Raw genomic sequence first — 288,358 nt, 5'->3', positions numbered from 1 at the left:
GTTATATTCATGTGATAAAATGTTTCAGACACATTCCCCGCTCCTCCACCCTACCCTGGAGATCCCGTGACCTCTTGTTGAGTTTACATAATGCATGCTGTGAATGAAATCATTAAAAAAAATGGTTTAACATTCTCTACGCATATTTGTGTACTGTAGGTAGTGCAGGTCAGTATCTGTAATTGAGCTGCTAATTTCACTCTTCATCGTGCTAATGTGGCGTGGCCTCCCTCCCATCCACACAGTCAAAGACACGCTGTAGGACTAGGAGACTCTTGACTACTGTTCTGCACTGTTGTTGCCACAATATTGCTTAGCAAAGCACTGCCTCCTCAATTGAATAACCAGAATTGAACACAAGCCCCAAATTCTAAAGCCATCAAGATATTAAGAAGACAATGTTCATTCCACTTAAATTCTGTTCAAACTAGCTTCATGCCAAACGGAGAACCCAATGTTCGCCAAAGCAATACCACATAACTGAAATGAATCAAGTCAATATGTAATATACTGGTGATAATCTTACTAAAATTATGTGAAAAGAGAGTTGTTGTGTGTGGCTGGTTGATCGGTCGCATCCTATGGTATGGTGTCCTGGACAGTCACGAAAGCCCATCACGGTAAGTTCAAATGCTTTCATAAACCATAGTCTCATGTTGCCATCCTCCCAAGTCTCATTCGTCACTCAGCTTTGAGGCTGTCCTAATATGGACACCATATTAGGGGTGGCAGGGTAGGCAGGGGTAGGCAGGGGTAGCCTAGTGGTTAGAGCGTTCAAGTTCAAACCCCCGAGCTGACAAGATACAAATCTGTCGTTCTGCCCCTGAACAGGCAGTTAACCCACTGTTCCTAGGCCGTCATTGAAAATAAGAATTTGTTCTTAACTGACTTGCCTGATTAAATAAAGGTAAAATTAAAATTAAAATTGGGGAGCTGAAGGTACATAAAATGGAGTTGCTCTTCCCAAACGTTTGTTGTGGAGCCCGTGGTATATGTTGAGCCTCCTCCAACCATGCATCTTCTTTCAGGTAGAGAGAACTGCTTTGATTCGACAGAGGGCCTTACTAAGACAGGTGCTGATAGGCCTTTGTGCTCGAAGGAGGGGTCAGGTCTACAGGTGAAGGCGTTACAGGTGAGTTTGGCAGTGGAGCGCAGGCTCGTCTGTCGAACATGTCGCTGTGATCAGCTCCAAAGGCTTTTCTTGGCATGGAACTTCCCTCACAAAGAACGACAATGTAGTAACTCTGGGAAGGACACGTCATTGGCTAACCTCCAGCAGGAAACAACAGATGCTTATATTTTGGGGTTATGATTAAACACATAGCCATGTCACTCGACCCATTATTAAAGCTAATCATATATAGCCATAGGCTGTATCCTAACTTGAGATTGGGGCCTGTATTCAGAAATCGTCTCACAGTAGGAGCGCTGATCTAGGATCAGTTTTGCCATTTTAGATCATAATGAATGAGATTATATAGACAGGTAGGAGATAATCCTAGATCAGCACTCCTACTCTGAAACACTTTATAAATACGGGCCGTACATAGTAACTCATGTACTACCTAATGGTGCATTGATGTCAATAAGAGATTTGTGGGAATAGGAAAGGTACACTGATAGATCTGAAGTTAGGATTCATTGAAATGTATAATTTGAGTATGAAGTGTAAAGATTTTGCTTCAACAGGCTCTTCATCAGAGCAATACGAAGCAGTAGAAAACCTATCCATCTCATATCTCCAAAACTCTCTCTTCTCTTAAATGTACACACACACACAAACAAACAAAACACACACACACACACACACACACACACACAAACTAACAACCCCCCCCCCCCCCCCCCCCATGGTTCTCCTGACATGGCCTCTCCTGTGACATTTCATCAGCAGGTGTGTGAGGTGTCCCGGGCTTGTCGGTGTGATTGGCTTTGTGCTTTGCTGTCGGTGACAGGGGAGGGGGGGAAGGGGACGAGGGGGGGGGGACGGGGGATGGGGGAGATTGATCATTCCCCTGCAGCTGAGCTCTGGGAGGACTTGGCTGGCTGCTGTGAAAGGTCAGCCACCAGAGGTGAGGGCTTTGATATTGACTCCACAAAGGTTCTGTCTGATGAGACTATTATGTCTGCGACGCTAGGACACAGACCCACACACAGTGACACACCCACACCTCAATGGCAACCTCATCCACAAATATTACACACACAGATAGGAATATGTACACGCACGCATGCATGCACAAACACACACACACACACACACACACACACACACACACACACACACAAGCAGGCACCCATGGGCCCTAAAAAGGGCCCCAAGCAGGCACCCATGGGCCCAAAAGTAGTGCACTATATAGGGAATAGGGTGTCATTTGGGGAAAAAACAACTTACTGTATGTTGGCTGGTTGCTCACAGACAGGACTCTCCATTTCCTCATCTAGTCTGACCCTTTTCACATCAGGACAAAATACAGACTCATAGGATACACTCTGTCATGCTCCCAAAATAAAGTTATCTTCCATATTGCCAGTCTGGATTCAACCAGTAGTCTGCACTGGTTTTCCAGCACTTTCCCCCTCTCTCTTTTTATTTTTTTTGATTTCCCTCCTTCCCTCTCTTTAAGTCTCTCTCCCTCTGTCAGCACCACTGCAGCTGCTGCTTTTTCTCTCTTTCTCTCTCTCAATTCCTTTACCTCTCTCCTTTTCTCCCTTTCCCTCTCTCTCAGCACAACGACTACTGCTGTTTTCTCCTGGACGTTTCCTATCATTGTGCTTAATTTCGCTGCGCCAGGCTGTATGTTTCCTGAGCCGTCTCCATCTGTGTCCCGTGCCCATTCGTCTTACGCCCACCTGTTAATGAATGCTGGAACTAAACGGTTCCTCTCTGCCCTGTTTCTGTGGCCCGGGCCTAAGTTAGCCCCTTGCTTCGGGAACCGAGCTACCTAATTAAAAGAAAACAAATGCTAGCGCTTTCCCCCGCTCCCCGCTAGCTGCAAAACAGATGTTATTAGCATGTAAATGTCAAACTTCATGATTCATTAAGAAGAGGAAGTGAGAGCTGGTTGGACTAATCTGGTAAAATGCAAGTAACATACGGGAGGATGGAAGGAGGGAGGACAAATAAGGAAAGAGGAAAAGAAGGAGTGTGTGTGAGTGTGTACAAGTGCATGTGCACGTGCGTGTGTGTGATGTGTGCAGGTGTTGTGAGGACAATGGTTATTGATTGTGTTTAAAGAGTGGAAATCTGTGCCGAGCAGTCTGAGGCTCATACCTATAATTACTAACATTCTTCTGAGTGTGTCTGTATTGACAGGAGAGGGTGAGAGAATGACAGGAATGATGGTGAGGATGATGAGTGAGAGAGGCGTGAGAGTTAGGTAAATAAATGTTTTTTTTTGGGGGGGGGGTTGACGAAGTGAGGAATGAGAAAGTAAAATGTGAGATGGGAGATTGTGAGAGGAATGGGGACTGTGTATTCTCAGCAACGACGATATCAATACCAGTGATAGGGCATGAAGAACAGCGAAATGAAACAGTAAAGTTCAGTATGTTCCCCACTCTAGTAAAATCTTGATCTGTTCTACAGCACAGTTGTTGTGTTTTGAGTGGAGCTGTGGGAATACTGGGCTTCAGCCATGTGTGTCTGTGAACAAGTACACATTAGTGAGCCCAGTAAACAAACACACACACATACTCACACGCCGCATGCACGCACACATGCACGCTCGCGCACACACAAACAAACACCCTCCTACTTCAAACCCAGAAACAAGCTAATAGTCAGGGTCTAGTGTTCGGCTGCCACATTGTAAAAAGTAATTGCCTAAATAATTAAAGCAATTGAATAGCGGCTACTCAAACATCTCCAATTGCCTGTCGAATTCAAATCATACACTACATGACCAAAAGTATGTGGACACCTGCTCATCAAATATCTCATTCCAAAATCATGGGGTTTAATATGGAGTTAGTCCCCCCTTTGCCGCTATAACAGCCTCCACTTTTCCAGGAAGGCTTTCCACTAAAAGTTGGAACATTGCTGTGGGGACTTGCTCCCATTCAGCCACAAGCGCATTAGAGAGGTCGGGCATTGATGTTGGGCGATTAGGCCTGGCTCGCAGTCGGCGTTCCAATTCATCCCAAAGGTGTTCGATGGGGCTGAGGTCAGGGCTACATGCAGGCTAGTCAAGTTCTTCCACACAGATCTCAATAAACCATTTCTGTATAAACCTTGTTTTTTGCACGGGGGAATTGTGATGCTGAAACAGGAAAGAGCCTTCCCCAAACTGTTGCCACAATCGTCTAGAATGTCATTGTATTCTGCAACGTTAAGATTTCACTTCACTGGAACTAAGGGGCCTCACCCGAACCATGAAAAACAGCTAGACCATTATTCCTCCACTACCACATTTTACAGTGGATCCGGTAGAGTTCCCCTTTCATCCGCCAAACCCAGATTCGCCCTTCGGACTGCCAGATGGTGAAGCGTGACTCATCACTCCAGAGAACAAGTTTCCACTCCTCCAGAGTCCAATGGTTGCGAGCTTTACACCATTCCAGCCAAGGCTTGACATTGCGCATGTTGATCTTAGGCTTGTGTACGGCTGCTCGGCCATGGAAACCCATTTCATTAAGCTCTCAATGAACAGTTTGTGCGCTGACGTTGCTTCCAGAGGCAGTTTGGAACTCAGTAGTGAGTGTTGCAACCAAGTACAGACAATTTTTATGCGATACCGTTTCAGCACTCGCCGGTCCCGTTCTGTGAGCTTGTGTAGTCTACCACTTCCCGACTGAGTCGTTGTTGTTGGAAAGGTTGCATCCTATGAAGGTGCCACATTGAAAGTTACTGAGCTCTTCAGTAAGACCATTCTACTGCCAATGTTTGTCTACAGAGATTGCATGGGGTATCCACATACTTTTGTATACTGTGCGTTCGGAAAGTAATTCAGACCCCTTGACTTTTTCCAAAAGTCTGATCTTTATTTATCTGTGTTCTACTAATCTAAAGTTATTGAGTTTTTACAAATTATGATTATTTAATATTTGAAAGTCAGATGTTCTTACTTGAATCTACTTAAAATAATAAAGTAGTTTTAGTTTAGTTTAGTTTATTTTATTTTTACAGGGACAGTGCACATTAATCAACGTTTCAGTAAAAGTGCCGGTTTTAGCCAGCCGGCTAATTTTCAACCGCAGTCCCTGGGCAGGTTATTAAAAACAATTACAATATAGACAATAGCACCATAGAACAAGCAAGACATAGCAACATAGGACAAGCAAGACATAGCATACAGACAGAGCAACATAGAACAAAAAGCAGCAAGACAAAATTCATAAAAGCAACAAAGTGTTTCCACACCTCACAAGCTACAGACAACAGACAACATGGAAAGCGGCAACACACAGCTAGGGACCATGTTCACAAATCTGATTGACCTTTAGCCAGGTCTTCAAGCATTTTGTGAAAGTGTGATATGTGGTGCAGTTATGTGTGTCTGATGGCAGTGTATTCCAGACATGGGAAGCTCTCACAGAGAATGCAGATTTACTAAAGGTGCTTTTCCTTAGGGGAACTATACAGTCACCTCTCATGGCAGACCTTGTGGATCTGCTGCCATATGTCTGGGTTTTCTGTTTAACAAAAATATTGAGTGGAGGGGGAGCCAGGCCATTAAGGATCTTGAATACAAGACATGCGTCGGTGTATTGCACAAGATTTTCCCAACTCAAGAGCTCATGCTTTCTAAGGATGTGACAATGATGATGGCTATTGGGCTTCCTATCAAGCACTTTGAGAGCCTGTTTGTAGACAGACTGAATAGGTTTTAATGTTGTACAGCAAGCTTGGGCCCAACTAGTCAAGCAGTATGTTAAGTGGGGAAGTATCATAGATTTGAAGTACAGTTTTGCTACCTCTGTAGTCAAACAATTTCGTATAAATCGGAAATTAGCTAGATTGAATTTAGTTATTTGAATTACCTTTTTCACATGCTTTTTAAAAGAGAGGTTGGAATCAAGTATGATGCCAAGGTACTTAAAATCGGATACCACCTGGAGCTTCTCCCCTGACACATAGACATCTGGCTCAGTAGCATCTGTTGCCCTCTTTGTGAAGAACATGCAAACAGTTTTTTTCACATTGAGATGCAAACACGAGTCACTGAGCCACTTTGTAACCTGGACCATTACAGTAGTGAGTTCTTGTGCAGCTTGTTGTTTGCTCTTTGCATGCACATATATCACTGTATCATCTGCATACATTTGAACAGACAGAAGGCAGATCATTAATGTACAGGCTGAACAGGAGGGGCCCCAGTATTGACCCTTGGGGCACGCCCACATCATAGCTACGAGTGGGCGACAGCTCATTGCTCACTCTGACACACTGAGTTCTGCCTTCAAGGTATGATTTCATCCATCTCAAGGCATCAGGGGAAAAGTTGAACTTGGACAATTTTGTGATGAGAATCTCATGGTTAACAGTATCAAAAGCCTTCCTTAGGTCCAGAAACACAGCCCCAACAGCACCCCCTTTGTCCATCTTGAAGGGGCTGTTGTTGAGGTGGGCAATCAGTTGTTCTGCTACACACTTTTCAACAACCTTTGACACCACAGGTAGTATACTAAAGGGCCTGTAGTTACTCACGTCAGCAGGGTCGCCTGATTTAAAGATGGCCGTTATTATGGCCGACTTCCATACCCTTGGAAACACACCGAGACCAATAGATGTGTTGGTGACCTTAGTAATGGGGCCAATGAGTGACTCTTTGTAGTTTTTAAGAAAGGTAGAGTCCATCCCAAACACATCTTTGGCTTTAGAGTTCTTTAGTGAGCTAATCACCTTGTTCACCTTTGACTAAGAAACCTCCCTTATGATGAAGACAGGTTGAGTGTCATTCACTAGCACTGAGCCCAAGAAATCAGTGGAGGGGTTCTGTGTCAGTAACCTGACAGAGTCAATAAAGTAGGAATTGAAGGCTGTTGCTATTTCAACTGCATCCTGTGTTAGATTGTTATTCACCATGATTTCTAGTCTTTTTGCAGTGTTACTATGGTCTTTCCTGTTAACTTTTTAGATTATCCCATATCAATTTAGAATTTCCCTTTGCTTCACCAATTATGTTAATAAAAAAGTTTGCCTTGGCCTGTCTGATTTCTTTTATCACCTTATTTCTCAACATGGTAAACCTACGTCTGTCATGCTCTAATTTAGATTTTAGGGCTATTTTTAGAGCATAATCTCGTTCTTTCATCAATTTCCAGATTTCTCCATTTAGCCAAGGAAGAGTGCTCTTTTGGCCAGGTTTGATTTGATTTTCTTTAGGAAGCCATTTATTGTAGTCTGGATTGTGGATAGAAAAACCTGACTATCAGCTTCCACGTCTGTATAGGACAAGAGATCATTCCAGTTTATTCCCTTAATTGCTTTTTCAAAATAGTTTAATTCACTCTTAGGTATTCTGAGTTGATCCGGCTTTCTAACAGTAGAGAGGTTAAACCTGCTCTTAGACATCTTTCTGGCTATAAGTGTCAGATTATGATCAGACAGCCCAGTAACCATATTGAATGATTTAGTCAATCTCTCTGGTTTATTACTGAACACCAAATCAATCTGTGTTTTAGAGCAACAAGTCACCCTGGTTGGCCCTTTAACTAGCTGTGTAAGGTCAAAGGTATTAGTGATCCGTTTGAGCGTTTTCCTACAACACTTGTCTTCATAATTAATGTTAAAAATCTCCCATTAAGATGACCTCTTTCCCAAAATCACATTCCCTAAGCATGGTATTAAACTGATCAAAAAACACACTTTTGGTGGAAGGTGGCCTATACATTCCAATGAGGGTAAAAGACATTTGGGGAGACAGTGTAACGTTCAGGCCGATACATTCTAGTTCATTATCACATGACCACTCAATTTGTTTACATCGGATATGTTCTTTAATGTAAATCATCACACCCCCTCCTCTTCCTTCAATCCTGTCTCTCCTGAAAACATTGTAGCCAGGCACAATCAAAGCAGCATATGGAGAGTGTTTATGGAGCCATGTCTCTGAGAGGCAGAGAAAGTCAAGGTTGGAGTCTGGGAGTAGATGTTGAATTTGATCACTTTTTGGAATGACACTACGAATGTTCAAGTGCCCCCCTAGTAGTCCCTTGGGCTTAGCTCGTGGGTCCCAGATGACTCGAGAGTGATTGACACATTGAAAAAAGTTAAATTTTCTGTGTTTTCTGACGGCTGGGTTTAGGCCGTTTTGTTTCGTTTTGATTAGGGGCAGTTCGGTAGCGCAATTAACAATCCCTCCCGCCTACACTGGATGCGGGGAACTAATTAAAATAGCTTGCGTACCAGAAGCAGAGTCAGGGATCGCATATAGCGACTCTGGTATGTTTGAAGAGTCAAAATCTATCCTGGAGCCGGGTGAGTCGAGAGAAACCATAGGACCATAGCACTCACCCACTTCCACAGCAGCGACGACCAGTGGACGAGGCCTTCCACCGCTCTCCACTCCGGTGCGTATCACTGGCTCGGTGATATTGGGCCCAGGGTTGAGTTGTACATCCCAGGAGAGCAGGAGGGTAGTGAACAGGTAGTTTAACAGTTTCCGATAAATGTTGGACTTGTGTTTGTTACGCCTAAGCGGTTCAGTAGAATAAGGAGCGAGGTAGACTTGGCCATTATTCAGAACATTATGGTATGCTGTGTACTGTCCGCTCCCGTGGAACGGTGAACCAATGTGTTTGGTGTTGATATTCTCCGGTATGTCATCCCAGCAAGGACGCACTGAGATTATCAGTAGAGCAGCTACATAACTGACAATCATGGCAGAGTACTGGAGATAAAACACATAATTGCGCTTTAACTCTTTGCGTGAGTTACTTAGCTGGGGTCGGCGTACACCTGATGGTTTAGATAAAATTACAGCATTCGAATGAGAAGCGGCACCTGCCGCACCATCCTGTCTTCCGTCCGCCATTTTCCGTGTGTAGTAGTCAGACACATTGATATCTGAATAAAAATCACTTGATTTATGAGTGTTGGCTGACGGTTTACAAGTTATGAATACTTAATAGTGCCATGTGCCACTGTTTTTAGAGGACTGTGGGAAACATTCCCTTTATGACACATTTACATCATGTTGTATGCATGTTTGAAGAAAGAAAAGTATATTTCTAGAATAGTATTCAGCAGATTCTTATGCTATGAGGTGTAATTGTTCATGATGAATGGATATCAAAAAATGTCAACAAATACAGAAAACAATGTTAAACATTAAGACACGACCACGGAAAATTACTAATCAGAACTACTTACACTTGACAAAATGTGCAATGAAGGTTAGTCATTTAGGTAGAAGGGACATTACATTTTTATGTTCACTATAACAAATATTCATGTTCAAGTAACTTAAATTGTTATAGTTCTATCACATTTTGGGGAAGACCTAGATGCAGACAGTGTCAAAGTAACAAAAGTTTATTACTAGAACAGGGGGCAGGCAAAATGACAGGTCAAGGGCAAGCAGAGGTCGGTAATCCAGATCAGAGTCCAAAAGGTAAAGAACGGCAGGCAGTCTCGGGGTCAGGGCAGGTAGAGGTCAATAATCCAGTGTGATGTGACAAGGTACAGAACGGCAGGCAGGCTCAGGGCAAGCAGAATGGTCAAAACCGGGAAAACAGGAACTAGAAACAGATAGGAGCAAAGGGAAAACCGCTGGTAGGCTTGACGAACAAAACGAACTGGCAACAGACAAACAGAGAACACAGGTATAAATGCACTGGGGATAATGGGGAAGATGGGCGACACCTGGAGGGGGGTGGAGACAAGCACAAAGTCAGGTGAAACAGATCAGGGTGTGACAAGTTCAGAATACACAATGCAATTTAGTGTCAAAAAGTTAATAAAACAAAAAACAGTTAAATATTTAGAACTTAAAAGATAACCATATGGGTGGTAATGTTATTACTTTAAATATTGAACACTGACAAACTTTGAGTTGGGTTACTCAAATAGTTCTAGGCAACGGGTTTCTACAAAAAAAGAGATTAATTACATTTTACAGTGCATAGTTGTCATGCCCTGACCTTAGAGAGCCATTTTATTTCTCTATTTGGTTAGGTCAGGGTGTGATTTGGGTGGGCATTCTATGTTTTCTATTTCTTTGTTTTTGGCAGAGTGTGGTTCCCAATCAGAGGCAGCTGTCTATCGTCATCTCTGATGGGGAATCATACTTAGGCAGCCTTTTTCCCACCTATGTTGTGGGTAATTATTTATTTTCTGTGTGTGTTTGTGTGCGCCACGGTTGCGTCACGTTTGTTTCTGTTTACCTGCTCTTTTTTGTGAAGGTTTCACAACGATTAAAAGAAATGTGGAATTACATGCACGATGCGCCTTGGCTCAGGGAGTTTGAAGACAGTGAACGTGACAATAGTCCACCCCTCACTATGCTCAATGTGTTTGTTTTCTACTATCTGACAACCCTAAATATGTTTTTATGAATGTCTAATGATGATTGTGTGTGTGCACATGCGTGCGCTTGTAAATTCAGCAGGACCCCGTCAGGACCCTGTCTTTCAAAGATAATTTGTAAAAATCAAATAACTTCACAGATCTTCATTGTAAAGGGTTTAAACACTGTTTCCCATGCTTGTTCAATGAACCATAAACAATTAATGAGCATGCACCTGTGGAACGGTCGTTAAGACACTAACAGCTTACAGACGGTAGGCAATTAAGGTCACAGTTATGAAAACTAAGGACACCTAAGAGGCCTTTCTACTGACTCTGAAAAACACCAAAAGAAAGATGCCCAGTGTCCCTGCTCATCTGCGTGAACGTGCCTTAGGCATGCTGCAAGGAGGCATGAAGATTGCAGATGTGGCCAAGGTGTCACGACTCCTACCCCTCCTTCTCTGTTTATTGGTTACACCTGTTGTTTATTTGGTGATTAGTTGGGCTTTATTGGCCTGCTCTTTGTGCGGGATTTTTTGTGTGACTAGTGTGCACGTTTGCGGTTAACGTGTTTCCTGTTCGTGGGTTTTTGCTGGACTGTTTTAGTCCCCGTGTTTGGGGCATTTGTTTTGTGTGCGCCCTGTGTTTTCGTGGGGTGGCTTATGTTCGCCGTTTGTGCATTTAATAGCACTACCCTGAACTCTGTGCTTCCTGCACCTGACTCGCACCCACTACGCCCAGATCGTTACACTGAACAATAAATTGCAATGTCCGTACTGTGAGACGCTTAAGACAGCACTACAGGGAGACAGGAAGGACAGCTGTTCGTCCTCGCAGTGGCAAACCATGTGTATCAACACCTGCACAGGATCGGTACACCCGAACATCACACCTGCGGGACAGGTACAGGATGGCAACAACAACTGCACGAGTTACACCAGGAACACACAATCCCTCCATCAGTGCTCAGACTGTCCGCAATAGGCTGAGAGAGGCTGGACTGAGGGCTTGTAGGCATGTTGTAAGGCAAGTCCTCACCAGACATCACCGGCAACAACGTCGCAAACCCACCGTCGCTGGACCAGACAGGACTGGCAAAAGTGCTCTTCACTGACGAGTCACGGTTTTGTCTCACCAGGGGTAATGGGCGAATTTGCGTTTATCGTCGAAGGAATGAGCGTTACACTGAGGCCTGTACTCTGGAATGGGATCAATTTGGAGGTGGACGGTCCGTCATGGTCTGGGGTGGTGTGTTACAGCATTATCGGACTGAGCTTGTTGTCATTGCAGGCAATCTCAACACTGTGCGTTACAGGGAAGACATCCTCCTCCCCCATGTGGTACCCTTCCTGCAGGCTCATCCTGACATGACAATGCCACCAGCCATACTGCTCATTCTGTGTGTGATTTCCTGCAAGACAGGAATGTCAGTGTTCTGCATTGCCAACGAAGACCCCGGATCTCAATCCCATTGAGCACGTCTGGGACCGGTTGGATTAGAGGGTGAGGACTAGGGCCATTCCCCCCAGAAATGTGGTGCAGTCCATGAGGAGGAGATGCACTGCAGTACTTATTGCAGCTGGTGGCCACACCAGATACTGACTGTTACTTTTGATTTTGACCTCCCCTTTTTTCAGGGACACATTGTTCAATTTCTGTTAGTCACATGTCTGTGGAACTTGTTCAGTTTATGTCTCAGTTGTTTAATCTTGTTATGTTCATACAAATACATGTTAAGTTTGCTGAAAATAAAACGCTATTGACAGTGAGAGGACGTTTCTTTTTTTGCTGAGTTTGTGACCTTGTGTACGTGGGACTGTGTGTTAGTGTATTAGTTTGCGCAGCCTGCCGTCAGAGATGGCCGCCTCGCTTCGCGTTCCTAGGAAACTATGCAGTATTCCGTTTTTTTACGTGTTATTTCTTACATTGGTACCCCAGGTAATCTTAGGTTTCATTACATACAGTCGGGAGGAACTACTGAATATAAGAGCAACGTCACCTCACCATCACTATGACCAGGAATATAATTTTCCCGAAGCGGATCCTGTGTTTTGCATTCCACCCAGGACAATGGATCGGATCCCAGCTGGCGAACCTAAACAACGTCGCCGTAAAAGGGGCAAACGAAGAGGTCTTCTGGTCAGGCTCCGGAGACGGGCACATTGCGCACCACTCCCTAGCATACTACTCGCCAATGTTCAGTCTCTTGTCAACAAGGTTGATGAAATCCGAGCAAGGGTAGCATTCCAGAGAGACATCAGAGACTGTAACCTTCTTTACTTCACGGAAACATGGCTCACTCGAGAGACGCTATCGGAGTCGGTGCAGCCAGCTGGTTTCTTCACGCATCGCGCAAACAGAAACAAGCATCTTTCTGGTAAGCAGTGGGGTGGGAGGGTGGTATGCCTTATGATTAACGAGATGTGGTGTGATCATAACAACATACAGGAACTCAAGTCCTTCTGTTCACCTGACTTAGAGTTCCTCACAATCAAATGTCGACCCCATTATCTACCAAGAGAATTCTCTTTGATTATAATCACAGCCGTATATATTCCCCCTCCAGCCGACACATCGATGGCCCTGAACAAACTTTATTTGACTATATGTAAACTGGAAACCACATATCCTGAGGCTGCATTCATTGAAGCTGAGGATTTTAACAAGGCTAATCTAAAAACAAAAAATTCTATCCGCATATTGATTGTGTAACCAGGGCTGGTAAAACCCTGGATCATTGTTATTCTAACTTCTGCGACGCATATAAGGCCCTCCCCCGCCCTCCTTTCGGAAAAGCTGACCACGACTCCATTTTGTTGCTTCCAGCCTACAGACAGAAACTAAAACAAGAAGCTCCCGCGCTCAGGTCTGTTCAACGCTGGTCCGACCAATCTGATTCCACGCTTCAAGACTGCTTCAATCACGTGGATTGGGATATGTTACGCATTGCGTCCAACAACAACATTGACGAATACGCTGATTCGGTGAGCGAGTTCATTAGAAAGTGCATCGGCGATGTCGTACCCACAGCAACTATTAAAACATTCCCAAACCAGAAACCGTGGATTGATGGCAGTATTCGCGTGAAACTGAAAGCGCGAACCACTGCTTTTAAGGACAAGGTGACCTGAAACATGACCGAATACAAACAGTGTAGCTATTCCCTCCGCAAGGCAATCAAACAAGCTAAACGTCAGTATAGAGACAAAGTAGAGTCGCAATTCAACGACTCAGACACAAGAGGGTCTACAGTCAATCACGGATTACAAAAAGAAAACCAGCCCCGTCGCAGACCAGGATGTCTTGCTCCCAGACAGACTAAACAACTTCTTTGCTCGCTTTGAGGACAATACAGTGCCACTGACACGGCCCGCTGCGGACTCTTCTTCACTGCAGCCAATGTGAGTAAAACATTGAAACGTGTTAATCCTCGCAAGGCTGCAGGCCCAGACGGCATCCCCAGCCGCGTCCTCAGAGCATGCGCAGACCAGCTGGCTGGTGTGCTTACGGACATATTCAATCAATCCTTATCCCAGTCTGCTGTTCCCACATGCTTCAAGAGGGTCACCATTGTTCCTGTTCCCAAAAAAGCTAAGGTAACTGAGCTAAACGACTACCGCCCCATAGCACTCACTTCCGTCATCATGAAGTGCTTTGAGAGACCAGTCAAGGATCATATCACCTCCACCCTACCTGACACCCTAGACCCACTCCAATTTGCCTACCGCCCCAATAGGTCGACAGACGACGCAAACGCAACCACACTGCCCTAACCCATCTGGACAAGAGGAATACCTATGCGAGAATGCTGTTCATCGACTACAGCTCAGCATTTAACACCATAGTACCCTCCAAACTCGTCATCAAGCCTGGGTCTCGACCCCGCCCTGTGCAACTGGGTACTGGATTTCCTGACGGGCCGCCTCCAGGTTGTGAGGGTAGGTAACAACATCTCCACCCGCTGATCCTCAACATTGGGCCCCACAGGGGTGCATTCTGAGCCCTCTCCTGTACTCCCTGTTCACCCATGACTGCATGGCCATGCACGCCTCCAACTCGATCATCAAGTTTGCGGACGACACTACAGTGGTAGGCTTGATTACCAACAACGACGAGACGGCCTACAGGGAGGAGATGAGGGCCCTCGGAGTGTGGTGTCAGGAAAATAACCTCACACTCAACGTCAACAAAACAAAGGAGATGATCGTGGACTTCAGGAAACAGCAGAGGGAGCACCCCCCTATCCACATCGACGGGACAGTAGTGGAGAGGGTAGTAAGTTTTAAGTTCCTCGGCGTACACATCACGGACAAACTGAAATGATCCACCCACACAGACAGCGTTGTGAAGAAGGTGCAGCAGCGCCTCTTCAACCTCAGGAGGCTGAAGAAATTAGGCTTGTCACCAAAAGCACTCACAAACTTCTACAGATGCACAATCGAGAGCATCCTGTCGGGCTGTATCACCTCCTGCTATGGCAACAGCTCCGCCCACAACCGTAAGGCTCTCCAGAGGGTAGTGAGGTCTGCACAATGCATCACCGGGGGCAAACTATCTGCCCTCCAGGACACCTACACCACCCTATGTCACAGGAAGGCCATAAAGGTCATCAAGGACAACAACCACCCGAGCCACTGCCTGTTCACCACGCTATCATCCAGAAGGCGAGGTCAGTACAGGTGCATCAAAGCAGGGACCAAGAGACTGAAAAACAGCTTCTATCTCAAGGCCATCAGACTGTTAAACAGCCACCACTAACATTGAGTGTCTGCTGCCAACATACTGACTCAACTCCAGCTCACTTTAATAATGGAAATTGATGTACAAAATGTATCACTAGCCACTTTAAACAATGCCACTTAATATAATGTTTACATACCCTACATTACTCATCTGATATGTATATACTGTACTCTATATCATCTACTGCATCTTGCCATCTTTATGTAATACATGTATCACCAGCCACTTTAAACTATGCAACTTTTATGTTTACATACCCTACATTACTCATCTCATATGTATATACTTGTACTCGATACCATCTACTGCATCTTGCCTATGCCATTCTGTACCATCACTCATTCATTTATCTTTATGTACATATTCTTTATCCCGTTACACTTGTGTGTATAAGGTAGTAGTTGTTGAATTGTTAGGTTAGATTACTCATTGGTTATTACTGCATTATCGGAACTAGAAGCACATGCATTTCACTACACTCGCATTAACATCTGTTAAACATGTGTATGTGACAAATAAAATTTGATCTGATTTGTGTGTGGACATACGTGCGTTCCACTTCCATCTCCAACCAGCTCTTCAGTGTGATGTTTTCCTTTAGCTCTAATGAGTTCTAAGTGGCCAATACTTTCTTCTGCAGGAAACTCGTGTCAAACTAATTAACTTTTAATGAGAGGAAACCAAGTGATTAGAGTGTTTTTCTTGGTAAATGAGCCAATTAATTCTCTGTTGGTCTGAGCTGGGGCGAGAAGCAGGGCTCTCTTTGGGCAAAGAACACTCATCCAGCAGGCCAGGGCCAGCTCTCTGTATGTCCTGTTTACATAGTCATTGAACACGGGTCACTTTAATCATGTTTACATACTGTTTTACCCACTTCATACGTGTATATACTGTGTTCTAGTCAAGTCTCATCCTATTTAACTACTGCTGTATACACATTTTGTCTTCATATTCTGTCCATACTGTCTTTACACACCATTACATATAGTATATTTCTGACTCTTACATAGCTTTCTTTTTATTTTGGGGGTGCATTGTGTGCAATGCATTTGTGTGCATTGTTTTGTAATGTTCGGTATTACTGCACTGCTGGAACTAGAAACATAAGTATCTCGCTGCATCTGCGATAAACTCTATATGTCTGTCTGTCTAGCTGCGTGCTAGCCTGTTTGTCCATCCATCAGTCTGGGCAGCTTGGTGGGTGTCTGGCATACTGAGGGCTACGACCCACTGCCTGTACCACTCACCACCTCCCTGCCTCTCTGGCCAAGAGTGCTCTCTAGTCATCACTGTATTTGTCTTCACTGTAACCAAGTCAAAAAGATTGGTCATTAGAAATGAATGGATGAGTGGTCAGGCAGGCGGATTCGGCGTCAGGATAGGCAAGGCTCAAAACCAGGAGGGCTAGGAAAAGACAGAGACTGGAGAAAAATAGGAGCTAGAATAAATGCTGGTTGACTTTTCAAAACAAGACAAGCTGGCACAGAGAGACAGGAAACACAGGGATAAATACACCGGGGACTAATGAGGAAAACAGGAGACACCTGAAGGTGGGTGGAGGCAATCACCAAGACAGGTGAAACAGATCAGGTCATGACACAGAGTCTCTGATGCAGATCTCAGCTCCATTCAGTCTGCTGGAACAACAATCAATTATGTTGGAGATGGTGTTGGAGAACACTGTAGGTATTAAGCAGGTCCAATCACCACCATGGGTTAGGTTCAATCTCAGTGTGATTGCAGGAGCAATGTGCCAAAACACTGTCACGGTTCCCAACAATGGCGTTTAGAGCATAATAAAAAGCCAATATTGATGACTGGGTGCCTTTACCCCTTAAAGCCATATTCGTTCCTGGAAAAGATGCAAAAAGAGTTGTAAGAAACAACTTAATTGTAGTTACACATTTAAATTACTTTGTATAAGAGCAGATTTATCTGAAATAGCCACTAATTAACCTGTAACATTATTTCAATAATACTCAAATGCTATTTAAAGTGATTGATCTCCAGTTGGAGAGGGGTATTCAGTCGCACCAACAGAGTCTGCCAGTCCGAGGAGAATCAACAATAGGAAATTCATGATAGATCTCATCATCCTGAAGGGATAACACAGAGCAAATTCAACAATGGTTTGAATAGGAAGTCAGAAACATTGACACAGAGACTGAAACAATCTTTTAGGCTGTAATTCAATCACAATGTATCATTATTATAAGTTATAATTTTAGCTCACTAATAAATAATGATACTATCTAAGCAATAAGGACACAGGTTTTACCAACAGGGTTGGAGCATGGAAATAACAAGCAAACAACAAGATTGCAAATATTGTTTTCTGCAGCAGCAATTAATAGCTTTAGCTTTAGCAGGGTAGCCTAGTGGTTAGAGTGGTGGACTAGTAACCGGAAGGTTGCAAGTTCAACCCCCCGAGCTGACAAGGTACAAATATGCAGTTAACCCACTGTTCCTAGGCGGTCATTGAAAATAAGAATTTGTTCTTAACTGACTAGCCTAGTTTAAATAAAGGTAAAATAAAAATATTCAATCACTCAGTAGTTTCACACATCAATAATCAAACAGTGGAGTGCTCCGCATGTATAAAATCTTCAGTTCTGTCGCTCGTGAAAGTACTATCATACTTACTTGATACTAATCAAAACATACAAAGTGCATAGCTGAGGAGGCGTGTCTATGGAGAAGAGTGGATCCTGGCTGAAGGGCACAGTCTTGGCAATGACATAGTGCCTTCAGAAAGTATTCACACCCCTTGACTTTTTCCACATTTCGTTGTGTTACAAAGTGGGATTAAAATGGATTTATTTGTCTTTTTTTTGTCAACGATCTACACAAAATACCCTGTAATGTCAAAGTGGGAAAAAAATCTAACATTTGTAAAAAAAAATATATGAAAACTAAAACACTAATACATCTTCATGTTAGAATCACCTTTGACAGTGATTACAGTCTTTCTGGGTAAATCTCTAAGAGCTTTCCACACCTGGATTGAGCAACATTTGCCCATTGTTGTTTTCAAAATTATTCAAGCTCTGTCAAATTGGTTGTTGATCATTGCTAAACAACCATTTTCAAGCAGATTTCAGTCAAAACTGAACATGTTCTCATTTACAACTGCGACCTGTCCAAAATAAAGCAAAGCAGTGCGACAAAAGCAACAACACAGAGTTACACATAAACACATGTACAGTCAAGAACACAATATAAAAATATATTGAGTGTGTGTAAATGTAGAAGAGTAAGTAAGGCAGAACATAGGCCATAGAGGCTAAATAATTACAATTTAGCATTAACACTGGAGTGATAGATGTGCAGATGATGATGTGCAAGTAGAGATACTGGGGTGCAAAAAAGAGCAAGAGGGTAAGAAATAATATGGGGATGATGTAGTTGGGTGTGCTATTTACAGATTGGCTGTGTACAGGTACAGTGATCGGTAAGCTGCTCTGACAACTGATGTTTAAAGTTAGAGAGGGGGGATATAAGACTCCAGCTTCAGTGATTTAAAAAAATTCATTCCTGTCATTGGCAGCAGAGAACTGTAAGGAAAGGCGGCCAAAGGAAATGTTGTCTTTGGGGATGACCAGTGAAATATACCTGCCGGAGCTCGTGCTACGGGTGGGTGTTGCTATGGTGACCAGTGAGCTGAGAGAAGGCGGAGCTTTATCTTGCAAAGACTTATAGATGACCTGGAGCCAGTGGGTTTGGCGTCGAATATGTAGTGAAGGCCAGCCAACGAGAGCATACAGGTCGCAGTGGTGGGTAGTATATGGGGCTTTGGTGACAAAACAGGTGGCACTGTGATAGACTACATCCATTTTGCTGAATAGAGTGTTGGAGGCTATTTTGTAAATGACATCGCCGAAGTCAAGGATCGGTAGGATGGTCAGTTCTACGAAGGTATGTTTGGCAGCATGAATGAAGGAGGGTTTGTTGCGAAATAGCAAGCCAATTCTAGATTTAATTTTTAATTGGAGATGCTTAATGTGAGTCTGGAAGAAGAGTTTACAGTCTAACCAGACACCTAGGTATTTGTAGTTGTCCACATATTCTAAGTCAAAACCGTTCAGAGTAGTGATGCTAGTCGGGTGGGAGGGTGCGGGCAGCAAATGGTTGAAGAGCATGCACTTAGTTTACTAGCATTTAAAGCAGTTGGAGGCCACGGAAGGAGTGTTGTATGGCATTGAAGCTTGTCTGGAGGTTTGTTAGCACAGTGTCCAAAGAAGGGTCAGATGAATACAAAATGGTGTCGTCTGCATAGATTTGGATCAGAGAATCACCAGCAGCAAGAACGACGTCATTGATATATAAAAAGAAAAGAGTCTGCCCGAGAATTGAACCATGTGGCACCCCCATAGAGACTGCCAGAGGTTCGAACAACAGGTCCTCCGATTTGACACACTGAAATGCATCTGAGAAGTAGTTGGTGAACCAGGCAAGGCAGTCATTTGAGAAGCCAAGGCTATTTGGCCTTGTGTTTCGATGCAATTTATTATGTGACTTGTTAAGCAAATGTTTACTCCTGATCTCATTTAGGCTTGCCATAACAAAGGGGTTGTATACTTATTTGACTCAAGACATTTCAGCTTTTCATAATAATTCCACTTTGACATTATGGGGCTACTGGTGTGTAGGCCAGTGACCAAAAAAATCTAAATTTTATCAATTGTAATTTCGGGCTGTAACACAACAAAATATGGAAAAAGTCAGTGAACTTTTTGAAGGCACTGTACACTACGATTAGGGTGCCACACTGGAATTTGGACTAAAGGCACATTCGCCGTTCTTGTCCTCATAAGGCATGCCAGCCTTCACAGGTAAAGGTAATTTCCTGGCACAGGGAAACACTGGTATTTAAAGAAAGGCAAACTCCACCCTCCAATAACAAGACGGATCTGAACGCGATCATAGAAAAAAGTGAGCTGGCGTGCCGACAGATATGGCAGCTCTGCTTCTAGCTCCTAAGCAACTTTTGCGGTATTTTTTGTGTGTGTGTGCTATCTCTTACGTTATTAGCCCAGATTGTTTTGTGTTATTACATACAGACAGAAATAACTTTTGTATAGCATAGCAATGGAAACTCACCAGCATTACGACCAGGCATACAACTTTCCCGAATAGTTCGTACCCCCCAGGGCAATTGAACTTATTCCAGAGGCTGCTCCAAAACACCACCGGCAGAGCAGAAGTATTCAGGGTTGACTTCTAGTCCAACTCAAGGGACGTGTATACCATCCACCGCTTCCGAGTATATTACTTGCTAATGTTCAGTCTCTGGACAATAAAGCAGATGAGCTCAGGGAGAGGATCTCATTCCAGAGAGATATCAGGGATTGTAACATACTCTGTTTCACAGAAACTCTCTCAGGATATACTGTCCCCGTCCATACAGCCAGCTGGGTTCACAGTACATCGCACAGACAGGAATAAAGAACTCTCCAGGAAGAAGAAAGACGGGATGCATGTTTCATGATTAACTACTCATGGTATGATTGTGTTAACATACAGAAACTCAAGTCCATTTACATTTTATATTTTAGTTTATTTAGTAAACATTTTCTTAACTCTTTTTCTTGAACTGCATTGTTGGTTAACCAGTTGCGTCTAGCAATCCCGTATCCGGGAGCGTAATTATAGCCTCAAGCTCATTACCATAACGCAACGTTAACTATTCGTGAAAATCGCAAATGAAATATATTGGCTCACAAGCTTAGCCTTTTGTTAACAACACTGTCATCTCAGATTTTCAAAATATGCTTTTCAACCATAGCTAAACAAGCATTTGTGTAACAGTATTGATAGCCTAGCATAGGATTATGCCTCTCTTTCACCATGCAACATTTTCCACAAAAACCAGAAGAGCATTCAAATCAAATCATTTACCTTTGAAGAACTTCGGATGTTTTCAATGAGGAGACTCTCAGATAGCAAATGTTCAGTTTTTCCTGAAAGATGATTTGTTTAGGACAAATCGCTCCGTTTTCTGCGTCACGTTTAGCTACGAAAAAAAAACTGTATCCAGGATTGTGTAAATCTATCCGCAAGCTCATTAGCATAACACAACGTTAACTATTCATGAAAATCGCAAATGAAATGAAATTAATCTATTTGCTCTCAAGCTTAGCCTTTTGTTAACAACACTGTCATCTCAGATTTTCAAAATATGCTTTTGAACCATAACTAAACAAGCATTTGTGTAACAGTATTGATAGCCTATGCTATCAATGCCTCTCTTTCACCATGCAACATTTTCCACAAAAACCAGAAAATAATTCAAATAAAATCATTTACCTTTGAAGAACTTCAGATGTTTTCAATGTAGTCTCTTATGGTCAATCTTCCAATGATATGCCTACAAACACGTCACAATGCTGCAGACACCTCGGGGAAACGACAGAAAGCTCAGGCTCATTCCTGGCGCATTCACAGCCATATAAGGAGACATTGGAACACAGCGCCTTCAGAATCTGGGGCATTTCCTGTATGAAACTTCATCTTGGTTTCGCCTGTAGCATTAGTTCTGGGGCACTCACAGATAATATCTTTGCAGTTTTGGAAACATCAGAGTGTTGTCTTTCCAAGGCTGTCAATTCCATGCATAGTCAAGCATCTTTTCGTGACAAAATATTGAGCTTAAAACGGGCACGTCTTTTTATCCAATAATGACATAGCGCCCCCCATAGGTTGAAGAGGTTAAGGCCTTGTAAGTAAACATTTCACTGTAAGGTCTACTACACCTGTTGTATTCGGTGCATGTGACAAATGACATTTTATTTGATTTCACCTGACCTAGAATAACTCACAATCAAATGCCGACCGTATTACCTCCCAAGATAATTATCTTCGCCGATACCACGATGGCCCTCAAAGAATTACACTGGACTTTATGCAAACTGGAAACCCCATATTCTGAGGCCGCATTTATTGTGGCTGGGAATTTTAACAAGGCAAATTTGAGGAAAACGCTAGTTCTACCAACACATTGACTGTAGTACTCGCTCTGGAAAAACATTGGACCACTGATACTCAACTTTTCGAACTGCCTACAAGGCCTCCCTTCGCCCTCCCTTCGGCAACTCTGATCACAACCCCATTTTACTCCTCCCTTCCTATAGGCAGAAACTCAAACAGGAAGGACCCGTGCTAAGGTCTATTCATTGCTGGTCTGACCAATCAGAATCCATGCTTTAAGATTGTTTTGATCTCGCTGACTGGGATAAGTTCCAGGTAGCCTCTGAAAATGACATTGACGAATACACAAATACAGTGATTGAGTTAATCAGGAAGTGTATAGGAGATGTTATACCCACTGTGACTTAAAGATAACCTACCCAAACCAGAAACTGCGGATAGATGGCAAAACTGAAAGTGCAAACCACCACATTTAACCATGACAATGTGACTGAGAATATGGCAGAATACAAACAGTGAAGTTATTCCCTCCAAAAGGCAGTCAAACAGGCAAAATGTCTGACAGAGAAAAAGTTGAGTCAATTCAACCGCTCACACAGGAGACGTATGTGGCAGGGTTTACAGACAATTGTGGACTACAAAGGGAAAACCAGCCACGTCGCGGACACCGACATCTTGCTTCCGGACAAGCTAAACACTCGCTTCGCCCTCTTTGAGGATAACATAGTGCCACAGAGGCGGTCTGCTACCAAAGACTGTGGGTTCTCCTTCTCCGTAGCTGACGTGAGACATTTAAGCGTGTTAACCCTTGCAAGGCTGCCGGCCCAGACGGCATCCCTAGCCGTGTCCTCAGAGCATGCGCAGAACAGCTGGCTGCAGTGTTTATGGACATATTCAGTCTCTCCCTATCCCAGTCTGCTATCCTAACTTGTTTCAAGATGTCCACCATTGGTCCTGTACCCAAGAAAGGAAAGGTAACTGAACTAAATGACTTTCGCCCCATTGCATTCACTTCTGTCATCATTAAGTCCTATGAGAGGATATTTTTTCATTTTTTATTTAACTAGGCAAGTCAGTTTAGAACAAATTCTTTTTTTCAATGACAGTCTAGGAACAGTGGGTTAACTGACTTGTTTAGGGGCAGAACAACATTTTTTTTTACCTTGTCAGCTCATGGATTCAATCTTGCAACCTTTTAGTTTCTAGTCCAACGCTCTAACCACTAGGCTACCTGTTGCCCCGAGTTAAGGATCATATCACCTACAACTTATCTGACACCCTAGACCCACACAATTTGCTTACCGCCCCAATAGATCCACAGACAATGCAATCGCCATCTCACTGCAAACTGCCCTATCCCATCAGGACAAGAGGAATACCTATGTAAGAATGCTGTTCATTGACTATAGCTCAGCATTCAACACCATAATACCCTCCAAGCTCATCATTAAGCTTGGGGTCTGAACTGCACCTTGTGCAACTGGGTACTGGACATCCTGACGGGCCACCCCCAGGTGGTGAAGGTAGGAAACAACACCTCTACTTGGCTGATCCTCAACACAGGGTCCCAGAAGGGTGCGTGCTCAGCCCTCTCCTGTACTCCCTGTTCACCCATGACTGCGTGGCCACGCACGCCTCCAACTCAATCATCAAGTTTGCGGACGACACAACAGTAGTTGGCCTCAATACCAACAATGACGTGACAGACTACAGGGAGGAGGTAAGGGCCCTGGGAGAGTGGTGTCAGGAAAATAACCTCTCACTCAACATCCACAAAACAAAGGAGCTGATCGTGGACTTCAGGAAACCGCAGAGGAAGCACGCCCTTATCCACATTGACGGGACCGCAGTGGAGAAAGTCACTGACAATATGAAATGGTCCACCCACACTGACAGTGTGGTGAAGAAGGCGCAACACCTCAGTAGGCTGAATAAATTTGTCTTGGTCCGTATAACCCTCACAACGTTTACAGATGCACAATTTAGAGCATCCTGTCGGGCTTGTATAACCGCCTGGTACAGCAAATGCACCGCCCGCAACCGCAGGGCTCTCCAGAGGGTGGTGTGGTCTGCCCAACGCTTCACCGGTGGCAAACTACCTGCCTCTCCAGGACACCTACAGCAACCGATGTCACAGGAAGGCCAAAAAGATAATCAAGGACAACAACCACCCAAGCCACGGCCTGTTCACCAGAAGGCGAGGTCAGTACAAGTGCATCAACACTGGGACCGAGAGACTGAAAAACAGCTTCTATCTCAAGGCCATCAGACTGTTAAAACCTCTTACCTCTACCTGGGACGCTTGCGTCCCAACTAGAGCTCTGGAAATGCAAATGCGCTACGCTAAATGCTAATAGTATTAGTTAAAACTCAAAAGTTCATTAAAATACACATGCAGGGTATCAAATTAAAGCTACACTCGTTGTGAATCCAGGCAACAAGTCAGATTTTTAAAATGCTTTTCGGCGACAGCATGAGAAGCTATTATCTGATAGCATGCACCAATACACTACAACAGAAAAGCACAGCAGGGGACGTAAACAAAATAATTAGCATTTCGGCGTTACACAAACCGCACAATAAAATAGAAAACAGTCATTACCTTTCACCATCTTCTTTGTTGGCACTCCTAGATGTCCCATAAACACTATTGGGTCTTTATTTCGATTAAATCGGGCCATATAAAGCCAAGATATCGTTATATGTAGACTGTGTGAGAAACGAAAAAAACAGCGATTTCACAACGTAACGTCATTTTTTAAAATTCAAAAAGTAGACGATAAACTTTCACAAAACACTTCGAAATACGTTTGTAATGCTACTTTAGGTATTAGTAAACGTTAATAAGCGATAAAAATCATCCGTAGGCGATGTACATATCATTAGCTGTCGTCTTGGAAAAAATTTCAGGAGAGAGCTCTTCCGGAATGATCTGGGCGGAGACCGGAGGTACGTCGTGCCCCTCTTTCGGTTCAACCAAGAATCAAAGAGGATTAAATTCACAAGATACTCGACTACATGGGGATGCTGTGGGAGTTGAATGCTCGGTCTTATCTAATTCGGCTCACTGTTAACAATTGCTGGAAGTGGCGCAAGGATATTTATTTCCATTTTCTGTGATCAGGTTTTCCTGCGCTTTCCGATGTAACGCACGTTATGTAATAGCCACAGTCGTGATTTAACCAGTTTTAAAAACGTCCGAGGGTTTCCTATACACACATTCTAACCATATGAACGTACTATATTCCTGGCATGAGTAGCAGGGCGCTGAAATGTTGCGCGATTTTTAACAAAATGTTCAAAAAAGTAGAGGGTAGGAGCAACTAGTTTAAATACCACTAGCCGGGATCCACCTGGTTACGCAACCTTGCACATTAGAGGCGCTATATGCTGCCCTATATACACAGACTTGGAATCACTGGCAACTTTAAAAATGTAACACTAGTCACTTTAATAATGTTTACATACTGCTTTACTCATCTCATATGTATATACTCTATTCTATTCTACTGTATTTTAGCCAATGCCACTCCGACATAGCTCGATCTAATATTTATATATTTCTTATTTCTTTTAGATTTGTGTGTATTGTTGAAAATGGTTAGATATCACTGCATTGTTGGAGCTAGGAACACAAGCATTTTGCTACACACGCGATAACACTTGCTAACATCTACATGGCTGATCCTCAACACAGGGCCCCAGAAGGGTGCTTGATTTGATATGATTTAGGTGACGCATGTCACACAAAAAAAGGAAAGGAAAGAAAGGGAGACAGAAAATGGGCCTAAACTTAGCCCAAACTTTATAATGAGCATTTATAATCTGCAAAACCTGACAATTTAACATTTTTACTTTAGTTCAAATAAAATGTTATAATACACAAAAATAATTTAAATACATATCTCATTTAGGCTTAATTTAACTATGGCCATTCTCTGTAGGCCTACACAAATTGATAAAACAAAAGTAATAGGATCAATGGTTCAAAGGAAGAGTAATCTCAAGTTATTTAAATCTAGGTACTGTATTTACAAGTATTTGGGAGCTGTAGATTAATGAGGTGATTTGCAGGTTGTAGTGGCTGTCACACTCTCATCTGTTTCACCTGTCCTTGTGATTGTCTCCACCCCCCTCCAGGTGTCGCCCTTCTTCTCCATTATCCCGTGTATTTATACCTGTGTTCTCTGTTTGTCAGTTGCCAGTTCGTCTTGTTTGTCGGGTCAACCAGCGTTTTTGTTCTCAGTTCGAGCTTTTCCCAATCTCTCTTTTACTCACCCTCCTGGTTTTGACCCTTGCCTGTCCTGACTCTAAGCCTGCCTGATCCAATCTGCCTGCCCCTGACCCTGCCTGCCAACCAGTACCTCTTCCCCATCTCTGGATTATTGACCGCTGCTTACCCGGACCCTGAGCTTGCCTGCCTGCCGTCCGATACCGTTGCCCCACCTCTGGTTTACTGAGGAATTGCTTCGTGGCATGAGGAATTGCGACGGGAGGCCGCCTACCATGATAGTAACCCCACAGCTCCTCAGCGACTCAGCTGCTAGCAGCACTGTCTGTTCGGTAATTCCACCTTCTCCGGAGCCCCGCTTACCTCCTCCGGAACGCTTCAATGGGGAGCCAAGCACCTGTCGGGCGTTCCTAGCTCAGTGTGCCCTTGTCTTCGAGCTTTCAGCCCTCCTCCTTCCCCTCGGATGTCTCCAAGATAGCCTACCTCATCACGCTGATGGCCGGGAGGGCTCTCACCTGGGCTACTGCCACGTGGGACCAACAGCCGGCTATATGCGCTAGTCTGGATGAGTTTGTGGGAGAAGTGAGGAAGGTTTTTGATGCCCCATTCTCCGGGAGAGAGGCCGCCCGGAAGCTAATTCAGCTTTTCTCCATTTGAGTGTTCCCTGGGGTATCAGCCCCCGCTCGGTGTACCTTCTGCCCAGATGTTTGTCCGCCACTGTCGTCGTACCTGGAGGAGAGCCCGGTCTGCCCTCCTCAAGACCACCTCCAGGTATCGACGACAAGCAGATCGGCATCAGACCCCGGTTCCCCAGTATAGTCTCGGGCAGAAGGTATGGCTATCTACCCGGGATCTGTCCCTCCGGGTGGAATCCCGCAAACTCTCCCCCCGGGTTATCGGCCCATTTCCCATCTCCAAGATTATTAGCCCTTCTGCTGTTCGTCTTCTGTTGCCCTGTACCCTTCGTATACATCCCACCTTTCATCTGTCCAGAGTCAAACCTATGTCTCACAGCCCTTTGTCTTATGTTTCCAGGCCCACCCCTCATCCCCGTCTCATCGATGGCCAGCTGGCTTATACGGTGAGGAGTCTCCTGAAGGTTCGACCTCAGGGCAGGGGATTCCAGTACCTGCTTGACTGGGAGGGTTATGGCCCGGAGGAGAGGACCAGGGACATCCTGGACCCAGGCCTCATCTCTGAGTTTCAACGCCGACACCCCGGTCAACCAGGTATGCACCCAGGTTAGGGTAGCGGGTATTTGTCACACCTGGTGATCTGTTTCACCTGTCCTTGTGATTGTCTCCACCCCCCTCCAGGTGTCGCCCATCTTCCCCTGTGTATTTATACCTGTGTTCTCTGTTAGTCCATTGCCAGTGCATCTTGTTTGTCGCGTTAACCAGCATTTTTTGTTCTCAGCTCCTGTTTTTCCCCATCTCTCTTTTTCTCGCCCTCCTAGTTTTGACCCTTGCCTGTCCTGACTCTGAGCCCGCCTGCCTGACCACTCTGCCTGTCCCTGACCCTGAGCCTGCTTGCCGTCCTGTACCTTTGCCCCACGTATCTGGATTACTGACCTCTGCCTACCATGACCTGTCTATTAACTGCCCCTGTTGGATTATTAAACCATTGTTAATTCGACGTGTCTGCATCTGGGCCTTACCTTGATCCCTGAAAGTGGCAGGTTGCAGTTGAAGGTTACAGTTGTGAGGTGATGGAGCAGACCTGCCCTTATATCTCTGCTCATGTAAAGGGGTGGAGTAAGGCTGAGGCATGGGTGGCATGAAGAATTGACAATGTATCTGAATAAGGAGCCACAATGCCTCAACATACTCCAGAAGCAACATCAATACCACTGCTGTAGGTGTTGGAAATTTGTGTGAGCTATGCACACTATAGTGAAATGTATCAGATAAATGTTTAATGTGTCAATGTGCTTGTACCTGTCAAATTACCACATGCAATTAAAAAAAAAGCAATTGATAAGGAGGCCTAACTACGCAATGCTTAAGCTAGAAAGAAGCTGTGAATTTCAAGAAAAAATATGTGATTCTGATGCACATGTGGATATCTGGATTGTCTTTATGTCATTCGGAGGATGGGCTACAACCTTCTTAAAGTGGCAATCAGCAGTAGAAATAATAACAAAGTGCCCCTCCCCACCTCTGGTTCTGTAAAAAACTGAGGGATGGGACTGGAGAAATGTTATCACTCTCAAATTCATAGACAAAGCCGTGGATGCAAGGATTGACTATCCGTGATATAACCAGGTTTTGAGGCTATATCGTGTGTCATTACATTTGATTTGTTTACAAACATTGGAGTAAAACAAGTTTGTATTTTAGGTTCTGATGTGGTAGGACAGTTGAACTAAGCTCATGAGTCATTTATAAGTTATATTCTTCAATAATCAATGTGTATGTATTGTATATAGCAACTGTAAATAAAGGAGTACAAAAATAAACATATCTGCTTGGGAAGTAATCTAATGTGTGACTCTGTCTTTATCAATTGAACTAATTACTTTTTGAAAAATATTGATACTTGATGGGATAACACTTTATTTTAAGGTGCACATACAATATCAGCCACTAATTTGTAGTTTATAAGTGTCTATACAAGTAGCTAATAAGGACTTTATGTATTTTTTTTGCCATATATTAGGCCTTAATTAACTGTGTTCTTATTCAAACATTATAAGTCATGTCTTACTGGCCAATCCTTAATAACAATACAAAACAATGCGCGCACATAGTACAAAAAGTTCAAACAAAAAAATTAATCAATATCAGAACATTATATTCTGGATATATACAGTACCAGTCAAAAGTAGAAGCATTTCACTTCACCTGCAATAATATCTGCAAATCTGTGTACGCGGCCAATAAACTTTGATTTGATTTAAATGTCTTATTTCATGAAACTACACATATCCTCCACTTCAGGCAAACATGATATGCTTTAGCTCATGGGTGTGGGTGTGCCCCTTTCTGTCCAATGAGGTTATTTCTGGACAATATTTCTGCAAGTAAAAATATGGTTACACTTTAGAATAGGGAACGCGTTTTAAGGTACTATGTCCTTATTAGTCCCACATTGAGACAGCTTACTTAGAATCTGTTTCTTGTGTAACTTGCTATTTATTAAATACTAATATGTATTTATTATGGCTAACAAATAGGTTATTAAGGATTGGCCAGTAAACGCAGTACTTATGTTTTAATAAGAAAACACTTAACAGTAATTAAGGCCTAATATATACGGCTAATAAGACATAACAAAGACCTTATATACTACTTATATAAACACTTATATTCAACAAATGAATGGCTAATATGTGTCAAATGTGTCACCGTGTGTTTTATTATTTGTTTGTTTTGATGATCGTAATGATAAGCCTTTATTGTAAGAAGTGCGCTCCCCCCCCAAAATAAACACAAAGATAAAAACAATTGTTTATATTGTATCAATGAACTAGATATGACAGTTGATATGATTATTTAACGTGGCATATGACTTGATTAATGTCTATTGTGACCATTTATTTTGACTGTGTTACAGTACTTGCATGTGTTTGACATTGTAGTTGTCTGTAGAGGTGAGTGATTCAAATGGCCACCAGGGGGCCACAGACTGTTCATCTGAGGAGAGGCATAGACTGAGAGACAGTAGGTCTAGATGTTCCATGTGAATACAGTAGCAGCGTGAAATCACCCCTGTAGAATCAGTGGCCTGTACTCGTAAAGCATCTGACGAGGAGTGCTGATCTAGGATCAGGGCCCTCCTGTCCATGTCATCTTATTCCTTAGGGTGTTAAAGGTAAAAACTAATCCTAGATAAGCACGCCTACTCTGAGGTGCTTTATGATTACAGGGCAGCATGCCCTTGACTAATACTGTATCCTGTATCCCATGTAAGTAATATTTACATAGGCTATTGTGCAACTGTGCTCAAATCCTCTAGGAGCCGCACAACGCCCTGTGTCACTCCCCGTCAGGGCCCATTGATGTTCCCGCTCCGACCGGGACTCAGAACCTGCAAAATGTGTCTGATTCAACTCTCAATTACAAAATTAGTTTGAAGTGCTGACGTTCAGGTCTTTATCTGTCACAATACGGCTTAAGTATGTTGAAGTGTTTAAAAAGAAAAGACATGCATCACCGGCAGCTGGTGCTGTTTCAAAGCAGACCCATCCCCTTAAAGATGAAATACATTTGGTTTCAAGCCCTGTACCTCTGCTGGATGATGAGGGCTCTAGGGGAGAGTTTTTACGGGGAGTGAAGAGGGGCGTGAGAAAAGAAATCTGTTTGATTTGTCAGAACTTCTTTAGATTAATCTACAGCTGTCACTATACTGAGCAGCCAGACCTTATCATCAACTTTCATCTGGCTGATTTCACCCCAGGCACCAGACACACACACACACACACACACACACACACACACACACACACACACACACACACACAAAACTCTGCAGCACAGGACAACCGCCTCTCCCTGATTAGAGCAGAGAGCAAAAGGGTGTTACTCAGGTGAGTATGATAGTGACACAGAGGACAGAAACCAGCCAAATATTCTGCTTTTCCCTGTTAGAGTCATTTGGCACTAATCTATTTCCATATGTTTGTGTGTGCATACATGTACATGTGTACGTGTGTTAGTATGGGCATGTCTGTGGAGTGTGTCTCTGTCTCTGAATGTCAATCTATTGCCACACTCAACCAAAGACTACACTAGTTGTCTATCTGTCTAGTCCACACATTAACAGGGCCACATGAGCACGTCGTCAGAATGGCAGTCTAATTGAGTGTGATCGGCATTTGAAGGCCCATTTGCACTCCCAGGCTCCGGCTCTAATGCAAACAAAGACAGCAAGAGTCTCTCTGTGATTTGAGTCTTTTAAATAACACATTTTGTTCAATCACCAGCCAAGCAGAGCGTTTGGGAGAGAGAAAAAGAGAGTGGGAGAGAGAGAAAAGAGGTCACATTCTAATACGAGTGTGATGATTTGATTACACGTGGATCCTTCAGTATATTAATCAAGTATTCTAGACTCAGATATTACAGTAGTGCTGTACAAACACGCACACGTACGCATGCGCGCGCACACACACACACACACACACACACACACACACACACACACACACACACACACACACACACACACACACACACACACACACACACACACACACACACACACACACACACACACACTAAGCATGTTTAAGAAACATAGCTTATCTCTGTACCAGTACACTCAGGGCCAGTTGGAGACTCGGTAGGTGACAAGGACACTTATGAATGAATCCCTTTGGCTCTGAGGAACACTAATCAGGCAAGCCCGTACCCTGAGAAACAAACAGGGCTGGGACGGGAGTGGGATCATTATTAATTAACACGTTTAAAAGTGAAGGCACACTCTGAGACATCACTAATTACCGCTGCTGGTGCTGCAGTTAAAACACACCTGAGACTCAGTGCACACTGGAGAGGATGTGTGTGTGTGTGTGTGTGTGTGTGTGTGTGTGTGTGTGTGTGTGTGTGTGTGTGTGTTTGCTTAACCTTACTGTCATAACCCACACTTTGGTTCCTCTCCTGTGTGTTCTATGCTGCTATCCCTGCTCCTGAGTGGCGCAGTGGTCTAAGACACTGAGAGGAATCCAGGCTGCATCACATCCGGCCGTGATTGGGAGTCTCATAGGGCGTCACACAATTGGCCCAGCGTCGTCTGGGTTTGGCTGGGGAAGGCCATCATTGTTAATAAGAATTTGTTCTTAACTGACTTGCCTAGTTAAATAAAGGTTAAATATAAAATATATCCCCGTGCACATTTCTCCACATCTGGCTTGGCTCACAGACACACACACACACACACACACACACACACAGACTTCAGTGATTTTCCGCTTAGCCTTGAAATACCTCTTCACCTGTGTGTGTTCGGATTAATTGAGTCCCTCAATGAGTTCCACAGAGACAGAGGAGTACTGAAGTATCTGTCAGTTGACGGCCTCAGTTTAATGCATAGAGCAGGACTAGGGTGTGGGCTGTGTTATTATTACATTACAGCAAGACAATGATTTACAAGTAACTCCATTCCATTCTAACACACACAGATGGTCATGGACTCAAACTGGGCGAGCAAGAAAACAATAGACCTATAGCATATTCATAGTTATTAGAACAATTGGTTTGTTATTGATAATAAAATGCACCATGAACTGTTAAAAGTGCTCATATTGCTGGTTGCAATTCCTCATATTGCAGCCAGGAGGCACTCTTTAAAAAATAGTGGATTATTCATTATCAATTAAAAGAGAGGTAAACCCATTGAATTATACTAGCTCCATGGGTAAACCTTCCATCCTGAAGTTTGCTCATCAAAATCCTGTCATTTAGGTCAATACAGCAAAGTATCCCAATGACCTTCAGACAAACATTTTTTTGTCTTCTTTTAACTGAACGCAAACTTTAGTATTTAAATACTTATGTCTCTTCTATATTTATTCAGAGTACGGAATGACATACACACACCTCTCCTGTGTTGACACACTTTCATTCATCCCCATCCCATTCCTAAGTGGAAAGGCAGGTCTATAGGTTGTTCACAGCCTGTCTGTGCTGTTTCAGGGACATTAGAAGATTCTGAAATGTGCAACTCAGCATTGAGAGAAACGTGGAAGTCTTAAACCCTGGCATTTTATCTAGCCTCCCCTCTTCCACATGGGTTGTTGATGAAAATGCAGGTGATAGCACCTGTCCAGGAGAAGTAGGTTCTGTCTTAAATTGCACCCTATTTATTCCCTATATAGTGCACTACAATTGACCAAAGCCCTTTGTTCCCTGGTCAAAAGTAGTGCACTATATAGGGTATAGGGTGGCAGGGTAGCCTAGTGGTTAGAGCGTTGGACTCGTAACCGGAAGGTTGCAAGTTCAAACCCCCGAGCTGACAAGGTACTACAGAATCTGTTGTTCGGCCCCTGAACAGGCCGTCATTGAAAATAAGAATTTGTTCTTAACTGACTTGCCTAGTAAAATAAAAAAATTAGGGGATGCAGAAGTAGAGCGATCCAACAGGCTCCCTAGAAAAAGAGAAATTAAGGGACCTGACTTTCTCAATTTTGCAAAAATAATAATAATTCAAAACACTCAATTTAAATCTAAAATTTAAATCCACTCTCTATCTTTTACCTTTAAATAACATAAATTTAATTTTGCATGACTATGTACAAATGTTTAGTACAACTGGTGCTATGTCTACTGATAGGATGTGCAGGTGAGAGACCCTACAGCCAGTCTGTGTAGGAGTGTTGCTCAACTCTGACACACTCCTACCACCATGTTGGCCTCAGGTGTGAAACAATAGACTACATGATCTGTCTCTCTTCCTTTCTCACTTACTCCCTCTCAATCTCTCTGTAGCCCCTTTGTCTCTCCCTCTATTTCCATATTCCTCTCTGCCTCGCTCTCCCTTCTCACCTTTGTCTCGCTCCCCCTCTCCCTCGCTCTGGGGTCGTATATCCACCATCAGCTTGTCTTTCTCTGGCAGTGCTGCACACCATCTCTCCCCTCTCTCCTTCTCTCCCTCTCATTCTCACTCACACTCTCCGGACTGGGTGGGAGGACAACATTGCTCTCAGTCAGACACACAATGCTATTTTGTTACCTTGTAAATTATTTTCCTGGGAGGATGTTGGGCTTGGAGGAGGAAATGAGATGGAAGGCTCCTCCACCATGTGAGAAATTAGCCCAGAGATATGTGATCCTGCCTGGGCTCCCTCGGGCCCCAGCCTCCCCTTCTCCTCTCCCTCCCCCTCCTCCCCTGGAGGCTAGCTGCTGGCCTGGCTCTGTCCTCAACGCTGGGGTGAGACGAGACGACCTGTCAGACTGCACATGTTCATGTGATACCTCCCAATAAAACATCTGGTGTATTAGAGAGAGAGAGATAGAAAGAGAGAGAGAGAGAGAGAGAGAGAGAGAGAGAGCATGTGTTTGTGCATATGTGTGTGATTGTGTGTGTGTGTGTGTGTGTGTGTATGTGTGTGTGAGAGAGAGAGAGAGAGAGAGAGAGAGAGAGGAGTATGTGTGTGTGTGTGTGTGTGTGTGTGTGTGTGTGTGTGTGTGTGTGTGTGTGTGTGTGTGTGTGTGTGTGTGTGTGTGTGTGTGTGTGTGTGTGTGTGTGTGTGTGTGTGTGTGCTCAGACATGCATGAAAAACAGCCGATAGGAGCAAGGTTAATTTTAGGACAGTATATCTCTTCGTCTTCTTTATTTGACTAAAACTCTTTCTCTAATTCAAATCATGGAATGAAACACTCTAGTGTAGCTGTATAGTTAGACTGTCCGTTATGGTGCTAAATGCATTCCAGTAAAGGACCCACAAGCCTATTCATTCATTGTGTGCAAACAGGTTGCTATACTTCACATACTGAAATGAGTTACAGCAACCTGTAGTAGTAACCTTCCTGTATGTTTGAGAATCTATTTCCATTTTGATATGTCCATTTCCTTTACTCTGTCTCCATCTTGTGGTCAACACTGTGCTGTAACATTGACGTCAAAAAGGTCAACTATAGATGGAAACAGAGAAGGAATGCTTATTAGGGTATCTAAAAGTTTTTTTCATGGTAGTTAAATTGTTATAGACTAATTATTAAAGGTTGAATTTTAGCTGAGGAGAACCTGAAACAGTTATATGTAGTAAAATAAGAGGTCTATTTCCTGTCGTAAGCCTAGATTCCATTACCAAAGTGCGTACGTGTAACAGTATAGCTTCCGTCCCTCTCCTCGCCCCTACCTGGGCTCAAACCAGGGACCCTCTGCACACTTCGACAACAGCCACCCTCGAAGCATCGTTACCCATCGCTCCACAAAAGCCACGGCTCTTGCAGAGCAAGGGGAACAACTACTTCAAGGTCTCAGAGCGAGTGACGTCACCGATTTAAACGCTATTAGCGCGCACCACCGCTAACTAGCTAGCCATTTCACATCAGTTACATACGCATAATGGCGGACTTGATAGTGACAATGACAGAAGACATGGAGCTCGAGACTCTAAAATTAGCCTACACACAAAGGGGAACTTAGGGCCTATAGACTTATTTATGAAAATAAAAACAAATCTTCTTTCTTGTGACTGTTGCAAGGTGTTCGTGCACTTGAACATCGCATCAACTTATTTTGGAGGATTGAAAATGGGTAAATGAATTAATTGAAATGTTTAACCTATGGGACTCCTAATCACGGCCGGATGTGATGCAGCCTGGATTCCTCTTGCACTGAGATGCAGTGTCTTAGACCACTGCCTATATACCACTGCCTATCAGGAAATAGGCCTACAGAATAAAGTAGCCTAAGATCTTTTGGTTTTTGGCACCCGCCCCCTTTTGGCACCCGCCCCCTGATTTAATTTAGTTAGTCTAGCTAGTTTTAATTTGTAATTCATAAAATCTTTAGCAGTATGAACGCACAACATCGATTAAAATGTATAGGCTTAACAAGCTGTTAGGGACCAGACACCAGAGCATCTGATTTTAAATGTGTTATTATCTTCAGTTTTTATGTTAAACCCAATGGATGCCTTTAATTCAAACACTTATTATAGGCCTACTGTGTGATGAAGCGGACTCAGCACATTGTTTAATTAAGCAATAAGGCCCAAGGGGGTGTGGTATATGGCCAATATACCACGGGCTAAGGGCTGTTCTTAAGCATGACGCAACGCGGAGTGCCTGGACACAGCCCTTAGCCGCGGTATATTGGCCATATATCACAAACCCCCGAGGTGCCTTATTGCTATTAAAAAGTGGCTAATTAGAGCAGTTAAAATAAATGTTTTTGTCATACCTGTGGTATACGGTCTAATATACCACAGCCGTCAGCCAATCAACATTCAGGGCAAGAACCACCTAGTTTATAATTTCACTTATATTGTTTGGACGCATTCTTATCTATCTATTTAGTATTTTGTTTCCCCAAAGTAGGCTACAGTGCCGATTTTTAACATGTAAACCTTGGTGGGGCAAAAACATTTAAAGTGGGATGCATGCCAGCAAAGCCACTACACAACACTAAACAATACATTAAATTCACTATAACGGTGCCCACAAACTGTTAGGGCCTACATAAATCTGTCCCAACAGCAGTCCCAACACCTTACCACTGCTACATCTGGCTATCAGCGGAGCATTTTCTGTCAGCGAAACATTTCATTCAGCCTCATTTACTGTCTTTAAAAAAAACAGCTGATACGGCTGACTTCCTTAAACAAATGTGGTTTCTAATGAGAATTGAGATGTACAGACTATGGAATAAGGGGAGGATGAGCGGATAAGAGGCAATCCGTAATTTCTGTAAGACATTAATGAGCGAGCTAGGACGGACGTAGTCGATATAACTATTTGTTTAGCACTTTTGAAATGTACAGAGACAGAATTCAGAACACGGGCCGTTCTTACAGTGTTCACCCTGTACACCAAGTCAGAACCATTGGATAAGTAAAGGGGGCATTTAAGCAGCCAATAAAAGCTCTTTCAATATTCAATTATTATATTTCTCAAAAACAGGTTATAGGCTACATGTGCACCACCAAGTCAGAACAGTAGGCGAATTTAAGAGTGGTAAATAGACCAAATTATTAGGGTGAGGCACATGGGCTACTAACATCTTACTACACAACATATGCTTACGTTCTTAGCTACAGTGTACATATCTCCCTGGCATATTACATCATTTATGCAGATAAATGTGCTGTGCTCACTTGAACAGGAAGGTGGCGAGGCGGTCCGTCGTGGGCAAATTTTGTCATCAAAGTCTGGCATTCTCTGGATTCATGGTGCTTTCAAAACAACCTGGAACTCTGAAGAAAAACAAGGTTGAATCATGATGACGTCATTGATCTCCAGGCCGTAGCTCTAGAAAGAGGATGGATTTACAATTCCGAGTTAGATGACTGTTCAAAACTTGACTCACTGAAGCAAGTTTTCGCAGGTCTGAGTTAACAGTTTTTTTGAGCATAGCATAAATCATGCTTCATTGACAGCATGCCAATGTTGAATGTTTACCATTTTAAACATGGAAAAGAGCCTCTTCATCCCAGATTTGGGACCACACAGCCAGTCACTGATTTCTCCCAAACCACTCATTGCTGAATTTGACATTTCCAACTTGTTGCGTAATGTTTATGTCCAATGGCCGAGGAGCACCGATATGTTTTGTCTATAATTTCTTGTCATTATTAAAAAGGATTTACCAGTAGATTGTTGACTTGATTCATGATGATGACTGCTAGCTAAGAGTTTGAAAGTATGATGTTGACAACAGAGAGAAGCACCAGATTGAACTTCAATCAAAGCTATTGTACATATAATGTGATTTGATGTCATTTTATCTGTGGCCAATGACCATGAGCCTTCTTGGATTGGCACTTCTGATGTAACTATATGGCAGCACCCAGGGGGCTAGAATTTTCGAGGTCTACCCTTAGACTTGGCGGTGACTTAGTGTCCCCAAGAGGTATAGAACACTGAGCCAATCACGGCACAACGCTGTATTTTCTGCTGACTTGCCCCACCACCACAGAAAGCACTGAGCTAGGCTGAAACACCTGCATTTTGGAGCTGCCTTACTCAAGAAAACAAAAAAGAGACCATGCTTGTATGCGGCTATATTAACTAAATTATATATTTTTTGGTACATTGTTTGCAAACTGATACGTGACACGTATTAATGCAAAAATAACTTTTTTTGCTAAAAATGTGGGGCTCAAAACAGGTGGGTGTGTGCCACTGATACTTACAAGCTCTTAACCAACAATACAGTTCATAAAATAGAGCTAAGAAAATATTTACTAAATAAACTAAAGTAAAAAATAAAAAGTAACGCTATAAAATTCCATAACAATAACCTGGCTATATACAGGGGGTACCGAGTCGCGGGGGTACAGGTTAGTCGAGATAGTTTGTACATGTAGGTTGAGGTAAAGTGACTATGCATAGATAAACAGCGAGGTGGCCATTTGATTAATTCTTCAACAGTCTATGACTTGGGTGGCTGGAATCTTTGACAATTTTTTGGGCCTTCCTCTGACACCGCCTACTATATAGGTCCTGTATGGCAGGAAGCTTGACCCCAGTGATGTATTGGGCCGAAAATCAGGTTAAATTGAAAGTCACCGAGTAAAATACCACTTGAGTAAAAGTCTAAAGGTATTTGGTTTTAAATATACTTAAGTATAAAATGTAAATGTAATTGCTAAAATATACGTAAGTATCAATACCAATGCTCCCTCTAAACGTGGTTACCAGTTACCAGAGACTGCCGCGCAGCTCCTCAAGACTGCCCCGCAGAGCGCAGAAATATTAGCCAACAGAGAGAAGCACCAGATTGAATTTCACTCAACTTTCTAGAGTTTTTCCTGTTAATTAACACTGTCAACGTTTCCTTTTACTCGTGTACGTTTCCCTTTACTCATTAGCCACTTTCAATGCAACATACCGAAACAAAACTAACTATTTGTTGTAGGCAGAACGCATCGGATTAGGATTCTATTGCACATTACTCAGCCCGTACTCTAGACCAGTGCGGCATAACCAATCAGAGCTGCAGTAGAGCTATATGCAAATAGTTCATTGCCATACAGTGCATTCGGAAAGTATTCAGACCCCTTCCTTTTTTCCACATTTTGTTAACGTTACAGCCTTATTCTAAAATGGATTCAATAAATAAAAAATCCTCATCAATCTACCCACAATACTCCATAATGACAAAGCGAAAACAGGTTTATAGAAATGTTTGCAAATGTATATATATATATACAAAATAAATACCTTCCAAAAGGACAACCATCTCTGCAGCTCTCCACCAATCAGACCTTTATGGTAGAGTGGCCAGACGGAAGCCACTCCTCAGTAAAAGGCACCTAAAGGACTCTCAGACCATGAGAAACAAGATTATCTGGTCTGATGAAACCAAGGTTGAACTCTTTGGCCTGAATGCCAAGCGTCACATCTAGAGGAATCCTGGCACCATCCCTATGGTGAAGCATGGTAATGGCAGCATCAGGCTGTGGGGATGTTTTTTAGTGGCAGGGACTGGGAGACTAGTCAGGATTGAGGGAAAGATGAATGGAGCAAAATACAGAGAGATACTTGATGAAAACCTGCTCCAGAGCACTCGGGACCTCAGACTGGGGTGAAGGTTCACCTTCCAACAGGACAATGACCCTAAGCACACAGCCAAGACAACGCAGTAGTGGCTTCGGGACAAGTCCTTGAGTGGCACCGCCACAGCCCGGACTTGATCCCGATCTAACATCTCTGGAGTGACCTGAAAATAGATGTGCAGGCACTCCCCATCCAACCTGACAGAGCTTGAGAGGATCTGCAGAGAAGAATGGGAGAAACTCCCCAAATACAGGTGTGCCAAGCTTGTAGCATCATACCCAAGAAGACGCAAAGCTGTAATCGCTTCCAAAGGTGCTTCAACAAAGTACTGAGTAAAGGGTCTGAATACTTACAGTACCCAGTCAAAAGTTTGGACACATCTACTCATTCAAGGGTTTTTCTTTATTTGTACTATTTTCTACATTGTAGAATAATAGTGAAGACATCAAAACTACGAAATAACACATATGGAATCATGTAGTAACAAAAAAAGTGTTAAACAAATCAAATTAGATTTGAGATTCCTCAAAGTAGCCAGTCTTTGCCTTGATGACAGCTTTGCATACTCTTGGCATTCTCTTAACCAGCTTTGTGAGGTAGTCACCTGGAATGCATTTCAATTAACAGGTGTGCCTTGTTAAAAGTTAATTTATGGAATTTCTTTCCTTTTTAAAGTATTAAATCAAGTGTTATTTTTTGTACCAGTTCATAAACCATGTGCCATGGAATTGGTACATCGAAAATCTCTTCCCATTTATTTTGCAACCTCTATGGCGCAGCTGTCCACATTTTTGTCCTCAAATGAAACTGGTATATTTGTCTATTTATGCCATTTTTTTCAAATGAAACTGGTTCCCTACCTTCTCCCTTTTATTTGTCTATGATTATGCAATCAATTGGTTGTAATTTTTTTCAGACATTCGGATATATTTTCGATAACACCGTTTCTATTCCTAATATCGTTAATAAATATATTACTTTTTCTTTATTCCATAAAGAATGTTTTTTTAAATTCATCACTATATTTGAGTTTAACCATAACATTTGTTGTAATATTTGTTCTATCTTTATGGAGGATAAAACTGCAATTTTAACCAGCTTTTTACGGGCTTGTTTAAGAAAGGCGATACTTAAAAACAACAACACTGGAGAACCATTTGGGGTTTAAGCATAACTTTTGTATGAGTGAAGCTTTTGGTGAGAGGTTTAAAGATTTAATTTGGAATAATTTTAGCCCCCCAAACTCATATTCATGATATAATTAGGTACGCTTAATTTTGTCTGGTTTAGCATTCCAAATCAAATGAAATCTGTTTTGCTCATGATTTAAAAAACGAGTCGTCTGGAGTAGGTAGCGCCATTAGTAAGTAAGTAAACTGGGTTAGGACCAAAGAGTTAATCAATGTGATTTTTCATGACTAGACACGTAGACTATTACAAACACACAACATATAAAGTAAATAGCCATAATCACTTTATTCTGTATTGATATGTTTCTTTACTTTATGATGTCTGTTTACTTTGCAACAGACACAATTTGGCAGCTTGAAGAGAATAAATCCTCTCTACATCAAAAACTCCATATCACTGAGAGGATGTATAGACAGACTGAACAAGCTGTAAGTGGATGTGATATTAGTTTGATCATGTTCGGATTTGTTCTCATTCACATGACATTGGTGTTTGTCCTTTCACAGGACCAAAGCCCTGATTCAAGGGAAACACGAGGAAAAGCAACATGTAAGTAAGCCTAAGTATAAGACAGCCTGCCAACTACTGATCCATAATCGATCAATAGTAAACTAAGCTTCCAAATACTTAATCTAAACCATAAGCCCCAGTATCAACACTCCTATTGGGTCATATTTATGTGATCGGATGTCTTTGCACACATTTCTAATGCATTTCTAATGGGTTCTAGTCACGACTCGGTGTCTGTCCGTGTCCTTCCTCTCGGTCTTCATCCACATACCGGTCTCTCTCTAGCTTCTACTTCCTACTACAGAAGGAGATCCCGGTCTCCTTTAAAAAAAGAAGAACATAAGAAAAGTTTATTGATGAGTGTACATCTGAATGGATCCTATAGAAAGGGATTTCATCCCATTTTTAACCCTAAAACGTACTTTGCACATTCATCTTCTGCCGATCTACCATTCCAGTGTTTAATTGCTATATTGTAATTACTTCGCCACCATGGCCTATTTATTTTCTTAACTTACCTCCTTTGCACTCACTATATATAGACTTTTTGTTTTCTTTTGTTCTACTGTATTATTGACTGTATGTTTTTGTTTATTCCATGTGTAACTCTGTGTTGTTGTATGTGTCGAATTGCTACGCTTTATCTTGGCCAGGTCGCAGTTGCAAATGATAACTTGTTCTCAACTAGCCTACCTGGTTAAATAAAGGTGAAAATAAAAATTAAATAAACTTTACATTCTATGAGACTTAAACCTACAGCAACAACCCTTTTTTGGGGTGTTGAGTGTTTATGCCGAGCTCACGTGCTCGTCGGAACTTCCTACTTTCTAGTTGTGAGGTCGAAAATACGACTTTGTTTCATTCCTGTGCTTTTTGGTCAGAATAATTATTCAACCAATACGATTTTAGTTAGCTTGACAAACTAGGTGACGTTGGTAATAATAAAGTTAGCTAGCTTGCTTAACATTGACAGTATGGCCAAACTAGCTACATTATCAAATGTCAAATGTAGCCTAATTATCCATATTGATAAGGTTGTAGTTATATTTTGGTTGAAAATGTAAAAGGACAGTGGTGAAACGTCACAACTCTGAAAACAAACCTCTCTCAGTTTCCCAAATGTAATTTCGATTTGGAGTCGTTCAAGTCAAGTGAAAATTCCTAGTTGGAACTAGGAAGATGCATAACTCCGATAGCACGTGAACTTGGCATTAGTCAATATCTACTATTATAGGTACATTGTGGGCAGTTGTCTATAAGTGCTGTGATTTTCTTTCTAGGATTTTTCAACTAACAGAGAAGCAGAAAATAAGCGAACCTGGTTTCCTGACCAAGACCACCCCCAAGCCCCTGAAAACAAACAAAAAGACCAACAAGCCGTCATTGAAAAACTGCAAAGTCCTGAAAGCCTTCAAAGCACTAAACATCTTCAAGAAAATTAAGAAATGAAGGCAATGCATTCAATTGCAAATTTGGTGTAATTATTATTTCTCATACAGCTGCAGTACTGAAGAGTGGAGAAACGGGGGAGCCAGAGTACAATAAATGAGTACGGATTCCTTATTCCATCAAACAACGGATAAATCTTCTTTAGAATCAACTAAGCTAAATTGGACACGTGTTTTATGGAAACTTATGCGGTAGGTCTCCTTAGACATCATCCAACTATTTAAAAATGCCTTCGTCTGCGGATGTCTGCACTGTTGCCTTAAGGTAAGATACAAGTCCATAGAGCTTAACTGCCAAGATCTCCATGGAAGCCACATTTCCCATTAATTACCAAAGCCAAATGGTAGGCCTATGTAGTACTCTATTATCTAGGTCTCCATGGCTATTTTGGCGACGGGAAACACCCACGTGAAGGTCGATGTGTACTCACTTTGCAACACAGACTCAAGAAACCAAAACATCTGGACATTTTGACATCCGTGGATGGTATGGTTCACTTGAATGCTTTGTGCAGAAGCACGAGAAGGACAAGAGTGGACGAATGTATGTCTATTGGATTGCCATCATCATATAGGAATCGTGTTTTCAGAAGGACATAGGCTATGGTTTGGACATTTTACGTTGATTCCTTACTGATAGCCAGCTAACATTGTCATTAATGCAAAATAGGACTTGTTAATGGTTCAATGCGAACATACCAGATAGGCATATTGATCATATCCGACGATGGCTTGTATATTCAACATGGATATACAGTATAGTGTCCAACAATGTTGCAACCATGCCACAGCGTTGTGTAGCCTATTATGATAATGCTACCTATAGAAGAAAAAAAAAACATTAATGAACGACTTGCACTAGCCTATTCCACCACAATAGTCGCTGTGTGACCATTTTTCCTCCCTCTCTAACGATGGTCCTGAGTGGACTGCTGATGAGTTGATGACATTCTGGATGTTATTCTCCTCTCTCCTTGGCCTGGTCTAGGCCTGTGGCAGAGGCCAAATGATGGGCATATAATGGTCACTGTTATTGCAAGCCTTTTAGAATTTAGTTGTATGACCAATTTGAACGTTTCGTAGACTTATAGCAACAGATAATCCTCATCAAATAGCAGGGGTTTGGGCGTACTGTGTTTGGGAAAACCCAGTCTATGTTAAATTATTAAAACGTTAATAGTTTAAAGGCTTCTTGCCCAGGGGTTGGAGAGAGATGGGCCATTAGTTCCGCTTCCTTTGACTCTGTAGCGCACGGGCATTGGTAGAATCTCGCTGAATAGGCATCTGTAGCCTACGCAAGCAGGGCTGCTGTGTAGTACTAGTAGCCTAGTAGAAGCAGCAGCGAGACGAGGAGGGGAGCAGAGCCGTTGCTGGCGTATACATTGGATTTGCAATAGACAAACGCGTTGGAAATCTGATCGAACGTCGGCGCTTTGAACCAGAGGAATAGTGTGGACCGTTCTGAAATGGCAGCGGAATCGACCCGGAGATTCACGAAGAACCTGCTCAAGCCCGGGAGTGCGGCGGAGATAAGGCAGACGGCATCCAATGCTGTCAGGCATTCGACAGTGACGGTGGGTCAATGGGAAAAACAAAGGTTATGACTGTACCTTATTCAGTAATGCTGAGTAGGCCTATATTGTTAGAGCTCAACGTGTAGTGTTGTTTTTTTTCACTCATCGTCCCCCCTGTACCTACAATGACGCTATAGCCACCCATTGATTTTGAATTGATTGTTGGAGATGCGAGCCGCACCATTGCGCCCAGATCCTGACATTCATAATTGTGTTAATGCGATTTGGGTTGAATGAACACAGCTGCTAAATTTGAATGGTGATATCAACTGTGATATGCCTGCAAGTTTTCGGTGAAGGGGAGTTTGTCTTGATGCTGCGAGAGACAATGTTGCATTCATGTAAAGGATTTTCTTGAATGGGCTACAATGTTGCATTTGAAGAGGATATGGATCGAGGTTGTGAATGCGTATTCTTAGCATTGCCCACCTCAACGTTTTAAATGTAAGGTGATTTGCTGCTCAAATCGAAGCAGCCGTGTATTCTCCAGTGATTTTCGGAGGATATGGGTCGAGGTTGTGAATGCGTATTCTTAACGTTGCCCATCTCAACGTTTTAAATGTAAGGAGATTGGCTGCTAAAATCGAAGCAGCCGTGTATTCTCTAGTGGTTTTCGGTATTTTCCATGCTGCCTCCGGGAAATAAATAAATAATGGACCTGGTTGTAGCCTAGTCCTTATCTTTCCGCGGGAAATGCCCTCCTGCTTCAAGCTGAAGATACCAAATGACGTACGCGGCAGTAACATCATCCCAGTTGTGTGTAAATAAAATAAAATAAATAATAATAATGCAAATACAAAAATATCCATAATAAAAAATAAAAATAAATAAATCACACATTTCGGTTGGATTGACATTTAATTAACATGAATTGGCTCTGGCAGATGTTTGTGTAGTGCTACCAGCGGAGGCTGCTCAGAGGAGGACGTGAAGGACCATCCTCAGTCAATTTGATTAAAAAAATTGTGAAATATTAAAAAAGTTATTCTATTGTGATAGGAATATATTTAGTATAGTTTTATGTCACCTAACCATTGATTAAAACACACTGTTTTTCAATGAAGGTCCACAGTTGCTTTTACAGCACTCTCTGGGGTAGAATCATGGTGTAGCCGGAGGACAGCTAGTTTTAGTCTTTCTCTGGGTACATTGACTTCAATACAAAACCTAAGAAGCTCATGGTTCTCACCCCTTCCATAGACTTACACAGTAATTATGACAACTTCCGGAGGGCGTCCTCCAACCTATCAGAGCTCTTTTTGCAGCATGAACTGACATGTTGTCCACCAATCAAAGGACCAGAGAATGAATCTAGTACTGAAAGCATAAGCTACATCTAGCTAGCATTGCAGTGCATAAAATGTGGTGAGTAGTTGACTCAAAGAAAAAGACAATAGTTGAACAGTTTTGAACAAATTCTTCCCTTTAAAAAATGACTTAGAAGCAGAGAGCTATATATTGGCCAGAAAATGCAGCTAGCTAGTTTAGCCTAGTCAAACACCTGGCTCAAACAGCAACGGATGCTATGTTAGCTAGCTGACCATGGCTATCCAACAGTGGAAGTCTTCCAAGTCAAGGTAGGCTTTTGGTTTTAGAAATGTATTGCCACCAGGGCCCACCGGTGTAACTGCTAAACTGCTTTCTGTACACCTCGTGATTGTTTTCTAACGTTTTAATTCTAGTAGCCATGTTGACTATGACGTTAGCTAATATGGTGACAATGTAGGCTGTGAGCACTGTAGAGCGTGTAGATGCAAGAAGGAATATACAATGAGCAAAGTGATCATGCTGTTTGTATGTGGCTGCTATGAACGTGAACTGTGTTTACGGGTGATCAGGGGTGTGTTCATTCCACCAATTCTGTTTAAAACATGTTCCTTAAACGGAAGCAAAGGCAACAAAATGGGGATAAACATACCTGAATTTGTCCAATAGAAGCTCTTGTTTGGTATTGAATGTGTCACTGTCTAGCACCTTGATTACTAAAATATTTCCGTATGTGTTCTTTTATTTGTAAGCTAGGTTGTAGCAACCTCGTGATGGGTAGAGGAAACATTTGAGTATCATTATAGTTAGCCTAAACCTAGCAATGTGACATTGAACTGGATGAATGGAATATGAATGACAGTCATCCAATATGCTGTAATAGAAATAAGGCCATGCTCATGAAAAAACAAACATCGTCCTCCCTCACCTTAAACGGCACCGACCGCCACTAGTGCCTATCTATAGAGCTGGCCTGTGTGTGTGTGTGTGCACGTGTGTTGTGCTTGAGGTGCATGCTAATATCTCAGCTTTGATTCTCAATTCTCCCTTATTTTTCTCATCTCTCCTTTTATTTTCAATCATTATTTTTGAGACAGATCTTCACTATGGGTTTCTATGCTATTCTCTCTGCTTTTATCAGTACATCAGTGTTGGATGTGTGAGGTGTTAGAAATGATTCTGAGGTATCTGTCACCCTGGCTGTCACATCAAGTCTTAACGTTACTGCCACCATAGCTCTGAAATGACATTTGTGGTTTAAGGTGAAGTTCCCCCCAGATCTTGGATCAGTATTGCATTTTCCCCAGTAATGGTTAAGGTTAGGATTGGGGGAGGGGAAGCTGATACTAGATCTGTACCTACGGGCAGCGACAATTATAGAGGAGTGGGAAAACCCAGTGACTCACTTTCATTATGACAGGTCCTTGCCCACCATTTGTGCCAAGCCTGTATAGTACCACACACACACACACACACACACACACACACACACACACACACACACACACACACACACACACACAGTGCTAGGATGTGACAGTGTTTGACACCTGATATCCCCCTGATGACTCACCTGACAGGTAAAGGACAGGACAAATCCTCTTTCCCTCTCTGTGTGAGCATACATTGTGTGAGTGACTGTGTGGGGTTGCATGTCCGTGTGTGTGATGCCTAGTCTCCCTGATGACTCACATGACAGGTAAAGGGCAGGACAAATCCTTTTTCGCTGTGTGTGTGTGTGTGTGTGTGTGTGTGTGTGTGTGGGTAATGTATTATCCAGGAGCGAGCCATGATGTGAAGGGGGGAGGTTGCTTGTCCGTGTGTGTGATGCCTAGTCTCCCTGATGACTCACCTGACAGGTAAAGGACAGGACAAATCCAACTTTCATTATTACAGGTCTTTAGATGTGGGGATGACATATGTACAATGTAAAGGAACAGGTGATGTAGTGGGATGTAGAGGAATGTAGTGATGTCTGTGTGTATGAGCATACATTGTGTGTGTGACTGTGTGGGGTTGTGTGTGTGTGTGTGTGTGTGTGTGCGCGTGCAGTCGTACATTGTGTGTGTCAAAATCTAATCAAATCAAAGTTTATTAGTTGCGTACACAGATTGGCAGATGTTATTGCAGGTGCAGTGAAATGCTTATGTTTCTAGCTCCAACAGTGCAGTAACATCTAGCAATTCAATAAACAAAAAATGTGTATACATTTAAGAAATATCAGAACAAGTAACATGAGAACGAGCAATGTCAGAGTCCGGAATACACTACCGTTCAAAAGTTTGCGGTCACCTAGAGATGTCCTTGTTTTTTAAAGAAAAAAATAACATCAAATTGGTCAGAAATACAGTGGAGACATTGTTATTGTTGTAAATGTATGTGGACACCTGTAAAAGTTTGTGGACACCTGGTCATTGATATGGAGTTGGTTTTGCTGCTATATGTCCACTCTTCTGGGAAGGCTTTCCACTAGATGTTGGAACATTGCTGTAGGGACTTGCACAAGATCATTAGTGAGGCCGGGCTCTGATTTTGCGCGATTAGGCCTGACTCGCAGTCTGCGTTCCAATTCATCCCAAAGGGGTTTGATGGGGTTGAGGTCAGGGCTTTGTGCAGGCCAGTCAAATCCTTCCACACTGATCTCGACAAACCATATCTGTATGGACCTCGCTTTGTGCCAGGGGGCATTGTCATGCTGAAACAGGAAAGGGCCTTCCCCAAACTGTTGCCACAAAGTTTGAAGCACAGAATCGTCTAGAATATGCTGTAGCGTTAAGATGTACCTTCGCTGGAACTAAGGAGCCTAGCCCGAACCACGAAAAACAGCCCCAGACCATTATTCCTCCTCCACTAAACTTTACAGTTGGCACAATGCATTGGGGTAGGTAGAGTTCTCCTTGCATCCGCCAAACCCAGATTCATCCGTCGGACTGCCAGATGGTGAAGCGTGATTGATCACTCCAGAGATTGCATATCCACTGCTCCAGAGTCCAATGGCAGCAAGCTTTACACCACTCCAGCCGAGGCTTGGCATTGCGCATGGTGATCTTAAGCTTGTGTGTGGCTGCTTGGCAATGGAAACCCATTTCATGAAGCTCCCAACGAACAGTTATTGTGCTGACGTTGCTTTCAGAGGCAGTTTGGAATTCGGTAGTGAGTGTTGCAACCGAGGACAGACAATTTTTTACGTGCTTCAGCATTCAGTGATCCCGTTCCTAGATTTTTCCACTTCACAATAACAGCACTTACACTTGATCCTGGCAGCTCTAGCAGGGTAGACATTTGATGAACTAGGTGATGATCCCTGCTGTAGGCTGTCTCGTCATTCTTGGTAATCAGGCCTACCACTGTTGTGTCGTCAGCAAACTAGATGATTGAGTTGGAGATGTGCATAGCCACGCTGTCATTGGTGAACAGGGAGTACAGGAGGGGGCTGAGCACGCACCCCTGTGGAGGCGGATATGTTGTTGCCTACCTTCACCGCCTGGGGTCGGGCTGTTAGGAAGTCTATGAACCAGTTTCACAGCTTGGAGGGCACTATGGTGTTGAAGACTGAGCTGTAGGCAATGAACAGCATTCTCACATAAGTATTCCTCTTTTCCAGGTGGGATAGGGCAATGTGCAGTGCAGTGGTGATTGCATCATCTGTGGATCTGTTGGGATGGTATGACAATTGTAGTGGGTCTAGGTCTAAGGTGTCGGGGAAGGTGATATGATTCTTAACTAGCCTCTCAAAGCACTTCATGATGGCAGAAGTGAGGGCTACTGGCCGATAGTGATTCAGTTCAGTTAAAGTGCCTTACACAAGTATTCATCCCCCATGGCGTTTTCCCTATTTTGTTGCATTACAACCTGTAATTTAAATATATTTTTATTTGGATTTAATGTAACGGACATACACAAAATAGTTTTTAATTTGGTGAAGTGAAATGGAAAAAATTACTTATTTAAAAAATTCAAAAAAGAAAAGACGGAAAAGTGTTGCGTGCATATGTATTCACCTCTTTTGCTACGAAGCCCCTAAATAAGATCTGGTGCAACCAATTACCTTCAGAAGTCACAAAATTAGTTAGATTGCACACAGGTAGACTTTATTTAAGTGTCACATGATCTCAGTATATATACACCTGTTCTGAAAGGCCCCAGAGTCTGCAACACCACTAAGCAAGGGGCACCACCAAGCAAGCGTTACCATGAAGACCAAGGAGCTCTCCGAACAGGTCAGGGACAAAGTTGTGGAGAAGTACAGATCAGGGTTGGGTTCTAAAAAAATAACAGAAACTTTGAACATCCCACAGAGCACCATTTAAATCCATTATTAAAAAATGGAAAGAACAAATCTGCCAAGAGAGGGCCGTCCACCAGGCAAGGAGGCAAGGAGGGCATTAATCAGAGAGGGAACAAAGAGACCAAAGATAACTCTGAAGGAGCTGCAAAGCTCCACAGCGGAGATTGGAGTATCTGGCCATAGGACCACGTTAAGCCGTCCACTCCACAGAGCTGGGCTTTACAGAAGAGTGGCCAGAAAAAAGCCATTGCTTAAAGAAAAAATAAGCAAACAGGTTTGGTGTTTGCCAAAAGGCATGTGGGAGACTTCCCAAACATATGGAAGAAGGTACTCTGGTCAGATGAGACTAAAATGGAGCTTTTTGGACGTCAAGGAAATGCTATTTCTGGCACAAACCCAACTTCTCTCATCACCCTGAGAATACCATCCCCACCGTGAAGCATGGTGGTGGCAGCATCATGCTGTGGGGATGTTTTTCATCGACACGGACTGGGAAACTGGTCAGAATTGAAGGAATGATGGATGGCGCTAACTACAAGGAAGTTCTTGAGGGAAACCTGTTTGTCTTCCAGAGATTTGAGACTGGGACGGAGGTTCACCTTCCAGCAGGACAATGACACTAAGCATACTGCTAAATCAACACTTGAATGGTTTAAGGGGAAACATTTAAATGTCTTGCAATGGCCTAGTCAAAGCCCAGACCTCAATCCAATTGACAATCTGTGGTATGACTTAAAGATTGCTGTACACCTGCGGAACCCATCTAACTTGAAGGAGCTGGAGCAGTTTTTCCTTGAAGAATGGGCAAAAATCCCACTGGCTAGATGTGCCAAGCTTATAGAGACATACCGCAAGAGACTTGCATCTGTAATTTCTGCAAAAGGGGACTCTACAAAGTATTTACTTTGGGGGGGTGAATAGTTATGCACTCTCAAGTTATCTTATTTATTGTTTGTTTCACACAAAATATTTTGCTTCTTCAAAGTGGTAGGCATGTTGTGTAAATCAAATTATACAACCCCCCCCAAACATCTATTTAAATTCCAGGTTGTAAGGCAACAAAATAGGAAAAATGCCAAGGGGGTTAATACTTTTGCATGCTACTGTACCTTCAGTTTCTTGGGTATAGGAACAATGGTGAACATCATCAAGCAAGTGGGGACAACAGACTGGGATAGGGAGAGATTGAATATGTCCGTAATCACTCCAGCCAGCTGATCTGCACATGCTTTGAGGATGCGGCTTTGGCCGGCAGCCTTGCGAGGGTTAACACACTTAAATGTCTTTCTCATGCCGGCCAGAGAGATCGGGAGCACACAGTCCTCATGAGTTGCATTGTTTTTCTCGAAGTAGGCAAAGAAGGTGTTTACCTACCCGGGAGCGAGGCGTCGGTGCCCGCGACGTGGCTGGCTTTACATTTGAGTAATTTAGCTAACACTCTTATCCAGAGCGTCTTACATGCTGACCAGACCAGACACGTCGCGTGCGCAAGCGTCGCAAAATAAATGTTGAAAACCACGTTATTCAATTATTGTACCCACACTGCTCGAGAGCGCCAACGAGCGTCTGTGTTGCCAAGGGCTAAAATAGAAATCAGTTCTATTTCTGACGCAGATCGCGCTGAAAGTCCTGCCTCTCCCATCTCCTCGTTGGTTATACCCACGTGGTTGATTGAAAGACGAACTGTTGTTGTGGTAATATTATGAAAGTTTAGATGCCAATCACCATATAAATTCAAAGATGAAAAAGCCTGGAAGGAGGAGAGATGACTAGAAACGATTCGGTTGGCCGTTTTATGTGTGGATGAATTGGCGGAGTAGAAGAACTTGTGCATTTCAGGTAAAATAACAACTCAATGTTTATATCCCAGGACAAATTAGCTAGCAACAGCAAGCTAGCTAAATAGGACAAATTAGCTAGCAAGTGCAAGCTAACTAGCTAAATTGCCATACATGTTTAATGCTTTTCGACCTGGACCCAAATTAATGTAATTGGTTTGGGTTCCGTGTTACAGGAGCAATATATGGGTTAAGAGCCTTGCTCAAGGGGACATCAATACATTTTTCATCTAGTCGGCTTGGGGATTCAAACCAGCAACCTTTCGGTTACTGGCCCAACTCGCTTAACCGCTAGGCTACCTGCCGTGGTGAACAGGGTTTACAATAGATTATATTTTGATATTGCAGGTTCACCATCAGCGGTAGTTTTGTTAGTTTCGCTTTAAACAAGAATGGTGTATATGGTGTATATTTTTAGATATACGGGGTAAAGTTGATTTCATAAAGATGAATCACTTTTGCGAGGCGCACTGCAAGGCCGAAGTGGGAGGAAAAGAAGGGCCCACTAAACTTCCAAACAGTCAAAACCATTCAAATTTTGATATAGGGTTGAAATCCAAAGTTGTGCTATGTATTAATAGCAGTGGCGAACCTTGACTATTGGAGCTAGGACCTCAGTCGTCTAAAAAAATCTGGCGTCATAGATGGAGAACTCGGATGCCTGTGTATACAGAGCATGACTTGAGACCTTTCTTTTGCAAATATCGATAGCAGGAACCACGTTAGAAGAAAATACGGTTGTGCCGCTTCAAAGCAGCATTTGCCAAAACAAACTGTCACTCAAATAGTGTTGGAATGAATTCAACCACACAACTACTCACATTGTTTCAAGACCACGACAGTATATGCTATCGGAGAGAAAAGAGTTGCGCTGTATTCAATGTTCTCCTGCATGCAACATTTTGTTTTTTAAATGCACCACAACACTAAATGTCATGTACCCGGTACTTCCAATTGCAACATCATTACCTTTGTTTTTACCACACAACCAGTGATCTAAAGTTGAAATAATATTTTACACATTGTGTACAAAATGATATGAACGAGAGAGCAGAAAAAAGCTAACTGTAGATGAAATCAAAAAGTCCACTCACCATTATGATTATCATTTAAAAACCATAGTCCATTATCCTGTCCTTCTTTATGAAACGGGCAATGGCAGGTTCATATAGCTTGTCTTTTGATTTTAAATCCGAAAGAAGATATTTTTCGATTGAGATCAAGGCCAGGGCTGACAGTCGGGCCTGTCCAGTGGTGTTCCTGGAATATGTCTTGATCCTTTTTAGTGCAGAAAATGTTCTTTCTACTGATGCAGTGGACACTGGAATGGTCAAAACTAGACAGGTAAGGAGATACAATTTGGTGCGTACTATCAGTTAATCTCTTCTGCTGGAGGAAGTGGAGCAGATCATCCGGGCTCTTACCCTCGAAGTCAGACATTGAGTACATAACGGTGAGGTCTGTTTTAAGCCGCGGCAAATCAAATTTAGGGCCATAGCTTTCCTCGAGACAGGAGAATGCAGCGTTTCTCAGCCACTCTGGGTTGTCTTCACTTGAGAAAAATACTGCTAGGCCACCAAGATGAGAAAAAAAATTGCATTATTTTAGTTTACCAGCACCTTGTGACATCACCAGATTAGGAGTGTGCGCATAGCAATGAATGAATAGAGTTTGCGGGATAGTTTCTTTCTCCTTGGATTGTACTCCGTTTATACCAGAGGCCATGACGGCAGCCCCACCTTAACACTGTGCCTCAACTTTGGCCGTGCATTCACGCTCCTTTTAAAAAGATGATAATTCGTACAGAAAGCACTTCTGCCCATTTATCCTCAGTTACATCCTCAGATTTGAAAAGCCTTTCCTTCACACCACCATCGGTAGTGTAACGCAACACAAGACATTTGGGCTACATTGCTGATGTCTGTCGTCTCTTCAACCATGATGGTTACAAATGGGGTTTTCAATTCTTCCATCATGACATCTGTCATTACATTCATGACTGCGTGTATCAGGTAATTTTGGATTTTGCTGGAAGTACCTGTGAACACGGTAGCCGTAGCTAAATCAGCCAAGAAATCCAGTATTTCCAAGTAGTTTCCCTTATTAGCTGATTCTTTACCCTCATCATGTCCTCTGAATGCTAATTCTTGCATGCCTAAAAACACAACTGCATGAATAAGGCACTTTAGAATCTCCCTGCTCATTAAGGTCTACTCTTGTTTCCCCAAATGTTTTCAAACTCACTGTAGCTCGCAGGTGTGAAGTTGAGTTTTGGTGTCGAAGTGCTGACTTTGTCAAACAGGCTAAATCTTTGAAACCAGTTGTCCAGGTTGAGCTGTTATCGGTGCTGGAGAGTGGGCGATTCCAACAGTAAAGCTTTTTTTGTCAGCTCACAGGCTCACACGGATAGCGCTCATAATTATTAACTTGAAAATGCCTCTCAAAGGCATCACAAGACAATTTGTGATTGGTTGATTCTACTGTCATTCCAAAATGCTGCTCTAATTGAAGTCGGTGTCAATGGCGTTGGCTGGTGCCTTCTATTCAAAGCCTGAGGGCCTAGCCAATGAGCGTTGAGCCCAGCTAGATTATTTCTACAGTGAGACCGCCAAAGAAAAATTCTGATTGGATATTTTTTTCTCTTGGATGCTTACCCTTATTTCTTCCAACACAAACTGAAGGAATTCAAAAGGAATATCATTAAAAATAAGACAAAAAGATTAAATCAATGAAAACAAAATTACAAATGATAATATTTCAAAAATATATACAGATTTGTATCTTTCCTTAGGCCCTCTCTGAGGGCTTAAAGGGCCCTGACGGTTCCCCACTGATTAATTGGCTATGTCATAGCTAATTTGTAAACAATAAATATTGATACATTACTAGCTCAAACTCTTAATCTGCAAAAATTACAAGTTAATTAGTGGGTAAAAAAAACAGCCTACACAGATGCCTAGTCTCCCTTATGGCTCAGATCAGGTGTCTACATAGTATTCCCCATAGACATACATCATTTACACACAAAAACACACACACACACATACAAGTCATCTCAGACATATCCAGCTCAGCGAGGCCCAGCTCATTAGCTCTATCATCAGTAGATTTGAATGTAGAATGGAAAATGAATATCTTTATGCAACAAATGTGAACGTGTGAAAACGCATCGATTCGTTCTTTAATCAAACAGAATCGCACGGAATCGTTTCACGCTAAAACGTATCGTTCCTGTATCGTAGCCCAGGTATCTAGATACGTAATCAAAATGTTCTTGAAAGGGAAAGATGCACATCCCTAGTAACTAGTTTCCCTGCTGATGAACCGAGATAAAAGTCAGTGCCACCCTCCATCTTTCCCCATAGGGCCTGCTGGCTCCTGAGGTTGATCAGCTTCACTGTGTCATCAGCCCAGAGGACAGGGAGGAGTGGAAGGCATAGAAATATAATATAGAATCTGTTTCTATGGGGGAGGGGACCATAGAGGTTCTATATGTCATTCTATGGAGGAAACAGCCCAGTTAAACTACTCCTGTAAGCAGGATTATGGTCCATTGGAATTGAAAAGTTACTCAATTCAGGAGGTAAACTGAATTTTAAAATATTTTTCTCAATCAAGCCATGTTTGCTTTTGAAATTCGAATCACTTCCTAGATTGACTATCTTTCATTCAAATTGACCTAGGAGCTAGTAACACAAGCGTTTCGCTGCACCTGCTATAACATCTGCTAAACTGTGTACGCGACCGATAAACTTTGATTTGATTAGGACAACCAGCTTCTCATGTACTTCAAGTGCCCTGAGAACATAGTGGAAGATAAAATAAAGGAAATCAGGTCAGCAGAATCAGGCCCTATGGGGGATCGCTCAATGGGGCGTGAGACACTCTCCCTCTATCCCCCCCTTTATCCCCTCTCTCTCTCTCTCTCTCTCCCGGGTCTTCCACCTAAAAAAGCACAAGAAAGAAGATTTCGTTCCTCACCATCTCAGATTGTTCTGAAATTGTTTCTGTGGTTAGAAACAGATACGATTGGCATTCTTGCAACATTATTTTGTTTAAATATAATTGATCTCTGAGAAATTAAGCTAACTGATTGCACCCAAATTGGCCATTTTAATTTATAGGTTTGATATAGTTTTCAATAAATATTATATCTAATATTATATATTATAATATCTGATTTGTACCTAACTTAGACATGAGGAATCCACAGAAATGGTCAATAGCCATCCACGGACCCTCCACACCCCATGCCAATCCCACCCCAACAATGAGTACATACAGTAGAATCAGTTTTCTATGTCTGACAAGTAGCATTCCGTTCAGAGAAATTAGTCATTGAAGTTGCTTTATGTCCAAATCTACATCCTTATATTACCAACGTCTGACCACTAGAATCCCCCCTCAATGTTAGAGGGATAGTTCACCCATATGACAAAATTAAATATTGGTTTCCTTACCCTGTAAGCAGTCTATGGACAAGGTATGACAGCCATCCATGGTTTTGTTTCAAATAAACTCAGCAAAAAAAATAAACGTCCTCTCATTGTCAACTGCGTTTATTTTCAGCAAACTTAACATGTGTAAATATTTGTATGAACATAACAAGATTCAACTACTGAGACATAAACTGAAACTGAAGTTTCACAGACATGTGACTAACAGAAATGGAATAATGTGTCCCTGAACAAAGGCGGGGTCAAAATCAAAATTAACAGTCATTATCTGGTGTGGCCACCAGCTGCATTAAGTACTGCACTGCATCTCCTCCTCATGGACTGCACCAAATTTGCCAGTTATTGCTGTGAGATGTTACCCCACTCTTCCACAAAGGCACCTGCACCTTCCTGGACATTTCTGGGGGGAATGGCCCTAGCCCTCACCCTCCGATCTAATAGGTCCCAGATGTGCTCAATGGGATTGAGATCCGGGCTCTTCGCTGGCCATGGCAGAACACTGACATTCCTGTCTTGCAGGAAATCACTCACAGAACGAGCAGTATGGCTGGTGGCATTGTCATGTCAGGATGAGCCTGCAGGAAGGGTACCACATGAGGGAGGAGGATGTCTTCCCTGCAATGCACAGCGTTGAGATTGCCTGTAGTGACAACAAGCTAAGTCCAATGATGCTGTGACACACCTCCCCAGACCATGACGGACCCTCCATCTCCAAATCGATCCCGTTCCAGAGTACAGGCCTCGGTGTAATGCTCATTCCTTTGACGATAAATGTGAATCTGACCATCACCCCGGGTGAGACAAAACCGCCACTTCTCTGTGAAGATCGGAAATCGGTATTTTTGGACGCCGATTATAATTTTTTGTTCTTGTATTTTTTACACCTTTGTCTAAATATTGTTGTTACATTGTACAACCTTCAATGTTATGTCATAATTACGTAAAATTCTGGCAAATTAGTTCGCAATGAGCCAGGCTGCCCAAACTGTTGCACATACCCTGACTCTGCGTGCAATGAACGCAAGAGAAGTGACACAATTTCACCTGGTTAATTGCCTGCTAACCTGGATTTCTTTTAGCTAAATATGCAGGTTTAAAAATATATACTTCTGTGTATTGATTTTAAGAAAGGCATTGGTGTTTATGGTTAGGTACAGTCATGCAACGATTGTGCTTTTTTCACAAATGCGCTTTTGTTAAATCATCCCCCAGCGTTGCATCAATTATATGCAACGCAGGACACGCTAGATAAACTAGTAATATCATCAACCATGTGTAGTTAACTATTGATTATGATTGATTAATTGTTTTTTATAAGTTAAGTTTAATGCTAGCTAGCAACTTACCTTGACTTCTACTGCATTCCCGTAACAGGCAGGCTCCTCATGGAGTGCAATGAGAGGCAGGTGGTTAGAGCATTGGACTAGTTAACCGTAAGGTTGCAAGATTGACTCGGAGAGCTGACAAGGTAAAAATCCGTCGTTCCGCCCATGAACAAGGCAGTTAACCCACCGTTCCTAGGCCGTCATTGAAAATAAGAATGTGTTCTTAACTGACTTGCCTAGTTAGACTTAGGGATGCCACCCGTTAGATAAAATACCGAACGGTTCCGTATTTCACTGAAATGATAGTTTCCGGATTCGACCATATTAATGACCAAAGGCTCGTATTTTTGTGTGTTATTATGTTATATTAAGTCTATTATTTGATATTTGATAGAGCAGTCTGACTGAGCGATAGTAGGCAGCAGCAGGCTCGTAAGCATTCATTCAAACAGCACTTTCGTGTGTTTTGCCAGCAGCTCTTCGCAAGCACAGCGCTGTTTATGACTTCAAGCCTAATGGCTGGTGTAACCGATGTGAAATGGCTAGCTAGTTAGCAGGGTGCGCTCTAATAGCGTTTGAAACGTCACTCGCTCTGAGACTTGGAGTAGTTATTCCCCTGGTGGGTAACGCTGCTTTGAGTGTGGCTGTTGTCGATGTGTTTCTGGTTCGAGACCAGGGAGGGAAGCTATACTGTTACACTGGCAATACTAAAGTGCCTATAAGAACATCCAATAGTCAAAGGTATATGAAATACAAATGGTATATAGAGAAATAGTCCTATAAATACTATATTAACTACAACCTAAAACCTCTTACCTTGGAATATTGAAGTCTCATGTTAAAAGGAACCACCAACTTTCATATGTTCTCATGTTCTGAGCAAGGAACTTAAACGTTAGCTTTTTTACATGGCACATATTGCACTTTTACTTCTCCAACACTTTGTTTTTGCATTAACTCAAATTGAACATGTTTCATTATTTATTTGAGGCTAAATGGATTTTTATTGATGTAAACCCTTTACAATGAAGATCTATTTGGATTTTTACAAATGATCTTTGAAAGACAGGGTCCTGAAAAAGCGATGTTTATTTTTTTGCTGAGTGTAGGTACCATTCATTTGGATTTGTGCCACACATGCTAAAAGTTAGCATTTTAAACAGTGGCTAGGTAAAAAATAAAAAAAAGCACAGGTTGCTGTCATATCTTGTCCATAAACTGCTTATAGGATAAGGAAACCAATATGTCATTTGGGTGAACTATCCCTTTAACATTAAGGGGAGTGGGATTCTTATTTTTATTTTTTTAAATAACTTAATCGTAGGAACAGCTACATCTAGTGGTCAGAACATGGGTATCAGGATGTAGGATCGGACATAAACCAACCAACTTCAACGACTAATTTCTCTGAACAAGGGGGAAAAAACTTCACCAAATTCACTGAGAATACATTCCATAGGATGAAGAAACAGTACACCAAGCCAAGCCGCAGTTCCATACTACTTGTCAGACATCGAGAACTGATACTGTATACTCGTTGTTAGGGTGGGATTAGCGTGGGGTGTTAGGGGTCCATGGGTGGCTTTTGAGCATTTATTTGCTTTCCTCAATGTTCGAAAACAGTTTGGTCCAAATCGAATGTTAGGTACTATATTTATTGAATATTATATGAATTCTGTCAATTTAAAAAGGCCAATTGGGGTGCAGCCAATTAGCTTCATTTCTCAGAGACCAAATTATTTTTCAACAAAATAATGTTGTAGGAATGCTAATCTCACCTAACTGTAGAAATGATTTCAGATCAATCTGAGATGGTGGGTGTCATGGCTTGATGAAATGACATGGAACGACCCTCTCTCTCTCTCTCTCTCGCTATCTCTAGCCTTCTTTCGCTCTCCCTCTCTTTCTTCCCCTCTCTCTCTTCCCCTCTTCATTGGCACTTCCTGTCTCACATTGGCTTTCCCCTCAAATGTTCCTCTCCGTGTTTTTCTCAGTCCTGTCCTGCAGCCTCCACAGCTACAACACATGGGTCATGCTCTGGGTTTGCTCAGGTTGATAGAAAGGTGTTTTGTGTGTGTGTTGGTTTGAGTGCCCTTGAAATGCACCCAACATCAGAGGCAGGTCAAACTCTCTGTGGGGCCTAATGGGAGTGTTTGTGTGTGTGTGTGTGTGTGTGTGTGTGTGTGTGTGTGTGTGTGTGAGGTGGGTGGGTTTGCGCGTGTTCCCGGGCGAGTGGACATATTGTGTGTTGTGTGCATGCTGGTACCAGATTGTCATTGTTTGGACTGAATCCTCTTCCGTCATCATGATCTGAAAACTGTAACAAGGTGACAGCTGTCAGTCATGTAGAGGCCACACATAACTGCTGTGTTGAACCTGCCCTATGCCCAGACAATTCCCAGAGGATGCCTGGGCACAGTGCCATGCCAGACCAAATGCCAAGTCTCAAAAGACACCCTAGTATTCATTCTATAGTGTACTATGTTTGACCAGAGACGGCGATTTATACAGAACTGCCACATGGGCCTCTGGGTCGGACGTAATACACTATATAGAGAATAGGGTGTAATTTGGGATTCAGACAGGAAATCTCCCTGCCCCTTGTGGTGCACACCCTCTCCCCATGTGTCTTCCGATCCTGGCTCGTTTCCTGATCTGGCAGGGCTGTATGGGAATTGGCAGGCCAAGACTAGGCTGGACTGATTTGACGGGCGGACTGACGGGCTGACTGACACGAGACCAATATGTGTTCTTTGGCCGCCAGGCTGAGGCAGAGAACCCACAGCATCTTCCAAGTAGACATAGTACAGATGTAGGATCTTAATTTGATCACCCTGTTGCAGGAATACTTTCCTCCAATGCAGGACATTTTAAACTTGTAATGTATTTGAGGTTTATGAAAAAAATCTTTACATTCCTTCAAAAAAATTAATTAATAATCACTATTATAATAATCATTAATTATAATCACATGAAAATATAATTTCCTGTTGCTGCAGGATTGTTTTCCTGCAGTAGCAAACTGGCGCAAATGAAGATCATACATCTGTTTTACAAGGAAAGGCCACATAACTCTTAAAAGGTCAAAAATGATTTGGCTTTTTCTTCCCCCTCTTCTGGTTTCCATGCTCTTTAGTCTGTATTTGTCCTCTGCACATTGTCAGGACTGGTGTGACAGTGTGAGCCTCTCTCCTTTCATCTCTCTCTACATCACTCTTTTTGCCCTCCCCTTTGTGTGTGTGTGTGTCTCTATCTATTTAATTCAGTGGGCTTTACTGGCATGGGAAACATATATTAACATTGTCAAAGCAAGTGAAATGGATAATAAACAAGAGTGAAATAAACTATCAAAAATTAACAGCAAGCATTACACTCACAAAGTTTCAAAGAAATAGAGACATTTCAAATGTCATATCATTGTCACGGCTGGCTGAAGGACTGGACCAAGGTGCAGCATGGTAAGCGTACATTTTATTTTTATTGATTGATTGAGAACCACACCCGGCCAAACACATAGAAATAGAAAATCGTAGAAAAAAGGACATAGAATGCCCACCCTAGTCACACCCTGGCCTAACCAAAATAGAGAATAAAAACCTCTCTATGGCCAGGGCATGACAATCATGGCTATGTACAGTGTTATAATGATGTGCAAATAGTTAAAGTACAAAAGGGATGATAAATAAACATAAATATAGGTTGTATTTACAATGGTGTTTCTTCTTCACTGGTTGCCCTTTTCTTGTGGCAACAGGTCACACATCTTGCTGCTGTGATGGCACACTGGTATTTCACCCAATAGATGTGAGAATTTATCAAAATTGGATTTGTTTTCGAAATCTTTGTGGGTCTGTGTAATCTGAGGAAAATATGTCTCTAATATGGTCATACATTTGGCAGGAGGTTAGGAAGTGCAGCTCAATTTCCACCTCATGGGCAGTGTGCACATAGCCTGTCTTCTCTTTAGAGCCCGGTGTGCCTACTGCGCCTTTCTCAATAGCAAGGCTATGCTCACAGAGTGTGTACATTGTCAAAGCTTTCCTTAATTTGGGGTCAGTCACAGTGGTCAGGTATTCTGCCACTGTGTACTCTCTGTTTAGGATGAAATAGCATTCCAGTTTGCTCTGTTTTTTGTTAAATTCTTTCCAATGTGTCAAGTAATTATCTTTTTGTTTTCTCATGATTTGGTTGGGTCTATTTGTGTTGCTGTTCCTGTCCTCGGGCTCTGTGGGGTCTATTTGTGATCAGAGCCCCAGGATGAGCTTGCTAAGGAGCCTCTTCTCTAGGTCGCTCTCTCTGTCATATTATGTCTCTCTCCCTTTTTCTCTCTATCGTTCTCGTTCGCTCTCTCTCTTGCCCTCTCACACTGCATGCCCTGGGAGCAGAGATGGGGAAAGGGGGAAGGGCAGAAGGGTAGGGCAGGATGTGCATATGTGGAGGATCCCCCTCCTCCCCCCCTTTCCTCTGTTTTCTTCTCCTCTCCATTCTTCTCTAATTTCTTCTCCTCTCTACTCCTTTCATTTTCTCTCCTCCTTTCCTCTCCACTCCTTTCCTCTCCTCTCTTCTTCCTCTGTGTCCCCTGATGAAAAGGGCTCAGTGACTGGGCCCTCGTCTCTCCTCTCACTCTAGGGGTTGTAATCTCTCTCACTCTGGGAGGAGGAGCGGAGGGGGAATGACGAGAGGAATTCCACTGCTCTCCCACCACATCTGTATGCAGACTGCTCTCTTTCCCTCCTTCTCGTGCCCTCTTTCTCTCTGACCCTTTCCCCCAGTGGTGTGTGTGTGTGTGTGTGTGTGTGTGTGTGTGTGTGTGTGTGAGAGGGCAACAGGATGCCAGAGCAGCATTGTTTTTCTAACTGGGTCTGGTCCAGTCCAAACCTCAACCCACAGGACTCTAAAAAGGTCTCCTCTCTTCTTCCACACCACAAACGTGTTTGTTTTTTACAATTTCATTGATTCCCAATCGAAATCCTATTTTCCTTAACCCAAACCCATAAACCCTAACCTTAAACCTAACCCCCTCTAAAATAGTATGTTTTACTTGTGAGGCTAAATGTCCCAACTTGTCATACGTTTACTTGTTTTACTATCCCTTTGAGGACTTCTGTTCCCCACAAGGATAGTAAAACCAAAAACACACACACACACACACACACACACACACACACACACTCTCCCCTCTCTCTCGCTCTGCTGGGGTCTTGTCCTCCTTCACTGCTGCTCTCTGTAAACACAGCAGAAACAGTGACTTGTGACCCGAATAGAAAATGCCTATAGGGTGTAATGTACACACAATAAAGTGACAGGAACAATACAATACTGTACATGCATTAGAGAATATTGATGTTAAACATGTGCCTCGTCCCGAATGGCACCCTATTCCCTCTGGGCCCTGGTCAAAAAGTAGTGCACTAAATAGGGAATAGGGTGCCATTTGGGACAAAAGCCACAGATTGAGCGCACAGAGGAATGTCCCCCACTTGCAGTGTAATTATGGTGTGAGGGAGTGGGAGAAGAGGATAAGTATGGGAGGAAGGGAGGGAGAGAAGGAGCTCTTTATGTTATTGAGATGATGAGGTGCTGCAGGTTTCTCCTACTAAACCCTTTAAATGTCACACCATATGGGTGTAACACACACACTCGCAGTAAGCTCTCCATCAATGTCTCTGGGTGGCAGGAATCAAAAGTTATTAACAATTCTATACCGCAGTGCATCTGACTGACAGACACAGACATACAGACACGTGATCAACAGTCAGTCAGACACTCACACAGACAGACAGACAGACAGACAGACAGAGACAGACAGACAGACAGACAGACAGACAGACAGACAGACAGACAGACAGGATCAACAGTCAGACAGACACTCACTCAGACATACAGACAGAGCAGTGACCGCCAGTTCACCCCATGTTCCACGGTCACCAGTCATGTCAGTCTGAGTTCCAGAGGGCTCAGACAGGTTAGCTGGTGCGTTACCGACCATGTGCTGATGTGATGGTACTACTACTACTACGCCCTGGGTCTCTTTCTATGTTTAATATCTCTGACTCTCAGAGCTGCAGATATGTCTAAAATGATACCCTATTCCCCATATTGTGCACTACTTTTGACCAGGGCTTATAAGGTTCCTGTAGGGCTCTGGTCAAAAGCAGTGCACTATGTAGGGAATACGGTGCCGCTTGGGACTCAGAACTAAGAATGTGTGCCAAACAGAGGCTCGTTTGGTGGTTGGAAGTGAGCTGCTGTCATCCCTGCTCAACTCCCTCTCCGTGACGCATCATCACTCTGTGCCAGACCATAAGGACTTGCCTGACTGGTTACACTTCGTCTGTTCGTCCTGTAGTCATCATCTGTGTGTTTTTCTGTGTTTCGCTGACCCTGGGCCAGTGTAGCATTTTCCCCACTAATCGTTAAGGATAGGATTGGGGGTGAGGAAGCTGATCCTAGATCTACACCCGGGGGAAACTTCACCCCGGAGCAGTTTTCTTTACATGAATGCCACTTGGGGTTGTTTTTGAAGTAGTAGGAACACCTACTGTTTTGATAGTGTCTAAACATGCATAAAGCCACACACACACACATGCGTGTCTAGCGGATGGCTAAGTAAGCATCGTTTCTGCCTTCCTTACTTGAGACTTGTAGCGAGGAGAAAGCCGCCCCTGGTCCACCACAGTCATGAATTTGGTAGGCTAGTGATTAGCACGCTAGCTTCCGGAGTACGTTGTGGCATGTGCTCGAATCCCGGGTCTGCCATGGCAAGGATGGAACACCTTATACAGCAAAATACATATGGAGTTCAGGAATTTGCTTTTAGATCATTGAGAACCAGACTCCGTCTCACTGTCTGACACCAAAATCAGCTGTTTATCAGGCGCCCATTTATAACCAGTGAAGGGAAAATTGAAGTTTGCCTGGTCATTACTTTGTGCCTGTGCGTGTCCCAAATGGCACCTTACACCCTATATAGTACACTACTTTTGACCTGGGCCCAGAGCTTTTGGTCTCAGACAGTTAGACTGAGCCTGGTTCTCAACAATCCTCAGACATTGCCATGTGGGACACAGACCACTGTCCAGTCAACGGTGTGAGAGAGCTACAGAGAGGGCTAAGTTATGAATGAAACGAAGGAAATGTTTGTATCACTTTGACTTCCATCATATCTCTCCTCCTCCCTACAGCTACGCGGCCTGTCTACAGGACATCTGGTTCATCTTTGGTTCTCTCACGCTGTCAGATCAAGATGCACATGTTGAAATGTCTCTTTTATAGTAGTTGTATTCGTAGCAAGATACTTTTCCTTGTTGTTTTCTCCTCGTTATGTGTGTGCTCGCTCTCACTCTCCTGATGATCAGATAAGCTCTGATCATAGAGGAGATGGATGACTTGTCTTTGTGGCTCCAGTAGACTGCGGTGTAGGGTGAAGTTGACCCAAGACGCTGATCTTGGTTCGGTTTAGTATTTCCTCCATTTAATGGTTCAATCAAATGTATTTATATAGCTCTTCTTACATCAGCTGATATCTCAAAGTGCTGTACAGAAACCCAGCCTGAAACCCCAAACAGCAAGCAATGCAGGTGTAGAAGCACGGTGGCTAGGAAAAAGTCCCTAGAAAGGCCAAAACCTAGGAAGAAACCTAGAGAGGAACCAGGCTATGAGGGGTGGCCAGTCCTCTTCTGGTTGTGCCGGATGGAGATTATAACAGAACATGGCCAAGATGTTCAAATGTTCATAAATTACCAGCATGGTCAAATAATAATAATCACAGTAGTTGTCGATGTTGCAACACGCGAGATTACAGCTATCAATTTGTCTATCTCAGATCCTCCCCTCCCTGAGGAGCATGTCCTCTCAGAGATGAGCTCAGAGATGCTTAATTATCCATCCCAAACACACACGTGTGTGTGTGTGTATATATATATATATATATATATATATATATATATATATATATATATATATATATATATATATATATATATATCTCGGTCTGTCTGTCTGATATAGTTTCCTGGAAATGTCTGACTTCTCAATCGTTGTTCTGAGGGCAGCTAAATCATTCATCATGTGCTTGTTTGTTGAGGTATTTCATTGGTCCTCTGGGCTCGTTAAATGTTGTGACTGTGTCCCAATGGCACCTTATTCCCTGTACAGTGCACTACTTTTGACCAGGGCCCATGGGGCTCTGGTCAAAAGTAGTGCACTGTGTAGGGAATAGGGTGCCTTTTGGGACGCTGGTGGTGTGTCTGTGTGCGTGGCCTTTGTCTGCATAGCAGGAAGTCATGTTTTAGCAGTCAGCCAGGTTAGCGCTTTGTTATTGCTGAACTGAAAAGGGCTGATGACAGCGCTGTCACACACACATACACACATTCTGCTGCTGTCTGTTAAACCACAGGGTGTGTGTCACAGAGCTGTGTCACCTACCCTAGTGCCAACCCAGTTTCCATCTGATCAAATCAAATCAAAGTTTGTCACGTGTACAACAAGTGTAGACCAATGGTGCGAAAAAAAAGGTGTGTGTGTGTGTGTGGTAGTATGTACATGTAGGTATCGTTAAAGTGACTATGCATATATGATGAACAGAGAGTAGCAGAAGCGTAAAATGCGGGGTTGGTGGGTGGTGGGTGGTGGGACATAATGCAGATAGCCCGCTTAGCCAATGTGCGGGAGCACTGGTTGGTCTGGCAAATTTAGGTAGTATGTACATGAATGTATAGTTAGTGATTATGCATATAAGATAAACAGAGAGTAGTAGCAGCTTAAAAGAGGGGTTGGGGGGGCCACACAATGCAAATAGTTTGGGTAACAATTTGGATACTTTTTCAGGAGTCTTATGGCTTGGGGGTAAAAACTGTTGAGAAGCCTTTTTGTCCTAGGCTTGGCATTCCGGTATCGCTTGCCATGCGGTAGTAGAGACCGGGGTAGCTGGGGTCTTTGACAATTTTTAGGGCCTTCCTCTGACACCGCCTGGTGTAGAGGTCCTGGATGGCAGGAAGCTTTGCCCCAGTGATGTACTGGGCCGTACGCACTACCCTCTGAAGTGCCGAGCAATTGCCGTACCAGGCAGTGATGCAACCGGTCAGGATGCTCTCGATGTTGCAGCTGTAGAACCTTTTGAGGATCTCAGGACCCATGCCAAATCTTTTTAGTTTCCTGAGGGGGAATAGGCTTTGTCGTGCCCTCTTCACGACTGTCTTGGTGTGTTTGGACCAATCTAGTTTGTTGCTGATGTGGACACCAAGGAATTTGAAGCTCTCAACCTGCTCCACTACAGCCCCGTCGATGAGAATGGGGACGTGCTCGGTGCTCCTTTTCCTGTAGTCCACAATCATCTCCTTTGTCTTGGTTACGTTGAGGGATGGCACCACCCGGCCAGGTCTCTGACCTCCCCCCTATAGGCTGTCTCGTCGTTGTCGGTGATCAGGCCTACCACTGTTGTGTCGTCAGCAAACTTAATGATGGTGTTGGAGTCGTGCCTGTCCATGCAGTCGTGGGTGAACAGGGAGTACAGCAGGGGACTGAACACGCACCCCTGGGGAGCTCCAGTGTTGAGGATCAGCGTGGCAGATGTGTTGCTACCTACCCTCACCACCTGGGGGCGGCCTGTCAGGATGTCCAGGATCCAGTTGCAGAGGGAGGTGTTTAGTCCCAGGTTCCTTAGCATGGTGATGAGCTTTGAGGGTACTATGGTGTTGAACGCTGAGCTGTAGTCAATGAACAGCATTCTCACATAGATGTTCCGTTTGTCCAGGTGGGAAAGGGCAGTGTGGAGTGCAATAGAGATTGCATCATCTGTGGATCTGTTTGGGCGGTATGCAAATTGGAGTGGGTATAGGGTTTCTGGGATAATGGTGTTGATGTGAGCCATTACCAGCCTTTCAAAGCACTTCATGGCTACGGACGTAAGTGCTACGGGTTTGTAGTCATTTAGGCAGGTTGCCTTTGTGTTCTTGGGCACAGGGACTATGGTGGTCTGCTTGAAGCATGTTGGTATTACAGACTCAACCAGGGACATGTTGAAAATGTCAGTGAAGACACCTGCCAGTTGGTCAGCACATGCCCGGAGCACACGTCCTGGTAATCCGTCTGGCCCCGCAGCCTTGTGTATATTGAACTTTTAAAGGTCTCACATCGGCTATGGAGATCGTGATCCCACAGTTGTCCGGAACAGCTGATGCTCTCATGCATGCCTCAGTGTTGCTTGCCTCGAAGCGAGCATAGAAGTGATTTGCTCGTCTGGTAGGCTCGTGTCACTGGGCAGCTCGCGGCTGTGCTTCCCTATGTGACTGTGTGTGTCTCTTTAATCTCTCTGGGCCACATCAACATTCTGTACTGGATCATGCTTCTGGCTCATTCTGCTGATACACCATTGTCTCGAGTGTGTGTCCATGTGTGTGTTTGCCTGTGTGTAAGTGTGTGTCTGCCTCTGTCTGCCTGCACATGCAAGGCCAAGCTTCAGTGCTGTCTACTCAGAGGCCCAGCAGCCCAGCAGTCATTCCGTTTCCCATTTTCCAGGAATTCCTGCCTTCCGAGTTCGACAAATCAAGCACTCTGCCAATTAAAGTTAGCATCTGTAGAACTACTAGATCGTAACACATAGAAGAAAGTAGCTATTCCACTATTCCTCTTAGTCCCAGATTGATCCGCAATATGAATGAGGCCTGTTGTTGCATATTGCATGCCAGCACTGCCATTTCCTTACATAAACTGTGTTTTTAGAGAGGGGAACCCAAACAAGTTTATAAGCCAGACCAACAGCGTGACTCAATCCCACCCAAAGTAATTAGGGGAGGGACCAACCACCATGTAAAACGGACCAATGGGTTATTATGAACCAAAGCCCCAAAGGGCTCTTCAATCAGTGTCCATGCAGATCTGTCTGCTCCAGGTCTATGTGTGTTGGTGGTCCATGCAGATCTATCTGCTCTAGGTCTATGTGTGGTGGTGGTCCATGCAGATCTGTCTCCTCTAGGTCTATGTGTGGTGGTGGTCCATGCAGATCTGTCTCCTCTAGGTCTATGTGTGTTGGTGGTCCATGCAGATCTGTCTGCTCCAGGTCTATGTGTGTTGGTGGTCCATGCAGATCTATCTGCTCTAGGTCTATGTGTGGTGGTGGCCTGTCCGCCTACCTACCTTCCCACATACATGTCTGTTTGTCTGTCTGCCTCTCTGCCTGTCCTGTCTGTCTGTCTGTTTGTGCAGTGATGGATAGAGCAGCTGTGTCCCAGCTTTGTGAGGGAGAAACCAGACCATTACCTACACAGCTATACAGGCTCACTGGGACTGTGGAAACCAATGCCATTAATATCACAACCATTCTACCATCCCATCCAGCCTGGGTCATATTCATTGGTGCTCACCATAACAAAGCGTTTTGTAGCGGTAAACGAAAACAAGGGTTTCTCATTCAACAAGTTCAGTTAGTCCCTCCTTGCTTCTTTCATTTGGTGCTTAATGAACATAAACCTGAGGGCTTGTCTTTAGCTTCAATCAGGGGGCAAGGCTCTGCACGGGTACTTACAGGTCTTTCTTACAATGTTCATCCACTTACACAAAGTCTACATCCTAAATGACCCCCTATTCCATATTTCGTGCACTGCTTTTGCGACACACACACACACATACTCTGTGCCGTACATGGTTTCACTGTTATCAAAAGTAACACACTATATAGGGAATAGGGTGCCATTTTGGGACGCAGACATAATATCACCTTGGCCAAAGGGGTAGGTGGTTGGTTCCTGTGCTATAGGGCTGATGTAACACATACACCCACTTTTGACAGTACATCTCACGTCAACAGGATTTCAGAGAGCGTCGTGTGGATTTAGTTTTCGAATGAAGCGCGTGAGATGGTCTGTGTGTTCAACAAACAAGTTTGCTCGGTCTTACACTCCCTGTTTCTTTACCTTTGTCTAATTTCTCTGTCTCTCCCCTGTTTCCCCCTCCTACTGACTGCTACTCCCAGACCGATGCCACAGCTTCCAAATATTGACCTGACACGTACAGTACAGCAACCTGGGTAGGGTTAAAACTAGAGCTCGTAGATTTCTCCTGGACAGGTCATGTAAAACGCAAGGTGTGATTACACTACATGACGGATACGAAATAAACATCATCCCTTTTGACCCTTTTCACACTACTTAGCCATCCACCATAGTTGTTGGAACCGCGCTTGAAATAATGATGTGAGAAAAAATATCCGAGCCCGCGCGGTAAGGTTTGGGTCGGGTCGGCCCTACGGTGGGAATGAGGTAACAGTGCAACAGTGGGAGAATTCCTAAGCCTCGCAACCAGCTTTTCTGACCTCAAAATCCTCTATAGGACTTTAGCGGGTGGCTATTGCTTATGTCACTGTCAACAGTTTATGTACACCATTGAAAGAAAAGAGATGGGGATTATGGTGAATGAATGGTCCTTTTACTGAACTGCAGACTCACTTTGACATGTTTGGAACCATGTACGGTGTGGATGCGTCTCCCCCTGAATGCCTCATTGAGGAACGAGTGTGAAAGAGAGAAATAAAGGCGAGGAGAGAAGAGGCAGCAGAGAGAACTGGAGCTGGTCAGAACTCAGAAGTGACAGTGTTTTCCTTTTTTCTTTCCATGGCTGAATCGCCCCAGTGTTTGAACTCTGTGTGATCTCACTGGGGGGGGGGGGGGGGGGGCATGCACAGTGATCTCAGCTGTGTGTCTGTGTGTGTCTGCCCTGACCACATGAGTCTAGGTGTCTCTGTTAGTGTGTGTGTACCTCTCAATATCCCGTAGCTAGGCACTGTAATCCCCGCTCCGCGCTGTGTGTGTGTGTCAGCTTTAGGGGATTAACTCTCTGATGGCAGAGGACTAAACCCAATGGGTAGAGAGGGGGTGGGGGGTGGTAGAGGGGTGAAATGTCCTTGGCCATGGCTGTTTTGACTGAGATGCAGAGAGAGAGGGAGAAGGAGGGGTTTACAATGGTGTTTGTTCTTCACTGGTTGCCGTCTTCTTGTGGCAACATGTCACACATCTTGCTGCTGTGATGGCACACTGTGGTATTTCACCCAATAGATATGGGAGTTTATCAAAATTGGATTTGTTTTCGTCTGTGTAATCCGAGGGAAATATGTGTCTCTAATATGGTCATACATTTGGCAGGAGGTTAGGAAGTGCAGCTCAATTTCCACCGCATTTTGTGGGCAGTGTGTATTTTTATTTTTATTTTATTCAACCTTTATTTAACTAGGTAAATCAGTTAAGAACAAATTCATAGCAAGGCTATGCTCACTGAGTCTGTACATAGTCAAAGCTTTCCTACATTTTGGGTCTCTCTCTCTCTCTCAGACAGACACACACACACACAGCCCCTACACCGGTTTTACAAATACCCCTACTCCAAAAGTTACCACAATCTAAAGATGCTTTCTAGGGGATGGGGGGAATCCATATCAGACTTAGGACTGTTCTGCTTTGTCTATGTAGGGAATAGATTGCCATTTGGGATGCAGCCCGTTGATGAGTGAGTTCTCTCTTCAGAGTTCTTAGGGTTTCGGGAGGGACTCGCTGCATTCCTGAGTGCAGTAGGAGGCCGGAGTATGCTGCTGTTGCTGCTGCTGCCATTACTGTACGCCCCCTGCTCTATGCATACTGAATACACTAGCAGCTCAGCACCAGCACAGAGCACACACTCAGAGAGGGACACACACACACACACACACACACACACACACACACATATATATATATATATATATATATATATATATATAGCTGAAACACACACACACACACACTCACATACACACAGGTTTAGCCCTACTGCTCATTGTTGGTTATGCTCACGTACCACTCCTCTCTGTATGAATCGCACATTATACCGACTGCTGATTAGACAGGGAGGGGAAGTGTTCTGATAGGGCAGGGGCTAAAGCAGACTCTGCTGATTGGACGATGTGAACAGACCTCGCTCACAGCCCCTGTAGCTAAGACACCCAGGCCAAGGCCCCAACCAGTGACGTGTGTGTGTGTGTGTGTGTGTGCCGGTCTCTCCATTGGTTTCAATGGTGGTGATGCCAGCCTGTGCTGAACCACAGGTTGCTTGTGTGGCAGGGTGGTATAGTGATGGCAGGCAGGGCAGTTTCGGCAGTGCCAACAGCATTGGCACACTGGATGAACATGAGTTGGCATATCAGCACAGACATACTGCAGCCCAGCTGAGATGTGTGTGTGTGTGACACTGTGTCTCCCAAAAGTGTTTTCTTATGTACATGTTGGGACAGCAGAACATGTCACAGAAGCTATAGAACTAACATTTAGTGAGTTAATGACCAAAACGAATGTATAGCAGATGGAGGAGAAGAGAAGGAGAGATAGTTCAACTGGGCTTTGGTCTGTGTGAAGCGATGTGCGCCCGTCAAAAACCAGCCCCGGCATTGACCCGGTGCCAATGCCACTTCCAGCTGACAGACTCAGGGAGGTGCCACGCTGATAAACGTCCCTCTCTGCCCAGGCAAAAATAAACAATAAGTAGAGAAAGGATCCGCTGACTTAAAAGGCAGAGGGAACAATGGAGAGAGGTGAATAATGCTGTCACACTTCTGTAAACTGATATTATGTTGAGAGTCAGAGGGTTTTGTGCCTTTTCTACTCTGTCTCTGTGGCTCCATGCTAGCGGTGTATGTGTGTATATATATATATGTGTGTGTGTGTGTGTGTGTGTGTGTGGGTGTGTAACTCTGGCCCTTATGCGTGTGTAACTCTTGCCAAAAAGCTCAACGAGGATCTGTAAAAAGAATAAGAGAAGGGGGGGATAGAGGAGGAGGAGGAAGAGCAAGAGAGAATAATATTTGTAAGAGACAAAAAGAGAAGAACCATGCGGAAAAGTGTTCAGTGCTGCTGGGATCTCATCCAGGCTCGGGGCGTTGTGTGGGCGTTGTGTGGAGGTTGTGCAGTGGTTTGTATGGTGGTTATGTGGGCGTTTTTAGGGCAGGAGTTTCGTACAGTGCGTGGGGCTCTCAAGGTGTGTGGAGGAGGACATGGTCTGTACTTTAGCCAGGATAGTGTGTGAGTGTGTGTGTGTGCAGTGGTGTAAAGTACTTTAAGTAGAAATACGTTAAAGTACTATTTAAGTAGTTTTTTTAGGTATCTGTGCTTTACTTTACTATTTATGTTTGACAACTTTTACTTTCACTACATTCCTAAAGAAAATAATGTACTTTTTACTGCATACATTTTCCCTGACACACAAAAGTTACATTTTGAATACTTTGCAGGACAGGAAAAGTGTCCAATTCATACACTTATCAAGAGAACACATAGTCATCACTACTGCCTCTGATCTGGCGGACTCACTAAACACACATGCATCGTTTGTAAATTATGTCTTAGTGTTAACTGTATGTTATGGCTAACTGTATGTTATGTTTGTATGTTCAAAACAAGAAGATGCTGCCGTCTGCTTTGCGTATTATAAGGGATTTGAAATGATTTATACTTTTACTTTTGATAATGTATATTTTAGCAGTTCCATTTACTTTGGATACTGAAGTATATTTAGAAGTAAATGTATTTTATTTCACCTTTATTTAACTACGCAAGTCGGTTAAGAACAAATTCTTATTTACAGTGACGGCCAAACCCGGACGACACTGGGCCAATTGTGCGCCGCCTTATGGGATTCCGGCCAATCACGGCCGGTTGTGATACAGCCTGGATACAACACTTTAGACTTTTGCTGGGTGACTTTCACTTTTAATTGAGTAACTTTCTATTAAGGTATCTATATTCAAGTATGACAACTGGGTACTTTCTCCACTATTTGTGTGTGTGTGTGGCTCATTTCGTCTGTACTGAAAGCTGGTGGCACTTATCCTAACTGGCCTGGGGACCACAGCCAGCTGTTTAAATGGATCAAATGGGGAATATTGTAATACAGTATATAAGCCGACATGCATCAACGGCTATGCTAAGCAAATAAATGCTCATGCGTACGGCGGCGAAGAGATCCCCATATGCACACAATCCTGGTGGCATGTTTTACTTTGTTCGTCGTTGTATTCTGGCAACCAGGGTCCTGGTCAGAAGTAGTGCTCTGTAAAGGTAGTAGGGTGCCATTTGGGATGAAACCTATGACTTTTGGTATCAGCATAATGAAGCTAGAAGGATGCGGGGTGAGATTTGAGTGCGTCCAAAGCGTTTCTTTCTCACTCTTTCCCTCTCTCGTTCCCTGCCGTCTTCCCAGGTGAATTCCCATTCAATCAGTGCAGAGGATGGCGCTTTAGCCGTGCTACATAGTGCACTACTTTTGACCAGAACCCTATGGGGAAACCTTATGGGCCCTGGTCAAATTGTTGCACTATGAAGGGAACAGGGTGCCATTTGGGACACATCCAGAGCTTGGCTTTCCTAGCCGACCCCTAACAGTCTGGTTCTCATTACTTTTCTGTTCTCCCGGATGGAAAAAGACAAAGAGCACAGCAGCGTTGTGCTCGCTATTCGTTCCCTGCTACTTGTTGTACTTGTAAAAGCTCCTTATGCTACTTCTTACCACTGCAGTTGTTTACATTTCGTTTTGACATTTTAGTCGTTTAGTAGACACTCTTACCCAGAGCGACGGACAGGCGCAACTAGGGTTAAAGTGCCTTGTTTAAGGGCACATAGACAGACTTTCGCCTTGACGCTTTGGGTATTCCAACCAGCAAACTTTCGTTTACTGGCCCAACGCTCTTAACCGCTAGGCTACCGGCCTGCTATTGTCGTGGCTGTTGATGTTGCTGCTGTAGGTATTACTATGGCACTGCAAACTGTACTATGCTGTAGTTATTTGCTCTGCTGCAGTTGTTATACAGATAACGACACTGGTTGACGTTGTTGTTTTCAGCGTAGTGGCTGCGGTTCTATGACAAGTTGGAACTGCGGTTGTTGTGTGTTATACGGCTGATATAACAGTAGTTATTCCTGTAGCAGTGCAGTAGTTGTCACTGCGGTGTTTACAGTTGCAGTAGCGCTCGTCTCCATATCCCTAGCTGCACTGAGTAACAGGCAAGTCTGTCCCAGGTAGGGGTTAGGAGGTCTGCTCTGCACTGGGGAGCTGGGCTGCGTCCCAAATGGCGTCCTATTACCTTTAAAGTAGGTCAAATGTTGTGCACTAAATAGGGGATAGGGTACATATGGGCCCTGTTCAAAACTAGTGCACTGTATAGGGAATAGGGTTCATATTTGGGTCTGGGCCCCACTGGTACTGTAAAGTAGGTCAGAGGAGCAGAGAGGAAAGAGGGGCTGAGTTTGGACCGAACCCCTGTTCCAACCCCCCCCCCCATTCTCTATTTTGGACCTCCACGTCCCTTTCCATTCCGTACCTTGTGTGTCCCAGCATGCTCATCATTAACCCGCTTTGTCTTCCTGCTACCAGCTGATTAGCGGGAAACATGGCATAAGTTTAGATCCAAAGAAACATTTAACTCCATGTCGGACTGAGAAAGAGAGAGGGGGGGAGAGAGAAGCTGAAATTCATATGAGAGCTGTATCCTTGGAGAGAATGAGTGGGGTGGGGAGACAGAAGTAGAGAAAAGAGAGGGCGTTTGTACAAGGAAGTAAAGACAGGGCCTTGTAATCTGTCTGAGCTATGTGTCGTGTGATTGCAGCAGGGTCGGGTGAGGAGGAAGGGGGGGGGGGGGGGGGGTGAACTGCCACGTGGGTGGAGGAAGTAATGAGACCCTGCCTTATCTCTGACAGTAGGGTTGTGTCTCCGCTTCGCCGATAGCTGTGTGTGTGTGTGTGCGCTTGCCATGAGTGCCTTGCCGTGCAAGTACTGTATGTCTTTAAAACAGTGTTTAGTCTTGCTCGTCTCTTGTTCTCTCTGGCCTGCTGCTGTTGTAAGCCCCAGTGGTACATCCCATATGGCACCCTATTCCCTATATAGTGCACTACTTTTGGGTTTTACGTAACCCCTAGCAAAGCTAATGTCTTCATGTTTACCATGGGGCAGAAAGGCATTCAGGCAGGCAGACAGGGATTCAGGCAGACAGGCAGACAGGCAGGCACACAGACAGACAGACAGGCAGACAGGCAGGCAGGCAGACATGGTTGTGATCCCTGCCTGTCTGCTTCTCAGCTCAACACCTTGTCACTGCACTACCACCACCTTCCAGGCTCGTGTATTGACCATGTCTGCTCCCCTCTCCTCTTTTCCTTCTGATGATTGTGATCTGTGGTTCTCTCCTTCTCCCCTGGTTGGGACGGCTGGGCTGGGGAGAGAGGGAGAGATTTTAACATCCTCTGTTCTCACCAACCCCTGTTCCTCTGTTACCCCCCCGCCCAGGACCTTAATTCTCCACTCAACACTAATAGTTTCTTTCCGAAATACATCTCTGGGTTAGGGCTCCACCTGGAGGGCGTTACAGAGAGGCTAGTTTATCTGACGTGCCCGTGCGCTCGCACACACACCAGGTTTATACATCTATCACACACGAATGCAAAGGATCCTTAGAGTGAACATAAATATAAACGTTAATTCACAATCAGTGCTATTATGACTCTCACCCCACACACACACACACACACACACACACACACACACATACTCTCACAAAAAAATATGAACATAAAACGGGTGCATTAAAACACATACACAGACCATCACCCCCACACACAGTCTTGATCTGTGTTTGTGCATGTTGTATTGTTGGCTCGGCACTAGATGGCAATGGCAGAGTACTGTACTGACTGTACTGTAGACCATATATCACTACAACCTTCCCCCTTCTGCCCTCTTTTAGCAGAGCGGCTATAGTTTGCTATACACCCTAGTCATCACTGTTACAGGCTGGCCCCAAGTTAGCCAACGTTTCAAAAATACAACTTTCTCTGTAGAGGAAAGAAAGGGTAAAGAAATAAAGAGAAAGAAAATAGTGAGAGAGAGAGGGAGATGTCTGTCCACCTAGCAAGGCTATCTTCTTGTCTAATTCAAGGCTCCATTTCAGAGAACACTGGTGAGGTGTGCTATATCCGGTAATGGTAGTTTTACAGAATACATGTTGGGAGGGAAGGACGGCTGTGGGTTTGAAGAGCTTGCCGTCTAACATACCACAGATGACATCGAGGTGAGGTGTGTGTGTGCGTGTGTGTGTGACCTGTGTGTGTGTGCGTATGACCTGTGTGTGTGCCTGTGTGACGTGTGTGTGTGTGTCTCACTCACCACAACCTTTATTCAGCTCAGTGTGCACAACACATATATAGTTCTATTTGTGGTGCAGAAAAAGCAGCCAGCAGCAGTGTTTAAGCAGGCTGAGAAGTTACATGTTTCAACCTTCTTTGACTTTAGGTAAAACCTAACTTGAACTCAAAGTTAAACTGAAACTTAACCTCAAACTTAAACGCAAACTTGTGGAACGTGAGCTGTTATCTTCCACTCTGTTAAAGGTGTCACAAATAGCTTCTGTGTGGCACCATTCTTTACCGACTGAGCTTGCAACGCCAAGGGTTGCAGGTTTGCTTCCCGCTGGGGCCATCCATCTGTAAAATGGTTAAAAGCGCCTGCTACAAATGTAACATAATAATAATACTACTGTTATAATAATACTATTACAGTATTCCACTATATTATGATTTTTAAGACATTAATTATCTAAGCACATACTTTACAATGTAAACCTACTCAGGTCTCTCTCACGAGCCTGTCACCCGTGTCTGCGGCCTGAGTGAAATGTTACTTCCTGATCCTGAGAGTGGTTAAAGCTGAGGGAGAGAAAGAAAGAAATAAAGGGAAAGAAAGGGAGAGAGAGAGTGGAGATGGAGAAAGAGCAGGAGAAAGGGAGCGAGCGTGACCTTTTGTGCCCCTGCAGTGCCCTGTCAGAGACCCAGAGGCCAAAGCAGAAGTTTGCCACTGAGAATTCCCAGCTCTGAGTGGCAGCATCCTGTTGAGGTCGTCATGGCAACAGCAAATGTTTTCCCCATGTAAACCCCAGCCCCCCCTTGCCACATCAACCCATCGTGCGATGACTCACACACACTGACTCTGCGGTCCGAATGGCACCATATTCACTACATAGTGCACTACTTCTGTCAAAAGCAGTGCACTATATAGGGAATAGGGTGCCGTTGAGCCTTGAGTCTGCAGACTGCAGCCCGCAGTCCAGGCAGGGCCTCCCATTCACTGCAACCAGAGAGCATGAAGACTGGAGACTAGGGAGGGGAGAGAGCTTAATCACATCAGGGGGTTAACACACACACACTCTCTCACACACACACACACACACACACACACACAAACCCTCACTCACTCACTTGCTCATACACACACAGTACTGCTAAAGTCTATTCGGTCTGTGCCACCATTTGGGCTACACAATCCAGTTAGGCTGGGAGTGCTTTGGTTATTGTGGTTGTGCTGTGGAGCCAGGGCCAAGCCGGGCAGCTGTAACACGTTAAATCCACGTTGGAGACAAGCTTGTTTCTATTCAACGTGATGACTGTTGTAACCCTACTGGGAATCATACAAGTTGCACGCGCACACAAGCTTACACACACTAACTCAGCAGCAGTGGTTTATTTTCCTCATTATGTAAAGCAGAGAGAGTCCAAGGGTGGAGATGATGGGAGGGGGTTAATGAGAGAGAGAGAGAGAGAGAGAGAGAGAGAGAGAGAGAGAGAGAGAGAGAGAGAGAGAGAGAGAGAGAGAGAGAGAGAGAGAGAGAGAGAGAGAGAGAGAGAGAGAGAGAGAGAGAGAGAGAGAGAGAGAGAGAGAGAAATAAGGATACAGATAGGATAATACAGAAGGGGATAGAGAGGCGACCTGATTTATAGTGCGGGTGTGTTTACAGTACTGTGTTTGTATTTACCTCTCAAGAAGGCATTGTAATTAGGCTGGGCGATATGGCCAAAATATCATAGAACTGTATTTAAATTTTGGTATTTGACAGCATTTTATGTTGTTGAATAATGCATATTCAACATTTGCTTTATGAGTAGTATGTGATCCTACGGTGGCAACCCATACATTCTAAGTGATTTCAATGGTTCTTTCTCCATTCGGGTTGGTTTTGTACTGTTAAATTGAACTGCGTTTCCTGCACTCATTTGAGATCATTTCCACACTGCCGTGTAGGCCTGCACGATATTGGCAATAAAATATAGGCCTTATTTTTAACCAAATGTTGGTTTAGATCAAAACACTTGGGTGAACTGTTGGAATCATGGAAATGGAATGATGATGATAATAGTGAGCACTTTGAATGCAGTGTTGTTTGAGATGACAACAAATGAAAATGCCAGGGAGGAGTTATTGTGACATGGTAGGAATGAAAGTATTGGTCAGTGTTTCCTAGGGGACCCTATAATCTTCAGGTACCTTAAATGTTTTCTTTTAGCTACTTGTCATGGAATATTCTAATCAAGTGAGAAAGACTTTGTCATTTCTTCAAACAATCATCTTTGTTCAATATCGATTAATTATTGCAAAAATGAGACTGGTCAACCCAACAGTCTTGAGTGTATGTTCTTAACCCCAACAACCTGGCTTAGTTTCCCAGATGCAATAATGATTTTGAGACAATGAGCGATTGTTCTACTCCTAAGCTACCTCTAGTGAAACACATTCTTGTCTATGTAATGCAGTCTTTAACTCATTTGTCAGCTCAAGCCATCTCCGGTGACCGTACGCCCAGATTAGCTGCAGGGAACTAGAGTGGAGACCATAAAAACAGACACTAGTAGGACAGAAATGTCTTACTATTAGTTAAGTATTAATTGCTAACTATTTATATCAAACAAATATATAATTTTTCTCTCACATTCCCCTCAAGAAACTCAGTTTCTTCTAGAAAAATTCAGGATTGTAAAATATACATTTAAACTAACATAATACATCCGTCTGATGCCTGACATTTCATCCATGGTTAACAACCTTCCTCTGGGTTGCTGAGCTGTAGAGAGGTGCGTACTGGCGGCAGAGAAGGCAGGAGCAGGAGATCGAAAACTGATTTACAACGGTGTCGTTTAATATCCATAAACCACCGTCAACAGAACAATACAAATAAATGGGTCAAACAAAACCCGGTAAATACCAGCATACCGTGCATAAGCACTACAAGAAACAATTACCGACCAGGACATGGGGGGGAACAGAGGGTTAAATACACAACATGTGATTGATGGAATTGGAACGAGGTGTGATGGAAGACAAAACAAAAACAATGGAAAATGAAAAGTGGATCAGCGATGGCTAGAAGGTCGGTGATTTCGACCGCCGAACGCCACCCGAACAAGGAGAGGGACCAACTTGGCGGAAGTCGTGACATGAGCTTAATACCGTCTTTATCAAAACACAATCAACTTGGAACATAATCAAACCCATAAAATGAACATCACACACAAGCTTCATTACAACAGATAGGACAGTCATCACGCTGGCACCACGCACAAAGGTAGGGGTCAGCATGATACAAATGTCCACCCCATTTAGAACCCTTCCTACACCAGTGACAGACACCCCTCTCTGGGCACCTTGTCCACACAGTGTAGAACATGAGCTCATCATCTGGGTCCTTATTAGATGATTTTAGATTTTTCAACGCCGATACCGATTAAATAACTCAAACACGGTGTTGGAGAAGAAAGTAAAAGTGCAATATGTGCCATGTAAAAAAAGCTAACGTTGAGGTTCCTTGCTCAGAACATGAGAACATATGAAAACTGTTGGTTCCTTTTAACATAAGTCTTCAATATTCCCAGTTAAGAAGTTTTAGGTTGTAGTTATTATAGGACTATTTCTCTCTATACCATTTGTATTTCATATACCTTTGACTATTGGATGTTCTTATAGGCACTATAGTATTGCCATCCTAATCTCGGGAGTTGATAGGCTTGAAGTCATAAACAGCGCTGTGCTTCAAGCATTGCAAAAGAGCTGCTGGCAAACGCAGGAAAGTGCTGTTTGAATGAATGCTTACGAGCCTGTTGCTGCCTACCACCGCTCAGTCAGACTGCTCTATCAAATCATAGAATTAATTATAATATAATAACACACAGAAATACGAGCCTTAGGTCATTAATCATCCCCCGTTTGGCGAAGTAGGCTGTGATACAATGATAAATTAACACGCACCGCATTGATTTTATGCAACGCAGGACAAGCTAGTTAACCTAGTAAAATCATCAACCATGTGTAGTTAACTAGTGATTATGTGAAGATTGACAGTTTTTTACAAGATAAGTTTAATGCTAGCTAGCAACTTACCTTGGCTCCTTGCTGCACTCGCGCAGTCTACTCGTGGAGTGCAATGTAATCGGCCATAATCGGTGTCCAAAAATGCAGATTACCGATTCGGCAATGCCGATTAATTGGTCAGTCTAACAGTCTAACAGTCTAAATCAATTATGGGCAGTTGACCATGGGCCATCCACTTTGAACAGTGAAGATCTGAAGAAGAAAAAAAAAATACAGGCGATTGTGTGCGGTGAAAGGGAGGGGGGCTCCCTTTCACGGCACACAATCGCCTGTATTTTTTTTCAATCTCTCACCTGAGCCCCACCACAACTCCTACTATGTCTTATCCATTTGCCTTTGGAACAGATCTCGCTCTATGCTCACCCCACATGGACTTCTGTTGCACTCCTGAGAGAAAAATGCATGAGAGAATAGGCCGTTGATAGCTTCAACTGGATGCTGTACACCAGTTGCTGGCTCGGACTCAGGTCCCTCGATACAAGTGCCTCAGCAGGCTCAACCTCAGCTGGCTCGACGGGTTTCAGCGGGCTCGACAGGCTGCCAGGTTTCAGCAGGCTCGCTAGGCTGCCATGCCTCGACCGAGGCGACCGGGGAGGTCTCAGCCGGCTCATCAGGCTCTCACGCCTCTTCCGGTTTGTCAGGTTTCTTTTCCTTAGCATAGGCGACCGATCTGCTCCTGACCCCCATCTTGGTCGGCGTTCTGTGGCTGGAGCCGCGCATCGGGGAGGGGGTCCTGTCACTTGTGCTCCCTCTCTGGCCTCTAGGTCACCAGGTTGCTCGTTATGGCGCACAACTGTCACCATCGTTACATGCATCAACACATTGACACTCACCTGGACTCCATCACCTCCTTGATTACCTGCACTATATATGTCACTCCCTTTGGTTCCTTCCCCATTGTTTCTGTTGCTGTTTCATGTCGGTGCGCTGTTCGTGTTTCTTGTTTTGTTCATTTATTAAATGTATTCACTCCCTGAACTTGCTTCCCAACTCTCAGCGTACATCGTTACACAGGGTCAGGATATTATCCCGATCATCCAGCAGACCCAATCAGGTGAGATTTGTATTGAATAAAAAATAAAAAATAAACGCAACAATACACGCCTTCATATATCACTCGATACATTCCTACATATCACTCTAGCTCCAAAAACCTCAAAAGACTGGTAATTCACCATGTGAGTCATGTGTAAAAACAACACTGCAAATCAAATTCGAATTACTACCCTTAATAACTCCATAAAAACATATGTACCCATAACTTCATGGTAAAAACAGACTTTAGACAGCCTCCCCTTATTCAAGGGCAGGCCTCTCTTTACCCTGTGGACTGAATCACAAATAGGGCTATGAACTATAAACCTCTATATAATTATCAGTATTACAAATGTCCTTAAATTCATCATGCAATGTCTCTCGGCTTTCCAGTGAGGGCGATCAAACCACACTAGAAAGTAAAGACAGAGGTCAGAGGTCATTCAAACCCTTCAAATAATTGTTTCTTTCTCTATTAGATGAACTATGTAAAAGCAGTCAAACGTTTCATACATTTCGTATCCCAGTTTCTTCAGTACATTTCTTATAAAAATAATTCACGTGTTCAATTCAAACTCAGAAAATAAAAACTTCTGAAAGTTCCATGCTTGTGCCCCTTTAAAATACATTTCCTCTAACCCATGAAAAACCCAATAAAACCAAATGAAATAACATTTCGCTAGTGTCTAGTTTTCTAACTCTTAAGCAATCCAAACGATTCAAATTAGAAATTCTTACTTTCCAATTAACTTACTTTCCTTTGTTTGTCTTCACTAGTCTTCATCTCCATTTCCTTTAACTCAGCAAGCCCTCTATAATCTCCGCTATACTCTTCCTCTGTTTTTCCGTCTAACGTTACTTTACCAGGTGAATTTTTTTTTTTATAGTCAAAACAAACAGATCTTCTGTCCACAGGGAGGCCACTTTAATTACTATGTTATCTCTTGTTTCGCTGGTTGTACTTTGTTTCTTTGCCTTTTTACGCCCATAACAAATTCACTACGTATTGTATCAACACAGAGCCCTCAAATTTACACCTTTAGTGATTACATTTAAATGCGGCCTGTTACAAAGTTTGACTCTTGGTAAATATCATTTGTGCTCTCACCCATATATACTGCCAATTTGAATATGTCACCTAATATCCACTGTCCTTGATTCTTACAAAGATTATTCAACCCCAAAATCTGCTAAGGAGCAGGGTTGATCCAAGCTCTCTAACCTCACAAAATGTAATACTTTTCTTGCCTCACGAAAGCAGTCAAGCACCCAAGCTAACTGGCTAAAGTTGGCTAGCTTGCTAGCTATCATACTCTAATTCATCAATTAATCTGCTTGGGAGTTAAAGTGACAAGGAAATATTCAAATTTGTTTCAGGAAAACTTTGTTGCTCTCTTTTTGGAATTCGCTACCTCTTTATCTTATTGGAAGGATTAATATCATTCAAATGAATGTGTTGCCTAAATGTTTATATTTATTTCAATGTTTACCCATTTTTACTCAAATCTTTTTTAATTCACTGTATCAAATATTTATGTATTTTATTTGGGATGGCAGGGTACCACGGATTGGTAGAAAACATTTACAGAAGCCTAAGGCATTGGGTGGTTTAGCTCTACAACATTTTCAGACATACTATTGGGCTACAAATTTCAGAGCTCTTTTGTACTGGCTGCAGACTGATCCTACTGACCCTAGACCACTCTGGGTCCAGATGGAGTCTGAATCATGTAAACCTGCTGCACCTTCTTCTGTGTTGTGCTCGTCTCTCCCAGTGTCCCTAGGCAAAAGGTGTGTCAACCCAATTGTAAAGCAGTCTCTTAAAATTTGGAATCAGTTCCGTTTAGCCTTTAGCCTCCGAGGCTTTTCTCTCAGGCCCAATCAATCAGAACCTTTTATTTCCTCCATCTTTGAATGATGGGGCTTTTGCCATCTGGCACTCACTAGGCCTTTCCTCATTAGCCCAAATATTATTTGATGATACATTTGCCTCTTTTGCTCAGCTACAGGAAAAGTTCAACCTCCCCCAATCCCACTTTTTCCGCTATCTCCAGACTAGGAACTTTGTCAGAGCTAACACCCCTGAATTTTCCCACAGGCCTTGCGAAATACAGCTATAGAGATCATCTTTGAGCTGAACAAGCTTCCTAGGGGCTCAAATTCAGATGTATATGCAATCATTAGTGACTTACAGAACCATTCTTTGGTGCCTTTTAAAGACTCGATGGGAATAGGATTTGGGGGAGGAACTTGGGGAAGACTCCTGGGAATCTGTGCTGCACAGGGTGCACTCGTCCTCTTTTAGCACTAGACACAGCCTCATTCAATTCAAGGTGGTTCACTGTATCCACTGGTCCGGGGCCAAACTTGGAAGAATATTCTCTGATTTTGATCCTACATGTGTCCGATATAAAACGGAACCAGCCACACTTTTGCATATGTTTTGGGGCTGTCATAAACTTTCATGTTTCTGGGAATTAATAGTTAAATGTTTTTCTGATATATATGACACTGTTATAGATCCGTCTCCCCTTTACAGCCCTTTTTGGAGTACTGACCATAGGTACCCCCTATCAAGAATCCAGTTGGACACTGTTGCTTATACAACTCTTTTAGCTAGACGGCTAATACTACAGAACTGGAAGATGGTAGCTCCCCCATCTTATAAATGTTGGGTGAGAGATGTCTTGTGCTCTCTGAAACTAGAAAAAATGTAATTCAATATATGTGGGAACCCCAAATAAGACCGGAATGGCTTGGTCTCCATTCCGGTCTTATTTTAAACAGTCCATCCTCTAATGGTATTCACATTTTTTTTTAAATAAGTCTATATTTGACTCCCCTGTGACTTAAGGGTTGGATGAGCATTTCTTTGTGGGTTTTTGTGACCTGATTGATTGTGACCTGCGGATGCCTTGTTCATCTTGCCCGGTCACAGACTAAAATGTGAGCTTTTGCACTGTTTTTTAAAATATATTTTTTAAACATTTTGTTCACGCTTACATAAAATTATTATTATATATATTTTTTATTTTAAAGCATTGTAAACTTTATTTTTGGTCCAGTGGATGGTCGGTCTGTGGTCATGATTGTCTGTGAGTGGTTGCATTTCTCCACTCCTATCCCTTGACTGTCTACAGGAACAATGGTGAGGTGTTTGCTCTGTCCCTGTACTATAGATTGCCCTTTAACCTTTGTAGCCTACTGCCCGGTGTGTTTAACTTGTCTAAAGTACGGTATCTTTAAAGATAATTATTTTTTGTATTTTTTCTAGTTGAGTATATTATTTATATTGTTTTGTGTTGTGTGTAAAACAAAGTTTTCAAAACATATGTTTCCCATGCCAATAAAGCCTTTAAATTGAACTTGAATTGGGAGAGCGGAGAGCGATGACTCAAGTAGAGGAGTCTATGCATGTGTGTGTGTGTGTGTGTGTGTGTGTGTGTGTGTGTGTGTGTGTGTGTGTGTGTGTGTGTGTGTGGTAAAATACGGTATACCGCCCAGCCCGAATTGTAATGGTGTGTTCGTGGAGGTGGGTGTGTGTTGTTGTCACACAGATGCTGAAGGCCCTAATCATGGGATATCTACAGCTTCCCAAGATGGCCTGCTCCTCCCTGTTGTTTAGGCCCAAGATAACACACTGAACAAATTATATGGATTATACTAAACACATACTGATTCTACTGAACATTATATCTTATACTGTGCGTGTGCGCGTTAGTTTGTTAGGGTTGGGCAGTATCCAGGTTTTCATACCGTTTCTGTACCATACCGGATATACTGTATTACCGGAAGTGCCAAACTATTTAGCCAACAGGGATCTTGATCCAGGAGGGGATTGAATGTCTCTGCTGTAACCAAGACGCTTGATCTTGCCATCTAGCCACTTTAGCTAGCAAATTAGCAAACCAAATGCATAGCTGGGAGCCCTGAGCTGGAGATAATTGATTTGACACATCTTAGATTTCTTATAGTTATACTTAAATAAGCAGTGGCGTAGCACGCACCCCTTGCAAAGCGGGCGTGCCCCCATCCAAAATAATAATAATTATGACTATTAATATTACATAGAAAATGTGCTGTAAAGTTACCTTTTTTTAATCTTTAACATTTATTGAACAATGATGGTTTTCACTACTTTTAACCAGGGCCCATAGTCCTCTGGTCAAAAGTAGTTGGGAACCAAAGAGTTGCACATTTTAGTTTTTGCCACAGTGCTACGCACTTGATTCCATTAATGAACTCATCATTAAACCTTTGAATAGTGGAATCAGGTGTGTAGTGCTAGAGGGCAATAACTAAAATGTGCCCCTCTTTGGGTCTCCATGACCAGGATTAAGAGACACTGATGTAGGCACGCTGCCAGAGGCTGTGGCACAGTCCAAAACCCACTCCCTGCTCTCTAGGCTCCTGCACTTCACAGACAATAAATCCAGAAGAATTGAATTGGTATACACAGCAAACTGGTTTTCTGCTGAGGGGAGGAGAGGGGGAGAGAAGGAGCCTCCTCTCACTTTGTGGTGGAGGAAAGCTGATGAGATTGGTTGGTAGGGAGAGGAGCAGTATACTGTATTGTGCATTTTCTATATGCAGAATTATTCATCCAGCACTTAGTGTAATATATTGTGATGTGGTGATTACAAATCAAATTAAAATCAGATTGTATTAGTCACATGCGTTGAATACTTACAAGCCCTTAACCAACAATGGAGTATTAATAAGAAAATACAGTAAAAGAAAAAAAGTAACACAATCAAATAACAATGAGGCTATATACAGGGGGTAATACAGGGGGTACTGCGAGATGCAGCAGTGTAAAAACAAAGGGGGGGGGGGGGGGGGTCAATGCAATAGGTGGCCATTTGATTAATTATTCAGTCTAATGTCTTGGGGGTAGAAGCTGTTAAAGAGCCTTTTGGACCTAGACTTGGCGCTCCAGTACCGCTTGCCGTGCGGTAGCAGAGAGAACAGTCTATGACTTGGGTGACTTGACTCTTTGACAATTTTTTTGTGCGTGTCTCTCTGTGTGGAGTAAAGGGAAGCTTTAGCCTACAGCTCCGCAGTCTGATGTTAGTTACCATAACAATGATGGGGAGAGCTCTACTTCCCCCGGTGGCGGCGTGGCCCTCTGACATCTGGTAGAAATGAGGTAAAATGGATTAAGTTAGCCTCCATTAGTATCCCCAGCCACTGTGAGCTCCGCTTCTGGATCAGCATGTTTTTGTTTGGCCTTATACAGCTCCTTGAGTACGTTCTTAGTGCCAGCGTCGGTTTGTGGTGGTAAATAGACGGCTATGAAAAATATAGATGAAAACTCTCTTGGTAGATAGTGTGGTCTACAGCTTATTATCAGGTACTCTACCTCAGGTGAGCAATACCTCGAGACTACCTTAATATTAGACATCGCGCACCAGTTGATATTGACAAATAGACACACACCCCCACCCCTTGTCTTACCAGACTTCTGTCCTGCCGATGCACGGAAAACCCAGCCAACTGTATATTATCTTTGTTGTCATTCATGACTCGGTGAAACATAAGATTTTCCAGTAATACAGTGCATTCGGAAAGTATTCAGACCCCTTGACTAAAATGTATTAAATAGTTTTTTCCCTCATCAATCTACACACAATACCCAATAATGACAAAGTAAAAAAAGGTCTTTGTTTTATCTTGCAAATGTATTACAAAAAAAATAATAAAAAATATCACCCTTTACTCAGTACTCTGTTGAAGCACCTTTGGCAGCGAGGATTTCATCAAGGATCTCTGTGTCTGAGGTCCCTCGACCCTGACTACTCTTCCAGGCCCTGCTGCTAAAAAATATCCCCGCAGCATGACCATGCCACCGTGCTTCACCGTTGGGATGGTTTTGGCCAGGTGTTGAGCGGTGCCTGGTTTTCTCCAGAGGTGACGCTTGGCATTCAGGGCAAAGAGTTCAACCTTGGTTTCATCAGACCAGATAATCTTGTTTGGCATAGTCTGAGAGTCCTTTAGGTGCCTTTTGGCAAACTCCAAGCGGGCTGTCATGTGCCTTTTACTGTGGAGTGGCTTCCGTCTGGCCACTCTACCATAAATGCCTGATTGGTGGAGTGCTGCAGAGATGGTTGTCCTTCTGAGAGGTTCTCTCATCTCAACAAAATAATTCTGGAGCTCTGTCAGAGTGACCATGACCAAGGACCTTCTCTCCGATTACTCAGCTTGGCCGGGCGGCCAGCTCTAGGAAGAGTCTTGGTGGTTACAAACTTCTTTCATTTATGAAAGATGGAGGCCACTGTGTTTTTGGGGACCTTCAATGCTGCAGCAATTTGTTGGTACCCTTCCCCAGATCTGTGCCTCGACATAATTCTGTCTCTGCGCTCTACCCACAATTGTGGGACCTTATACAGACAAGTATGCCTTTCCAAATCATGTCCAATCAATTGAATTTACCACAGGTGGACATGATTAAAGTTGTAGAAACATCTCTAGGATGGTCAATGGAAGCAGGACGTACCTGAGCTCAAAAGGTCTGAATACTTATTTAAATACGGTAGATAAATACGGTTTATGTTTTTTACTTTTCATGAATGTGCAAAAGTTTCTAAAAACCAGTTTTCGCTTTGTCATTATGGGATATTTTGTGTAGATTGATGAGGAAATGGTTTTATTTAATCCATTGGGAATGAGTAAACTCTTAATGTGTGTATGGGCTTTTTGAATGAATCATCACCTTAGAAAGCACTGTCATTTCATTGTGTTAGGCTTTGGAACAACATCCACAACTGCCATGTTTTCCACTTAGTTTCAACCTGCTAACGGAACACCTGGCCAACAGCCAGTGAAATTGCAGAGCGCCCAATTCAAAAACAGAAACACTCATAATAAAAATTCCGAAAACATACAGGTGTTATACATTGGCTTAAAGATAAACTTCTTGTTAATCCAACCGCTGTGTCAGATTTCAAAAAGGCTTTATGGCAAAAGCAAACCATGCGATTATCTAAGAACAGCGCCCAGCAGACAAATCATTACAAACAGTAACCAGCCAAGTAGAGGAGTAACAAAAGTCAGAAATAGCAATAAAATTAATCACTTACCTTTGATGATCTTCATATGGTTGCACTCACAAGACTCCATGTTACACAATAAATGTTATTTTTGTTTGATAAAGTCCCTCTTTATGTCTAAAAACCTTAGTTTTGTTGGTGCGCTTTGTTCAGTAATCCATTAACACAAAGTGCGGTCACAGCAGGCAGACGACAAATCAAAAAAGTACCATAAAAGTTCATAGAAACATGTCAAACGATGTTTATAGTCAATCCTCTGGTTATTTTTGTCATAAATAATCGATCATATTTCAACCGGACAATATCTCTGTCAATAGAAAAGGAAAAACAAGAAAGGCGCGCTCCCGGTCAAGCACCGAACATATGTCTGGAAATTTCTACTGTCCTCTCATTGAAAGTGGTGTTTCTCCCTAATTTTTTAGAGTAAAAGCCTGAAATAATGCCTAAAGACTGGCCACATGTAGTGGAAGCCATAGTGACCGTGAACTGGGTCATAAGTCTTTGTATGGTGGATAGGCTTTCAATGGAAAAACAGCCATTTCAAAATAATAATAATAAAATAAGCACTTCCTGGATGGATTCTCCTCAGGTTTTCGCCTACCATATCAGTTCTGTTATACTCACAGACATTATTTTAACAGTTTTGGAATCTTTAGAGTTTTTTTCTATCAAAATATACCAATTATATGCATACCCTAGCTTCTGGGCCTGAGTATCAGGCAGTTTACTTTGGGCACCTCATTCATCCAAACTACTCAATTACTGCCCCCGGTCCCAGAATGGTTAAACCTCTTTCTTCAAATGGATCAATCACAGTGAGGTGATTTTTGATGGAATTTGCATGAATGTCAGACTGGTTAGAGGGACAATATAGCCCAATATAGAGTACCAGGCCATTAGGACTTGATGGTTGTCAGTGAGTTGGGTACTACCAATGCATGTCCAGTGTGCATTTTATTGCGGTCATGATTGCCAGTGTGGTGGTAATACGGTCACCGCAACAGCCCTACTACTCTAGTCATTTTCCCTCCTCTCTTTCTTTTCTCTCTCTCTCTCTCGATTATATTTATCTCCCCTCACTCTCCCTTTTCTTTCTCTGTGCTATTTAGCTTTTCGGTGCAGACTGCAGCACTTTAGGTAGCGCTAAGTGAGTGTACAGTATGAGCTAGATTTCAAATTCGTAAGTGGGAGAGAGGAAGTACGGAGCGAGACATAGTGTGTGGAGTAGGTGGCTGGTCTGAATAGTTGAATGACACTGTTACGGCTGGTGTAACACAGCTGGTGATTTAGACACGCATGCATGCACACACACACACACACACACACACACACACACACACACACACACTCCTTTGCTTAGTGCAATTCCCAGAGCTCACTCCAGCTTGGATTGACTTCCTGTCTTTTTACCATGTCCCTCTAAATCACGTCGGAATATTTGTGTGAACAGTATGTGTGGACGAGAGAGAGAGCGTGCACGAGAACTCGAGGGAGCGGGCGAGACTGGGTGCTAGAGTGCGTGCCTGTGTGTGTTTTTGGCTGTCAGTTCTGGTCAGCTGACGACCGTGTCTTGCTTCGATTGGAGGAGCCAGCTGTGTTCAGCTACAGTGTAGGCAGATCAGATCAGTGCGGAGAGTGGAGCGACAAGGCAGCCTCTGTCTGCTGCAGCTGGAGGGTCCCAGCGCTCAGCACTTAGCAGTACTGAGCCAGAGGAGAGCAGTGGGATTGCAGTACGAAGTAGGCAGGCAGTGCTGGAGCACCGGAGCTTTAGGGACTAACCTGGGCTAACCTGACTAGGCTGTAGCTGGGGTTTCCTGAACTTAGCATCACTTAGCACTATTAGGCTAGTCCAAGGTCCAGGGGGCCAGGGCTGGGTGGTGAATCCAGGGCAGAGGGCTCTGTCTGTGGGTGACGTGGTTGGGTACCTGGGTATGGGCTGCTCGGCCAGCTTGGTGCTCCTCCAGGCCCTACGTTCCGTGGGCCGGGCCAACTGTGTCCACATGTGCTCCCGCCAGGACCAGCTATCCTCGGACGCCCTGCCTCCCGGCGAGGGCCACACCGCCACCGGGGAGGTAGAGCCCTCACCATCATTGTTATGGTAACTAACATCAGACTGCGGAGCTGTTGGCTGCAGCCTCCCTTCTTCCTTTGTTGGGGCGGGGGGGCGGGCGGAGTGTAAGAGGGCTAGAGGGAATCTGTTTGGGCTCCTTCTGTTTTTGTATACGAGTGTTAGCCATGTGGTATTAACATACAGCGAGGGGAGAATGTGTCCTCTCTCTGTGTTTGTGTAAGTGTGTGCGTGTGACTGGGTGTGTGTGTGCGTGTGTGTTTGTGTGGAGAGTAATGTATTATCCAGGAGCGAGCCATGATGTGAACAGAGCTGTGTGTTACTCCCTCTCAGCTGAGAGGGAGAGGGGCGGAAACAGAGGCAGGGGGCTGGCGGGGATGTACAGGGAGAGAAGGGTGGTGGGGGGTGGCTGCGGGTCAGTCCAGGGCAATATAGTTTCTGTGGGAAAAATGTGTCTCTTTGCTCATGTTTCATCTAATAGGCTGCTGATAAGATGATGTGAGTGTTTGTCGAAGTCAACGGGTGAATGAATGAGCAAATGAACAAATGTAGGATATTGGACTGGCCCATATTCTTTTGTTTCTGTCTGTGAGTGACCGCAATACCATTTGGATCCATTATTAGGAGCAGTAGGGTGGAGTTGTCCCTGTATGCTGTTCTTGGGTCAGTTTAGCAGTTTCCCTACTAATGGTTAAGGTTAGGATTGGGGAGGGGAAGCTGATCCAAGATCTGTACTGAGGAAAAGCTTCACCCCAAAGTTTATTAAGGCAGTAATGAGTTGTGACCGCTTGGTTCGTGATTGTGAACTAAATCAGTGGTGAGTCTGAGACTGACGGGTGAGGTTATACTCAGGGTGGCAAGGTGATGCTGAGGAACAGGGGTGTACAGATATTTAATAGTTACAGCCAAAATTGTTGTCACCATTCAACATGGGTATCTGTATTTCATTGTCCCTGTCCTTCCGTCTGTCCGACCATCCCTCTGCCTGGTCATTGTAGGGCTAATCCCCATCTCTGGGACAGGCTTCCATATTCCCAGAAATCCTTTGTTTCCTGATTGCTGAATGCATGGTGACATTGAAGAAATTGAAAAATGTCACGACTCAAATTGAGGGGTGTTGTAGAAAACAAAGTCATCAGCGATTCGACTTAAGTATCAAAGTTAATGACGAATTTACTAAATATCGCTGTACCCATGTGTGTTTTGGCTCTTACTCAACTGATTGTTTTCTGGGCAGAATCAGATGGTGTAGAACGTATTTTCATTCTAGACATCGTAGGGGAGATGTCGTCCGTGGGTGTGATGTAGCATTTGGCCGGAGCAAGGAGTTTGGGTAACCAGGCAACCATAAAGTCCCCTCTCTCTTTTCTCTCCCCGCTTTCTTCTCTCTCTCTCTCTGCCTCTCTCTCTCTGCCTCTCTCTCTCTGCATCTCTCTCTTTCTGCCTCTCTCTCTCTCTGCCTCTCTCTCTCTGCCTCTCTCTCTCTCTGCCTTGGGAGTGTTTTGTAGTTGAGAGGACATGTAAAGGGCTCTGTCCTTACTTTCTTTCAATTTTCTTTTCTATGGTGGAGAGTTAACACACTGTTAGTTTAATTCGGTTCTTTTTCAAAGTTTGGGAGGAATAAGACAGAGTTTTAGTTTCCTGGGGTTTGAACGGTGTGGTGTGCAATGATGGCTTCGCAGCCTTGGGCGAAGGAGATGCTGTCATTACGGCATGGATTCAGGTGTGTTCCTGAGAATGGAGTTAAGGTGGAGGAGGTTCTGCTCATGGTCGGCGAACAGCTAGGAGATGAATTTATGGATTCCACTTCCAGAATTAACAAAGCTGTGATTGTCTTCATGAAAAGAGTGAATTTGGTGGGTAGGTTGATTGCTAGTGGAATATTTGTAAGGGATGTGTTGGTGGCGTAGCTGAGTCTGGGTCTAGACATGCTATGGATGGTGGTGTAGCTGAGACTGGATCTAGTCATGTCATGGATGGTGGTGTAGATGAGGCAGGGCCTAGTCAGGTTATGCTAGTGGATGAGGAGAGTATCGTGGGGAAGGGCAAGCGGCTAGGGGCGGTGGAGGAGGGTGTCAAGTGGAAGAGGGGGAAAAAGGGGAGAAGAAAGGAGGTGGGAGGGGAGAGGCTGATGTGGTCAAAGGTACTAAGGAACCTTTGCCTGTCGTTAGGGGGAGTCCCTGACTAGAGAGAAAGGGCAGGTGGTCCAATTGGGAGATGGAGATGAGGAGGAGGAAGGTGAATCTGAGGAAGAGGACAATGTTTAGGCTTTTTTTCCCAGGCTCCTCATCAATGGGTCCAGAGCTGACAGCCAATCAGGAAGAGGGGTCAAAGTACATGAGACTAAAGGGTAAAAGGTTCATCTTGAAGCTTTATTTTGCGTACCAGGAAAGTTCGTAAGATCAGTATAACACGCTTTGAAAAAATGAGGGGCATGGTGTCCTCTCACCAAGGAAACATTTTGGATTGAGAAAGTGGGTCACAACCGTGCACAATGGTCTACCTTCAGATGCTATTTAGATTAATAGTAATCATTTTGATATTCATTCAAAGGTCTTTCTTTATTTTGACTATTTTCTACATTTTAGAATAATAGGGAAGACATCAACACTATGAAATAAAACATATGGAATCATGTAGTAACCAAAAAAGTATATTTGAGAATCTTCAAAGTAGCCACCCTTTGCCTTGATGACATCTTTGCAAACTCTTGGCATTCTGCTTTGCTGGTGACACTGTCTGTGATTTATTTAGAATTCAAGACACACTTAACCAGCATGGCTACCACAGAATTCTGCAGCAACACGCCATTCCATCTGGCTTGCACTTAGTGTAACTATCATTTGTTTTTCTACTTTGAATAATATACAATATATTTAGATGTTTAACACATTGTTTTCGTTACTACATGATTCCATGTGTGTTGGAATCATGTACAATGTAGAAAATAGTAAAAATAAAGAAAAACCCTTTAAATGAGTAGGTGTGACCAAACTTTTGACTGGTACTGTATGTATTTACAAAAAAATATACATGGGGGATTGAAAATGATGCAGACAATCTATCTGCAATATTAAAGCTGATCTACCCCCAGATGTCCAGACATTAATTAGGCTGTTCTCTGACTCTCCATGTACCCTGGTCTGTCTGTCACTGACCCTTGTGTCAAGAGAAAATATGCAGCTACAGTTGAAGTCAGAAGTTTACACATTTAAACTCAGTTTTTCACAATTCCTGACATTAATTATATTAAAGATTCACTGGTTTAGGTCAGTTAGGATCACCACTTTATTTTAAGAATGTGAAATGTCAGAATAATAGTAGAGAGAATTATTTATTTCAGCTTTTATTTCTTTCATCACATTCCCAGTGGGTCAGAAGTTTACAAACAGTCAATTAGTATTTGGTAGCATTGCCTTTAAATTGTTTAACTTGTGGGTCAAACGTTTTGTGTAGCCTTCCACAAGCTTTCCACAATATGTTGGGTGAATTTTGGCCCATTCCTCCTGACAGAGCTGGTGTAACTGAGTCAGGTTTTAAGGCATCCTTGCTCACACACGCTTTTTCAGTTCAGCCCACAAATGCTCTATAGGATTTAGGTCAGGGCTTTGTGATGGCCACTCCAATACCTTGACTTTGTTGTCCTTAAGCCAACTTGCCACAACTTTGGAAGTAGGCTTGGGGTCATTGTCCATTTGGAAGACCCATTTGAGACCAAGCCTTAACTTCCTGACCGATGTCTTGAGATGTTGCTTCAATATATCCACAGAATTTTCCGCCCTCATGATCTAATTTGTGAAGTGCACCAGTCCCTCCTGCAGCAAAGCACCTCCACAACATGATGCTGCCACGGTTGGGATGGTGTTCTTCGGCTTGCAAGCATCCCCCTTTTTTTCTCCAAACATAACAATGGTTGGCCAAAGACTTCTATTTTTGTTTCATCAGACCAGAGGACATTTCTCCAAAAAGTACGATCTTTGTCCCCATGTGCAGTTGCAAACCGTAGTCTGGCTTTTTTATGGCGGTTTTGGAGCAGTGGCTTCGTCCTTGCTGAGTGGCCTTTCAGGTTATGTTGATATAGGACTCGATTTGCTGTGGATATAGACACTTTTGTACTTGTTTCCTCAAGCATCTTCACAAGGTCTCCTTTAATGTTGTTCTGGGATTGAGTTGCACTTTTCGTACCAAAGAACGCGTCTCCTTCCTGAGCGGTATGATGGCTGCGTGGTCCCTTTGGTGTTTATAATTGAATACTACTATGTACAGATGAACGTGGTACCTTCAGGCGTTTGGAAATTGTTCCCAAGGATGAACCAGACATGTGGAGGCTAACCATTTTTTTGCTGAGGTCTTGGCTGATTTCTCTTGATTTTCCGATGCTGTCAAGCAAAGAGGCACTGAGTTTGAAGGTAGGCCTTGAAATACATCCACAGGTGCACCTCCAATTTACTCAAATGATGTCAATTAGACTATCAGAAGCTTCTAAAGCCATGACATTTTCTGGAATTTTCCAAGCTGTATAACGGCACAGTAGCGTATGTAAACTTCTGACCCACTGGAATTGTGATACAGTGAATTGTAAGTGAAATAATCTGTCTGTAAACAATTGTTTGAAAAATTACTTGTGTCATGCATGAAGTAGATGTCCTAACCGACTTGCCAAAACTATAGTTTGTTAACAAGAAATTTGTGGAGTGGTTGAAATGAGTTTTAATGACTCCAACCTAAGTGTATGTAAACTTCCGACTTCAAACTGTATATTGAACAAAAATAGAAAAGCAACATGTAAAGTGTGTTTCATGAGCTGAAATAAAACGATCCCAGACATTTTCCATGCGCAGAAAAAGCTTATTTCTCTCAAATGTTGTGCAGAAATGTCCAAGATAATCCATCCACCTGACTGGTGTGGCATAACAATAAGCTGATTAAACAGCATGATAATTACACAGATGCACCTTGTGCTAGGGACAATAAAAGGCCACTATAAAATGTGCATTTTTGCCACACAACCCAATGCCACAGATGTCTCATGTTTTGAGGGAGCGTGCAATTGACATGCTGACTGCAGGAATGTCCACCAAAGCTGTTGCCAAATAATTTAATGTTCATTTCTCTGCCATAAGTCACTTCCAACGTAATTTGTCAGTAAGTCCAACCGGCCTCACATCCGCAGACCACATGTAACTATGCCTGCCCAGGACCTCCAAATCCGACTATTTCACCTGCGGGATTGTCTGAGACCAGCCACCCAGACAGCTAATAAAACTGAGGAGTATTTCTGTCTGTAATAAAGCCCTTGTGTGGGGAAAAACTCATTCTGATTGGCTGGGCCTGGCTCCCTAGTGGGTGGGCCTGGCTCCCAAGTCGGTGAGGGCTCTCCGAGGCCCACCCATGCCTGCGCTCCTGCCCAGAAATTCATAGATTAGGGCAACATTCATTTATTTAAATAGACTGATTTCCTTATATGAACTGGAACTCAGTAAAATCATTGAAATGGTTGCATGTTGTGTTTATATTTTTGTTCAGTTATACTCCAGTCCCTGCCATTCCTCTCCCTCGTCTATGCTTCTCTATCTCCTCCCTCTTTTGGCAGGTAACCTAGCGGTTAGAGTGTCGGGCCAGTAACCAAAAGGTTGCTGGTTTGAACACCCAAGCCGACAAGGTAAAGAATCTGTTGATGTACCCTTAAGCAAAGCACTTAACCCTAACTTTCTCCAGGGAAACCTTACTACTATGGCTGAACCTGTAAAACAACACATTTCACAGCACATATCTGGCTTAGGTGACAATAATATATATATTTTCTTTATCTGCCTCCTTCCCCTGTTCATAAAAGTATGATATTATCACTTTCTGTACTCTTTAGCCCTCTCTTTCTCTTCCACATCTCCCCCCTCTCATTCTCTCTGTCCCTCAATCCCCCCCCCCCATATCTCCCCCTCTCTCTTTCTCTCTCCCCCCTCTCTTTCTCCCTCTCTCGCTCTCTGCAGTAGATGTGATCCAGATGGCGATAGCTGCAGTCTGATCCTGGACCCTGTCCTGTGCTGTCTCAGCACTAGGAAACATACACACTCTGGCTCCCATTACACAGCAGACTATTACTGCCTCCCAAACAGCAACCTATTTCCTACATAGTACTGTGCACTACTTTCGACCAGAGCCCTATGGGTCCTGGTCAAAAGTAGTCCACAATAAAGGGATAGGGTGCCATTTTGGATGTAAACAGAGATTGTAATTGAGATAGACATTCACCAGCTTCTACTGGTGGTCAAACTCTGAGATATTATATGGCCTTGGACCTTCCTTGTCAGCTCTCCTTTTCATCAATTTCCTTCTGTCATGTGTTTTCTCGCATCCTCTCTCTTTCTCTCTATTTTGTCTCTCCCACCCTCATTATATATTTTTCTCTCTCTCGCTCTCTCGGTCTTTCTCTTACATTTTCTCTCTCCATCTCTGGTTCACGCCCCTGTTTGATTAGCAGTTGCTGCTAATTCTAAGGCCTGCGCTCGTTCTATTTTGATCCTGCACAGCTGCAGTTTTACTGAGAATCAGCACAGGGGTGGATGGAAAGAATGGGAGAAAATAGGGAGAATGGGGTTGTTTGGTGGGATGTGGAAGTGAGTGAGGCTGGAGGAGAAAGAGGGGGAGATGGAGGGATGGAAGCAGCCCAGACAGCTGGAGCGGAATAGGGGGGGGGGGGGGGGTTGGATGTTTGATGGGCTGCAGGTGTTTTAGCAGCTCGTTAAAGGACTTAATGGGGTATGTAACAGAGCCTGTTGATACACACTGACTGAGATTTTCTAAATATTGAGCAATTATGGAACTTGAAATACACTGAACAAAAATATAAATGCAACTTGTAAAGTGTTGGTCTCATGTTTCATGAGCTGAAATAAAAGATCCCAGAAATTTTCCATGTGCACATAAAGCTTATTTCTCTCAACTTTTGTGCACAAATTTGTTTACATCCCTGTTAGTGAGCATTTATCTTTTGCCAAGATAATCCATCCACCTAACAGGTGTGGTATACCAAGAAGCTGATTAAACAGCATGATCATTACACAGGTGTACCTTGTGCAGGGGGCAATAAAAGGCCACTCTAAAATGTGCAGTTTTGTCACACAACCCAATACCACAGATGTCTCCTGTTTTGAGGGAGCGTGCAATTGTCCACCAGAGCTGTTGCCAGAGATTTTAATGTTAATTTCACTACCATAAGCCGCTTACAACATAATTTCGGAGAATTTGAAATTATGACCACGTGTAACCACGGCAGCCCAGGACCTCCACATCAGGCTTTTTCATCGGCGGGATCGTCTGAGACCAGTCACTCGGACAGCTGATGTAATTGTTGGTTTGCACAACCTAAGCATTTCGGCACAAACTGTCAGAAACCGTCTCAGCGAAGCCTTTGGTCACTGGCTTGCTGGAGAAGTGTGCTAGTTATGGATGAATCCTGGTTTCAACTGTACCTGGCAGCTGGCAGACAGCATGTATGGCCTCGTGTGGGAGAGCAGTTTGCTGATGTTAACGTTGTGAACAGAGTTCCCCATGATGGAGGTGGGGTTATGGTATGGGCAGGCATAATTTACGGACAACGAACACAATTGCATTTTATCGATGGCAATTTGAATGCACAGAGATGCTGAGATCCTGAGGCCCATTGTCCCATCACTTCATGTTTCAGCATGATAATACAAGGATCTGTACACAATTCCTGAAAGATGAAAATGGGACAGTTCTTCCATGGCCTACATACTCACCAGACATGTCAACCATTGAGCATGTTTGGGATGCTCTGGATTGACGTGTACACAGAGTGTTCCAGTTCCCGCAAATATCCAGCAACTTCGCACAGCCTTTGAAGAAGAGGCCACAATCAACAGCCTGGTCAACTCAATGCGAAGGAGGTGTGTTGCGCTGCATGAGGCAAATGGCTGGGCACACCAGATACTTACTGGTTTTCTGAGCCCTCTTCCACTTTAAATCTGTGACCAACACATGCATATCTGTATTCCCCGTCAGGTCAAAGCCATAGATTAGGGCCTAATGAATTCATTTCAAGTGACAGATTTCTGTATTTTTTTTATTGAACCTTTTATTTAACTAGGTGAGTCAGTTAAGAACACATTTTTATTTACAATGACACCCTATCAAAAGGCAAAAGGCCTCCTGTAGGGAGAGGGACTGGGATTCAAATAAAAATGTTAGACAAAACACACATCACAACAAGATAGACACTACATGACAGCAACACATGACAACACAACATGGTAGCAACACAACATGGCAGCAGCACATGGTAGCAGCACAAAACATGGTATGAACATTATTGGGCACAGACAACAGAAAAGGGCAAGAAGATGGAGACAACAATACATCAGGCAAAGCAGCCACAGGTGTCAGTAAGAGTGTCCATGATTGAGTCTTTGAATGAAGAGATAAAACTGTCCAGTTTGAGTGTTTTGTTCCAGCTCGTTCCAGTCACTAGCTGCACCGAACTGTAAAGAGGAGTGACCCAGGGATGTGTGTGCTTTGGGGACCTTTAACAGAATGTGACTGGCAGAACGGGTGTTGTACGTGGAGGATGAGGGCGGCAGTAGGTACAGTATCTCAGATAGAGGGGAAGGTTTTATAAATAAGCATCAACCAGTGGGTTTTGTGTCAGGTATACAGAGATGACCAGTTTACAGAGGACTATAGAGTGCAGTGATGTGTCCTATAAGGAGCATTGGAGGCAAACCATTTACTGGAAGTTTAGAGGTGTCAATCATTCATCTCACATTGTGTGTGTGTGTGTGTGTGTGTGTGTGTGTGACACTGTTTCCCTGATCTGCCAGAGAAAAGTGGTTTGTGGTCTAACTGTTGCTAAGAGGAGGGGGCTAGCTAGAGAGAAGATAGAGGGGTACATAACATATGGAGTGTGTGACACCTTTAACATCAATTATAAAAACATTTGTATACTGATTTTATTTTTCTTCACATATGCTGTAGCTTGATCCTAGTTTACATAATCTGAGGTGTTTGTGTTGTGCCAGCCATCGGTTGAGACACAGCATACTCTTGAACACAGGGAAGGCGTCAATTTAATCATAGAACTAGAATCCATAGAATGGACTTGCAATTAGCTGTTACACCATTGACATTGAAATGTAATTTAAATTTGAGCTTTTAGTTACTACCACGAATATGTATTTTCTATTATCTATATTTTTATTATTATCTATGGAAGATGGTTGGACCTCCAACCATCTTTGTGGTACTAATTACAGCTGCACCATCGAGAGCATCCTAACTGGTTGCATCACCACCTGGAATGGCAACTGCTCAGCATCCAACCGTCTTCTACCCCCAAGCCATAAGACAGCTGAACAATTAATCAAATGGCCACCCGGACTACTTACATTGACACCCCCTTTGTTTTTACACTGCTGCAACTCACTGTTTATCTATGCAGTCACTTTACCCCTACCTACATGTACAGATTACCTTCACAAACCTGCCCCCCCCCCCCCCCCCCCCACACACACACACACACACATTGACTCGGTATTGTTATATTATTGTGTTACTTTTTGTATTTTATTTTGTACTTTAGTTTATTTAGTAAAGTTTTTATTAGCTATATTCCTTGACCTGAATTGATAGTTAAGGGCTTGTAAAGTAAGCATTTCACGGTAAGGTCTGTGCATGTGACAAACTTTGATTTGATTTGAAAGTTTGTAATGATTTGAAAGTTTGTAAAGTTTGTAATTGTAATGTTTAGTAGCTACATTTATCAGCCAAAACATGAAACGCACCCTTTATTCAGGAACATGCTGTGTCTCAACCGATGGCGGGCACAACACGAACACCTCAGATTATGTCAAATAGGATCTAAGCTTCAACATAAGTGAAAATGGATTAAAAAATATATGTTTTACACGTTTTTAGATCATTGGTGGTTAAAGCAAAAAAATATATACAAATGTTTCGTAATTAAATCTAGAAATTATAAAATAGCTTTACAACCTTGATTTGTAAGCTTTCAAGTGATGTCAAACGTAACCTTTGATCTTTTTAGTGATTGTAACGTACACTACCAGTCAAGTTTGGACACACCTACAGATTCCAGTTTTTTTATTTTTTTATTACTATTTTCTACATCCTCTTAAGGATTATCCCCCTTTTTTCAATATTTGCCTAAAATGACATACCCAAATCTAACTGCCTGTAGCTCAGGCCCTGAAGCAAGGATATGCATATTCTTGGCACCATTTGAAAGGAAACACTTAAGTTTATGGAAATGTGAAATTAATGTAGTAGAATATAACACAATAGATCTTGTAAAAGATAATAACAAAGAGAAAAACAATCGTTCTTTTGAAAAATAAATTGTACCATCATTGAAATGCAAGAGAAAGGACATAATGTATTATTCCAGCCCAGGTGCAATTTAGATTTTGGCCACTAGATAGCATCAGTGTATGTGCAAAGTTTTATACTGATCCAATGAACTGTATTTCTGTTCAAAATGTTGTATCAAGACTGCCCAAATTTTCCTAATTTGTTTATGAATAACTTTGCATGTTCAAAATTGTGCACTCTCCTCAAACAATAGCATGGTATTATTTCACTGTAATAGCTACTGTAAATTGGACAGTGCAGTTAGATTAACAAGAATTTAAGCTTTCTGCCAATATCAGATATGTCTATGTCCTGGGAAATGTTATTGTTAATTACAACCTCATGTTAATCGCATTAGCCTACGTTAGCTCAACCATCCTGTGGAAGGGACACCGATCCCGAAGAAGACATCAAAACTATGAAATAACACATGGAATCATGTAGAAACCTAACAAATGTTAAACAAATAAAAATATATTTTATATTTTTGATTCTTCAAAGTAGCCACCCTTTATGGAATGCATTTCAATTAATAGGTGTGATTTGTTCAAAGTTAAATTTGTGGAATATATTTCCTTCCTAATGCGTTTGAGCCAATCAGTTGTGTTGTGACAAGGTAGGAGTGGTATACAGAAGATAGCCCTATTTGGTAAAAGACCAAATCCATATTATGACAAGAACATCTTAAATAAGCATAGAGAAACAACAGTCCATTACTTTAAGACATGAAGGTCAGTCAGTCTGGAAAATGTCAAGAACTTTTAAAGTTTCTTCAAGTGCAGTCGCAAAAATCATCAAGCGCTATGATGAAACTGGCTCTCATGAGGACCGCCACAGGAAAGGAAGACCTAGAGTTACCTGCTGCAGAGGATAAGTTAATTAGAGTTACCAGCCTCAGAAATTGCTGCCCAAATAAATGCTTCACAGAATTCAAGTAACAGACAGACCTCAACATCAACTGTTCAGAGGAGACTGCATTAATCAGGCCTTCATGGTCAAATTGCTGCGAAGAAACCACTACTAAAGGACACCAATAATAAGAAGAGACTTGTTTGGGTGAAGAGATACGAGCAATGGACTTAGACTGGTGGAAATCTGTCCTTTGGTCTGAGTCCAATTTGAGCTTTTTTTTCCAACCGCCGTGTCTTTGTGAGACGCAGAGTAGGTGAACGGATGGTCTCCGCATGTGTGGTTCCCACCGTAAAGCATGGAGGATGAGGTGTGATGGTGTGGGGGTTCTTTCCAGGTAAATCTGTCTGATTTATTTAGAATTCAAGGCACACTTAACCAGCATGGTTAACAGCATTCTACAGTGATACACCATCCCATCTGGTTTGCACTTAGTAGGACTATCATTTGTTTTTCAACAGGACAATGACCCAACACACCTCCAGGATGTGTACGGGCTATTTGACCAACAAGGAGAGTGATGGAGTGCTGCATCAGATGACCTGGTCTCCACAATCACCTGACCTCAACCCAATTGAGATGGTTTGGGATGAGTCTGACCGCAGAGTGAAGGAAAAGCAGCCAACAAGTGCTCAGCATATGTCGGAACTCCTTGAAGACTGTTGGAAAAGCATTCAAGGTGAAGCTGGTTGAGAGAATGCGAAGAGTTTGCAAAGCTGTCATCAAAAGGTGGCTACTTTGAAGAATCTAAAATCCAAAATATATTTTTATTTGTTTAACACTTTATTGGTTACTACATGATTCCATATGTGTTATTACATAGTTTTGATGTCTTCACTATTATTCTACACTGTAGAAAATGGTAAAATAACTTTGACAGGTTCTCTATATGCTTGGAGTCAAGAACCAGGTGCAGAAGGTGAGTTTAGTGATAAGAAAGGCAGATAAACAATAACAGGAGAAGCGTACTGACCAAAACCAAAACTGTCTGATGACTGAGGCTACTGAGTGCTACATAAAGGGAGATGAATCATGGTGATGATGCTGCCCAGGTGTGTGTAACGATGGGGAGCAGGTGTGCGTAATGATGATGCCAGGACCAGTTGCTAGTAGAGTCAAGCGCCGGAGCGGGAGTAGGCGTGACAGTGATGAAGACATGGCAGTCTCATTGTAGGTGAGGTATGCAAAATGGGTCAATTTTGAGCACCTTTATCTCCTGAATGTTTTGGCATCAAAATGTGAAAAACTGAAATCTAATGGCAATAGCCCTATACTAACATATGCCTGGAGAGTTGTCGAGGTGTGTCCCCCAAATGGCACCCTATTATTCCCTATATAGTGCACTACTTTTGTCTAGAGTCCTATTGGCCCTCGTCAAAAGGAATGCACTATATATTGAATAGGGTGCCATTTTGGATGTAACCCTCGTCTCCTCTCTCCCATTCAGTGTCGGTCAATGACTCTTCCTGTAACCCCTATCAGCATCATTCTTCTCAAGTGTTGGTTTGTGTCAAAGTCATGCTGCATTACAGTTTTAAACTCTTGGTGGTGTATTTTTGGTGCTTTTCCCGGTGTTGTATTGACCACCAATGGATGGAGAGAGTAAAATCGATTGCATTTTCTCCCCTTTTTAAATGATCAATAACATAAAAAGATCTTACAGTAGCTTATGTAATCAGGTTAACAGCACTCAGACTCCGGTTGCTTCCCAAATGGCACCCTAATCTCTATATAGTGCACTACTTTTGACCGAGCCCTGGTCAAAATTACAGTAGTACACCATGTAGGGCGTGGGACAAAGGCTCAGAGGCTGTGAGGCAACAGGGTCAGTTCCTCAAACTGGTTGGCAGCTGACAGCTCTCAGTACTGCAATGAAATTTCATCAAGGGTAGTGTGTGTGTGTGTGGGGGGGGGGGGGGGCTGGGTGTAGTGTGCGCGCGTTCGTGCTTGCATGTATGTACAGTACCAGTCAAAAGTTTGGACACACTACCCCCCGCATTCCAGGTGACTACCTCATGATTTCTGCTTTCCAGGTGACTACCTCATGAAGCTGGTTGAGAGAATGTCAAGAGTGTGCAAAGCTGTCATCAAGGCAAAGGGTGGCTACTTTGAAGAATCTCAAATATAAATATATTTTGATTTGTTTAACACTTTTTTGGTTACTACATGATTCCATATGTGTTATTTCATAGTTTTGATGTCTTCACTATTATTCTACAATGTAGAACATAGTAAAAAGAAAGAAAAACCCTTGAATGAGTAGGTGTGTCCAAACCTTTGACAGGGACTGTATGTATGTACAGTGCTTCAGAAAGTACTCGCACCCCTTGACTTGTTCCACATTTTGTTGTGTTACAGCCTGAATTTAAAATGGATAACATTGAGATCTATTGTCAGTCAAAGAAATGTCAAAGTGCAATTATGTTTTTCGATTTCTTTTACAAATTAATAAAAAAGGAAAAGCTGAAATGTCTTGAATCAGTAAGTATTCAAGTATTTAGGCAAGCCTAAATAAGTTCAGGAGTACACATTTGCTCAACAAGTCACATAAGTTGCATAGACTCACTCTGTGTGCAATAATAGTGTTAAACATTTTTGAATGACTACCTCATCTCTGTACCCCACACATAAAATGATCTTAAAGGTCCGTGAATTTCAAACACATTCAACCACACAGACCAGTGAGGTTTTCCAATGCCTAGCAAAGAAGGACAGCTATTGGTAGATAGGTAAGAAATAAAAAAGCAAACATTCAATATCCCTCCCTTTCAGCATGGTGATGTTATTAATTACACTTTGGATGGTGTATCAATACACCCAGTCACAGTAAAGATACAGGTGTCCTTCCTAACTCAGTTGCCGAAGAGGAAAGAAGCCGCTCAGGGATTTCACCATGAGGCCAATGGTGACTTTAAAACAATTAGAGTTTAATGGCTGTGATAGGATAAAACTGAGGATGGATCAACAACATTGTACTTACTCCACAATTACTAACCTAAATGACACAGTGAAAAGAAGGAAGCCTGTATAGAATAAAAATATTCCAAAGCATGCTTCCTCTTTGCAACAAGGCACTAAAGTAATACTGCAAAAAATGTGGCAACGTAATTAACTTTTTGACCTGAATACAAAGTGTTAAGTTTGAGGCAAATCCAATACAGCAATTACTGAGTACCACTCTCCATATTTTCAACCACAGTGGTGGCTGCATCTTGTTATGGGTATGCTTGTAATCGTTAAGCATTAAAAAAAATGGAATGGTGCTAAGCACAGGTTAAATCCAAGAGGGAAACCTGATTCAGTCTGCTTTCCACCAGACACTGGGAGATTAATTCACCTTTCAGTAGGTTGAAAGGCCAAATCTACGCCGGAGTTGCTTGCCAAGAAGGCAGTGAATGTCCTGAGTGGCTGAGTTACAGTTTTGACTTAAATCTGCTTGAAAATCTATGGCAAGACCTGGAAATGGTTGTCTAGCTATGATCAACAACCGAGTCTTACCCATTTTTAATTCAGGCTGTAAAACAAAACATTTGGAATAAATTGAGTACTTTCTGAAGGAAGTGGCCTGGAGGTTTAGAGCGTTGGGCCAGAAACCAAATGGTTGCTGGTTTGAAACTCAGCTAGCTAGGTGAAAATGATGTCGATGTGCCCTTGAGCAAGGCACTTAACTCCTGTAAGTCGCTCTGGATAAGAGCGTCTGCTAAATAACTAAAATGTAAATGCGTGTCCTCGCATGCACTTATTGGTCTTGGTTTATAAATACACCCCCTCTCTGGCAAATAAAGGAAGTTGTAGTTTACACACATCGGATGCACACGTATAGGCCCTGCCTGTGAGTGTGCATGCGTGTTTGTGATTAGAAAGAGAGTGAGAGGGTGTGGCATTGATTACAACCAAGGAGATCATAATTGAGTGTCAGAACAGCAGTTTGTAAGAATTCAGTTGTGTGACGTAGCGGGGAGATGTCAGTCTAGTCTAGACCAATGTGTCTACGTACTGTAGTGTCAGTATTACAGAGCTGTACTTCCACTACAAAGTATTGCCCTGTAATGTTACTATGTCTACTGTATCTAATGCAGTATATTAATAATGATGATTGAATTAATGCCATTTATCAGATGTTTTTTATCTAAGGTGACTTATAGTAGTGGTTGCATACATTTTCACATGGGCGGCCCCAGCGGGCATCCAGCCCAAAAATGTGGTGAGAGTAAGAACAAAGATAGAGAGAGTCTTCAGAGAGAAACGGAAGAGAGACAGATTTGGTGGTTGGATTTTTTTTCTCAGTTTTCCCTTGCTGCACCTCCTCTGTCACCGTGTGACATCAAGCATCTACTTCCTCCTTGGGCACCACCCGCTCCGACAGGTCTCACACACCCTTCAATGGACCTTCTGCTTCTGCCTGCTGGAACACATGTCCTGTCCGTGTCCCCGTCTCTACCCGTGTCATCGGCATCCGTGTGCAGTCTCCTGTTTTGAATCAGGATGAGCTTCAGGAGTAAGATCACGTTCCGAAAGAAGACCAGGGATAAGAGCAGGCGTGTGCGGAACGATTTCAACCGGCTGAGTGTCGTATGTATGCTGTCTCTCTCGTGCAGTGCCGTATCTTTGTGTTTTTATTGCCCTGGGCTTCCTTTTCCTTTCTGTTGCACTTGTCGATCTGGGGTGAAGTTCTCCTAGGTAAAGATCTAGAATCAGCTTCCAATTCCTAACCTTAATCATGAGTGGGTGAAAAGGCAAAACTGACCCAAGTCTCTATCGGCAACTTCACTCTACACCGCATCTGTCTGTCAAAATGAGGCTAACCGATATGGCACAGGTTGGAGTTGGACATTGCTAGCCTTAGCCTAATACTAGTTAGCCAGTGACTCTCTATTTGACTATCTGATCGGTGTGTTGATACACCGATACACATAGTATTGCTCCCTATGTGTATCGGAGTTTCTATCCAGTGGAGTGGCCATTTACAGTGCCTTGCAAAAGTATTCATTTCCCTTGGCTTTTTTCCTATTTTGTTGCATTACAACCTGTCATTTAAATATATTTTTATTTGGATTTCATGTAATGGACATACACAAAATAGTTCAAATTGGTTAAGTGAAATTTTTAAAATGACTTGTTCAATAAATAAATAAATAAATAATGGAAAAGTGGTGCGTGAGTATGTATTCACCCCCTTTGCTATGAAGCCCCAAATGAGATCTGATGCAACCAATTACCTTCAGAAGTCAAATAATTAGTTAGATTGCACACAGGTGGGGACTAAAATTTTGCTTTTTGGCCATCAAGGAAAATGCTATGTCTGGCGCAAACCCAACACCTCTCATCACCCCGAGAATACCATCCCCATAGTGAAGCATGGTGGTGGCAGCATCATGCTGTGGGGATGTTTTCCATCGGCAGGTACTGGTCAGAATTGAAGGAATGATGGATGGCGATAAATACAAGGAAATTCTTGAGGGAAACCTGTTTGTCTTTCAGAGATTTGAGACTGGGGCGGAGGTTCACCTTCCAGCAGGACAATGAGCCTAAGCATACTGTTAAAGCAACACTTGAGTGGTTTAAGGGGAAACATTTAAATGTCTTGGAATGGCCAAGTCAAAGCCCAGACCTCAATCCAATTGAGAATCTGTGGAATGACTTAAAGATTGCTGTACACCAGCGGAACCCATCCAACTTGAAGGAGCTGGAGCAGTTTTGCCTTGAAGAATGGGCAAAAATCCCAGTGGCTAGATGTGCCAAGCTTATAGAGACATACCCCAAGAGACTTGCAGCTGTAATTGCTGCAAAAGGTGGCTATACATACTGTTGAATTCGGACGTTTACATACACCTTAGCCAAATACATTTAAACTCCGTTTTTGACATTTCATCCGAGTAAAATTACCTGTCTTAGGTTAGTTAGGATCACCACTTTATTTTAATGTGAAATGTCAGAATAATAGTAGAGTGATTTATTTCAGCTTTTATTTCTTTCATCACATTCCCAGTGGGTCAGAAGTTTACATACACTCAATTAGTATTTGGTAGCATTGCCTTTAAATTGTTTAACTTGGGTCAAGCGTTTCGGGTAGCCATCCACAAGCTTCCCACAATAAGTTTGGTGAATTTTGAGCCAGACTTGTTGAGGTCTATAATTTATTTTGGTCTTGGCTGATTACTTTTGATTTTCCCATGATGTCAAGCAAAGAGGCATTGAGTTTGATGGTAGGCCTTTAAATACATCCAAAGATACACCTCCAGTTGACTGAAATGATGTCAATTAGCCTATCAGAAGCTTCTAAAGCCATGACATCATTTTCTGGAATTTTCCAAGCTGTGTAAAGGCTCAGTCAACTTAATGTATGTAAACTTCTGACCCACTGGAATTGTGATGCAGTTTTTTTATTTTTTATTTCACCTTTATTTAACCAGGTAGGCTAGTTGAGAACAAGTTCTCATTTGCAACTGCGACCTGGCCAAGATAAAGCCAAGTGAATTATGAGTGAAATAATCTGTCTGTAAACAATTGTTGGAAAAATGACTTTTGTCATGCACAAAGTAGATGTCCTAACCGACTTGCCAAAACTATAGTTTGTTAACAAGAAATTTGTGGAGTGGTTAACGAGTTTTAATGACTCAAACCTAAGTGTATGTAAACTTCAGACTTCAGCTGTAGTATTGACTTTGGGGGGGGGGGGGGGGTAAATAGTTACTCACGCTCAAGTTTTCAGATTTTTTTTTGTCTTTTATTAAAAATATTTTCCATCTTCATTCCATTTTCCATCTTCAAAGTGGTAGACATGTTGTGTAAATCGAATGATACAAACCATCCAAAAATACATTTTAATTCTAGGTTGTGAGGCAATAAAATAGGAAACATGCCAAGGTGGGTGAATACTTTCGCAAGCCACTTTACAGTTTAGTCATTTAGCAGACATTCTTATCCAGATCATTTAAATAAATATCCCTATTTGTTCATATGGGAATCAAACCCACAATCCTGGCATTGCAAGTGCTGAGCTCTACCAACTAAGCCACACAGGACTACAATCTACAATCAGCATGGGATCTATATGTTCACAACATTTCAACTGGAGCTATGAGTTTGTCAGCAGGGGACTTTTACACCTCTACACGTATGTCCGATTTGTACAAATGCTCTGCAGCATCTTGACCGTATTGGTGTGATGTTGTCTGGGGGAATATCGGTGCCAAACGTGTAGGTGTCATGTAGCATGTCTCAAGCTGCTTTGAGATGTGATAAAACGCCCACTACAACACACTCTATAGTCCCAGTGATTACTGAGCTGTTGTGTTACTGAGCCGATAGTACTTCAGGTGTCAGGGAAGGTAACGTCCCTATATGACGCTAAGATTGCTTCGGCTGACTGTTATAGGGTAAGTAGTGCCTATTTCCTTCCACTTTGTTGTGGAATTACCCCAGCGGTTTTGTCTATGTCTCAATGACACCCTACTCCCTCTGTAGTGCACTACCTTTGACCAGAATAAAAGGGGACCAAAACTAAGGGGGTGCCATTTGACCTCTCAGTGCCTCTGGTCAGGTCAAATCAAAACGGAATGGGCCAAACCCACAGTGGTGCTCAGTAGGGTGATCAAGTGATTTGGCAACAGTGTGAATGAATGCTGAGTATGAAAGACTGTTGTTAATGTGTTTCTCTGCCCCTGCCACCGGTCCGTCTGTGTGGTAAGATCCCTACTGGCTGGAAACACAAAGGGAAGTTAATATTTGATTTATATTCATTTTGAAATCTCGGCTGAAAACCACCTTCAGGCATATGACGTTAGATATATATTTTTGTCGGTTTTATTTATTATATTGAGATTGGGCAGTGAAGAGGGCTAGAGGAGACGTCAAAGGTAGGATAGATTGGGAGGCAGATTGGAAACCCATGCCGACTGGTGGCGTTGGCTAAACGTGTGTCCCGGGCTGGGTACTCCACACTAACCGCTGGACCACTATCCGCAGGCCGCTCAGGCAAAAGATATTGTCTTGGTAGATATTTCTGTGAGGTTGACAAATTCAATTGTCCTCAGCGGTAATTCTCTCTAACAGTCGGGCACAGTTAAACAAAACATTTTTTTTAATTGATTTTTTTTAACAGTGGAATCTCAACAAGATCCTTCCTCACAACAAAAGATTGTTATGATTCTGGGTGTTTTGCAGTCTTTCGTTTTTCTGTCACGTTCTTTGCCATGCTTTTATTCCTCACTGACTGCTTGCTTCCACCGCTTTCCCTTATGTGTCAGGGGCGTGTTCACTAGGAATCAAACTGAAGCAAATGGTGTGGGACCTAGCTGAACTTGTCCGATTAGAAACCCTTTTTCCTTTAAAAAAAAGAATTATTTGCTACAATGTGCACTAAAGAATACACCCCTGGTCTAACTGAACAGAGGCTCGTGGTCAGAACGCAGGAGAAAACATCCCACAGTGGGCGTGTCAACAGAGAGAACACAGGTCATCAGTTTTCCACCCCTCTGACCGCAGTTTGTGTTAGCGGTGATGAATAAGACGTGCTGCTTTCCTTTGAGGACCCAAAATAGCCTCGTCTCATCACGTGCTGTCCATTTCGCTTTCTGTGAAACGCTCTGTCCGGATGGGATTGTTGAGACCATTTGCTGTGCAGATGTGCAGCCTAACCCGTAACCTAAAACTTATTGTAAAACTTCTGGCTTTGTACTATATCAGCCTACGGTCATTTGAGAGCTTGAATCTCTGATGTAATCGATTGAAATACTACTCAGCACCAGACACTAAAAGTAATAGGTGAGGTTGAACCTATCATTAAATATGTTTTCTGAGCTAATGTAATATATTCTTCTCTGTCAGTAAAATGGTTTCCCTCGACATGTTTTTGGTTTGGTTTGGCACATGACATGTAACCCACTTCATCCTCTATTTTACTTCTCTCTTCCCCGCCCCTCTAGGCTGGGGTCCGCGTTCCAAATGGCACCCTCTTCCCCTAATATAGTGCACTACTCTTGGCCAGGGCCCGTAGGGAATGGGGTGCTGTTTGGGACACAGACTTGGTGTTTACGTAGCTGATCCAATGGTGACAGTCTAAACACAGGAAGTGAGGTGGTGGCTCTAGCTCGTTTGTTTTTCTTCATGCCTTGCAAAGAAAATGATTCATGCCCGTCCGGTGAAAGATAAACAGATGTCCTGGGGTTTAGACTATTTGCCTAGCTACACCGTTTGTCTCGCGTTCGGTTTGAAGAACACTTGTTGACTGGCTGACTTTTCTCAGTGTATATGACAGTCACTGCTGAGTGTTTTGGGTATCAGCGCAGTTCAGAGAGGTTTATAAGTCAGGATTGTAGAATGGTATAGAAGAAAAATGTTAGCGTGGTGTCGCTGCCTGTCTGTCTGTCTGTCTGTCTCGCAGTGCGTTACAGCAGGATAAGTCCTAGATGTAGAAGACTTTTCTGTGTGACCTAATAGTTAAATATGTTGGGTATTCCATGGTGTGACTGTTACAGTGGTCATCATATGTATGGTTGACTGCGCAATTCTGATAGTGTGTGTGTGTTTGTGTGTGTGTGCATTTGGACCGGGATTTGAATTCTGCATCCGCCGCTTTCTCATCTGTGTTTCCCCAAGTAGTACCCAAGTGTTTATTTCACTTCCAAATGGGATAAGTCAAGTAAAATGTGTGTGTGTGTGTTCCAGCAGGAGAAACCCAAGCTGATAGACCCTCTGGACTATGAGGCTGTGATCTGTGACCTGGGAGATGAGCTGAAGGAAGACCCCCTCAGCGAGCTGCTCCTCTTCCCCGACAACGACTTCACGGTGGGTACGAGCGTGTCTGTGTGTGTGTGGGGGGGAGGGGTGTGTGTGTGTGTCTGACTGTGTGTCTGGGTCCAATGTTTTTCGACAAAACAGACAGACAGACGCACTTGCATTCTGAATCCCTCATTCCCCTAGTGCTTCTGCTCCGACAATGTCCTGTGGCTGTTTGCACATTAGTGACTTAATTAGTGCGCTAATGTGACTCCTTAAGACCGCCACTTCACATTAACCGGTTTTAATTGGTTTTAGGGAAATGACTCGGCTCTCGATCCCTGAGTTGATTTTTAAATGCCTGACTCTGCTACCGTGGTCCGCACGCACACAAACACACACACACACACACACACACACACACACACACACACACACACACACACACACAGGCCCGGCAACCAAACAGTCCCTGTTTCATTTGCGGTCTCTCAACCTAATGGAAATTCCAATTCATTAGCTAATGGACAAACTTAATTCGCTTCCATAACCTAATAATGTTTTGGAACACCTTCCTTCCTGTGAGTGTTTTAAACAGCTGACTTGCAGACCCAGTAAATCAGAACCAAGCGTTGATCAGAGCGGGAGCGGACTTGGCTGTTCTCTGTGTGTTGCGTCCCAAATGGCACCCTATCCCCCTATATAGTGCACTACTTGGCCCTGGTCACAAGTAATACACTACATAGGGATTACGGTGCCATCAGTGAGAGCAGTATTTCTCAAAAAAATCTTTACTGCTAGGTATGGATGATATATTTGAGCCATGTGCTGTTTTTACCTCAATATTTATGATTGAATTATAACAGCAACGGAGCTCTTGGTCAGATGTTATTCGTCAAGTGCTGACGCACTGGAATAGGGCTCGGTGATCTGACTGTACATCATGGTGGTAACGACTGTATCCTTAGATTTCCTATGTCCCCCTCAAGCATTTTCATGTTCAAACCTGCACATGTATCCTATCCCACTCTGGTATGTGTTATCTTTTACCTAATCTCAGTAATCATAAAACCAGCTATCGCGTGAACTTTGACCTCTGGCCAGCTAGTGAATTTGGTTCTAGGGGAAAAGGCTGAGATGTCAAGTCCACACCCCCTCCACCCCGACAGTCTTTCAGGGACAACCTTTTACCTGACATCAAACTGTCCCTCCCGCCTTGATGGTTCACCCCCAATGATTTCTCCTCCCCCTCTGTCTCCCAGGTGTCCACAGTGCCTCTGGAAAGACGGACACTGCAGTCCACTGTGCCCCAGGGGGCCGAGCTCCAGGCCGAGTGTCTGCTGGTCAGACAGGTGAGTGTGTATGTGTGTGTGTGCACAAACGCACGTGCGTTTGTGCGTGTGTGTATGTGTGTGTGTGAGCTCCATGCTTAGTTGTGTGACTGAGCTTTGGTGCAGGGGAGGGCTATGGAGCAGGGCTGACTCCACATTCAGGCTGGCTGGCTGGCAGGCAGCTAGGCTTGGTGTGGTGGTTGTGTGGGTAAGGGTCAGGACTACATGTAGTTGTTAGTTTACTTATCCTCAACACAGAGGTCAACATCATGAGCCCATAAGGCAGTGACATCAGGAGCACAGATGTGTTCTGTTCCTCCAGGAGCTGTGTGTGTTTCTGTGTGCCTGCGTGTGTGTACATGCGCACGAGAGAGAGGGATAGTTTCCAGCTAGCTCTATGATTGTCTCTCTCTCTCTCTCTCTCTCTGACTGATGCATTCAATCACTCACTCACTCCTCCTTGGCCCATATATGAGAAAGTGACGAGCATGTATTCTTTACCCATGTCTGGGCGTTACTGCTCCCCTTCTGAACAAGAGGGAAAGCGAAGTAAAGTTGTGCAGCTTGCTGCTGTATCATGTTTCTCTCCGTGGGAATCAACAGCATCTGGAAGGCGGGGGGGGGGGGTGCTTTGACTGGACTTCTGCTTCCAATGGGCTCATCTATGGAGCTGAATCATGAGAGCGAGAGAGAGAATGCCCGCTAATTATGAATCATTTGAGAGCGAGAGAGAGGAGAGAGAGAGATCGCCGATGCCCGCTAATTATCAAAATCCAGAAATGAGACGTTAAATTCTACCACTCTAAAAGGAAACGATTCCCAAACCTTCCATAACAAAGCCATCACCTACAGAGAGATTAACCTGGAGAAGAGTCCCCTAAGAAAGCTGGTCCTGGGGCTCTGTTCACAAACAGACCCCACAGAGCCCCAGGACAGCAACACAATTAGACCCAACCAAATCACGAGGAAACAAAAAGATAATTACTTGACACATTGGAAAGAATTAACAAAAAAACAGAGCAAACTAGAATGCTAGAGAGAGAGAGAGAGAGAGAGAGAGAGAGAGAGAGAGAGAGAGAGAGAGAGAGAGAGAGATTGGGCGAAGGAGGGTGTGAGAGTGGGAGAGTGAGAGGAAATGTGCGAGAGGATGAGAGGGAGGATGCGCGAGGGGGTGAGAGAGAGAGGGAAGGAGGGGGCGAGAGAAAGGGAAGGAAGGAGGGGCGAGAGAAAGGGAAGGAAGGAGGGGCGAGAGAGAGGGAAGGAGGGGCGAGAGAGAGGGAAGGATGGGGAAAGAGAGGGAAGGAGGGAGGGAGAGACGGAAGGAGGGGGCAAGAGAGAGAGAGGGAGAGATATATGGAGGGAGGGAAGGAGGGGGAGAGAGGGAATGTGGGGGCGAGAGACTGAAGGAGGGGGAGGGGTGAGAGAGGGAAGGAGGAGGAAAGGGACAGAGGGAAGGAGGGGAGGAAGAGAGGAAAGGTTGGGGCGAGAGAGAGATCGGGAAGGAGGGGGCGAGAGAGAGAGGCAAGGAGGGGGAGAGAGAGAGAGAGAGAGAGAGAGAGAGGGGGAAGTAGGGGGCGAGAGAGAGAGAGAGAAAGGGAAGGAGGTGGCGAGGGAGGGAGGGGAGAGCGAGAAAGGGAAGGATGGGGACAAGGATGGGGAAGGAGAGGGGGGAGAGATGGAAAGAGAGGTAAGGAGGAGGTGAGAGAGATGGAAGGAGAAAGAAATGTAAAGAAATGATGGAGGGGGAGAGATGGGAAGGAAGGGGAGAGAGAGAGAGAGAGAGAGGTGAGGAGAGAGAAATGTAAAGAAAGGGAAGGAAGGGGAGAGAGAGAGAGGTGAGGAGAGAGAAATGTAAAGAAAGTGAAGGAGGGGGAGAGATGGGAAGGAAGGGAGAGAGAGAGGGAGGTGAGGAGAGAGAAATGTAAAGAAAGGGAAGGAGGGGGAGAGATGGGAAGGAAGGGGAGAGAGAGAGAGGTGAGGAGAGAGAAATGTAAAGAAAGGGAAGGAGGGGGAGAGATGGGAAGGAAGGGGAGAGAGAGAGAGGTGAGGAGAGAGAAATGTAAAGAAAAGGAAGGAGGGGGAGAGATGGGAAGGAAAGAGAGAGAGAGACGGCGATGGGGCGAGAACTTTACAAATGCAAATGATGACGACCAGCGTGAACACAATTTTGCGTACATTTCCCCTATTGTATTGTCGCTATGAAGAGGTGGATCTAGACTGTGACCCAAATGGCACCAGATTCCCTTTATTGTGCAATCGTTTGAGGTGGTACCCTATAGGACCTGGTCAATAGCAGGGTGCCATTTGGGACGCATATACAGACTGTGTGTGCATGTGCACCTGTTTTCATGCTCTTATGGTGACAAGTAATGTTTGATGGTGAGGCTGAGGTGAAAGACTTGCAGCACATGCTGGCTAGAAGGAAGTGATCAAATTAGCCACCCGTAGTCTCACTCACATCCTACTGTAGCAGCATCACTGCATACGGAAACACACCAGACACCACACCGTCACAGCTTACAGAAGATTGTGTGTGTGTGTGTGTGTGTGTGTGTGTGTGTGTGTGTGCGTGCGTGCGTGCGTGCGAGCGAGCTGGAAGACAGAGAATGGCTATTTAAGTATGTGTTCCCAGGAATGTGTTGTTGCCTTGTCAGGGCATATTTACTTCCACAAAGGTCCAATTCCCAGGACCACAAATACAAATTCCATCTAGACACCGTTGCTCTAGAGCACACAAAAAACTATATGTACCTCGGCCTAAACATCAGCGCCACAGTGAACTTCCACAAAGCTGTGAGCGATCTGAGAGACAAGGCAAGAAGGGTCTTCTATGCCATCAAAAGGAACATAAAATTCGACTTACCAATTAGGATCTGACATAAAAATACTTGAATCAGATATAGAACCCATTCCCCTTTATGGTTGTGAAGTCTGGAGTCCGCTCACCAACTGGGACAAACAAAATGGGACAAACACCAAATTGAGACTCTGCATTGCAGAATTCTGCAAAAATATCCTCTGTGTACAACGTAAAACACCAAATAATGCACGCAGAGTAAAATTAGGCCGATACCCACTAATTATCAAAATCCAGAAAAGAGCTGTTAAATTCTACAACCACTTAAAAGGAAGCAATTCCCAAACCTTCCATAACAAAGCCATCACCTACAGAGAGATAAACCTGTCCTCTATGCAAGCTAGTCCTGGGGCTCTGTTCACAAACACACCCCACAGAGCCCCAGAACCGCAACACAATTAGACCCAACCAAATCATTAGGGGGAAAAAAGATAATTACTTGACACATTGGAACGAAATTACCAAAAAAGAGAGCAAACTGGAATGCTATTTGGCCCTAAAACAGAGAATACACAGTGGCAGAATACCTGACCAGTGTGACTGACCCAAACTCAAGGAAATCTTTGTCTATGTACATACATAGCCTTGCTATTGAGAGAGCCCGCCTAAGGCAGACCTGGCTCTCAAGAGAAGACTATGTGCACACTGCCCACAAAATGAGGTGGAAACTGAGCTGCACTTCCTAACCTCCTGCCAAATATTTGATCATATTAGAGACACATATTTCCCTCCGATTACACAGACCCACAAAGAATTAGAAAACAATCCAATTTTGCTCAACTCTGATATCTATTGGGTGAAATACCACAGTGTGTCATCACAGCAGCAATATTTGTGACCTGTTGCCACAAGAAAAGGGCAACAAGTGAAGAACAAACACCAATGTAAATATAACCTATATTTATGTTTATTTATTTTCCCTTTCATATTTGAACTATTTGCACATCATTGCAGAACTGTATATTCGAGGTCGACCGATGATTATTTTTCAACGCCGGTCCGATACCGATTATTGGAGGACCAAAAAAGCCGATACCGATTAATCGGCCGATTTTAATTGCTTTATTTGTAATAATGACAATTACAACAATACTGAATGAACACTTATTTTAACTTAATATAATACATCAATAAAATCAATTTAGCCTTAAGTAAATAATGAAACATGTTCAATTTGGTATAAATAATGCAAAAACAAAGTGTTGGAGAAGAAAGTAAAAGTGCAATATGTGCCATGTAAGAAAGCTAGCGTTTCAGTTCCTTGCTCAGAACATGAGAACATATGAAAGCTGGTGGTTCCTTTTAACATGATTCTTCAATATTCCTAGGTAAGAAGTTTTAGGTTGTAGTTATTATAGGAATTATAGGACTATTTCCCTCTATACCATTTGTATTTCGCACTTTAGTATTGCCAGTGTAACAGTATAGCTTCCATCCCTCTCCTCGCCCCTACCTGGGCTCGAACCAGGAACACATCGACAACAGCCACACTCAAAGCAGCGTTACCCATGCAGAGCAAGGGAAACAACCACAGGCTCAGAGCGAGTGACGTTTGAAACGCTATTAGCGCGCGCTAACTAGCTAGCCATTTTACATCGGTTACACCAGCCTCATCTCGGGAGTTGATAGGCTTGAAGTCATAAACAGCGCAATGCTTAACGCACAACGAAGAGCTGCTGGCAAAACCCACGAAAGTGCTGTTTGAAAGTGCTGTTACGCGCCTGCTTCTCAGTCAGATACTTAGACTTAGATACTTGTATGCTTGTATGCTCAGTCAGATTATATGTTGCATATAATCTGACTGAGCATACAAGCATACAGGACACGCTAGATAATATCTAGTAATATCATCAACCATGTGTAGTTAACTAGTGATTATAATTGATTGTTTTTTATACGATAAGTTTAATGCTAGCTAGCAACTTACCTTGGCTTACTGCATTCGCGTAACAGTCAGTCTCCTGCAACGAGAGAGAGGCAGGTCGTTATTGCGTTGGACTAGTTAACTGTAGGGTTGCAAGTTTGGATCCCCCGAGCTGACAAGGTGAAAATCTGTCGTTCTGCCCCTGAACGAGGCAGTTAACCCACCGTTCCTAGGCCGTCATTGAAAATAATAATGTTTTCTTAACTGACTTGCCTAGTTAAATAAAGGTCTAAAAAAAATTTAATAAAAAAAATCAGCAAATCGGCGCCCAAGAATACCGATTTCCGATTGTTATGAAAACTTGAAATCGGCCCCAATTAATCGGCCATTCCGATTAATCGGTCGACCTCTACTGTATATATATATACATAATATGACATTTGAATAGTCTTTATTCTTTTGTTTATTATCTATTTCACTTGCTTTGGCAATGTAAACATATGTTTCCCATGCTAATAAAGCCCTTCAATTGAAAATTGATTTGAAATTTAATTGAGAGGAGAGGGAGTGGAGAGGGAGAGAGTGCGTGAGCGTGTGTGTGTTTACGCGTGAGAGAGAGTGTGCTTCTGCGCAGCTGAGCTCGCATATGTACGTTTTGTGTGCACGTGAGAGACCGAGAGAAGAGAGGGAGGGAGGGAGAGAAAGAAAGTCTGTAACTCAATCCCGTGGGACAGAATGTTAATTCAATTCTTCTCATGGTTTGATTCATCTAATCATGGATTCAATCTTGTAACTCTTTCAGCTTATTGGGCTCCAAGACGACCTGTGTGAAGCAAGCTAGGGCTGCAGAGTCTTTTTCCCTCAAAAAAAAAATATGTTTTTGCAAGGCACGAAATAACGAGCTTAGAGCTACCACCTAACTTCCTGTGTTGACTCTGTCACCGCTGGATCAGCTACATAAACACCAAGTCTTGTGTCCCGAATGGCACCCCTTCCCCTGTGGACCCTGGTCAAAAGTAGTGCACTATGAAGGGAATAGGGTGCCATTTGGGACACCACCTTAATGTCGTAGAGGGAGGCAGACTCTGCAGCCCTAGCTTGCGTCACATTGGGTTGCATGAGGCCTGCTGCTCATGTAAAACAAAGCTGTACATTGCCTGTACATTACCATTACCGTACCTTGGATCTACTGATTTCAATCAAATCAAATTTTATTTGTCACATACACATGGTTAGCAGATGTTAATGCGAGTGTAGCGAAATGCTTGAGAGGTGTGTGTGTGTGTGTGTGTGTGTGTGTGTGTGTGTGTGTGTGTGTGTGTGTGTGACTACTGTAGAGCTGTATAAGTTCCACGTTGTGACCGAGAGGGGATTTCAAGCATCTACTGCCCATGCCAAGACACACACACACAAATCTCTTTTTGTTGATTGAGGACCTTTTTGCTGAGGAATGTGATTGTTTTTCATGTGTGTGTTTTCTATAGTTAAAAAAAAAAATCTTAGTATTTTATTTTCTGCTGTATTCCCTGTGTTGTGTAGTTGCAGGGCTCCCTTGCAGAAGAGGCCATGGTCTCAATGCGACTCTCAAATAAATGCATGAAATTAAACACACACACACACACACACACACACACACACACACACACACACACACACACACACACGGTCATGTATACAGACAGAATCAACTGTCTGTTATTCACAGGCATTAACAGAACCTCTGTCCCCTCCTCTTCCTCCTCCTCTTTCTCCTCCTCTGTTCCAGGCCTGCAAGTACTACAACTCCCAACTACACGTGGTCCATTACAAATATGATGAGTACGCAGGAGATTACCGGCTACTTCCCAGGTACAGAATAGTCTATGAAAGAGTTACAACATTCCGGCAACTTTCCCAAAACTCCCAGGTTTTCCATACATTTTGTGAAAGTTACCAGAATTTTGCAGCCCTTGTCTGTGATTGCACTTATGCATTCAGTACATTTACATTTACATTTAGTTACAGAGCAGTGTTTACATATTTTAATGGTTCCGTGTCAGAAAACAGTACTTCGCCACATCATGTACTTCTAAGTATTATGACGCTATTGTGTTTGACAGGGCCCACTCCAGGGCTTAACGGTTTTGACAGAGTCTTTGTCAGGAACGCATTCCAGACTTTCCAAAGGCGTACTTCACATAAACACTAGGAAAGACGCAGCTGAGAACCTCAGCTAGACCAAAAGATCCAGGTGCTTGTATCCTTAATGGAACCCTATTCCCTATTTAGTGCACTACTTTTGACCAGAGTTCACTAAATAGGAAATAGTGTGCCATTTGAGCTGCTGTAGTCTGCGGTTACATAGCGGGCCTCTCGAAAAATAGCTCTCTGTGATGTCAACAATGGGAACAAAAAAACAAAATGATGGACATCGGTGGGTTGTGTTGTTGAGTGGCAAGCTGTGCTGTCCAGCAGCAGTGATGTCAGGGTGTGTGTATCGGTCACTCAACCCCAGGGAGACCAAACATCACAGCAGAGCCTCTTTGATTTCTGACCCCTATCCAGACCACTGGAATGTTCTCCTGGTCTCCCATGGGTTGGTTATGTTGTAGTCCTCTAGTTCAGTTCCCATGACCTTTTTGAGTTTGTTGAATTTAAAATAGTTTTATGTTCAACATCATATTCTGTACATCAACTCTAAAACTGATCCAAATTCTACTTTTGATACTGTGTAGTTTAACATCAATAGATGTCAAGAGACTGAGTGTACGGGCTCCTATGGAGGTTAGATCCACATGATATGAGTTCTCTCTCTGAATCACTTCCTCTGTCTTTCCCTGGAATTTGTAGCAGATCTAGGATCAGTATGGGAGTTACTGCTAGCCTTTGTGAGAAACCCTGTACACACAGTTAGCATCAGATCTAGGATCAGTTTGGGCTCCTTATACTATATGTCTGTGATCCAGTTGACAGACTGACAGCTCAGTTCACTCTGAGCTAGTAATCTTCACGAGCTGTGTCTCTCCAGAAATCACAGAGCCACGAAGTCTGGCATGTTGCAAGGCTATTCTAACTTTTAGGTCTAAACACAGGGGTGTCCCTGAAGATTCTCTAAAAAATGTTTAGCCTCTTGGAGACAATTTTGAGAAGCCATGAGATGCCATGAATCATTTTAGCTGAGACTAGTTGCAGTGCTTGGTCTGCTATCCTGATAAAAGAGGGAAGCCTTTGTGTCTCCAGCTCAGAGCACATGCACAAACACAGGGTGGCTCATGAACGCACTGGAGCGAGGGCAAGTTTTTGTCTGGTCCTTTTCGGGGGGGGAGATGGATAGGACTCGGCCACACAAGTCGGGGCTCAGCTCAGACACCCAGCCATAGAGATGGAAAAGAGAGAACACCTCCTATCTGTGCTACGATGATCCCTCCAAGGGGAACTCTGCTGTTTACCAAAACAGTGGTGGGATTCCCACTTTGTTTTTGTTTAAACTGAAAATTGCCCTTTAACCCATTTAAAATGGAGAAAGCCCTCGCTGCCCATGCTATAACAAGCTTTGTAGCAAGTCTGCCCTCTATCCGACTCCATGCACCCAGCACCTCTACAGTAAAACTTACCGTATGCTTCCCATTCGAAAGAGTTTGCGCATATATTAGACCACATCTTTGACCTTTTGGTATTCGGCAGCGTTCGGCGGGTTTTTTTCCGGCTGTTCGAGCACACACATTTTTCTCTTGAGGCTTGTCGAAGTTCTGCAGCCAAAGTTTCCACCCCTTCCTCAGTGATTGGCCAAAAGTAGATGTTTGTTGTCATTCAATGACAGACGACTAGTTTTCATGCACATTTCACTCGAGAAATACTGCACCAAACATCTTAGTTTCATCTGCGTGACTAAGACTTCCTCTGTCAAAACATCAACATTTAAATACAGATTTCTTGACCTATCTTAGATTCATTCTGACTATTTTGAGAAGTTTACTTGTTGCTATGGTGTCTCAACAGAGGGATAAACAGTAATATTGCCGCTTTTGTCTAGTTTTTCAAGCAAAGGTATTTTAAGAGAGTATGCAAGCACAAACGTTCACTTCGCCTAGCCGTGGTGACCTGGCCAGAAAAAATCTCTGGGCTCGAGTTAGCCCATGCCTGTGTAGATAAGCAGGCCCTACTACTACAATAAACTGCTGGACTGTTATGTGGCTATCACAACACGTGTATCAACACTAGAGTTGAGCTTGAATGCCATTACTGAAGTGTGGTACATCTATGATATGATGATAGGGGACATAGAGAGAGGACATACTCCTTGGCTGCGTTCCATATGGCACCCTGTTCCCTACATAATAATGCACTACTTCTGACCAGAACCCTATGGGCCCTGTTCAAAAGTAGTGCACTATGTAGTAGGTAATAGGGGGGCATTTGGAACGCAGACCTTCTCTCTCTCTCTGCCTGGAAGCTTTTAAGTGTAGTCCTCTCCCTCTTGACATCCCCAATGGAAGAGGCAGACCTGTAGGATAAAACAGAGCTCCTCAAAGTGAACGAGTCAAACGAGGTCACCTCCTGATCATATGTCACTCTGACTGTCTGTGGGGGAGATGAGGGGGAGAGAGAGGGGAGCGGAGGGAAGGGGAGATGGAGAGAGAAGTGGGGAAGGCAGAATGAGGTGAGTAGAGGAAGGGAGGGTGGGAAGTAGACTAGAACAGGCGGGACATTTCATTCAGGTGATGGGGGGGAGGGGGATATATCAAATGAATTAATGCCTGTATTACAAGAATCAAGGTTTTGTAATTGTCCGTTTTTATGTGCGTTTATGTCCGCTTGTTCTCGTGTTGTATTTTTGGTCTTGTCTCTTTCACTCCTCTGTGCTGTGTGCACCTCCCCGTTTACACCAGAGATGCACATCTCCACCCTAACAATGGGAGTTGTTGTCCCAAAGGCGGGAAGGCAGGCAACAAGCTTAGGCCCATAAAAACGCATTGGGCTTATTTTGGACAGATTCACTCTCACATCGCCTCTCCCTCTATGGTTCACACACACCAAGCAACCCCTCCGCCTCTCACGCCAACAAAATTCAGAGATCACATCTTCCTCTCTGAAAAGTGGTTTCAACTCGCTATTTGCATTTGAGGTTTGGTCCAACAGAATGGACACCAAAACACATTGTAATAGACTGTAATAGAGGAGAGGTTTTTCTAACAATACCCGTTTTATGTCTCAACTACTCAAATTGCATGCAGAGCAGACACTACTAAAACTTATCAATGAACATTGATTCTGGAAAAAAATAAATGCTCAGTTTGTCACGGCGGCATAAGGGTACCACGTACCACTAGCAACATTTTAGCCAAAGACTATTATACTAGCTGTCTAGTCTGTGTTTTTGTAAATGTGCAATACGCATAAAAACATAAGTATATAAGGAATTGGCAACTCGTTCTCGTTCTGAGAAATAAGGTAGGCCACTTGATTTTAACATGTGAACAGGCTAACATGCTTTTCAAACAGTTGGAGACAGAGCGAAGGATGTGTTCATAACAATTTAAATGTTCAACCTTGTTAGCTAGCAAATAGAATCCAAGTTGGCTAAACTTGAAATATAAAGATTAGTAGGCTAATAACACAGCACATGAGAGATTGTTGACCTGTGTTCATTTTCTGTAGCTTAATGCCTTGCTACAAGAAGTTGGTCATTATTTGTGAATTTGTGCACTATGCATGGTTCTAGTTAAATTTGTATGGGCATTTTCATAGACAGACTTGAAAGCCAGATCAGTGATTATAAAAAAAAATAATAATTGAGATATATATATTGTGTATCGCCCATAAGTTTGAAAAAAATCAAGAAATGATTTTTAGGCCTATATCGCCCTAGGGGCAGACAGACAGAGCGAGCGAGAACTTTGGACAGGGAGCTTTGGACAGGGAGCTTTGGACAGGGAGGATGTGGAGCTCCTCCTCTCTCCCATCCTTCTCCCTCCCCTTTCTCTCCTCCAAACAGACAAATTATGGTAGAAGACAGTCTGCAGTCAGTTTATTATCCTTATTTCTCTCTCTGTCTCGTTCTCGCTCTCTCTCTCTCTCTCTCTCTCTATTCCGTGGTACAGTCTAGGCACAGTGTATCGCTAGCAGAGACAAAGTAGCTACACATTAGTCAGAGCACTGTCTGGTGATAGTGAATTCTTATTCGAGGGGAGAAGTGCAACTGAAACACAAATGTGACCGACCGCCTTGATTTGGTCTTATGTAAACAACCAAAGATTTCAAGACTAAAAGTGGTTAAAGTAGTAGCCTACAATAAGGGAAAACTCCAGCTAAAAATACACTAGTCCTTGGCTTATATCCTAATCTGACTTTGGTGCAGGTCATGTTGTTCTTCACATTGCTGTCTCTGGTAAACACACACTATATCAAATCAAATCTAAGTTTATTTGTCACATGCACAGGACACAGAAGGTGTAAACGGTACAGTGAAATGGTTACTTGCATAGTATCAAAAACAGAAAGTGTCCAGATAAAATATTTTATAACTATTAGATGATGCTTACCCGACACACTTGTCTAAATTGATGGGTCATGTGAAGGAAATGCTATAACCACCACCTAGCCACAACTAGCTAAGTGGATGGGTCACAATTGTCTAGATACATAAAATACAATAGATGGCCGTAATCACCCCCATACACACCTGGCGAACTTGATGGGTCATGTAATCATCTAGCGAAGTGGAGTCTTTTGTTTAGACATGTAGCTAACTAGCTAAACAATGAACCGACATAATCCCAACTCATACTACTACCAATACAAACATTGTCATAGCTGTAGTATGAATCTGCAGGTAGCTAATGCTAACTAGGTTCAATGTTAGGTAGCTAAAACTAGCAATGCAAATTTAGATCTGATTTGAATAATATTAATACACAGATCATACGCATAACGTCAGCTAACGAGCCAGCAAGCTAACATTTGCGATCTATTTGATCTATTTTATTTTATTTCACCTTTATTTAACCAGGTAGGCTAGTTGCGAACAAGTTCTCATTTATAACTGCGACCTGGCCAAGATAAAGCAAAGCAGTTCGCCACAAACAACAACACAGAGTTACACATGGAATAAACAAACATACATTCAATAATACAGTAGAAAAAGTATATATACAGTGTGTGCAAATGAGGTAGGATAAGGGAGGTAAAGGCAATAAATAGGCCAAGGTGGTGAAATAATTACAATGTAGCAATTAAACACTGGAGTGATAGATGTGCAGAAGATGAATGTGCAAGTAGAGATACTGGGAGATCTGGTGAACATTATGCTTGAACTTGCAATAAAAAACAACTTTCTGACAAAATTAGAAACATATCATATCTGAAAATGTAGTTAGACTTTTACCTGTGTACATGGACGAACGCTTCACGGCGGACTGAAACCATTTAACTTTGTTTTGTTCGTAGCTACATCTTGTTTGGCCAGCATGGTGTCAAGTCACTCTGGTTCACACTGACGGTGTGGCGTGTGCAGAAAATAGCCTATCACTTTTTCCAACAGATCTGTCTATAACGCCTGCTAAATTCAGGGCTTCAATTTTATTGAGAAAAGTAGCAAAACTTTTGTGGTTCTTGATGGTTAATTTTATATCTTTCAAAAATGGTGCGGTAAGAAAGGACTATCAACACATGCTGAGCAGCTCATCTCCCGGCATGTCCAGCCCATCCATTATCTCAGCCAATCAAGGCTAGCGGGAAGGTTCTTGGCTTTTTCCGTGGCTAAACCAACTAAGCTCGTAATTTAACAATTTTATTTGTATTTGCGGATGGAATACACATTTCTTATTAAGGCACATGAAAGTTCACATGTTCCAGAAGGCATTTCTGCAAAAAAGCTAATTTGATAAAAAATACATTCAAAATGCCTCTCCTGTGATGTAGTGACGTGCGACATTCGCCTAGTTTCTTGAAACGAGTCACAAATTAGTCTGATGCCTATCACAAAATGCAAAAAGCCATTTAAATCTGCATTTACAAAGCGCAGAAAGAGATTTGTAACGTGTTTTTTTTTTGTCCTGTGTGAAAGACGCAGACTTCTGCGTTAACTCAACCCTTATGTTTAACTTGCTAGTAGCTGAATTAATAAGGTGACAGGGCATCATATTGTGTTAGCTTTCTGCTTTGTTTGAAAAGATAAAGCCCTTTGGATGAGTTATCTGTACAGCTGCCAGTGCTATCTTGATTTCCTTGCGTTTTTTTCTCCTCTTCATTCTTGGCCCATCTCCTCCTCCCTCATCTTCACCGAGCAGAGCAGGCAGGCCCATTGCCACAGCGACTCTAGAGCCCACACAGACACAACTGTACACATGCTACTCCAGAGCCAGCGCTGTTCTTCCTTCAGACAAGCATGCATCAAAACATTGTTCATTTGCATAATGTCTTCGCTTGTAAATGTCCAAACTCACATTCTGTAGATCCTACCTATATATTTTATTTTGACCTTTATTTAACTAGGCAAGTCAGTTAAGAACAAATTCTTATTTTCAATGACGGTCTAGGAACAGTGGGTTAACTGCCTGTTCAGGGGCAGAACAACAGATTTGTACCTTGTCAGCTCGGGGATTTGAAGTCCAACACTCTAACCACTAGACTACCCTGCCACCCCGGGTATATGTATATATGTATAACTTTATGAGCTGGATTGCCGGTCTTGGCAATTTGTTTATTTTATTTGCGCACGTTAGCATATTTAGCTATTAGCCTCCATGGAAACTTGCTATTAGTTGTGGTAATTTTATTAGCGTCCTGGTAAACAACCAATGGGCAATTTTTTTGGGGTCCCCTTGTGTATTAAGCCGGTAATACCGTAAATCGCTCTGGATAAGAGCGTCTGCTAAATGACTTAAATGTAAATGTAAATGTAAATCCCGGGATGAGAGAAGGACGGTAATGACGATATGAAAATCTGGCCCAACCCTATCGTCATGGACAGCAGAAAAGGATTTGAGACGGACATCGGAGCGGAAAACATTGTGATTTTGTGAATAGGGAGGAATATACAGTGAGTAAAGGAAATTACATTTATTAAACTATGAAGTCGAACTTTGGAATTAAAAACTAAGGATGGAACGTCAGTGAGTGAAGTGAATGAAGATCACGTGACTGAGGAAAATAGTTGAGGACAATATTGAAGTGAGTGACAATTAGGAGCCTATTGAGAAAAGAAAAATATCTGGAATTGTTGGGAAAAAAGTACTAGAGCGTGAGTGAATGGACGACATCCATTGTACCAGTCCTTAAGAATGATGGTGGAATCAGAATATGTGGTGATTTGAACCTTTTCCTGCAGTGGGCTAAATCAGTTTTTTTTTTTTTTTTTTTTTTTTTTTAAAGGGGTGGATCAGCTTAATATTGCGGAAAGATTGTTGCTTCCATCAATGTAATTGTCTGCATCATTTCCAATCCCACATATATTTTGGGGGGTAAAGTGGCTGGAGACTTTGACAATTTTTTGGGCCTTCCTCTGACACCGCCTGGTATAGAGGACCTGGATGACAGGAAGCTTGGCCCCAGTGATGTACTGGGCCATTCGCACTACCCTCTCTAGTGCCTTGCGGTCGGAGGCTGAGCAGTTGCCATACCGGGCAGTGATGCTCTCAATGGTACAGCTGTAGAAACTTTTGAGGATCTGAGGACCCATGACAAATCTTTTCAGTCTCCTGAGGAGGATTAAGTTTTGTAGTGCCCGCATCACTACTGTCATGTTGTGCTTGGACCATGTTAGTTTGTTGGCGAAGTGGACACCAAGGAACTCGAAGCTCTCAACCTGCTCCATTTGCAGCCCCGTTGTTGAGAATGGGGGCGTGCTCGGTCCTCTTTTTCCTGTAGTCCACAATCATCTCCTTTGTCTTGATTACGTTGAGGGAGAGGTTGTTGTCCTGGCACCACACGGCCAGGTCTCTGACCTCCTCCCTATAGGCTGTCTCGTTGTTGTCGGTGATCAGGCCTACTACTGTTGTGTCATCTGCAAATTTAATGATGGTATTGGAGTCGTGCCTGGCCGTGCAGTCATGAGTGAACAGGGAGTACAGGAGGGGGCTGAGCACTCACACCCCTGAGGGCCCCCTGTGTTGAGGATCAGTGTGGCGGATGTGTTGTTACCTACCCTTACCACCTGGGGGCGGCCTGTCAGGAAGTCCAGGATCCAGTTACAGAGGGAGGTGTTTAGTCCCAGGGTCCTTAGCTTATTGTTGAGCTTTGAGGACACTATGGTGTTGAACGCTGAGCTGTAGTCAATGAATAGCATTCTCACATAGGTGTTATTTTTGTCCAGGTGGGAAAGGACAGTGTGGAGTGCAATAGAGACTGCATCATCTGTGGATCTGTTGGGGCGGTATTAAAATTGGAGTGGGTCCAGACTGCAGAGGACTGTTCATAATGGGGACAATTCGTGTAAGAGGGAAGGAGATGTTGTTTATAAAGGTTGTACCTTCCGTACTGCCGTACTTACCTTAGTTGTATGCGCAAAGCATCATGGGTGTTGAATGTTGTAGATGAGCACGTTCAGATAAATGGTTGAACTGATCAGTGGTGGAAAAAGTACTTAATTGTCATACTTTAGTAAAAGTAAAGATACTTCAATAGAAAATGACTTAATTAAAAGTGAAAGTCACTGAGTAAAATACTACTTGAATTTTAAATGTACTTAAGTACTGTGGTGGAAAATGTACTTGAGTAAAAGTAAATACATCAAATTCCTTATAATCTTGCATCTGCGGACAACCAGGGGCACACTTCAACACTCAGACAGAATTTACAAAGATTATTTGTGTTTAGTGAATCCGCCAGATCAGAGGCAGTGGGGATGTCAACATGTTATATTGATAGGTGCGTGAATTGAATGATATTGCTGTCCTGCCTGAGCAATCGAAATGTAGCTAGTACTTTTGGGTGTCAAGGAATATGTATGGGAGTAAAAAGTACATACTTTCTTTAGGAATGTAGTGGAGTAAAAGTAGTCAAATATAAATAGTAAAATAAAGAAGAGAGACCCAAAAAATGACTTGTGTTTTTACTTACTTACTTTATACTACTGGAACTGTTCCCCGTCTCCCGTTTCGTCATTATTGAATTGTTATAAAGACGTGGTTATGAAGCCCACAAGACATAACAGAAAGTGTTAATCACATACACTGCCAAAGCAAACATAAAGAAACATATCAAATCTCTCTCTCCCTCACAGGAAGCTGTACAAGGCGGAGAAGTTGCCCTCCCACTCCTTTGAGATTGACCATGAGGACGTGGACAAGGATGAGGTCAGGCCTGTTTCATGGATTCTATTCCCTTTAAAGTGCACTACTTTTGACCAGGGCCCATATGGCTCTGGTCAGTAGTAGTGCACTGTATAGGGAATAGGGTGTCCTTTGGGACGTAGCATGAGTATGATGACTAGTCAGAGGCCATTGATTAGCCCTACTGTTAAACTGTCATAATGCACGTCTGCTCACATATTTCTACTCTGTTGTTTTTGGTCGAGGGGCCATTGAGTACAAGCTTAATTCAATTGAGTTCATCTGAGAAAGAATCAATGACTCTCCAAAAACGATATCCTCTAAGGCTCCTCCAGGTCTCGGCTCTGTTACAGCAGGTGTATGTTCATGACAAATTAGGCATCATAGAATGAAACAGAACAAAGTATCATATTGTATCTCAATGGCAGACATATTTAGACCTTGGTTATTGAGACATGGGTAGGTTCCAAATGGCACTCTATTTCCTTTGTAGTGCACTACTTCTGACCATAGCCCTGTAAAGTTATATTCCCTAAATGTAGTGCATTTTAGAGGGAATAGGTTGCCATTTGGGACGTACCCATCGAGCCTGATTTAAAGATGTCCGTTTTGGTTTTTGCAGGACACAACGTCTTTGTCCTCTTCTAAAGGAGGGGGAGGCGGAGGAGGAGGGATTGGTGTGTTCCGATCGGGGTGGCTCTATAAAGGGAACTTCAATAGCACTGTCAACAACAGCATCACTGTTCGGGTGAGGAAGTGTGCCACAGACTCCCCCACAATCCCCTGCTCTTTCTCTCTCTCTCCAATTCCAAGGGCTTTATTGGCAAAGGAAACATATGTTTATGTTAAGCAAGTGAAATAGATAATGAACAAATGTGAAATAAACAATAAAAAATGAACAGTAAACATTACACTAACAAATGTTTCAGAGGAATAGAGACAAATGTCATATTATGGCTATGTACAGTGTTATAACGGTGTGCAAAAAGTTAAAGGGAAAATGAATAAACATAAATATGTATTTACAGTGGTGTTTGTTCTTCACTGGTTGCCCTTTTCTTGTAGCAACAGGTCACACAACTTGCTGCTGTGATGGCACACTGTGGTATTTTTAAAATTGGATTTGTTTTCAAATTCTTTGGGTCTGTCTCTCGTGCTCTCTTTAATTCCTGTTTTCCTCTCTCTAACCTCTCTCTCACTCACTCACTCTCTTTCTGATGTCTGAATTCCTTTTTTACGTTTCTTACCCTCTCTCCACAATATTTGTTTACCTTGCGTCATAGTACTGTTTCCTACTACATTCCTTACTTCTCTCTCTCACACACACATTTCTTGACTCCCTGTCTTCTCTCTAACATCTCACTCTTTTCCTGGTCTCCCTCCCAGCCTTTCCCTCCCATCCTGTCTTCTAACAATGCAGACTCTTAGTCAAACTGGCCCTGTAGGGTCCTGGCTCTCTAAGTTATGGCCTGTCTCTTCTAAGGAGACCTTGTGTTAATGTAGAGCACCACTGGCCCAGGCCGCTACCAATTTGCTGTCACACAGGTCACATAGTCAGGCCCGCGTCCCAAATTACATCCTTTACCCTATGTAGTGCACTGCTTTTGCACTACTTTTCCCCCTATATAGTGCACTAGTACTTACCTTTATACAGAGCCCTACCCATAGGGCCCTGGTCAAAAGTAGTGCAATTTATAGGGAATAGGGTGCCATCACGTAGTGTAGTGACACGTTCAGTGATGAACGGAGGGTGTTATTGTCTGGGTTAGGGTGATTATGTCTTTATTGCCTGCATTTTAATTTTGATGGGGTTGTATTTTTATTTTGATGTCCTTGTAGTCGTTCAAGAGGAGGTACTTCCAGCTGACGCAGCTGACTGATAACTCCTACATCATGAACTTTTACAAAGATGAGAAGATCTCCAAAGAGCCCAAGGGCTGCATCTTCCTGGACTCGTGTACCGGTGTGGTTCAGGTGAGTAAAGGATGATGGAGTACCGATGTACTGTGAAATTTCTTTTACACTCAAGCATGCCTGCGCATAGACACACGTGCTTTCGGGCATACACACACACACACACACATGTGCGCATGCACAAATACACACGCCCACTCTCACACACACACACCACACATATAGATAAACACACTTGCTGATGTACAGCAGTAAAATGCCACTGGCACACATCAAAACCAGTTCCCTATAGACTATCCGATTGAGGAGCTCGGATGTGTTGAAACTTTCCCTGGCTAAGACTCTTGAGAGGAAATACATTGAGCAAAAATATAAACACAACATTTAAAGAGTTGTTTTCATGAGCTGAAATAAAAAATCCCAGCACAAAAAGCTTATTTCTCTCAAATGTTGTGCACAAATTTGTTTACATCCCTGTTAGTGAGCATTTCTCCTTTGGCAAGATACGATATGGTACGATACGATAGGAGATTTCACAGACGCAAACAGTTCACTACTGCACTACTCAAATGCACAAAATTCACAAATTTACTGACTCGTCTCAGAGTTCTGTGCAAACTAACACTAACGAAAACACCCCCTCTAGAACAACCGTCTGAGGAAGCACGCCTTTGAGCTGAAGATGAACGAGGTGACGTACTTCGTGCTGGCGGCGGAGAGCGAGCAGGACATGGAGGAGTGGATCAGTACCTTGACCCGGATCCTCCAGATCAGTCCCCACGACGGGCCCGCCCCGCTGACGCAGCTGGACCGCAAGAGTGTAGACCTTACCGACACACGGCAGGGTGAGCACTTTGGACCTTTTGTACAGATTCAGGATCAGCTTCCCCTCCCCCAATCCTAACCATTAGTGGGGAAAAGGCTAAACTCACCCAAGATCAGTGTCTAGAGGCAACTTTAACATACACCTACTCCGGAAATGGTTCCTGTACATTAGGACACAGTGTCTTGTTGGACAAGCCCAGATAGTACCTCACTGCATTTTGAATCGTTTTTTTCTTTTGTGTGCCTACTGAACACGAACCTGATGATCACAGAAGAGACACACGCATGCGAATGTGGCCCTAAAGCAAGACTTGAAAATAACAACATCTTAATGAAGATGTTCTCCCAAAAGGAATTTTTAATGTAGTATCACTGAGTTTCCTTATAAATAACTTATGGGAGCAGCAAATGCTGAGTCTTAACTTAGATCCTGACACCTAAGCCTCATAGCCCCAGAGCGGGAGAGGAAAGAGTAGAAGAGCTTAGAATAGCGATTCAAATGTGCCCACCAGAACCCTAGCCTGGTTCCAGATCTGTGTGTGCCGTCTAGCCAACATCTTATTACATTTACATTTACATTTAAGTCATTTAGCAGACGCTCTTATCCAGAGCGACTTACAAATTGGTGCGTTCACCTTAAGACATCCAGTGGAACAGCCACTTTACAATAGTGCATCTAAATATTTTAAGGGGGGTGAGAAGGATTACTTTATCCTATCCTAGGTATTCCTGAAAGAGGTGGGGTTTCAGGTGTCTCCGGAAGGTGGTGATTGACTCCGCTGTGCTGGCGTCGTGAGGGAGTTTGTTCCACCATTGGGGGGCCAGAGCAGCGAACAGTTTTGACTGGGCTGCGCGGGAACTGTACTTCCTCAGTGGTAGGGAGGCGAGCAGGCCAGAGGTGGATGAACGCAGTGCCCTTGTTTGGGTGTAGGGCCTGATCAGAGCCTGGAGGTACTGAGGTGCCGTTCCCCTCACAGCTCCGTAGGCAAGCACCATGGTCTTGTAGCGGATGCGAGCTTCAACTGGAAGCCAGCGGAGAGAGCGGAGGAGCGGGGTGACGTGAGAGAACTTGGGAAGGTTGAACACCAGACGGGCTGCGGCGTTCTGGATGAGTTGTAGGGGTTTAATGGCACAGGCAGGGAGCCCAGCCAACAGCGAGTCGCAGTAATCCAGACGGGAGATGACAAGTGCCTGGATTAGGACCTGCGCTGCTTCCTGTGTGAGGCAGGGTCGTACTCTGCGGATGTTGTAGAGCATGAACCTACAAGAACGGGCCACCGCCTTGATGTTAGTTGAGAACGACAGGGTGTTGTCCAGGATCACGCCAAGGTTCTTAGCGCTCTGGGAGGAGGACACAATGGAGTTGTCAACCGTGATGGCGAGATCATGGAACGGGCAGTCCTTCCCCGGGAGGAAGAGCAGCTCCGTCTTGCCGAGGTTCAGCTTGAGGTGGTGATCCGTCATCCACACTGATATGTCTGCCAGACATGCAGAGATGCGATTCGCCACCTGGTCATCAGAAGGGGGAAAGGAGAAGATTAATTGTGTGTCGTCTGCATAGCAATGATAGGAGAGACCATGTGAGGTTATGACAGAGCCAAGTGACTTGGTGTATAGCGAGAATAGGAGAGGGCCTAGAACAGAGCCCTGGGGACGCCAGTGGTGAGAGCGTGGTGAGGAGACAGATTCTCGCCACGCCACCTGGTAGGAGCGACCTGTCAGGTAGGACGCAATCCAAGCGTGGGCCGCGCCGGAGATGCCCAACTCGGAGAGGGTGGAGAGGAGGATCTGATGGTTCACAGTATCGAAGGCAGCCGATAGGTCTAGAAGGATGAGAGCAGAGGAGAGAGAGTTAGCTTTAGCAGTGCGGAGGGCCTCCGTGATACAGAGAAGAGCAGTCTCAGTTGAATGACTAGTCTTGAAACCTGACTGATTTGGATCAAGAAGGTCATTCTGAGAGAGATAGCGGGAGAGCTGGCCAAGGACGGCACGTTCGAGAGTTTTGGAGAGAAAAGAAAGAAGGGATACTGGTCTGTAGTTGTTGACATCGGAGGGATCGAGTGTAGGTTTTTTCAGAAGGGGTGCAACTCTCGCTCTCTTGAAGACAGAAGGGACGTAGCCAGCGGTCAGGGATGAGTTGATGAGCGAGGTGAGGTAAGGGAGAAGGTCTCCGGAAATGGTCTGGAGAAGAGAGGAGGGAATAGGGTCAAGCGGGCAGGTTGTTGGGCGGCCGGCCGTCACAAGACGCGAGATTTCATCTGGAGAGAGAGGGGAGAAAGAGGTCAGAGCACAGGGTAGGGCAGTGTGAGCAGAACCAGCGGTGTCGTTTGACTTAGCAAACGAGGATCGGATGTCGTCGACCTTCTTTTCAAAATGGTTGACGAAGTCATCTGCAGAGAGGAGGAGGGGGGGAGGGGGAGGAGGATTCAGGAGGGAGGAGAAGGTGGCAAAGAGCTTCCTAGGGTTAGAGGCAGATGCTTGGAATTTAGAGTGGTAGAAAGTGGCTTTAGCAGCAGAGACAGAAGAGGAAAATGTAGAGAGGAGGGAGTGAAAGGATGCCAGGTCCGCAGGGAGGCGAGTTTTCCTCCATTTCCGCTCGGCTGCCCGGAGCCCTGTTCTCGGTCTTATGTATTCGGCATGACAACAACCATAGGAGTTGGCAAGACAGCACAAACAGACCTGGGACCAGGCTACCAGAACCCTAGGGTTGATTACAGAACCATAACAATGAAATAACATCATACTTAACGAAGTGGCAGAGCACATTTGCTGTAATCGGAGTCTGGTATTCATAATGGTTGTAGGATATTCTGCCATGGCTAATTAAGTAAGTAATGTGCGATGACTTGATCCTTATTGTTAATGTTCCACCAGGAAATTAGACTGGACACAAGGCAAAACACTCCACCTTGGTTTTTAGAGATTAAACGTAGTAAAAAAGCCTTAGTGTGGAATATAACCAAACAAATTTCACACACCGCCCTGGACCGTGGAGAATTGCGGTTGTGAAAAAGACTACGAATGATGTAAGAGCCATAGTCATCATGGTTCTGTGTTGCTGTGCTAACATGGTGCTAAATCAAGTGCGTGTACGAACTGACCTGAGCCTAATTAGCCATCAACTGCACTTTGAGATATCAGCTGATGTACAAAGGGCTATATAAATAGATTTGATTTGATTTGAACTGCCATATAATATCACCTGGAGGTGGTGTGGTGTACAGTTTCATCAACTGCACTGGCTGGTGAAGCTCCCAGGGCTGATCCAGAAATGAATAACTCATGCTTAGTGAGTTATTATCCAGGAGTAGGAGTAGTGGTGGCTATTCAGCAGCCTGATGGTCTGGGGGTAGAAGCTGTTGGCCAGCCTGGTTCCACCTGAAGTCCACAATCAGCTCCTTTGCTTTGCTGACGGTGTGGTGCCAGGTGAACAAACTCTTCCTCAACGTCAGCAGAGTGCCTACCACCTCCTTGTAGGCCCCCTCGTCATTGTTGGTTATCTGGGTTACTACATTCGTGTCATCAGCGATGATGGCGGCGTTGGAACTGTGTGAAGCTACGCATTTGTGGTTATACAGAGAGTAAAGGAGGGGACTGAGTACGCAGCCTTGTTTGTCCCCTGTGTTGAAGATCAGTGTGGACGAGGTATGGGTTTGAACCAAAATTATTTTCAAATCGTTTCGTTCTGAACAGAATCACACTTTTTTTCTGTTCCTATCCACTGTTCCACTAAAACGGTTTCAACCCCATAAAAGTAACGGTTTATATCATTTCTTTCTGTTCCTTTTATTGTGAAATCTGTTTTTTTTTTTACATTTAGCTCATGAAATTACTTCGCCAATCAGTACGGATAGAGCAGGCAAGCTAGTTGTTTACACGTGGTGGCGGACAGACAAGTGTAGCCTATGGCGCAAGATGTAACTGAAATTTTACGGGTGGGGAGAGAGCGAGAGACGGTTGAGGAGCAGGCTTCAAGCCCTAGGCATCTTGTTATGACATTCATTACCTGAATTAGGTCCACAGAATTATACCTAGGAGGAGTGGCTTCTATGAAGGAACTTCGAATGTCTTTTGAGCTTGCTAGCTAACAACCTTGAGCTAGCTAACAACCTTGAGCTATCAAGCTAACAAGCTTGTGTGTGTGTGTAGAGCGGCACCAGAATTAAAATGCCATTTGACCTTTTTGTACTTCCAACGATAAACATGATAACTGTACGGCCCAGTACATCACCGGGGCCAAGCTTCCTGCCATCCAGGACCTCTATATCAGAGGATGGCCCTAGTCATAGACTATTCTCTCTGCTACCGCACGGCAAGCGGTACCGGAGCGCCAAATCTAGGTCCAAGAGGCTTCTAAACAGCTTCTACCCCTAAGCCATAAGACTCCTGAACATCTAATCAAATGGGTACACAGACTATTTACATTGACCCCCACCTCCTCTTCTATGCTGCTGCTACTCTCTGTTATGATCTATGCATAGTCAATTTAATAACTCTACTGTGAGCGGACCAAGTAATTGGGCGCCACTCTAAAGCGGGAAGGTGGAATAAACGAGCCAGGAGTAGGTTTTCTTGATTGAACACAGTTCTCTATTGAGGGCATTTGGTCAACACAAACACTCCAACATAATCAATGAAAATCTTCCAAGGAAAAACATACATCTTCAGGAACACAATAGATGAAACAGGAACACAATAGGATTATCTTTAAACTACAACAAAAAGTCACAGGATTGTCACCGTCTTAGTGGTTCCTCCTGGATAGCTCCTCTCTCTCGGTGGCCATCTTCCAGAGATAGTTTCCCCCCCCTTCTCTGCTGGTTCCATTCTCTCTCTTATAGGGGAAGGAGAGTATGTCATTAGTACAGTCAGCTGTGCTTAATTGCCTCTGGTTACCTTGTCTCCCATGCCTTGTTGGGCTACTATCCATGAGCCCAGCCTGCCCTCTGGTGGTCCTTCCACACTACCTACATGTACATATTACCTCAATTACCTCGACACCGGTGCCCCTGCACATTGACTTTGTACCGGTAGCCCCTGTATATTGCCCCGATATTGTTATTTTACTGCTGCTCTTTAATTATTTATTTTTGTTATTGCTTACTTTTATGAGGTATTTTCTTAAAACTGCATTGTTAGTTATTAACGGCTTGTAAGTAAGCATTTAACTGTAAGGACTACACCTGTTGTATTTGGCACGTGACAAATACAATTTGATTTGATTTGGATAACTAGGCCAATAGTATCCTTAACTAGCATTGAAAAAGTTAATCCATTCTTGTCTAGCTAATAAACATCTCTCTATCCTCTCTCACACTTTCTAACATCTGTATAGTAGCCTATGCTTTGGGGGGGGGGGGGGTCTGGTAGCCTAAACACACACACACACAATGGCAAAGATTTTCACCTTGCAGGCAGATGCTGGAAATACGTTACAGATTGAGGGTTTTGCATATGCGCTTTAGTTTTTATTGGAGGACTAGGAAAAAAATACCTGGAACGTAAAAGAAAGTTATTAACTGGTTTCCGTGCTTTTAAAATAACGATTCTGTTCCTTGAAAAAAGGTTGTTCTTTTCCGGTTTTCGGTTCTGTTCCCTGAACCGGTTCCAATCCATTTGCATAGGGAGGAGTTCAGTCCCAGGGCTGTGAGCTTTCTGGTGAGCTTAGAGGGCACTATGGTATTGAAGGCCGAGCTGTAGTCGATCAACAGCATCCTCACATTCCTCTTGTCCAGATGGGTGATGGCAGTGCAATGGCGATTGCGTCGTCCGTGGATCTTTTTGATAGCTGACATCTTGAACCAGGTGGGGATATCGGCCTGAGCTAGAGAGATTGAAAATGTCCGAAAACACAACAGCTAGCTGGTCTGCACATTCTCTGAGGGTGCGGCTAGGGATGCCATCTGGCCTCCAGCCTTGTGAGGGTTAATATGTTTGAATGACTTACACACGTCCTTCTTGGAGACCGTAAGCACGTAGCCCTCGTTGTCCTCAGGAGCTCTCTTCACGAAGCGTGAGATAAAGGTAGCTCATCCAGTAGGGCGGCGTCACGTATCCGTGACGTGACTGGCTTTGTTTTTGTAATCCGTGGTCGTTAGAAACCCCTGCCACATATGCCTTGTATCCGACCCACTGAGTTGCTCTTCCACTTTGTCCCTATACTTGTCTTTCGCCATCCCGAATGATCTTCGCAGGTCGTATTTGTTCTGGGTAACCATGCAATGAGAGGAGAGGAGCAGCATCAGCAGACCAGATCAGTAGACCCCAGAGCACTAATACACATTCAGGCCTCTGCACTAGTTCTGCTCTCTCTCTCTCTCTCTCTCTCTCTCTCTCTCTCTCTCTCTCTCTCTCTCATTCTCTCTTTCTCTCTCTCTATTCCCACCTCTTTCACCCCCCCTCTCTCCCACCCTCTCGCTTTCTCTTTCTTTCTTTCTCTCTGTCTTTCTCTCTCTCTCTTTCTCTATTCCCCCCTCCCTCTCTCCCGCCCGCTCTCTCTCCCTCCCTTTCTCCCCCACCCCTCTCTCATGTTCTCTGTGATAGAATACAGCTGTCTATTTCCATCCCTCTCTTTGTGTGGGGCCTCTTTTACAGTACCACATAAAAGGTTGACCTACACTTGCTGAATGGAGGGATAGTAGTGAAAGGATAAAGACATACAGTAAGCTCCATTAGAGGCCAGGAAAAGGCCAGCGAGAGAGAGAGAGAGAGAGAGCGAGAAAGCGCTCCCCTACTCCCCCTCTCCTCCCCACCTCTCCCCCACTCAGAACACACTCAGGTATGGCTGCTTCCATGACAACCAGCCTTGCCGTCTCCCGCTCATACTATAGCCGTCATTGAAGACCAGAGGAAATGAGCCAATACTAAAAACAGGAATGGTAGAATCTGTCTCTTTCCCCACCAGACGTGTGTGATCTGTCTCTAAGCGACGTGTGTTTACCTGAGAATGAAGAGACGACAGAGAGCGGCATCAACCCCGAGCTGGCTAAGGTGGGTGTGTGGAGATGTAATTTGCTCTACAATTACCCATAAAAAATGATCAGTGCTTTTACTTGTATTATGCTCATTTAATACATATTCTGTATTTTATTTGTGGGAATATCTTCTCTCTTTCTCTCTCTTAGTATATCTCTGAAACTGAGGAGTTGGTCCGATCAGCCAGAAGAGAAGAGAGGCTCAACCTGTTCTCCCTGGACCCTGACACCCCGGTAGGTACTCTTTAGGGGTTAATACACTGACTCCCATGCAACACACCCTGATACCCCTGTAAGTCCCCTGTAGTGGTGAATACACTGATACCCCTGTAAGTCCCCTGTAGGGGTTAATACACGGATACCCCTGTAAGCCCCCTGTAGGGGTTAATACACGGATACCCCTGTAAGCCCCCTGTAGGGGCTAATATACGGATACCCCTGTAAGTCCCCTGTAGGGGTTAATACACTGATACCCCTGTAAGGCCCCTGTAGGGGTTAACACACCCTGATACCCCTGTAAGTCCCCTGTAGGGGTTAATACACTGATACCCCTGTAAGTCCCCTGTAGGGGTTAACACACCCTGATACCCCTGTAAGTCCCCTGTAGTGGTTAATACACTGATACCCCTGTAAGTCCCCTGTAGGGGTTAATACACTGATATCCCTGTAAGTCCCCTGTAGGGGTTAATACACTGATACCCCTGTAAGTCCCCTGTAGTGGTTAATACACTGATACCCCTGTTAGTCCCCTGTAGTGGTTAATACACTGATAACCCTGTAAGTCCCCTGATAACCCTGTAAGTCCCCTGTAGGGGTTAATACACTGATACCCCTGTAAGTCCCCTGTAGGGGTTAATACACTGATACCCCTGTAAGTCCCCTGTAGTGGTTAATACACTGATACCCCTGTAAGTCCCCTGTAGGGGTTAATACACCCTGATACCCCTGTAAGTCCCCTGTAGGGGTTAATACACTGATATCCCTGTAAGGGTTAATACACCCCTGTAAGTGGTTAATACACTGATACCCCTGTAAGTCCCCTGTAGGGGTTAATACACTGATACCCCTGTAAGTCCCACCACTGATACCCCTGTAAGTCCCCTGTAGGGGTTAATACACTGATACCCCTGTAAGTCCCCTGTAGGGGTTAATACACTGCTATCCCTGTAAGTCCCCTGTAGGGGTTAATACACTGATATCCCTGTAAGTGCCCTGTAGGGGTTAATACACTGATACCCCTGTAAGTCCCCTGTAGGGGTTAATACACTGATACCCCTGTAAGTCCCCTGTAGTGGTTAATACACTGATACCCCTGTAAGTCCCCTGTAGGGGTTAACCCCTGTAGTCCCCTGTAGGGGTTAATACACTGATATCCCTGTAAGTCCCCTGTAGGGGTTAATACACTGATACCCCTGTAAGTCCCCTGTAGTGGTTAATACACTGATACCCCTGTTAGTCCCCTGTAGTGGTTAATACACTGATAACCCTGTAAGTCCCCTGTAGGGGTTAATACACTGATACCCCTGTAAGTCCCCATGTAGGGGTTAATACACTGATACCCCTGTTGCTCATTTAACACTTGGACTCCAGACCCTAGGAACCCATTTTCTTTGTAGGGAGAGAGGGAGTTGCATTTTTTAAATTTTATATTTCAGTTCAAATAGTAAAATCGGAATACAATTTCACCATTTGACAACTGACATATTTGATAACCACCAGTCTTATATTTCCAGGTTAAATACATTCAGTTTAGGATGAAGGGAGTTAGTATTTTGGGGATAATTGGAGGCGGGCTATTAGGCAGAATGAATGTTTCCAGTCATTCAACATAATGTCTTCCTGCAATCTAATACTCAATACATGTGTAGCTTTTGGGCTAATGCTGCCACCATCTCAGGCAAAGCTTGAATGGGGAAAAACACCGTAATAACATTTCTGTGTAGTAGGGATAGTATGTCATCAATACTCAAAGTACATTTATTTATTTTAATTGGACCTTTATTTAACTAGACAAGGCAACAAATTCTTATTTTCAATGACTGCCTAGGAACAGTGGGTTAACTGCCTGTTCAGGGGCAGAATGACAGATTTTTACCTTAGCTTGGGGATTTGAACTTGCAACCTTTCGGTTACTAGTCCAACGCTCTAACCACTAGGCTACCTGCCGCCCCAAATGACGGGTAGTATATTTTCCTTAACAGGTTAGCTATACAGATGCCTGGCATTAGAAGTTGACAAGTTTATTATTAGGTAAAACAATTGTTCTTGGCCAGTGAGGGGAAATACAATGATGGCATTGACATGTGCTTATCAGTCTGATTATGCTCCAATACTTGATAATGGTGGGGCTGGAAACACAGGCTTGCCAGCATTGTAGCAAACAAGTGTCATGAAATACATGCACCAGAAACCGACTTGTCAGATAATTATCAGCAAGCTAGGCTAGCAATATGCAGCAGAATAGCTAGCGCGCTGCTTGGCTAGCTATATATCGTCTTGGCTGATCAGACACTGTCCTTTGATTGTCTCGTCGCAAGACTTTGGCTAAAGAGTTCTAAAACTCATTCTAAAACTAGACTGTTCAGATCAAACAAACCGTTACGCGATGTCTCATCTTAACTGGGCTTTATGATCATGACTATTCCGTGCCAGTAGACTAGTGTGGAGTGCAGTAGCTAGCTAGCCAATATCAGTATGGCTTTCAGACATAAGAAATATAACACAAGGTCAAGTAACGTTATACACATAAGTTAGCTAGTTACGACTAACTAGTGAAGCAACATTTTATATTAAAATGAAACAAACCACTGTCGCAATCATCTTATTTTTATTACATTTTTTAAATTTAACTAAACAAGTCAGTTAAGAACATTCTTATTTACAATGACAGTCTAGGAACAATGGGTTAACTGCCTTGTTCGGGCAGAATGACAGATTTTTACCTTGTCAATCCAAAATACAATAGTCACATACATAATTTACAACTAAATAGCAAAAACAGCATTTCACTTTATCTAGCAAGATATATTACCAAGCTAGCTATGTCTTTTCAGCAGAAAAAAATGCTAACTCTGACTCGGTTTCAATCTCTTCAACTCCCCACGCAAGTTTTCTCCACTGCGTGAACTCAAATTCTCGGTTTATTCTCATCTTGACACGGGCTGTAGCGCTTTCCCTTTTCACCTGTCTGCTCTCCAAAGTTCTCTGTTTCTTTGCCTTAGATGGAGGAGTAGCTGCTGCTTGGTCAGATCGTTTGCCCCTTGCGTCTGCCACTAGCCAAGCTGGTTAGCTTTCATACGGCTACTCGTTAGAATATCCCTGAGCTGTGGCACTGCCTCCTCACTGACGGAGACACTTCATGCAGCACAAAATTAGGCGTGAAAATCCAGACAGGTTAAATTAAAACCAATGAATACAGCGGCTCTCAGGCAGGCTAGAGGCGCAATATTGCTACTTTTCCGTCACATTGGATGACCACTAGCAATTTATTGAAGCTTTTGAACATTTTTTGTTGTTGCAAAAGTTAGCCCTGTTTTGAGAAAAGTGTTCAAGCAATCGAGAAAAACCTGAGAATATACTTTACAATATAACATAATACATTCCTGATACATGCATGTAATGCATGACATGGGCCTAGATAAACGTAAAGTTGAAAAAAGTAACTTAAGTTAAGATCAGGTTTAAAAACAGAGGTTTAGCCACAAAGCTGAAAAAATTATAAATGGAAAACTTTGTCTGTCCGTCTGTTTGTCTGTATTTTTCAGTCAACCGGGCTGCTAAGGCTTCTTATTGTATTACTAGATAAAGTTATTATTAGGTCTATCTCTCTCCCGCCCTCTGTCTGTTAGGAGAGGTGAGAGGGAGAAGACCTAGATGCACTATTGTAAAGTGGCTGTTCCACTGGATGTCATAAGGTGAAAGCACCAATTTGTAAGTCGCTCTGGATAAGAGCGTCTGCTAAATGACTTAAATGTAAATGTAAATGTAAGTCCCCTGTAGTGGTTAATACACTGATACCCCTGTAAGTCACCTGTAGGGGTTAATACACCCTGATACCCCTGTAAGTCCCCTGTAGGGGTTAATACACTGATATCCATGTAAGTCCCATGTAGGGGTTAATACACTGATACCCCTGTAAATCCCCTGTAGGTGTTAAAACACTGATACCCCTGTTAGTCCCATGTAGTGGTTAATACACTGATATAACACCTACAGGAGACTTACAGGGGTAATGCATCTTGTGCAGGACAGTTGGTGCTACTGCACAGTTCACCTGTTAATTAAGTACTGTTAGGTAAAGGATGGGCATCTCTGTCCCAGGAGGGCCTCTGTGTCTGCAGGCTTCTTGTCCAGACCAGTGCTTACACACCACATTCAACTTCCCCCCTGCTGCCCACTGATAGTCCAATTGTGTGCCCCTCCTCTGATGCTGTCTGGTTGTGTGTTAGGTGTTGAGGAGTCCGCGGGGCGAGCTCCCTAGGGGGGAAGGCCAATCAGTCCGTCCATTCGAGGAGAAGCTGGGGAGGAGACTGATGATCGCCTGTCGATCCCTCAACCTGACGCTGCAGGGCTGCATCAATGAGACCGAGACTGGTCTGGTCACCAACGTAAGACCCCTTAAAACAACAAGTACAAACAGACTCGCTCGCACACACACACACAGTTCTCCAAAGCTTAAAGGTAGACTTACCATGATGACGTTGCAACGAACAACGCCGTAGGGGTTGCGTTGAGTATTGAGATGAGCTCGATGCCAGACTTTGCTATCCCACAGTCACGCAGGGTATCTGTGCTTCACGCTGCAACAAAATGGTCGCTACGGGACCAAAACAGCGGAAAAGTTTAGGCTCGCACTTCACACGCACTTAGTTGTTGCGGAAATTGACCCACTGTGTGTATACTTTGTGCATGTACCTTTAAAACCACACATACACGTCTCATTGGGTGTGGTTAGGGTTCAGAAACAACCATTTATTAACATGCATTACATAACTGATGGTGCTCAGTGGTCACTACACGTATCACTCTGTTGTTTACTATGCTGCAGGGGCTGATCCTACATCAGCTATTGAGTGCAGTGGTCACTGGAAAGTGAATAGTGTTCATCTTTTGAATGATTTGCTTGGTGCAATACTGACGCTAAACGCGTACGAGAGTAGGAATAAGAGAAGGTTTGAATCCTAATCAACCTGCCGAAATATTGTAGAACAACATAGCAAGCATGTCAAAGCTCTCTGCTGGAAAACCTTGATAAAGCCCTGGGTTAAGTTGGGCCTGACGATGCTCCTCACCTGTAACGTATTTCCATCAGATTGAGCCCTTCTTTGTGACTTTGGCCCTGCTGGATGTGCGTGAGGGGAGGAAGGTGTCGGCCGACTTCCATGTTGACCTGAACCACGAGACGGTGCGTCAGATGCTGGGTGGGGCTGGATCGGGAGCGCCCGGGGCGGGGCAGGAGAATGGACTGAGCTCCTCTGCAGAGAAGAGACCTGGAGACTGTCACCTCAGCCTGGACCTGGACGACTGGCTCCGCTTCCCCAAACAGGTAAGCTTGGAGGAAGTTTCCCCAAGGGGCAGATCTAGGATCAGTTCCCCTCCCCCAATCTTAACATTGACCATTCGTGGGGGAAATGCCAAACTGACTCAAGATCAGCCAAGTGTACCCATGGGAGTAAAGCATGCATCCGTTTTACTCATTCTATTTCTATTTGGTACAGAAACACACAGAGGGGTGGGGCAGAACTGGGAATGTCATAGGGAGAAGTGTCAAAAGAGAGATGGCATACTTATTCCTTCCATGTGTGTGTGCGTGTGTGTGCGTGTGTGTGTGTGTGTGCGCAGGCCATCTTCTCAGTGACGAATCCCCACACGGACATTGTTCTCTTGGTGAGGGTGGAGAAGGTGCTGATGGGAAATATCGCCGCGGGAACAGAGCCGTACATCAAAAACACAGACTCCAGCAAGGTGACGCAACTCTACAACACTGTTAAATTCACTCTAACTACCACCCCTCACCTTATAGCATGAAACTGTATGGTTTCCCTTTATAGCCTATTACCTATGGATAGGGTTGCAAAATTCTAGCAACTTTCCCAATATTCCCAGGTTTTCCAGAAATGCATGTAAACTCAGCAAAAAAAGAAACGTCCCTTTTTCAGGACCCTGTCTTCCAAAGATAATTCGTAAAATCCAAATAACTTCATAGTTCTTCATTGTAAAGGGTTTAAAACACTGCTTCCCATGCTTGTTCAATGAACCATAAACAATTAATGAACATGCACCTGTGGAACGGTCGTTAATAAGACACTAACAGGTTACAGATGGTAAGGTCACAGTTATGACAACTTAGGACACTAAAAGAGGCCTTTCTACTGACTCTGAAAAACATCAAAAGAAAGATGCCCAGGGTCCCTGCTCATCTGCGTGAACGTGCCTTAGGCATGCTGCAAGGAGGCATGAGGACTGATGATGTGGCCAGGCCAATAAATTGCTACGTCCGTACTGAGGCGCCTAAGACTGCGCTACAGGGAGACAGGACGGACAGCTGATCGTCCTTGCAGTGACAGACCACGTGTAACAACACCTGCACAGGATCAGTACATCCTAACATCACACCTGCGGGACAGGTACAGGATGGCAACAACAACTGTCCGAGTTACACCAGGAATGCACAATCCCTCCATCAGTGCTCAGACTGTCCGCAATAGGCTAAGAGAGGCTGGCAACAATGTCGCCTATGGGCAGAAACCCACCGTCGCTGGACCAGACAGGACTGGCAAAAAGTGCTCTTCACTGATGAGTCAAGGTTTTGTCTGGTCAGATTTGCGTTTATCATCGAAGGAATGAGCGTTACACTGAGGCCTGTACTATGGAGTGGGATCGATTTGGAGGTGGAGGGTCCGTCATGGTCTGGGGTGGTGTGTCACAGCATCACCGGACTGAGCTTGTTGTCATTGCAGGCAATCTCAACTCTTTGTGTTACAGGGAAGACATCCTCCTCCGTCATGTGGTACCCTTCCTGCAGGCTCATCCTGACATGACCCTCCAGTATAACAATGCCACCAGCCATACTGCTCGTTCTGTGCGTGATTTCCTGCAAGACAGGAATGTCAGTGTTCTGCCATGGCCAGCGAAGAGCGCAGATCTCAATTCCATTGAGCATGTCTGGGACCTGTTGGATCGGAGGGTGAGGGCTAGGGCCATTCCCGCCAGAAATGTCCGGGAACTGGCAGGTGCTTTTGTGGAAGAGTGGGGTAACATCTCACAGCAAGAACTGGCAAATCTGGTGCAGTCCATGAGGAGGAGATGCACTGCAGTACTTAATGCAGCTGGTGGCCACACTAGATACTGACTGTTACTTTTGATTTTGAACCCCCCTTTGTTCAGGGACACATTATTCCATTTCTAGTAGTCACATGTCTGTGGAACTTGATCAGTTTATGTCTCAGTTGTTGAATCTTGTTATGTTCATACAAATATTTACACGTCTAAGAATACTTAGAAACAGGAATAATATGGCAACTACTGTGTAGTAGTAATAATAATAATGAAATAAAAAATATTATAAACAAAAACTTACATTAACAGTGAAAAACATTTCTAATCTACTAATAACAACTACAAATCCAATTTGTGAATCCTCCAACCAGGAAAACTTATGTCTTGTAAAGCTCTATTTAAATGCCGCTTAATCACACAGGGAAGTCAGATGGTTTGGAAATACATTTCTCCTCATACTGTAGATTTTCTGATATTTTTTTTCCAAGATGCCCCCCCACAGAATTCAGAGTGGGATTCTGAAATCCTGGCCTTTGTTTGGGAAGTTGAGTAGATGAACAGACTGGGAGTGCTGCGCCTCGTGCCAGGTTCCTGACACCCCTGTTGATTTAGATTTATCTACGTCAAGGATAATTTATTTGTGTGTTTTCTGAATCGCGCCGGAAGACTTAAAAAATATCAACTATGCAGACCCTTTTATAAGTAATGTTTCCTTCTCTGTCTCTCTCTCTCTCTCTCTCTCTCCCCCCTCTCTCTCTCCCTCCCTCTCTCTCTGCCCCCCCCTCTCTTTCTCTCCCTCTCTCTTTCGCTTCCTTTCCCTTTGAAGACGGTTCAAAAGATGCTGAAATCCAACAAGCAGTTCTGCAGTAAACTGGGGAAGTACCACATGCCATTTGCCTGGTCCATCAGGTGAGGGACACTGAGCCACACTGTGTTTTCTGTAATCCTACTCACTCCATATCCATTTATTGACCTTTTCTCCTTAAATGATCAAACTGCATTTACTGCATCACAAGGAATGTCTATAAAGGTGTAGGTTATTGATCACTTTTCACAGTATCTTACACTCAAAACTTTTGTCCTGTTTGTCTTGTCTGTGCATCCGTCTGTCTGCCTTGTCTGTTCTGCCTGCCTGCCTGCCTGCCTGCCTGCCTGCCTGTCCGTTTGTCCGTCTGTCTATCTATCTGTCTTGTCTTGCTGTCTGTCTCAGGTCTGTGTTTAAGGACAATCAGGGGACGGTGGACCGGGAGTCTCGCTTCTCGCCCCTCTTCAAACAGGAGAGCAACAAGATCTCCACCGAAGATCTCATCAAGCTGGTGTCGGAATACAGGAGGTAGGCCACCGTAAAGATATCAAGTCTGCATCCCAAGTGGCACCCAATTCCCTATTTAGTGCACAACCAGGTCCCATAGGGCTCGAGTTGAAAGTAGAGCACCATATGGGAAATAGGTTGCCATTTGGGATAAAGACCAAATCATGTCAGTTCAACCCCATGGTGCAGATCCCTTTTTAGGTCAGAGTCATAGAGTTTGTCATGACCATCTAACCTGACCTGGAAAACTCCTGGTCATAGTGAATGTATGGTGCTCACTTCTCACCCATTCCTTGGCACTCTCTGTGTCTTTGCAGGGCTGAGAAGACCAGTAAACTGCAGACCATTCCAGGGAACCTGGACATCACTGTGGACTATGTCCCTATGGAGCATCCAAGTAGGTCGAACACTCTTTTCTCTTTCTTTCTTTCGACACCCCTCATGTCTCTCCTTCTCCTTCTCTCACTTTATTTTCTCTTTTCCTCTCTCTCTCTCTCTCTCTCTCTCTCTCTCTCTCTCTCTCTCTCTCTACCTCTTCCCCCTCTATCTCTTGTTCTACCCTCTCTCTCCCTCTCTCTCTCTCTACTGTTGATAGCCATCAGTGTTACAAGCATGACAGATGTCCTCTCTCTCACTCTCTGTCTCTGTCTCTCTCCAATTCAATTTAAGGGCTTTATTGGCACGGGAAACCTATGTTTACATTGCCAAAGCAAGTGAAATAGATAATAACCCAAAATAAACTAAGCAACACAAAAATGAACAGTAGACATTACACTCACATAAATTCCAAAATAATAAAGACGTCTGCCTGTCTGCCTGCAGACTGTGTGACGTCCTCTTACGTGCCCGTCAAGCCTTTCGAGGACTGCAGCCAGCACCCGGCCACCGTGGAGGTGGAGGAGTTTGTCCAGGACTCCACCAAGTTCACCCAGCCACACCGCGTCTACAAGAACCACGTCTACGTCTACCCCCGGCATCTCAAATACGACAGCCAGAAGAGCTTCGCCAAGGTACCGTAGATATCTAGTAGATATACTCAGAAATATCATGGCAAGGAAACTAAATTTGAAGCAAACTTACTTTTGAGGAAAACCGACCTAATGTTGGAAAGAAAGATCCATGTGTTGTCACGTTTGTTTATTCTCCCAGCAATAGCACACAATATTTGACATAAAGCAGGTTGACAAAATATATTTTTTGCCCATGGAATAATGTGGTATTGTGATACACAAGTAACACTGTACATTTCATATGTATATACTCTATTCTACTGTATTTTACGCAGTGTCACTCAGAAATTGCTCTTCCTAATATTTATATATTTTTTTAAATTCCATTTTTTTACTTTTATATTTGTGTGTATTGTTGTGAATTGTTAGATACTACTGCATTGTTGGAGCTAGGATCACAAGCATTTCGCTACACCCGCAATATTATCTGCTAAGTATGTGTATGTGACCAATACAATTAGATTAGATTTGACTTATATGTGACCTCTTTGCAGACAGGCGTGAAATACTGTATGCCCACAAATGTGACAATGTTATTTTCATTCACAGGCTCGTAACCTTGCAGTCTATGTGGAGTTTCGAAGTTCGGACGAGGAAGTTGCCAAACCTTTGAAGGTGTCGTATCTTCTCTGTCATCGAGAGCATTTAGAGTATCATGGTGGATTCTTTTGGAAAAACTTCACTTTTCTCTTATTTTCTCTTAACTTGCTGCCTCAGTGCATATACGGCAAGCCTGGGGGCCCAGTTTACACCACAGCAGCCTGTTCCATAGTCCTTCACCACTCCCAGAACCCAGACTTCTATGATGAGGTGAGTGTGGAAGGAGAGTGTTGAAGAGGTGTATGGCTAGAGATGGAAGGGGGGGAGGCACGGGAAGAGATGTATTGGACGTGCAGGGCTCTTATTGCCTGGTAGCCAGTTTTGTTTGTGCAAAACTCCTCTGATGCTCATTATCATGAATGAGAGGGGTTGAAGCACAATCAGACATGTGCGTACCAGGCTAGAGCCTTCACTGTGTAGTGGCTGGATAAAGTTGCCCCCAGATGCTGATCTTGGGTCAGTTTTGCATTTCCCCCACTAATAGTTCGGGTTAGGATTGGGGGAAGGGGAAGGGGAAGATGATACTAGATCTGTACCCAGGGGAACCTTCACCCTGGAATTTAGTGGCTCAGTTGATTTTTCATCACTGTGACACCAGTTGTCAATTCATCTTCTTTTTTTAATGTTTTGAGACTTTTGTTTAATGCACAATACATTGTGATTTCATTTCATTTCTGTGCCTGTTTGTGAAATGGTCCTTTGTTTCATCCTCTGCGTGCCAGGTGAAGATTGAGTTGCCCACCAAGCTCCACGAGAAGCACCATCTACTCTTCTCCTTCTACCATGTGACCTGTGATATCAACGCCAAGACCAACTCCAAGAAGAAGGAGGCCCTGGAGACCCCAGGTAGGGAGGAAGGAGAAATACTGTGATCCTGTGTGGCTCAGTTGGTAGAGCATGGTGTTTGTGACACTTCAGGGTCGTGGGTTTGATTCCCGCTGGGGCCAGCAGTCTGAAAATACAGTGGGGCAAAAAAGTATTTAGTCAGCCACCAATTGTGCAAGTTCTCCCACTTAAAAAGATGAGAGAGGCCTGTAATTTTCATCATAGGTACACTTCAACTATGACAGACAAAATGAAAAAAAAAATCAGAAAATCACATTGTATGATTTTGAATGAATTTATTTGCAAATTATGGTGGATAATAAGTATTTGGTCAATAATATAAGTTTATCTCAATACTTTGTTATATACCCTTTGTTGGCAATGACAGAGGTCAAACGTTTTCTGTAAGTATTCACAAGGTTTTCACACACTGCTGCTGGTATTTTGGCCCATTCCACCATGCAGATCTCCTCTAGAGCAGTGATATTTTGGGGCTGTTGCTGGGCAACACGGACTTTCAACTCCCTCCAAAGATTTTCTATGGGGTTGAGATCTGGAGACTAACTAGGCCACTCCAGGACCTTGAAATGCTTCTTACGAAGCCACTCCTTCGTTGCCCGGGTGGTGTGTTTGGGATCATTGTCATGCTGAAAGACCCAGCCACGTTTCATCTTCAATGCCCTTGCTGATGGAAGGAGGTTTTCACTCAAAATCTCACGATACATGGCCCCATTCATTCTTTCCTTTACACGGATCAGTCGTCCTGGTCCCTTTGCAGAAAAACAGCCCCAAAGCATGATGTTTCCACCCCCATGCTTCACAGTAGGTATGGTGTTCTTTGGATGCAACTCAGCATTCTTTGTCCTCCAAACACGACGAGTTGAGTTTTTACCCAAAAAGTTATATTTTGGTTTCTTCTGACCATATGACATTCTCCCAATCTTCTTCTGGATCATCCAAATGCTCTCTAGCAAACTTCAGACGGGCCTGGACATGTACTGGCTTAAGCAGGGGGACACGTCTGGCACTGCAGGATTTGAGTCCCTGGCGGCGTAGTGTGTTACTGATGGTAGGCTTTGTTACTTTGGTCCCAGCTCTCTGCAGGTCATTCACTAGGTCCCCCCGTGTTGTTCTGGGATTTTTGCTCACCGTTCTTGTGATCATTTTGACCCCCACGGGGTGAGATCTTGCGTGGAGCCCCAGATCGAGGGAGATTATCAGTGGTCTTGTATGTCTTCCATTGCCTAATAATTGCTCCCACAGTTGATTTCTTCAAACCAAGCTGCTTACCTATTACAGATTCAGTCTTCCCAGCCTGGTGCAGGTCTACAATTTTGTTTCTGGTGTCCTTTGACGGCTCTTTGGTCTTGGCCATCAGGAGTTTGGAGTGTGACTGTTTGAGGTTGTGGACAGGTGTCTTTTATACTGATAACAAGTTCAAACAGGTGCCATTAATACAGGTAACGAGTGCAAGACAGAGGAGCTTCTTAAAGAAGAAGTCTACAGGTCTGTGAGAGCCAGAAATCTTGCTTGTTTGTAGGTGACCAAATACTTATTATCCACCATAATTTGCAAATAAATTCATTCAAAATCCTACAATGTGATTTTCTGGATTTTTTTCCCTCATTTTGTCTGTCATTGTTGAAGTGTACCTATGATGAAAATTACAGGCCTCTCTCATCTTTTTAAATGGGAGAACATGCACAATTGGTGGCTGACTATTGATTGATTTACTAATTGATTGATTTACACATTACATACAGTATATTGTTTTCCCAATGTGTTCTTTCGCCTGTGTGTGTGTGTGTGCGGGTATGCCCTGTGCATTGTGTGTGTTGCGTGTGTGACTGCAGTGGGCTACTCGTGGCTGCCTCTGCTCAGAGAGGGTCGCCTGGCCTCACAGGAGTTCAACATCCCTGTGTCCTGTAGCCTGCCCCCTGGATACCTGCTCGTCAAAGAACCCGGATCTACTAAGGTAGGGGAGGGGGGTGAGATGCATGGAAGGGAGCGAGGGAGATAAGAGAGAAAATAGGGGGGAAGTAGAAAGAGAATATTTGGATGGAAGGAGATACAGTAATTGAAAGAGAAGGCATTTTTTGCTTTGTAAGTTTTGTCATGTCATAAAATTGAATTGAGAGACTGAGAGGTATGAAGAGAGCACACCAAAGGGAACAACAGTAAAGCGTTAAGAAAGCATGGATCTCCCTGGTGCTCAGTGACCCTTCCTCCCTATCTCCCCCCAGAACGGCTCGGATCTGAAGTGGGTGGACGGAGGTAAGCCCATATTCAAGGTCTCCACCAACGTCCTCTCCACAGTCTACACCCAGGTAAGAGTCTGGCTTTACCCTGCCACTCCTTGTAAGTGCCACAAGTCAACTTTGTTCTTAAAATAAAAAAGTGTATTTAACCAAACTTTAACGGGTCTCAACTCCAGCAAGGCAATCCTTGTTATCCCACTGTGATTTTAGGATTGTGCCCCAAAGGGAACCCTATCCCCTATTTAGTGCACTACTTTTGACCATAGGGCTCTGGTCAAAACTAGTGCACTTTGTAGGGTTCGGTTTGGGATGCAGATTCAGTTAGTCCTCATCTCCACTCAGTGATTCTGGTTCTGGTTCTGGTTGTGACCGTGTCTTCTCTCTTTGATCGCCAGGAGCCCCACCTAAATCGCTTCTTCCAGCAGTGCCAAAAACGTGAGACGGACCTCTCCCAATCACCTACCTCAAACTTCCTCAACTGCCTGAAGGTCTGAAGAAATTAAGGAAGGGAGGGAGGACTTCACATCTCTGCATTCCATTCCCATACTATACACCCCATTACTGACTGTGTCTCTCTCTCTCTCTCTGTCTGTCTGTCTGTCTGTCTGTCTATGGCTATTGCTCTGTCTCTGATTCTCTTTCTATTTCTTCTCTCTCTCCCACAGGGCTTACTGAGCATTGAGAAGATTCCGGTGATAATTCGTTTCCTGCCAGTGCTCTTCAACCAGCTGTTCAAGGTCCTCACCCAGAACGACAATGACGAAGTCACCACCACCACCACCAGGTAGGATGAGGCACTGCAGGCCACGGACCACTCTCACTGCTACAGGATTCTGCAGGCATACATGTTGCCAGATCATGAATATTGCCAGATTAGCTATTAATGTTGCCAGATTAGCAATAGAATGTCGCCAGGTTATGAATGTTGCCAGGTAATGATGACGAATGAGTGACCACCTTGTTTGCATGTGTTTCACCAGGGTGCTGGTCCACATCGTTGCTAAGTGTCATGAAGAAAACCTAGACCACTACCTGCACTCCTACATAAAGGTATGGTGCTCATTTCATTGGGATGTTAGCCCTGTCTTGCACGAAGAGCGAGGCTCAGATTCTGCAGTTGTTTAGCCGGAGAGGTGAGGGGAGGAGAGTAGCACACAGACAGCTTCATTTGTGAAGGCAGAGAAGGAGGCTTTGTGTGTGAGCACGTTTACACGTGTGTGTGTGTGTGTGTGTGTGTGTGTGTGTGGCGGGCGTGTGTGTGTGTGTGTGTGTGTGTGTGTGTGTGTGTGTGTGTGTGTGTGTGGGCGGGCGTGTGTGGGCCGGCGGGCAGAGGTGGGGGCTTTGGGGTGTGGTGAGTGCAGGAGTGTGGCTGAGGGGCTAGGGTAATGTGCCCAACACTGTGGACACAGAGAGAAGAGAGAGTCTGCCACACACACACGGCTCTCAGCTCACACACAGACAAGCATGGCTGTGGGGAAGAGAGAAGGGGGGTGTCTGGTGGAAGGCACACAAGGACACCGAGCCTTTTCAATAAAAAAAAGCAAGGCTTGCTTTTTAAGAAGAGAGAGATGGAGAGAGAGAGACCGACAGACAGAGAGAGAAAGAGACAGAAAGTGAGAAAGGGAAATGGAGAATAGAACCAGCTTACCACCAGCTTTTTCATGTCTGGTAGAAAGAAAACGAGAATCCTACAGTTGATCTTTAAGAGGGGCAGAGGGACAGAAAGAGAAATGGAGAGAGGGTGGAAGGAGAGGAGGAGGAGGGGAAAGAATGGGAGGACCACTGTAATGAAACTGCCGTTACCATGGCAACTGATTGGCATGCTGCTCGGGGGTGGGGGCTAGCAGCAAGCAATTTTCGGCCAGTGCTTTCTCGCCGTGTGGTTGTGGGTGTGTGTGCCTGGGTGCACAGAGGTGTGTGTGTGTGTGCATGTGTGCGTGCATCGATGCAAATGTGTGTGTGCATGTGTGTGTGGTTGCCATAGTTCATTAACAAACTCAATTGGGTGACGTCAGTGGTAATGAGGTGTGTGTGTCAGACACATACAGTGTGGGTGGAACATTTCTCACAAAAAAGATTCATTGCCAAAATAAGCTAATTTTTCAGCATCTTTTTCTTATTCCTCATAACTCTGATTACATCAACCTTAATCGGTGTTGTTATGTTAATATGTAGGTTTAATTAAATGTACATTTACATTTACATTTAAGTCATTTAGCAGACGCTCTTATCCAGAGCGACTTACAAATTGGTGTGTTCACCTTAAGACATCCAGTGGAACAGCCACTTTACAATAGTGCATCTAAATCTTTTAAGGGGGGGGGGGGGTGAGAAGGATTACTTTATCCTATCCTAGGTATTCCTGAAAGAGGTGGGGTTTCAGGTGTCTCCGGAAGGTGGTGATTGACTCCGCTGTCCTGGCGTCGTGAGGGAGTTTGTTCCACCATTGGGGGGCCAGAGCAGCGAACAGTTTTGACTGGGCTGCGCGGGAACTGTACTTCCTCAGTGGTAGGGAGGCGAGCAGGCCAGAGGTGGATGAACGCAGTGCCCTTGTTTGGGTGTAGGGCCTGATCAGAGCCTGGAGGTACTGAGGTGCCGTTCCCCTCACAGCTCCGTAGGCAAGCACCATGGTCTTGTATATGTAAATGTAGAGCCAAGAATGTTGCATGTTTGGTTCCCTTGATGCTAGTAATGAGTGTACAGTATGTGAGAGACAGAAAAAGTGTGTCTGTACAGCATGTCTGTCTGTGTCTGTTTGTCTCTATGTCTGTCTCTATGTGTCTGTCTCTGTCGGACTCTCTGTGTCTCTGGCCGTCTGTCTCATTGACCTTGTTCTCTCCGCTGCGGTGGTCAGTTTGTGTTCAAGACGGAGTCGCACGGCTTCCGGACGGTCCACGAGGAGCTGGCCAAGGGCATGACCTCTGACCTGAAGAGCAACGAGCAGCCGGCCGTCAGGAACATCCTCAGGGTGAGCCTAGATGGCCGCCACGCCCAGTCCCAAATGACACCCTAATGACACCCAGTCCCAAATGACACCCTATTCCCTTGAAGGAAACCACAGAGCTCTGGTCAAAAATAGTGTACTGTAAAGGGAATAGGGTGTCATTTGGGTGGATAGTCCCATGATCTACAGATGCTCACACGGTCAACAAACTGTCAACTGCAACTCTGTTGACATGCAACTGCTTTCTAGGGTTACGGTTAGGTTTAGGGTTAGATTAAGGGTTAGGGTTAGTGAATAGTTAATTGAAACGTTGTTGAAATGTTGACAGTTAGTTGGACATCTACTGAACATCTACATCTACAAACCTTTTTGGGACTGTCCAAATAAAGTCATACCTAGAAATGTCATGCATACACATGTTAGGATGCCTTATCTTACATAGCAAAGCCATCTATATGCTCTATATTATATATTTATATCTCATTGTGCCATTGAATGTGACCCTGAGTGCTTAACTGAACGTGAACCGCATAATCTGACCCCTGTTTGACCTTTTACCCCTGTCTGCTGCAGTTTTCCTGGTTCTTCTTCGAGCTCATTGTCAAGTCCATGGCCCAGCATCTAGTGGACTCAGACAATGTCAAGGTAAAGAAACATAACATATGAAGAAGTTATAATATATACATATACACTCACCGGCCAGTTTATTAGGTACACCCATCTAGTAGCAGGTCGGACCCTCATTTGCCTTCTGAACAGGCTGAATTCTTCGGGGTATTCTATAAGGTTTCAGAAACGTTCCACAGGGATGTTGGTCCATGCTGACGCGATGGCATCACACCACGCATAAAGGTCACTTGTCTTGCCCGTTCTAACGTTCATTCGAACAGTAACTGAATGCCTTGATGGCTGCTTTATATAGCAAACCACGGCCGCATGACTCACTGTCTGTAGGAGTGATCCCTTTTCGTGAACAGTCTGGGTGTACTTACTACTTAATATACTGGCCAGTGTGTGTGTATATGCCACTTACCAGACACTTTTATCCAAAGCGACTTACAGTACGACACAAAAAAAAAGTTAGTACTCAAGTCTCATAAATTCAGATTCTCTCGAGCCTACCGTCCGACTATATATTGGGCCTGCATCTGTCCTACATCCGACTGTACCATTCAGTGCTGTTAGTGCATACATTTTGTAGTATGTATATGTGATCCCTGCTGGAATTGAACCTACGACCTCAGTGTTGCAAATGTAACTTATACATTAGGCCTATAAGTTCCATATTATGTGTGCCTCAGCTCCCTCGACCACAGAGGTTCCCTTCAACCTACCTGAGTCGTCTGGAGAGCCTAGTCATGACCGTGTCCGACCACATCTTCTGGAAGAACAAGGAGCTGGCAGAGGAGACCCGCAGTGCCAACCTGGCCGTGGCAGCCTTTGTCAAGGTGGGCATCACATACTCACACACATACATTACATGCTTAGGGAGATGTCCTTATCACTTGTCGAGATCGAGCTCAAATGCTGCCAATGGTAATACATTTGTGTTCCCTGACTAATGAAGCGGAGATGAATGCAATGAAAATGGCTTCCGCTGCTGTTGTTCGATATTGATTTCCTTAAAGAGATTCTCCGGTACTTTTGTGTCCTTTTTAGACAGTAGTTCTGAAAGTAGCACTCGTGAGCCGAGCCACAAGTGGTCCCCGAAAATTGCATACCACGTCACATTTGTGCAGATATGTGCACCACTTCATTGCTCTCTCTCTCTCTGGGTGCATGATGTGCCTCTTGTTAGATGTCACTCAAATGCGAGGGGCTGAAGCTCGTTGGCTAGAACTTGAATTGCAAGGGGGTTGGCCCACATGGGGGAAAATATAGGGGAAATGGCGTAGCACAGCTTCCCTAAAAACATGGGATTTCGTGGCTAATTGAGGTAAGACAGTAATTCTTCTTATAGATTATGCATGTATGAACTACATGTTGACACATCTAGCCGAAAGCCGGAGGTTGAAAAGATACTTAGAAGTCTCCAAAGTTCCGGAGCATGTTTTTAATTGTGTTGTGAAATTATGAAATTCCCTCTCTCTTTCATGTTCTTCATAAACTAATGCTGACCCCGACTCTCCCTCTCTCCCTTCCTCCATCCATCACTCCCTCTTTCCCTACCTCACTCCTCTCCTCCCCATCTCCCTCCCCCTCCCTCCCTCCCTCTTTTCCTCCCTCCCTCCAGCGTTGCTTCACCCTCATGGACCGAGGGTTCACCTTCAAGCTGATCAGCAACTATGTCAACATGATCACAGCCACTGACAACAAGGTTACACACACACTTGCACATACACACATCCTTCTCATTCTGTCTCTCAGTCCCAGAATTGTGTGAATAAAGCATTGCCTTATCTGTCGGTGTAATAGCCAATGTCACTCACTGTAGAATAGAAACGATTAGAAAACAATGAAATGGATACTAGAATAGAAAACAATGAAATAGATACTAGAATAGGCAACAATGAAATAGATACTAGAATAGAAAACAATGTGCTTCAGAGATGTTGTGGTGTTTTTATTCGGTCAATCAGGTTGTGACTCCGACATTTCTCTCAACAGGTGCTGTGTGAGTTCAAGTTTGAGTTCCTGCGAGAGGTGTGCAACCACGAGCACTACATCCCTCTCAGTCTGCCCCTCCCCTCCGCACGCATCACAGGTCAGAAGTCATCTAGGGTTTACAGGACCTTTTCGAAGTCCGTCTTAGGTATTAATGCCGTTGCATTCATCTTCATTCATTGCACCGCTTAACACTTTCTTTTCTGTTCTTTCTCTTTCCTGTCCATTTCAGACAATGCATCACAAGAAACGCAAAGTGCTCAGGGTAACTATCGGTCCCTTTTTATGATATTTTGTGATATTCACATGATGTTGTACTGGTGTTCTTTACCACACGACTGGCACTGGGTGGAATAAATAAACCATCATTTAGTTTAGTGTAGTGGTACTAGGTACTAGGACCAGCTCTGGTCCATGAGATGTTGCTAACCAGTCCCTAAAATGATTATCTGACATCAATTTCGTCAATTCTAAAGTGTTAGTTTTAATGTAAGGGTTCCTCCAAGGAAGAAACGTAGCTGTCTGGTCTCTGCTATAAAGCAAGTTGAGAAACACTGGTAAATGAGACTTGGATGCTTTTAGGGCACTGAGCTCTCTCTTTCTCTCGCTCTGCCACCCATAACCCCCTCTCCATATCTCTCTCTCTTCCTCCCCCTCTCTTTCTGCCTCTTTCTCTCCCCGTTTCTTCCCCCCCAAACCCCTCTCTCTCCCTCCTTACTCTCCACCCTAGTGGATGTGCCAGAGTACAGCCTGACGGGCGAGTTCTGCCGGAAGCACTTCCTGACGGGCTTGTTGCTACGGGAGCTGGGCCTGGCGTTGCAGGATGAGCAGGACCTGCGCCACCTGGCCCTCGCCTGCCTCAAGAACCTGATGGCCAAGCATTCGCTGGACGCCCGCTACGCCATGAAGGTACGCCACGCACGCCAGCACCATGTAGCGGGCACCAGATGATAATATAACATGTGTCCCTAATGGGACCGTATTTTCTGTATAGTGCACTACTTTTGACCAGAGCCCGATAGTTTACAAGTACACTGTATATACAAGAGTATAATGGCACCCCTTCAAATTAGTGGATTTAGCTATTTCAGCCGCACCCGTTGCTGACAGGTGTATAAAATTGAGCACACCACCATGCAATCTCCATAGACAAACATTAGCAATAGAATGGCCTTCCCAACAAGTCAGTTCACCAAATTTCTGCCCTGCTAGAGCTGCCTCGGTCAACTGTTAAGTGCTGTTATTGTGAAGTGGAAACGTCTAGGAGTAACAACGGCTCGGCCACGAAGTGAAAGACCACACAAGCTCACAGAACGGGACCATGCTGAAGCGCGTAAAAATAATCTGTCCTCGGTTGCAACACTTACTAGCAACACTTACTACCGAGTTCCAAACTGCCTCTGGAAGCAACGTCTGCACAAGAACTGTCTGTCGGGAGTTTCATAAAATGGGTTTCCCTGGCCGAGCAGCCGCACTCAAGCCTAAGATCACCATGCACAATGCCAAGTGTTGGCTGGAATGGTGTAAAGCTCACCGCCATTGGACTCTGGAGCATTGGAAACACGTTCTCTGAAGTGATGAATCACGCTTCACCTTCTGGCATTCCGACAGACTAATCTGGGTTTGTCGGATGCCAGGAGAACGCTTACCTGCCTCAATACATAGTTTAACTGTAAAGTTTGGTGGTGGAGGATTAATGGTCTGGGGCTGCTTTTCATGGTTTGGGCGAGGCCCCTTAGCTCCAGTGAAGGGAATCTTAATGTTACAGCATACAATGATATTCTAGTCGATTCTGTGCTTCAAACTGGCATGCACAGAGCCCTGACCTCAACCGAACACCTTTGGGATGAATTGAAACGCCGACTGCGAGCAGAGCCTAATCGCCCAACATCAGTGCCCAACCTCACTAATGCTCTTGTGGCTGAATGGAAGCAAGTCCCTGCAGCAATGTTCCAACATCTGGTAGAAATCCTTCCCAGAGGAGGCTGTTGTAGCAGCAAACTCCATATGAATGCCCATGATTTTGGAATGAGATGTTCGATGAGCAGACTTTTGGTCATGAAGTGTATGTCTGTAAGAAAGAGATGTGACAGTAAGCTGCGATATTAGCCTGGTTCCAGACATGCTTCTGTTTTAGCCGACTCCTCTGATTACGGTTGACAGTTGATCTGGTTAAATAAAGGTGAAATAAAAAAAAATACTTTCAAAAATGTTGTGAGTTGGCTGAAGCGCAAACAGATCTAGGACCAGACTATTTCACACAGGAAACTGAAATATTTTGATTGGACAGTGTACAATGTACTATAGCTGACAGAAACATATACACAGTAAAATTTACTTTTTAGATATTGGGTTGACTTAAAGTGTGTGTGTGTGTGTGTGTGTGTGTGTGTGTGTGTGTGTGTGTGTGTGTGTGTGTGTGTGTGTTAGGAGTGAGGGGCACATTACAGTGATGGCTATGAGGATTTGAAACAGCAGGAAATCATTCAACTGGGCACATACGCTCTCTGACACACACACTCTACCCTGCGGTCCTGTGTGCAGGAAGCAGACTATGTAATGCGCCATTCTCACTGGGACCTCTGAGCACTCAAGGAGAGAAGGTGGCATGGAGTGGGGTGCTGGAAAGGATCCAGCGTGCGTCCCAAATGGCACCCTATTCCCTATAGTTCCCATAGGGTTCTGGTCAAGAGTAGTGCACTATGGGTGCCATTTTCCACTCAGACCCCAGACAGCCAGATCCCATCTGAGATTAGGAGCCTGCCAAACCCAACACTGTACAACTGTTGACAGATCTCTGTTTCTTGCTCTCTCAATCACGCAGAGTTTAAAACCCCTGATAGTTACTCTCTGTAGGTCTGTTGCTCACTGTCGGTCTTTCTCTCTCTCTTTCTCTCTCTTTCTTTCTCTCTCTCTCTCCCTCTCTTTGTCTCTCTGTCTGTCTCAAATTCTCTCCTCTCTTGCTCTCTGTCTCATTCACTCTCTCTCTCTCTCTCTCTCTCTCTCTCTCTCTCTCTCTCTCTCTCTCTTTCCTGCCTTTCTCCCTCCCCCCCAAACTCCTCTCTCTCTCCTCCCATTCTCTATTTCTCCCTACTCTCTCTGCCACCCCTCTCTTTCCTCCCTCTGCCCCTCCCCCCTCTCTCTCCTCCCTCTCTCTTCATATTCTCCAGGATAAGCAGGCGAGGATAGCGTCCCTCTACCTGCCTCTGTACGGCCTCATCCTGGACAACATGCCTCGCTTCTTCCTCCGAGACCTCTTCCCCCTCTACTTCACCTCCAGTGACCAAGTAAGAGCCTCCACTGCAGCCCTGATTGACTGCAGCCCGGCCCATGACCAAGCAAAGTGCCACACAGCCACTGTTGTTGTAGTGATGTCATAGTTTGGCGCGGCCCGCAGTGCTACTTTAGGGTCATGTATGTCCAGTCACAGCACCGTTCAGAGGCTAGGGAGGGGGAGAGAGAGGGAGGAAGGGCAGGGATAAACGTTTACACAGGCACAGCCCGCTAATGTTACTTTTAAACACAGGAAATGGTAATTAAGCTTTATTAAGGGAAACCTGCATTTATGGTTCCCATCTATATTAGACGTGCCTCGGGAGAACCTGGAAGGGAAATGTTTTGTTTTTATATTCGTCAGGTAGTGGAATCGAGCTTTACCCGGGCAGACTCTCAGACTCCAATATCTTGCTCACTGGTGTTGGTGTGAACTGTGTACCTCTGGGCCAGTAGAGTCGGCCAGTAGAGTCAAAGTGAAATGTTCCCCTCTGGCCCAGTGGTGTTACAGTATAATATTTCCCTCTAGCCTAGTGGTGTCAGTGAATTTTTTTCCTCTGTGCTAGTGGTGTCACAGTGAGATGTTTCCCTCTGGCCTAGTGGTGTCACAGGGACATTTTTCCCTCTGGCCTAGTGGTGTCAAGGTGAAATGTTTCCCTCTAGCATAGTGGTATCACAGTGAAATGTATGCCTCTGGACCAGTTGTGTTAACTTCTTGCGGCGAGCCATCCCGGATCCGGGATCGTGAATACAGCCTCAAGCTCATTACCATAACGCAACGTTAACTATTCATGAAAATCGCAAATGAAATGAAATCAATATGCTAGCTCTCAAGCTTAGCCTTTTGTTAACAACACTGTCATCTCAGATTTCCAAAAATATGCTTCTCAACCATAGCAAAACTAGCATTTGTGTAACAGTATTGATAGCTATTGATAGCTAGCATTAGCATTTAGCGTTAGCATTCAGCAGGCAACATTTTCACAAAAACCAGAAAACCATTCAAATAAAATCATTTTACCTTTGAAGAACTTCGGATGTTTTCAATGAGGAGACTCATTTAGATAGCAAATGTTCCATTTTTCCTGAAAGATTATTTGTGCAGGAGAAATCGGTCTGTTTTCTGCGTCATGTTTGGCTACCAAAATAACTCCATAATATCGACTGAAACATGGCAAACGTTGTTTAGAATCAATCCTCAAGGTGTTTTTCTACATATCTCTTCAAAGATATATCGTTCGTGGAAGCGTGCTTTCCCCTCTGTATCCCATGGGAAAATGCCAGCAGCTGAAAATTACGCACCAATTTAGACAAAGGACACCGGGCGGACCCCTGGCAAATGTAGTCTCTTATGGCCAATCTTCCAATGATATGCCTACAAATACGTCACAATGCTGCAGACATCTTGGACGAACGGCAGAGAGCTTAGGTTCATTCATGGCACATTCACAGCCATATAAGGAGACAATGGGAAACTCTGCTCATTTCCTGTTTGAGGTTTCATCTTGGTTTCGCCTGTAGCATGAGTTCTGTGGCACTCACAGATAATATCTTTGCAGTTTTGAAAACGTCAGAGTGTTTTCTTTCTAAAGCTGCCAATTATATGCATAGTCAAGCATCTTTCCGTGACAAAATATTGCGCTTAAAATGGGCACGTTTTTTAATCCAATAATGACATAGCTAGGTTGAAGAGGTTAAAGGCTCTGCAAAGTCAATCAGGGATCTGAAGTGGCCGTGCAACATAATTTACTGCAATGCAGCCTCCGCAAACGTCTGGGCTTTCAAACTTCAAATCAAATGTATATAGCCCTTTGTACTGATATCTCAAAGTGCTGTACAGAAACCCAGCCTAAAACCCCAAACAGCAAGCAATGCAGGTGTTGAAGCACGTTGGCTAGGAAAAACTCCCTAGAAAGGCCAAAACCTAGGAAGAAACCTAGAGAGGAACCAGGCTATGAGGGGTGGCCAGTCCTCTTCTGGCTGAGCCGGGTGGAGATTATAACAGAACATGGCCAAGATGTTCAAATGTTCATAAATGACCAGCATGGTCAAATAATAGGTCTGGGACAGGTAGCACGTCCGGTGAACTGGTCAGGATTCCATAGCCGCAGGCAGAACAGTTGAAACTGGAGCAGCAGCATGGCCAGGTGGACTGGGGACAGCAAGGAGTCATCATGTCAGGTAGTCCTGAGGCATGGTCCTAGGGCTCAGGTCCTCCAAGAGAGAGAAAGAGAGAATTAGAGAACGCACACTTAGACTCACACAGGACACCGAATAGGACAGGAGAAGTACTCCAGATATAACAAACTGACCCTAGCCCCCCGACACATAAACTACTGCAGCATAAATACTGGAGGCTGAGACAGGAGGGGTCAGGAGACACTGTGGCCCCATCCGATGATACCCCCGGACAGGGCCAAACAGGAAGGATATAACCCCACCCACTTTGCCAAAGCACATCCCCCACACCACTAGAGGGATATCTTCAACCACCAACTTACCATCCTGAGACAAGGCCGAGTATAGCCCACAAAGATCTCCACCACGGCACAACCCAATGGGGGGAGCCAACCCAGACAGGAAGATCACATCAGTGACTCAACCCACTCAAGTGATGCACCCCTCCTAGGGACGGCATGAAAGAGAAACTTCTTGCACTTAATGGAGCAGAGCAGAGCTATTGTGATGGAAGTTGTCAAGGAAGTGAGTTTGTGTTTATACTGGACGTGCCGCCCCCACCTACCGTCAACCAGTCATGTCAATACACACCCTCCATACGAAGCCTCTAACCACATTATTGGATCAAGCATAAATTGGCTTTCACCGTAAACTGACCTTCGCCTCCCGAGCCCGTTGTGGAGTTGCAGCGATGAGACAAGATCGAAGTGTATGTAATCTTCCGACTTCAACTGTGTGTATGTGTATATATATATATATATATATATATATATATATATATATATATATATATATATATGCTACCGCTCGACAAAGAATGTCTTGGTCGACCAACATGCAGTCTATTGACCACACAATTAACCAGTCACCTAATTGGGGTCAGCCCTAAAGGGATACCATATTGTTTTTAAACGTGTGCTTGTTTTTCTCATCTGACAAACCAAAGCTGATTCAGAGGGGGTATGGCAGATTTCAAACTCTTCAGCGAAGGACTCGGGTAGGATACACATGACTATCCTCGATGAAAGGTGGATAATCGAGGGGGGTAGGACAGTCTATAGTTCGCGGACAAACAAATTGACTTCTCCTCGACCACTTATCGGGTTCCAGGTAACACGGATGAGAGAGGGTGGAGCATGGACTTTTGCCCAAATGAGAAAATGCTACGCTGAAATGAATCCCTCTGGCCTAGTGGTGTCGCACTGAAATGTTTCCCACTGGCCTAGTGATGTCACAGTGAAATGTATCCCTCTGGCCTAGTGGTGTTCCAGCAAACTCTTTCCCCCTCTCCAGGGTTCAAGAGATGACCTGAGTGTGGGAGGGGGTGTGGCAGGTCCTGTGGCTCACATCATTCGCCATGGCAACTCGGTGGATGCCTCCTTTTCCAAAGAAGTGCTCAACTCCATCACAGGTAGTGTGTGTGTGTGTTTGTGTGTGTGTGTGTGTGTGTGTGTGTGTGTGTGTGTGTGTGCGTGCTTGCATACTTTTGCGTGTGTGTATGCGTGTTTGCAACTGTGTCTGCACCATAACCTCTAACCCTTCTCCTGCTCCCAGCCTTTTCCTCCCTGGCTGTTTCTACGGGTAACCATGCCGACTCGCGGGGTTCTCTGATTAGCATAGAGTCCAACCCCAGCGACAGGAACAGCGAGAAGATGGACGGATGTGAAAAGGTGTGAAAGATGACTCACTCAGCGGAATGTCAAATCCGGAAATGTTGTGCAGGCTGTGTTGGCTTAAAGAAATAACAAAAATATTATAACTATTGCATGAAGAAGAATGTGTGTCTTTCTCCTCTCTCTGCCAACCCCCCTCACTCTACCTCCCCTCTCTCTCCCCTCCCCTCTCTCTAACTCCCCCCTTTTCTCTCCCATCCTTCCTTCCCTCACTCTCTCTGTCAGTTTGCCCGGCCTCAGTCTCTGATAGGCTTTGGATCTCGCATTGACAAGCTGGACCAGGCCGAGACGCGCAGTCTGCTCATGTGTTTCCTCCATATCATGAAGACCATATCTGAGGGTGAGACACATAGTGTTACCGCCATGCAGGTCCTATAATTCACTACAGTAAACTCCAAAAGTATTGGGACAGTGACGCATGTTCTGTTGTTTTGGCTCTATATTCCAGCTCTTTGGATTTGAAATGATACAATGACCACGATGTTAAAGTGCAGAATGTCCACTTTAATTTGAGGGTATTTGCATTCGTATCAGGTGAACCATTTAGAAATTACAGCACTTTTTGTACATAGTCCCCCCCCATTTTAGGGGACCAAAAGTATTGGGACAAATTCAATTATATAAGTATTAAAGTAGTAAAAAGTTAGGTACAGTATTGACATCAAGCTTGGACAAATTGGTGGATGTATTTGCTGTTTGTTTTGGTTGTGTTTCAGATGATTTTGTGACCAATAGAAATGAATGGTACATAATTTGTTGTGTCATTTTGAAGTCACTTTAATTTGAATTAAGAATACAATATGTTTCTAAACACTTCTACATCAATGTGTATGCTACCATGATTGCAGATAATCCTGAATGAATTGTGAATACCATCTGCACAAATACCATCTGCACTTTAACGTCATAGTCGTTGTATCATTTCACATCCAAAGTGCTGGAATATAGAGCCAAAACAACAACAACAAATGTGTCACTGTCCCAATACTTTTGGACTGCAGTGTGTATGTGTTCTTTATGAAATTCTATGGTTAACCCCTTCACTACCGGACCATAGCAACAGTACAGTGGCCTGGTATAAATCGGACCAAATGCTTAGGCCTACACTACAGTAGACGGGTAGCTAGTACCCGTTAGCCAATTCCTTAGTGTTAACTTCTTCCATACCGGACCGTAGCCTACAGTAGGGTTGTTACGATACCAGTATACTCGACTTTCCATGGCAGAAAGGGAAACAGGAAGTCTAAACTATGCGTCATATGAAATACTTTGTGCCAACGCTTGGGAAGGAAACAGCCGTGACTCTGGATGACGTCATAAGGTTGTTTGTTTGTTTGTTTCCTCAAGACATTTAAGTCCGCTTCCTGATTTGTTTGCTTGCCATGATACTTCAGTGTGTCGCGTTCATAATGAAGAAATATACATGTTACATTCACACAATGAATCCAGACTAATTGTAACATTGCTAAGAAATTGTTAGTCACATCCTTGCAAGTTGCACAGTGAGGTGGTGCAGGTACGGGTTTATGTGATAAGGACGCTGCCTTTTTAAAATGTATTCTAATCCCCCCCCCAGACGTGATGGTTTCCTATTGGCACCGAGCCATACACCAGGAGATCTCCGACTTCTTCAACCTCCTGGAGTGAGTATCGTCACTGTTAACCGTTCCTCTGTGCCTGTGTGCATGGACAGATACCACATGCAGATGGATACATTACGTGTATTACATTCATTGCATTGATTTTCAAAGACACAGCTAAGCATATCAGACTTTAAATAAGTAGTTGTTGTACATGGTGTAACAGAAGTGGTACATCCCGTTGACCTTGGTTGTGACGGAGCCTGTGGAGGAAGAGAAGAAATGATTACATGTTTTTTTTGACCATACCGCACAAACACACAGATGTACAGTGGGGCAAAAAAGTATTTAGTCAGCCACCAATTGTGCAAGTTCTCCCACTTAAAAAGATGAGAGAGGCCTGTAATTTTCATCATAGGTACACTTCAACTATGACAGACAAAATTAGAGAAAAAATATCCAGAAAATCACATTGTAGGTTTTTTTATGAATTTATTTGCAAATTATGGTGGAATCCCTCTGGCCTTGCACAATTGGTGGCTGACTAAATACTTTTTTGCCCCACTGTATGTGTATGTATGTATGTATATGTATGTATGTGTATATGTATGTATATGTATGTATGTATGTATGTATTATTATTTTATTTTTTATTGGGTGGAACGTTTAATTTAGCAAATCCTTGTTCCGATCTCCTGACCCACAGTATGTAAAGGTACGGCTGACTATGTCGGTTGCGGATGGTTTATTTTTTGACCGGCAGTGCTTAGCAATATAATCTTGAGGCTATATGCAACTTATTCTGTTTAAATTTATTAGATGCGAACTGAACACTTTATTCGCGGGAGCCTCCTCAGTTCATATGTTAGTAGAAGTTATGGGATAGTGAGAGGTGAACGTATAGTTGGGATTTTATTTTTGTTTTACCTCTTGTTCGAGGTCGCGCCGTGCTTCTTTGGCATCGGCCAGACAAAGTGTTTATTATTTTTATTTTTCCTTTTTTTCTCTCCTGTTTGTGCATGCCTGTTAAATATGGGTTGATGGGCGGGGGAGGTGTAAGTGTTGGGGAAATTAGGGGAACAGGGTGGGAAGTAAAGGTGCTTGCAGGGGGGGAGGGGTGGGTTGGATACTGCTCGGGTGTAGGTGTTACATATGCTGATCGTGATGGTTTGGTGCGCTTTCTTACCTTTTTATCAAGTTACATGTTATGCAGGCCACCATAGGAACTACAAACGAGAGGAGGGCGGGGCTTACATTCACTTCCTGGGCTGTCAAGGGTTTAAACGAACCAGTTAAGAGAGGCAAGGTCCTAGCCCACTTGAAAGCACTCTCGTCTGATATTATAGTTTTGCAAGAAACCCATCTGAAGAATAACTCTCATAGCAGACTTAAATGTAGGTGGGTGGGGCAAGTGTATCACTCTAACTTCTCTGCCAAAACGAGAGGCACAGCGATTCTGGTACGGAAAGGAATTCCCATTCTACATAAAACCACTATTGCGGATAAAGAGGGTCGGTATGTGATCGTAATAGGAGAAATCCACTCTACCTCAGTAACTCTACTAAATATCTATGGGCCCAACATTGATAACCCCTCTTTTTTCAAAAGAGTCCTTTCCCTGATTCCAGATATCTCCCATACTAACCTGGTCATTGGAGGCGACCCTAACTGTGTGCTAGACCAATATTTGGATAGATCCTCTACCCGGCGAACCCCTACCTCCTATTCAAGCGAATTCTTGAATACCTACATAAAAAATTCTAACTTATTTGATATATGGAGGATCGCTAACCCTACGGGTAGGGAATACTCCTTTTACTCTCATGTTCGCAATGTTTACACTCGAATTGACTACTTTTTGTTGGATGCTAGACTACTCCCCTATACCTGTAATGTGAGGTATCATGATAGTATAATCTCGGACCACAGTCCACTCACCTTCTCCCTGAGATTGTGTGACATTGTACCAAACGAGAGGGTCTGGAGGTTGAATCCTCAGCTCCTCACAGAACCAACATTCTGTGAATATCTTAAAGACCAAATTACATTTTTCTTTGATACCAATGACAACACAGAGACTTCCCCAGCATTATTGTGGGAAACACTGAAGGCTTATCTGAGAGGCTGTATCATCTCCTTTCAGGCTGCCAGGAGTAGGCAAAACAGAGGAAAACATTAAACAATTACCTCTTTAAAATTGGAATATAATCAGATTCTCTCAGCTAAAATTGCTAAATCTTTTCTCTATGCCAAGCAAAAATATTTTGAGTTTGGTGACAAACCACACAAATTACTCGCCAGACAACTACTAGGCAAGTCAGTTAAGAACAAATTCTTATTTTCAATGACGGCCTAGGAACAGTGGGTGAACTGCCTGTTCAGGGGCAGAACGACAGATTTGTACCTTGTCAGCTTGGGGATTTGAACTTGCAACCTTTCGGTTACTAGTCCAACACTCTAACCACTAGGCTACCCTGCCTCCCCAATTACTCTCTTCCCCCAAAGACATCAATGACAGATTCCGGCAGTTTTATGAGACTCTATATACATCTAAAGTGGATCCTAACCCCTTAATTATGCAAACATTTTTGGAGGATGAAGCGTTTTAATGGCATTGTTGTTCCTGTCTGCTCTTTTATGTTTAGATAAGAATTGTATACCTGTCTTGTATACCTATACACCATTCTTGTGTGTGTTTAATAAAAAATATTTGAAACAAAAGAACATCCAATAGTCAAAGGTATATGAAATACAAATGGTATAGAGAGAAATAGTCGACGCGTCATAATTCCTATAATAACTACAACCTAAAACTTCTTAACTGGGAATATTGAACCACCAGTTTTCATATGTTCTGAGCAAGGAACTTAAACGTTATCTTTTTTACATGGCACATATTGCACTTTTACTTTCTTCTCCAACACTGTGTTTTTGCATTATGTAAACCAAATTGAACATGTTTCATTATTTATTTGAGACTAAATAGATTTTATTTATGTATTATATTAAGTTAAAATAAGTGTTCATTGTTCATTCAGTATTGTTGTAATTGTCATTTACAAATATATATTTATATAAAAATCGGCCGATTTAATCGATATCGGCTTTTTTGGTCCTCCAATAATCGGTATCGATTATTGGCATTCTCTCTACCAGCTTCATGAGGTAGTCACCTGGAATGCATTTCAATGAACAGGTGTTCCTTGTTAAAAGTTCATTTGTGGAATTTATTTCCTTCTTAATGCATTTTAGCCAATCAGTTGTGTTGTGACAAGGTAGGGATGGTATACAGAAGATCCATATTGGTCAAATATTTGGTAAAATACCAAGTCCATATTATGGCAAGAACATCTTAAATAAGCAAAGAGAAACGAAAGTCCATCATTACCAGCCTCAGAAATTGCAGCCCAAATAAATGCTTCACAGAGTTTAAGTAACAGACACATCTCAACATCAACTGTTCAGAGGAGACTGCGTGAATCATACCTTCATGATTGAATTGCTGCAAAGAAACCACTACTAAAGGACATCAATAAGAAGAGACTTGCTTGGCCCAAGAAACACGCGCGAAGGACATTAGAACGGTGGAAATCTGTCATTTTGGTTTGATGTGTCCAAATTTGAGCTTTTTGGTTCCAACCGCCGTGTCATTATGAGACTCCACAAGCATGGAGGAGGAGGTGTGATGGTGTGGGGGTGCTTTGCTGGTGACACTGTCAGTGATTTATTTAGAATTCAAGGCACACTTACCCAGCATGGCTACCACAGCATTCTGCAGCGATACACATCCCATCTGGTTTGCGCTTAGTGGGACTGTCATTTGTTTTTCAACAGGACAATGACCTAACACACCTCCAGGCTGTGTAAGGGCTATTTGACGAAGAAGGAGAGTGATGGAGTGCTGCATTAGATGACCTGGCCTCCACAATCACCCGACCTCAATACAATTGAGATGGTTTGGGATGAGTTGGACCGCAGAGTGAAGGAAAAGCAGCAAACAAGTGTTCAGCATATGTGGGAACTCCTTGAAGACTGTTGGAAAACCATTTCAGGTGAAGCTGGTTGAGAGAATGCCAAGAGTGTGCGAAGCTGTCATCAAGGCGGCTACTTTTAAGGATCTCAAATATAAAATATTTTTTGATTTGTTTAACACTTTTTTGCTGCAACTCCCCAATGGGCTCAGGAGGCGATGGTCGAGTCATGCGTCCTCCGAAACGACATGACCCGCCAACCTGCCCACTTAACCTGGAAGCCAGCCGCACCAATGTGTCGGAGGAAACACCGTTCAACTAACGACCGAGGTCAGCCTGCAGGCGCCGGCCCAACACAAGGAGTCGCTATAGTGCAATGAGCTAAGTAAAGCCCCCCTGGCCAAACCCTCCCCTAACCCGGAAGAGGCTGGGCCAATTATGCGCCGCCGTATGAAACTCCCCGATCACGGCCGGTTGTAATACAGTCCGGGATCGAACCAGGGTCTGTAGAAATGCCTCTAGCACTGCGATGCAGTACCACTCGGGAGGCCCCCAAAATTGTATTTTTTTGTTGTTAAACTTTTGTAGTCTTAGGCCTATATTCAATCCGGACCGCGGATGATCTGTGTTATAGCACAATTTACATTTGAGCGCATTTCCTATTGAGACGACATATGCAGCGTTTACCGTAAGCGTGGTCTCTGCGAATAACATTGCCTTTAAAAGTCAATCACGCAGTCCGGATTGAATCTACCTAACTTGAACTCTGGTAGTTCAACTATAAGTATGACATTGTCCTCTCATTACAGGGAGGGAGGTAGGAAGGTATGCATAGCAGAAAGAGACAGAAGAGAAAGAGAATGATGGGAGACTTGGCAGAGGGGAATGGATGAGACCGATAAAATAAAGACAGAAAAAGAAAGAAAGAGTGTGGCTGTAAAACTGCTGAGATTTATAGAGGGATAGGCCCCAACTGTTCTCCCCTAGCCTCCACTCAGCTCTGCAGTAAATTCAGTGTTTCCTGTCTCTGCTGGAGCTTCTGTTATTATAACACACAGCTCCAAGACACACAGTACTGTAGTACCTGTCCTCAGCTCACAGTGGACACACATATACACACATGCACACACACACACACACACACACACACACACACACACACACACACACACACACACACACACACACACACACACACACACACATCGTGATTGCACAAACACATACATGCATCGTGACGGCAAGCACAACACATACCCACACACATACAAACTTATACTCACCACACACCCTAATACACACTCTCTCTCATCTTCCTCTATGCAGGCTGTGTCTCCAACACTTCAGATTCCTGGGGAAGCGTCACATAGCCAGGTAAGTGTTAGCCTTCCCCAGGAGCTTTAACCTGATACTATGTACAGTACCTGCTTCTGTTCCTCCTCTCCCACTCAGAGGTTGTGCGTCCGTGTGTGTTCATTGTTTTTTACCAATGATAGACATGCAACAGAACCTTCTGTCAGATTGTGTGAAATGTAATGTTTGCTCAACAGCCAGATACACACACACACACACGTTCAACTACCCTCCCCCCTACCGACACACAGTCACACGCGCACGCAACCTTCTGTCACACACAAACGTAATATGTGCACTGTATGAGTATGCACACACACCCAGGCTGCTCCCAGGGTGCAGGGTGGGGCTCTCTGTCTGTCTCCCCAGCTGACGCTCTCTGACTGTCTCCCCAGCCCTCTGTGTGTGTGTGTGTGTGTGTGTGTGTGTGTGTGTGTGTGTGTGTGTGTGTGGATCCTGGAGCAGAGCCAATGGCTTTCCCAGACAGACTTTTTCTCTTCGCCTGGATTTGAATTCCTCTCCGCTAATTTAATTAGTCCTTATTTCCTCCTCAGTGTGAAGAACAAGCAGTGACGTTTATTTTTTCTTATTGTTCTCTTTTTGTCGGAGCCAACTAAAGGCTGGGAATGTGGTGTGTTTATCTATGTCAGGCATTAGTAGAATAAAGACGAAGGGGCTGGAAGATGTTGTGTTCCCCAAATGGCAGCCTAGTGCACTACTTTTGACCAGAGCCCGTAAGGGAACTATAAAGGGAATAGGGTGCCATTTGGGTCACAGACGTTGTCTGGGGCTGGTATGCAACCTTAATCAGAGAGGCTGCTGGGGGATTTGAATACGCTCTCTCTCTCGCTCTCTCTCTCTCCTTCTACGAGGTGCCAAGCCTTTGATGCCTGTCTGAACTGAGTGTGAGCTCTTTTTTGAAGTACGCCGATGACTTGTGCATCCACATCGCTGGTTGAAGGTTTCGCCGAGACATTCCTATAATGTATTCTGTTTCAATTGCGCCTCATTGATTTTTATTTCCCTCTTTTAACCTCATCCAGCAGATCTCTCTGTTGAGTGGATACAGCCTAGCAGGAGCATACATACAGTGATTCATTAACACACAGCACACCTGTAACACTGGATGTGTCCCAAATACCACCATATTTACTTTATAGTGCACTGCTTTTGACCAGAGCCCTATGGCCCCTGCTCCTATTCCCTTTGTAGTGCACTACCTTTGGCCAAGATGTATTCCCTTTATAGTGCGCTACTTTTGACCAGAACCCTATGAGCAGTAGTACGGCAAAAGTAGTAGGGCACACCGCCCTATCCCACCTGGACAAGAGGATCCCTATGTGAGAATATTGTTCATCGACTACAGCTCTGCTTTCAACACCATAGTGCCCTCCAAGCTTGTCACTAAGCTCAGGGCCCTTGGGCTGAACTCCTCCCTGTGCAACTGGGTCCAAGACTTCCTGACGGGCCGACCCCAGGTCTGGAGGAGGTTAGAGGGAGGAGGCTAGAGCCCTGGTGGAGTGGTGCTACGACAACAAGCTAACCCTCCATGTAAAAAAACAACAATAAAGGAGCTGATCGTGGACTACAGGAGACAGCAGAGGGAGCACGCCCCCATCCACTCAACGGGGCCAAAGTGGAGAGGGTGGAGAGGGTGAAATGGTCTCACCACACCGACACCGTGGTGAAGAAGGCACAACAGCACCTCTACAACCTCAGGTGGCTGAAGACATTCAGCATGGCCCCTAGAGACCCTGACACACTTCTACAGATGCACCATTGAGAGTATTCTGTCGGGCTGCGTCACCGCCTCGTATGGCGGTGTGTGCACCGCCCTCAACCGGAGGGTGGTGCCATTAGCCTATCGCATCACAGGGGACACGCTGCCTGCCCTTCAGGACATTTACAGCACTCGGTGTTAAAGGAAGGCCAAGAAGATCATCAAGGACCTTAGAGCGTGATGAGCCAAGTAAAGCCCCCCCCCGGCCAAACCCTCCCCTAACCCGGACAACGCTGGGCCAATTGGGTGCCGTCCTATGGGACTCCCGGTCATGGATCGAACCCCAGGCTGTAGTGACGCCGCAACACTGCGATGCAGTGCCTTCGACCACTGCGCCACTCGGGAGGCCAATACATACCATTTTTTATTTTGTATTATATACTGTCTATACACACCATGTATTTATATTCTAGATTCTGACACAGGCTCACTCAAATATCTATACCCCTGGATTATCAATTGGACCAGTTCTGTCATTTCTTGATATCTTGATTAAATTTTTTTATTGATTGTTTATTTGTATTGTATTTGCGAGACATTCTACTGCACTGTTGGAGCTAGAAACATAAGCATTTCACTGCAACTGCTATAACACCTGCAAATCTGTCTACGCGGCCAATTCACTTTGACTTAATTTGACAAAGGGAATGGGGTGCCATTTGGAAAGGCATCCACTGAACGGCTGTTTTCCATTACAATCTGTAGTATTAACCATTAAACACACTCGTAAACAATGATGTTACATGTTAACAGACTGATCACACTGGAATGTGTGTCTGTGTGTCTTGCTTCCCCCTGTGTGTTGTCTACTCCATGTATTGATGTGTGTAATTGATGTGTTAATGGAGGTCTATGTGACTACACATTTATTGATGGCTACATGTGTGATGAATTCAGACTGATTTCGTACTGTTTAACCCTGAAACTTTTGCTGTGATGTGTGTGTGTGTGTAGCTACTGCATGGCTTTTGCTGCTGTCATATGTAAGCTAATGATTATGTAGCATGACGGCCATCTTCCTCTCCATCCATCATCCCGCCGTCCGTCCATCCACCCATCCGCTGCTCTACATTCTCTGTGATTACTGGCCATAGTAGAATCAGTGACCTGACCACTAAGAAATCTGCTCATTGATATAGCATTAGCTGGTATGGTTAGGCCAATCATTTAGCTCAATTCACATGTTAATCTCTGTCACCACATACAGTAGCTACTGGATTAGCAACAAGCAAACTAGGTCGTATTTACTAAAGCTCTCTAACCCTTACTTCCAACTAATGCTCTTTATAGCCCATAAAATACTTCCACACTAACGGCAACGTCAACCTAACATTGGAAAAATATGATTTTTCTTTATCTAACACTACTAACCCCGCTACTTCGCTATTGCTGTGTCCCATGCTGAAATGACCCCCTCCTCTTTCTGCTTGGCTTGATGCCTTTAGCCCACCTGAGCCCATATTTATCAAAAGCGTTTCAGAGTAGGAGGGCTGATCTAGGATCAGGACCACCCTGTCCATGATATTCTGATTCATTATGATATGAAAGGCTAAACTGATCCTAGATCAGCACTCATTCTCTGAGACGCTTGATAAATGATGTTCATTTCGACAACGAGAAGGAAGAGTATGATGATAATGATGATGGTGGTGTGACTTAACGCTGGTGTCATTGGCTTGTGAACAGGAAGCTAGCAGCCGCGGTAAAGCTGGCCCAGGCCACCCAGAACAATGGCACCCTGAAGGGCTCTAACCATTCCACCCAGTCCTCCTCAGGCCTGCTCCCTCAATGGTAAACGCACAGTCGCCACCTGGGGGCCCCTCCACACAGGGAGCAGGGTGAAGTTTCCCCTACACCCTGATCTTGGATCAGTTTAACATTTGCCCAACTAATGGTTATGGTTAGGATTGGGGGCAGGGAAGCTGATCCTAGGTCTGTACCTAGGGGAAACTTCACCTCGGAGCACCACACAGCGTCCGACACAACTCACACACATACTTTTCACACTACTGAGCTGAGCTGTGCTAAGCTGTACTCTGCTGGCCTGGTTACGCATCCACTATAGTTGCTGGAACCGTGCTGGAGAGGACAATGTGAAAAGAAAGTATCCGAGCCAGTACAATATAGTTCAGGTTGGTACATTAGTGTGAAAAGGTAATAATATATAAATGTGTTTATTAATTGTAATTGTTAATCATAATTAGGTGAGTGAGCTGTGTAGAGTAGTTCAGGAAAACCGCAATTTAGTTGTGAATTACATGTTCTTATGCAGGTCAGATAAGGATCACTGGACTTAAAGTAACACTACAAATAGTATTTACAGTGCCTATGCGTAGAATGTCCTTTTCACTTTGACATTATGAAGTATTTTGTGTAAATTACAATTAAATCAATTTTAATCCCACTTTGTAACGCAACAATATGTAAAAACCCCTTCAAACATTTTTTATTTTTTTTAATTTTTTTTTTACATATTGTTGCGTTACAAAGTGGGATTAAAATTGATTTAATTGTAATTTACACAAAATACTTCATAATGTCAAAGTGAAAAGGACATTCTACGCATTTTTACAAATGAATAACAATTATATAACTAAAATATAGTCGTTGCATAAGTGTTCAACCATTACTTCAGAAGTCAAATTTGGCTTAAGAAATCACATAATAACATATGGACTCACTCTGTGTGAAATAATAGGGGCTGACATGATTTTTGAATGATTACCCCCTCCCCTGTCCCCCATACAATATCTGTAAGGTCCCTCAGTCAAGTATTGAATTTCAAGCACAGATCTTTAAGCAAGGTCAAGTTAATAATTATGCTGTGGATGATGTGTTAAAGTGCAAGTGTTCAATGGCTGGGATGGGAGAAAACTGAGGATGGATCAACAACATTGTAGTGACTCCACAATAATGATGTACATGACAGAGTGAAAAGAAGAATACAAATATACATAATACAAATATTCCAAAATATACATATGTATAGGCACTAAAGGCACTAAAGTAATACTGATGAGGAAGAAAAAAACGGAAAAAGGAATACACTTTTTAGCCAAAATGCAAAGCCTTATGTTTGGAGAAAATCTAACACATCACTGAGTAACTGCCTCCTTTTTTCAAGCATTGTGGTGGCTGCATCATGGTATGAGTATACTTGAAATCAGCAAAGACTGTGGAGTTTTTCAGGATGAAAAGAAACGGGATGCTGCAAAAACCTGCTTCAGTCTGCTTTACACCAGACAGTGACTGGAAGAGGAATTCACTTTTCAGCATGACAATAACCTTCACAAAGCCAAATCTACATTGGAATTTCTTACCAAGAAGACAGTAAATGTTCCTGATTGGCCAAGTTTCCATTTTTACTTAAATATGCTTGAAAATATATGGCAAGACTTGAAAATTGCTGTCTAGCCATGATCCCCAACACCTTGATAGAGTTTGAATAATTTTTTAAAAGAATAATGGGAAATACATTTAGGTGTGCAAAGTTCTTAAGAAGCTTACTTAAGAAGACTCACAGCTGTAACTGTTGCCAAAGGTGTTTCCAACATGTATTGACACAGGGGGGTGAATACTTATCTAATCAAGGTACCGTTGAAGTCGGAAGTTTACATATACCTTAGCCAAATACATTTAAACTTAGTTTTTCACAATTCCTGACATTTAATCATAGTAAAAATTATGTCTTATGTCAGTTAGGATCACCACTTTATTTTAAGAATGTGAATTGTCAGAATAATAGCAGAGAGAATGATTTATTTCAGCTTGTATTTATTTCATCACATTCCCAGTGGGTCAGAAGTTTGCATACACTCAATTAGTATTTGGTAGCATTGCCTTTAAATTGTTTAACTTGGGTCAAACGTTTCGGGTAGCCTTCCACAAGCTTCCCACAATAAGTTGGGTGAATGTTGTCCCATTCCTCCTGACAGAGCTGGTGTAACTGAGTCAGGTTTGTAGGCCTCCTTGCTCGCACACGCTTTTTCAGTTCTGCCCACACATTTTCTATAGGATTGAGGTCAGGACTTTGTGATGGCCACTCCAATACCTTGACTTTGTTGTCCTGAAGTCACTTTGCCACAATTTTGGAAGTATTCTTGGGGTCATTGTTCATTTGGAAGACCCATTTGCAACCAAGCTTTAACTTCCTGAGTGATGTCTTGAGATGTTGCTTCAATATATCCACATGCTTTTCCTACCTCATGATGCCATCTATTTTGTGAAGTGCACCAGTCCCTCCTGCAGCAAAGCACCCCCACAACATGACGCTGCTACCCTGTGCTTCACGGTTGGAATGGTGTTCTTCGGCTTGCAAGCCTCCCCCTTTTTCATCCAAACATAACGATGGTCATTATGGCCGAACAGTTCTATTTTTGTTTCATCAGACCAGAGGATTTCTCCAAACAGTATGATCTTTGTCCCCATGTGCAGTTGCGAACCGTAGTCTGTTTTTTTTTATGGCGGTTTTGGAGCAGTGGCTTCTTCCTTGCTGAGCGACCTTTCAGTTTATGTCGATATAGGACTCCTTTTACTGTGGCTATAGATACTTTTGTACCTGTTTCCTCCAGCATCTTCACAAGGTCCTTTGCTGTTGTTCTGGGATTGATTTGCACTTTTCGCACCAAAGTACGTTTATCTCTAGGAGACAGAACGCGTCTCCTTCCTGAGCGGTATGACGGATGCGTGGTCCTGTGGTGTTTATACTTGCGTACTATTGTTTGTACAGATGAAGGATGACCAGACTTGTGGAGGTCTACAATTTGTTTTCTTTTGACTTTCCCATGATGTCAAGTAAAGAGGCACTGAGTTTGAAGGTAGGCCTTGAAATACATCCACAGGTACACCTCCAATTGACTCAAATGATGTCAATTAGCCTATCAGAAGCTTCTAAAGCCATGACATCATTTTCTGGAATTTTCCAAGCTGTTTAAAGGCACAGTCAACTTAGCGTATGTAAACGTCTGACCCACTGGAATTGTGACACAGTGCATTATAAGTGAAATAATCTGTCTGTAAACAATTGTTGGAAAAAATGAGTTGTGTCATGCATGAAGTAGATGTCCTAACTGACTTGCCAAAACTATAGTTTGTTAACAAGAAATTTGTGGAGTGGTTGAAAAACGAGTTTTAATGACTCCAACCTAAGTGTATGTAAACTTCTGACTTCAACTGTATATTAGTGTTTTATTTGTCATGAATCAAAGCATTTTTAAAACATTTTTCTTTGACTATTAAAAGACTATTAAATCCATTTTAATCCCACTTCATTAAGCAACAAAATGTGAAAAAAGTTCAAGACTTTCTATAGGCACTGTATGTAACAGTAGCTAGGTGTCTTTAACATGGAGTTGAGTGATAGAGATAGAAAGGATTTAATCTGTTCCACTTTATTTAGAACTTTACTTTTTTGTCCAGTAATATATAAATAATGTCTCCAGTAAACTATACATTTTTAGTCCAGTAAACTATAAGTAGGACTTAAAACAGCTGACTTTGTGTTCACCATTTGTCCTATTATGAGTTTTGTTCATCATTGCTGTTCATCAGTGTCGTCTTCATGGTCCTGAACACGTGACCATCCATGGTGGACGTTGTGAGTGTGTCATGTGATAGTGTGGCGGCCACTCTGTTTTCTCATCATGCCCCTCAGTGTCTACCATACGTGTGGTGTGGTGTAATTGGCTAGTCCTTTGTCTGCAAATCCTTCCCCATTAAAAATAGAATCCCTGTCTTAACAGCAATCCCTTATAACTACGTGGTCTCATTAACCTGTTTGTTGTCACGTTACTGGTGATAATGTTTTCTTAGACATTTTCACACACTTACGACCAATCCCAAATGGACCCCTGGACTACGCCCTATGCACTTGCGGAGATCTGATAGGATTTGACAATACGTGCTCCTACTTGCCCTTTGATAGGTTAAGTGGAATGTTTCTACCAATCACATCCTCTCAGACCTCCACAAGTGAATAGGTCGTAGGGTCTAGGGGTCCATTTGGGATTAGAATTACAGGATGTTTTCAAGGCGGAGTGAATATATCGGGCATCGTGTTCACGAAACGCAAAACATGAAACGGATAAAGTCAGCTTTCATATTGGACAAGTTCACAGAGTATCCCCTTCATTTCAAACCACTTTCACCGGTTTCATCCCTGCTGAACACCACCCCGACTTGCAAGGTTGAGAGTTATGTGTTGACCCTCTGACCTCTAACCCCTGACCTTCTGGTCACCAGGATGCTGTCAGGACAGGACGGCCATCGGCACGCACGCTCCCAGACCATGCCCATCATCCGGGCCAAGAACGCCCTGACCAACCCCAAGCTGCTGCAGATGATGGAGACGGGTAATGTCCCCTCCCCCCCAATTACGCCCACTCACCCACCATCACTGGGCACTGCCACCCCGGTCCCATTTTAAAACTGTTTAATTCACATAGTTCACATCAATGTGGTTAGTTATTTAGTTAGCTTTTGTTGTCCTAGGCCAATAGCTTTTTTATTCTTACCAACCATCCACAGTGCTATTTCTCAGCTTTTACAGTGCAAACGGTACTTAGCTATTACTGTTCTGTTGTTAGGTGTGTGGGGGTTACTGCTAGGGTAAGGATGTTGTGTTGTTGCTTGCTGTGCTGATGTATCATCGCCCCTTTCCTGTCCTTCCCTCAGATGGGAATATCCCAGAGGGGGACCACCTGAGCCCGACGGACATCGAGGCCAATCTGTCCACCGAGGTGGCCCTCATCGTGCTGGATGTTCTGGGCCTCTTTGTCCATCACCACAAGGTCAGACAACAACAATGACCACTGTCTGAATGGTCAAACACCGATCTCTACAACCGAGAGACATGATACGGTTGCTCAATTCTGGACACTCTCTCAAAATTCCCAGGTTTCCCAGGAATCCCAGTTGGAAGATTCCTGGAATCACGAGGGAATTAACAGGAAATCTGTGAGTCCTCCAACCGGGATTTCTGGAAAACCTGGGAATAGTGGGGGATTTTTGCAATCCTAAACCGGTCATCCATGAGAGCCTATTTTAATACGCCATTGCCACCTTGTGGTTATTCCTAAGAACTACAGTGACTTCCACATGGAATCCACACTAAATACCACTCTGTTTCACCAATCATTATTGTTTCACTTCACTGAATCCGAGGTATTCCGTTTGTATTCCAAGCTAGTGATTTTATCTTCTGTTGTTCTTGTAGGTTACTGTGCACTCCTCAATCCTCAAGTTGGCTGCCCCACAATTCCTACAATTGCTATACTCTGTAAAGCAACCCAGACATGCTGTTTTGTCTGTGTTTTGACCGGAGCCATTTGCAATTCATATTATGCCTGCATCCCAAATGGCACCATTTCCTCTATATAGTGCACTACTTTTGACAAGAGCACTATAGGCCCTGGTCAAAAATAGTGCACTATATAGGGAATAGGGTAACCTTGCCCACAGACTCAATTTGTACCGCAGAGCCATCTGGTGGACGTGATTAGGAATAGGGTGCCATTTGGGAAGGACATATGTTGATTGTTGTTCTTTCCCTCCCACAGAAACAGTTACTGCAGGACGAGGGTCAGAACCTGCTGATGAAGAAGGTGTTCGACACCTTCCTCCTGTTCTTCCAGATCAATCAGTCCACCAGCACCCTGAGACACGTCTTCGCTGCCCTGCGCCTCTTCATACAGAAGGTCTCTGCACTAGCTGATTGCTCTCACACACATACACGAACGCATACACATGTGCACACACACACACATACACATGTGCACACACACACACATACACATGTGCACACACACACACACTAACTGACTTTATGGAAACAGAATTTATTCATAGTACATTACTGATGCTAAGCTCTCTCTCTCTCCTTGTCTCTCTCGCTCTTTCTCTTCCTTTCTCTCCCTCTCTCTCTCCCTACTTACTCCATATTTCGCTCTCTTGCTTCTTCTCTCTTTCTTCCTCCCCCATCTCTTCTCTCTATCTCTTTCCTTACACCCTCTCTCTGTCTAGTTCCCCTCTGCGTTCTTCCAGGGTAAAGCGGACCTGTGTGGCTGCCTGTGCTACGAGATCCTGAAGTGTTGTAACCACCGCTCCAGCTCCACCCAGACTGAGGCCTCCGCACTCCTCTACTTCTTCATGAGGAAAAACTTTGAGTTCACCAAGGGAAAGTCCATTGTCCGCTCCCACCTACAGGTCAGTCAGCGGGGGTGGAGGGATGTGTATGTGGGCTGTGGTTCTTGGGGTGGAGTTGGGGGGGGTCAGTGTGTGTGTGCGCCAGATCTTTATTTTCACTGTTTTGTGCGGTGAACGCAGGGCCTAGATAGAGAAAGGCCGGGATGTTTCTATGGCTGTGTTTACCTCTGAAACAGACTGTTTAGCAGCCGATCAGAGACCACACACACATCGCCACACTGTTTCAGAGCGGTTGTGATTAGCACCACCTTCACTCTCTTTCTCTCCTCTCTCTTCCCCCGTCCCTTCAGTTGATCAAGGCAGTGAGTCAGCTGATAGCGGATGCTGGCATCGGGGGCTCACGCTTCCAACAGTCGTTGGCCATCATCAATAACTTTGCCAACGGAGATGCTCCTCTCAAGGTGAGAACAGGGACGGGACTGATAATTGTGCTGCGTTCCAAATGGCACCCTATTCCCTTTATAATCCACCACTGCAACTGGCGGGGTCTCAACTTACTGTTCCGGGGTAGAATAGTAGAATACACATGGTGCAATTTCTAAATTCAGTTGTGCATAAACAGTTTCTCTTGATATGTCAGTCATTGATAGTCAATTAGCCCACATCAGCAACATAAAAATGAGATTGGTAAGTTAGTCTAGCGGCCAGCTATCTAAACTTGTAGTAATCAAGGTCGAATTAATAGTCAGTCTCACTCAGATATCATATTAAAAACGGCACACATTTCTTTCCACACTATGGCATAATTATTAGAATTGGAAGAAATTAACTCTAAAACTAAAAATACTGCATGAAATTGCTAAATCTTCTCTCCGCCCCACGGAAAAATGTGTAGAATTGCAGCAAACTAGCCTTAAAACAGCTAAATGTTCTCTCCCTCCTATGGCAAAATGTGTAGAATTGCAGCAAACTAGCTTTAAAACAGCAAAATGTTCTCTCCCTCCTATGGCAAAATGTGTAGAATTGCTGTAAATATCTTGTAAACCGCATATTTTCCTCTCCACCCCATGGCAAAAAAAATAGAATTGTATTTGTCACGTTTCATAAACAGGTGTAGACTAACAGTGAAATGCTTACTTACAGGCCCTTCCCAACAATGCAAAGAGAAAAAAACTGGAAAAATCGAAAGATAATAACACAAGGAATAAAAACGCAATGAGTAACAATAACTTGGCTGTATACACAGGGTACCAGTACCGAGTTGATGTGCAGGACTATTAGGTAATTGTTACGAATCCCTTTTGGCCCGACAGTCTAGGGGAGATGGTAACGAGACATAACTCATGCAATTTATAATAGTGACAAAGTAAAAGTGAGAATGAAATAACCACGACAACTGAAATCTACCGTCAAACTCAGGGTTTATTAGTAAACACACGGTAATGGGAGGGGGGGCAGGAAAAGGGGCTGAGCTGGACCCAAGGAAAGAAATAATAAGCATCCAAAACACCCCTAAGCTAGACTAGCCTATTTCAACAACAGCTAACCAAAAATACAGTGGGTGGTCCGCCCAGTTCTAACTAGTGTTTTTAACAAAGTTTACCTACGGGTAGTGTATGCCCATGGGCTACTTGTCTTGGTTCCCCCTTTTCCCACCAGCAAACAAACACCATAACCAAAAACAATACTCACAGGTGAGGACAAAGTGATATGGAGGTGCTCAAACAAAAGATAGCTCAATACATAAAGAGAGACATAGTAGGAGAGGGTGAAACAGAGTGATCTACAGACATATGGCATTTACAGAGAGATTGAGCTCTAGAGCAAACAACTGACAGGGTTTTTAAACCAAGGGAAAGGAACTTGTGTCTTCTGATTGATGATTGATTGGTGACTGATTGGGGAGTGATGATTTTCACCTGTGAGGGGAGAAGGAGAGAAAAGAACACAGGATACATACACACACACACCCACAGGATACCTGTATCCGTAACAGTAATTGAGGTAGATATAGGTAGGGATAAAGTAACTAGGCAACAGGATAGATAATAAACAGTAACAGCAGCGTATGTGATGAGTCAAAAGAGTTAGTGCAGTAGCAGAGAGAACAGTCTATGACTTGTGTGTCTTTGACCATTTTTAGCACCTTCCTCTGACACTGCATGTATTTGTATTTATTATGGATCTCAATTAGCTGCTGCCAAGCTACTCTTCCTGGGGTCCGGCAAAATTAAGGCAGTTATACACATTTAAAAACATTACAATGCATTTATTACAGCATTCACAACACACCAAGTGTCTACCCTCAGGCCCATACTCCTCTACCACATATCTACAATGTAAAATGAATGTGTACTTGTGTGTATAGTGCTTGTTCTCATGTGTGTGTATTCATGTGTCTGTGCTTATGTTTGTGTTTACTTCACAGTCCCTGCTGTTCCATAAGGTGTTTTTTTAACCTGCTTTTTAAATCTGATTCTCCTGCTTGCATCAGTTACCTGATGTGGAATAGAGTTCCATGTAGTCATGGCTCTATGTAGTACTGTGCACCTCCCATAGTCTGCTCTGGACTTGTGGATTGTGAAGAGACTGGTGGCATGTCTTGTGGGGTATGCATGGGTGTCTGAGCTGTGTGCTAGTATTTTAAACAGACAAAAACAAGTAATGAGGAAGTCAATCTCTCCTCCACTTTGAGCCATGAGAGATTGACATGCATGTCATGAATGTTAGCGCTCCGTGTACTTTTTTAAGGGCCAGCCGTGCCCTGTTCTGAGCCAACTGCAATTCTCCTAAGTCCCTCTTTGTGGCACCTGAACAGTAGTCCAGGTGCGAGGAAAAAAAACAGGGCTTGTAGGACCTGCCTTGTTGCTTATATGGCAAATAGGGTGGCATTTGGGAGTCAGACCTAGTGTTGAGGAAGTGAGTTTGTGATTACTCTCTTAACTCCCTCTAGTGACTAATAATGTTTGTATATGCTGTGATTGTGCATACTGCCCGTGTTTGATCGGATGTGACGTCATGCACATTGTGTCTGTAACTGAGCCTCACAGAAGCTAAAAACCCTTTGTTCTTGTTTACCACTAAAATAATAATCAAGTGTGATGTCGGTATGTATGATCCATCCGCACTCCCAGAACACACCGTTCCCTGCCGAGGTGAAAGACTTGACCAAGCGGATCCGCACGGTGTTGATGGCCACGTCCCAGATGAAGGAGCACGAGAAGGACCCGGAGATGCTGGTGGACCTGCAGTACAGCCTGGCCAACTCCTACGCCAGCACCCCCGAGCTCCGGCGCACCTGGCTGGAGAGCATGGCCAAGATACACGTCCGCAACGGAGACCTCTCCGAGGTACAGTAGGACTGGGTTACTGGGATATGTTATAGGTTATGTTATGTGATGTTATGTATATGGTGCAGAGATATGTACAGTGGGTATCATAAGTAGTCACCTCCCCCCCTCGTTTTCACATTTTGTTGCTTTACAAAGTCAGATTGAAATGAATTTCATTGAGTTTTTTTTGTCATAGAGCTACACAAAATACTCCATAATGTCAAAGTGAAAAGTAAATTCTACAAATGAATACAAATTAAATAACAAAAATATGGGCATGGCATAAGTATTCACTGAACAAAAATATAAACGCAGTGTGCAACAATTTCCAAAATTTTACTTAGTTACAGTTCATATAAGGAAATCAGTCAATTTAAATAAATACATTAGGCCATAATCTATGGATTTTACATGACTGAGAATACAGATATGCATGCACCTGTTGTTCACAGATACCTTAATGATAGGTAGGGGCGTGGATCAGACCACCATTTTCCTCGTGCAGCACGACACATCTCCTTCACATAGAGTTGATCAGACTGTGCCACTCCTCTTCAATGGCTGTGAGAAGTTGCTGGATATTGGCGGGGACTGGAACACACTGTTGTACACGTTGATCCAGAGCATTCCAAACATGCTCAATGGGTGACATGTTTGGTGAGTATGCAGGCCTTGGAAGAACTGGGACATTTTCAGCGTCCAGGAGTTGTGTACAGATTCTTGAGACATTATCATGCTGAAACATGAGGTGATGGTGGCAGATGAATGGCACGACAATGGACCTCAGGATCTCTTCACGGTATATCTGTGCATTCAAATTGCCATCGATAAAATGCAATTGTGTTCGTTGTCCTTAGCTTATGCCTGCCCATATCATAACCCAACCGCCCCCATGGGGCACTCTGTTCACAATGTTGATATTAGCAAACCGCTTGCCCACACAACGCCCGACACGCTGCCTCCCATCTGTCCAGCACAGTTGAAACTTCTCCAGATAATAAACAGTGAGTAGCAGCAGTGTACAAAACAAATGGGAGGGGTGTCAATGTAATAGTCCGGTGTCCATTTGATTAATTGTTCAGCAGTCTTATGGCTTGGGGTAGAAGCTGTTAAGGAGCGTTTTGGTCCTAGACATGGCGCTCTGTTTCTGTGCTACTGCACAGCAAGCGGTACCGGTCTATGACTTGGGTGACTGGAGTCTTTGACAATTTTATAGACTTTCCTCTGACACCGCCTTTTATGTAGGTCCTGGTTTGCAGGAAGCTTGGCCCCAGTGATGTACTGGGCCGTACGCAGTACCTTCTGTAGCGCCTTACGGTCAGATGCCGAGCAGGCGGTGATGCGCCTGGTCAGGATGCTCTCGATGGTGCAGCTGTAGAACCTTTTGAGGAGCTGAGGAACCATGCCAATTCATTTCAGTCTCCTGAGGGGGAAAAGGTTTTGTCGTGCCCTCTTCATGACTGTCTTGGTGTGTTTGGACCATGATAGATTGTTGGTGATGTGGACACCAAGGAACTTAACTCTCGACCCGCTCCAATACAGAGGACCAAGTACACACCCCTGAGGGGCCCCAGTGTTGAGAATCAGCATGGCAGATGTGTTGTTATCTACCCTTACCACCTGGGGGCGGCCCGTCAGGAAGTCCAGGTTGCAGGGGGGGGGGTGTTTAGTCCTAGGGTCCTTAGCTTAGTGATGAGCTTTGTGGGCACTATGGTGTTGAACACTGAGCTGTAGTCAACGAACAGCATTCTCACATAGGTGTTCCTTTTGTCTAGGTGGGAAAGGGCAGTGTGGAGTGCAATTGAGATTGCGTCATCTGTGGATCTGTTGGGGTGGTATGCGAATTGGAGTGGGTCTAGGATATCCGGGAGGATGCTGTTGATGTGAGCCATGACCAGCCTTTCAAAGCACTTCATGGCTACCGACATGAGTGCCACGGGACGGTAATCATTTAGGCAGGTTATCTTTGCTTCTTTGTGCACATGGACTATGGTGGTCTGCTTTAAACAGACTCAGTTGAGAGGTTGAAAAGAGGTTGAAAATGTCAGTGAAGACACTTGCCAGTTGTTCCGCACATGCTTTGAGTACACGTCCTGGTAATCCATCTGGCCCCGCGGCTTTGTGAATGTTGACCGGTTTAATGGTCTTGCTCACATCAGCTACCGAGAGTGTTTTCACACAGTCATCGAGAACAGCTGGTGCCCTCGTGCATGCGCGTACCAGGATAAAAAAAAAAAGATGGAGCTAAACACAAGCATAATCCTAGAGGATGCTTTCCACCAGACACTGGGATACAAATTCGCCTTTCAGCAGGACACTACGCTACAACACAAGGCCAAATCTACACTAGGGTTGCTTACCAAGCAAACAGTGAAAGTGCCAAGTTACAGTTTTGACTTCAATCTGCTTTAAAATCTATGGCAAGACTTGAAAATTGCTGTGTAGCCATGACCCCCAAGAGCTTGAAGAATTTTGAAAATAATAATGGGCAAATATTGCACAATCCAGGTGTGCAAAGCACTTAAAGACTAACCCAGGAAGACTCACAGCAGTAATCGCTGCCAAAGGTGTTTCTAACATGTATTGACTCGGAGGTGAATACGGATCTAATCAAGGAATATTAGTGTTTAATTTTTCATTACTTTTTAAGAAATGTTAGAATTATTTCCGTACTTTGACATTAAAGAATATTTTGTGTAGATTTACATTATTCATAATTAATTCATCATTAACTTTTGGTTCATGCATTGTGACTTCATCTTGAAACTGAGATATCCCTATCCATTCTCAAAGCAATGTTCTGGGCATACAGCCAAATTGCTTATACTGACAGTGAGGACTCACTGTATCATCCCACCTCTGACAACAATGGAACATTTTTAGGGGGTAATTCAAACTACTTGAGACTGCCACAGTGTTTATAATGCACTTGCCAAGACTAGGGTTGTTACACTGTGATAGTGTTCAGGGGCCATTTCAGAGCATCTCAGAGTAGGAGTACTGATCTAGAATCATCTCCCCCTGTCCATGTAGTCTTATAAATTGTGATCTAAAAGTCTGAACTGATCCTAGATCAGCACTCCTACTGTGGGACACCTAGTTAATGATGTGTTGGTATCTGTGATTAAGCTGTTCACCTCTTTCCCTCCTGTTCGTCTGTCCCTCAGGCGGCCATGTGTTACATCCACATCTCAGCCCTGATCGCTGAGTCCCTCAAGAGGAGAGGTGAGAACAGCCCGGTGGGTCGCAACATGCCAGTGCTGCTGACAAGCTTCTGCAGATGTGTATGTGTGCGTGCGTGTGCTCTCTAGCGTGTGCGTGTGGAGAACCTCTAACCACTGCTTGTGAGTCTTCTGGCCCCTCTGACCATCGATTGGCTGGACAGCATGTGTGACATCATCATTCAGCACTGTGTGCATATGGCTACTGTAAGCCTCTCTGCGCAAACATCTGTTTCTAACGACTTTGTCTGCGTGTGTAGGGGTGGAAATGGTATGAGTGTGTGTATACATGTATTTGCATGTATATGCTTGTGGATTTGTTATACACTGTGTATGTGTGCATGCTTTTGTGTGTTGGCATATGACTTATTTGGGTGTGAGAAGAGAGGTTAGTCAGAGCTGAATTTTGTGCGTCACAACCCCACTGTCTGGAAAACAATGACATCATCCAATCAGCGCACAGAGACCTCTATGTGCCACAGTACTGGCCATCTACTCTTTACTCTCTCACACACAAACATGGGCTGCGTCCCAAATAGCACCCTATGTTTGTGTATGAGATGGTAAAGAGTGGATAGGGTGCCATTTGGGACGTAGCCGGCGTCTGCTGCTGTGAGTGCGACTTCACCTCCTCTCGTGTGTAGTGTGCACTACTATGACGTGGGAAGGCGGTGTCTCCATCTGCACGTGTGTGTGTGCTTGCTAGCCCATGCTTCACCATTCAGAGCCTGAGCCGTCATCTCTCGCTCTCGCTTTCCGCCGCTCGCCGTGTGTGGAAAGCATGCCCTGTAAAAAGCACTGGCTTGTCGTGAAGTGAAAAAAGGCAAAACAGCAAGTGGAAAGTTAAATTGTGTAGAGTAAACTCCTATATTCCTCCTTATAACGCAGGCTACTGGAAACCTGACAAGGCCAGGATGTCAAGTGTGGTTCCTGAGGAGCCCAATGTCATTAACTGTAGCCCCTTACTAACCCCCCGAGATGGAGAAAGTGAGTGTGCCGCCCTGGGGCCGGCCATGGAACAGGGATGCGTAAAGGGTGGGGGGGATTCAAGCTACGCTTACTTCAGAATCAGAACTTTATTCGCCAAGTACATTTACATCTACCAGGAATGTAACGTTGTGAAATGGTGCTGACAGCAATAAACAGAGTATGTAGAACGTACACATAATCTACATACAATATAGATAGTGAAAACCATTTACTTAAAAACACCAGGACCAATCTTTGACTGCAACTAGCAGAATGGAATCTACATTTGTACAGGTTCACAGTGTAATGTTTTGAAGTCCACTGAAATTGCTTTGCAATACCACTTAGAATGAAGCAATGTATTGGACATTCATTCTAAGAGGTATGCTGAACAAACGCTATGACTCAAAAGACTAACAGAATGGAGTACAGTGTTTTGAAGTCCACTGATTTTGCCTTTACTATTGAAAGATGTCTGGATGTCTGTGGTCTACCTTGCCTTTTGAGAGATGCCTTTATTGATGTCCACCCAAGTTTCACTTGTTATGTGTAAAGAATGCACGTTCACAATGAATAGAGTTACTGTTCTTTGTTTGAGGTTTGTTGATATGGAACACAAGGAATGTTAAGTACCACAGTGTGTGTGTGTGTGTGTGTGTGTGTGTGTGTGTGTGTGTGTGTGTGTGTGTGTGTGTGTGTGTGTGTGTGTGTGTGTGTGTGTGTGTGTGTGTGTGTGTGTGTGTGTGTGTGTGTGTGAGTTAGCGAGAGTGTGTGGTGTATGGGTTCACCATCGGATGATAACATGCACACAAGCATAAAGAAGAGAGTGACAACATGTTGTTCCTTTGAGCTCTCGCTCTGATGTCCCTCCTTCTCTGATGTCATATCCTGTGTGAAACCTCAGCGTCGTTCTCCATGGGCTGGGCGGCCTTCCTGTGCATCTCACCGAACGTGAAGGAAGAGGGGGCCATGAAAGAGGACACAGGGACTCAAGATACCCCCTACACTGAGGTACCTTCACCCCTACTGGGTCCAGTACAAAGAATTGTATAGAATTTTCAGCTCAGATTTGGAAGATCATTCAATGACAATACAATGCAGAACCTGACAAGAGAAGCATGATATTTGAGATGCGTCCTTGTAGTTTCTTGTATAGATTTATCTATCTACTTTTCTTCTCTGTAACTTGCGTCCTATACTTCCTGTGTATGTAGGATACTCTAGTGGAGCAGCTGGAGCTGTGTGTGGACTACCTGTGGAAGTCTGAGAGGCACGAGCTCATCGCCGATATCAACAAGCCCGTCATTGCCGTCTTTGAAAAGAGGCGAGATTTCAAGGTGACTGGGTGGATAGGACAAGGTTGTTTATTTACCAGGCCAGAGACACATGGACAGGAAGGGGATAGTTGTGATTGACATTTTGTGTGTGATCCACAGAGGCTATCGGAGCTGTACTACGACATCCACCGCTCCTACCTGAAGGTGACAGAGGTCGTGAACTCTGAGAAGCGTCTGTTTGGCCGATACTACCGCGTGGCGTTCTATGGACTGGTAAGTGCCATCAGAGCCACAGAAAACAATGAAAATGACAAACGCACCTTATAGAAAGGTGTGTGTTTACCATGTTCCTAGCCAGAGTGCCAGTCTGTTTGTGCTATCATGCTAACTCCTTGTTACTCATTGTCATGTTTGGCATCGATCTGGATCGCACACACAGACTGGCTCTCAGGCTAGCGTGTACCATCCCTGCTCCGGGATTCAAGCCTTCAGGTCTCGGGAGGAGGAAATGTCACACCGCAATGCGCTAGCTTCAACTAGCGTCTACTAGCTTGATAGCCTCCACATCTGCAGCATACATGCTATAGCTATAGCCCTCTGGTACAAACCCAGACCCATAGGTGTTCTCACCGAGTATCTGTCTTTTGTCGCATAACTCCTACATTCAGTAAGCTGGTTGGACTCATCTTAGAAGAGCCTGAATCCTTTAGACATTTAACCTTTGGTGAATGGGGAGAGGGGTGGATCACAACTTGTCTCTTTAATTCCTCCATCTGCTCTTTTTCTTTTCTTCCTTTTGGTTTTTCTGTATCAAGATTGCGGTAAGTTTTTGTCTCTTTTTGTTTCCTCCGTTCTCTCTTCCCTCTCTTCTCCCTTCACCGGTAGTAACTTCTCTAACCTGTCTTCTAAGATATATATATGTATACCTATATGATATGTATACCTACCTGGGTTTGGGGTTGATTCTATATCAATTCAGAATAATGTGGGGAAAAAATGTCCCTCATTTAAAAGAGATGAGGAAATGAATAAGGGAATTGGAATGTCAGTTTACTTCCTGAGTTGAAGGAGCTTAAATAGAATTTATCCCAACCCTGATACCTACCCCGATACCCACATCCTATAATCTCCAGTAATCTTTTTCCCTTCAATGATCCCAATCTTTAATCTCTAGCTCCTGTGAACAGATCTTAGAACAGTTGGTGTCAAGATGACATAGCAGCATACATGCAGGCAGTCCAGACCAGGGCCTGTATTCACAAAGCATCTCAGAGTGGGACTGCTGCTTTTAGGATCTGTTTAGCATTTTAAGTCATAATGAATAAGAGGGGCGACCTGATCCTAGATCAGCACTTCTACTCTGAGACACTTTATGAATACGGCCCTGGTAATGAATGTTGGAATGGAGGGCTCTTTCTCAACTCATCTCTCCTCGATTCCTCGCAGCCTCCTCTCCAAACCGGGGGTCCGAGTGAAGGGACCCTGGACTAGGGTTTGAATATATTCCCGGTATTTTACTAATGTTCCACCCCTAGAGTAAATCACTTTTTTCCCAGGTATCCCGGTATTTCCGGTGTCATTCAAAAGCATATGAAGCAGGGCCTCCTGAGTAGGGCAGAGGTCTAAGGAACTGCATCGGAGTGCTCGCTGTACCACTAGAGATCCTGGTTCGTATCCAGGCTCTGTCGCAGCCGGCCACGACTGGGAGACCCATGCTGGGCGCACAATTGGCCCAGCATCGTCCAGGATAGGGGAGAGTTTGAACGGCTGGGATGTCCACTGACACGGTCGCCAGGTGTTTCCTCCGACACATTGGTGCGGCTGGCTTCCTGATTAAGCGGGCATTGGGTCATGAGGTAGGGTCGTGTTTCGAAGGATGCACGGCTCTCGACGTTCACCTCTCCCGAGTCCGTAAGGGAGTTGCAGCGAAGCATATAAATGGCCTATATCTGGTTTTTATTAGAGCTTTAATCGAAAATTCAAGCCTGATGCTGGATAACGGCACAATCATTTGGGCTTTTTTGGGCTAGGGCTCATAAAATGTCTTTAAAGTGTGGCTTATACATTAAAGACATTTTATGAGCCCAAGCCCAAATAAGCCCAAATGATTGTGCTGTTATCCAATACATATATGATATATAGGCTACTGCACATTACGCACGACAAAAAAACATGAAATCCCGTAATGTAGCTACCAATATGCTCTCTTGGGTAAATAAATGAAACTAGCTCCAGTAGGATATTTCTGAGTGTGAACTGTATTACTGTACTGTATTATTGGACTGGAATTACACACCTCGTTCAAACCATGATAAAGCTGAGAGAACATGTGATTCTGGTGCCGCCAAAGTTGCAAGCATAGGCTAGCGAATGCTAGTGCATTCACCTTGCCCAATCGCCAGAGGCTAGTTAGAAGCTTATTATGCATAACCCCTCATTCATTACCTGAAAGAGGTAGGCTAGGACATATACAGCTCTGGAAAAAATGAAGAGACCACTGCAAAATTATCCGTTTCTCTGGTTTTACTATTAATAGGTATGTGTTTGAGTAAAATTAACATTTTGGTTTTATTCTATAAACTACTGACAACATTTCTCCCAAATTCCAAATAAATATATTGTCATTTAGAGCATTTATTTGCAGAAAATGACAACTGGTCAGAATAACAAAAAAATATAGTGTTGTCAGACCTCGAATAAATGCAAAGAAAATAAGTTCATATTCATTTTTAAACAAAACAATACTAATGTTTTAACTGAGGAAGAGTTCAGAAATCAAATAACCCTGATTTTCAATCACAGCTTTCATGCATCTTGGCATGCTCTCCACCAGTCTTTCACGTTGACTTCCGGCGCCGACAGAGATGGCCGCCTCGCTTCGCGTTCCTAGGAAACTATGCAGTATTTAGTTTTTTTATGTGTTATTTCTTAGGTTTTATTACATACAATCGGGAGGAACTACTGGATATAATAGCAACGTCAACTCACCATCATTAAGTCCAGGAATACGACTTTCCAGAAGCGGGTCCTGTGTTTTGCCCACGACTCCATTTTGTTGCTTCCAGCCTATAGACAGAGACTAAAACAGGAAGCTCCCGCGCTCAGGACTGTTCAATGCTGGTCCGACCAATCTGATTCCACGCTTCAAGATTGCTTCGATCACGTGGAGTGGGATATGTTCCGCATTGCGTCAACAACATTGATGAATACGCTGATTCGGTGAGCGAGTTTATTAGCAAGTGCATCGGCGATGTCGTTCCCACAGCAACTTTTAAAACATTCCCAAACCAGAAACCGTGGATTGATGGCAGCATTCACGCAAAACTGAAAGCGCGAACCACTGCTTTTAACCAGGGCAAGGTGACCTGAAACATGACCGATTACAAACAGTGTAGCTATTCCCTCCGCAAGGCAATCAAACAAGCTTAGGGTCAGAGACAAAGTAGAGTCGCAATTCAACGGCTCAGACACTAGGTATGTGGCAGGGTCTACAGTCAATCACAGACTACAAAAAGAAAACCAGGCCCGTTGCGGACCAGGATGTCTTGCTCCCAGACAGACTAAACAACTTCTTTGCTCGCTTTGAGGACAATACAGTGCCACTGACACGGCCCGCTACAAAAACCTGCGGAATCTCCTCCACTGTAGCCGACGTGAGTAAACATTTAAACGCGTTAACCCTCGCAAGGCTGCAGGCCCAGACGGCATCCCCAGCCGCATCCTCAGAGCATGCGCAGACCACCTGGCTGGTGTGTTTACGGACATATTCAATCAATCCTTATCCCAAATGCTTCAAGAGGGCCACCATTGTTCCTGTTCCCAAGAAAGCGAAGGTAACTGAGCTAAAGGACTACCGCCCCATAGCACTCACGTCCGTCATCATGAAGTGCTTTGAGAGACTAGTCAAGGACCATATCACCTCCACCCGACACCCTAGACCCACTCCAATTTTCTTACCGCCCCAATAAGTCCACAGACGATGCAATCGCAACCACACTGCACACTGCCCTAACCCATCTGGACAAGAGGAATTCCTATGTGAGAATGCTGTTCATTGACTACAGCTCACCATTTAACACCATAGCATAGTACCTTCCAAACTCGTCATCAAGCTCGAGACCCTGGATCTCGACCCTGCCCTGTGAAACTGGGTACTGGACTTCCTGACGGGCCGCCCCCAGGTGGTGAGGGTAGGTTAACAACCTCTCCACCCGCTGATCCTCAACACTTGGGCCTCACAAGGGTGCGTTCTGAGCCCTCTCCTGTACTCCCTGTTCACCCACAACTGTGTGGCCATGCACACCTCCAACTCAATCATCAAGTTTGCAGACGACACTACAGTGGTATGCTTGATTACCAACAACAATGAGACGGCCTACAGGGAGGAGGTGAGGGCCCTCGGAGTGTGGTGTCAGGAAAATAACCTCACACTCAACGTCAACAAAACAAAGGAGATGATCGTGGACTTCAGGAAACAGCAGAGGGAGCACCCCTCTATCCACATCGATGGGACAGTAGTGTAGAGGCTAGTAAGTTTTAAATTGTTGAATTGTTAGGTTAGACTACTCGTTGGTTATTACTGCATTGTCGGAACTAGAAGCACAAGCATTTCGCTACACTCGCATTAACATCTGCTAACCATGTGTATGTGACAAATAAAATTTGATTTGATTTGACATTGCTGTTGAGTGACTTTTGGCCATTCCTGTTATTTTGACCAGTTGTCATTTTCTGCAAATAAATGCTCTAAATGACAATATTTTTATTTGGAATTTGGGAGAAATGTTGTCAGTAGTTTATAGAATAAAACCAAAATGTTAATTTTACTCAAACACATGCCTATGAATAGTAAAACCAGAGAAACTGATCATTTTGCAGTGGTCTCTTCATTTTTTCCAGAGCTGTATATCAATATTGAACAGGATTATCTATTTTGGATGCAATTTGAATGGAATTGATGAGAAGAGAGGGGAAGACTGCTCCATTTCACGTCATGCTGTTGATATAAATCATTTATTGTAGTTTACCGGTTTATCGCTGTATTTTATCCCAGGAAAAGGGAGTGATTTTGGGCCGTAAATCTCAGTAACCGGGTTCCCACCATTCAACCCTACCTTGGACCTTTTACTCCGATACGGTTGAGAAAGAGACGAGGACATGGGATGCAAGGAATCGAAGAAAGACAAATTGAGTCAGCGCCAAGGAGTTGATTCTTAAGGAAAGAGCACACTGTCCGAAAATAATCCTCATTGCCCTTTGACCCAACGGTGCTTTGAGAATGACCTCTGACATCTGAATGGCCTCTGTTTCATCCAGAACATAACATTGCAATTTTGCCAGGGCCTTTTATGATTACGATTGTGTTCTAACAAGCTGGCATCCGCGCTTCGGTCTGCAGGTTGTATAACTTTTTCATTGCTAAGATTTGTCTAATCTTAGCAATTTCTTCTTAGCTAGCTACATAGTCGTCGTTGTATCAAAGATAATTGCGTAATTATCGTATTTCGTCGTCTCCTATCTGCCCAACACGTTCACCGTCTACCGTAGCACTGTAGTAACTATCACACTCAACTGAACGACTTGATTAGTGTAGTGTTAGCTAGCTACATAGTTGTCTTTGCTGTCTTCGTATCCAAGATAATTGTGTAGTTAGAGTTTGTAGTCTTAAAGTGATTATCTTAATTTACCGAGGTTAGCTAGCCAGCTATTTTGTCGTCCTTAACGTAGGAGACACTCCTAGCTAGCCAACAGCCAGCCAACGTCTACTGAATAGAACTTTCGCATTCCGGTCGCATTCCGCTTCGCTCCACAGGTAGTATCATATCTTCATTTCATTTCAGTCCCAACGGTGTGATTTGTTTGATCGTAGCTAGCTACATAGCTAGCTACATAGCCGTCTTTGTTTCAAAGATAATTGTGTAGTCTAGAGCGATTTTCTAGGTTAGCTAGCCAGCTATTGTCGTTCTCCTAACGCAACGTAACGTAACCAACACTGCTAGCTAGCCAGCTTGCCCCCGAAAAGCAGCATTGTAGAAACTTCACACTCAACGGAACGACTTGATTAGGGTAGTGTCAACAACGCAGCTAGCCTACCTCAGCAGTACTGTATCATTTTAATCATTTTAGTCAATTAGATTCTTGCTACGTAAGCTTAACTTTCTGAACATTCGAGACGTGTAGTCCACTTGTCATTCCAATCTCCTCTGCATTAGCGTAGCCTCTTCTCTAGCCTGTCAACTATGTGTCTGTCTATCCCTGTTCTCTCCTCTCTGCACAGACCATACAAACGCTCCACACCGCATGGCCGCGGCCACCCTAATCTGGTGGTCCCAGCGCACGACCCACGTGGAGTTCCAGGTCTCCGGTAGCCTCTGGAACTGCCGATCTGCGGCCAACAAGGCAGAGTTCATCTCAGCCTATGCCTCCCTCCAGTCCTCGACTTCTTGGCTCTGACGGAAACATGGATCACCACAGACAACACCGCTACTCCTACTGCTCTCTCTTCGTCCACCCACGTGCTCTCGCACACCCCGAGAGCTTCTGGTCAGCGGGGTGGTGGCACCGGGATCCCTCATCTCTCCCAAGTGGTCATTCTCTCTTTCTCCCCTTACCCATCTGTCTATCGCCTCCTTTGAATTCCATGCTGTCACAGTTACCAGCCCTTTCAAGCTTAACATCCTTATCATTTATCGCCCTCCAGGTTCCTCGGAGAGTTCATCAATGAGCTTGATGCCTTGATAAGCTCCTTTCCTGAGGACGGCTCACCTCTCACAGTTCTGGGCGACTTTAACCTCCCCACGTCTACCTTTGACTCATTCCTCTCTGCCTCCTTCTTTCCACTCCTCTCCTCTTTTGACCTCACCCTCTCACCTTCCCCCTACTCACAAGGCAGGCAATACGCTCGACCTCATCTTTACTAGATGCTGTTCCTCCACTAACCTCATTGCAACTCCCCTCCAAGTCTCCGACCACTACCTTGTATCCTTTTCCCTCTCGCTCTCATCCAACACTTCCCACACTGCCCCTACTCGGATGGTATCGCGCCGTCCCAACCTTCGCTCTCTCTCCCCCGCTACTCTCTCCTCTTCCATCCTATCATCTCTTCCCTCTGCTCAAACCTTCTCCAACCTATCTCCTGATTCTGCCTCCTCAACCCTCCTCTCTCCCTTTCTGCATCCTTTGACTCTCTATGTCCCCTATCCTCCAGGCCGGCTCGGTCCTCCCCTCCCGCTCCGTGGCTCGACGACTCATTGCGAGCTCACAGAACAGGGCTCCGGGCAGCCGAGCGGAAATGGAGGAAAACTCGCCTCCCTGCGGACCTGGCATCCTTTCACTCCCTCCTCTCTACATTTTCCTCCTCTGTCTCTGCTGCTAAAGCCACTTTCTACCACTCTAAATTCCAAGCATCTGCCTCTAACCCTAGGAAGCTCTTTGCCACCTTCTCCTCCCTCTTGAATCCTCCTCCCCCTCCGCCCCCTCCTCCCTCTCTGCAGATGACTTCGTCAACCATTTTGAAAAGAAGGTCGACGACATCCGATCCTCGTTTGCTAAGTCAAACGACACCGCTGGTTCTGCTCACACTGCCCTACCCTGTGCTCTGACCTCTTTCTCCCTCTCTCTCCAGATGACATCTCGCGTCTTGTGACGGCCGGCCGCCCAACAACCTGCCCGCTTGACCCTATCCCCTCCTCTCTTCTCCAGACCATCTCCGGTGACCTTCTCCCTTACCTCACCTCGCTCATCAACTCATCCCTGACCGCTGGCTACGTCCCTCCCGTCTTCAAGAGAGCGAGAGTTGCACCCCTTCTGAAAAAACCTACACTCGATCCCTCCGATGTCAACAACTACAGACCAGTATCCCTTCTTTCTTTTCTCTCCAAAACTCTTGAACGTGCCGTCCTTGGCCAGCTCTCCCGCTATCTCTCTCAGAATGACCTTCTTGATCCAAATCAGTCAGGTTTCAAGACTAGTCATTCAACTGAGACTGCTCTTCTCTGTATCACGGAGGCGCTCCGCACTGCTAAAGCTAACTCTCTCTCCTCTGCTCTCATCCTTCTAGACCTATCGGCTGCCTTCGATACTGTGAACCATCAGATCCTCCTCTCCACCCTCTCCGAGTTGGGCATCTCCGGCGCGGCCCACGCTTGGATTGCGTCCTACCTGACAGGTCGCTCCTACCAGGTGGCGTGGCGAGAATCCGTCTCCTCACCACGTGCTCTCACCACTGGTGTCCCCCAGGGCTCTGTTCTAGGCCCTCTCCTATTCTCGCTATACACCAAGTCACTTGGCTCTGTCATAACCTCACATGGTCTCTCCTATCATTGCTATGCAGACGACACACAATTAATCTTCTCCTTTCCCCCTTCTGACGACCAGGTGGCGAATCGCATCTCTGCATGTCTGGCAGACATATCAGTGTGGATGACGGATCATCACCTCAAGCTGAACCTCGGCAAGACGGAGCTGCTCTTCCTCCCGGGGAAGGACTGCCCGTTCCATGATCTCGCCATCACGGTTGACAACTCCATTGTGTCCTCGTCCCAGAGCGCTAAGAACCTTGGCGTGATCCTGGACAACACCCTGTCGTTCTCAAATAACATCAAGGCGGTGGCCCGTTCCTGTAGGTTCATGCTCTACAACATCCGCAGAGTACGACCCTGCCTCACACAGGAAGCGGTGCAGGTCCTAATCCAGGCACTTGTCATCTCCCGTCTGGATTACTGCAACTCGCTGTTGGCTGGGCTCCCTGCCTGTGCCATTAAACCCCTACAACTCATCCAGAACGCCGCAGCCCGTCTGGTGTTCAACCTTCCCAAGTTCTCTCACGTCACCCCGCTCCTCCGCTCTCTCCACTGGCTTCCAGTTGAAGCTCGCATCCGCTACAAGACCATGGTGCTTGCCTACGGAGCTGTGAGGGGAACGGCACCTCAGTACCTCCAGGCTCTGATCAGGCCCTACACCCAAACAAGGGCACTGCGTTCATCCACCTCTGGCCTGCTCGCCTCCCTACCACTGAGGAAGTACAGTTCCCGCTCAGCCCAGTCAAAACTGTTCGCTGCTCTGGCCCCCAATGGTGGAACAAACTCCCTCACGACGCCAGGACAGCGGAGTCAATCACCACCTTCCGGAGACACCTGAAACCCCACCTCTTTAAGGAACACCTAGGATAGGATAAAGTAATCCTTCTCACCCCCTCCCCCCTTAAAAGACCTAGATGCACTATTGTAAAGTGGCTGTTCCACTGGATGTCTTAAGGTGAAAGCACCAATTTGTAAGTCGCTCTGGATAAGAGCGTCTGCTAAATGACTTAAATGTAAATGTAAATGTACATAACACTAAGAAACACATGACTAGACTGATAGGGAAGTGCAGTAAACCACTAGGGGGTGATGTGAGCCTAGATTTTCCAGCTAAGGATTATTCATATTCAGCTAAGGGATGGAAACAGAAATCAATGGGCTATAGTTGTAAGAAATACACATACTCTCCAAAGTATCGAAGCAGGCATTGCATTCTACAGTTTGGTCAAATAACAGAAGTTCTACCCGCACTATTGGTTAGAGCCTGTAAGTAAGCATTTCACTGTAAGGTGTCCACTGTACAGAAACAGTTGTATTCGGCGCACGTGACAAATAAACTTTGATTTGATTCTTATTCAGAGTGACTTAGTCAAAAACACAGACAAACATGCACACACACACACACACACACACAGGATGTGTGTGTGTGTGTTGGGTAACATGGTGTTTCTGTAACAGGGTTTCTTTGAGGAAGAGGAGAGTAAAGAGTTCATCTATAAGGAGCCCAAGCTGACAGGACTGTCCGAGATCTCCCAGAGGCTCCTCAAACTCTACTCGGACAAGTTTGGGGCCGACAACGTCAAGATGATCCAGGACTCCAACAAGGTCAGTCTACTACCTCCCCCCAGCGTCCAAACACTGTCACATGTATATGTATTATTCAAAGTGTATCGGGCCTCTTTAGTCCTTGTCTCTGTGACTTTCATAGAAAGATTGCTGTCAAAATGTTATAAATGAATTCATGTACTACTACATTTGGTCAGCAATCTTTCTCCATAGAAAAGCAGCCAGTGAAGTAGTGATTCATTTAGACCATGCCTCTCCAACAGGTCCATTGCTCACCAAACACTTGTGAAAGTATATGCAATTTTCACGTGTTCCATCGCAAACTGCCATAAACACATCTCACAAGTATGAGACACCGCAATCTCCCAGCTGCTATGTAATCAACGCAACTTGACATTATTCCACCCCTGGTTAGACACTATCGGCTTAAAAAGACAAACTTAACCCAATATCTGCAAATTAATTTCCAGCAATATTGCCCCAGTGTGTCTGTGTGGTGCACGCGTTTGTCTATCCCTCCCTGTGTAGGCAGTTGATGTGATAACCGTTTAAATTAAATGTTAATGGCACGGTAGGTTTACCTGGCAGAAGTATATAATTTGTATCTTTTATTTGTTATTTGCTATGAAATTAGCATCAGCAGCATCGCTAGACCGGCACATTAGACTGCACATTCCTCACTCGCTAGATGCACAATTAAAGGGCCAGATGTGCAATTAATGGAGCATTACACTCAAAAATCTCAATTCTTTCAGACATATACACATCAGCAACCCCAGCGAGTAAAGTCACTGCAACCCTGAACAAAGAGCTGCAGTCAGTTTAGAAAAAAATGTGACCAGTAATAAACTGGTCCTGAACATCTCTAAAACTAATAGCATTGTATTTGGTACAAAGTTGAGGAGACTAAATTACTTGGTGTTACCTTAGATTGTAAATTATCATGGCCAAAACATATGCTGTAGATTCAATGGTTGTGAAGATGGGGAGAGTTCTATCCGTGGTAAAGAGAGGCTTTGCTTTTTTGACACCACGCTCCACAAAACAAGTCCTGCCGGCTTTAGTTGAATCTTATCTTGATTATTGTGTGTTTAAAGGTCACATGTACAGGTGTGATTACTGTAAAAATGTTAGGCTCTGAGCTCCAACATGCAGGACAAGTGAAATAAAATACTGAAAATGGTATTAGAAAATCAATAGAAATAGGACTATATACATCATAACTATAGCAGTGATTAATAAATAAATGTCCAGAGTAAAAACTGTTGAGGGGGTGGGGGGGGGGATGACCATAGGCGGAGAAGCATGACCATTGTGCAAGTGAAATAAAAACAATAAAAATGATATATTATGATATTGTCAAGACCTGCAAAGAAGGACCAAGTTAAGCTGCAACTTGGCACCGAACAGAACGGCACATTTTGCTCTTCATTAAAATCAGAGGGCTAATATCAATACTATGCATGCCAGTCTCTCTTGGCTAACAGTTGAGGAACGACTGACTTCATCAGAGAGAGTAATAGGATACGGCATGTGTCAAAATTGATTGATTGCTGACCTTATGACCTGATGACATGTACTGAATATGTGCCCCCGCCCCGCCCCCCCCCCCTGTTCGTGTGGTCATGTGTTAGAGGGTGTTTGAACTTTTGGGGCCCATGCCCCCCTCCACCCCCCAGTTTTATCTCCCTTATGGTTGTTATCTATGAAGCAGGAATGTCTGGGGCTATAGATAGCGCTGGGGCCTCAGCATTATAAATGTCCAGAACAAGGCTTGCGAAACCCAGAACCGTAAACCCTATTTTTTAAACATGGATTTTGCGATCAGTGGCAAAGCTGTGATGACTGTAGCCTCGGAGGCAGGACCGCGTCTGAAACATCGAGAAAGGGCAAAGTATACAGCCGCAATATACGATGCACCAAAAAGCGTTTTTAAACGTGTATAGAACCCAGATACCGCCCGCAACGGCGCTGAAAGATGAAGTGTTGATGTCTAACGGACAGCATTGGGGGCATCTGTTTGATTACTTGGCCTGTAGCGTGAAACTCTATACGTTAGCCGAAGGAGAAGAATATACCGACCAGAAATTAGGCGTGACTTATGATGTTGAAGACTGGACGGTTTTTCGACAGGTTTTGTGTCCCGAACTGAGCCGTATCACCAAGGGTTACAGCTTGTTCACAGGCTACGAGACCCGTTGGGAAGGTACCCGGACACCTCAGGAAGAGTATTTCACAGAGTTAAATTACAACGTATAAATGGACGGCCTTGCGGGTGCGTGGAATTTTACGTCAGCACCATGAAATCAAAAAACCAAAACATCAGGGCTGGCGGTTCGGACGGGTATTTCCGGCTTCGAATGCTTATACCCCTTAAAAGCTGGCCTTTAATGGAATTGCAAATGTTGGAGCTGTTGGACGCTCTGTTTGTACAGAGCCAAAAGCGCCAGAGCATTGTACGGATAAAGAAGTGCATAATATATACGAATCCTGAGGATTACGACTCAAAGCAACCCCAAGAAGATACAACGTCAGGAGAGGCAGCCCCCAAAGAAAGCGAGGTAAGCTGTGTTGTTAACCCCGCCCAGATACCCCAAGGGTTGGTTCAAGAATAAAAAGGCTGGTTCTTAAAACCTACAGTTCTTAACCTACGCATTGACCATGGATATTCCTAACGCATACCCGAACTCCGAAACGGCCTGGGCTCCCGACACTAAGGATTGTATGCCTCGCAGCCCTCCATTCTACTCCCCCCTGGCAAGACCCTCGACACCCCCTACCTGTACACAACCTGAGGACGTGTTTGATGGGGTGGTCAGTACTATTTTGTTGACACAATCAAGGCCTCAGTAGCCGCTTTTAGACGTGGTGATTGGAGAATATATACGAGAAAATGCATCGGTTGTGAGATTAATCACCCCAGCCAGCAAAGGCACCCCTGCCTATACGATCCCCAAGATACTACTTCTTCAACAATTTTGAGGCGCTGGTGAAAAGACTTTGGTCCCGCCGGTTTATACCATCGCTGGTCAGAGCCCTGGAGGCTATGGGCCTTGTGCCGTCTATCCCCAGAGTTTACGGGGTAACCGAAGCATTCCTACACGAGCTAAAGGAGGCAATTCACATACACCAGAAACTCAAAGAAATCCGACACACCCTGGTGGAGGATAACAAATACAGGGAGGCTGTGGTGTCGGATGTGTTGGCTTTCTGGCTCAATAAACCCCAAGAGCCCGAGTGACATTTTTGTTATTTAGATGTAGAGCAATGGGTAACTATATGTATACGATGTTAGATAGAATAAATACATTTTTTCTTTTGAGAGAACTTACAAGTGTTATGCATCAAATTATTGAAAATAAAGTGAACAATGTCTCGTTCTACAAAACCCCCAATTCCGGGGCTAATGTAGAGCGTGTTTTGAAAATGGACCAAATCATGACTCATGTACGCCATGCTGGCGAGGTTCTACAATGGACACAAATGGTAACCCGGCTTTGTGGTGATTCTGAAGAACTAGAAACAACCTTGTCTAAGATTTTACTTTATTTGTTTGAAACACCCTTTAATTGTACCATGTATCATAATTGTTGTTTATATACTTTTATAGCGGATGTGTCTGTTGTAAAAATTCAGCGAAACAAACCTGTTAATCTAACCCAAATATACAAGGTTTTACATGATTCGATCATAGAGAAAGGGGGGGCATGTATCCTGCAACGAATTAGGGATTGTCTGTATACATAATACCTAATGTTTTCATGAAAATAAAAATCCCAAAAATGAAAATGAAATGTTGTTGTTATTTGAAAGTGGCTCATTAACATTATTGTACCTCAGAGAGGCAAGAAGGATGGCAGAGCAGATTTTGAAAAACATTTATTATAATCCCTCTAACCCGGGGTCTTATGGTGGTAAGGAGCGTTTACAGCGCGCTTTAGCCTGAAGAAACAGGTCACAGGTTAAGCGATGCTAAAGTCACTGAGTGGCTATCCGAACAAGATGCGCACACTCTACATAAACCCGTGAGAAAACATTTTCCTAGAAATAGAGTTTTTTCTACACACCCATTGTCCCAATTTCAGGCGGATCTATGTGACATGCAGGCCCTTGCAGATAAAAATGAAGGAAACCGCTACATGCTAACGGTCATAGATATTTTCTCTAAAATAGCTTTTGTCCGGGTCTTAAAGAATAAGAGCGGCGCTGAGGTGACCAGGGCATTTGCCTCTATCTTGAAGGAAGGAGGCGCCCCCAAGAAATTGCAGACCGATGGCGGAAAATAATTTTTTAATAAGACCTTTCAGAAACTAATGAAAAAGCACAATATAGTACATTTTGCTACAGGATCGGATTTGAAAGCTTCTGTGGTTGAACGCTTTAACAGGACTCTGAAGGAGAGGATGTGGCGCTATTTTACAGCGCACAACACGCATAGATATATCGATATAGTTCAAGATTTAGTAATTGCGTATAACAATAGTTATCATAAAAGTATAAGGATGAAACCCTCCGAAGTCTCTTCGGAAAACTCTTTTCAAGTCTTTAAAAATCTGTATGGTTTGCTCCCTCTTCGCCGTAAGAAAAAAAACATTTTAAATTTATTGTGGGGGACTTGGTTCGTATATCCAAGTTGAGGGGTGTTTTCGATAAAAAATACGTGCAAGGATACAGTGATGAGCTTTTCACGGTTACAGAATGTCTGCCGCGCATACCCCCGGTCTACATATTAAAAGATTATGACGGGGAACTTATAACGGGATCTTTTATGAGCAGGAATTACAGAAGGTAACGGGTGGTAAAGACAAGGTGTTTCACGTAGATGAGATTCTAGATCAAAAGAGAGAGAAAGGTCAAAAATGGGTGCTGGTCCGCTGGAAAAACTGGCCGCTAAAATTCAACAGCTGGGTATTAGAGAAGGATGTAGTGGAGGCATCAGGGGTTAATTTAAACCCCATGCATGATAAAATACATCCTCATTCGGTGTACACCGGAGGGCATAATGGAACACAGCGGCTTCTACCTGACTCTCCCCAGTAATGCGTCCGCACACATATATCGTAATAATCAGAGTTCTAATTATACAACCAATTTTCCAAAGCCTATAGAGTTATCAGAGGCCTGGGAAGTAGGGCTCAGCGAGATTACATACCCCCATAGCTGGTATAATATCAAAGATAAGGACCGGGAATTTTATTTCAAAAAGTTAACGGAACCTGCTAAATTTATTAAGGTTAAAAAAGGGTTCTATAGAACCGTCGAAAGGCTCGTCTCCGAGTTGAATGAACGGCTATCGCAGAACAGTATGGAAATATTCCTGATGTACAACCCTATACATAAAAGGGTACAAATCTCAGGAGATGCTTCCGGGGGGATAAAGACCAGTGGTAATTTAGCCTACATGTTAGGGATGGGGCCCAATACATGGACGTATGTGAGAGATAAATTATTCCCATTCCCGCGGATATACATGCAGGATTTTACAACATATTTGTGTATACCGACATCATATCATATCAAAGGGTCGGAGACAGCTGTGTGCCACTCCTGAGAACGGTTCATATAGATGGAAAGGATGGGGACATCGTCACTGTCACCTACGACAAGCCACACTACGTACCTGTAAGCAAGAAATATATTGAAAACATTCTTGTTGAGCTTAAAACGGATCAGAACGAAAACATTGAATTTACTTATGGTAAAACGATTGTAAAACTCCACTTTAGACCCACCAAAACCTCTCTACATATATAATATTAGTATTATATATTTTATATACATAATACATCTAAATTAAAATTATGGAACACCGACATCTCGACCCTAACCGGTATGTCACATACTATGTGGATCAAGTGGGTAATGGGTTACCAGGATATTATGGATCGCCCACCATGTATGGTTCGGGGATCGGAGGGATATTTCGTAATCTCTTTAGGATGGTTTTACCGTTTATGAAGAGAGGCTTCAGCATAGCCAAACCGCATTTAAAATCAGCAGCAAAAAATATAGTAAGTGAGGTTGTCGCCAATGCGATAACCAGAAGGGCGTCACCAGATGTCGAGAGTCAAGAAGGCTCGGGGTTGATGATGTTGTCTCGAAGACCGAAAAAGAGACCGCCCGGTATAAGGCGAAGACTTGAGCCTAAAAAATGGAGGTTAACGGTTAAAAGAAACTCAGTTAGTCAAAGACGGGGTAAAGTGAGGAGGTCTGGACCAAAAACGGTAAAAAGAATACTCGGATGTATTTTCTAAAAGAACAAGCACCATGGCTCTTTTACACCGCATGTCCTCTGAAGCTATAAAAACAGAGCTCGATTTTTTCACGGCCCCCTTAACCCAACATTCAGTAGAGAGGTCCAGTTATGTGGAGATAGCCCCACTCTCTGCCATTACAGACAACGGCCCCATAGAGTTTTTCATACCAGGCCACGGTGACAACTATCTGGACCTCAACAACACCTTGGTGCATTTGCGTCTAAAAGTAACCAAAAGAGATGGTACTGATATTGCAAACGATGCCAAAGTGAGTCTCATTAATTACCCAGTGGCCACCATCTTCTCCCAAGTGGATGTGACTTTGGGGGAACGGCTAATCAGTCAAAGCAGTGCCACATACCCCTACCGTGCCATCATGGAATGCTTACTCAACTACTCTGAAGACACTCTCAAGACCCAATTCAGCGCAGGGCTTTTTAGCAAGGATACTGCAGGAGGTTCTATGGAATCGACAGACCCATCCACAGGTGCAAATAAAGGCCTGGCCGCCCGGGCTCGCTACTGTGCAGAATCTCGAGAGTTTCATCTGCTAGGCCCTATACACTCTGACATTTTCTTTTCAAGAACGTTTACTCTTAAATGCGGTTGATTTAAGACTAAAATTAACCAGGGCCAAGGATGAGTTTTGCCTAATGTCTGCAACGGATGGGGACTTTAGCTTAAAAGTGTTGGGGGCCATGCTTTTTATTAAAAAAGTATCGGTATCTCCGGCAGTTCGTCTGGGTCACTCACAGGCTTTGCTGAAAGGAAATGCCCTTTACCCTCTCCAAAGAATTACCATGAAAACCTTTAGCATACCTGTGGGCAGCAGAATCTGCAGTCAAGAAAACCTATTTCTAGGCCCTTTACCGCGATACGTAGTTATAGGTTTGGTTGATCACGCTCCAATACGGGCAGCTTAAATAAAAACCCTTTAATTTTCAACACTTCAATGCAGAGTATGTCGCTCTGTGTCAGGACGGACGTCAGGTCCCTGCTAAGGCTTTCCAACCGCAATTTAATAACAACATATCTGTGCGAGAATTTTACAATCTATTCCTGGCTACCGGGAGGCATCTAAAAGATCTCTCTTTACCTATTGACAGAAATGATTTTGCCGAGGGTTACACAATGTATGCTTTCAATTTATCCCCAGATGATGACACCTCAGGAAATCTTTCTGTGGTGTCCCAAGGTAACCTCAGGCTGGAAATGTGTTTCCGTACACCTTTAGCCTGTACGGTTAGCATGATTGTTTATGCCTGCTCTGATTCAATCTTGGAGGTGAATAGCCGAAGACAGGTTTTAGTAGATTATTATTAAGGATCGTTGAGCAAAAGACATGAATACCCAAGAGTTGGAAGGGCTGATGAGCCGACTGATTGGAAAACAATTTTGCGGAGTGTTGGCTTGTGATGAATTACCTATGGAGAAATGGAAGGTGCGGCCTGCAATGTTTATTGTCAATACCCATCCTAAAAACATGCCGGGTGAACATTGGCTAGCTGTGACCTTAGAAGAGGAAGGAGGAAGAAAAATCTCAACTTTTTTTGATTCCTATGGTTTCCCACCCGGTTTTTCACATTTCCCCAAATCTATTAAAGAATTTCTGACCAAAAATGGCTCAAAGATATACTACAATATCAAACAGGTGCAAGATACCCTTTCAACGACATGCGGTCAACACTGTGTATTCTACCTATGCCAAAGAGCCCGGGGAGTTTCTTTTGAAGATGTTATGTCTCTTTATAAGGATGATTTAAGAAGTAATGATAAAGTTGTAGCTTGTTTTGTTAGAAAATATCAAAAGTGTTCAAATGTGTATCCTCTAAGAACGTGTAATCAAGGCGTATGCTCACGCCAAATGTTTCAAGAATGCCACAAATGTTAAATTGCTTATTTTTCAAATAAAATTTATTGAATTTAATCATAGTCATTCAAAAGTCATTCAAAAGGCTAACCACCCAGAGAGATCGGGATTAGGGAAAGGGGTGCTGTATCTCGGTGACGGTTTGTGTTTTAAATAGTGAATCTGTTGCCGAATCTTATAGTTGGGTCCACCCGAGAGGGGTATGTTGAGGATGGCCAGGGCCTTAAGAAACTGAAGCCACCCTGGAGGTCTTCGGTCATCAGCCACCTTGTGGGCAGATGTGGTACTTTTAAGCAAGTCAAGTATATGTGAACCCTTGACAACAGCCCCCTGAAGGATAAACTCTCCTTTGTCATTCCAAGTAGCTGCCCCATTTGAGTCTTTTAGCTTGTTCATAATGTAGCTAACATTTTTCCTGTTACGTGCCGGAACATGGGTTAACAAGTCATGCATAACTTTATCTTCAACAGGCATTTGATCTTCAGATGGTAAGCTCGCAGGTACAGGCCTTACAGGGGCGTGGCTCTCGCGAGGCTCGTCATCTTTTAAAGGGTCCTGTAGGGAAATAGTTAAATGGCATGTCTCTCTCTCCCCTTGTTTCACCAAGGACAAATACCTTTGCAAGAGGTTTGTGTATTTTTGGACCTTATCATAGGGTTCAATCCTTTTTGATTCAAAATATCCTTCATGGCCGTATCCAAATCATTTTCCGCTGTTTGTCTGATATTTTCGGGGCCCCTGCATTTGTTTTTTAAGTCTATCCAACTCTTGTTGTGGCACCAGATACATTTTATTGGCCATCACCCTATGTGTTCAACCACCACGTCGGGCTGCAATAAGGCTGGTGATGAAGGGCACGGCTATACTTAGTAAAGGTAGAATAAAACCGCCAGACTGTTGTATGCTATGTCGTTTCTTTTGAAGACTGACCCTTTTATTGGCAAAGAGCTTGATCGAGGTCTTTTGTCTCTTTAATTTTTTCAATTGTGTCAGGGTGAGTGGAATGCGTCCTTTGAGAAGATTCAAAGCAATCTCACATAGGGATAATATGAGATCTGAAGAACAGTGACCCAAGATGGCCTTCCGTTCATTAGATGTAGCCCCAACTAGGCTTCTCAAGAGGGGCAAGTTTCTTTTTAAACGCAGAGACATAGCGGCTACTTTTTTTTTTTTAGGAATGTACGCAGCCGGCCACTCCCACGGAACAGACCGGTTCGTAGCCTCAGGTGTTCTGGAGTATTTGCTTTTAAATCCACGATTAAATAAGAAAATGGCGCTTGGGTTGCGTCCTCGTAGCTCTCCATAAAGTAGGATTTCCTTCCCGGGTACATCTGCTGAGCTAGAGTGTTAATTTGTAGTTTGTCTCTAGGATTTTTGAACAAAACCATGTAATTGGCGTTCAAACTGATGGTGCGGCTATTTTTACCTTGGTGAAACACATTCTGCACCAAGCAAAGCACGGACAGGTTTCTATGATGAGTATATTGGGTAAACGCTCGGGCAATTTCGGGATGTTCGCTACCTGCATATAGCATATCGTCCAAAACCAACAGATTGTTTTTATGAGGAGGTAAAAGTTCATCATCAGACAGGGTATCAGGTATTCCTTCAACAAACTTGATTTTTATTGTCTTCAACAATTCATCATACAGAGGTTGATAACATGAATAACACCACACAACATTATCAGGCTTTTGAGATAACACATGTTCAGAATTCTCTAAAATACTTTTTACAAAACAAGTTTTACCACTATTCGAAGGCCCTGCGATTAAGGCCGAAAATGGTAGTTGCAACCGGGGGTCAAAACCTTCTACAGCAGTCATTATATCTTAAGCTTTAAGACCCCTGTAGCTTGTAGCATAAGTCAGTAGCCATAGGGCAATGTAGTCCCGTCAGGCAAAAGCACTCTCTTGTCATAGACAACCCTGAATCTTTTAATGAGTGGGGCATTCCTCAGATGGAAGCCCTTTTATCCCTAACAATCTTTTGTAGGAGCTCAAAATCTCCAAGTCACTATTCCTGTCATTTAGGAACCCTCAACCAAGCGTGTGATTGATTCCAAGTTTACACGCTGGGCATTTTCATAGTTTTGAGTCACTCCTTTGGCTTTCAATACCACGTGATTCTTTAGCGTTCTAAAAGCATAGCTTTTGGGCCCACAGGATGACCATTCTGTGATATGGTCACCCTCTGCGAGTTCGCTCGTTAAGCCACCCAGATAGTTGCTGAGTGGGGGGCTCCAATCCCCTGGTTTGCTTACATAGACCACAGAGTCTGTGTCGTGGTAAAGTACCCGCCTCTGAAGCTGCTCCATGAGCTTGTACAGTTCAAGTCGGCCATAGGCCGTGGTAAATGCTGCAAGAAACACATTTACATTACCCGGGGTAGAACCAACTTCTTGTTACGTCGCCATTGCACCAAGGCAATGTCTTGACTCAAGAATGAAAATGTGAAATTTCGTATTGGTCCGAAAAATGAATTCCAAAAATTCTTCAGGGTCTTTAATAATCGACGTTGTCAACATATTACACCTCTGCGCTAATTTGCCCCAAAGCGAATTTAGGTACAATTTCGACACATTTCGTTTTGGTTTTGTTGACCTCTATTCTGTCAGGGTCAAGAAGGATGCCTCTCTGTCATGATAGTCTTGAATGTACCTGTCTTTACTTTCTTGATCTGTGACCGATGCAGGATAGCCTGAAGCCATTTGCTTACATCTCAAGAAGGTCTTGATGTACTCTTTAAAAAGAGTGTCTGATTTCTTTGGAAAGTTCCATACTTCAAAGATTTTGGCCACACGATACCCCATCTCTAAAGCCTTAGAGAATTCAGCTGTGACCCATACACCTGTCAGTGCTCTTTCTTGATCGGTGTGATCACATGGGGTTTGTTGTATGTTTTCACTGCAGGTGCGACAAAGGGGAAAGAAAAGTTTTCCTTGAGGGCCCCTGTAAGGCAACACAGGTATAAACAAACCCCTTGGAGGGTAGACTGTTGCTTTGATCAGACCAAAATAGTTTTGAGGTAAGTCAAAATCACGATGAATAATTTCAGGATGACCTATAGGATAGCATGAGGAACTCATTACATGCGGATAAAGGGATGTAAAATCCACATAGCCTATTGTCTCGTCGGGTTGCGCTACATACCTCAATGTCAAAGCATTGGTACGGCTGCCATACAAGGCCTGTCTTGGCTCCAGAGGTTCTGGGATGTCAAAGCTGGAAAGGAATGCTTGAACATGAAGATCAGACTTTTTGAGGGCTGTCCATTCGTGCTCCCACAAAACAACCACTTTTAGACCGTAAGTAGCCTGTAACGAATCAACTTTGTCTTGAAACTCTTGGTACATTTCCCCAAAAGTCTTTTGGGTTAGGACACATATGTTCTGGGGCACAAAGCAAGATTTGCAACCATGGAAGAAACAACCGTTGTACTCATACACGGTCTCAACCCCGTCAATCTTGGTGTAGCCATCTACATGGTAAGAGCCAAACGCCTTCTCCCCTCGATTCAAAGCATGTTGAATAAAAATGTCTTTATCCTGGGCCATATACTCTAGCCATTGAATGGACCCACTAGAGTAGGCCTTGAACTGGCGTCGGTAGTTGTCAGGCGAGGGGATCGCTATAGAGGATGTCGGCATATAGTGTACGGTATGTTTTCATGCATGCCGATGCAATCGTTGTACAACTCCAAGGGTCAATACCTGCATCTTTGATTACCTCTTCTCTGAATCTGAGGCATCCTTCACGAAGTATAACCACATCATTGTCACAGTATGATTCCATCTCTTTATGGAAATCAAAGGTGCCATGTCTTACTGTCTCATACCAAGTCATGAATCTCTCTCGCTCTTTGGGAGACATTTGATCACACCCATACATTTCTGGGCTGGGATATGATCCTAAATAGTGTAGATTCTCCTCAGATGTGAAGAAGTGGGGGAACCAGCCTTTCACAGAGTTTTCAAAACCCAAGGCCTCTGGCATTTGAGCCAATCTCATGGGTAAGAAGCTTAAACTGTCAATGTATCTCTGGTTGAAGGCGGGATCTACAAAACACAGGATTTTACTCCCTTGCGCTTAGGACCCTCGGCGCTATGCCTTGCTGTATCAAGGGGTTCAGAAGAAGGTACGAGTCGTAGGCTCTAGCATTGTGCGCTATGAACGTAAAGTTTCGGTACTGTGGTTTTCTAAAATGTTTTAGAAAGAGTAGTGCACAATTGGATCCTTCTGCAGACCACTTTTCCCCCGTGAATGTCATGGTAGATACAAAAATAGGCAAATGATCCCCCGATTGTTGATTTGTCTCAAAATCATAGAACACATATTTCTCTGAAGGTTCATCTTCAGCCAAGGGCTGAATATAACACTCGTGTGGCACTTCTTGAACCACTTCAGCATTTCTGCTTTTCAGACCCCTTTACAGATTGGACACTGTAGGATTCCACAAACATGTGGTTTAGGGCTATCTATTTTAAGGCTGTAATTGCAATGACATTTTGGGCATTTCTTGTTAATGGCACAAATGCTTACAGATTTACAGGCCTTAGGGTGCCATGTTTCAATTTTGTGTTTATCGTAACAGTAGGTCGAACGACATGTGCGATGGCAATCCTCACATGGTGTCAAGTTTAGGGTCTGCATAGGGCACTCGGCATCCTGACATACAGAACAGTTATAACGGCACGAGTGCCCCCTTTCGGCTGTAGCCGGTATGGCAGGATCTACACACATAGGTTGCCCCTAGGAACGCCGTGACGTTTGTAACGGCATAGTAATGTTCGTTTTGCACATAAAAGTACAGAATCTGGGGTGCGGTTGGGGGTGTTTTGGAACTTCAAGAGAGCTGCATTAGCTCTACTGTGGTACAAAACCACAATCTTGATATTCAGAAGGTTTTCAAATTTGACAATGTCTGAGAATGGCACGCCTTCATGGATCCCGAGACCCACCGCCGTTTGGATCTCTCTAGCCTTTTGCAATGCCGTCAGATCAGTACATCCGGGGTTAAGTAAATGCGCTAGGCCTATTGCAAAACATAGCTTATTATCGGGATTGTGAACGTTTATGAGGTAGGCCCTTTTATTGCTTATGATTTCTGACTGCATTAGGCTATCAAGCTTCCTTCTCTGCCCACCGCCCCCCTGTGGTTGACGTATTATTTGCACTACAAGCTCTAGGGTTCGATCGGCTATGATGGCTAAATTTGACTGAACAAGGCGTTCTACCAGCGCTGTAAATTGTTCAAGATCTGCTTCGCCATTGGGTAAAATAAGAGATACTGAATTATGCAGGCTATCTCCACATATTTCCAACTGTAAGACATCACGAGGTTCGCCATAATCTCTTGCTGTTTCTAACAGGTCATTCAGAGTGTCCATTATCATCATGTAAAATATAGCATAGTCAAGATTCTGATTCACACATAGGAAATTGAAAAACTGTCGAATCTCTGTATTGTTGAATTTATTCCTCTACACAACCCTGACACGTCTATCATGAACATCTGCAGCCAGATTTATTAGATAATTGTCCAATTCCCCAAAAACATCTTGTGGCGTTTCAGACTCTACGGACCTAGGCGTTACGGGTTGTCCTATCGCTGTCGGGTTTGTCGGGGCCGAAATTGTCTGACTCGCGTTCATACGATTAATTAAGGTTATGAGGGCTTCGGGAATCTGGGATAACATGTTTTCCTCAACCCCCCTGACTGGTTCATACGATTAATCATTTCTAAGAGTTCGGCTGGAATCTGTGTTAATATGCTTTCATCTAACGTTCCTGAATCGTTCATACGTCTTATAACTTCTAGGAGTTCGTCTGGAATCTGGGATAAGAGGCTTTCAACTGTCTCCCCGTGTTGCGTTAGTTCTGCCATTTTTGGATAATTAAGAGTGTTCGTTTTTTTTCTTTCTGTAATGGTTGGTGTTACATGTATGATTTTAGCGTCTGTATTTGCGTTTTTTAATGGGGTTGCTGTTTAACCTCTTCAGTCGACCCTCTACTTTTTTGAACATTCTGTTAAAAATCGCGCAACATTTCAGCGCCCTGCTACTCATGCCAGGAATATAGTATATGCATTTGCTTAGTCTGTGTGGATAGAAAACACTCAGACGTTTAAAAAACTGGTTAAATCACTGCTGTGGCTTTACCAGAACGGCATTTACATCGAAAAGCACAGGAAAAACTGATCACTGAAAATGGGGAAAATATATCCATGCGCTACTTGAACCCATTGATAAACGTGAACCACAATTAATTGCCTGAGGTTGCAGTACCTACAGCTTCCACAGGGTGTCTAGAGTCTTGTCATTTCCCTTCGAGTTTTTTCTTGGTCAAACACAGACAGGACACCGTATCTAATCCGGTCTGGGACCGGATATTTTCGTTGAGTTTCTAGCCGGACATTTTTCCAGACGGACAGCTAATGATCTTTACATCGCCTCCTGATGAATTTTATCGCTTATTAACGTTTACTAATACCTAAAGTTGCATTACAAACGTATTTCGAAGTGTTTTGTGAAAGTTTATCGTCGACTTTTTGAATTTTAAAAAAATGACGTTACGTTTTGAAACAATGTTTTTTCGTTTATCACACAGTCTACATATAACGATATCTAGGCTTTATATGGACCGATTTAATCGAAATAAAGACCCAAATAGTGTTTATGGGACATCTAGGAGTGCCAACAAAGAAGATGGTGAAAGGTAATGAATGTTTTCTATTTTATTGTGCGGTTTGTGTAATGCCGAAATGCTAATTATTTTGTTTACGTCCCCTGTGGGTCTTTTTGGGTGTTACATGCTATCAGATAATAGCTTCTCATGCTTTCGCCGAAAAGCATTTTAAAAATCTGACTTGTTGCCTGGATTCACAACGAGTGTAGCTTTAATTCGATACCCTGCATGTGTATTTTAATGAACTTTTGAGTTTTAACTAATACTATTAGCATTTAGCGTAGCGCATTTGCATTTCCAGAGCTCTAGTTGGGACGCAAGCGTCCCGAGTAGAAGCAACAGGTTAACATGCGTGGAATTGTTCTATGCCAGAATAACATATCGTCTCTGTACTGTCTCTCAATTAAATCCCCCAGTCGTTTGTATAGCAAAACATTCCTCGATTTCAAAGCCCTGGAAAATAATGTGAAAAACCTTTCTTGTTCGGCTGCAGGTATTGAGGCCGTAGAATTGACTGGGTCTATAAGGTTGGCCGCATCACAGAATAGCTGGTCATCAACATCTGACATGTCATTAAAAACAGGTCTCTTGGGTGTTTCATTCGAATGCTCGGGGCGCCGGAATCCCCAGCTCTAGATTTATGTGGTCGTCTGTGCCGTTTTCGCGGTGCGGAGTCTGAATGAAAATAATACATACATAATTACGTTATTAGATATAAAATATATATGTTAGCTACATACAAATGTCAAATACCTTTCCGTTATAATAATATATATTAACAGTACATAGTTAAAATACTCGGCTTTTTTGGCGCTTGTTGTGACGAATCGCCGAAACCGGGGTGTGTGACTTTTTCCTCTAGCGTTCCAGATTCTGCTGGGTCTGTCTCCGGGCAGTCTGAAAAAACATTATTTGTCCTTGTTTTAACATAGGCTATCAACAGATCTATAACTAATAAAAAGGCTGATAACTAATAACAAAACTGTATAATGGTCCCATACCTTGTCCCTGGAGCGCCGGCTCGTGAAGCAGCAAGTTCCCGGCCCAACAGTAGTTTTCGGGTGGGCTTGATTCTGAGCAGTGTACTTGGGCCACAGTTGATCGTTGCCTGTTGGGGTCTGGAATATGTCGGGAGGGGGTCGATGTTCCCTGGATTCGCGGTGAGTTTGAAAAGCGCTCGTACAGAACGGTAGAATTGCATCAAAGTCCTGCGTGTCAGCTGTCCATAACGCATCCTTTATCATAAAGGGCTGTATGTCGGCTGTAAATACATAAAATAGTTTTAAAAATAGTACAACCTATTTTTAAAATGTTTATATATAAATATTTCTTGGGTATGTGTTTAATTATAAGGACTTACAACGAAAAAAGGCCGTTGGTGATTGTCTGCCAGACTTTTGCTCCTGCGAACCCCCATCATGTTCCAGATCAGGTAAATCGCGTAAAAGCTGCGTAAATGTCGGGATCCTAGATTCCATTAGACAATGTTAACAGTTATACGCTATATCTACACTTTTTTTTTTTTTTACCTATATTGGGCTTTTGGCCTGAAATACCCAAATAACTAGGGTTTAATATTCCAATAATATTCAAACAAATCTTAAAATATGTTTTTTTCATTTACTCACCTCCAGAAATATCCATTATGCGAGATTCCCTTATTCCGAATATTATTATTATTATTTTAATCTGTCCGTGCAGCTCAATATTCGGGCCTTTATGTTTGCGCTAAAGCAATGCTGACAACGTTAAAAAATAGTTCTGTCCCTAACTATCTAAAAGTTCGGAATGAGTTTTTTTGAGAGATGTATGCTACACCCCAACCCATGTATGTCTGGTTTAGAGAACACAGGCTGTGAATTCAAACAACAGGAGGGGATGTCGTGACATTCCGTCTGCAAACGGGGTGTGTGGGGGCCACAGATTAGAGATATCTATGTTTAACCCCCGCTGTTCGGCTGATATCTCGACATGCCTTATGCATGATAGTGCACACCTTGGTTTCAAACGGTTCTCTACAGATAAGAGTTCTGGGACCCCCCAACCATAGGATTTATGTTACACACACAACCAACCACACACACACACACACACAAACACACACACACACACGCCTGTTGCTCCGCCTCAAGACCCCTCCCCACACACACACAAACACTCTGATTCTATTTTACTTCGCGACAGAGCTGGAAGACGTTGTTAAATAGGTTTTTCCCATAGTTAAAGGGTGAGATACCGTTTTTAAACATTCCTTTTATTGAATTCCAAAATATTTCGTACAACCTTTAAGACATGTTTGAATTAAGTAACCCATTTGAATAATATTTAAACATGCAGCACACGTGTTTTATGTAAAAATAAAAAAACCTTGGATGCAGGTCTTTGTACATTATTACAAACTTTAATAAAACGTAATGTTCATAACATACCCAATGTAGGAATAGACTATAAAATAATACATGTTTTTTTCAGATCTTACAGTTGTCTGCGCCAGACCCTAGCTTGAGAGAAAAGAGCGCTACCCCTTAGTTAAATGGGGGGGTATACATTTTCAAAAATTAACACCTACATTTTAACACACGTTATAATTCAACATTTATTTTAACTATTTCTTACAGATATATGGGGTCCTGTTAGCCCTGAACATTATCCGTTTCCAATTCCCCATCACAAAGTCTTTTCCGCGCTCCGTCGAAGCTCTGTCCACTTTCCTGCCAGGGAAAGATCCGCCTTCGAACTTGTTGTTGTTCCGGGGTATGTCTCAACGATAACCTATGTTGTTCCGGGGTATGTCTCAACGATAACCTAGGCCATCGCCGTAATTGTTCACGATTTTCACATATTCCGGGGGCACATATTCAGTACATGTCATCAGGTCATAAGGTCAGCAATCAATCAATTTTGACACATGCCGTATCCTATTACTCTCTTTCATCACTACTTTTTATAAGAAACATGAATTTTTTGCATATTCAACTTACACACTGACACACACACTTACCCCACCAGACATGCCATCAGCGGTCTTTTCACAGTCTCCAGAACCTGTTTCCAAAAAACGAATAAAGCAACACCTATGTATGGTCTTAATTTGAGCCAATTCGCTACAGCAGGGAAACAATCCTGCAGCAACAGGAGATTATTGTCAATTATTGTGTGTCTTATCCATTTTTTTATGTGTAGAGGGGTTGATACATTTTTCGTTAGGCCAAATCAAGTCTGAAATGTTCAAGTGGAAATGACAAACTTCAGAAGCCTTTTAAACCTCAAATACACTGCATTTTCAGTGGTGCACGAAAATTCCTGCAACAACAGGATGATCAAATTAAGATACGACATCTGTGTGTACTGACATGTATGTGTAACTGATAGATGCATATGGTACATACACACACACACTACATGTTAATGTATTTAAATTGTAACGTCTTTTGTCTGTAATGTCTTTTTCGTTATGTGTCGGACCCCAGTAAGACTAGCTGTCTCTATTGGCGTCGGCTAATGGAGATCCTAATAAAATCTAAATATACACTCCATCGTTCACCATATATCAGTGCATTCGGAAAGTATTCAGACCTCTTGACTTTTTCCACATTTTCTTACTTTACAGCCTTATTCTAAAATTGATTAAATCGTTTCCCCCCCCTCAATCTACAGACAATACCCCATAATGACAATTTTTTTTTTGCAAATTTATAACAAATAAATATTTGAAATATCACATTTACATAAGTATTCAGACCCTTTACTCAGTACTTTGTTGAAGCACCTTTGGTAGCGATGACAGCCAGTAGGCAGTAGCCTTGCATGCCAGGCTTCGAGGTAGAGCAAGAATACAGCTGACTGACTACGCAAGACTGACTATGAGACTGACACAACAAGACTAAAGAGACCAACACAATTCGTTAGACTGATCTTTTTAAGAGAGCAGGGTCGTTAGACACCAAATGGTGGAAAACGGACTAAAATGGGGAGAGACTAGCTGAATTTGTCCAATAAGTAATTCTCGTTTTTGTTTGCGAAACATTTTCCATTGCAAAAATGTTTTGCCACGGTTTTCTACGTAGTGAACTAATGAATACGACCCAGACTGTGAACTGATTGTGCTGTTTGATATAACCCACCAGGTAAATCCTAAAGACCTGGACTCCAAGTACGCCTACATCCAGGTGACCTACGTAGTGCCCTACTTCGACAACAAGGAGCAGCAGGAGAAGAAGACTGACTTCGAGCGACATCACAACATCAATCGCTTCGTGTTCGAGACGCCTTTCACTCTGTCGGGGAAGAAACATGGCGACGTGGAGGAACAGTGCAAGAGACGCACCATACTAACCAGTGAGTTATTAAAAATACAATTTTTGCTAATATTTGTATTCAAAGAACTGTCAACATTTACTGTCACATACACTACATGGCCAAAGGTATGTGGACACGTGTTCGTCGGACTTCTCATTCCAAAATCATGGGCATTAATATGGATTTGGTCCCCCTCTTGCTGCTATAACAGCCTCCACCCTTCTGGGAAGGCTTTCTACTAGATGTTGGAACATTGCTGCGGGGGCTTCATTTAAGCCACACGAGCATTAGTGGGGTGGGGCACTGATATTGGGTGATTAGGCCTGGCTCACATTCAGCATTCCAATTCATCCCAACGGTGTTGGATGGGGTTGAGGTCAGGACTCTCTGCAGGCCAGTCAAGTTCTTCCACACAGATCTCAACAAACTATTTCTATATGGACCTCACTTTGTGCACCGTGTCATTGTCATGCTGAAACAGGAAAGGGAAAGTTGGTAGCACAGAATCGTCTAGAAAAGCATTATATGCTGTAGCATTCACTGGAACTAAGGGGCCTAGTCCGAACCATGAAAAACAACCCCAGACCATTATTCCTCCTCCACCAAACTTTACAGTTGGCACTATGCATTGGGGCAGGTGGCATTCTCCTGGCATCCGCCAAACCCAGATTCGTTTGTCCGACTGCCACATGGTGAAGCGTGATGCATCACTCCAGAGAACGCGTTTCCACTGCTCCGGAGTCCAAAGGCGGCGATCTTAACACCACTCCACCCGACGCTTGGCATTGCGCATGGTGATCTTAGGCTTGTGTGCGGCTGCTCAGACATGGAAAGCCATTTCATGAAGCTCCTGGCGAACAGTTATTCTGCTGATGTTGCTTCCAGTAGCAGTTTGGAACTCGGTAGTGAGTGTTGCAACTGAGGACAGACCATTTTTACATGCTAAGCGCATCAGCACTCTGGGTTCCCGCTCCGTGAGCATGTGTGGCCTACCACTTCGTGGCTGAGCCATTGTTGCTCCTAGACGTTTCCACTTCATAATAACCGCACTTACCGTTGACCGAGGCAGCAGAAATGTTATGAACTGACATGTTGGAAAGGTGGCATCCTATGATAGTACCACATTGAAAGTCACTGAGCTCTTCAGTACGGGCCATTCTACTGCCAATGTTTGTCTCTGGAGATTGCATGGCTGTGTGCTCGATTTTATACACCTGTCTTAAACGGGTGTGGCCGAAATAGCCACTGAGCCATTAGCTTGTATGGTAGTATACTATACTAACTAGGAAGTGTCTGAGTAACCAGTAAATACTGAGCCGTAACTGTCTGAATCACTAGTATACTGACCAGTGCTGTAATTGGTGACCTATTCTGACCAGTAAAGTTATGGTGTAGGTTCAATGGTTTTCCTTCAAAATGGAAGAAAGATCGGACAACAATTCCCAAACAAACCCAACAGTTCTACAATACAATAAAATATATCCCATCTAGCAGACACTTTTATCCAAAGCGAGTTATTACAGTAGTGCATGCATACATTTTTTCATATGGGTAGCCCCAGCGGGTATCAAACCCAGTCCTGGCTCCCTACTCATGCCTGAGCCACCCAGGACCACAAGGATTAACCAATTGGTTCCTCATACCCTGTGTCTACTCCCCCTTTCTGTCCCCCCCACCCAGCGAATTCCACCTTCCCCTACCTGAAAAAGCGTATCCAGGTGGTGGAGCAGCAGAGCACGGAGATGAACCCCATCGAGGTGGCCATCGACGAGATGTCCTGCAAAGTGTCGGAGCTCAACCAGCTGTGTGCCATGGCAGAGGTGGACATGATCCGGCTGCAGCTCAAACTACAGGGTAGCGTCAGCGTCAAGGTAAGGGTAGGGGTGGAGGAGAAAGATGTAGAGAGACACACAGAAGGGTTGAGTTGAGAAAACATGCACATAGTGTACAGACAAACATACACTCCACCACTCAAGTGGGTTGAGCTGACAGTCAGACACAACTGACAGACAGACACACACACACAACAACATGCATACACACATAAGTGAGTTCAGACATAGCTGAGCTGACACACACACACACACACACACCCTGGCGTAGGATGCACCCCACCTCCCCAAACCCCCAAAAATTGGCAGCTATGAAATCGCTATGGCAAAATGTGTAGGAAGTTAGCTGTTTTCCTAAATGAAAATGTATGCTTCATTTGTAAATTGGGAGGTGCCAAGCAAAAAGTGTGTGTGAGAGTGGGGGCTCTGAGGTACAAGGACACATGAAAAAACACACCTTTATAATAAAGCATTGCATGCATATCATTGCATTTGCATAGTGGCGTAGAGCAGTAGAGTAGAGGTGCTTGCAGAAGTTGCACACATGGGGAAAATATTGCCTTTTATAAAAGCATTTTATAATGACTGGAGACTTTAGCATAATATTGTTTAATACCCTACATATGATTAAAACGGCAGGCTACTTTGACACTGACAAACTGAGAATATAAGATCAATAGAAAATACCTTGTCTTGAATCCATCAACACCCCAGGCCTGCAGTAGCTGTGTGGAGCCACACATATTGTACAATATGAGGAAGAAATTATAGCTCTGAAAAAGGCTTTCCAGTTTCACTGACTCGCTCAATAATGCGCAGCTCACCAGACATGGCCTATGCGCTCGAGCCAAAAGCATATCTCTCCATTTTTTGTTAGCCTCTGCAGACAGATGAGAGGCTTCTTTTTTCAACAAGAGCCATTTGCTTTCCAACCTATGTTTTCCCACAATTGTATTTTAAATATTGGGAGATGCCTGTTCACTGACAGATTTGACGCACATTCCGGACTGTAGGCTATGCATTGTAATTGGTCTACACACAATCTACAGCTAGGCAATAAAAATGTAGCTGTGGCTACATTATAGGCCTACTCCTGGTGTGGTAGTCTTGAGTTATTTCATTTATTTCTGAACAGACAGCAGTAATTATATTACTTTGGCAAATGTATTGAAATATGTCAGGGGTGCTGCAGTACCCTTTACGCAGCTATGATTCTATAAGGATGATGATGACGATGAAGTGCAACGCTGGAGAGATAATAGTTGCAGGCTCATGTCTATCAGAGCAGAGCGAGGGAGAGAGATAATAAAAAGTTAATCTTATTCTAGTCCTGTGATAGATAGGCTACAGGTATGCTTCTCTCTCACCACAGCAAGAACGATGCGTTGGTCTCTAGGCTACAATGTTGAGCAAACCATAAACCTGACCCCCCCCCCCCCCCCACCCACCCACCCAACACCCAAAAGGATCCGTCTCAAATTAAGCACTGCTCATGAAACAGCGCCAAAGGCACCGTTCACTAACATGAACGCACACACGCTTGCACTTATCCACACGTGGTATATTATTACCAAACAGTCTATGCTGAGACCCATGCTCTCCATAATCCTGCCTCTTCTCAGGCTTTTCCCAGCCCTAATCCCCTGTAAATAACGTGAAATGTGTGAAAACAGCTGGGCTCAGAGTGACAGCATGATGCAGGCTGATCTTAACACGCTGTTGCAGTAGCAGAGAGCGATATTGGATTATCTATCATGGTGAAGCAGCACAAGCTACTTACTGTCTATCATCTCATGCTTCCTCTATGTAGCCCTCTATCACTAGCATTAGCCCCTAGATTATTTTGAATTATCCTCTTGCATCTTTAGCATTAGCCTCTAATAATATTAATAATTTATTCAACTTTTATAGCACTATTCATTACATAAAGAATCTCAAAGCGCTGTAAAGTAACACAAAAAAGACAAGCAATTTAGGAAACAACAACAACATGTTGAGGTGTATACCACCTCAGTCATCGGCTTTATCAATAAGTGCATCGACGACGTCGTCCCCACAGTGACCGTACATACATCTCCCAACCAGAAGCCATGGATTACAGGTAACATCCGCATCGAGCTAAAGGCTTGAGCTGACACTTTCAAGGAGCGGAACAGTAATCTGAGTTCTTATAAGAAATCCCGCTATCCCCTCAGACGAACCATCAAACAAGCAAAGCGTCAATACAGAATTAAGATTGAATCCTACTATACCGGCTCTGACGCTCATCGGATGTGGCAGGGCTGGAAAACTATTACAGACTACAAAGGCAAGCTGCCCAATGAAGCAAACCTGCCAGACAAGCTACGTTTGAAGTCGGGAAGGTTACAAACACCTTAGCCAAATACATTTCAACTCAGTTTTTCACAATTCCTGACATTTAGTTTGAGTAAAAATTCCCTGTTTTAGGTCAGTTAGGATCACCACTTTATTTTAAGAATGTGAAATGTTATAATAATAATAATAGAGAGAATTATTTATTTAAGCTTTTATTTCTTTCATCGCATTCCCAGTGGGTCAGAAGTTTGCATACACTCAATTAGTAATTGGTAGCATTGCCTTTAAAATGTTTAACTTGGGTCAAACGTTTCGGGTAGCCTTCCACAAGCTTCCAACAATAAGTTGGGTGAATTTTTGGCCCATTCCTCCTGAAAGAGCTGATGTAACTTAGTCAGGTTTGTAGGCCTCCTTGCTCGCACACGCTGTTTCAGTTCTGCCCACACATTTTCTATAGGGTTGAGGTCAGGGCTTTGTGATGGCCACTCCAATACCTTGACTTTGTTGTCCTGAAGCCATTTTGCCACAACTTTGGAAGTATGCTTGGGGTCATTGTCCATTTGGAAGACCCATTTGCGACCAAGCTTTAACTTCCTGACTGATGTCTTGAGATGTTGCTTCAATATATACACATAATTTTCCTCCCTCGTGATGCCATCTATTTTGTGAAGTGCACCAGTCCCTCCTGCAGCAAAGCACCCCCACAACATGATGCTGCCACCCTCGTGCTTCACGGTTGGGATGGTGTTCTTTGGCTTGCAAGCCTCCCCCTTTTTCCTCCAAACATAACGATGGTCATTATGGCCAAACAGTTCTATTTTCTGCTTCATCAGACCAGAGGACATTTCTCCAAAAAGTATGATCTTTGTCCCCATGTGCAGTTTCAAACCGTAGTCTGGCTTTTTTATGGCGGTTTTGGAGCGGTCACTTCTTCCTTGCTGAGCGGTATAGGACTCGTTGATATATGACTCGTTTTCCTGTGAATATAAATACTTTTGTGCCTGTTTCCTCCAGCACCTTCACAAGGTCCTTCAATGTTGTTCTGGGATTGATTTGCACTTTTCGCACCAAAGTACGTTCATCTCTAGAAGACAGAACGCGTCTCCTTCCTGAGCGGTATGGCGGCTGCGTGGTCCCATGGTGTTTATACTTGCGTGCTATTGTTTGTACAGATGAACGTGGTGCCTTCAGGTGTTTGGAAATTGTTCCCAAAGATGAACCAGACTTGTGGAGGTCTACAATTGTTTTTCTGAGGTCATGATTTTCCCATGATGTCCAGTAAAAAGAGGCACTGAGTGTGAAGGTAGGCCTTGAAATACATCCATAGGTGCACATTCAATTGACTCAAATGATGTCAATTAGCCTATCAGAAGTTTCTAAGCCATGACATAATTTTATGGGATTTTCCAAGCAGTTTAAAGGCACAGTCAACTTAGTGTGTGTAAACTTCTGACCCACTGGAATTGTGAACTATAAGTTAATTATAAGTGAAATATTCTGTCTGTAAACAATTGTTGGAAAAATGACTTGTGTCATGCACAAAGTAGTCCTAACCGACTTGCCAAAACTATAGTTTGTTAACAAAAAGTTTGGAGTGGTTGGAAAATGACTTTTAGTGACTACCACCTAAGTGCATGTAAACTTCCGACTTCAACTGTAAATGCCTTCGAGGCAAGCAACACTGAAGCATGCATGAGAGCACCAGCTGTTCTGGGCGACTGTGTGATAACACTCTCGGTAGCCGATGTTAGCAAGAGCTTTAAACAGGTCAACATTCACAAAGCCGCGGGGCCAGACGGATTACCAGGAAGTGTACTCAAAGCATTTGCGGACCAACTGGCAAGTGTCTTCGCTGACATGTTCAACCTCTCCCTGACCGAGTCTGTAATAGCTACATGTTTCAAGCAGACCCTTTGCCCAAGGAAGCGACGGTAACCTGCCTAAAGGATTACCGCCCCGTAGCACTCATGTCGGCAGCCATGAAGTGCTTTGAAAGGCTGGTCATAGCACACATCAACAGCATCCTCTTGGATACCCTAGACCCACTTCAATTCGCATACCGCCCCAACAGATCCCCAGATGACACAATCTCAATCACACTCCACACTGCCCATTCCCACCTGGACAAAAGGAACACCTATGTCAGAATGCTGTTCTTTGACTACAGCTCAGTGTGCAACGCCATAGTGCTCACAAAGCTCATCACTAAGGACCCTGGGACTAAACACCTCCCTCGGCAACTGGATCCTGGACTTCCTGACGGGCCGGAAGGGTAGGCAACAACACATCTCTTACGCTGATCCTCAACACTGGGGCCCCTCAGGGGTGTGTATTTAGTCCCCTCCTGTACTCCCTGTTCACCAACGATTGCGTCGCCAAACACGACTCCAACACCATCATTAAGTTTGCTGACAACACAACAGTGGTAGGCCTGATCACCGACAACGATGAGACAGCTTATAGGGAGGAGGTCAGAGATCTGGCAGTGTGGTGCCAGGACAACAACCTCTCCCTCAATGTGAGCAAGACAAAGAAGCTGATCATTGACTACAGGAAAAGGCGGGCCAAACAGGCTCCATTAACATTGTCGGGGCTGTAGTGGAGCGGATCAAGAGTTTCAAGTTCCTTGATGTCCACATCACCAACGAACTAACATGGTCCAAACATACCAAGACAGTCGTGAAGAGGGCACGGCAACACCTTTTCCCCCTCAGGAGACTGAAAAGATTTGGCATTGGTCCCCAGATCTACAGCTGCACCATTGAGAGCATCCTGACCGGTTGCATCATTGCCTGGTATGGTAATTGCTCGGCATCTGACCATGAGACACTACAGAGGATAGTGCGTACTGTCCAGTCACTGGGGCCAAGCTTCCTGCCATCCAGGACCTATATACTAGGCGGTGTCAGAGGAAAGCCCTTAAAATTGTCAAAGTCTCCAGTCACCAAAGTCATAGACTGTTTTGTTTCTCTGCTCCCTAATGGCAAGCGGTACCAGACAACCAACTCTAGGACCAAAAGGCACCTTAACAGCTTCTAACCCCATAAGACTACTGAAAAATGAATCAAATTATTCACATTGACACACCCCCCCACACATTTGTTTTTTACACTGCTGCTACTCATTATCTATGCATAGTTCACCCCTATCTACATGTACAACTCAACTAACATCAAGGCGGTGGCCCGTTCCTGTAGGTTCATGCTCTACAACATCCGCAGAGTACGACCCTGCCTCACACAGGAAGCGGCGCAGGTCCTAATCCAGGCACTTGTCATCTCCCGTCTGGATTACTGCAACTCGCTGTTGGCTGGGCTCCCTGCCTGTGCCATTAAACCCCTACAACTCATCCAGAACGCCGCAGCCCGTCTGGTGTTCAACCTTCCCAAGTTCTCTCACGTCACCCCGCTCCTCCGCTCTCTCCACTGGCTTCCAGTTGAAGCTCGCATCCGCTACAAGACCATGGTGCTTGCCTACGGAGCTGTGAGGGGAACGGCACCTCAGTACCTCCAGGCTCTGATCAGGCCCTACACCCAAACAAGGGCACTGCGTTCATCCACCTCTGGCCTGCTCGCCTCCCTACCACTGAGGAAGTACAGTTCCCGCGCAGCCCAGTCAAAACTGTTCGCTGCTCTGGCCCCCCAATGGTGGAACAAACTCCCTCACGACGCCAGGACAGCGGAGTCAATCACCACCTTCCGGAGACACCTGAAACCCCACCTCTTTCAGGAATACCTAGGATAGGATAAAGTAATCCTTCTCACCCCCCTTAAAAGATTTAGATGCACTATTGTAAAGTGGCTGTTCCACTGGATGTCTTAAGGTGAACGCACCAATTTGTAAGTCGCTCTGGATAAGAGCGTCTGCTAAATGACTTAAATGTAAATGTAATGTAAATGTACAAATTACTTCAACTAACCTGTACCCCCGCATATTGACTCGGTACCGGTACCCCCTGTATATAGCCTCGTCATTGTTATTTTATTGTGTTACATTTTATAGTTCTTTTACTTTAGTTTATTTGGTAAATATTTTCTTAACTCTTTCTTGAACTGCACTGTTGGTTAAGGGCTTGTAGGTAAGCATTTCACGGTAAGGTCTACACATGTTGTATTCTGCGAATGTGACTAATACAATTTCATTTAATTTGATCATCAGTCATGAAAGGGAAGGTCATGAGATGGTCAGAAAATTCATGGTTTGAGTGGTCATTGGAGGGAGGTGGTCAAAGGGGGAGAGCAAGCGAAGATAGTCTCGGGGGCATGTCCGGGGGCAGGCAGGCAGCACGGTGTCATCAAGGTGTTTTGTCATCCTTGCCGTCTGTGTGGCTTCTCCATAGTAAGACTCGGATGACGTTTGAGCTCAGCCACTGCAGTTCATGGACTCTGTAGTTGGTGTAGCTAGCTAGTTCTTCATGACTACCAAAATGAAGCACCCACTTGGGGCAGTTACATGGCGCCAGAAAGCACACCACATTTCAATAATATTTCAAGAGTAGCCTTGTAACCTAGTCCTCCTCATATGATCCTCATCATTGCATACCTCAGCCGTCTTGCATTTGGGATTCTCTCCATCCTCAACCTCCGGACACATGGCTGGCCTTCGAATCAAAACAATTACCAGCTAGCTAGCTGACATTAAATACAACAAACAAATGACTTGCCAGCTTCAGTTTTAAAAGTCTGTGGTGGATTCTGGGGTGGCAGGTAGCCTAGTGGTTAGAGCGTTGGGCCAGTAACTGAAAGGTTGCTGGATCGACTCCCCGAGCTGACAAGGTTCTGCCCCTGAACACTGTTCCTCGGAAGGCCATCATTGTAAATAAGAACTGACTTGCCTAGTCAAATAAATAATTTTAAAAAATTGGTATATTAATTGTTTATTCTTAAAACAAAAGATTTGCAGGGAAATGTATTAATTATATACAAAATATACAGGAGCTCTCTGCCTAAGTGACCTCATGGCGCCATGGCAACCACGGAATTAGCATTAGCCTCAAGCATCACTATTATCATTAGCGTTTCGCATCTTTAGCATTAGCCTCTCCCATCACTAGTATTAGCCTCTTGCATTATTAGCATTACCCTCAATACTAATTTATTCATACTGTGCTGTCTGTTGAAAATGATGCAGGTGAATAACCATTAACTTACTTTACAGGTGAATGCAGGGCCCATGGCCTATGCCCGAGCCTTCCTGGAAGAGAAAAATGCCAAGAAATACCCTGACAACCAAGTCAAACTGCTCAAGGAGATTTTCAGGTATTCTTCACACTTTTCATGACCTAGATCAAAGAAAATACCTTTTATGCACCACTTAGCAGATGCTTTTATCCAAAAAGTACATTTTTAGTATGTGTATATGACCCCTGTGGGAATTGGATCCACGACCTTGGCGTTGCTAGAGCCACACTCTTACCAACTGCGCCACACATAGATCGATGATGCATTTGATACATCTAAAGCAAAAGGGTTGGGGTCAATTCAGGTCAAGATAACTAGAACCCAGAGTTTTTCCAGATCAGGTCACATGATCAGGACAGGGAAAACTCTTGGCCCTTGGCCCTAACAATCTCTGTCTGGCCCTGCAGGCAGTTTGCGGAGGCGTGCGGCCAGGCGCTGGACGTCAACGAGCGGCTGATCAAGGAGGACCAGCTGGAGTACCAGGAGGAGATGAGGGCCCACTACAGGGACATGCTCACCGAGCTCTCCACTGTCATGAACGAGCAGGTCTGTGGAACCGCCCAGAAAACATAGAAACTGCTGTTTCTTTAGAGAACTGAGGGTGTATGCATCAAATGTCTCAAAACAGGAGTGCTACCGCCCCCGTCATCTTATTCATTGTGATGTTCATTTTTTTTAAAGAACTCCTATTGTGAGAAGCTTGGTATAAATACGGCCATTGGGCTGCATGTATCAAGCCCAGCTACTTACAGTACTAACCTTCACACTCATCTTATCAATGTTTTTGTTCACCTTCGTGTGGTACACTCTTTTTAATCCATCATTACTTGCTCTGATATCATTGTTTCATTATTTATTTTTACACATATATTTTTCTGGACTAACCAGAATTTTGTCTCTTGGTCTCATCTCTTTGTGTTGTTTTCTTTGTTCATTTGATCTCTTTCAATGGATCTCAGCTGCATAGACACATCCTCTCATTCAGTTTCTGCTCCTCTCTTTCTAACATCTCCCTCACTATCATTTCTAAGACTGGTATGTCACACAATCCCCCCCCCCCCACACACACACACACACACTTTACCATTTTGGAGCAAGTGGCACTGTGCTGTGCATTATACTAACCTCTCAGCATATATACACTGCTCAAAAAAATAAAGGGAACACTTAAACAACACAATGTAACTAAGTCAATCACACTTCTGTGAAATCAAACTGTCCACTTAGGAAGCAACACTGATTAACAATACATTTCACATGCTGTTGTGCAAATGGAATAGACAACAGGTGGAAATTATAGCTAATTACCAAGACACCCCCAATAAAGGAGTGGTTCTGCAGGTGGTGACCACAGACCACTTCTCAGTTCCTATGCTTCCTGGCTGATGTTTTGGTCACTTTTGAATGCTGGCGGTGCTTTCACTCTTGTGGTAGCATGAGACGGAGTCTACAACCCACACAAGTGGCTCAGGTAGTGCAGCTCATCCAGGATGGCACATCAATGCAAGCTGTGGCAAGAAGGTTTGCTGTGTCTGTCAGCGTAGTGTCCAGAGCATGGAGGCACTACCAGGAGACAGGCCAGTACATCAGGAGACGTGGAGGAGGCCGTAGGAGGGCAACAACCTAGCAGCAGGACCGCTACCTCCACCTTTGTGCAAGGAGGAGCACTGCCAGAGCCCTGCAAAATGACCTCCAGCAGGCCACAAATGTGCATGTGTCTGCTCAAACGGTCAGAAACAGACTCCATGAGGGTGGTATGAGGGCCCGACGTCCACAGGTGGGGGTTGTGCTTACAGCTCAACACCGTGCAGGCATTTTGGCATTTGCCAGAGAACACCAAGATTGGCAAATTCGCCACTGGTGCCCTGTGCTCTTCACAGATGAAAGCAGGTTCACACTGAGCACATGTGACAGACGTGACAGAGTCTGGAGACGCCGTGGAGAACGTTCTGCTGCCTGCAACATCCTCCAGCATGACCGGTTTGGCGGTGGGTCAGTCATGGTGAGGGGTGGCATTTCTTTGGGGGCCCGCATAGCCCTCCATCTGCTCGCCAGAGGTAGCCTGACTGCCATTAGGTACCGAGATGAGATCCTCAGACCCCTTGTGAGACCATATGCTGGTGTGGTTGACCCTGGGTTCCTCCTAATGCAAGACAATTCTAGACCTCATGTGGCTGGAGTGTGTCAGCAGTTCCTGCAAGAGGAAGGCATTGATGCTATGGACTGGCCCGCCCGTTCCCCAGACCTGAATCCAATTGAGCACATCTGGGACCTCATGTCTCGCTCCATCCACCAACGCAGACCAACGTTGCACCACAGACTGTCCAGTAGTTGGCGGATGCTTTAGTCCAGGTCTGGGAGGAGATCCCTCAGGAGACCATCCGCCACCTCATCAGGAGCATGCCCAGGCATTGTAGGGAGGTCATACAGGCACGTGGAGGCCACACACACTACTGAGCCTCATTTTGACTTGTTTTAAGGACATTACATCAAAGTTGGATCAGCCTGTAGTGTGGTTTTCCACTTTAATTTTGAGTGTGACTCCAAATCCAGACCCCCATGGGTTGATACATTTGATTTCCATTGATAATTTTTGTTTGATTTTGTTGTCAGCACATTCAACTATGTAAAGAAAAAAGTATTTAATAAGAATATTTCATTCATTCAGATCTAGGATGTGTTATTTTAGTGTTCCCTTTATTTTTTTGAGCAGTGTATTTGTGTGTGCGTGCCTGCGTGTGTGATCGCATCATACATTCATCAAATGTATTTTTGTGTGATTTGAAACATGAAATTACTATCCATGTCTCTCCTCCATGCCAAGATCCCTCACACAAGACCACCAGGAACAGAACGACACAGTGCCTTCTGAGCAGCCAGTAGGTATGTTGGAATCTGCCAATGCCCAGGAGGACATGTTTCTCCAAAATGGCTCCTGATGACAGACGTTGTTCTCCCTCCTGCCAGGAATTATACAGGAAGGAGAACGGGGGACTGGAACTGTGACTTTATGGGACCTGGAAAAAAGGGAATTGGATGGGGAAGTCCAGAAGTCTGTAGACTTTTATCATGGTAGTCTGGAGTTGTATGGTGTCCAGTCCTGGTGATGATGATGATGATGTCCAGTAGACCAGGCTGCTGTACTGTTACTTTGTTTTGTTTTTATGGCTCAATCCATGTTTTCACTCCCCTGCCGACCGTCTCATCTCCTTACTCTGTACACATACACACACAGACAACACACGCCTTCTCTCCCCAGCCCCATCCCTTTAGAAAATGGTGACCTTAATGAGCTCGAGGTGCGTTCAACAGAGCAAATGTTTGGTTGTAATTCTGGCCACAACCATGTCGATCATAATTTGTCCATATTCTGTTGGTTATCTTATGCCGCAAATGTTTGCCACCTGTGTGGTTAGCAATTCCAAAAGGTATTGTAAAATGACAGTTCAAGGAATTCTATAAAGGAAATTAGGGTCACATTCAGTAGTCAAACATTGTTGATGTTGCAGATAGAAATAGCATGAATACAGCCAACATGATTACTTCTTCTATACGGCAGAGAGACATGTTTGTTCCACATCATTTATTTCTGTCAGAATGTTCCACATCGTGGTGTCCTGCTGAACAGATTGACATGTAGCCTAATTCTTATTTGATTGAACACACCTCTAGTTCCTGTTTGAACATTCTGGAATTCCCAGCTCACAAATTTTCAAATGGAAAGTTTATGTTTTATAACATTTTTATTATTGATAATGTTGTTATTATTTACTGTACTGTTTTAAATTGTAAATAAGAATTAATATTTAAAAAAATATATGATTTTTTGTTTGGCTAAATAAAAAAAAGAATGAACAAAAGAATGAACAAACTAAAGTTTTATGTATAACATTTAAATAAAATTTGTTAACGTCCATAAACCACAGGGTAAGTGCCCATTTCTCTCTAGAAGTATTTTTCTTTACAAACCGGTACAAACAAACATAAGGGCTACATACATGCTATTCCCCTTTGAGAATAACAGTTGAACTCCAATACAATGCAATTACTGAAGTTACTATGTAACAATGTGTCAATACAATGTTACTAGAGTAATTACAGTGTTAATGCATGGGTATAAGACCAACTTAATGCAATAAGTCTGGCTGCACAAAAAGAAGAAACTGTAATATGAAGCAAAGATAAATTATATAAAGAATGATATTAAAAAGCGTTAGAGCACCTTAAATGACGTTTTGGGCAAAAAGGCAAACTCAGCTCCATCATTCATTGAATAAGATGGCTCATTTATCACAAAAAAAACTGATATTGCCAACTACTATTACAAACTACTATTTTTTTCATTGGCAAGATTAGCAAACTTAGGCATGACATACCAAAAACAAATTCTGAATCTACAGTATTGTGTGTGTGTGTGTGCGTGTACTCTGTCTCTGGATGTGTCCCAAATGGCATCCTATTCCCATGCATAACTGACAAAATTATGAAAGACACGCATTGTAATTTTGAATTCCGTAAAGTGAGTGTGTGTTGTCTGTCAACAATGACAAGCCTGACAACTTGGATGGAAAATTACTGAGGATGATAGCGGACGATATTGTCACTCTTATTTTCCAGGTAAGCCTACAGGAAAGTGTGTGACCTCAGGCCTGGAGGGAAGCAAAAGTAATTCGCTACCGAAGAATAGCAAAGCACCCTTTACTGGCTCAAACAGTCGACCAATCAGCCTATTACCAAATAGTAGTGCTATTTCACAGTAAACAAATTAATAACAGATTTTCAGCATGCTTATAGGGAAGGGCATTTAACATGTATGGCACTTACACAAATGACTGATGATTGGCTGAGAGAAATTGACAATAACAAGATTGTAGCAGCTGTTTTGTTAGACTTCAGTGTTGATTTTGACATTATCGATCATAATCTGCTGCTGGAAAAACGTACAGTACCAAGGTTTGGACACACCTACTCATTCAAGGGTTTTAGTTTTGATGTCTTCACTATTATTCTGCAATGTAGAAAATAGTAAATAAAGAAAAACCCTGGAATGAGTAGGTGTGTCCAAGCTTTTGACTGGTACTGTATGTCTTATGGGTTTACATCCTCTGCTATTTTGTGGATCGAGAGTTACCCGTCTAACAAAACACAGAGGGTGTTCTTTAATGGAAGCATCTCCAACATAATCCAGGTAGTCAGGCATTCCCCGGGGAAGCTGTCTAGGACCCTTAATTTTTTCAATCTTTACTAATGACCTGCCACTGACTCAGAGTAAAGCCTGAGTGTCTATGTACGTTAGCTTCCACTGCAAATTAAATCACTGTAACACTTAACAAAAAGCTGCAGTCAGTTTCAGAATGGGTGGCAAGAAATAAGTTAGTCCTAAATATTTCAAAAACTAAAAGCATTGTATTTGGTACAAATCATTCACAAACCCTAAACCTCAACTAAATCTTGTAATGAATAATGTGGAAATTTAGCATGTTGAGGAGACTTCACTGCTTGGAGTAACCCTGGAATGTAAAACTATCATGGTCAAAACATATTGATGCAACAGTAGCTAAGTTGGGGAGAGGTCTGTCCATAATAAAGCACTGCTCTGCCTTCTTAACAACACTATCAACAAGGTAGGTCCTACAGGACCTAGTTTTTTCGCACCTGGACTACTGTCTAGTCGTGTGGTCAGGTGCCACAAAAATATTATAATTACAATTGGCCCAGAACAGGGCAGCACGGCTGGCCCTTAAAATGTACACGGACAGCTAACATTAATAATATGCATGTCAGTTTCTCCTGGCTCAAAGTAGAGGAGAGATTGAATTCATCACAACTTTTTTTGAGAGAAGTATTGACATGTTGAATGCACCGATCTGTCTGTTTAAACTACTAGCACACAGCTCAGACACCCATGCATACACCACAAGACATGCCACCAGAAATCTGTTCACAGTCCCCAAGTCCAGAACAGACTATGGGAGGCGCACAGTACTACATAGAACCATGACTACATGTAACTCTATTCCACATCAAGTAACTCATGTAAGCAGTCAAATCTGAGACACATTCATAGACGCACACATGATAACCAACGCACTAAATTTTGTGTTGTAGAGTAGTGGCCTGAGGGCATACACTTAAAAATGTATTGTAATGTTTTAAAAATGTTATATAACTGCCTTAATTTTGATGGACCTCAGGAAGAGTAGCTAATGGAGATCCTTAATAAATACAAATACAAAGTATTACAGTACCACAATTACAGTAAAGTTCAACTTTAGGTTTAGCCAAGCAAGAATTTAGAGTCGTGATGTACCCAATGCATTTACAAGCCCACCTTCCCTCCCGCACACCCTCCCTCCTTCTCTCATTCGTTCTCTCCTTCACCACCTCCTCCTTTATGATCTCACCTCAGAATTGGATTCTTCATTCGTCCAACGGCCATTTGCATTCACAACATTATCGGAGGAAACACATTCTGTCCTGTTGTTCTGTGAGAATGAGAGGAGGACTGTGCCGCTGCCTGCGCCGCTCCTCGACTGCGACTGCGTCCCGTGTGGCAGCCTATTCCATATAATGTGCACTAATTTTGACTCTGGTCATAAGTAGTGCACTATAATAGGGTGCCATTTGGGACAACGCCCTCATTTCCTTTCCGTTGAGTGTGTGAGGAGACAGGGCCGCACCGTCATTATACAGTAGATAATTGCAGGGCCTTCAACTGTATCAATGGAGGGATGTATGTGAAGTGGGGAGCGTGTGATCAGAAAACCTCCTTTTATGCTATGACTGCTAGAGCCTCTGAGAAACAAGACAACAATGATGTTTCTCTCTCTCTCTGCTCTCTCTCCCTGTTCTCTCTCTCTCTTCTCTCTCTGACACACTTTCTCTCTCACTCTTTCTTATCCACATGGCTGCTGCAGAAACAACACTACAAATCTATTCTGCTCACTGAACAGAACTGGTCAGGAACAAGTGGGTTGGAATTCAATTCACACGTAGCTGAACATTGATGACAATTAGCAGTGTTGAAAAATGCCTCCAGAAAACATTAGCTATCCAAGGCCCTCTTTCTCCAATACCCCCTTTTTCATAGGTCTGAGTGCTGCAGAAGAGGGGGACTGTAATATTGTATTGTGATGCAGAGGAAGAGGCGCTGTTAGCTTGCTGGATGTCAGACTGACCTGGAGGAATGGATGTGCTGCAGCATTCTCACTGACCTTTCATTTAGAGAGGAAGAGAATTCAGGTGCGTGTGTGTGCGTATACTCTGTCTCTCTGGATGTGTCCCAAATGGCATCCTATTCCCACCCTATTGGTCCAGGTCAAAAGTAGTGCCCTAAATAGGGAATAGGGGGACATTTGTCTCTGTCAAAGGAACAACCAGTCTTTTGCTTCCTGATGGTTAGGGGAGAGTGGGGTAAGTTGAGCCAAAGGGGTAAGTTGAGCCACCCTTGTTTCTAGGAAACCATACACAAAATGTATAATTTTACCAAATTTAGGAAGAGGTGATAATTTCATGGTCTGTGAAGGAAGAAACCACATGGAAAAAGTGGTGTAGGGATCTTAATTTGATCACCCTGTTCCAGGATAACTTTTCTGCAATGCCTTACGAACAATACACTGAACAAAAATATAAACACAACATGTAAACTGTTGGTCCCATGTTTCATGAGCTGAAATAAAAGATCCATACGCACAAAAAGCTTATTTCTCTCAACTTTTGTGCACAAATTAGTTTACATCCCTGTTAGTGAGCATTTATCCTTTGCCAAGATAATCCATCCACCTGACAGGTGTAGCATATCAAGAAGCTGATTAAACATCATGATTATTATACAGGTACACCTTGTGCTGGGGACAAGAAAAGGCCACTCTAAAATGTGCAGTTTTGTCACACAACGCAATGCCACAGATGTCTCAAATTTTGAGAGAGCATTCAATTGGCATGCTGAGTGCAGGTATGTCCATCAGAGCGGTTGCCAGATAATTTAATGTTAATTTCTCTACCATTAGCCGCCTTCAAAGTCATTTTAGAGAATTTGGCAGTACGTCCAACCGGCCTCACATCCGCAGACCACGTGAACCACTCCAGCTCAGGACCTCCACATCCAGCTTCTTCACCAGTGGGATTGTCTGAGACCAGTCACCCAGACAGCTGAGGACTCTGTGGGTTTGCACAACCAAAGGATTTCTGCACAAAATGTCATAAAACCGTCTCAGGGAAGCGGTTTTATGCTCACCTTCAATGGCCATTGGTATGCTGGAGAAGTGTGCTCGTCACAGATTAATTATGGTTTCAACTGTACCAGGCAGATGGCAGACAGTGTATTGTTTGGGCAAGCGGTTTGCTGATGTCAAGGTTTGAACAGAGTGCCCCATGGTGGCGGTGGGGTTATGTTATGGGCAGTGTCCTGTCTGGAACTGTGAGGAGTAACAGCGTAACCTACTGTTGTTACCATGACGGAGACCAAAGCCAGCAGGAGTACCGTTGAGGACAGTGGTGTCTCTCTGTCACAGGTGAAGGATCTTTTAAACAAACAAAAAGAGTTCTACAAGCAGTTGTTACAACAACAAGAAAATAGCTTCAAATGTTTATCCAAATACTGGTGGAGTCAACTAATGAAAGAATGCATGACCTGACCAGAGAGGTCCAGGACCTGAAGAAGAGTTAGCAGTTTTCCCTGGTTCAGCTCAATGAGTTTAAACAGGAGAACGGCAAGATGACAGCAATCTGTAAGTCATTGAGAGAGGACGTCAGTTCTGTATGTAAATCCATGATAACAATGACGGAGAAATCAGATTATCACGAGGGCCAATTAAGGTGGAACAACATGGTTGTGGACGGAATTGCAGAATCTCCCCATGAGACTTGGACTGAGTCTGAGGACAAAGTGAGGGAAATGATCTCAGAGAAACTAAAAATGGACCACAGGAAGATTGATGTGGAGCGTGCCCACAGGACTGGAAAACCCAACACCGGCCCAGTTGACAGGCCCAGTCCGATAGTGGTCAAGTTCCTGAGGTTCAAGGACAAGGTAGCTGTTCTGGAAAGTGCCAAAAACTTGAGAGGAACATATATCTTTGTCAACGAGAACTATCCTGAAGCTGTGCGCCAGAAGAGAAAATAACTTATCCCAGCCATAAAAGCTGCCATAAGCGCGTGAGGACATTGCTAACATCCACTAGGACAGATTATCCACCCTCCCTCCCAAAAGCCTGGAAGGGATGAGAGAGCCAAGCCTATGGGTTCATAGTTTAACCCCAGCAGCACATACACACACATACATACACCCACCCACCAATTAATGGACTGCTGAATGAATATTTATTTATCTTGCTTTGTTTTCTTTTCCATATTATGTCTATCTCTGAAATGCTACCCAGGAAAGGGCTGAGAATAGCCCATATTCATATATGTAGCCTTAGCAAGTTATTGATTTCATTAACCTTATTTCTAACATCAAATAGCATTCATATACTGGCAATTTCTGAGACTCACTTAAATAATGAATTTGATGATACAGCAGTAGCAATACAAGGATATAACATTTATAGAAGAGACAGGAATGCTTACGGTATAAGTGTTGCGGTATACACGGCATTCGGAAAGTATTCGGACCCCTTGACTTTTTACAGCCTTATTCTAAAATGGATTAAAATGTTTTTTTCCTCAACAATCTACACACAATACCCCATACTGACAAAGCAAAAACAGGTTATTAGAAATGTGTGCCAAAAATTAAATAAATAACTGAAATATCACATTTACATAAGTATTCAGACCCTTTACTCAGAACATTGTTGAAGCACCTTTGGCAGCGATTACAGCCTTGAGTCTTCTTGGGTATCAACGCTACAAGCTTGGCACAAGCTTGTGTGGAGTTTCTCCCGTTCTTCTCTGCAGATCCTCTCAAGCTCTGTCAGGTTGGACGCGTCGCAGCACAGCTATTTTCAGGCCACTCCAAAGATGTTCGATCGGGTTCAAGTCCAGGCTCTGGCTGGGTGACTCAAGGATATTCAGAGACTTGTCCCAAAGCCACTCCTCTTGTCTTGGCTGTGTGCTTAGGGTCGTTGTCCTGTTGGAAGGTGACCTTCGCCCATGTTTGAGGTCCTGAGTACTCTGGAGCAGGCTTTCATCAAGGATCTGGCTTCCGTTTTCCCTAATTGCTCAGTTTGGCCGGGCGGGCCAGCTCTAAGAAGAGTCTTGGTGGTTTCAAACTTCTTCCATTTAAGAATAATGGAGGCCACTGTGTTCTTGGGGACCTTCAATGGTGCATAATTTTTGTTGGCACCCTTCGCCATATCTGTGCCTCAACACAATCCTGACTCGGAGCTCTACAGACAATTCCTTCAACCTCAAGGTTTGGTTTTTGCTCTGACGTGCACTCTCAACTGTGGGACCTTATATAGAAAGGTGTGTGCCATTCCAAATCTTGTCCAATCAATTTAATTTACCAGTGTCAAGTGGTAGAAATCAAGTGGTAGAAACATTTCAAGGATGATCAACAGGATGCACCTGAACTCAATTTCAAGTCTCATAGCGAAGGGTCTGAATACTTATGTAAATAAGGTATTTCTGTTTTTGTTTTTTTATAAATGTTAATAAAACATTTATAAAAACTTATTTTTGCTTCGTCATTATGGGGTAGTGTGTGTAGATTGATAAAAACAACATTTTAGAATAAGGGGTCTGAATACTTGTGAATGCACTGTATTCAGAGCCATGTCCCTCTAATGCTTAGAGAAGATCTCATATCAAGTGTTATTGAAGTGTGGTGTTTGCAGGTTCACCTGGCACATCCAAAGCCTTTTCTTTTGGAGTGTTGCTAACAGTCTGTATCCAAATAATGTGTGAAATGTTTGATAGTTTCTGTAATGTAAACAGAGAGGTCTACTTTCTTGGGGACCTGACTATTGACTGGTTTTCATCAAGTTGTCCGCTCAAGAGGAACACTTCTCACTGTAACCAGTGCCTGTAATCTAGTTCAGGTTATTCATCAACCTACCAGGGTGTTTACAAACACTGCAGGAACAAGATCATCCACATGTATTGATCATATTTTTTACTAATACTGTAGAACTCTGTTCTAAAGCTTTATTCATACCCATTCGATGCATTGATCACAATATAGTGGCTATATCCAAGTAAGCCAAAGTTCCAAAAACTGGGCTTAAAATAGTGTATAGGAGATCATACAAAATATTTTGCTGTGACTCTTATGTGGATGTTAAAAATATATGTTGCTCTGATGTGATTAATAAGGAGCATCTAGATGCTGCACTTGATGAATGTATGGAATTTTGTTATTCCAATTATTGATAAACATGCACCTGTTAAGAAACTGACTGTTAGAACTCTTAAGTCTCCATGGATTGGTGAAAAAGGTATAAACTGTATGACTGAAAGAGATGGGGCAAAAGGAGTGACTAATAAGTCTGGCTGCACATCTGACTTACTGCAAATTGAGAAATGATGTGACTAAACTCAACAAAAAGAAGAAGAAGAAACTCTATTATGACGCCAAGGTCAATGATATAAAGAATGATGGAAAAAACTTGAGTACTTTAAAATGAGATGGCTTTTTTATGACAAAACCATTTCATGTTGCCAATTATTTTAATGATTGCTTCATTGGCAAAGTGGGAAAACTTAGTCAGGAAATGTCAACAACGAACAGTGAGCCAAACTACTCATGCATAAAAAACAAATAATGAAAGAAAAGCAATTTTGTAAAGTTAGTGTCGGAGAGGGAACAAGGGAAAAATTATTGTTATCATCAATAATGACAGACATCCTGGCATTGACAACTTAAATGGAATGCTACTGAGGATGATAGCTGACTCTATAGCCACTCCTATCTATCATATCTTTAATCTGTGCCTACAGAAAGGTTTTTGATGCCAAGGTCATTCCTCTACTCAAGAGTCATGAAGCTGCCATTACTGGTTCTAACAGCTAGGGTTGCAAAGGGTTGTAAACTTTCCAGCAAATTTCCATGGGAAGTTAAGCTCGGAATTTTGCTAAAATTCATCAAAAAGGTTAGCTTATAACAGTGAACCTTTTTTTGTGGGATACACGTGGCAACTCTAGGTCTTGTGGAATATTTTGGTTAAACTATCCCCAAATCAATGGAATTTCCACCCTCTGCATGCACAGTGCATTCTTCCATCACCTGTACAGCTGATTCTCAAGATCTTGCACACTAATGAGATGCCATTGAGCCCACACTACTACACTGTCTGAGCCAAGGACCTCATGCTTTCTAGTAAGTTTTGATTACAATACTGGGTGGGGTGAATATATTTTATAGGACATACATTATTTTGTGTTAACTAGTAGCCGACAGCAAAGTGTGTTTAAATCATTTCTAACTTGTTAACAATTTCTGCTAGTTAGTTTTTACTACAATGTGGGTTTTAGCTTGCTTGAGCCTTCTAACTGAGGAGTGTTAATTCACCCGTTATCATACATGCTTCATTTTTAAAAATGTATCTTACAATGGAGTTGTTTAATCTAACTGCTTAACTATTTATCTGTACATGAAATTGTATTTTTTTTCTAATCTTTACAGGAAAATGCTACGGGCACTTTCTGATGTTTGGAGACATTTCACTGCAGCTAATGTAGAAGGAAACGCTGTGTATATTTGCAAATACTGTGCCAAATCATATGTGAAGAATTCAACAAAGATGCAGAATCATCTGGCCAAGTGCATAAAGTTCCCTCAGCCCTCACAATAAGCAACCTCTGACAAAAGTCCCTGTACTTCTGTTCAAGGTGAAAATGATGAATCAGACACCTTATTGATAGCAACAGCTTATGGTCCTTCTGGAATCAGAAGTTTTTTTGACTCAATGTAGGAACATAGTCAGAGAAATGCAGATGGATGTCTTGCTCGAGCTGTGTATGCAACTGGTTCACCTCTGATGCTCACAGGCAATGTGTATTGGAAGAGAATTCTGAATGTTCTTCGCCCAGTATACACCCCTCCAACCAGACATGCTTTATCTACTTATTTCCTGGATGCAGAGTTCAAGTGAAAGTCAAGCATATCATAGAGAAAGCAGTCTGTATTGCAATCAACTCTGATGGGTGGTCGAATGTTGGTGGGCAAGGAATAATTAACTACATAATCTCCAACACTCAACCAGTATTCTACAAGATCACAGACACAGACAAGAGCAGGGACAACAGACATATCGGTCTCTACATTGCAGATGAACCGACGGCAGTCATCAATGACCTTGGACCACAGAAGGTATTTGCACTGGTAACAGACAATGCTGCGAACATGAAGGCTGCTTGGTCTAAAGTGGAGGAGTCCTACCCTCACATCACACACATTGGCTGTGCTGCTCATGCATTGAATCTGCTCCTCAAGGACATCATGGCACTGAAAACAATGGATACACTCTACAAGAGAGCCAAGGAAATGGTTAGGTATGTGAAGGGTCATCAAGTTATAGCAGCAATCTACCTCACCAAGCAAAGTGAGAAGAATAAGAGCACCACATTGAAGCTGCCCATTAACACCCGTTGGGGTGGTGTTGTCATCATGTTTGACAGTCTCCTGGATGGGAAGGAGTCGCTCCAAGAAATGGCCATATCACAGTCTGCCGATACGGACAGCCCTATCAAGAGGATCCTCCTGCATGATGTATTTTGGGAGAGAGTGGTAAGCGGCCTGATACTCCTGAGACCTATAGCAGTAGCCATTGCACCGATTGAGGGAGACAATGCCATCCTGTCTGACTCTGCCATTCTGTTCAGACACTGTTCAGACTCTGCTTGCAGATGTAAGGAAAGAAATCCGTACTGCCCTGTCCACTTCACTGTTGCTCCAAGCAGACGAAACTGCAGTTCTGAAATAGATCAAAAAGCGTGAAGACTTCTGCCTGAAGCACATACATGCCACAGCGTACATTTCAGATCCCAAGTATAAAGTCATGTTCTCTGAGGTAGGCATGTCTGACAACCTCACAGGTCCCAGTGTCTGCTCCCAATCCCCCCTCGAACTCATCTCCTGGCACACCTATATAGAGGGAAACACCAAGCCAATTAGTGGGCCTAGGTGTGTACTAATTGGCTTTACACTGAGTACCAATCCCATGAGGATGGTTCTGTCGCGTCGTCTTCCTCCGGCTGTTCACTGAATCCTCACAATATCTTTGTTGGAAAGAATACTATATTTCCCTTGACGGAGTGACACTGAATGTAAAAAATGGCTCAACTTACCCCACTCTCCCCTACTGATTGGCTGACAAGTGGGCATAAGAAAGTCAGTGTACTTGCATAGTCTCTTCTCACAGCCTCTGAAGTGTGCAGAGCGCCCTGAGTCTGGAAAAATAATATGATATATAAAATCTTTGAGCTTAAGTGATTTGGACACTTTTCCTCCTTTGCTGTGTTTGTCTCTATTGACCTATTTGAAAGGGACATTTTTCGGAGTCCTGCTTGATTTGGGCGGTGATGGGCAGCAGTCTTAAGGAAAGCTGTGCACTGTGAACGTCGGCTTTCCCATTGTCTGATGTCAGATGGCGTCACTCCTTATCCCTCAGACGGCTTGTATAGCGCTATCTGACGTAAGACACTGAGGTTTTCCATAAATCCCATTTGGAGGAATCCTAGATTTCCAGCTTAATCCCTCAAAATGTCAGTAATATTCCAACAGGGATCTCTGGGAATTTAGGAAAAGTTACCAGAATTTTGCAACCCTAACCCTTATATTGTATGCAACTCTATAGACTGGTTTCTCAGACATAGTCGAGCCTAGTCCTGGACTAAAAAGCATATTCAATGGAGAATCCCTATTGAGCGTGCTATTGCAGGACTAGATTTAATCTTGCGGAAGATCCACGTTAAAATGTATGGAAATAGAAAACTAGAAAACTTTTTAGACCTGACTATACGTATTACAGTTTTTTTCGATTGCTAAACGACAGTGGACACAACTGGAGTCACATGTGCAAAACTCTAACTACAGTCTGCACAGCAGCAGTTCATGTGGACCAAACTCTAGGTCGTTTTTCATTGCTTGAACACAGTTTTCAAAACTCTACACACTTATCCCATGACTTTAACCACAACCTGCACAACACTGTGGATTTACAGCACTTTGTTCAAATGCTAACACACTGCTGTCAAAACTGTGAACCACACATTCAAAACGGAATAGATTTCAGCCTTGTGCCTTTCAAACACTGCTGATTGCAATTGCAGCTGAAAGGCTAAGCAGGTGTCTTGTTTTAGACTTGTTAGTGAACACACACATATTACAGTATATATAGGTAGAGCTCAGAAAGACTCATTTTGGAAATGGAACAAGGAAGATGGGTTTCTTGGAGTGAGGAAGACAAAGAAGACAAAGAGCTGTTATTTCAGATGAAATAAGGGCTACACTTATAGACCATGTCGTGAACCATGGTCTCTCAATGAGAGAGGCAGGGTTGAGGGTACAACCCAATCTGCAAAGATCCACAGTGGCATCTGTAATGCGAATTTTCCATCATGCAAACAGGTGAGAGTTACATCCTTACAGTAAATGAAAACATTACAGGAATCTATTTTGTATTGCAATTATAGAATATTTACACAGATATATATTACAGTAAGTTTGACTGTAAAATATATTTTACAACAGGACCCAAAGGCTGCCCCCAACAGGGGGAAGAGGAAAAGTATTTTCAGATGCGCAGGAAAATGCTATTGTTGACATGGTTGTTGTCAACAATGCAATAAAACTGCGGGAGATTCAAGATAGAGTGCTGGTGTCATGTATTGTCATGTTATGTCTTGTTCCTGTTCTTTCTCTTCACTTTGTTTCCCCCTGCTGGTCGTATTAGGTTACCTTCTCTTCCTTTCCTTCCCCCAGCTGTTCCTCATCTCCTTTAACTACCTCGTTTACCCTCTCCCACCTGTTCCCTTTTTCCCTCTGATTAGGTCTCTATTTCTCTCTCTGTTTCTGCTTCTGCTTCTGTCAGATTCTCATTTGCTTCACCCTTGTCCTGTCCTGTCGTAATCTGCCTCTTCATCAGATGCTACGTGTGATCAGGTACCTCTGTCCTCTACAACCCACGCCTACCCGGAGAGACCAGCAGTCTGTCACCGCTAACCCTGCTATTCTCCTCTGCTGCTAGAAGGGGACTCTCCTGTTAAGATCAGAGGACTTTATGATTTATTTGTCGCCCTCTCTGCGGGTTGTCTATGTTGTCAATCGATACATCTGAAGAGGATCTATGTCTTCCCTGTGTTTTGACATTAAAAGACTCTGTTTCTGTTAAAGCGCTTTTGGGTCCTCACCTGCATAACAGCTGGCTGATAATGATATATTTGAAAATGTTAATTCTGTCAGCACAACAACTATTGCTCGAGTCCTAAAGAAACACCAAGTTACAATGAAACAGTTATACACTGTACCGTTCGAGAGAAACAGTGAACAGGTAAAAGAGCAAAGATACCAATATGTCCAGGTAAGACGTCTGAGGTTACGTACACAGCTATACAAAACATTTACAGTAAAAAAAAACACTAGCATTTCTACAGTAAAACTGTGCACTTACTGTTTTTCAGAGAGTAATGGAGGTGGAAGCACTGGAAAGACCACATTCATTTGTATTTATCGATGAAGCTGGATTTAACCTTGCCAAAACACAGCGCAGAGGAAGGAATGTTATAGGTCAAAGGGCCACTGTGGAGGTTCCAGGCCAAAGGGGGGGAAATATCACCATGTGTGCTGCAATGGCCAATGATGGTTTGCTTCTCAACACACCACTCATTGGCCCATACAACACAGAAAGGCTTATTAGCTTTCCTAGAACAGCTCTATGCTCAGCTAGTGCCAGCAGAACAGGGGGAGCCAGTAAGAAACCCCCAAGTTTTTGTCATAGTTTGCGATAACGTTGCTTTTCACCACTCTGCAGCTGTCACAGATTGGTTTGCAGCACATCACAGATTTATGGTTTTGTACCTGCCTGCATATTCACCCTTCCTCAACCCAATAGAGGAGTTTTTTTCTGCCTGGAGGTAGAAAGTGTTTGGTCACCACCCACATGACCAAATGTCTCTTTTGGAAGCCATGCGTGCCGGATGTGAGGACACGAGTCCAGAGGACTGCCGGGGATGGATAAGGCACTCCAGAAGGTTCTTCCCCAGGTGCATGGCGAGAGAAAACATTAGATGTGATGTTGAAGAAAACCTGTGGCCTGATGCTAGAGAGAGGCAGGATTAGCCCCTCAATTATTTGTTCGAATTACAGTATGTATTTTTAGTGTCTACCTTTTTTTTCTCATTACTGTAATTCCGTAAATTACTACCAGACTATTGAAGCAAACTGCTAATTTTCATTTACCTTAAAGAATTGTTATGTTCTAAAAAATTTAATAAATCATGTGAAAGAATGTCACTCTTTTCTTTTAAGAAAATATTACTTTGTATGAAGTCACTGAAATTGTTCAAACTGTAAAGATGAAAAGTTTGTATTTTCTGTATTGGTGTTTGATGCTAGTGTTTTTACTCTCAGTGTGTTCTGAGTGACAGTGTGTGTTATCTCAGTGAGGGTTGTGCATAGTGTTTGGCTGCACTGAGTGTGTTTTGAGCCATGTGTTAAGAGTTGTGTTGCTTGGAATGAGTTTTGCAGGTGATGTGAACTGTTTAGCTCTGGTGACTGTTGGTAGTGCAGACTGTAGTTAGAGTTTTGCACGTGTGACTCCAGTTGTGCCCACTGTCGTTTAGCAATCGAAAAAAACTGTAAGTATATTTCAGTGGTGTGTCCTGGAGAGACGGGGGGAGGTGGTAGAGGGGATGGGGGGGGCAGTCTCTCTGAAGTTAGCTTTCTGATTGATTTCCACTTCAAAGTAGAAAGTCAGAGACCACATTCAATTAGGACTGAAGAGATCTGGAGAGATATGTGAGAGCCCAAAGGCCCAATACATTGCTCTCTCTCTCTGTATTTCTCCTGTACTGTCTTTCCTCGCTCCACACCTAATCACATTGTTAAAGGACTTAAAACATGTGTGTTTGAAGCTTGTTGAATGAACTCGTATTAGAATTAGAATTATCTAAATATAACTACAAAGATGAAAAAGGGTTTAGATTGTGTGTGTGTGTGTGTGTGTGTGTGTGCGTGTGTGTGATATTAACTCAGGCCAGGATTTAATCTGACCATGTTCTGTCGTCGTGCTTTGTCGATGCATTATTTAAAGGTCATTTAAAATTAAATTAAGCTGACATATGGAGTGGTTACTGTGAATGTTTCCTTTGATTCTCTCTCTCTTTCTCTGTATGCATGTTGGTTTGATACTGTGTCGCTCTCATCTCTGTGTGTGTGTGTTTGTGTGTGTGTCTTTTCTGTCTGCCTGCATGTCTGTCCGTCCGCCTGTCTTTCTGTCCTTCCGTCTATTTGTCTGTCTCTGTCAATGTTTGCCAGGCTCAAAGGGAAGATAAGGATCATCGTTAGGGATGTCATCACTGCATCAGTGTACCAGGCTCTTAAAAAATTCATCCACCAGGCTAATACTTCAACAAGAATATGAAGATGAGTCCTCAATTATTCAGTGGTCATCTCTATTTGTTGTGTGGGCTCATTTCCAGAGCAATGCTTTAATCCAAGAGAGGGGGAACTGGAGTCTTGAAACGAACTATGTCTGAAGACATGTAATGTGTCTGAATGTGATACACCTAGCCATTATTGTAATTTTACTCTTAAAATGATAAACTCTTTATTTTCGATTATCTATGATACAGTAGCATTTAGTCTTACAGTCCTAGACTGGAATTAGGGTGCCATTTGGGACACAGACCTAACATTTTCCATCTCGCTGGAAGTATAATTACTGCCCATGGAAAGGCAAGGAGCAGAGTGCCTCTTTACTTATTAATGGTAAGCCTCGTGCTCGAGCAGCACACATGAAAACAGGGTTAAGTGTCCCCGTGGCTTAGCGATAAGGGCCCTGAGTGAGGTGGATGAAGGGAGAGAGAGGCTGAAATGAATCATAGGGGTGTCACAAAATCCTTCCCTCCCTTCCGCCCCTCCTTGTCTCCTGTGTCCATAGGTCTGAGTGGCAGTCAGTCTGTGTAAAAGCGATTGGGTTTCTCTCCCACACAGACAGGCTCATGTATGATTCACAGACTGGCCTGGACTCTGCAGATTGCTCTGAGCCAGCAGAATCGAAGAACTGGGTTGAATCCAAGAACTGTGTTGAATCCCAAATGGCACCCTATTCTATGGGCCCTGGTCAAAAGTAGTGCACTATATAGAGAATAGGGTCCCATTTGGGATGCAACCGTGGCCGGGAAACTAACTAACGATCATATTCATGAAAATCATTATACTGCTATGTGTGACTGGTGTAGTAGTACTTTGTTTGACACAATGTTGTTTTGCACAATTTCAGTACTGCATGATTTTTGTGTTATATGGTTTGCTACCATCGTTAAACCTAAATGTGTCTTGTAATGATCAATAGATCAATCAAATGAGCAGTTACCATGGTCATGATTTCTCACTGGTTGTTTGAGCTACTAACCACATGACCTGCATTACAATACCTGACCACACAACTTCTATCACTGCACGGGAAACCGTGATTCAGAGACTATGCATATTAGTGTAATTACCTGTAATTTTCTCCTTTGTGTGTTTTGCAGTGTGCTTTTATTTGATGTTTATCACCAGGATTTGTTTTCTTGTTTTTATCAAAAGCCCAGTTTCATTTTGTATGTATTTTGGCATACGCTGTCTGTAATCATTGGGCTGACCCCTGACCCCTGTCTTTATATAGTTGGGACATGCATATTCAAAAGCCAGGACCATAGAACTGAACTATCAGTACAACATAATAGAACATCATAAGAACATAATAGCAACGCCCCCGGCCCATACATGGACCCTAATTTACACCCACCTGACAGCACAGCCTCTGATTAGATGATTGGATGGATACTTACTTTCATTGCTGGGTTTTGTTTTGACCAAACATAGCCAATCAATTTAGGCCAATTGCTATAATTCCATTATCTTGATTGTACAAAAAAAGCTAAAGTAAATAAGAGAAGAAAAGGGAGAGCTTGTGAACATCAGGGGCTGATTTGATAAAAATGTGATATTTAACCAGGTAGACCAGTTGAGAACAAGTTCTCATTTACAACTGCGACCTGGCCAAGATAAAGCGAAGCAGTGCGACACAAACAACAACACAGTTACACATGGAATAAACAAACGTACAGTCAATAACACAATAGAAAAAGTCTATATACAGTGTGTGCAAATGGCGTGAGGAGGTAAGGCAATAAAAAGGCCATAGTAGTGAAGTAATTACAATTGAGCAAATTAACACTGGAGTGATAGATGTGCAGATAATGACGTGCAAGTAGAAATACTGGTGTGCAAAAGAGCAAAAAAGTAAAGAAAAACAATATGGGGATGAGGTAGGTAGATTGGATGGGCTATTTACAGATGGGCTGTGTACAGCTGCATCAATCGGTAAGCTACCCTGATAGCTGATGCTTAAAGTTAGTGAGGGAGATATAAGTCTCCAACTTCAGCGATTTTTGCAATTCGTTCCAGTCATTGAAAGCAGAGAACTGGAAGGAAAGGTGGCCAAAAGAGGTGTAGGCTTTGGGGATGACCAGTGAGATATACCTGCTGGAGAGCGTGCTACGGGTGGATGTTGTTATGGTGACCAGTGAGCTGAGATAAGGTGGAGCATTACCTAGCAAAGACTTATAGGTGACCTGGAGCCAGTTGGTCTGGCGACGAATATGTAGCGAGGGCCAGCCGACGAGAGCATACAGGTCGCAGTGATGGGTGGTATATGGGGCGTGGGGAGAAAACGGATGGTACTGTGATATAGACTGTGAGTGAAGTAGGCTTTGTTGCGAAATAGTAAGCCGATTCTAGATTTAATTTTAGATTGGAGATGTTTAATATAAGTCTGGAAGAAGAGTTTACAGTCTAGCCAGATACCTAGGTTTTTGTAGTTGACCACATATTCTAAGTCAGAACTGTCCAGAGTAGTGATGCTAGTCAGGCGGGCGGGTGTGGGCAGCGATCGTTTGAAAATTATGCATTTAGTTTTAATAGCGTTTAAGAGCAGTTAGAGGCCACGGAAGGAGTGTTGTAATGGCATTGAAGCTCGTTAGGTTTGTTAACAGTGTCCAAAAAAAGGCCGGATGTATACAGAATAGTGTCATCTGCATAGAGGTGGAGTCGAAAGCCTTGGCCAGGTCAATGAAGACGGCTGCACAGTACTGTCTTTTATCGATGGCGGTTATGATATTGTTTAGTATCTTGAGCGTGGCTGAGGTGCACCCGTGACCAGCTCGGAAACTGGGAAAAGGTACAATGGGATTCGAAATGGTCAGCGGTCTGTTTGTTAACTTGGCTTTCAAAGACTTTAGAAAGGCAGGGCAGGATGAACATAGGTCTGTAACAGTTTGGGTCTAGAGTGTCTCCCCCTTTGAAGAGGGGAATGACCGCGGCAGCTTTCCAATCTTTAGGGATCTCGGACAATACGAAAGAGAGTTTGAACAGACTGGTAATAGGGGTTGCAACAATGGAGGCGGATCATTTTAGAAAGAGAGGGACCAGATTTGTCTAGCACATCTGATTTGTACGGGTCCAGGTTTTGCAGCTCTTTCAGAACATCTGTTATCTGGATTTGGGTGAAAGAGAAGCTGGGGAGGCTTGGGCAAGTAGCTGCGGGGGGTGCAGAGCTGTTGGCCGGGGTTAGGGTAGCCAGGAGGAAAGCATGGCCAGCCATAGAGAAATGCTTATTGGAATTCTCGATTATCGTGGATTTATCGGTTGTGACCGTGTTTCCTAGCCTCAGTGTTTTTCCTAGCCTCAGTTCTACATTTGTTGAAAGGGGCATGCTTATTTAAGATGGTGAGGAAATTACTTTCAAAGAACGACCAGGCATCCTCTAGTGACGGGCTGAGGTCAATATCCTTCCAGGATACCCGGGCCAGGTCGATTAGAAAGGCCTGCTCACAGAAGTGTTTTAGGGAGCGCTTGACAGTGATGAGGGGTGGTCGTTTGACCGAGGACCCATAGCGGACGCAGGCAATGAGGCAGTGATCGCTGAGATCCTGATTGAAAACAGCAGAGGTGTATTTGGAGGGCAAGTTGGTCAGGATAATATCTATGAGGGTGCCCATGTTTACGGATTTAGGGTTGTACCTGGTTGGTTCCTTGATAATTTGTGTGAGATTGAGGGCATCTAGCTTAGATTGTAGGACTTCTGGGGTCTTAAGCATGGGGGAAAATCAATTCACATATGGTTTCCAGGGCACAGCTGGGAGCTGAAGGGGGTCTATAACAGGCAGCAACAGTGAGAGACTTATTTCTGGAGAGATAAATTTTTTAAATTAGAAGCTCGAACTGTTTGGGCATAGACCTGGAAAGTTTGACAGAACTTTGCAGGCTATCTCTGCAGTAGATTGCAACTCCTCCCCCTTTGGCAGTTCTATCTTGACGGAAAATGTTGTAGTTGGGGATGGAAATTTCAGAATTTATGGTGGCCTTCCTAAGCCAGGATTCAGTTACGGCAAGGACATCAACGTTGATGGAGTGTGCGAAAGCAGTGAGTAAAACAAACTTAGGGAGGAGGCTTCTGATGTTAACATGCATGAAACCAAGGCTTTTACAGAAGTCAACAAATGAGAGTGCCTGGGGACACGCAGGGCCTGGGTTAACCTCCACATCACCCGAGGAACAGAGGAGGAATAGGATAAGGGTACGGCTAAAGGCTATCAAAACTGGTTGTCTAGTCCGTTGGGGACAGAGTAGCAGATTTCTGGGGGTGGTAGGATAGATTCAGGGCATAATGTACAGACGGGTATGGTAGGGTGCGGGTACAGTGGCGGTAAACCTAGGCATTGAGTGACGATAACAGAGATTGCATCTCTGGACGTACTAGTTATGCTGGGTGAGGTCACTGCATGTGTGGGAGGTGGGACAAAAGAGGTATCTGAGGTATGTTGATTGGGACTAAGGGCTCCGCAGTGAACTATAAAACAATGATAACTATCCTAAACAACAGTATACAAGGCATATTGACATTAGAGAGAGACAAAGCGAGGCATAAAGCAATCACAGGTGTTGATTGGGAGAGCTAGCTAAGACAACAACAGCTAATCAGCTAAGACAACAACAACAGGTAAAATGGTGTTGACTGGGCAGAGAGGGTCAGTTAACTACACAAAGGGCCTGAGTTCGAGACTGGGGGCGAGAGATAAACAAAATAAACAAAATGGAGTACCGTGGTAAATGAACAATCCAGCAGGCATCAGCTATGTAGCCAAGTGAACATAGGGTCCAGTGAACAGCAATAGATGAAACAAGGAAGCCGTTAGGTAGTCGTTACTACACTAGCAAGCGGGAGACACAGCGTTCAAAAAAAAGTTAGCCTGCCGGGTCTAGTAGAAGTGTTTGCTCCGACGTCCGGCAAAGGCCGGTTGAGGGCACAACGGATGGAATTACGTTGGCAGACCAGTCGTGATGGAACGGCGCGGCTCCATGTCGACAAAGCGCCCAGGCCAGTGGCAAAAGAGGTATTGTAGATGGAGAAATTTTGTTTGCTAGATGCGCCTGGCTTGCGGCTAACTGGTGCTAGCTTCGGGACAAGGGCATTTGCCACTATAGCCACTCGGTAGCAGCGATGATCCGATGCAAACGTCCAGAGCCTACGGCAGGAATCTGGTGGTGAGGTGGATTCTAGTCGTGTTAGTGAAGAATCCGGAAGGCATCAGCTGTGTAGCCGAGTGAGTATAGGGTCCACTGAGCAGGCCGGGAGATGGGCCTGGCTCAAGGCTAGCTTCGAGGCTGGGCCACTTGGTGGCAGCTAGCTAGCTGCGAAGATCTGGAGTAACGGTCCAGGGCTTTACGGCAGGAATCTGGTGTTGTAGTGGAGAAAAACTGTCTGATATCCAGACTGGCAAGTATTATCCAGGCTAAAAGCGGCTGGTGTCTGTGCTAAAGGTAAAGGCTGCTAGCAGTGGCTAACAATGACTAAAAAGCTAGCAGCTAATTAGCTGGTTAGCTACTGATGGCTAGCTTCTGATGGAGGTTCCGTATCACATTGGGTGAGGTGGGTTACCGGAAGGTATATTTAATTTTAAAAATGGAAAAATAGATTAAAAATATATTGAAATATTTACGAAAAAAAAATGAAAAATACAAAATTTCAGGAGAAAGACAAACAACGTCTGCACTGCTACGCCATCTTGGAACAGGGCAGCGAGCTACCATTTATATTCACTCAATATCCAACCTTTGCAATTGCCACACAAGTGATGAACAACTCTTTTGCTAGACTGGTCCCAGATCTGGCTGTGGTCTTGTCTACTCCATTGCTGTCATTGTCTAGCCAAACTTATAATGAACAAAAATATGAACACCACATGCAACAAAGATTTAACTGAGTTACAGTTCATATATGTCACGTTCGTTCATAGAAACGGACCAAGGCGCAGCGTACATGAGTTCCACATATTTATTAGACAGTGAAACTTAGAAAAAACAAAACAATAAACGAAACATAAACAATTTCCCATAACCCACTGGTGGAAAAATGCAAAAATGTATGATCCCCAATTAGAGACAACGATTACCAGCTGCCTCTAATTGGGAATCATACACAAACACCAACATAGAAAAACAAACCTAGGACCCCACGTAAACTAGACTAAAACCTCTAGTCACGCCCTGACCTACTCTACCATAGAAAATACAGACTTTCTATGGTCAGGATATGACAATATAAGGAAATCAGTTCATTTAAATTGTCATGTCTACTCCCACTCCTCCCCTCTGGCGTTCAACGTTGCCGGTATACTATCCATCATTATGCACACCTGGCATCAATCATTACATGCACCTGCACATCAGACACACCTGGACTCCATTACCTCACTTATTACCTTCCCTATATCTGGCACTCCCTTAGGGTCTTTCCCCAGTCAGTATAGTTTATGTGTTTCATGTCTATATGCTACTCGGGTTTGTTGTATTGGTCGATGTTCCGGTTATTATTAAACTCACCACCTGCACTTGCTTTCTGACTCCCAGTGTATATGTTACAGAAATGAAATCATTAGGCTCTTATCTATGGATTTCACATGACTGGGAATACAGATATGTATCTGTTGGTCACAGCTACTGTACCTTTAAAATAAAGTTAGGACCGTGGATCAGAAAACCATTCAGCATCTGGTGTGACCACCATTTAGCCTAATGCAGCATGACACATCTCCTTCGCATAGAGTCGATCAGGCATGTTATCCCACTCCTCTTCAATAGCTGTGCGAAGTTGCTGGATATTGGTGGGAACTGGAACATGCTGTTGTACACATCAATCCAGAGCATCCCAAACATGCATTGCTTGCTGTTTGGGGTTTTAGTCTGGTTTTCTGTACAGCACTTTTGTCACGACCTGGTCTAAGTATTTTGTGTTTTCTTTATTATTTTGGTCAGGCCAGGGTGTGACATGGGTTATTTATGTGGTGTGTTTTGTCTTGGGTTTTTTGTAGGTAATGGGATTGTGGTATAGTAGAGTTGTCTAGGTAAGTCTATGGTTGCCTAGAGTGGTTCTCAATCAGAGGCAGGTGTTTATCGTTGTCTCTGATTGGGAACCATATTTAGGCAGCCATATTCGTTGAGTGTTTCGTGGGTGATTGTTCCTGTCTCTGTGTTTGTTTGCACCAGATAAGGCTGTTTAGGTTTTTTACGTTTATTGTTTTGTATTGTTTGTCATCATCTTTATTAAAGATGTTTAATAATAACCACGCTGCATTTTGGTCCGATCCCTGCTATACCTCCTCTTCAGAGGAAGAGGAAGAAGAAAACCTTAACAACTTTGAGATATCAGTTGATGTAAGAAGGGCTTTATAAATAAATTTGATATGATTTGATTACCTGGCAACAGCTCTGGTGGACATTCCTGCAGTCAGCATGCCAATTGCACGCTCCCTCATCTTGAGATATCTGTGGCATTGTGTTGTGACAGTACTGCACATTTTAGTGGCCTTTTGTTGTTCCCAACTTAAGGTGCACCTGTGTAATGATCATGCTGTTTAATCAGCTTCTTGATATGCCACACCTGTCAGGTGGATGGATTATATTGGCAAAGGAGAAATGCTCACTAACAGGGACAAATTGTGCATAACATTTGAGAAAAATAAGATTTTTGTACATATGGAACTTTTCTGGGATCTTTTATTTCAGCTCATGAAACATGGGACCAACATGTTGCTTTTATATTTTCGCTCAGTGTAGTTTATCAAACGTTGTCAAGCCAAAGGAGTTTGCATAGCATAAAAATACTGGCACTCGAGCTATGCTTTTGCCTCTTTTTCGTGGTAATGTTTGTTTACAGTAAATCATTTGTAGTGACAAATGGTGATGGCTTGTGTGGTATTGACACATATTTTCAACAATTTCATTGTACGGACAGCAAAACCTGGGAAAATTGGGCAAAGAAACAAGATCAGGATTATATCCCAATGGTAACCTATTCCCTTTACAGTGCACCACTTTTTACTTGGGCACATGGGGCTCTGCAGTCAATGTATGCAACAATAACAGAAATAGGCCTACATCTATGTTTTCTTTTTAAGTACACACATACACATTTCTGTGTCAATATGTTGCGTTTGTTCTGCTTTTACCACATTGTATGTCATGCATTTGGATACCAAGATAGGCCTGCCTTGTTTTCTGATTAGCTGAGGTTGCGTATTCAAAGTCAAACGCGCATCATCAAACAGAAAGGTGATGCCGAAAAAGTTAGAGAACAAAATAAAGGCTCTTGAGGCCGACACTGCTAAATGTGTGAAATTAATCAACTTATTTGTGAAAAGTTCTGGTACTACTGGTCCGAGTGCTGTGTCTGTGTCTCTGAGAAATTACAGATCAGCTGCTGCGGTGCAGTCTGGGCAGGAAGAAAACAGAGTAGGACACACTCACGCACACTGACATATTAGGCCAGTTAGGCCTAATATTTTGGCTGTATGTTGTAATTAGGGAAGGGGGATAATTTAGACACTAGGCTACATGCAATATGGCCTAACAGCTCATTAGATTTAAGCAATAAGGCCCGAAGAGGTGTGGTACATGGCCAATATACCACGGCTAAGGGCTGTTCTTTTAAGTACGACGTAACGCAGAGTGCCTGGACATAGCCCTTAGCCGTGGTATATTGGCCATATATCACAACCCCCTGAGGTGCCTTATTGCTATTATAAACAGGTTACCAACATAATTTGAGCAGTAAAAATAAATGTTTTGTGAGACCCGTGGTATATGGTCTGACATACCACGGCTGTCAGCCAATCAGCATTATGGCTTGATCCACCCAGTTTATAATGGCTTTTGTAACAATGTAGCCATCTACTTGATATGTATACAGTGCTTTTCACTAAACACAAGTCATCATGTATTACAATAAAGGTCCATTTGGGGACTCTTTGTCTATTTGAATTGTTTCATCAATGTTTATTAGCTTCTAAATCTCAGTAGCTATAGCCCAGTGTGTGGGTATATGAGCTGGAGTAACAAGTGACTCTGGTGTCGGATTACATTGCATAGCCAATGCACTGAAGGCTGTAAAGTCCTGCCTATCTCCCGCTTATTTCATTCGCTGAAAAACCCGTCACTTCTTGACAGAAAAATACAAATAACCGTGTGTGAAACGAAGCACAACACTGGAAATCTAACATCAAAACTATGAAATAACACATATAAGTGGCAGCACGGGCCCTCCATTTGGAGTGGCTCCAATTTTAACAAGAACGACGGTGTTGCCATTTTAATCAAGACCCCACAGGTGGTGATGAAGGGGAGCACGGTGGTGGTAGGCGGGCGTGCTCTTTTAGCCAATTGTTCCTTTATGGGGAGGGATTTTAACTTGCTAAATGTGTATGGGTTTTAACGACAAACATGACCGGTGCACACTTTTAGAAGACCTGCAGTCCCACATGCTAGGGAGGGATCCTCTAGTGGTGGGTGGGGATTTTAATTGTGTTTTAAGTAGAGCAGACAGGAGAGGGGCAGGAAGGGATTTTAAGGTAGACAGGTCAAGTGTTTTATTGCAAGGGCTGTGCAGGGATTTTAAACTGACTGACTGTTTTAAAACCCTGCATCCAAGAGAGGAGGGCTTCACCTGGACCAGTGGTGATGGCACCAGAGCCTCTCGCATTGATTATCTGTTTACCCGGGACTGTCCCCCAACTGATGCTAGAATAACCCCTGCTTTCTTCTCAGATCACGTAATGCTGACGTGCACCCTTTCACTAACTTCGGGTGTGACTGTGGGAAGAGGGCCCTGGAAATTGAACTGCTCCCTTCTAGAAGATGATAGAGTAGTTAGCCAGTACAGAGAGCAGTTCAGCCAGTGGCAGACGCTACAGGACTTCTTTGACACGCGAGCACAGTGGTGGGAAATGGTGAAGGGAAGGACGAGGACCTTCTTTAGAGAGATAGGAAAGGAAAAAAGCAAAGGAAAAGATAGACGCATGGTGGGACTGCAAAAGCGACTGGAAAGGTATTTTAACCTATGCCAACAGGGCCTTGATTTTAACCAAGAAATTAAAGAAGTAAAAAAGGAAATGGCATTTTTAGCAGAACAGAGAAGCAAGGGGGTTATTTTAAGAAGCAAGGAAAGGGAATTAGAAGAGGGGGAGAAGTGCACAAGGTACTTTTTTAAGAAAATAGTTAGTAAGGGTAGGTTAATGACTCGTTTAAAAAATAAAGATGGGGTTTTAAAAACAGATACAGAAGGAATAAAATAAGTAGTTGAGGATTTTTATGGGGAACTGTTTGGGGTAAAAGATGTGTGCGAAGAAACAATGGGGGACCTTTTAACATACATCGACAAGACCCTACCCAATACAGACAACCTGACAAAAGACCTGACGAGGACCGAAATCGAGCAAGGACTGAAACATTTTAAGAGGGGTAAATCACCGGGGGAGGACGGCCTCCCTTTGGAGTTTTATTTGACCTTTTGGGATGTTTTAGCCGACGAACTTCTGACTGTTTTTACTGACTTCGAACACCTTGACAGACTACCCGACAGTTTTAGAGTGGGGATCGTGACTCTTTTATACAAGAAAAACGACAGGACGGACCTGAAAAACTGGAGACCGATTTGATTGTAAACTTTTTACCAAGGTTTTAACACTCAGAATGTCTTCTGTTTTAGGGGAGGTGATCCACCCGGATCAAACCTGTGCCGTGCCCGGAAGGAAGATCACGGACAGCCTGATACTGATCCGAGATGCCATCTGTTATGCGAGAGACAGAAACATGCGGCTTGTAGTCCTAAATTTAGATTTTGAAAAAGCCTTTGATCGGGTCTCGCACCAGTACCTCTTTAAGGTACTGCAAAAAATGGGTTTCCCGGACAGGTTCTTAGCTTGGGTGGGACTGCTGTACGGAGACATCACCAGCAAAATCCTTGTAAATGGGCATCTGTCAAAAGCAGTGGGAGTACACTGCAGCGTCCGTCAGGGCTGTCCGTTATCTCCTCTTCTGTTCGTGGCCTGTATTGAACCACTGGCACAGGTCTTGAGAAGGGACCAAGGGATCAGTGGGGTGGGTATCCCGGGGAGTGGGGGGATGACCGCCAAGTGCGTCTTTTACATGGACGACGTCAACATTTTATGTACCGACCTTTTATCCGTCGACAGGACCCTGGACAGGACTGACTGGTACGGACGAGCCTCTGGGGCGAGACTGAACAGAGACAAGACAGAGGCCCAATTCTTCGGACCGTGGGCAGACCCAGACTTGACCAGACTACCTCTGACAGTTAAACTGACGGACATAAGGGTACTGGGGGTAAAGTTTGACCGGGGGGGAGGAGGGAGCGGTAACTGGAGTGGAATCCTGGGGACTGTAAGACAGAGACTGGGTTTTTGTGGACTACGACAGCTGACTTTTGAGGGCAAGGTTTTAATCATTAAAGCTGTGATTTTACCTGTGCTTTTATTAATCAGTTCTGTTTTTATCCCCCCTCGAAGGAGTATTTTAGACCTGGAGCGGATGCTTTTTTACTTCCTGTGGGGAGGCAAGTGGGAGAGGCTGAGGAGGGAGGTGGTCAAGAGGCCCAGGTCCAAGGGGGGGGGAAAGGCTTGCCTGACCTCTACTTGTTCCTGGGCAGCCGCTACACAGCGTTACATCTGACTCTTGCCACCTCCCCGGTCAACAACAAGACACAGGCCCTCGCACGGTTCTGGCTGGGATCTTACCTCAGGACTCTGAGGCTGATCCCAGTCGACCTGCGAGCCCCAGTCTCTTTCCTGCTACCCCCGCCCTACTGTCCAGCTCCAGAAGATTTAAGACATTTTAAACTGGAAAAAGAAACCGTCACGGTCTTAACAAAACACCGCTCTCTTCTCTCTCTTGTGCAGGATCGGGAACCAGTATGTCCAGTGCGCGGGCTCGCTATAGGTGAGCCCACAACGGTTTGGCGCAACGTGGCCCATCCTGCTCTCCTGAATCGGCATCGGGACCTGTCCTGGATGGTTGCCCACGAGATCCTCCCGGTCAGGGCCGTTATGCACTCACGGGGCATGGCGAGGACATCTGCGTGCCCCCGACCAGGCTGCGGCCAAGAAGAGTCGGTGAGGCACATGCTCTGGGAGTGCAGAGCCGCCAGGGACCTGTGGAAGGAAGCAGGCCCCCTGATCTCCTCGTGTCTGCCAGCAGGGGAGGACCTAAACCCTCAGCTCGTGCTGTATGGGGTGGGCCGAAGGCCCTTTCCATCGAAGACCTTCACCAAGCTCTGGCCCACCCTCACGTGCCTGAAGGAAGCACTGTGGTCCTCCCGTAACCTGCTGGTAGCGAAAAACGTAGAGACCACCCCCCAGGCAGTGGCCATGGTAGCCACGGAAGCCCTGGGGTGGTACGAAAGGAAGGGGGCCTCGACCCCAGGCGAAGGGTCCCCCACAACACCCTAGGTCCCAGCGGCCACGGCCTGACAGCGCTGCGGCGCCTAGGGCGATGCGCCTAGGGGAGGGATCTCCTCTGGGCCCCGAAGGACGGGACGATGATCTATTCAGAAGAGCAGGATGAGGTGAGCTTGATAAAGACTCACCCCGCTCCTGTACAAGGGACTGAAGACAGCTTTTTAACAAAGTGGCTTTTTAACATGTTTTTCATGCCTTAAAAATGTTTTACCTTTGTTAGATCATTAGTACACATTTTAAATGGCTTTTACAGATTCTATGTTTTTACAAAGAAAGTACTTATATTCATGGTTGTTTTCATTGGTTTTAACAACATGTACTTTTTAACAAATTTAAATGTAACGTTCGAATGCTGTGTTTTATGCTTTGTTGCCGTTTTATGTGTATAAATGATGTAAAAAAATTATGAGCTGTTTTTAAAGGAATTGTGCCAATAAAACTTTTCCAAAAGAAAAAAATATGGTATCATGTAGTAAGCAAAAAAGTGAATGCCAAGAGTGTGCAAAGCTGTCATCAAGGCAAAGGGTGAGTACTTTGAAGAATCTCAAATATAAATATATTTTGATTTGGTTACTACATGATACCATATGTGTTATTTCATAGTTTTGATGTCTTCACTATTATTCTGCAATGTAGAAAATCGTAAACATAAAGAAAAACCCTTGAATGAGTAGGTGTGTCCAAACTTTTGACTGGTACTGTATGTTTTTATTCATTCACAACTAGTATGGATAACACTTTATTTTAAGGGTCCGTAATAAACCATTTATAAGGCATTTATAGACTGTGTGTTCTCTGATTAATAAACCAATTGTTAGTAAAGTATTTTTGCAGTCCCTAATCCAAAGTGAGTGCTATTTATGATTGAGGCTTTTATATGCAAATACATTATATGTGTTTTGGCTTTAGGTTGGTTGTTATTAGTTGCACTTACTGTTGTGACCAGTGGCACCTGTCTCAATGGCAGAGCACAACAAGTCCCTGTGAGGAGCAACACTTAAAGGCTACTGTAGAAGGAAAGGGCCTCAAGAAATAAAATAATCAACAATAACTCAAATTGCCTTGACAATGTTTATTAAATTCCAAATCTGTCCTCTCCTTTTTAGACCTGTCTAATTCAGGACAGAAGTTCCCTACGAGCTTTCTGTACGTCCGCAGATTTATTCTGCTCCCACTTCACGCTTATCTCCAACTCCTGAATTTTTCTTATCAAGTGCTCGTGCTCAGCTTTCCTCTCTCCTTCCATCCTTTCCTTCAATCGCTCACACCTTGACTTTTTCTCTAAACCACACATTCTTAGAGACCTGCCAAGACCGATACAGTTCAGTAGCTGCTTTCTGTCCTTGGGTGCAAATACGTTACAATTATATTATCAAAGCATTCATTACATTCTCTCATTGAAGAGACAATCAAATTACAGTAGGCCAACGTTGTCCTGGTGTTTGACAATATAGTTAACCACCAAACTATTTTACAACGCATGTTGTGGTAGTTATTACCTTTACTTTGAACATAGTCATACTTTCACTTATTCAGACTTGGTGTCCATCACTATGCCCTGCATAGAAGCTTCCTGTGCTGCTTGCTGGGGAAAATAGTTGTACGGTATTTTATTGTCTATATGAAACCGTTTGTAACGATATTCGTCTTCCTCTGACGAGGAGTATGAAGGATCGGACCAATATGCAGCGTGGTACGTGTCCATGTTGATAATTTATTAACATTGAACGCCAAAAACAAAATAACAAGGAGAACGAACGAAAACTAAACAGTTCTGTCTGGTGAAGACACAGAGACAGAAAACAATCACCCACGAAACACTGTTGGGAAGAGGCTACCTAAGTATGATTCTCAAGCAGAGACAACTAACGACACCTGCCTCTGATTGAGAACCATAACCAGGCCAAACGCAAAATACAACATAGCAAAACAAACAGACTGCCCACCCCAACTCATGCCCTGACCATACTAAAACAAAGACAAAACAAAGGAACTAAGGTCAGAACGTGACACAGTTGTGCAAATTCCAATCACATTTCTTAAAGCTGTTTTAACCACGAAATTGGTATCCAGTTTTATCATCTGATTACGGTGCCTTCAGAAAATAGTCATAACCCTTGATTTATTCCACATTTTGTTGTTTTACAGTCGAATTTTATAATTGCTCAAATATTTTGTTTCTCACCCATCTACACACAATACCACATAATGACAAAGTGAAAACATGTTTTAGATTTTTTTTGCAAATGTATTGAAAATGAAATACATAAATATCTCACCTATGGCAGTGATTACAGCTCTGAGTCTTTCTGGGTAAGTCTCTACGAGCTTTGTACACCTGGATTGTACAATATTGGATTATTTATTTTTTTGTTCTTCATGCTCTGTCAACTTGGTTGTTGATCACTGCTAGACAGCCATGTTCCAGTCTTGCCATAGATTTTCAAATCAATTTACATCCAAACTATATTAAAAAAATATATATATATATATATATATATATATATAACCTTTATTTAACTAGGCAAGTCAGTTAAGAACAAATTCAAATTTACAATGACGGCCTACCAAAAGGCAAAAGGCCTCCTCCAGGGACGGGGGCTGGGATTAAATATACAAATATAAGACAAAACATGCATCACGACACTACATAAAGGCAACAGCATTGCATGGCAGCAACACATGACAACACAGCATGGTAGCAACACCACATGACAACAACATGGTAGCAACACAACATGGTAGGAACACAACATGGCAGGAGCACAACATGGTAGCAACACAAAACATGGTACAAATATTATTGGGCATAGACAACAGTACAAGGGCATGACGGTAGAGACAACAACACATCATGCGAAGCAGCCACAAATGTCAGTAAGAGTGTCAATGATTGAGTCTTTGAATGAAGACTGCCCAATTTGAGTGTTTTTTTGAAGCTCGTTCCAGTTGCTAGCTGCAGCAAACTGAAAAGAGGAGCGACCCAGGGATTTGTGTGCTTTGGGGACTTTTAACAGAATGTGACTGGCAAAACCGATGTTGTATGTGGAGGATGAGGGCTGCAGTTGGTATCTCAGATAGGAGGCATCAACCAGTGTCTCTTGAAACGGGTATACAGAGATGACCAGTTTACAGAAGAGTGTAGAGTGCAGTAATGTGTCCTATAAGGAGCATTGGTGGCAAATCTGATGGCCGAATGGTAAAGAACATCTAGCCGCTCGAGAGCACCCTTAACCCTTAACTGCCGATCTTTCCGTTAGGTCTCCATCTCAGGCCGGTGCTGATGGTGGACGATTACACCCAGCAACGGTCAACAAAGAATGTTTAATGCTTAAAACCAGCAAATCAAATTGTTTGGAGACAGACTTGGTGGAGACAACCGAGCACTGAAGGTGTTGCTTGGTGGAGATTGCCACTCCACCAACTTTCGGAGATACGTCTTGCTGAAAAAGGTTATAACCAGAAAGGTTAAGATCAGTGTTCAAAACAGTCTTTCTTAACCACGTCTCAGTAATGACCAACACATCTGGATTGGAGTTGTGAACCCACACTTCCAATTGATCTATTTTAGGTACTAAGCTTCTAGTGTTAACGTGCAGAAAACCCAGGCTTTTATGAGAGCAGAAATCAGTGAAACAGATATCAGAGCACAAGTCAGAATTGAGGCTAGCAACAGTAGATGGGCTAGGGTGTACATGCACATTTCCAGATATCATCAGCAGTAATACAATCAGGGCACGGGAGAGGACAGGGAGAAATCTGCAGTGTTGATTTTTTATGACATTTGAATGTGCATCAGATGGCAACAAGATCATATTGTACAGCAATTTCATCAGGTAACATGAATACACAGCCGGCGAGAGGTGGTTAGAATAGGATGGGAGGCCAAGAGTCCATTTAACCAATAAAGAGTCAGAGTCCCTAGTGTGGGGAAGAAAACATAGTCTGTCCCAAGGTTGGGTTAACAAGCAAGTTCATAATCAACAAAGCACGCAGGAGTCACGAGGCAAATAGCATAAAGCACAAAAAAATATCTAACAACTTGGGGCTAGCGACGAACAACTAGGCCACGAACATTCAATGTCGTCTTGGTAAGCAACTCTAGTGTAGATTTGGCCTTGTGTTTAGGGTATTGTCCTGCTGAAAGGTGAATTCATCTTCCAGTGTCTGGTGGAAAGCAAACTGAACCAGTTTTTCCTCTAGGATTTTGCCTGTGTTAAGCTCTATTCCATTCATTTTTATCCCATACCCATAACATGATGCAGCCACCACCATGCTTGAAAATATGAAGAGTGGTACTCGTGATATGTTGTTGGATTTTCCCAAAACATAACGCTTTGAATTCAGGACTTATAGTTAATTTCTTTGCCTCATTTTTTTGCGGTTTTACTTCAGTGCCTAATTGCAAACAGGATGCATGTTTTGGAATATTTTTTATTCAGTACAGGCTTCCTTCTTTTCACTCTGTCGTTTAGGTTAGTATTGTGGAGTAACTACACTGTTGATCCATCCTCAGTTTAGTTTTTTCCTATCACAGCCATTCAACTGTTAATAAGAAGGACGCCTGTACCTTTGTAGTGGCTGGATGTATTGATACACCATCCAAAGTGTAATTAATAACTTCACTATGCTCAAAGGGATATTCAAAGTCCGATTTTTAAATGTTTTACTGTTCTTTGTGGTTGAATCTGTTTGAATCTGTTTTTGAAATTCACCTCTCGACTAAGGGACCTTGCAGATCATTGTATGTGTTTGGTACAGAGATGAAGTAGTCAATCAAAAATCATGTTAAACACTGTTATTTCACACAAGAAAGGGGTTGAATACTTATTAACTTATGACATTTCAGCTTTTCATTTTTTTATAATTTGTAAACATTTCTAAAAACATAATTCCACTTTGACATCATTTGGTATTGTGTGTAGGCCAGTGACACAAAATCTCAATTTAATAAATGTTCAATTCTGTCTGTAACACAACAAAATGTGGAAGAAGTCAAGGGTTCTGAATACTTTCTAAAGGCACCCTATCTTATAGGCATAAACCTACATGTAATAGCCTAGCTCATTACAGCATTGTAATTCAACTCAGCATTGTTTAGGCTATCCTACCTTTTCTTCCTTCCTCCAATATTTGAGCTGCATGGCTGAAAAACAAACGAAATGTATATTTTAAATTAAATGGTTATGCTGAAAGATGCCTGCAAATGTTATTAAATAGATGATGCGTTTACTGCGCTATCCTACCATTTTACTTTGGATTGCACAAAAATTGCTTTGGAGCGTTTGTGTGTCATCATCCCACTGGGAATCGGTTTGATTATTTGATTTGTTATCAACTCAAATTAATTAAATATGAATTGTTGGTTGCAAGTCCAATAGCCTAAGTTAAAAATAACGTGGAGGCAGCTTCAGCTTGTGTCCATGATGTTGCCAACATTCTAGAATATCTGATACCATAGTGGTAGTAAGATTAGAAACTACCCATTTTGACCTGTCGGTCTGTTTCAAGGAAAATTGTTGCCTACAACAAAAAACAATCCTTTACAAGTGGCGTGTATTCATGAATGCCAAGGGAAGCTAGGCTTCCCCAAAAAAATGTACCAAGAAAAAAAATAAGAATTTTCCTTCAATTGGCAAGAGGCTGAATGTATCTCACCAGAGAAAGCATTCCAGCGAGCGAAAACAACGCCCCTCTGTCTCTACATGTAGGCCGTCAATCTGATGCTGTCTGGTCCAAACGAGTATGACATTGTTGCCGCCAGTAGAATTGAATGGAATGCAAGGGAGGCCAACGAGAATTTGGCCTCCCTTGAGAAAAAATTGCCAATCAGCATTGAGCTAAACTGAGCGAGCTCAAAAAGTGTCAATGTCCTTGCAAACCTCCAAAAATTGTCAAGGGAAGCCAGCGTCACTCCTATCAAAAAAGCATTGAGAGCACTAGCATACATCATTGACAGAAACAACTTAAATTGTTGTCTCGTTGTGTTGTTGTTGTCCTCCGGTGGCTAGCTAGCTACCTAAAGTTGGCTCTTTTCTAAATTACCCATGGATGAAGATAGATATTTGGTTTTACTTAAATTCTCCATACTGATCAATGATTATAAAGGCGATTCTGATCCAGCCATTAATTCATACATTTTAGTGCCCCTGGCCTGAGAGGATGGGAGATCAATATGTAGCTAGTAGAATGCTAACGTATGTTACATGCAATATGCAGAGGCTGCTTTCCGGTTTCGTGAATTTATTCTGACGCTGTGACTTCTTATCGTCTCGGCCTTTAGGCCCATATATCACGGTCGCAAGGCATATGAATTAACAGGTTATAGAGCAAACAACGCAATTATCACACCAAATAGGTTGTAATATGGCTTTTTTTCGTGCTCCCCGGTGATTTTACCTACGCACACATCTACTGTCTCTCATCTGTTAATGGCTGGGACAATGCAATTAAAGATCCGTGCACCTTTCTCACGTTGGATGAAAAAATAGCCTATATACTGAACAAAAAAATATAAACGCAACATTCAACTATTTTACTGAGTTACAGTTAGTATAAATAAATCAGTCAATTTAAATAAATCAATTAGACCAAAGGAGGCCGAAATGCAAAAATAATATAATTAACTTAATCAATGCTCATAAGAATACAAAAACGGAAAGTGTAAGGTGCTGATAAAAAAATTTACTGAGCATACTTTCGGCCTTATGCCTTCTTCAAGTCATGTAGCAGATAGTTAATTAGATCCTGGCGAATAGGGAGTCAACGCATAAGAATATATAAAAGAGTATTAAAAAAACGAAGATTCACGTCATATATAATTAGGGAAGAGACAATAGTCTGGGCTACATAGCAATATCAGAAGCAGTAGATATGAAATACTTGAGTATCCTAAAAAGGTCGGGAGGCGACTTTTTAAACTATTAATGAACGTGAGTGATAACCATGTCTTTTTTGTTCCATATTTATTATCACAATGGGACCCAACCAATCTGTGACAACCAACCTGTTGTGAGCGATATCACATGAGCATGTGTCTACTTTGCTGTGCACGTGCTGCAATGTGTAATCGTGTAATGTTTCGTTTGGTTCTGGTGGCTGCAGTCTCTCTGGTAACAGATAAATGAACCTGATGTCATCCGACCTAAACCCATCAAAACCTATAGTAGCCTAATAGAACCTTCTCGTCCATTTATGACACCTTTTTATTGATGCGTTTCATTAAATAAAAGAGAGCAACTATAATGTGTCTGCAGGTTGTTTTTCCACCCTATATTAATAGTTGATATTTGTTGACAATTAGTAATGAATATTATAGGTGTTGTGGGTGGTGGGAAGGAGATACACATCATTTGCCCCAGGGTACAATTGTAATCTGCCTCATGATCATATTCACACAATGGTCTAGCCTACCTTTTAATTCAAGATAACAGGTTATTATAGTTTACCTGCTTTGCTGAAATGTTCGGACCAAGAATTTCACCTCCTTGTCCATTGTTCATTCCGCAGCATGCTTTTCCTGAAACACGACACCCCGCGCCTATTAATAAAACATTGCTGATGGCTGATCACCCGAGCCCTTTCGGCTGTATAAGTGGTGAAAGGCGACATAATCGTATTTGCACAAGATCTAGATTGAGATTGAGAGACTCAGACAGAGACTGGCAGAGAGCTAGTACAGGCAGCATGTTAAAACCGCAGCAAAGCGAGCTCCTCTTGCACGAGTCGCGGTTGTATGGGAAGCCGTGGTTCTGGCAGCGGAATTCCAGCACCATGGAGAGCAGCCGAAGCCTCGCACATGTGATCATGGAGATGCGCAACGAAATCAAGAAGCTCGAGACCGAGAACAGTGTGTTAAGGGGGAAATCAGTCAGCCGACGATTGGGACTGAGCAAGGGGAACCGAATCCCTATTCGCCGGCAGGACAGCCCAGGACCGGGGCTGACGACAACCCATCCCACATGAACCTGAGACGAAATGCGTCCGCGCCCGCACTCGAGCGGCAATACAAGGGTAAAGTCGCACTATTAAGCTATTATGTTGTAACGACATTTGTTTGTTTTTAGCAGCAAGGTAAAGCAAACAATTGTAATATATCAACATTGTTTGAAATTGGGCTATTTAAAGATAGGCCTAGTTTGAACAAAATAATCTGATCAATTTGGTTTATTGATTTCACAGAGAACATTATAATGACTGTCCGGAGATACTCAATCGCCTCCAACATGCCAAGTGTGATCAGGAAGAGTGAGAGCGAAGATAGGGTGTCGAAGAATAGAGATGTTGCGAAAGGAAGTAACTCAAGTTGGGGTCGACTTCACGAGGAAGTCCACGGAAGGGCCCCATCCGTCTTCGGGAATTCCAAGCGAGACGAGTTCAACACCACTGCAAATAAGATAACCAACAGGTTATTTCTCCAAGAATATGTGCACAAAAACAGGTGAGTGGCCCAGTGGGCCTTCTCATCCAACCTCACCAGAACCTTTAGATAACCAAATTTAAAACTAAATGTAGAATATCGCTTAGGTTGCTATTAATTCCCTCTTATTTTGCAGGACCAAAGTAAAGACGGTCACATTTCTTCTGCCCGTGGATAACATCTACACCAACCGACCAGTTCTGGCCAACCATCTGACAGATCTGGATGCGATTGCGGAGACGGATTCGTAAAGTGAAGATGGATGGCGACAGGTGGCGGGACAATATTTAATCTATAGCCCATAAATATGTGAAGAGCAGGGAGTTAGGCCTACATAAATGGGCCTGTCACACAAACAGTATCTAGGGCAGAGTGTCAGCTACATAGTTTTTTAGGTCAGCCAGAAGATTGATTTTATCGCACCTGACCTGAACTCCACACACGGAGACTCCGGTTACAGGTGTTGTTTCCATACGGCCGAGGTGATCAAACGCCCGGTCGTCAGTGATGAGCCGCCAGCCCTCCCTCTGTTGCAACACCATCACAACACTCCCTCCAAGGATCAGATGTCCGGGCCTGCAGCCCATCGTGTCAATCGGAACCTTGAGGACGCTGCAGGTGACGATCGTTTTAGTGACAGTATAGTCTCTTTTTTTCCAGAGCAATGGGCATGCAGCCTCTTGGTGAATTTCAGGGTCATCACTTGTCTTTCTTAACTATGTAATGTAGGGTGGCTTTGAGAAGAAAAAAAATTGGAATACCAATATTTTGCATTGGGTCAAGACAGAGAGAACACTAATTCATTAGAACCAGGGTGTTCCTTATTACAGATTTTATTTTAGTCTCTCAAAATTAATATTGTCCCTTCTTTACCTTGGTATTCATGTACAGTAAATGAAGTAAATTAATTCCCATCGCAAGTTATTTTATCTGCTTTGGTTCTGCTGAAAGGAAAAGTAGGCCTATATCATACAGTATATCATTTGTAAATAGTCAATAAGTACTTAATTATTTTGTCTAACTTTAAATATAATGTTGTCTTTATTAAATATTTCAGTCTTATTATAAATGTTAAGGTTTGTTCATTCTTTTTCTAGATATAATATTTACACACACGATTGACTTTTTCATAATATAAAATTATATCTTATTGCTTGGGTATTTTAATATTTTATGCTTAAAAATAGTCTTCAACCGTTTAAAAAAACAATAATAGGAGGCTACATTTCTTTTTTAACGCATTAAAACTTCATAGACAATATAATATTGGCACAGGACTGTCAAATACCTTATCAGGAAATACAAATTATATGTATGTAAATGGACAACCTTAGTATGTCTATTACTCATATATACAGTACGAGTCAAAAGTTTGGACACACCTACTCATTCAAAGGTTTTCTTTATTTTTACTATTTTCTACACGATATAATAATAGTGAAGACATCAAACTATGAAATTACACATATGGAATCATGTAGTAACCAAAAAAGTGTTAAACAAATCAAAATAGATTTTAGATTCTTCAAAGTAGCCACCCTTTGCCACCCTTATAGTATTGCATTTTTTTTTGCCAAATCAGCTACTTCTAATTTAAGTATTTGAAAGTATTTTCAAATAACTTCCTAGAAATAAGGGCTCCCGAGTGGCACAGCGGTCTAAGGGACTAAACAGTCCTGGGTTCAAATGCAATGATTTGAATATTTGTGTATTTTAATATTTTTCAAAGACATGCCATGTGTATTTCCAGTATTTCCATATTAATTCCAATATTCAACTACTTGTATTTAAAAGTAAAATAAATTAATAAATACTTACTTTGAAATGTCTTTGAAAGTAATTGAAATGCCTTAAATATTATTTGAACACAGGTCGATCACCCTGCAGTCTGGTATAGCTCTGGTCCCATCACACAATGACAACGAGTTACCTATGCACACTATTTTATTTAAATGTTTTATTTCACCTTTATTTAACCAGGTAGGCCAGTTGACAACAAGTTCTCATTTACAACTGCGACCTGGCCAAGATAAAGCAAAGCAATGTGACACAAACAACAACACAGAGTTACACGTGGGATAAACAAGAGTACAGTCAAGAACACAATAGAAAAATCTGTATACAGTGTGTGCAAATGAAGTAAGGAGGTAAGGCAATAAATAGGCCAATAGTGGCAAAGTCATTAGAATTTAGCAATTTACACTGGAGTGATATATATGCAGATGAGGATGTGCAAGTAGAAATACTGGTGTGCAAAAGATCAGAAAAACATAAACAAATATGGGGATGAGGTAGGTAGTTGGTTGGATGGGCTATTTACAGATGGGCTGTGAGCAGCTGCAGCAATTGGTAAACTGCTTTGACAGCTGACGCTTAAAGTTAGCGAGGGTGATATGTCTCCAACTTCAGTGATTTTTGCAATTCGTTCCAGTCATTGGCAGCAGAGAAATGGAAGGAAAGGCGGCCAAAGTATGTGTTGGCTTTGGGGATGACCAGTGAAATATACCTGCTGGAGCACGTGCTACGGGTGGTTGTTGCTATGGTGACCAGTGAGCTGAGATAAGGCAGCACTTTACATAGCAAAGACTTATAGATGACCTGGAGCCAGTGGGTTTGGCCACGAATATGTAGCGAGGACCAGCCAACGAGAGCATACAGGTAGCAGTGGTGGGTAGTATATGGGGCTTTGGTGACAAAACGGATGGCACTGTGATAGACTGCATCCAATTTGCTGAGTAGAGTGTTGGAGGCTATTTTATAAATGACATCGCCGAAGTCAAGGATCGGGAGGATGATCAGTTTTACGAGGGTATGTTTGGCAGCATGAGTGAAGAAGGCTTTGTTGCGAAATAGGAATCCAATTCTAGATTTAACTTTGGATTGGAGATGCTTAATGTGAGTCTGGAAGGAGAGTATGTGAATATGTGGACAACTATAAATGTGAATATGTGGACAATGATAAATACCTAGGTGTCTAGCCAGACAAGTCAGAACCGTCCAGAGTAGTGACGCTAGTCGGGCGGGCGGGTGTGGGCAGCGATCGGTTGAAGAGCATGCATTTAGTTTTACTAGCATTTAAGAACAGTTGGAGGCCACGGAAGGAGTGTTATATGGCGTTGAATCTCGTTTGGAGGTTTGTTAACACAGTGTCCAAAGAAGGGCCAGGTGTATACAGAATGGTGTCGTCTGCGTAGATTTGGATCAAAGAATCACCTGCAGCAAGAGCGACATCATTGACATATACAGAGAAAAGAGTCGTCCCGAGAATTGAACCCTGTGGCACCCCCATAGAGACTGCCAGAGGTCCGGACAACAGGCCCTCTGATTTGACACACTGAACTATATCTGAGAAGATGTTTGTGAACCAGGCGAGGCTGTCATTAGAGAAACCAAGGCTGTTGAGTCTGCCGATAAGAATACGGTGATTGACAGAGTCGAAGGCCTTGGACAGGTCGATGAAGATGGCTGCACAGTACTGTCTTTTATTGATGGTGGTTATGATATCGTTTAGGACCTTCAGTGTGGCTGAGGTGCACCCGTGACCAGCTCGGAAACCAGATTGCAGTGAGCAGCAATGATGAAACAGGGAGCCGTTTGGTAGTAGATTCCTATGCAAGGCCTGCGGGAGACACGGCATTCAGGAAGCTAGCAGGTCGGGACTAGCAGATAGATCAACACCAACATCCACGACACAGAGGTCGGTTGAGAGCACATCGGCCGAATTACATCATCAATTACATCAGCAGATGTAATTGGTGTACTTCGTTTGCTAGACGGGACATGGGCCTAGCCCGAGGCTAGCTGGTGGATGCTTCTGGACAAGGGCGTTAGCCACAATAGCCACTCGGTAGCAACTAGCTAGCTGCGAAGATCCGGTGTAATAGTCCAGAGCTTGCAGCAGGAATCTGGTGATGTAGTGGAGGAAAAAAGCAGTCCAATATGCTCAGGGCTGATATCGTGCTGTGCAGACTGGCAGGTATTATCCAGGCTATCCGGGCTAGCAGTGGCTAACAATGACTAAAAAGCTAGTAGCTTATTAACTTGCTAGCTGATGATGGAGGTTCCAGTTATAAGGTCTAAAAAGTAGCAGATCCGTACCACATTGGGTGAGGGGGGTTGCAAGAAGGTATATTTAATTCGAAAATGGAAAAAAGAGATTGAAATATAATGAAATGTATAAAAATAAAATAAAACATGGGAAGGAAACAAACACGTCTTACTGCTCCGCCATTTTGGTTCATAGTGCCCTGGACCAGAGGTACAAGTCTGGTTACAGTTGACTTCTATATATCACATAGATAGCAGTGCTCCGGGGGAGAGATCACATAAAATGAAACATTAGCAAGATGACCATAGACACTGTAATTTCAATATTCATAAAACACTGTAGTCTCAGAGTATAGGCTCATCAGCAGAGATAGTCCAATTTAATTGAATGTCCTATATTCCAGCAGTTGTGATCCAATTGAATGGGTGGGTCACTTAAGCTCAGTTTATACCTGGTGCTAACATGCGTCCTTTGCCTGATCTTGTTCACATTCGAATTGTGCCCACCTTTTTAGACAGGTGTAGACGATTAGAATATGTATTGTGATCTCATGTTCCTGACAACCTCTGGAGGTAGTTAGGGAAGCATTGTGTCTGAATATCTTAGGCGGATCTGGACAGTAAAACTTGTTAAATCATCATTATCCCTCCCTCTAAAATCATTGATAGTTGGCACCATTGACTTATCAATATGTGTCTTAAATTATTGTATTGCATACTTGGAGGTACCAGGAAATCTGGTCACAAGGATAAGAGACACATTTTAATATTTAATAGCAACAGCTAAAATGTGGGCACAATCAGAATGATGACAAGATCAGGATCAAGGACGTATGTGTTAGCAACAGGTATAAACGGGGCTACAGTGACTAGTCTGGATAGTACTACAACAGCTCAGAGGACCACACAGAAACTGGTCCGGATGTGTTTGGTGGAATGAGGAGCCTCAGCCTCTATGGGAGTGGGACTCTGGGACAAGGTTGCTCTGGTCAGCTGGTGGTCTGGTTTGGGGAGACTTCCCTCCACTGACTTGTTGTCACTGTGGAGACTGCCGTAGCTCTCTGAGTCCCGAGGTTTTCCTGTGAAACACACACACCTCCCGTGAGTCACCACTGCAGGTAGAGTGGAAGGCAATGGAGGTAACGAATAGGAGAAATGTAAAAGAAATGGAGGAGCAGTCTTTTACCTGTGACTTAAAGATCATCTTAGAATAAGATAAAGAATACAAGATACTACGAATATAATACTTAAATAAAATGTACATATTAAAGAATATAATTCAATAAAAAGAAAGAAAGAACGAATTATCGAATAAAAGAAAGAGGAGGAGGCACCTTTGAGGCTCTTGGCTCTGACTTGTGGCTGGGGTTCAGTGAGCTGGACTGAGGGCGGCGGGTCGGCCAGGCTGTCTCCATACTCCATGGGCACTACAGGATTCCTGTCCTCACTCTGCACCCTCTGGATGGCTGTGGGATCATAGATTACAACAAAGAGGTCTAGCTTTAGAGTGAGGCATTAACAATATACCACAGCCATGAAAGGGAAGCTAGAATGGGGTTAGTGTTTGTCTCTGTGGTGATTATGACTAAATGCGCCATAAAACCTGTTGAGATAATGCACACTGAGGCTGAGCTACCTCAAATTAGACACACAAATAAGGTGCAACAAGGTTAGACACACATCTAAGACATTTTCTCAGGTGTACTATATATTTATAAAGGTGTGTATTTTTAGTAGTTGAGTAGTTGAGAGGCAGACAGACAGGAGAACCTTGTTTACCCGGTCTGTACAGGGCTGCCTCTGTGTTGCAGTCCCGTGCCGACTGTACAGACGCACGGCCCGAGTCGGCCTCCTTAACTGAACGGCCCATGATCTCGTGCTCCGTGGCGGTCAGGTTCCCTTCCAGGAAGTAGGTGGACATCCTGCCCTTCCCCTTCACATCGATCTCCCCTCGCTCCTGGATCATGAAGCCCTTGTCTTTCAGAACCCTGGAGGAGGAAGACATATAAAAACAAAGCCTGCTTCCCAAATGGAACCCTTTCCCTTATATAGTGACTACTTTTGAACAGAGCCCTATGGGCTCAACCAACCAAGCACTCAATTAATAAATCAATAAATCAGTCCATCATCCAACCAATCATCAAGCACTTTTGACAACATTTGATGTAAAAAGGGCTTTCTAAATAAATTGCTGGCTTGCTTTCTTGATCGATTGCTTGATTGATTTAATTTCCTGCAGTTCAGTCATGTGACATGAGCTGAGGTCTTACAGGTAAACACTGGGGCTGAGGTGGATCTTGTTGGGGAGGCCGTGGCTCTCCATGCGAGATGCCGTGTTTACTGTGTCTCCGAACAGGCAGTACCGAGGCATCTTCTCCCCCACCACACCAGCTAGAACTGGCCCGCTGTGTACACCCACCCGGATCTACAGCAGAGAGGTATTGTTTGTTTTTTAAATATATTTTGTGGGATATTTTTACTTTATTGAGACAGAAATAGGTGGAAATGAGCATTGACTAGTGGAAGGATTCTTATCCACAATAGGGGTTGACCTTTATGTGCTGCTGGCGGCTGCGTTGCCCACTAGACCAGCCTCAGACACAGAGAAAGGTATTGTATTGTGATAAAAAACTAGCAGGAGAACTGAGAAAGATCAGCTCAAAAAGAAAGACAAGGGCAGGGAAATTACAACCCTTTGGATTTGGATCAATAGAACAGAGATGTTACAAAAATATTGTGAAAAATCTATCCAGCATTCAAACACACCAGCCATCTGTGGGTCTCACCTGGATAGCCCCCCCTGTGATGGGGTTGATGACCTCCCTAGCTGCTATGACCATGCCCAGGGCGAAGTTGGCCACCCTCTCAGCATGGCTGGACACTGGGATGGGCACGCCACCTACCACCATGTAGGCATCACCTATGGTCTCCACCTGATGCAGACACAACCACAGGCAGATTGATATCGATGAGTTAAGTACTGGAATGGCTCTTCCAGGCTGCCTGGTCTAAATGAATGAATAGATGGATATGTAGAATAATTCGCAAGATGTTTAAATTATGAATGATAAATGTTTAGCCTATCTGACAAATGTAATATTTTGTTACCTTGTAAACTGTGTGTACTGTGGTGAGCCGGTCGAACTTGAGGTACATGGAGTTAAGCATGTTGACGATCTGGATGGGCTCACACTCCGAGCAGATGTTGGTGAAGGTGACCACATCACTGAAGAGGATGGTGCACTCCTTGAACTCTCCTTTAGAGCAAACATAACCACAACCACCACCGACCATATGGCCATTTCCATTAATATACCACTGTTTCAGTCCTTTTACAATGTCGAGAACAATAGTGAAAACTAGTTATTCTGCTTAATACTTATCCACATGTAGCTGACCTGTTGCCACATATCAATACATTTTGTGTGTGCGCATGTGTGTGTACTGTTCATGCATGAGTTTGTCTGTTTGCATCTCTGTATGTCTGTCTGTCTGTTTTCATCTCTGTATGTCTGTCTGTCTGTCTTTCTAGCTGTCTGTGTCCGTCTGTCTGCGCCTATGTTTGTTTGTCTGTCTGTCTGTGTACTGTGCTTCAAAGACAGATGTGTCTGGGAGCCGCTGGCTGTGTCGTGGTGCTGTTTCAATCTGTAATTCATGCCTTCATTAAATATGTAATACACTGCAGCAAGGCATGGAAATATCCTTCAAAAATCCCCCCAATTCCACTCTGTACATCTCTACTGTCTGTTGTGTGTCAGAGCAAGGGAGGCATAGGCTACTGTGTACAGGTTTTGGCAAAGGAGTGTTTGGCCCTACTAGGGCATTTCACACACCACCAATCCTCTCACCAATTATTTTCTCACCAATTATCTTTTTTACTCTCATCTTCTCTACTTTCTTCCCTTCTCACCTTTTCTCCCCTACTCTCCTCTCCTCTCCCCACATCTCCTCTCTACTTATTCCCTCTCCCCACCTCTCCTTTCCTCTTCTCTCCTCAACTCGCTTCTCTGCATCTTTCCTCTCCTCTATTCTACTCTCCCCATCTCTCCTCTCCCTGTGTCATTCACCTGCTTCCACTCTCTTCCCCTCCTTCAGCTGGTTGGCCACATGTTTGGGCAGCATGGCGTACAGCAGGTTCTCCGTCTTGGTTCTCTCCTCCTCCAGATGCTGGGACAGGTGTCGGAGCTCCTCCTTCTTCCTCTCCAGCTGGTTGGAGAGCTCCATCTCGGCCAGCCGCTGCTGGTTGAGCAGGATGAGGTCCCGCGTGACGTCGTGAGGGGCGATGTCAGAGATGTGCATGCTCCGCTCCTCCAGCTCGTGGAGGCTCCGCAGCAAAGGGGAGGCCTGGTACAGCATGCACTGCAGAGACTCCATCCACAACATCTGACCTGGGAACAGGGGAGTGAGGGGTGGAGATAAAGAGAGAGGTGAAATTAAATGAGGGGGGATGTGTGTGTTTCTGTTAAATGGTTATGGTGGGATAGGTTGCATAAGTGGCATAACTCAATAACAAATAATCATTCATGTATTTCTTCCTTCTATTATCCATCCATGCATTCATCCATCCAGTTTTTCATGACTTAATCTGTTCATTCATCCGTTCATTCATTAATTCCACCTCTGAGCTCCAGCATGGGTCTATCCCTCCAGGCCTCGGGCATCATGTCCCGTCGCGTCTGCAGGACAAAGTGGCTGTTGATGAACTTCCTGATGCTGGAGATGGTGAAGGTGACCTCGGGGTGGACGATACTGAAGTACTGATCCAGGTGAATGCTCATGGTCTGCAGCCCGGGGACGATCTTCTGGACGTTCACCCCCGCCTGTCTCACCATCAGCTGCAGGGGTTGGACCAGAGAGCAGAGATTCAGACTGGGTCCCAAATGTCACCCTATTCCCTATACACTGACTGCAGTGCACTACTTTTAACGAGGGTCAATAGGGCTCTGGTCAAAAGCATTGCACTTCAGCAGCCTTACTCCAGATATTAAGATTACAATTCATATCTACATAAAGGGCCCTTTTCTGGACACATTTTAAGCCCAGTCCTGGACTAAGAAGCACTTCTAATTGAGATTCCTCATTGAGAATGCTTTTTAGACTAGGCCTAATCTGTGTCCGGGGAACCATCCCAGTGATTACCTGGCATTACTAAACCACGCTGTAAAAAGTGGGACGGCACTGTTGTTCATCTGAAGTGCTTTTTCTGATTGACATGATCCAAAATTGAGCTTTGGTTCAATCAACCTATTCTATTCAACTTGTATGAATCAAATAAAGAATTTGAAAGATCATGTGATGTTTTTAATTGAATGAAAGCTTATAAATTGCTTTCAACACCACATAGCGGTAGGCTGCCACCGCTACATTGCACCCATCAGAAGATTTGGAAGCATGGCCTACAGGGGGCATGGCTTTCAGTTTGTTATTTTTGGCCACCTGTGAGAGTGAATGTCATTCTAAGTAATGTGTTGTTGTTTTTTTATGATTATACGTTCACTGCCAGCACTGAATCTTAAAGGGAAATAAAAAATTAAAAAATATACTTCATATTCATCATCTCCAGCAACACCCCAACATCAACATACCTATGTGAAAATGACACATTTCTATGTTTTGAAGTAAAAAAGATAGAAGAAGGTAAGTGTTTCCAATGACATCATCAACCAATTAGTAGACAATTAACAGGCAATAAGTAGGCAATGCCTCCTCATGATTGGTTAAAATCCCATGATGCACACCAATGACGTTATTGGAACACTTAACTTCCTATGTCTTTTTTTACTACAAAATATAAAAACGCACCGTTTTCACATGTTGGGGTGGTGCTGGAGATGATGAATATGAAGTTTAACAATTTTGACATTTCTCTTTCTACGATATCTCTGTAAGTACTGTGACTCTAAAGAGCCTGGAAAGGATTCAATTGATGAGACGGTCACCATTTGGTTACAATATTGGTAACCAGTTCATGTGAAATTCTTATGGAAAGAAAGCATTTGGAGTCATTATTTCATGTAATGGAACCAACTTAATATCTTGATTAACAGGAAACTGATTTAATTGCTTGTAACCCAATTGAAGAAATTTGGATAGGTAACTGCAAAATGAAAAATCAACTTGGTACAACATAAACAATGTGGTGTAGCTATTTAGTTTTGTATTTATGTCATCTATTCGGCTTAACCAATGGGGAAAAGTTTGTAACTGTTGGCACTGAATGATATATTTGGTTTCAACAAATGTCCATTTTTTTCAATTGAGAAAACCAAACAAATTTACTAACACATTTTTTTTAGGTATATAAATTTACAGTGCATGTACTCAATACCAAGAGGGAATCTGGGAGATAATGATACTTTTGTACCTCCTTGTCGAACACTATATGGAAGGGAAAGGCATTGCAAAATGTCTTCAGGTCGATGCAAAGGTTCTTCGGGTAGACTGGCTCAAATCCTCTCAACAGTTTGCCTATGATTGAAGTAAACATATATTAATGATAGTAAGGATATCAAGATTAGAGATATCTTGACAAGCAAGATGGAATAGACAGGCTTTATCGATATCTGAGGTGGACTGAGCCAATCCATTAGAAAAGGAATGATGAGATATTTGGTCATTACCCTTCCCAAGCTGGACCAACCCCCTCACAGTCTCCCAGTGGTTCCGACACATGGAAAATCCCTGAGATTGGAGTTTCCTCTGCAATGATTTCTGTATGTCCTGATAGATGGTGAGGGACACATTGGAGGAAATTCGTGTTATGGTTAAATTGCATAAAAAGGTTAACTTTTAAACCATATGGAAAATTGGCTGTGTTGGGTTGGCTTATTGAGATAGTTTTGGGACAATTCTTTGGAGATCCTCAGAGATGGCATCTGCTTGTTTCTGTAGCCTATGTATGCATAGCAAATATCACCCTAATACCTGGTCAAAAGTGGTGTACTATCAAGAGAATAGGGTGCCATTTAGGATGCAAGCCAATGATTTGTGGGTCATCTGTTGTCCTGACCCGGATTTTACCTCCTTGTTTGGGTTCCAGTGCATTGCGTTGCGCCTGGGGCCTCTTGGCAAACATGGCGGTGTCTGTGAGAGCTTGTTACTGCACATTACATTCGAAAATGTTGGTTTCTGAGTGACAAGGAATACTACATGCTCCTTCTTTCCTGTCCTCTCTAGTTCCTCTATTTGGTTGACGATTTCCATCGTTATCTCGCTGTTGAAGAAGTCTTTTGCTACAGCTTCAATGATACCTGTGGAAATGGGAAACAGTCGTTTCACTTTTACGCACAAAGCCCCTACTTTTACGCACGCTAAAATCTCACGATATTGAGTAATACACTCAAGTATAAGTTGTTTAACACATTTGTTCTTAACGTCAATAATTTAATCTATCAGCATTCAGCATAAATACCGGGTACAATTTGGCATAGGCCTCGGCGGTCGGAGTAATAGTGAAGAAACATCGTGCCGTCACAGTTCCTCTCCGCTCGAAATGATGGCGCGTTCATCTCCTGCAAGCATATTTCCAAATCATTTGACACAGTTTTTTTCTGTCCAAAATATGACGTGTGTCCATTGTCCCCTATTTATAGATCGATTATCACATATATACCTATATCAATAGAGTAGGCTATACACACACACACACACACACACACATTATACCTTGTAAGAAAGGGCGAGGTAGCTGTGCAGTGCATCCAGATTCTCGATAAACTCGAACAGGTTCCCTCCCAGAGTCCGTAACATGTGGTCGTATCCAGATCGTTTACAAAAGTCAAAAAAGTATTCCCCAAATTGTCTCAACACCACCTCTGGTTTAACATCTTCGAATAGAAAATAAAGTAGGCCTAATGAATATATAGGTTAATACCAACATGTACGCCTTTACTTAAACATCACATAAAACACATTTTGTTCTATCATGTAATATTTATAATATGTATTTGTATCATCATCTTGAGTCATGTATTTTGCCTGTCAGCAATAGAGTTTCGATTTCATTTAAAATCAAGCCATGCAGTGCAAGAAATTCACTATTCTAAAATTATTCCTAATTTTTTGTAGCTATTTCTCAATCCATGATTTGAATTATAATTCATAATCTGGAAGTAACCGTGATTGGCATGGAAATGTACGCTTTTATAACACCTATATATATATTATATTATATATATTAGCTCCAGATCGTTACTGGTCCAGAGCTATATGATGTTGCAGGTTATTCATCAAATAATGATACATTAGCCTACCAAGTAGCTTGCAGGCCGCAGCCACCAGTTGCATGGTGATGTCGTCTTTGTACACTTCATATGTCAAGAATGTATCTTGAACCCCGGCCTCATCTCTGCATATAATTATGATGATGAGATCATTTCAGCAGGTTACACATCCCATTGATGACCAATAAACAGAAAGCAGTGAATGAATCCATCAATCAGCTAGCATATAGGTCCACGCTGAGGGGCCATGCTCAATGCTAGCCTTTAACGCCACCTTCTGGAATTACGCAACATATTATTACAATGAATCAATTATCAAGAGATATTCACATTGTCTAATATGATGTTAGTGTTAATTAATAACATTGTTACCTGAGCTTCATCCATGTCTCCTCGCCAAACTTGTCAACAACCAGCGACTTCAAACAGGTATTGATAAATCCATACTGCAGAGAGAACATTGCAAATTTAGCAGCATTTTTTATTTTGATGCCATTCATAAAATATAGGCTATATTTATATAGGTAAAAGTGACATAGCCTATTGAATCGTCCATGTAGCCTAATAAGACTAATGAGTAGGCCTACAGGCTGGAAACACACCGAGTCATGATTTTCGAACAGTTCAGTCCAGTAACCTATACAACATATGCTTGCCTATACTGTAACATGTCAGTTTAGACTATCTATCACTATGAGTTCATTTATGGGTCGACACACACAACTTACCATCTCTTTTGGTTTGGATTATGCCGACACTTTGTTTAAAAACCTTAATTCCCAATGTATCCTTGCACGAACACGACCCCAAGTTGACCACATACTCTAACGCACAACATTATCTCCGTCGACAGCCTACCTGAATATATTTAATTAAAGTGATATGCCTAGGCCTATATCCTGTATATACACAAAAGCTTCAGCTCCTTATTCCGTCACTTCTGCCGCTGCGCTTCGAACAGTGACTGAAGAAAGCCGTTCACCCATCTCCAGCTGTTGGCGAGAGCGTTGGTGCGCGATGCGGTACAGATGAGTGTCAAATGCGATAGATGTGCTGATCTCAACTCCGTACACTCCGTAATTCGCATTAGGCTACCAACGTGACGTTCAACAAATGGTTTAAATGAAATATTTGAAATAAAACGACTCATTTATTTATTTAACAGGGACAATATTATTAATTAACATTTCTGTAAATGTGATGGATTTAGCCAGTTGGCTAGTTTTAATCTGTAGTCCCTAGGCAGATAGATGAAAACATTTAGCATCACAAGCTTTTCACACAAAAATGCAAGAATAATTATAATAACAAATAGTAATTGTTTAAAAAATCAATAAATACAAACAACCAAATTACACTGAACAAAAATATAAAACAAAACATGCAAAAATGTCAAAGATTTTACTGAGTTACAGTTCATATAAGGAAATCAGTCAATTGAAATAAATTCATTAGGCCATAATCTATGGATTCCACATGACTGTGAATACACATATGCACTGTTCACAGATACCTTAAAAAAGGTAAGGGCGTGGATCAGAAAACCATTCAGTATCTGGTAAGACCACCATTTGCTTCATGCAGCGTGACACATCTCCTTCGCATAGAGTTGTTCAGGCTGTTGATTGTGTCCTCTGGAATGTTGTCCCAATCCTCTTAAATGGCTGCGCGAAGTTGCTGGATATTGACGGGAACTGGAACAGACTGTCGTACTCGTCGATCCAGAGCATCAGAAACATGCTCAATGGTTGACATGTCTGGTGAGTATGCAGGCCATGGAAGAACTGGGAAATGTTCAGCTTCCAGAAATTGTGTGCAGATCCTTGCGACATGGGGTTGTGCATTATCTTGCTGAAACATGAGGTGATGCCGGAAGATGAATGGCACGACAATGGGCCTCAGGATCTCGTCACGGTATCTCTGTGCATTCAAATTGCCATCGATAAAATGGAATTGTATTCGTTGTCCGTAGCTTATGCATGCCCATTCCATAACCCCACCACCACCATGGGGCACTCTGTTCACAACGTTGACATCATCAAACTGCTCGCCCACACAACGCCATACAAGTTGTATGCCATCTGCCTGGTACAGTTGAAACAGGGATGCATCCTTGAAGAGCACACTTCTACAACGTGCCAGTGGTCATCGAAAGTGAGCATTTGCCCACTTTAGTTGGTTGCAACGCCGAACTGCAGTCAGGTCAAGACCCTGGTGAGGACGATAAGCACGCAAATAACTTTCTCTGAGACGGTTTCTGACAGTTTGTGCAGAAATTTTTGGGTTGTGCAAACCCACAGTTTTATCAGCTGGTTTCAGACGATCCTGCAGGTGTAGAAGCCGGATGTCCTGGGCTGGCGTGGTTACACGTGGTCTGCGGTTGTGATGCCGGTTGGATGCACTGCCAAATTCTTCAATATGACGTTGGAGGCAGCTTATGGAAGATAAATTAACATTAAATTCTCTGGGAACAGCTCTGGTTAACATTCTTGCAGTCAGCATGCCAATTTTATGCTCCCTCAAAACTTGAGACATCTGTTGCATTTTGTTTTGTGACAAAACTGCACATTTTACTGTCCCCAGCACAAGGTACACCTGTGTAATGCTGTTTAATAAGCTTCTTCATATGCCACACATGTCATGCTCACCAACAGCATAGTACAAACAGCAACAAAAAATAATTCATAAGTGACTTCTAATGAAAAGTTAAATAGGCATATGTTCACACCAATGTTGTTGAAAATCATATCGGGGTGCAAAGGGCCCCGGTCTCATGGTTGAGTGCCATTTCAATATAATACGCAATATCAATGGACTATTATTAGAAGAATCTACATGATCCCACCTCATTATCCCCCCTTCCAACCCCCGCCACCACACACACACACACACACAATAACAAAATGACGTGTTTTATACTGTATATATTTCCACACTATGAGATTGGAATAAATCTGTGAAATTGTTCAATTATGATAATGCCCTTTTATTGTAAGAGCTGTTTGAAAAGACCACCTGAAATTTCAGCCTGTTTTGGTGGGATGGAATTTTGGCCTGCCTGGTGACATTACCAGGCCTAAATTCGTTAATAGAGAGATGAAATAGATTTCCAAACCTCTCTATCGATAACAGCCAGTTTTCCTCTACCTACTCAGACCACTCCCAGACAGTCCTAGCTAGCAAAATTCTTTCTTGAGAAATTGCTCTTGCTAAGAAGCTATTTTATTTGTTTATAATGGATTAGTAAATATTTTATTTATCATTACTCCATTCATAAAATGTTTAATATAGGTCCCTATAAACTATTTACTTATCATTAGATAAGTCTTTTTGCGTGGACTCATCTAAAGTGTGGGCTATTTATACTTTAGACATTTTTTGAGTGACCAGTGTGTTTTTTAACAAATGTCAGCATGCATTGCGCCTGGCCCTCCACAGGAATCGCTAGAGCGCGATGGGACAAGAACCCTCCCCTAATCCGGACGACACTGGGCAAATTGCGCACTGCCCCATGGGTCTCCAGGTTGCGGCCGGCTGCACAGCTAGCACTGCGATGCAGACAGGGCCTCCCGAGGGGTGCAGTGGTCTAAGGCACTGCGCCACTAGAGATCCTGGTTTGAGTCCAGGCTCTGTGGGTCTCCCGGCAACCGGGAGACCTATGAGACAGTGCGCAATTTGCCCAGCGTTGTCCGGATTAGGGGGGTGGGGTGGCCGGCAGGGATGTTCTTGTCCCATCGCACTCTAGCGATTCCTGTGGAGGCCGGGCGCAATGCACACTGACACGGTCGTCAGGTGTAAAGTGTTTCCTCCGACACATTGTTGCGGCTGGCTTCCGAGTTAAATGGGCATTGTGTCAAGAAGCAGTGCAGCTTGGCAGTGTTGTGTTTCGGAGGATGCATGGCTCTCGACATTCGCCTCTCCCGAGTCCGTATGGAAGTTGCAGCTCTCCCGAGTCCGTATGGAAGTTGCAGCGATGAGACAAGACTGTAACTACTAACTGGATACCACAAAAAGGGTTATAAAAAAGGATCTCTGTGCTTTGCTCTGTTCATGTTTGCCTCGATCCTGACTAGTCTCCCAGTCCCTGCTGCTGAAAAACATCCCCACAGCATGATACAGCCTCCATCATGCTTTACCGTAAGGATGGTGCCAGGTTTCCTCCAGACGTGACGCTTGGCATTCAGGCCAAATAGTTCAATCTTGGTTTCATCAGACCAGAGAATCTTGTTTCTCATGGTCTGAGAGTCTTTAGGTAACTTTTGGCAAACTCCAAGCGGGCTGTCATGTGGCTCTTACTGAGGAGTGGCTTCTGTCTGGCCACTCTACCATAAAGGTCTGATTGGTGGATTGTTGCAGAGATGGTTGTCCTTCTGGAAGGTTCTCCCATCTCCACAGAGGAACTCTAAAGCTCTGTCAGGGTGACCATCGGGTTCTTCGTCACCTCCCTGACCAAGGCTCTTCTCCCCCAATTGCTCAGATTGGCCGGGCAGCCAGCTCTAGGAAGAGTCTTGGTGGTTCTGTGTTCTTGGGGACCTTCAATGCTGCAGACATTTTTTGGTACCCTTCCCCAGATCTGTGCTTTGACACAATCCTGCATCGGAGCTCTACGGACAATTCCTTCGACCTCATGGCTTGGTTTTTGTTATGACATGCACTGACAACTGTGGGACCTTTTATACAGTTGTGTGCCTGTCCAAATAATTTCCAATCAATTTAATTGACCACAGGTGGACACCAATGAAGTTGTAGAAACATCTCAAGGATGATCAATGGAAACAGGATGCAGAGCTCAATTTCGAGTCTTGTAGTAGTGTCTGAATACTTATGTAAGGTGTTTTTTTATTTTTAATACATTTGCAAAAATGTCTAAAAACCTGTTTTTGCTTTGTGATTATGACGTATTGTGTGTAGATTGCTGATGAAATGTTTAATTTAATCAATTTTAGAGTAAGGCTGTAAGGTAACAACATTTGTAAAAAGTCAAGGGGCCTTTACGAAGGCACGGTACATTACCAAAGTTATGATAGATTGCCATTGATTTTATGTTAATTACCTAAATTCCTGAAGATTCCAGTAACTTTTGCAACCCTTTGTCCAGTACACAGCAACTGGTTTGGATTTCTCATATTTTTTAAGGGAAAACATTACATAGGAGAATTCATTTATCAAGTATCAACCAACATTTGTCCCATAGGAGAAGTAAATGAATCTGTAAAACAATATTTGGCCTAACATTAATTTATATTCACAAGGTAGTTCATTATAATCAGTGGCCATTTACCTGATATGAACTCAGCAGAAAAAGAAACATCCTCACTGTCAACTGCGTTTATTTTCAGCAAACTTAACATATGTTCATTCAAATATTTACACAACAAGATTCAATAACTGAGACATAACCGGAACAAGAAACAGAAATTGAATAATGTGTCCCTGAATAAAAGGGGGGGGGGGTCAAAAGTAACAGTCAGTATCTGGTGTGGCCACCAGCAGCATTTAAGTACTGCAGTGCTTCTCCTCATGGACTGCACCAGATTTGCCAGTTCTTGCTGTGAGATGTTACCCCTCTCCTCCACCAAGGCACCTGCAAGTTCCTGGACATTTCTGGGGGGAATGGCCCTAGCCCTCACCCTCCGATCCAACAGGTCCCAGATGTGCTCAATGGAATTGATATCCGGGCTCTTCGCTGGCCACTGACATTCCTGTCTTGCATGAAATCACGCACAGAACAAGCAGTATGGCTGGTGGCATTGTCATGCTGGAGGGTCATGTCAGGATGAGCCTGCAGGAAGGGTACCACATGAGGGAGGAGGATTCCCTGTAACGCACAGTGTTGAGATTGCCTGCAATGACAACAAGCGCAGTCCGATGATGCTATGACACACCGCCCCAGGCCATGACGGACCCTCCACCTCCAAATCGATCCCGCTCCAGGGTACAGGCCTCGGTGTAATGCTCATTCCTTCGATGATAAACGCAAATCTGGCCATCACCCCTGGTGAGACAAAACCGCGACTCGTCAGTGAAGAGCACTTTTTGCCAGTCCTGTCTGGTTCAGCGACGGTGGGTTTGTGCCCATAGGCGACATTGTTGCTGGTGATGTCTGGTGAGGACCTGCCTTACAACAGGCCTACAAGCAGTCAGTCCAGCCTCTCTCAGCCTATTGCAGACAGTCTGAGCACTGATGGAGGGATTGTGCATTCCTGGCGTAACTTGGGAAGTTGTTGTTGCCATCCTGTACCTGTCCCGTAGGTGTGATGTTCGGATGTCCTGTGCAGGTGTTGTTACACGTGGTCTGCTACTGCGAGGATGTCAGCTGTCCATCCTGTCTCCCTGTAGCGCTGTCTTAGGCATCTCACAGTACGGACATTGGAATTTATTGTCCCGGCCACATCTGCAGTCCTCATGCCTCCTTGCAGCATGCCTAAGGCATGTGCACACAGATGAGCAGGGACCCTGGGCATCTTTCTTTTGGTGTTTTTCAGAGTCAGTAGAAAGGCCTCTTTAGTGTCCGAAGTTTTAATAACTGTGACCTTAATTGCCTACGACCGTTCCACAGGTGCATGTTCATTAATAGTTTATGGGAAACAGTGTTTAAACCCTTTACAATGAAGATCTGTGAAGTTATTTGGATTTTTACAAATGATCTTTGATAATTATCTTTGATAGGGTCCTGAAAAAGGGACGTTTCTTTTTTTGCTGAGTTTAGATTGTGGAAGTAACACTTGTAAGAGTTTAGATGACCGACAAAACATTCTCTTGGAGGATGCCATGGAACGCTCATACATCAACATCACAGTGCCTATCGCTTATCATCCCATTACTTAAAATCTTCTCTCCCATTCCATATGGTCTCATTCTCTTATCTGATCCCTGAGCAAACACTTTTTTTTTTGGTTGGGGGATAAACAGGTACAATATTTAAAGTAATTTCATATCACATTTTCCATTCATTATGTCACACATATAGATTATTTTTGTACCCGTGGGCTGCCACTCAGAAGAATAAATTAAAACTTTAAAAAAAGGTACATAACTACAAATTATTGGTCATATTACAGAGTATATTGCAGAGTTTGGTAAATGGCCAATATACCACGGCTAAGGGCTGTAATCCAGGCACTCCGCGTTACGTCGCACTTAAGAACAGCCCTTAGCCGTGGTATATTGGCCCTATACCACACGTGCCTTATTGCTTAAATGTAACATTGTCATGTATTCTTATCTAGTCTTTCTTTGTGTGTTCAGACCAGAACCACACAGTGTTGGTGTTCCGGGCCAGTGCGTACTGGACGGGGTCGGCTCAGGGGAACGTGAGCGTGGCTCTCCTTCTCCAGCAGCGCTGGCCCCACCTCCCACTGGCCATCGAGGCAGAGGCCTTCTCCCCGCTGGACAGCAAGTGATACTTCTTCAAAAGGTAAAATAATCTCCTTAAATTCACTATAGTCAGTGAAAGATCTGGGACCAGGCCTTTTCACATGATCAGTGTGCTTTAGCCAACTCTCCTGACTGTGGCTGCATGACAATGAATTCAACACAGCAGAGGACTTTGCTAAAGAACAAACAGGCTAAAGTACCTTAGTGAGTAAGTAGTGTTGTTGATTGTGCGGAATTGTCTCGCTCCCTACCCCTCCCTCTCGAGGTAAGCGTACGGTGTTGCTCGGGCCGTGCCCTGGACCCTGGCTTCCCCAGGAGGAGCAGCCAGGCTGACCTCCCCCACCACCCAGACTGTGCCTTCTACTATGTCCCCCTGCGACAAATGGTCCTCTTTAAGGGCTCCCGCTACTCCATGCTCAACCTGCACACGCCGAAGTCTGACCCTTACTGGCTGACTGGACAGGGATGCCTCAGGTAACCAACAGTGCGCTGACACATCCCGACAGGCACCTCGATCTCTTCAGGGAGCAGCAGTACAAGAGGTTTGACCCGGTGAAGGTGCGCATGACCAGAGAGGGCCAGTGAGCTCAAGACCTGGAATGGATAGGCTGCAGGAACAGGACTCACCAGGGCAATGACATCCTGTG

General features: G+C 43.6%; 1 protein-coding gene, 1 long non-coding RNA gene and 1 pseudogene across 2 annotated transcripts; 1 reads left to right on the top strand and 2 right to left on the bottom strand.

The window, feature by feature from the left end:
* The first annotated feature begins 90,324 nt into the window (after positions 1 to 90,324).
* On the top strand, positions 90,325 to 232,597 carry LOC115141471 (dedicator of cytokinesis protein 10-like). Its single transcript, XM_029680362.2, is given in 57 exon segments — positions 90,325 to 90,769; positions 90,772 to 90,798; positions 111,733 to 111,852; positions 113,046 to 113,135; positions 119,601 to 119,683; positions 129,036 to 129,108; positions 129,707 to 129,832; positions 130,924 to 131,058; positions 131,645 to 131,843; positions 138,728 to 138,813; positions 138,948 to 139,031; positions 143,246 to 143,404; positions 144,109 to 144,342; positions 144,639 to 144,761; positions 146,902 to 146,984; positions 147,286 to 147,408; positions 147,705 to 147,784; positions 148,210 to 148,397; positions 148,947 to 149,012; positions 149,115 to 149,207; positions 149,720 to 149,843; positions 151,676 to 151,797; positions 152,066 to 152,149; positions 152,476 to 152,568; positions 152,746 to 152,864; positions 153,061 to 153,130; positions 154,935 to 155,048; positions 155,598 to 155,669; positions 156,326 to 156,472; positions 157,258 to 157,341; positions 157,632 to 157,728; positions 157,861 to 157,893; positions 158,359 to 158,537; positions 160,799 to 160,915; positions 164,373 to 164,490; positions 164,634 to 164,749; positions 164,978 to 165,092; positions 166,329 to 166,395; positions 171,630 to 171,677; positions 175,123 to 175,227; positions 179,677 to 179,786; positions 180,109 to 180,224; positions 180,993 to 181,130; positions 181,456 to 181,638; positions 181,929 to 182,039; positions 184,713 to 184,928; positions 188,078 to 188,135; positions 189,020 to 189,118; positions 190,005 to 190,111; positions 190,315 to 190,437; positions 190,537 to 190,650; positions 200,136 to 200,282; positions 219,184 to 219,394; positions 221,036 to 221,226; positions 228,661 to 228,761; positions 229,091 to 229,229; positions 231,508 to 232,597. Coding segments are annotated over 57 exon segments (6,546 nt in total). The 5' UTR covers positions 90,325 to 90,631; the 3' UTR covers positions 231,556 to 232,597.
* Positions 216,229 to 218,094, bottom strand: LOC135559655 (uncharacterized). The gene is made up of 3 exons (XR_010458492.1): positions 217,673 to 218,094; positions 216,417 to 216,504; positions 216,229 to 216,317 (listed from the first exon to the last, which is right to left on the bottom strand). It is a non-coding gene; the product is annotated as an uncharacterized LOC135559655 (long non-coding RNA).
* Positions 232,598 to 273,006: 40,409 nt separating the features above from the next.
* Positions 273,007 to 281,155, bottom strand: LOC115142270 (guanylate cyclase soluble subunit beta-2-like; annotated as a pseudogene).
* Positions 281,156 to 288,358: the final 7,203 nt, after the last annotated feature.

This window comes from Oncorhynchus nerka, linkage group LG14 (genome assembly GCF_034236695.1).
Source record: "Oncorhynchus nerka isolate Pitt River linkage group LG14, Oner_Uvic_2.0, whole genome shotgun sequence".
Taxonomy (NCBI): domain Eukaryota; kingdom Metazoa; phylum Chordata; class Actinopteri; order Salmoniformes; family Salmonidae; genus Oncorhynchus; species Oncorhynchus nerka.
Note: the sequence above shows the minus strand (reverse complement) of the source record. Positions and strands in the feature narration are given on the sequence as shown.